The sequence below is a fragment of the Mustela erminea genome, chromosome 17 (assembly GCF_009829155.1).
Source record: "Mustela erminea isolate mMusErm1 chromosome 17, mMusErm1.Pri, whole genome shotgun sequence".
NCBI classification, from domain to species: Eukaryota; Metazoa; Chordata; class Mammalia; order Carnivora; family Mustelidae; genus Mustela; species Mustela erminea.
This window is the reverse complement of record NC_045630.1, coordinates 23106110-23393270: the sequence shown is the minus strand read 5'-3', so window position 1 is coordinate 23393270 and position 287161 is coordinate 23106110. Positions and strand designations below refer to the sequence as shown.

Sequence of the window (287161 nt, the reverse complement as noted above, 5' to 3'; positions counted from 1 at the left end):
AGGCTCCTGACTGTGACAGGAGGTTTTCACACATTCCCAGCAGTAACTGTCTCCCAGCAGGGAGCCATAACCTCCAAATGAGACTGCTTTATACGACATCTTGTAAATGTTGGTATTTTTTTTTTTTCAAGTTAAAATGAATCAGTCATTTGAAATTTTTTTAGAAGATTTTATTTATTTATTTGACTGACAGAAATCACAAGTAGGCAGAGAGGCAGGCAGAGAGAGAAAGGGAAGCAGGCTCCCTGCTGAGCAGAGAGCCTAATGTGGGGCTCGATCCCAGGACCCTGGGATCATGACCTGAGTTGAAGGCAGAGACTTAACCCACTGAGCCACCCAGGTGCTCTAATTCACTTGAATTTATGACTACATTTTAAATATATTGAGGGAGTTAAGAAAACCAGATTGGTGTAAGATTTGTTCATGAGTGAGTCATCACCTGAAGGGAGAGAATGAAACCCTCAAATCTGTATTTCTGTTAAGTGCTGTAAATGTTGGACTCTTCATTGCTATTTGATTTTTGTTGCTCTCTATCAATTCTGAATATTGCATTTATTGGATTGATTAAGGCTGGTGGGTTTTTTGTTGTTGTTGATTTGCCTTTTTTTTTTTTTTAGCATGATTTCATCTTCCCTTTACTAGTTTTTTTTCCCCCCTGCCCAAGACCTTGAAGTGACAACAAAGGATACTTAAAACTAAGGGTTCTTTAGAACCCTTAGACCTTAAGACTGCCCTAAGAAATTTTCACAAATGTGTAAAGGAAGAGCTACTTTCTGTGACAAACTAGTTTGATAGCCATGGACTGCTAGCTGCTCATAGCAAAAGTCATTTTACTTAAACCACTATCTACACTCCTAAATAAAACTTCTGTTATGTTTTAGGAAGATTTACTGACTTTTCCTCTTTTGCTTATAGGATGATTCTTTCTTTTCTTTTCTTTTTGTTTTTTTAAAGATTTTTTTCTTTCTTTATCTGACAGAGATCACAAATAGGCAGAGAGGCAGGCAGAGAGAGAGGAGGAAGCAGGCTCCCTGCAGAGCAGAGAGCCTGATGTGGGGCTCGATCCCAGGACCCTGGGATCATGACCTGAGCCGAAGGCAGAGGCTTAACCCACTGAGCCACCCAGGTGCCCCAGGGTGATACTTTCTTATTTTGAAAAGGAAAGCTTTTAAAACTCCTTTCCTATAAGAAGTATTAATGATAGTAGCCATAATTGTGGATGTTTCCTCCAAGGCAACAACAATATCTCAAACTTAATTTTAAAATCTGTTAGATGCTTTCATTCTCAGTCCTGGATAGTGAAGGAAAATGGAGTTGTTTTTGGTGGATCAACCTCCTACAGTTGCCTAATAAGTGAAGTTGCTTGCTTTATGATAGAATTTAATTAGAAAATTCAGGCTGCTTTTAACCTTTCAGTAACTACTTTTTGATTTTGGAAGCATGAGGAGTGGGGGAAATGCCTTTTCCTTTTAGCTGTAGGGTAAAAGTAGGTGACATTGGCAGCTTAACAGGGTACAGTGTGTAAATAGTCTATAATTGGAAGCACAGATTGTTGCACAAGTCATTGATTTTGTGTAGGCGGTTTTCATTGAATTTTAAAATCATACTTGGCTTGAAGAGTGGACAGGCCTAATAGAACATTATGTATCTAAAAAGGTTTGTCATGTGGGCTGTGTACCTACAAAGATGTAATTTATGAACTGTTAAAGTCTTCTATGCAAAAAGATGTTTTATGTGGTCATGAGTAATTTTGACAAAGCTCATTATTTTGTAAGGGAAAAATAATGAAGGTAAACTAATAACAATTGTAGTAACCAGGTGGCCTGATGGAGTGTGTTTTAGTTATGAAACTATAAAAAAAATTGTTACACTTAAGCCCAGCATGCAAAACAGATAGAATAGAACTGCTTCTGGTTGAGATTGGGATGCAGGGCTGGAGTCCTGTTGTTTGGGACACCCATTTTCTCCTACCCCCAGATACCAGTCAGAAAACCAATGGCACAGCAAAAAAGGCATGCACTGGTGTTTCAGATAGCCTCATACTTACTAAGCAGTGTGGCAGTAGGCACAGTTGCCTTGTTTATCAGAGCCACAGTTTCCCTCATCTGTAAAATGGGGGCAGTAACTACCTCATAGGGTTGTTGCAAAACACTAGCCCTGGCCGAAAGTGGGCCTCAGTATCTTCTTACCTTCTATAAATTCTAAACCTGAATCCTTGTTAACTCGTTGGAATCTTTCAAAAATGTGAATGTTTCAAATGCTGCACACTCCTGAGAGTATGTGCTTTTAAATAGACTCAATGACAATGTGAATCCCCGTTGTCACCTTGACTGATAGAAGCACTCCTGTAACAGGACTGACAAGAATTTAACACGATTTTTCTTTTCTTTCTTTTTTTAAACGATTTTATTTATTTATTTGACAGAGATCACAAGTAGGCAGAGAGGCAGGCAGAGACAGAGAGGAGGAACCAGGCTCCCTGCTGAGCAGAGAGCCTGATGCAGGGCTTGATTCCAGAACCCTGGGATCATGACCTGATCCAAAGGCAGAGGCTTAACCCACTGAGCCACCCAGGCGCCCCTTAACAAGATTTCTTGTTTCCACCTCCGTGTTTCCACCTCTGAAATTACTTTCAGATTTAGCTGCTTAGTATTTTAAAAAGAAAAGCACGTCTGCTTTTACCTAGGTATTTAAGTGTTAGAAATAGTGTGTATACTTTATAGTTAAATTTTAGAATTTGTGGAGAGGAAGGAAACCAATGAGGCATTAACTTTTGCCTGTGTAAAGAAAGCTTCTAGTCTTGAAAGGCAAAATTCTTAATGGAAGATAGTTCACACTTTGGTTAATAATGTGTAATGGACTTGCTTGCTAACCTTGTGCAAAACTTTATGTGACTTATGTAGTCTTTATGAACAGTTCGTATGTGTGTGCATAAATACTACAGAGACAGCTCTGTCTTGGACACTTTTGCATATCTTGTCTCAAGGCTTTATGTTTATGGCTCAGAAATTGAAGAAACTGGAACATAAAGGTTCTGAGGAATAAAATGAGTATTACTAGTAAAGCTTATATAAGAATTTGAGTAGTTTCTAACATCACTAAAGTTTCTATCAGGTAATAGAATTTTGGAACTCAGTTTATAAAGGAGGTAAAACACAATTTCAACTCTGGTCGAAAGGGGGAGAATGGAGTCCTTCTTGCTTGGTCTGCTCTTTCTCACCCTAAATTTAATGCCTGCTTGAACATCAATAATGATAAAAACTGGAAAGCTGTAGCCTATATAATCTATGAAATCCTTTCAATCAAGTTCCCACTTTGTTTTTCTGTAAAGCATAAAGACTTTTTAATAGTTAATTTGGATCTGAGAAAAATCTCAGAAGTGATGTAGTTTAAAAAAAAAAAACAACAACTAAGATTGCCTCTTCTGTATTCCTTTTTCTTCCCCAAATGTTTTCTTCCTTATTTCTACTAGCACTGCCAAGGGAGTGCTGATGTGACACTAGCAGGTAATCTCCTTGCTGTGGGGTCCGTTTGGGGTCCGTTTGTTTCAGTGAGGGGGCGGGTGTGCTCCCTCCTGGTTCTGAGACTTGAGGCAGTTTGTGCATGCAGTCGCATAGGGATACAGTTTGGATTCCCGTGTGCAGATGTGCCAATTCTTGAGTGAGAAGAGCGCTGCAGCTCCAGCCACGGCTCTGCCCTTTGGGCCATGTGGCAGCTTCCTTCCTGTGTCTACGCTTGTCCAGCTTGTGCTTTGAAATCCATCGTGTTCTGAGCATAGCAGAGGTCATGGACATCTGTGGTGGTTTTAAAGGTTTTCCTATAATTAAAGATGTCTTTTCTGATGCAGTCCTGTTGCTGTTTTCCAGAATTTCTATACAGGAACCACCCCTTCTCCCTAACACCCTGCCCTGTGTGTCTAATCACTGGTACTGTCACTTTGTTCAGTATGCACTGTCTTAAAATCTACATACATAAAATGGCAAGATACTGGATATGTGAAGAATGTGGTAAATAAAAATATTTGGGAAAAACTTAGTTCTGTTGTTTTTAAAAGTAATCAAGTTCATTCAATATCTACATATTTCATAATTACAGATGGTTTTCAGTTGAAGACTGTGAGAGCGCGCATGCACAAGCAGGGTGTGAGGGGCTGAGGGAGAAGCAAACTCCACGCTAAGTAAGGAGCCTGATGTGGGGCTTAAGCCCAGGACCCCAGGATCATGACCTGAGCCAAAGGCAGGCACATAACTAAGCCACCCAGGAGCCCAGAATGATGGAGGGGGAATCATGTTGAAGATTACAAATCAATAAATGGTAGGGCCAGTTGTGACACTGCCACTTTGAGCCGCCTCTCTTTATTGTGGTCATTATTTGTTGCTTGACTCCTTTTGCAGTTGGCCTCTTAAAACTTGTGAATGGCTGTTTCTAAAAATGCACTCAGCTCTTCCCCTAATGGGTAGAAATGGACTTACTTTTCTAATGAGAGTTGGGAAATGCGTTGGTGGAAAAGTGTCCCTTTTCAGACAAGACTGGGGGAAACTGATTTTGAAGCAAGATTCATTGCTTTCATTCCTCCAAAGAATCTCATAATAGAAACCTATTATGAGTAGGCTTTGACATCAGAACATTCTTCCCATAGAAGCATCATCATACTAAAAGCTAAGAAGTCTTCTAATCTCCCCTGCTCTGGCTCTAGCCACCTGCTTCTGCAGGGCCAGAGGACAGGGAAGGGTGCAGTTCCTTCAGAAATAAGATGGGCCCCTTTCTGTTTCTTCGACCAAGTGAGTATTCTTTGGCACCAGGGCAGAACCATGGTGTGGCAGTTTTCCTTAATAAATTTAATGAAGTTGAGGGTCTTGACCCTTTAGGCTCAGCTTGCATTTGGACTCCAATGAATGAAGTTCATGAAACTTAAAACTGGAATACCAGTTTGTAACTATACCATGAGAAATCAAATCAGGTTGGCAACAATTGTTCTGTATAAGACCAGTTTATGGTATTATGAGAAGGAGGAATTCTTCTAGAGTGCATCAATATCACATGCCAGGTACTGCGCTGTGTACTGAAGATAACGCTTGTGAACAAAACCAAAAGCATCTTCCATATGCACACTCACATGGAATCAGAAGGAGGGGACTTAACCGAATGATGACGTAACAGCTGAGGCATCATCTCGGTTTTAGGAATGTCCTCCTGTGGAAGCAACACTAGAAGTTACTCTTCCCTGAGAGATGCTTGGCTGGGCAGTGTCTGGCTGGCTTTCTCAGTGTCTCCTTCACAGCACTTAGGGATACCTTCAGTGTTAAGCTACGCGAAGTACAAATATTGGCCTCTTCCCCAGACTGACTCCTTCAGGAAGCTATGCAAGCTATTTGTAAGTGCCCATGAATGAGTGTGTAATCCCTGCGCACACACTTAGAAAGGGAATTGGTGAGGGGTGCCTCAGTTGGTTCAGTCAGTTAAGCATCCAGACTTGATTTTGGCTCAGTGCGGTGAGACTGCACTGAGCTTGGATCTTGGCTTAAGATTTTCTCCCACTCCCCAACTCTTTTTCTCTCTCAACAAACAAAACAAAACAAAACAAAAACCCGGAATTGATCAAAGAGATTGGTGCAAATGCACTCCTGCTTTTTCCCCAGCTCAGAGCATGTTCAGTGATCACACAATCTCCTCTGAGGTACCCTCTGCTTGAAGCCGGAGGTCCCTACTACTGAGCTGGGTGTGTGTTAAGCTGCCACAGAATTCAGTCAATGCCAACAAGCTCAGTTAGCCATGTTTGTTATAACTACGTGACAATTTTTACTATCATAAGGTTTTCCATTTAGGAAGATTACTACCTGCTCATCTTGGATTGTGCTGTGATAGTTTCCATCAAAGACCTCAGTATTTTTACCTCTCTCCACTTCAGGGTTCCCTTGGTATCGAAATAGGAGTTTTCCCAAGAGTGGCAACTATGTTGTTTGATAGCTATGATCTTACTGTAATATATATGTTTTTAAATTTTATTTATTCATGAGAGAGAGGCAGAGGCAAAGGGAGAAACAGGATCCCAAAGGAGCAGGGAGCCCAATGTGGGACTCGATTCCAGGATCCCAGGATCATGACCTGAGCCAAAGGCCGACACTTAACTATCTGATCCACAATAAAGTAATATTCTTAAGTTCTGACCTGTTTTTGTGCATTTACCATATACTTCTACAACTTTAATGCATACCTTTGGTCAGGAAGCAGTATATATAATCACACCATTGCATAGGATGGAAAATGAGAAGTGGCCTTTGATGTCTTTTTAATACCAAAGATCTAATCGCTTAACCAAATTCGATAATTTTATTTTCTATGTGTCCTTGAATCTGTTCACTTGTCTATCTCTTCTATCCATCCCCTACTTAGATACTTTTTTTTTAAAAGATTTTATTCAAATAAATAAATAAAATCTTGAAAAAAAAAAGATTTTATTTATTTACTTGAGAGAGAGACAGAGCATGAACGAGAAGGTGGTCAGAGAGAGAAGCAGACTCCCCATGGAGCTGGGAGCCCGATGCGGGACTCGATCTCGGGACTCCAGGATCATGACCTGAGCCGAAGGCAGTCGTCCAACCAACTGAGCCACCCAGGCGTCCCTACTTAGATACTTTTTTAAAACTAGGTTAAGAATATGAAAGATTACTCACCTTGGTCTTCCAGTACCCAAAGGCTTGATAAACTTTAAGAGGAGCGCTCAGAATTTTAGCATTTCTGAATTCAGTTAGTTGTCGTCTTTTTTTTGTTTGTTTGTTTTTTTGTTTGTTTTCAGTTAGTCTTCTGGTTATGGTTCCAAACTAGAATGAATGAAGTTCACGCCACCAGTGAGGAAGGCAGAAGGCAAGCTGAAGGGAAGTTACCTTCCACCGGCTTGTGCATTGCTTTTGCCCTTCACCTGCTTGATCACTGCCAATCCTTAGAGGGAACTAGGTATGTGCCATATGAGTGTTGTGTGTCCTCTGTTGATTTCTTGGGAAATCTAGAGAAAAATGAGTGATGGGATAGGGTTAAAGGCTAAAATGCTCAGCTAGCCAAGGTGTTTGAGTAAGAATTACAATGGGCCACAGAGATTGTGTATTTTTTTTTTTAAGATTAAAAAAAATTAATTTGACAAAGATCACAAGTAGGTAGACACGCAGAGAGACTGGGGAAGCCGGCTGCCTGTTGAGCAGAGAGGGGGATGCAGGGCTCAATCCCAGGACCCTGAGATCATGACCAGAGCGGAAGGCAGAGGTTTAACCCACTGAGCCACCTAAGTACCCCGTGTGTTTATTTTTTAAAAAAGATTTATTAAATTTAAAGACCAGGATGGGGGAGGGGAGGGACAGGGGGAGAGAATCTTCAAGCAGGAACCCCCCCTCCCCAACATTGCAGAGCTCACTGGGGGCTCTATGCCATAACCCATGAGATCATGGCCCAAGCCAAAACCAAGAGCTAGATGCTTAACTGATTTTCAACACTTAGGTCATATTTTTCATTGCTATTATCCTGAAAACCAGAAACCAGAGACCAAATCCATGAGCACAGGAGAACTGTCCAGTTGATTTTCAAAACACCACATAGTTTGGGCCAGGCACCGTGCTTGGTCCTAGGGAATAGGAAAGTTGGAAAGATAAGTTATCTTCCCTTCTAAAGTTTATTTGCCAGACTGGAATCACCTGGACACTGGGATACCACCCGCACTCTTTGGCATTAAGGCTCCCCTACCCTTTTTTTTTTAAGGTATTAAGTGGTATTAGGGAATTTGTTCATAATATTGCTAGGATTCTAAAAAGGTGTATTTTATTTATTAGAGAGTAAATCAGCAGGAGCAGGGGGAAGAGAGAGAAGCAGACTATCCCTGAGCAGGGATCCCCATGTGGGGCTAGATCCCAGGACCCTGAGATCACGATCTCAGCCCAAGGCAGATGCTTAACCCACTGAGCGCCCCCAAGGTTCCATATTAATAGAAAATGACCCCCGTGACGGTAAGGGGCAGGGCTTCAGCTCCTCCATGTTAGTGCGTTTATGCCATTCTTTCCTGAGAACAGTTTTTTGGGAAGCCCCAACTATTTTATTCGGGTGGGCTCATCCTAAAGCGCAATCTTCTTGCCTGCCTCCACCCAAAAGCAGCCTCGACCTACGAATGCTGTCAGGGTGCTGGGTGGGGTGGGGATGGGGGTGGGGTGGTGCGGGTAGTGCGTGGGTGCCCAAGGAAGCCTTCACCAAGAGATCAAGGGCAGGGGCAGCATCCGCAAGGAAGCCTCAACAGATGGGAAAACAAGAGCTTTTGGTTAAGTTCACTTTGAATTTGGCTTTGTGGGGCGTGTGTGTGTGTGTTTGTAAAAATAGGAAAAACAACAAAAAAGTGGGAGAGCTATGGGAAAACAAATCTCTCACAGCCTGCTAGCTCCAATACGACGCCTGGCGCCTTCCCCCGGAGCCGCGAAGGTCGTCCCCGGGGGAGGAGGGAGAGCGACCCGGCCCCCGCTGGCGCCTGCGCACTGGCGACGACCTGGGGCGGAAGCGCCGGCATCTACACTCTTGCGCGTTCCGTGAGAACCGCCCGATTAAATATGTTTGTTTTCTATGGCTGCTGAACCTATCCCATGGTGAGAGATACCGCATCCCCGGGGGTTGGGACTCTTCGCTATCCCCCTCCTCCGCCGGCACTCCGAAGACAGCCCCCCGTGAGGGCGCCCAAAGCTCGGGGTCCTGGGTTTCTATGGCGACACGCAGGCGCTCCGGGAAAGGGCGAGGCGCGATGTCTGGCGGGAAACACAATCGGCCGGTAGCGGCTGTCTGTGTTTCCCATCACTTCTGGTGAGCGACGCGGCGCGGATTCGGCCCTACCCGAGTCCTTGCAGCTGGTGTGCCCCGGGGCGCTGCGTGGGGCGGAGGTGGGAGGCCGCGGAGCCCAGCTCCCCGCCTGGAGCCGGAGCGCCCTCCGGGTGGGGCCAGGGGCCGGTGGGTGGCCCGAGCGTGTCCTTCCGGGCCTGGGCCCGGACCCCGACCCAGCCGCAGGCTTCTCAGCCGCGTCAGGTGACCTCAGAGAACGCAGAAGGCTCCCCAAAGAAGGAAAACCCACGCCAGAGGAATTATAAACTCTGATCCTAACACAAGCACTAAATGGGCCTCTCTCGTTTTTTCTTTCTTCCTTTTGCCTGCAGGACTGTCAAATCCCAGTAGGGGGCTGATTTGTTTCTAAGTCCGCTTTCTGGAGCGGTATTTCCAATGACCAGAGTTGGTAGGAAGCCTTGACTAATATGTCTCTTCCGAAAACGTCCTCCACATCGCTAACCTCCATGTTAACGCATGAGGGCAAAAAATTAAAAGTCTCTGCATCCAAGGAGGAGACAGGTAAATTTCTTCAAGGATCCCGCAGACAAAAGTAACCATGCTGTGGACGGAACTCACAGCCCCTTCCCTGTTCAGCCGAATCTTGAGATTTCGGGATACCTTAATTAGTTTTGTCTTTCTAATACACTTGTTTCAACAAAATCAAAAGCCATTCCTTGGGGCGACTGGGTGGCTCAGTGGGTTAAGCCACTGCCTTTGGCTCGGGTCATGATCTCAGGGTCCTGGCATCGAGTCCCGCATCTGGCTCTCTGCTCAGCGGGGTGCCTGCTTCCTCCTCTCTCTCTGCCTGTCTCTCTGCCTACTTGTGATCTCTCTCTGTCAAATAAATAAATAAATTCTTAAAAAAAAAAAAAGCCATTCCTTTTATAGTACTCAATTTTGAGTCAGAGCCCTGCCTCAGTACTCCACCTAAAGACCGTACTTTTGTTTTTAGATTTTTTAAAAATGTTATTTTTAAAAAGATTTTATTTATTTATTTGACAGACAGAGATCACAAGTAGGCAGAGGGGCAGGCAGAGAGAGGAGAAGCAGGCTTCCTGCTCAGCAGAGAGAGATTCAGATGCGGGGCTCGATCCCAGGACCCTGAGACCATGATTTGAGCTGAAGGCAGAGGCTTAACCCACAGAGCCGCCCAGGCGCTCCTGTACTTTTTTTTAAATATGATGATGAGTTTTATATTGTTTTAAATCTTCTTTTTAAAGGTTTATTTATTTTAGAGAGAGAGAAAAAGTGGGGGGAGCGGCAGAAGGAAAAAGGGGGAAAACGCAAGCATAGTCCCAAGTGCAGAGTGCAGCCAAGTGCAGAGTGCAGCGGCAGGGCTGGATCTCACCACCCTGAGATCATGACCTGAGCCAGAATGAAGGGCCATATGCTCAGCGGACTGAACCACCCAGGCGCTCCTAGTTTTATATTCACCCTGTTTTAGTTCCAATAGTTGCACGAAACTATTTTTTTTGTAACTGGGCTCTGACTTGAAGGAACCAGTTTGTATGAGGTTTTAATAATTATTCTAAATAACAGTGATTCCTTAAGATTTTCATTCATATAGAGATAAATGCAGGTCTGCTCTAGAATAAGAATCAGTTAGACTCATCCCTACTCCCATTATGCCAAAACTTCCTTTAAGGGGAGACTGTGCTGAAGCCCCGTCCAGCTTTTTTTTTTCCCCCTTCCTATTTCTTGTGATATTCTACCTCCATTTCAAACATTCAAGAGATAAAGAGATTTGGTAATGGGAACTTTAGATCTTTTGCTGGTGAACAGGGAAGGCATGCTACCTCCTTATAGAAATTAATGAGGGAGCAGAAGGCAAGCTGGGGCAAAGTTAAGCTGACACCTGAAACCCACCCAGCACCTACCTGCTCCTTGGTGGGATGTGTGTGATACTCTTCAGATACTGCTGGCTGCCCTAAAGCCAAGGGACGGGAAAAACAAATGGTTCACTAACAGAGATCACAGTCCCACCAGGCAGGAGTTTCCATCATTTTACCAGTGTCTTAGTGATTTACAAGGAAAAAGCATTCGTATCAATAGTGTAACTTTCAGAGACCCATAATTCAATTTTCTGGAGTCCTAGCATCACCCTCTTCCATGAGTGATGTGGGAAACAGAGGCAGAAGGAAATGTAAACAAAGTTAAGTTTCTTTATCACCTGCAACTTATTGACAGAAAGTTGTAATAGAAAGATACAGCATTCCTCCAAAAACCTCCCCAGACTGACTTAATGTTAATGCCTTACTAGAAGAAAAACACTATAACTCAGCATTAGCTAGGCCTCCAGTATCCTATAAATCTTTAGCATATCAAAGTCTTTTGGACACCTCCCTTTTTCCTTACCTCCTCCAAGTCCCAAGTATATCATCAGCCATTCCTCGAAACCCCAGTTGCAGCCGCTCTTTCTGCCCACGGGTCCTGTCCCCGTACTTTAGTACAATCACCTTTATTGCACCAAAGACATCTCAAGAATTCTTTCTTGGCTGTCAGCTCTGGACCTTATCAACATTCCAAAAATATATCATCAACATAAGCCATACTTTGTGAGGGGCATAGATTAGTGGAGAGTGCTATAAGCAACAACCCCACTCTCCTTGACTTCACAGGAGGGCTTTTCCTGTTTGTCCCCATTCCCTATCTTTACAACAATTCTGCCCTCAGGCTGAACGGAGCACTCTCCATATGTTTCTTACTCTGCTGCTCGCTCAGATTATTCCACTCTCTTCATTTCCACCAATCCTCATTCTGCTTTTACTTTTTTTTTTTTTTTTTTTAAGATTTTATTTATTTATTTGACAGAGAGAAATTACAAGTACACTGAGAGGCAGGCAGAGAGAGAGAGAAGGAAGCAGGCTCCCTGCCGAGCAGAGAGCCCGATGCGGGACTCCATCCCAGGACCCTGAGATCATGACCTGAGCCGAAGGCAGCGGCTTAACCCACTGAGCCACCCAGGGCGCCCCCTGCTTTTTACTTTTAAACCGGACTCAGATCCCTTCCACTGTAGAAATGCCCCAATTAAATTAGTTCTTCTCACCTTTGAATTTACATAGAAATAATTACTAAATAATTTGACAGTTTCAAGGAGAGGTTTCTTTTGTTCTTTTCACATCAAAGGGGAAATAGGCATTCCCATCATATTAAGGCTGGTCCACTTAATTGGGCAGGTGATGTGAATTTAATTTTCGATTTTGAATTTGGAATAATGAAGGTTCATCTTTGTGCCTCGGTTTTTGAAACTGTGACGTTAGTGTGAGGAGGGAAGGCAATATGAGGGTTTTTTTTTTTTTTTTTGGACTAGATGATGTTCAGTATTTAAAATACTGTTACTGTTCTTGGCAACCAGAAGCAGTGTTTGCTCTGTTAGAAACGTACAGGTGGTATTGATGAGGTAGCCTGGGAATCTCCAACTAACTACTGAAAACTGCACCAAGTTTTTCTTTCCTGTGACTTTCTTAGGACTTCCTGAACTAAAGGAAAAAAGAAATATGGTGGATCGTTCAAAACCGCTTCCTACATCCCTTCAGAATGAGTTCATCCCTGAGGAAGTTCTTCTTTTCTCTGACCTATGCCGCCAATGCTGGTCCTTGTCCTGAAAACTTATTGCCCCCTAAGAAAACTAAAACCCCAAAAGTGAGTATATACCTATACGAAGTACATGGAAACCCATCTCTTTGGTATCCAGTTCATTAGGTATTCATTGAGCATGTTCTTTGTTAAAAACCAAAATTCAGCTGAGTAAATTTCAGGAGCATTATAACTGGCTTTATTCAACAATTCATGAATCAGACTGCATCCCATATAGGAAGTAGAAAGGAGTTCTGAGAAGTTGTACAAAATAGAGGTTTTTTGTTTTTTGTTTTTGTTTTTTTGGCAGAAAAGGGCAGGGACAGGGATGTCATAAACAAAAGAAAGGATTATTTTGGGCAAGATCATCTTCTGGGGAAGGGTGGGAGCCTATCAAGCTGATTACCTCCTTTGTGCTGATCAGGAACTTCCAGATGATTGGCTTAAAAGGCTGCTCTAGGGAGATGCTAGAACTGCAATTCCAGTTGCTTTGCTGATGTGAGGCTTAGCACAAATGCATTCAATTTGGGTTTGTTGTTTCTTTTTAATGTTTTATATATATATATATATATTTTTTTTTTTTAAAGATTTTATTTATTTGTCAGAGAGAATGCGCAAGCACAAGCAGAGGGAGTGGCAGGCAGAGGGAGAAGCAGACCCCTAGCTGAGCAGCGAGCCTGATGTGGGGCTCAATCCCAGGACCCTGGGATCATGACCTGAGCCGAAGGCAGAGGGTTAACTGACTGAGCCATCCAGATGTCCAGTGTTATATATTCCTGATTGTCTTTCAACATACTTTAAAATTAATTTCCTAGAATGAAAACTAAAATCATTTGCTAGTGTTGCCAAGGAAATGCTATTTAAAATGTGATTTACCTAAGTGATCATTATTACTGCTCAGTCTTGATATTTTTCTTTCACTTTTGAATTGTCCCAGTTTCTGTTTTTCTGCATAGTATTGATTAAGCATTGTGCTCTTTCTCTTTTTTTCCCACTGACTATCCAAATGCCTTTCCAAAGGATTAACAGATTTCATTTGACTAGAGCTCCCTCTGCTGTGTATTCATGTATTTGCTTTTTCTTAGGGCACTCTTCCGCGTCAGACTGACCAGGTCTGGTATCACCCTATTCGAAGAAATAAGTTCAAATACCTGATTGATCATCCTGTTTCCCTAACTGGTGCCGGAAGGTAAAGAAGGCAGATGGTAGGGAGGATGCTGATGAATAGAGTCGTTTTTCTCATTTCTTGGGGAGGGGCACAGTTTGGAAAATTAGAGAGTCAAAGATTTTACTTTATTTTAATATTTTTTTTAAGATTTTATCTATTTATTTGAGAGAGAGAGAATGAGGGAGAGAGAGCGAGCATTAGAATAGGGAGAAGCAGACTCCCTGCCGAGCAGGGAGCCAGATGCTGGTCTCAATCCTGGGACTCCAGAATCATGACCTGAGCTGAAGGCAGTCACTTAACCAACTGCGCCACCCAGGTGCCCAGAAGCAAAGATTTTAAAATTTGAAGTTTAAAGTATCTTTGTTGATCAGAATACAATCTGAAGAAGACACAAGACCATCCTTCTGTGTGTAGGATTATTAACTCTACTGGCTTTTGGTTTGTTTAGATTTGCTTTTTGCATGCCTTTGTGTCCTTGTCCACTTGCTCCTCTGTCCCTTGTTGTACCCTAGTAAAAGGGACAAGATCCGAGAGGCAGAGTGCCTTAGAGTGCCTCTTTCATCTGCATGTTTAAGAAGAGTGAGGTAACATAGCTTCATGAAAACCTTGAAAAGCAAGTGCTTACTCCTTGGTTTTCCTCTCCACCTTTAGATCAAATCAGCAAATACTATTTGTTGTTTTTACGTCATTCCTAAAAATATTCTGACTGTCCCGGGTTTCCCTGTGAAGATTGTGACCAGCTCATTTCCTATGTGTAGTCCATTCATCAGTTGCACGCCCCTCATGAGATATTATTTCATCCGAATGCAGTAATATGTAATATTATCACACATTAATGACACATTAATTTGGAATAATAAACATTAACACATGCATAAGTTATTTAATCTTTCTGAGTTCCATTTTTTTCATCTGTAAAAAGGGAATAATAGACTTAGTCCATTTTGTGGACCTTCCAGGGATATTGTAAAGCACATATTTTAAAGAAGATAATGGACAGTGCTATTTATGTATGTATGTATGTTTGTATGTAAGCTCTACACCCAACATGGGTCTCAAACTCATGACCCTGGGATCAAGAGGCATGTGCTCCACTGACTGACCAGCCAGATGCCTCTATACAGTGCCATTTAAATATAAGTTATTATGGGGCACCTGAGTTGCTCAGTGGGTTAAAGCCTCTGCCTTCGGCTCTGGTCATGATCCTGGGGTCCTAGGATCGAACCCTGCATCGGACTCTCTGCTCAGCAGGGAGTCTGCTTCCCCCCGTCTCTCTGCCTGCCTCCCTGCCTACTTGTGATCTCTGTCAAATAAATAAATAAAATCTTTTTAAAAAGTAAATAAATATGTTATTATTACTTAGCTATGTCTCAGTGCTAGAAAAAGTGGCAGGAAATTAGGCTATTAATTTTTGTGTCCTGGGGCTTAAGTGTCAAAGTATCTGTATTTTATTTTATACATTTAAATCATGGTTATAATTATCACTAGTTATGATTAGTAGTTATGAGATGTTTGAAGTACTTTGAAAAAATATTAAGCTATATCTGAATACAGCAGTAACCCAGTATTAAAGTTTTAATGTCAAATGACTTCTGACTTAGAATTTTGAAATTGTGATCTGTATTATGGTAAACAGGGTAATGGCCTCCCTACAAAATGTTCTCACTGTACCTCAGAACTCGAATATATGCCTTACGTAGCCAAGGAGATTTTGTGGACGTGATTAAATTAAGGACCACAAGATGGTGAGATTAACCTGGATTCTTGGATTGGGCCCAACCTAATGGCCTGAGTCTTTAAAGTAGAAAAAGAAGGAAGTTGAACAGATCAGAGAGGGAGGAAGACACAGTGGAAGTGTGAGAGAGAAGGAATTCAGCCTACTATTACTGGCTTTGAAGATGGAGGAAGGGAGGACACAAGCTAAGAACTACTCTTGTCTTCTAGAAGCTGGGTATGGCCCTCAGCTGGTAACCATCAAGGAAACAGGGATCTCAGTCCTAGAACCGCAAGGAATTGAGTTCCTTTAACAACTTCAGTGGGCACGGAAATGGATCTTCCCCTAGAGCATTCCAGAATGGAATACAGCCCTGTCAACACCTTGATTTTAGCCTGTGAGTCCTGTGTTGGACTTCTGACCTACAGAACTATAACATAATAATTTGTGTTGTCTAAGCTGCTAAATTTGTGGTACTTTTTATGACACCAGTAGAAAATTAATACACACGTATAACTAATGGTATTTATAACAAGAGGTAACTTGTCTGGCAACCTTAAATATTTAGAGCACAGCAGTAAAATATAAAACAACCTAGCAATAGCCTCTGAGTAATACTTTTCGACAGCTTTATCAGTCAGAATTCAATGCAGAAAATAAAATTTTAAGCGGTAAATCAAGTGTTTACAAAATTCTTGGAAGGGCTAGAGAAGCAGGTATGTAGCAATACTTTTGGGAATAACTCTCAGAACAAGGTGGAATTAACCTACTATCCAGGCTGTTACCTCCAAGGCTGTCACTAGAGTTCAGAAGTGTGCCCACTTGAATAGACATTTGTACAAAGAAGGTAAAAATGGGCCATATGCACATGAAAAGATGCTCAACATTATTAGCCAGAAGCAAATGGCAATCAAACCTGAAAAGATACTATTTATCACCTACTAGGATGACCAACATCAACAAGCAGACAATAACAAGGATTTGTGAGGGTATCGACATCGGAAGTGTCATACATCCTAGTGGGAATGTAAAATGGAGCAGCCTTGTCGGAGAATAGTTCTGCAGTTCCTCAAAAATTTAAACATAGGCTTACCATATGACCCAGCACTTCCACACCTAGGTTTATACCCAAGAGAATAGACAATATGACTGCACAAAAACTTAGAATGAATATTCATGGAAATATTATTCATGCACCCCAAAAGTGGAAACAAACCAACTGTCCATCAGTTGATGAAAAAATAAACAAAATGGCATATACAATGGAATATTCTTCAGTCATAGAAAGGAATGAAGAAGTACAGATACTTGCTACAACACTAATGAACCTTGAAAACCTGCTAAGTGAAGGAAGCCAGTCGTAACAGGGCACATGTATGTTTCTATTTATATGAAGTGTCAGGATAGGGAAATCCATAGAGACAAAAAGTAGACTGGGGGTGGGACTGGCGAGAAGAGTGGAGAATTACTGCTGATGGGTAAGGGTTTTTTTGGGAGTGGTGATAAAGATAATCTGGAATTAGATACTGGTGATGGTCATAACAACCTTGTGAATATATTGAAATTGTAAATTGTGAATATAGTAAAAACTTGTAAACTGTACTCTTTAAAAAGATGAATTTTATGGTATGTGAATGATACTGCAATTAAAAAAAAAAGTCCCTTAACTGTGATCCAAGGATCTGGAAGCTGAAATCAAGAAGCTGTCCCTGCAGTTACTGCACTGCCCCTATGGACTGGGGTAGCTGGACAGTGGATTCTGGAATGTTTCAGGAAAACCACTTTTTCATGTTGATGTTGGTAGAATCCGCCAAAGACATGACAGGGAAGCGACTCCCGTTTTACTTCTACCTCTGAAATCTTGCAAAAGTGCATCTACTTGCAGAAGTTAGTTCATACCCAGAACCCTACCTGCAAGGGTGTCTGGGAAGTGCTTTCCAACCATTGAACTCAAAGAAGGACCCAACACACACTAGGGCCTGCCATATTCCAGTACTGACTTAGGTGTCAAAAACATAACCAGACTGTCCTCAGGACACTTCTAACTTCATAAGTCATTACTTGAATTGTCAAGAAAAGATTATATTGTGTTACATACACTCTGCTTAAGGAAGCTGTCAAGTTTTAAATACATTTTAGAAAGACAGTGTTTTTTTTAAAAAGCATATCTCAGCTCTTTAGAAAATCGATCTCTCTGAAATACCTCATTCCTTGACATCAGATAAAAAGCATGCTTATGTGTGAACATAACCAGTGATTATTTGAAAAAAAATTTGAAGTATGAACTCAGTGTAATAAACTGGGGGATCCAGTTTTTGTGTTATGGCTAGGAATCAAAGTGTTTTTTTTTGTTTTGTTTTTTTGTTTTTGTAAATAAAGATAGATTTTCCAGGGGCTTCTGGGTGGCTCAGTGGGTAAAGCCTCTGCCTTCCGCTCACATCATGATCTCAGGGTCCTGGGATCAAGCCCCACAATCTGGCTCCCTGCTTGGCGGGGAGCCGGCTAACCACTCCCCCCCCACCCCGCCTGCCTCTCTGCCTACTGTGATCTCTGTCAAATAAATAAATAAAATCTTAAAAAAAAAAAAAAAAGATTTTCCAGAGGAGTAGAGACAAGTGATTTACCACAAGAGTTTTATCAGAAATAAAACAGATTTTTTTAAAAAAAAGATTTTATTTATTTAGTTGACAGAGACAGAGAGATCACAAGTGGGCAGAGAGGCAGGCAGAGAGAAAGGGAGAGGAGAAAGCAGGCTCCCCCCACCCCTGGGGTAGAGAGCCCAATGCGGGGCTTGTTCCCAGGACCCTAAGATCATGACCTGAGCCGAAGGCAGAGGCTTAACCCACTGAGCCACTCAAGCGCCCTAAAACAGATTATTATTTAATGAGATTTACATACCAACACATAAACCAAATGTTCCCTCTAAAAATAAAGATAAAAAAATAAAAATCAAGTAAGATAACTGATAATTTTTATTTTTATTTTTAAAAAGATTATTTACTTATTTGACACAGAGATCACAAGTAGGCAAAGAGGCAGGCAGAGAAAGGGAAGCAGGCTCTCTACTGAGCAGAGAGCCTGATGCGGGGGTTGATCCTAGGAACCTGAGACCATGACCTGAGTCAAAGACAGAGGCTTAACCCACTGAGCCACCCAGGCACCCCTATAATTTTTATAATAGAAATAAAAGAGGGCCCTATAATTACTTTTTGAGAAATTTGACAGTTACCAAACTGACATTTCCTTTACAAAGATGTGTATGTGTGTATATGTATATGTATGAACCATTCATGTTTTTATATAACAAAGTTGCATTGGCCAATCTCTAGGAGTTATTGGTGTGATAGTGACTAATGTCCCATAATCCTGGAAGCAATTATGTCCCATAATCCTGTTCAATCCTGGAAGCAATTTTATTTTTTTATTAAAAAAAACTTTATTGAGATAGTTTTGACAAAAAAATTGTGAATATTTAAAGTGTACAACTTAGTGTTTTTGTAAATGTATACATTGTAAAAAGAGCACCACAATCAACCTAAAGAACTTATCTGTCACCTCTATATAGTTGCCATTTGTGTGGATTCGTGTTTGTGTGTGTGTGATAAGAAGATAAGTTTAAGATCTGTTCTCTTAGCAGATTTCAAATATACAATACAGTATTGCTAACTATGATCATTGTGCTATACATTACATCTCCAGAACTCATTCATCTTGCATAACTGAAACTTTTGTATTTTTTGACCAACATCTCCTCATTTCCCCTTTCCTCCCAGTGCCCTCATCTGACACAAATGGAATCATTTAGTATTTTTCTTTGTCTGGCTTATTTCACTTGGCATAATGTTCTCCAGCTTCATCCATGCTGTCACGAACGGCAGGATTTCCTTTTTTAAAGGCTGAATAACATTCTGTTCTCTCTATATATACACATTTTCTTTATCCAGTCATTCATTAGTGGACATTTAGGTTGTTTCTATGTCTGGGCTCTTGTGAATAATGCGGCAATGGACAAAGGAGTGCAGATATTTTGTCAAGATCCGGTGCCTGGGTGGCTCAGTTGTTCAGTGTTTGCCTTTGGCTCAGGTCATGATCCCAGAGTGCTGGGATCAACACCTGCATCAGGCTCACCACTCGGCAGGAAGCCTGCTTCTCTTTCTCCCTCTACCTGCCACTCCCTCTGCTTGTGCTCTCTCTCTCTGTCAAATAAATAAATAAGATCTTTAAAAAAATCCAGATTAATTTTCTTTTGGATATAATCCAGAAGTGGGTTTGCTGGGCCATATGGTAGTTCTATTTTTATTTTATTTATTTATTTTTTTTGAGGAAGCTCCATTCTATTTAACTGGGATAATGGCTATCCCAGTTTACAGTTGGGGGAGGGGCAGAAACGTGAAAATCATGTGCAGTAAGTTGTGTGATTATAACTGCTATAGGATGGTGAATCTGGCAGAAGTGTGTAGAGTATACTAGAGAGAATTGAGAGTCCACATAAAAAGTAGGTATAGCTTGGACTAGTGATTTGGTATTGGCAACAACAGGGTCAATGCTGGAATGCTATGAAGGAGACTATAAAATTAATGAATGTTAGTGGTGGGTGGGAATTTAGAGCAGTGGTTGGGAAGAAGTCAATTATATATGCTGAGCTTTTGATGGATAGAGTGGTGGTACTTCCTGACAGAATTAATGACGATAGGAGGGTGGAGAGTTAGAATGGAGGGAGGTTTATTCAGAGGTATGTAGAGGTAACAAATGTGATAAGGTGAGATTTGATGGCATTGCTCAAAGCGAAAGTGTAGGGTCAGGAGACAGAGAGGTGGGGTGTAATGTTGCAGAGCATTTCCATTTAGTAGTCAGGAAGTCACAGAGGAGTTCAAGAAGGAGAGGTTAAGGCAAAAGAACCATGAGTCCAGTAACACAGAGGATAGAGGAAGTGTTTTTAGAAAGAGAGATGGTCAACCCTGGAAATATTACAGGGAAATGGTGGAAGAAAGGAAATGATGACTTAGCAGTAGAAGTCATCAGCTTTCTAGAGTGGTTTCAGAAGAGAGGGATGGAAATTAGATTGCAAGGAAATTTCAAGAAATCAGATTTCAAGAAATCTGATTAATGTCTGATTAACGGACAGTGAGAGATCTGATAGATCCTGATAACATGACAGCCATGCGTGGTCAAGGAAGGACTTTTAGAAGGAGAACAGATTTGAGTTACAGATCAAAGTGATTATTCCAAGGGAGGAGGAAGCAAACAGAGAGTAGATTGGTGGAACGAAATCCCAAAGGATGTCGGTAAGGATGAAATCAAGGATGTCAGTGGAGGAAATAACCCGGGGGAAGAGAATATATCTTAACCTGAAGTTGACGGAAGGGAAAGGATTTGTGATATGAAGGAGAAAGATGAGGTGGAGAAGAGGAAGAATGGGGAGAGGGGTGGCTCATGTCTAACGCCTCTGCTCTTAGTGAAGCATGAAGTAAGGAGACTGGATTTGTGCCTCATTTTACCCACTAGAAGGATGTGTGTGGATCTTACCCACTCTTATCCAGTAGCCAGACAGGAAATTTATTTTGTAAATATATTTTTTGTATTTTTTAGGGATATTTCTTTCCTGTATGATGTTAAATACGTTAAAGGTGAGGCCAGGGAGAGTTCACTTTGTCCCCCACGCTTGGAGCGATCATTACAGTCACATGATGGTGTCATTGTGCCTCATAAGGTAAATAAAGTATTTTTCCTCTCCTTCTAATTTTTAAGTCATTTCCTTAAAAATATAAAGCAATGTTGTACTGTAACTACAACCTGTATTACTTGTCAGTTTTCGTAGCACTTTCTGATTATTTCTAGGAAAGAGTATTTAGTGGGAAATGATCTATGATACCTCTTTTTAAGCCATTTTCCAAACAACAGTTACCACTTTAATCTAGAAAATACAGTATAGAAGTTTAGATTTTTTTTTTTTTTAGGTTTACAGTTCAAAGTTGTAGAATTCTTAGTTTTGGCATGTTGCTAAGGTAAATTTAAAATTCCTATTGAATTTTAAAGAGTCAATGGATTAACTGAATATGTGGGACATGTGTGAATAACACTAAACCCAAGATTGTTCTTTAATTCGTGGTTATTTTTAAAATGTGTGCTGAATGTTTTTTTTATTACATCCTATGGTCCATATTACTAATGCTATTAGTTCTATAATCAAAACTTCTTAATAAATAGCATCCCTGTGGGGGTAGGAATGTTGATTTATGCAATTCAACTTTTTTTCATTTACTAATTTTTCATTCTTGTCCTTCTTTCTTTCTTTTTAAGACAAAGAAACTAACAGATACTTTGGTTCCTGAAGAATTTCATATTGTGTCAAATACAGGAGTTTCAGGTTTGGAGTGTTACGATGAGTGAGTACTGTAATCTATCCCAGGTAATATGTACATTACAATAAGGAAATATTTGGCCTTCCATCCTAAATTTAAGAAAGGTGTCAAAATGAAAATGTTTTATTGAAAAGAGTTTGGGATTTTAGTGATCAAATTGTTCTCTATCTTTTCCTACTATTTAATTTTCAATTAAAAGAGTGTATCTTTGTTCTGAATGCTCACCTAGGCCTCCTTAGGAATGGTTTTGGCCAAGGAGACAAAGGAAAGTAGCCCTCTGAGCTGATGTCTCATAAGGCACACTCTAGGGCTTGGCTCCAGCCTTCACACTAGTCATCTCCAGTTTTCTTTGTTTTCTGCTTAGGGGATTAAAAATAGGATCTTGCTTGTATGTTCTGAAACAACGTTTGAATGTTTTGTAGTGTAAAAAACTAGAACTTTGGACTAAGGTTTTATAATAAAATATCCAGAGGCTGTCACTCTTTTTACTTTTCCAATACACATGCGGTGGCATTTCCTTATGATGGTGGGTTTCAGAACAATATTTTGTCAAAAAGAACTAAATGGAATTCATTTTAGGGGAACTTTTTATTTTTATACAATTTCAAGATTATAAAACTGTTACAAAAATGTGAAAAGCAACTCTCAAGTACTCTCTGAGTATTTACTTTTTGCCTTATTTGCTTTGATACACACATTAAAACTATTCAAGAGTAAGTTGGAGATATGATCCTTTACTACCAAATACTTCAGTGTTTATTTTTTAGAAGCCCACCAGTTATAGATCTTTTTGATGACTTTTTTTAGCTTCATTGTATCTTCTCTGTTTATTAGTTAACATTTTACCATATGGATTCATGGATTACTGTTTTTTTCAGTGGGGTATAGTTCTTTTACTGTGATTATTTTATGCTAAAAGATTTTTAGATTTGGTCAATGTTAGCTCCTTTGAACTGGCTCTTATATTTTTTGGACCTGTCCCATGATTCTTTGAGTGTTCCTTTATTTTCTAACTTGATAAAATTTCCAGGTTCATCTTATATTTCCCAGCTCCAGCTGTGGAGTGAGCTATGTCACTTCTCTAGGGAGTGCAGATTCCTTTTAGTGGAGAATGGTATTAGAAGTCAAGATCTGGGTGGTGGGTGTGCTCGTTGTGCCTGGACTATCATTGTTTCTGGTTCCTCTTATTCATTTTTGAGAAACTTTATTTTGAGTCTTCATAGTCCCTGGAGAGTTTCACTGCTCTAAATTCTGAAAATGGACGTTACTAACCAGCTGAGTTCCAGTAGGGGGCAGAACCAAAGGAAATGCTTATTAACTAGGGGAAGAAAAATGTTGCATGAATAATAATGAATTAGAAGGATTACCATGTGATTCTCACTGTGATACTCATTTAGGTGGAAATGGGCACTTTTCAGAGGACAGATTTGGCTGGGAGTTAGGAAAACTGGGTTCTGGTTTTATCTCTGTTGATTAATTTTATAGCCTGTTTATTCATTTAACTTTGTTGACTTCAGTGTTTTTAGAACATCCTTCCACCTTTGAAAAGGCATTTAAAAAAATGAATCAAGGAAATGTTCATTTTTCACATATGAGGAATGTTATTAAAACTCCTTTACTAAAAATATTCCAAATATGATAAATGTCATTACATCTATGTCTGTAGTTATCTAGGTGTGATCTTCTGTGTAAAATGATGGACCTTTTAAATTGCCTCCAAGCTTCCTAATTTTATGAGGTGTTAGGTTTATCATGCTGTGATATGTGATAAATAGGCCTGTTAATTTTCTTATGATAATATTTATCTATCTTATTTATTATAGCAAATATACTACTCTCCTCACAGATAGTGAAAACAGGCTGTTGCTCTTCCCATCCATGTAAGTATGGTTTATTTTTGAAAATATTTCTCAGAAGGAACATAGACACATGAATATATTTATTTATTTTAATATACATATTTATAATCTACATATGCATATTTATTTATACATATTTATTTTTCTTGTATATATATAAATTTACCTTAATACTTTATTGCACAGAAAATATTAAAATTATAGCAGAAATCCAAGACAATAATTGTCTATAATTCTATCATCTAATCAATGTTTTAAATTTTTACATATTTATAATAATATTTAAGTGCTATAAAATAGTTCTTTTTACAGTTTTAAATTTTTTTTCTAAAATTTTATTTTATTGTGGGAGGAGCACTTAACATGAAGTTTATCTTCTTAACAAATTTTTAAGTTTTCAATACAGTTATCACTGAATCTAGGCACAATGTTGTACAACAGATCTGTTTGCTATAGTCTTTTTTTTTTCTTCTCTCTCCCTTGTCCCTTTTCTTCACTTACATTGTGAAGTAACCAACATTAACAGCTTGGTATTTATCTCTCCATATTTCTTCTATGTTCTTACAATCCTACACACGAAGTATATAGAAATGTTGGAAGGAAGCATTATTTTCTTTACACAAAAGAGGATCATACTATTTACCTTTCCCTTTTTCTTTTTTTTTAAACTGTATTACTGCTATAACCCACTAGATCAGTACATACAGGGCTATACTTTAAAGTTACATTAATATTCCAGGGGCACCTCGGTGGCTTAATCTGTTGGGTGACCTCCTGGTTTCAGCCCTAGTCATGATCTCAGGGTCCTGGGATTGAGCCCTTTGTGGGCTCTGTGCTCAGTGGGGAGTCTGCTTGGGTGTTCTCTCCTTCTGCCCCTCCTCCAGCTTGCTCTCTCCCTAAAGTAAAAAATATACCATTAATATTCCATAGTATATACATTTTATTTGTATTACATTCTTTTAGTCACTTGAGGATGACCTGTTACACCACTTAATTACATATATCTCTCACTTTAATCCTCTAGGAAACCTAATAAAAGAGTTGAAGTGGTCCAGCTGAATGACGTGATGGATGCTATGCTAGAGAGGGCTGGTGTGGAAAATCAGGAATATACAGGGCCAACCAAGGTACTTGCAAAGTGGTTGAGAGCATGCATTCTGGAGCCAGAATGTCTGGACTGGAATCTTGGCCCTGCAGTTTATTAGCTAGTGACCTTGGGCAAGTCACTTAATGTATTTGTGCTGCAATTTACTCATCTTTAAATAAGAGGTAATAATAATACCTACCTTATAGGGTTGTTGTGGAGATTAAATGACATGTGAATGTAAAGGGCTTAGAATAGTGCTTGGCATGTGGTAAACACTGTATAATTATTGCTATTATTATTATTACTGCATTTCATTGACTGTAAAGTACCATTGATTATAAGACCTTTAATGTAAAGTTTTTCCGGCGAGATAAACACAACACCAGGCAAATTGGGTGCAAGGCAAGATTTATTAAAAACACTCTCCGGCGAAGTTTCAGGGCTCAGGAGAAGGGGAGCCAGGAAAGTTGCTCGGGGAGAAGGTGGGCACCCTCGGGCGAGGTTCCGCGACTCTGTAAAGCAGGGTGGCGGAAGTCACACCCAAGGCAGGGAGGAGGGGGCTTTTAAGGGGTCTTGGGGAAAGCTCAGGGGTCTTTTGGCAAGTTTCCCTTATTCGGATATCTCGCCTGCTCGTCGGGGTCCCATTGGTCCACAGGAGCCTGGGGCGGGGGTCTCAGATTCCCGCTTGGGCCTTTGTTCTCCTGTCCGAGCTCAGGTCTTGTGGCGGGCTTTCGCCATCTTAAGCAGCCCTTTCTGACAGCCTAACCCCTGAGCTTTCCCCAGGAACCCTTAAAAGCCCCCTCCTCCCTGCCTTGGGCGCGACTTCCACCACCCTGCTTTCCAGAGTCGTGGAAACTCGCCCGAGGGTGCCCATCTCCTCCCGGCGCAACTTTCCTGGCTCCCCTTCTCCTGAGCCCTGAAACTTCACCAGAGAGTGTTTTTAATAAATCTTGCCTTGCACCCACTGCCTGGTGTTGTGTTTATCTCGCCGGAAAAAACTTTACATTTATTATTTTATGTACCACTAAGAAACCACTGCCAATTAAACCATGCTTTCTTAGCACTTAAAATTTTTATTTTGTTAATGAAAGCACTCTTTTAATTTTAAAGAGACACAGATAGTTTTCTTTATGAGGGCTCTTTTTTATTTCGTAAATTTTTATTTTTACAGAATTTAAAAGTTAAAGTTCAGTATAAAACATTCCAGTGTAATCTTTATCCAGATTTACTCGTTTACATTGTGCTCTACTTGCTTTGTCATTCTCTCTTCTTCTTTACGCACGTATCTTTATATGTATATGTATAGTTTCTTCTCAACTGATTTGCAGTAAGCGGGTGACATCATGCCTCTTTATCACCAAAAATTTCAGGTGTTATCGTACGTTTCCTATAGATAAGGACATTCTTTTACATATTCGTAATACAGTTATCAAAATTGGGAAATTTAACATTGATGTGATAGAATTATCTGTCCATATTCAGAATTCAAATTTTGCCAGTTGTCCCTATAATGGTTGTTTTAGCTCTTGTCCCCTCTGTTTCAGGATCCCAGGATCACATAATACTTTCCGTTGTCATGTTCCTAGACAACTGTAATATGGAACAGTTCTTTGCTTTTCTTGACCTTGATATTTGGAAGAGCATATGCCAGTTATTCTGTAGGACGTTCTTCAGTTTTCATTTGTCTAATGTGTACTCATGATTAGGTTCAGGTTATGTACTTTTGGCGGGGATGATATAGAAGTGATACTGTGACCTTCTCAGTGCATCGCGTAAAGAGGTGCATAATGAAACAGACTTCTAAAAATAATATATTATTTTTGTAGTTATATTTATAAAGAAAAATATAAGGGAAATAAATTATCAAGGTGTTTCTAAAATGTTCACATTCAGCATACTTACTTCCTAAAGTGCTAATTTGCTGGTAAGACTGCAATAAATACTAATGGTATTCCTTATCTTCTGCCAGATGCACAAACTACTACATATGTTAAGGAAGGAACAGAACATTTACAATACAGTATTTCATGAACTAATTCGGCAAGTCAGTGTGGACTGTGCAGATAGAGGAGAACTACTGTCTAAAATCAGGTTAGAGCTATTATTGGAATATCCCAGTTTCCTTGTGAGTTTTATATTACAATTCTTTTATATCTGCTTTTAAGAAAATAAAAAAAGTTCCCTTCTCTATTCTATTGATAATAAGGAACTGAATTGCATTTCTGTTTTCTATAGTAAAAAAAAAAATAGTTGAGGACTTTTTTTTTTTTTTTAAAGATTTTATTTATTTATTTGACACAGATCACAAGCAGGCAGAGAGGCAGGCAGAGAGAGAGGGGGAAGCAGGCTCTGGTGATCAGAGAGCCCAATACGGGGCTCGATCCCAGAACCCTGGGATCATGACCCGAGCTGAAGGCAGAGGCTTCAACCCACTGAGCCACCCAGGCGCCCCAGTTGAGGACTTTCTTAAGATGATTTCTTTTGAGATGTTGGACACCATATTCTTTTTTTTTTTTTTTTTTTTGAAGATTTTAAAATTATTTATTTATTTGACAGACAGAGATCACAAGTAGGCAGAGAGGCAGGCAGAGAGAGGAAGGGAAGCAGGCTCCCTGCTGAGCAGAGAGCCCAATGTGGGGCTCGATCCCAGGACCCTGAGACCATGACCTGAGCTGAAGGCAGAGGCTTTACCCACTGAGCCACCCAGGCACCACTCTTTTTTATTTTTAAAGATTTATTTACTTTAAAGAGAGAGTAAGAGAGCATGAGTCAGGGGCAGAGAGAGAGGAAGAGAGAGAATCTCAAGCAGACTCCATGCTGAGTGTGCAGCTTGATGGGGGCTTGATCCCACGACCCTGAGATAGTGACCTGAGCTGAAACCAAGAGTCTGATGCTTAACCAGCTGTGCCACCCAAGTGCCCCAACACCATATTCTTTTATGATTGGGAATTTGTCCCAATTCATTTGTCCATTTGTCCATTCATCAGTCAGTGGTGTCTGTGGAGTATGTACTCTGTGTCAAGTATTAAAAAGCTTCATAGGATTGTGGTGAGGTTAAATGAGAGCACAGAAGTAGATGCCTTGTATATATAATTATTATAGATGATCATGATAAATACTATTAAAACTGTAATGCTTCGTATGACTGTGGTACTTAACAAAAAGCTGGAAGGAATAGTGTAATTAGAATATTGGGTTCAAATTACATATCTGCAGCTTACTTGCCATGGAACCACAGGAAGATTATTAGATCTTCTGAAAGTATTTCTCCTGAATGAGAACAAGTAATATAAATTCACCCTATTTTCCCACTGTCTGATTTATGGAATGAGAATAAATAACATACGTTTGCCCCATTTTCCCACTGTCTGAGTTATGGATTTATGGAGATATGAGGAGCAAAGCCATTAATAAGATACTTGTCAAGATTGGATACTAAGGAGTCAGTTCTTGGAACACCTCAAGAGCTGGAGAATGCAACTTGAAATGAGGGTCAGAACAACTGAAGTCTGAGTTGTCAATCCAAGAACAGAGCTGGGAGGGACAGATGAGGAAGCATAGCAAAGGAGCTCAATGACTAATGGCAGATCCAGACTTTCCCCTTATGAGGCGTAGAAATGAGTGGGACTCTTCTAGCTGATTTCAGGAGTTAGCCTTTAGGGGCCAAAATAAGGTCAGGTCCAATCCCAAAAGTCTAGACAGAAAGAGACGGGCAGTCCTAAGCTAAGGACTTAGAATAGGGTAAAGTTGGGAATTAAAAATGTAAAGCCTGGCTTGCTCAGTCAGTAGAGCATGTGATTCTTGATCTCAGGGTGGTGAGTTCAAGCCCCACTTTGGGCGTTGAGCTTATTTTAAGTAAGTAAATATATACATACATAAGTAAATAGAAAGTATACATGAATGTGGAATATTCTTTTTTAAAAAAAAAGAATACAAGGTAGGTGAGAATAAGCCATGAGGTTTTAGGCTGATTATGCAAACATTCACTATGTGTTTGTGGAATGGTGAAACACGGTAGTTCAGAATAATCTAGTGGTCAGCATTTTGTTGTGGTAGGAGATCTTTTGAAGGTCTAGGGCCCACCTTCAATGGGGAAGACTACGGTTGTCCTGAGCTTGGTATCTTAAAGTGTTTTCTCTGCTTCACGAGATCATTGTGAGGATCCAATAGAAGTCCCCAGAAGATGGTAATACCATGCATGCCTTGGAAATACTTGACATCAGCCTCTGACTTCCTCTCTCCGTTTGCCTGTTACCACAGTTTTCTGCCTCCGGTCTCATTGAGTGCTTTCTGATCTGCTTGTGTGTGTCTCTGCTTTTCATGCAACTGCCTCTGAGGCCTGTTACAGCAGAAGGAAGTTTTGTTTGTTTGCTTCTTCTTTTTTTTTTTTTTTTTAAGATTTTATTTATTTATTTGCTAAACAGAGAGAGAGAGAGAGTACAAGAAGGGGGAGTAGCAGGCAGCAGGAGAAGCAACCTCCCCCCTGAGCAAGGAGCTCAATCCCAGGACACTGGGATCATGACCTGAGCCAAAAGCAGACATTTAATCAACTCAGCCACCCAGGAGCTCAGAAGAAAAAGTTTTCATATGCAACAGAGTTTTATAATAATGTCTTTTTTTTTGTTTTGTTTTTGTTTTTTTTTTTAAAGATTTTATTTATTTATTTGAGAGAGAGACAGTGAGAGAGAGCATGAGCAAGGAGAAGGTCAGAGGGAGAAGCAGACTCCGCATGAAGCTGGGAGCCTGATGTGGGACTCGATCCCAGGACTCTGGGATCATGACCTGAGCTGAAGGCAGTCGTCCAACCAACTGAGCCACCCAGGCGTCCCCATAATAATGTTTTTTATAGGAGGAAGAATAACTGCCAGATTGAATATGAGGTGAACAAGATTCTCACATTACAAAGAAATAGGGATGTTGTTGCAATCTTTTTGGTTGACACTATAAATATCTTTGGTTGCAGCAGGCACCTGACGTTTTTTCAGTTGTTGTTATTTTTATTTTTTTACAATATTTTATTATGGGAATTTCCAAATATCTATAAAAAAGGAAAGAATTTTATTTTATTTTGTTTATTTTATGATCTTAAAAAATATTATTACTTTTAGAGAGCGACAGAGAAAGAGTGTGAGCAGGGGGAGGGACAGAGGGAGAAGGAGAGAATCCTCAAGCAGATTCTGTGCTGAGCAAGGAGCCCAACACAGGGCTCGACTGAGCTGAAATCACTTAACCGATTGAGCCACCTGCATGCCCCCAAATGGAAATAATTTTAATGTGAACGCACAAATACCTACTATCTAGATCTGCCATTAACATTTTACTCTGCTTTATCACTTGTCTATCCATCCAGCCATCCTTCTATCCATCCATCCATTTCATGTATTTCAAAGTAAATTGCTGACCTCAGTGTATTCCCCCTAAACACTTTGTGATGTATATCATTAACCAGACAGAGTTTTTTATTTGCCTTTTTTCCATTTTGAGTAAAATTTACATGTATCGAGAAACACAAATCTTGTCTGCCTTTATTGACTTTTGACAAACACAAACTCTTAAGATGTGGAGGCTTACCATTCCCCCCCAAAGTTCCCTAATGCTCTTTCCCAGTAAATGCCTACCCCCTTCTCCAAGAGTTTTGACCTCTTCTCCCCTTAGATTAGTTTCACCTATGTAGGAACTTCATATCAATGGGATCATGTAGCATTTATACAGTTGACCCTTGAACAACATGGGTTTGAATTTCACAGGTTCACGTAGAACAGATTTTTTATAGTCCGGTACTATAAATGTATTTTTTCTTCCTTATGATTTTCTTAGTAACGTCGTCTTCTTCTTCTTTTTTTTTTTTTTTTAAGATTTTGTTTATTTATTTGACAGACAGAGATCACAAGTAGGCAGAGAGGCAGGCAGAGAGAGACAGTCTCCCAGCTGAGTAGACGGTACTGATGTGGGGCTTGATTCCAGGACCCTGAGATCATGACCAGAGCTGGAGGCAGAGGCTTAACCCACTGAGCCACCCAGGTGCCCCTACCTATTCATTTAAAAAATTTTTTTTAACTTACTCATTTTTCTTAAAAATGTGCCCGTGGGGCACCTGGGTGACTCAGTGGGTTAAAACCTCTGCCTGCGGCCCAGGTCATGATTCCAGGGTTCTGGGATTGAGCCCCGCATCAGGCTCTCTGCTCATCGAGGAGCCTGCTTCCTCCTCTCTCTCTCTCCCTCTGCCTGCCTCTCCGCCTGCTTGTGATCTCTGTCTGTCAAATAAATAAATAAAATCTTAAAAAAAAAAGTGCTCGTCTGGCATTTATTTATTTATTTATTTATTTTTAAAGATTTGTTTATTTTAGAGAGAGAGAGAGCCCATGCCTAAGTGGGGGAAGGGGCAGAGGGAGAGGGTCAACCTGACTTCCCGCTGAGCAAGGAGCCAGATGCAGGGCTTGATTCCAGGACCCTGAGATCACAAGCTGACCTGAAATCAAGAGTCAGTTGCTCAACTGACTGAGCCACCCAGATGTCCCTGGCTTTCTTTAAAAGATAAAAGGTTCTTTTAAGAATAGTTTTAAATTTACAGAATTGAACAGATAATAAGGAATTTCCACTTATCCCCCCTTCTCCATACACAGTTTCTTTCATTATTAACATCTGTTATTAATGTGGCATGCTATGATATACTCTGATATCCTATGGTTAACTTAAGTCCATAGGTTACATTATGGTTTATTTTTTTGTGTTGTATTCTATGGGTATAGACAAATGCATATTTTGCATATTTTTCAATCATAAAAAGGAATGAAGTATTGATACATGATATAACAAGGATGAGCTCTGAAAACATACTAAGTGAAAGAAACTAGTCACGAAAGGTCACAATATTGTAAGATTCCATTTATATGAAATGTCCAGAATAGGTACATCCAGACAGAAAGTAGATTAGTAAGTTGCCAGGGACTGGGAGAAAGAGAAAGGAAGAGTGATTGCTAATAGGTACCATAAAGGATTTTGGCAGGGGGGGGGGCGGTGATGAGAAAATACTCTGGAATTAGTGCTGATAGTTGCACAACTTTTTGAATATACTAAACAGTATTATATACTTTAAAGGGTGAATGTTATGACATATAAATTATATCTTAATAAAAAATTATAGTGTTCACAGTCATTTCAGCACTGTGATTCTTCATTTGCACATATTCCTTTGTGTATCAAATTTCTCCTACTAAAAAAATTTAATAGCTACTTTATATAAATGTAATCTGCTTCCCTATAAATTTACCCACTTACCCTCATTTTGTACTGTGAAAATACTCAGAATAACTTGGTTCTTCCTTTTACCTTATAGCTCTTTAAATATTTGAAAATAGCCATTTTTTAAAAAGATTTTTATTTATTTATTTGACAGACAGATTACAAGTAGGCAGAGGAGATAGGCAGAGAGAGAGAGGAGGAAGCAGGCTCCCTGTCGAGCAGAGAGCCCGATGCGGGGCTCGATCCCAGAACCCTGGGACCACGACCTAAGCTGAAGGCAGAGGCCTTAACCCACTGAGCCACCCAGGCGCCCCTTGAAAATAGCCATTTTTGTTTTCCCTGTTATGCATTCCCTTATTCAGGCTAAATATCCCCAGTTTTTTCAGGCTTTCTTGGTGAAATATACCAGATGTGGGAAGCACGCTAATTAGTCAGTGTCGATTTCATGCAGTATCACCACCATTAAAGAACAGTTCCACGACCCTGAACCCCCCCACCTGTCACCTGTTCATCCCTCCTCCATTCCCATTCCTTCAAACCCGCAGCAACTACTGATCATTCTGCAGTCTCTATACTTTTTCCTTTTCCAGAATGTGATCTAGTTGGGATCACACAGCAGGTAGTCTTTTCAGACTGGTTGCTTTACTCACACCACAATTTTAACTGCTGAAATGTTTTCTGACCATTATTTTGTAGAATTCACTGAGTTGTGAGCGTCATATCATTGCTTTTGAGCAATTTGATTATGATACACCTTGGTGTAATTTTCTTCATATTTCTTGTGCTTGGTGTTCATTGAGCTTTTTGGATTTGTGGGTTTATGTTTTTCATCAAATATAGGAGTTTTTTGGCTAGTTTTTCTTCCAAGTATTTTTTCTGCCCTCCTCCCTTTTCAGGGAAGTCCATTTACTCATACATTAGGCCACGAATAATGAGATAGTCCCAGGGATCACTGATGCTTTGAACATTTTTTCATATTTAAAAAATATTTTTCTGTTCATTTTGGATAGTTTCTATTGCTCTATCATCAAGTTTACTAATCTTTTCTTCTACCCTATCTAATCTCCTTTTCTAATCTACTCTACCCAATGATGTTCAACTCAGACATTGTAGTTTTCATCTCTAAAAGCTCAGTTTGGGTCTTTTCAAAAATATCTTCCATGTCTCTACTTAACAATGCAAATACAGAGAATATAGTTATAGTTTTTTTTCCCCCAAAGCTGATATATTCATTTTATATTGGAAGCAAGTGTTTTCAGTATTTTTATTTGCTGCAGTTTAAAAACATCTGGGGTGTTTGTGTGGTTCTTCCCAAACCCTCAATCGTGCCCTCGCCAGTTTAACATCCAAGGTCCTTTCAGGATTCCGGGTCAGGAAGTTGTGGGAGGGACCGTTGAATCCTCAAAGACATGATAATGATGTCCCTACCCAAAGTTTCTCCAAGCAGAGCCAACTGCTCCTCCAAACAGGGCTGGTGAGGCTGTCTCAACACTCTTAGGAAGTGGGAACCCTGAAGGCAATACTTGGAGGACTGCTGACTGATGGGGGAGGTTTCAGGCTAGTCTTCCTCAGATCCCCAGCCAGGGCAATCATCAATGTCCACCAGAAAAGTCAAGCTGCAAAAGTGTTTTTGTAGCTCAGGCAGGGCCTGGAAGTGATGGAAGGCGGCATTCTTCTCAGCTCTGGGCATCTTTGCATATGTCTGCTTGTATCCATCAGGCTGAAAGCAGGGGTCCCAGCCAAAGTTCTGGAGGCCTTGGAGCACCACGATCTGGCCCCTGAATAGGGGCACTGGCTTGCTGGGGTCCTTGGTGCTGAGCACAAATGTGTAGAGCACACAGGCAAGTCTGTCCTCAAACCCAGCAGGAGCTGGCAGAGACCTTCAGGCTTTAACTTCTCCAGAAACCACTTTATGTAGGGGCCAGGGGACTCCCAAAGGAATTGAAGCAGCTAGGTGTCCTCCACCAGTACAAGCTCCTGTACCTGGTGAGCTGTTTCCTGACACTTCTGTACACAAATCTCCTCAGGCTCTCTCTGGAACTCTGGCAGGTCAATTTTCTGTGCCACCCAAGATCATGGAAACTATTTCCTAGAATCTGAATGACCTCCTCCAGCTTTTAATATCTGTGTCTATTAATTCTAACATTTATGACAGTTCTGAGTCAGTTTTTTTCTCTTCATAAATGTGTTTTCTGACTTTTTGCATGACTAATAAATATGACTGCATGGCAGGCATTGTGAGTTTTAGTTTTATTGGATGCTGTGTATTTTTCTATTTCTAAAAGTATTCTTGAACTTTGATCTGAAACATGATGAAGTGATGATGAACTACTTGAAAATAATTTGATCCTTTTGGGCCTTTAGGCGGGACCAGAACAGTGCTTAATTTAAAGCTAATTATTTCTGAATACTTAGGCAGACTCTTCTTTGTACTGTATCCAGTGACCCATGAAGTTTTTCCAGTCTGACTAGTTGGAACCAGCACTATTTCGAGCCACCTGTGAATCCTGGATGCTCTTAGTTATTGATCCTTTCAGCTGGCTCCTTCCCTGGCTTCAGACAGTTTCTTCACATTGATCCTCTGATCATTACTTAGCTGAATACTTGAGAAGGACCCTCAGCAGACCGCCAGAGGATCTTCCTATACAGCTCTTTTTCCTCTGGTACCCTGTCCTCTTTCTCTCCTTAGACTCTTACTCTGTCTCCATAACCCAGAATCTACTGGGTTTCTCCTGGGTTCTTTGTCCTTGTGCTTTGGCCTTTCAAGTCCAAAAGATGGAATAATCATAGGGCTTACTTTATTTACCTCTAGTCAATAATTACTTTCTTTCAGTGCCTTAGGTGCAGGGTCTTGAAAATTTTTCTGTCACACATCTCTTGAAAATTGTTCCATATACTTTGTCTTTTTTTGGTGGTTGTTATTTCATGCAGGAGAGTACGTTTAGTTTCTCTGGATTTCTTTTCTTTTTTTCCCCCTGTACCTATTTATATTCCACAATCCTATTATAGATTAACATCCTTAATGAGTTTTGCAAGATTATCAATGGTGATCTCTTCGATAAATATCTGTTTTCCATTTTCTCTGTTTTCTTTTTCTGGAACTCTGATTAGATTTATATTGGATGCTTTCATCCTATGCTTTTTGTCTCTTAATATCTCTTTCCTCATTTCCATCTCCTTGTCTCTGTGCTGCATTCTAGGTAGTTTTTCTGAAGACAAAAATAAACCACTTCAGGTGCATCTATTCCAAAACCCATCTTTTGAGTTTTACAATTCAGTAATTATACTTCCCATCTAAGAGGTTTCTATTGGTTGTTTCCATATCTTTCTCATCATAGTTAATATGTTTTTATTGCTTATTTATAGATTCAGTCTTTCATTTTTCAAACATTTTCTGCATAGTTTTATATTTTAAATCTCATACTTCTAATATATGAAAACTACTAGTGACTAAAATGACTGTTGTTTCTTCTGAGTCTTCATTTGTGATGATTTATTTAAATGAGTATTTTGCAGTATTTGCTTTTATAGGTAACATTTGGCTAATCTTAATCATGAAATCCTCAGATTGTAAACCATGCTTCTTGAAGAGAGGATTTCCATTTTCTTCCTTCTGGAATCCTCGCTTCATATAGTGGTCCAACACTCAGGTCTTCTACCTTGAAGCTGGTCCAAGGCTTAGTCTTGAACAAAGTGTTGGTATTTTTTTTTTTTTTTTTAAGATTTTATTTATTAGGCACCTGGCTGGCTCAGTCAGTTAAGCGTCTGCCTTAGGCTCAGATCATGATCCCAGGGTCCTGGGATTGAGTCCCACATCAGGCTCCTTGCTCAGCAGGGAGCCTGCTTCTCCCTCTGCCTCTGCCCTTCCCCCTGATTGTGCTCTCTCTCTTTATCTCTGAAAATAATTAAATATTTTTAATTTTTTTAAAGATTTTATTTACTTATTTGAGAGAGAGCACAAGTAGGGTATGAGAGGCAAAAGGAGAGGGAGAAGCACACTTCCTTCTGAACAAGGAGCCTGGAAATAGGGCTTGATCCCAGGACCGTGGGATCATGCTTAACTGACTAAGCCACCCAGGTACCCCTCAATGTTGGTATTTAAAAAAAAATTATTTATTTTTAATTGAAGTATAGTTGACTACAATATTATGTTAGTGTTAGGTGTACGACATAGTGATTTGAAACTATGTATATATTATGAGATATTCTCCATGATAAGTCACCATAAAGTTAATGTAATATTTTTGACTATATTTCCTGTGCTGCACTTTACATCCTCATGACTTATTTATTTCATAACTAGGAGTCTGTACCTCTTAGTCCCCTTCAACTGTTTTGCCTAGTCCTTTACACCTTCCCCTCTGGCAACCACCAGTTTGTTCTCTGTATTTATGAGTCCGTTTCTGTTTCCTTTGTTTTGTTTTTTAGATTCCACATATAAATGAAATCAAATGATGTTTGTCTTTCTCTGTTTGACATATGCCACCTGGCATAATACCCTTTAGGTCCATTCATATCATGAATAGTAGGACTTCCTTTTTTAATGACTGAATAGTATTATTTTATATACACACCACCATTTCTTTTTTATTTTAATTAATTAATTAGTTAATTAAATTTTTTTACCACCATTTCTTTATCTCTTACCATTCATCTTTCTTTTTTCTTTTTTTTAAAGATTTTATTTATTTATTTGATAGAGAGAAATCACAAGTAGATGGAGAGGCAGGCAGAGAGAGAGAGAGAGAGAGAGAGAAGCAGGCTCCCTGCCGAGCAGAGAGCCCGATGCGGGACTCGATCCCAGGACCCTGAGATCATGACCTGAGCCGAAGGCAGTGGCTTAACCCACTGAGCCACCCAGGCACCCACCATTCATCTTTCAATACTTAGGTTGCTTCTATGTTTTGGTTTTTAAAAATAATGCTACAATAAATATAGGAGTGCATATATATTTTCAAATTACTATTTTCATGTTCTTCAGGTAAGTATTCAGAAGTGGAATTACTAGATCATATGGTATTTTTATTTCTAATTTTTTGAGGAACTCCCATATTACTTTCAAAGTGCTGCACCAACAATGCTTGAGGGTTCCTTTTTCTCCACATCCTCACCAACACTTGTTATTATGGGTCTTTTTGATTCTAGCCATTCTGACAGGTGTGAGGTGATGTCTCATTGTGATTTTGATGTACATTTTCCTTATGGTTTAGTGATGTTGAACATATTTTCATGTGCTTTTTGTACATCTGTATGTGTTTTTTGAAAAGGGTCTATTCATGTCTTCTGCCAATTTCTTTGTTTCTTTCTTTAGATTTATTTATTTGTTTATATGAGGAGAGAGAGAGAGAGAGAATGAGCACATGAGTGGGGAGGACAGAGAGAAGCAGGCTTCCCAAGAGCAGGGAGCCTGATACGGGGCTCGACGCTAGAACACTGAGATCATGACCTGAGCCAAAGGCAGATGCTTAACTGAATGAGCCAACCAGGTGCCCCTTCTGCCCATTTTTAAATCAGATTGTTTCATTAGTGTTAAGTTGTATGGTTTATTTATGCCTTTTGGATATTAGCTCCTTATTGCGTGTATCATATGCAAATATCTCCCATTTAGTAGATTGCCTTTCATTTCATTGATGATTTCCTTCACTGTGCAAAAACTTTATTTTGGTATAGTCCCACTTGTTTATTTTTGTTTTTGTTGCTCTTTTCTGAAGAGATAAATCCAAAAAAATACTGCTAAGACTGATGTTAGAGAGATTATGGCTTATTTTTTATTTTTTAGGAGGTTTTTTTTTTTTTTAAAGATTTTATTTATTTGACAGAGAGAGAGATCACAAGTAGACAGAGAGACAAGGCAGAGACAGAGGAGGAAGCAGGCTCCCCACTGAGCAGAGAGCCCGGTGTAGGGCTTGATCCCAGGACCCTGGGATCATGACCTGAGCCGAAGGCAGAGGTTTAACCCACTGAGCCACCCAGGAGTTTTATGATTTTAGGGCTCACATTTAAGTCTTTAATCAGTTTTGAGTTAATTTTTGTATATGGTGTAAGAAAGTGTTCTGCTTTCATTCCTTTGCTATGTTTGCCCAGTTTTCTCAATACTACTTATCAAAGAGACTGTCTTTTCCCCATTGTGTATTCTTGCCTCCTTTGTCATAGATTAATTGACTATATAAATGTCAGTTTATTTCTGGGTTCTCTGATTTATTCCTTTGATCTATGTGTCTGTTTTTGTGCTACTACCACGTGGTTGTGGTTACTAATGCACTGCAGAATAGTTGGAAATCTGGGAGTGTGATACCTTCAGCTTTATTCTCCTTTCTCAAGATTGCTTTGGCTATTCAGGGTCTTTTGCGGTTCCGTATGAATTTAGGATTATTTGTTCTAATTCTGTGAAAGATATTATTACTATTTTTTAAAAGATTTTCTTTATTTATTTGAGAGAGAGAGTGAGAGCAAGCGCATAAGCAGGGCAGAGGGGGAGGGAGAATAAGACTCCCTGCTGATTGGGAAACCCCCTACCAACATGGGGCTTGATCCCAGGACCTCAGGCTTATGACCCAAGATGAAGGCAGACGCTTAACTGACTGAGCCACCCAAGGCCTCCCCGTTGTTAATATTTTGATAGAAATTTCATTGAATCTGTAGATTGCTTTGGGCAAAATGGATATTTTAATGATATTAATTCTTCCAATCCATGAGCAGGGTATATCTTTCCATTTGTGTTACTTTTAATTTTTTTCATCAGTATCATACTATTTTTATAATATAGGTCTTCTACCTCCTTGGTAAAATTTATTCCTAGGTATTTTGTTATTTTGGAGCAATTGTAAATCGGATTGTTTTCTTAATTTCTCTTTCTGCTCGTTTATTAGTATATAAAAATACAACTCATTTCTGTATATTAATTTTATATCCTGCAAATTGGCTGAGTTCATTTATTCTAATAGTTTTTGGTGGAATCTTTAGGGTTTTCTATATTTAGTATTATGTCATCTGCAAATAGTGACAGTTTTAGTTCTTCCTTACTAATTTGGGTGCCTTTGTTTTTGTTTCTTGTCTGATTGCTATGGCTAGGACTTCTTGTACTATGTGTAATAAAAGTGGTAAGAGTAAACACACTTGTCTTGTTACAGATCTTAGAGAAAAGCTTTCACCTTTTCACCATTGTGTATGTTAGCTGTGGGTTTGTCATAGATAGCCATTATTATATTGAGTTTTATTTCCTCTATATCATTTAATTGAGAGATTTTATCGTGAATGGATGTTAAACTTGCCAAATGATATTTCTGCATCTAGTGAGATGACTGTATATCGTTTTATCCTCCATTTTGTTGATGTGGTGTATCACATTGATTTGTAGATATTGACCCATCTTTGCATTCCTGGAATAAATTGCACTTGGTTGTGGTGGATGATCCTTTTAAGGTTTGGTTGAATTCAGTTTGCTAATATTTTGCTGAGGATTTTTGTATATGTGTTCCTTAGGGATACTGGCTTCTAATTTTCTTTTCTTTTCTTTTGTGGTGTTTTTGGTTTTGCTATCTGGGTAATGCTGTCCTTATCAAATGAATTTGAAACAGTTCTTCCATTTTCATTTTTTGAAATAGTTTGAGAATAGATATTAACTCTTCTTTAAATGTTTGGTAGAATTCACCTCTGATCCTGACTTCTGTTGGTTTTGAGAATTTTTTTTTTGTTTATTGATTCAATTTAATTACTAGTAATTAATCTGTTTAGATTTTCTATTTCTTCCTGCTTGAGTCTGGGAAGATTTTATGTTTCTGCTTCTACTTCTAGGTTGTTGAATTTCTTGAGAAATAAATTGCTGTATCCTTTTGTTGAATTGTTCTCTTTATCATTATGTAATGCTGTTCTTTGTTCCTTGTTATGTTCGTTGTTGTAAAGTCTATTTTGTGTGATATAAGTATCACTACCACAGCTTCTTTTCACTTCCATTTGCATGGAATATCTTTTTCCGTCCCTTCTCTTTCATTTTGTATATGTCTTTGTATTTGAAGTGGGTCTCTTGTAGGCAGCATATAGGAGTCTTCTATTTTTATTGTATTTATTATTTATTTATTTAATTTATTTATTTTGGTTGGAACCAAAATAAATTCATTTACATTTAAAGTAATTATTGGTAAGTTTGTATTTATTGCAATTTTATGAATTGTTTCTGGCTCTCTTTTTTTTTTCCCCCAAAGATTTTATTTATTTATTTATTTATTTATTAAGATTTTATTTGTTCATTTCACAGACAGAGAGATCACAAGTAGACAGAGAGGCAGGCAGAGAGAGAGAGAGAGGAAGGGAAGCAGGCTCTCCGCTGAGCAGAGAGCCCTATGTGGGGCTCAATCGCAGGACCCCGAGATCATGACCCAAGCTGAAGGCAGAGGGTTAACCCACTGAGCCATCCAGGTGTCCCAAAGATTTTAATTTTATTTCTACACCTAACATGAGGCTCAAACTTAGACCCCCGAGATCAAGAGTTGCATGCTTACTGACTGAGCCCCCAGCCAGGCACCCTCTGGTTCTTTTTATAGTTCTTCTCTGTTCCTTTCTTCTCGTGCAATTTGATGATTTTCTTTAGTATTATGCTTGGATTCCTTTCTCTTTATGGTTTCTTGTGTATTATAGTTTTTTTGTTTTTTAAAAGATTTTATTTATTTACTTGACAGAGAGAGAGAGACATCAAGAACAGGAAAACAAGCAGGGGGAGTGGGAGAGAGAGAAGGAGACTTCCTGCCGAGCAGGGAGCCCAACGTGGTTCTCAATCCCAGAACCTAGGATCAGGACCTGAGCTGATGAAGGCAGATGCTTAATGACTGAGCGACCCAGGCACCCCTATTTATTAGAGGTTTTTGGTTTGTGGTTACCATGAGGTTTATCTGTAATACCCTATGTATTTAACAGGTATTTATTTATTTATTTACTTTAAATATTTATTTATTTATTTGAGAGAGAACATGCATGTGCTCCTGAGCAAGAGAGAGGTGAGGGAGAGGGGGAGAGAGAATCTTAAGCAAGCTTCATGCCCAGTGCAGAGCCTGACATCGGGCCTAATCTCATGACCCTGAGATCATGATCTGTGATGACCATGAGGTTTATATATAACACCCTTTGTAAGGGCACCTGGGTGGCTCACTTGTTTAAGGGTCATGATCCCTCTCCCTCTGCTGCTCTCCCTGCTTGTGCTCTCTTGCTCTGTCAAATAACTAAATAAAATTTTTAAAAAAAGACCTTTTTATTTAATGGTTTTATCTATTTATTTATTTATTTAAGAGAGAGCATGTGCCTGTGCATGTGAGCAGGGGAGGGACAGAGAGAGAGAGCATGAGAGAATCTTAAGCAGGCTCACACAGGACTCAATCTCACAACCCTGAGATCCTGACCTGAGCCAAAATCAAGAGTCTGACACTTAACCAAGTGAGCCTCAGGTTCCCCTTAACAGTCTATTTTATTTTATTTATTTATTGTTTTAAAAGATTTTTATTTATTCATTTGAGAAAGAGAGTGTGAGCAGGGGCGGAGAGGCAGAAGGAGAAGCAGAGTCTCCATAGATTCCCTGCTGAGCCGGGATCCTGACATGGGACCAGGAGATTCTGACCTCCAGGACCAGGAGATCATGACCTGAGCTGAAGGCAGATGCTTAACCATCTTAACCACCCAGGTGCCCTATTAATAGTCTACTTTAACTTGACAGTTGTTTATGAGACTGACGCGATTCCTACTGCGCTAAGGAGGCAGGTGACAGTTGTTTAAATTAAACATTTGTTTGTATGTATTAAGTAGGTCAGCTCTGTCTCCTGGTCTCAAATGAGTGACCTTATGTAGAAGGCATCTTGTGGGACCCAGTAACGCAATCCTCGCTGGTCTTCAGTACTAGGTGCTCCAGGGATGACCCCTCTGTGAACTGTGTGAACCTTCTTGATTGGGCCATAACTGCTGTGGGTGCACTGTAGGTAGGTGGGGCAGGCTCCTGGCACGGCCAGCTGTGAGGTTCCGCAGGACTGTTGTAGGCATGGCAGTGGGTGGGGCTGGCTCCTTCTCTCCCTGGGGTAGGACTCACTTTGGAGGCATGTCTTTCCTGGCTGAGGCTACCTGCTGGGTGTGAAACAACAGTAGTCACTTTGGAAGACACAGCTGCCAGGGTGGGCAGGTTGTGCAGGGACCTCCACACCTGTGATATCCCTGCTTGTGGGTCTCCACACCAGGGATTTAGTTCTTGATTCTCTCTCTGCCCCTCCTACCCTTTTTCATGTAGGTTTTTATTTATATCTTTATATAAAGTGGAAGTACTGTTGGAAGTACTGTTCTGCTCGTCTTCTGGTCTTTCGCAGAGTAAGTTGCACTGTATGTAGTAGCAGCCTTGGTATGTCCATGGGACGATGTGAGTTCAGCATCTTCCTACTCTGCCATCTTACCCTTTCTCCCCAATGTTGTTATTTTCACTGGGGCAACATGACCTTGGGTTTGCCTAGTGAACACAGATTACCATTTCCCAGTCCATTCTTAGTTTATTGTATCTTGTTTATAGTTTTTGCTCGTTGCCCCTGGAGACATCTGTTCTTTTTCTGCAAGCCCAGTAATGCTTCTGAAAGTATGCTCTGTCATGGATCTAGTTGTAGTGTAATAAGAAGACCCTTCAGATTATTTTGTCCTTGTATTGCCAGGAGGGGAAGTCCTAAAGAAGGTGTGTTTAAAATCGATATTTCCAGTATATGAACTGCATATCAAACTGATAAACTCTCTGTGACTCTAGGTGTTTGAGCAAAGCCTGGATAATTCTTTCTGTTATGGGTGAGATATTAAACTAAATGGCCATTCCAATTCAAAAATACTATAAATTGCCAGTCTCAGGTTTAGGATATAACACCCAGATCACTTTTAATATGAAGAAAGGCTGCTTAGAATGGTATTTGTAATTTTTCATTTGTAATCACTTCCAAATATTTAGTTTTATTTGAAACTGAAAGAAATGGCTTCTTTGGATTTAGGGTCTTTATTCATTTTTGAACAGTTGGTGTCTTTTGACACTTAAACAACTTGGGGAAAGTGGTTTTACTCATTAATTCAACTATTTATAAAAAATCCCATTCTAGGGGCGCCTGGGTGGCTCAGTGGGTTAAGCCACTGCCTTCGGCTCAGGTCATGATCCCAGGGTCCTGTGGTCGAGTCCCGCATCGGGCTCTCTGCTCAGCAGGGAGCCTGCTTCCCCCCCCCCCCGCCCCCCGCCTGTCTCTCTGCCTGGTTGTGATCTCTCTGTCAAATAAATAAATGAAATCTTTAAAAACAAATCCCATTCTATATAAATATATAAGACATGGTTTCTATCCTCATAGAGTCTATAATTTAGAAGGAGATATAAAAGGATTTCTCCTCTTGCTTTACATCTCAGACATCACATTCCAAATGATTGACTCTGCTTAAAATCTTCCACAGTTTATTCGCTTGTGTAAGCATGGCAGGAATATACATGTTAGATCCCTTTCTTTTCCTAATTTGTTCTTCTTGCATATCTTTTATGAGTATCTACTATTTCTTTCCCTAACATTACTTTTTCTTTCATATATTTTATGGCTCTTTTTTCCTTTTTTTGAATGATACCTTTTTTTCTTTCTCATGCAGAGAGCGGTATGTACAAATGCTTGACCAAATTGCCAGACAGATGATTGAGTTCTACAAAGACTTGGTAACTCAGCGAATGATGGACCAGCGCATTCTAGAAGAGCTGTACAATTTTAAGAATGTTATTGAAGAACTGACCAGGTAAAATCTGTGATTATCTTAAACACAAGACACTAGTCAAAACCGTGTCTCTGAAGAGAATAAAAAGAAGAGTAGAATGGTTAAAATAGAGGACTCTTTTTTTTTTCTTTTGGGGATTTAGGAAGAGAATGGAAAGAACTAGATGTAGAAGTAGAGACCTGGGTTACACAGGTTAACACAAAACTAGGGCTCTATGTATGTTTAATAGGGAGATGATTCCTGTTTTTTCTCCAGAATTGAGATGTTGATCTTAATCATGTTTACAGAGCAGTGCCATGATTACAGATGTTAAGGATTAAATCCAAAAGAGGATAAGCATTACATAGCAGTCAAGGTTAGTGCTCATGTAACCTGTGTCAGGATGATTGGTAGCAAGAATGAAGAGGGTAAGATAGGCATGTCAGAAGGTAGGATAGAGGAGCCTGGTGGCCTTGCCTATTAGCATCTGCCTTCTTCCAATTTGAGAAGATCTTTCACATAATCTTTCAGTCCTTTCCAGCTAGCCGGATTCCACTGGCAAACCTGACATAATTCCATCTAAATGGACATGAGATTTCTTGATTTGGTTTACAAGGTGTAAAAACTAGGAAGAGAGATACACATAACTGAGAAGATTCCTGAGTATAAATCGGATTTCCTGGGTAGAAACTTTCTGGAACTCTTCAACTATGGATATAAAATTTCTTCACTCTATTTCAGGGAGTTGTGTCTGGTTCGTGCACATGATATGAAATTAACAAAGGAAGCAGAGAAGGCACACAAGGATTTGGCGCAAGCTCTTTTAGATGCTGAAAAGAATGCCAGGTGAGTTAACAAGATGTTAGCCCTTATGTCATACATGCTTCACACCTTACTTGAAGAAACAAAATTTTATAGAAACATTTGAACTTTTTTATTACAATGGTGCCTGGAAGAGTTAATATATATACAAGGATCTTTTATTTTTTATTTTATTTATTTATTTATTTATTTTAAAAGATTTTTTATTTTATTTATTTGACAGAGAGACATCACAAGTAGGCAGAGAAGCAGGTAGAGAGAGAGAGAGGAGGAAGCAGGCTCCCTGATGAGCAGAGAGCCCGATGCGGCACTCGATCCCAGGACCCTGAGATCATGACCAGCGGCTTAACCCACTGAGCCACCCCGGTGCCCCTACAAGGATCTTTTAATCAATATATTTATTAACTCCTCAGGCACTGTTTAATACATATCTCATTAGTGTCTTCTTGTGTGAATTTTCCAGGGGTTTATCCCTAGACGTGGAATTACTGGGTCATAGGCTCTGCATGGCCTTGTCTTGCTGGGATATTGCCAAATGCTCTAGTCAAACCAGTATATCCTCTCATCAGTGCATGAGATTTCCCCTTTGTCCATATCTTTTATCAGTCCGAAGGGTATGAAAAGGTATCTGGTTTTTGTTTGTGTTTTCCTAATTAGTGTGAGTCTAGTTCTTTTTAAGATTTTAATAGATCTACTATGATCCTAATGTTTTTATCCTATTTTAGAGGTTAGCAAACTTTACCTGTGAAGGGTCAGATGGTGAAATACGGTTTCTGAAGCAACTACTCAATCAACTCTGCCTTCGTAATGTGTGCTACTACATTGTAAAAGCAGGCAAGGGCGATACCAGCACATGGCTGTGTTCCAATAAAACTTTATTTACTGACACTGAAATGTGAAGGTACAAACCTTTACATGTGTCCCCAAATACTGTTATCCTATTGCTTTTTTAACCATTTAAAATATTAAAAACTAAAAATCTAAAATTCTTAGCTTGTATTCTATACAAAACGCAAAGTGGCAGATTGTGTTTAAACCACAGGCTGACATTTACTCTATTTCGTGTTCAGTTAGAGTTCTGATTACTATGAATCTCTTGGATCTATTATCAAATGATATATCTGATTTTTAGTTTTTCTTTTCTTTTTTTTTTTTAAGATTTTATTTATTTATTTGACAGAGAGAGATCACAAGTAGGCAGAGAGGCAGGCAGAGAGAGAGGAGGAAGCAGGCTCCCTGCTGAGCAGAGAGCCCGATGCGGGACTCGATCCCAGGACCCTGAGATTATGACCTGAGCCGAAGGCAGCGGCTTAACCCACTGAGCCACCCAGGCGCCCCTGATTTTTAGTTTTTCTTATTTTATTGATTAAATTATCAAATGATATATCTGATTTTTAGTTTTTCTTATTTTATTGATTAAAAATAATATTATGCTATCATAGAAGGATTTTATGTGCCTTGTAGTAAAAAATACAAACAAGCAAAAATGAATTAAAAATATCAGTTTCACCACCCATAGATTACTGCTGTACATGCTTTAGTGCATATCCTTTTTTTCCATATGTATGTGTGCATACATGCGTTGTTTTTAAATTGTACTGTATATACCGTTATACAGCTTTTTTTTTTTTAGTCAACAGTCTACCTATTTGAGTTAAGTTCACTTTCCAAGTTACCCAGGTCATATTCAAAATTTCCCAGTTATTCCTAAAATATATTTTACATTGGGTTGTCCAAATGAGTGTCCAATATAGGGCCACACATTATATCTTGTTTTAGGATCCTTTTAATTCAGCATAGTCTGCTTTTTAAAACGATGTGTCAAAGAGTAACTGTCTTTTTTTTTTAATGTCAAGAAAACCACAAATGTATACAAAATCTAAATTCAGAGATATATTCTTAGCTTTTATTCTGTTTTATTCCTTACTAGAATGAGAAGGGTACCTTGATCTTTTTTCATGTACTGATTATACTGCTGTTTTCTGTAGATGATTCACCCTTCTGGTCTTAGTAGAAAACTATTCTATACTTTGTCTTCTATCCTCATTCTTTCTTTTTTTTTAAAAGATTTTATTTATTTATTTGACAGACAGAGATCACAGGTAGGCAGAGAGGCAGGCAGAGAGAGGAAGGGAAGCAGGCTCCTTGCTGAGCAGAGAGCCCGATGTGGGGCTCGATCCCAGGACTCTGGGATCATGACCTGGGCCGAAGGCAGAGGCTTTAACCCACTGAGCCACCCAGGCGCCCTATCCTCATTCTTTCAATAGTATCTCTCCATCCTTTTTCTGAGCCCATGACTTTGCTTTCTAAAAAGTAGAAGCGAACACAAGAGAACTCAAGCTCTCACCCCTCCATGTACCCACCCACCTGCATTTGTGCTCATCTGATGCACAGACCCATCTTTTACTGCGGACGAACTCTCTTTTCCTTTCTGAGGCCAGTCTTTCCATTTGTGTATTATTCCATCACCTCATACCTACTCAAGATATTTTCAGCAAATATTCCCGTTTCTCCCATATCATTAATTCTTCCCTCTTCTCTGGATTAGTCCCAATGGTATACAAATATGCTATAAGTACTCCCATCTCAAAAACAAGAACCAAAAAACAAAAAGACTCCTAAGTCTCTTAGGACCACACGCATATCCCCTTCTAGCTATGGACGCATTTCCACCTCCCTCCCCGCTTATAATAATCTTCTTCAAAAAGTTGTCACATTCACTGTGTCTACTCCTGGTCCTCCCTTTGTCACTTGAACCCACTCCAGTCAGGCTTTCTCTCCCCCCGCCCCACCAAAGCACACTTGTTAAAGTCACTAGTGACTAATCCAAAGGTTGCTTCTCAAGTCCCATTTAACTTACTGGCAGCATTTATCAGAACTGATCACTTGCTCTTGCTTGAAACAATGTCTTTCAGTATATTACACTCTCCTAGTTTCCTCCTACTTTACTCTTTTCTCCTTCTTACTGATATCTTTTGCAGATTCCTTTTCATTTCACCAGTTTCTAAATGGTAGAGAGTTCATTCTGTGGATCATTTCTGTATCTATATTCTCTGACTAAATGAATCTCTTCGGTTTCCTGGCTTTCAGTGTCATCAACCTGTATATTCTCAGCTCACAAATATGTATCTACAGGGGCGCCTGGGTGGCTCAGTCGTTAAACATCTGCCTTCGGCTCAGGTCATGATCCCAGGGTCCTGGGATGGAACGCATCAGGCTCCCTGCTCAGCGGGAAGCCTGTTTCTCCATCTCCCACTCCCTGCGCTTGTGTTCCCTCTCTCACTGTCTGTCTCTCTCTCTCTCTCTCTGTCTAATGAATAAAATCTTAAAACGAAACAAGACAAAAAACCCCAAATATTTATCTAGAGCTTTGCCCTTCTCCACGAATTTGTACACCCAGTTTTAATCTTCTCTTTGAATTCCAGACTTAATATGCCACAGCCTCACCCCTTCTACTTAGATGCCTAACATTCCCAAACTGAATTCCTGTTCTTTTTCCCAAAACTACTCCTCTCCCCCTCATCTCATTTCAGTTAACAGTAACTCCATCCTTCCAGTTTCTGGGGCCAGAACTCTTGGAGTCCTTCTTGATCCCCTTCTTTCTCTCATGTCTCACCTCTCCAGTGGCAGAGTCACCTTTTACTACATACACAGAGTCCTCCCCGTTCCCTTCCTGACATTTGCATCTCTTGCCTGCCATGCTGCTGTAACCTCTGACCTGCCTTTTACTTCCACCTGTACACCACCATCCTCTCTTCACACACCAGCCAAGACTGTTGTCCAAAACCGACCTCTGTGCCCCAGGGCTAAACTACAATGCGAAGACCGAGTTTGGGGAGAAAGAGGAATGATAGTGTTAGGTCCGTAATGAGACTGATATAAAACAAAAAAGTCAAGCAAAACTTTATTTTGCGCCAAGCATCGAGAAGCAAACTGACCGTTCCGGGCCACCTCTTACAGAGAGGGCGACCCCTCCCTGCCTTACAGACTAACTTTTATAGAGCAAAGGCCATGTGGTTGGGCCTGGCCACACACAGAGAAAGCTGCACAGTCATGCTAGGTCACACACGGGTGGCCAATTGAATTACAATTCACCTCATAGTAGCTATTTGGTTTTTTTTTTTTAAGATTTTATTTATTTATTTGTCAGGGATAGAGGAAGAGAGAGAGCGAGCGAGCACAGGCAGAGAGGCCTGGAGAGGCAGGCTCCCTGCCAAGCAAGGAGCCCGATGTGGGGCTCCATCCCAGGACGCTGGGATCATGACCTGAGCCGAAGACAGCCGCTTAACCAACTGAGCCACCCAGGCGTCCCCATAGTAGCTATTTGAACTAGCCTATCACCTTGGTCACAATTGGCCCAAAAGGCGCCCAACAGGCGCCCAACAGGCGGGGCCCACGCTTCTTGGTAGCTAGGGAGACCGTATGCACGCCCCACTGTTTGGATGTCTCCACCTGGCCCAACTCATCCCTGCATTCGGGCTGTTATCTCCACCTGATCGGACCCACCCTTGTATTTGGGCTCTGTTATCAGGGACTGGTTGATCATATTTTACTGGTTTCCCGGACTTGCTTTTTAAGTAAGTTCCCATGGGGTGGGGGGTGGGGCAGGGTCAGTGTGGGTTTTACTGCATAAACAACAAAATGGCGGTTCAACCAAGGTGGAGCTGCTCTGGCTAAATAGGCCCTTACAATAGTTTTATTACGTTGCCAGGCAAAGGAGGCCAGAGCAAGCTAATGCCTTCAAAACTGCGGACTGCCCCAGGGAAAAGGCTGAGGGGTTTTATAGGAAAATACAGGATCTGGGTGGTTTTGCTGGGAATCTGGTGTGTGCTGCTGGTCATGTTCCTCATGTCTTCAAGGTTGTCTTGTGACTGGTGATTGTGCCAGCTGTGAGTCTGGTTGCTAGGTTTCAACATTCATACTAAGTTCCCGGAACAGAGGATCCCAGAGAAGCACAAGTGAGTGGGGGAGGAGGCTTCAAGAACGAGGACAAGAAATATTCGTTCAACTCAGAGAGTCAAACAAATGCTGAAGCATTAGTACATCCATCTTGATTTCCATCGGTCTTTACAGTTCTATGTGGTTTTAGTATGATCTTTTAAAATATGACTCCAATAATGTCATCTCTCTGCTCTAAATTCTGCAGTAGCTCCCCATCTTAAAGGGCCATGTTTTTTAAAAATGGTTTACAAGATTCATCCTACCAGTATTTCTCTGAGTTCTCCCACTTTATTTTAGACCTGCTGCCTTTGTGTGCTCCTCTTTGAACATACCAGACAGACTCCCACCTTGGGGCCTGGAATCCTTTCCTTTTTCTCTTTCTTTCTTTCCTTTCCTCTTCCTTTCCACAGTGTGTAGCTTCCTCCCTCCTTCCTTTGGACCTTTACTCATCCCCTTCCATTTAAAACCACAATACATTTTGTACCCTCAGTCCCCTTTCCCTGATGATTTTTTATCTATTGTACTATCACTGCTTAATATGTTTTACTTTTTTATTTGTTGATTATCTCTTCTCACTAAACTTTATAAGGGTAAAGTTTTGTTTTGTTTTGAGTAGTATCTGGCATATAGTAGGCACTAAACAGATATTAATTGAATGAATTAATAAAAATAAGTTAGAACTTTTTAGAAAAGATTTTATTTATTTATTTGACAGAGAGAGCAAGAGACACAAACAGGCAGAGCAGCAGAAGGAGAGGGAAAAGCAGGCTCCCTACTGAGCAGGGAGCCTGATGCAGGGCTCCATCCCAGGACCCTGGGATCATGACCCGAGCTGAAGGCAGTCACCTAACCAACTAAGTCACCCAGGCTCTCCAAGTTAGAACTTCTTTTATGCTAATATCCATTATAAGAACATCTAACGCCAGAGAAAAAGGGAAGGAAATGGAGAATATCTGAAGTAGGATGGATTAGAAATGATTAGAAATTTTTAATAATACTTTAAAAAATAATAACAGGGGCGCCTGGGTGGCTTAGTGGGTTAAGCCTCTGCCTTTGGCTCAGGTCATGATCCCAAGGTCCTGGGATGGAGCCCTGCATCTGGCTCTCTGCTCAGTGGGGGGTCTGCTTCCCCTTTCCCCTCTGCATGCCTCTCTGCCTGTGATCTCTCTCCCTCTGTCAAATAAATAAATAAAATCTTAAACAAATTTATAAAATAATAACATTTTATTGAAAATTAGGAAAATAGAAACAAGTAAGGAAAAAAGAACATCCATAATTCTTTCTCTCAGAAGTAAACACTATTAATATTTTCATATATTTTTCACTTTTTCACTTCTATGGATTTTTTATATACATGAGATCAAACTGAATGTATAATTTTACCATTTGGGTTATCTCATGTTACAACATGAAAAAATTTTCCCATGTACCAGAGTATTAACAACAACAAAATCTTTAATTAGTTGCAGAGTATTTTCATCATAGAGCTATATCATATATTTTATGTGACCAATCCCTTATTATTGAACATTGTGGTTATTTCTGAATTTTTTCTTTTGCTATTATAAACAAGGGTCATTAAAAGTGTCTGCTTTTTTAAAAATAACTGGGTTGCCTGGGTGTCTCAATCAGTTAAGTGTCCAACTCTTGATCTCAGCTTAGGTGTTGACCTTGGGGTCATGAGTTCAGGTCCTGCATTGGGCTGTATGTTGGGTGTGAGCCTACCTGGAAAAAAAAAAAAATCAGTGACTAACTTTCAGGTAGTAATGTGCACAAATTGTAAGGGCGTATAACCTGAATTTTCATATGTATATTCACCTATGTGACACCTAGGTTGATTACTTTTTATTAGTTACTCTGAACAAATGGAAGTCTCCAAAAAAAATACTTTTAAAAACTGATGCTGGTGGTTCCTGGCTTTCACCAAAATTAGAATAATTCTATGCCACAGGCTTTTAATTCTTAAAAAAAATTTTTTTTAATTTAAATTCAGTTAATTAACATAAAGTATATTATTAGTTTCAGATAGAGTTCAGTGATTCATCATCAGTCATAACAGCTAGTGTTCATTACATCACATGCCCTCCTTAATGTCCATCACCCAGTTAACCCATCCCCTCAACCACTCCCCTCCAGCAACCCTTAGTTTGTTTCCTATGATTAAGAGTCTCTTATGGTTTCTCCCCTTCTCTGGTTTCATCTTGTTTTATTTTTCCCTCCCTTCCTCTAGGCTCCTTTATTTTTTTCTCAAATTCCACATATGAGTGAAATCATATGATAATTGTCTTTTCCTGATTGACTTGTTTCACTTAGCATAATCCCCTCTAGTTCCATCCATGTCATTGCAAATGGCAAGATATCATTTTTGATGGATGCATAATATTCTGTTGTATATATACACCACATCTTCTTTATTCATTCATCTGTCAGTGGACATCTGGGCTCTTTCCATAGTTGGGCTATTGTGGACATTGCTGCTCTAAACATTGGGGTACAGGTGCCTCTTTGGATCACTACATTTGTATCTTTGGGGTAGATATCCAGTAGTGCAATTGCTGGGCACAGGGTAGCTCTATATTCAACATTTTGAGGAACCCCCATACTGTTTTCCAGAGTGGATGCACCAGCTTGCATTCCCACCAACAGTGTAGAAGGGTTCCCCTTTCTCCACTTCCTCACTAGCATCTGTCGTTTCCTGACTTGTTAATTTTAGCCATTCTGACTGTTGTGAGGTGGTATCTCATTGTGGTTTTGATTTGTATTTCCCTGATGCCTAGTAATGTTGGGCATTTTTTCATGTTTCTGTTGGCCATTTGGATGTCTTCTTTGCAAAAATGTCTGTTCATGTCTTCTGCCCATTTCTTGATTCGATTATTTGTTCTTTGGGTGTTCAGTTTGGTAAGTTCTTTATGGATTTTGGATACTAGTCCTTTATCTGATAAGATATCTGATAAGAAGACATTTAAAAATATCTTCTCCTACTCTGTCAGTTGTCTTTTGATTTCATTGACTGTTTCCTTTGCTGTACAAAAGTTTTTATCTTGATGAAGTCCCAATAGTTCATTTTTTTGCTTTTGTTTCTCTTCCCTTCAGAGACATATCTAGCAAGAAGTTGCTGTGGCCGAGGTCACAGAGGTTGCTGCCTGTGTTCTCCTCTAGGATTTTGATAAGATTCCTATCTCACATTGAGGTCTTTCATCCATTTTTAGATTATTTTTGTGTATGGTTTAAGGAAATGGTTCAGTTTCATTCTCCTGTATGTGGCTGTCCAGTTTTCCCAACATCATTTGTTGAAGAGACTGTCTTTTTTCCATTGGATATTCTTTCCTGCTTTGTCAATGACGAGTTGACCATAGAATTGAGCATTCATTTCTGGGTTCTCTATTCTGTTCCATTGATCTATGTGTCTGCTTTTGTGCCAGTACCATACTGCCTTAATGATGACAGCTTTGTAATAGAGCTTCAAGTCCGAAATTGTGATGCCACCAGCTTTGGTTTCCTTTTTCAACACTCCTTTGGCTATTTGGGGTGTTTTTGTTCCATACAAATTTTAGGATTATTTGTTCCAACTCTGTGAGAAAAAACTTGATGGTATTTTGATAGGGATTTCATTGAATATATAGATTGTTCTGGGAAGCATGGACATTTTAAGAGTATTCTTGGGGAATGTGGGTGACTCAGTTGGTTAGGTGTTTGCCTTTGGTGCAGGTCATGATCCCAAAGTCCTGAATTGAGCCTTGCTTCAGGTTCTCTGGTCAGTAGGGAGTCTTCTTCTTCCTCTGCCTCTCCCCCTGGTTCATGCTCATGTGCTCTTTCTCTCTCTCTCAAATAAATAAATAAAAATCTTAAAAAAAACCCCACAATATTTGTTCTTCCAATCCATGAGCATGGACTGTTTTTCCATTTCTTTGTGTCTTCCTCAATTTCTTTCATGAATATTCTGTAGTTTCCTGAGTACAGATCCTTTGCCTCTTTGGTGAGGTTTATCCCTAGGTATCTTAGAGTTTTCGGTGCAGTTGTAAATGTGACCCACTCCTTAATTTCTCTTTCTTCTGTCTCATTGTCAGTGTATAGAAATGCAACTGATTTCTGTGCATCGATTTTATATTCTGCCACTTTGCGGAATTCCTATATTGGGCCTTTAATTCTTGTTGCAAAGTTAATATTCCTTGGGAGGAGGAGTTTCAAATGGCTTGTACAACAACTTTGTTTGTATTTAATCTCAGAAGCATTTTTAATTCTAAATTAATTCTAAGCTTTAGTGTAAGTTCGAAGGAAAATGTATATTCTGGTAAACATGAAGAAAAGATAGTTAGGAAAAAGGTACTTACTTGATTATACTTAATCTTTTAGTTGGTTGGTAGAGAATTTTTTTAAATCATATTCATTATATGTAATTTAAAAGTATAGTGGCTCATAATTACTGTTTTTTTTTTTTTTGTCTTTAATAAAGAACCCTAATTTGGTCGCCTGGGTGGCTCAGTGGGTTAAGCCTCTGCCTTCGGCTCAGGTCATGATCTCAGGGTCATGGGATCAAGCCCCACATCAGGCTCTCTGCTCAGTGGGGAGCCTGCTTCCCCCTCTCTCTCTGCCTGCCTCTCTGCCTACTTGTGATTTGTCTCTATGAAACAAATAAATAAAATCTTTAAAAAAATTAAAAAGAACCCTAGTTCTATTTTGTATTCAGATTTTTAAAATTAGATATACTGCTGTTATTCTATTGGAATACCATGTTGTGAAAATTCTAGTGAATAAACAATATGAAGAAAAGAGCTCAGAGCAGGGAACAATATATGTAATTTTTTACTTTAATTTAATTTTTTAATTTTTTAATTTTTTAATTTTTTACTTTCATTTACATAAATGAAATGTGACTGTTTTTTCTTCTATTTTACTTGGTATTAGTGGTATTAATACTTTATTAGTACATAATTACTTTATGATAACTTTTAAAGGAACAAATTGCCTATTGTAGAACAAAGTTGTTTATTTAAATGTCTAATATCATAATAATTATCCAATAAATGTGACTTCTCAAAAACAAAGTCTGTATATACTTTTTTATTTTTCTTCCAGGGTTGTAGAAGAATACCATGACTTATACACATTGCAAAGAGGAAGGATGGAGAGTGATATTAAACAGTTAATGGCCGAAAGAGATCTTTGGAGCTCAGCCACATATGAACTGGCCCTAAAGGTTGGTTCCTCTGGAATCATAACTCAGACTTCTTTTTTGACTGAATAAAGTTTTGTTTTACAATTTTCAATAATCTAGACAAAAATTTTAAAAATGAGGATGTATATTTAATTTATGAATAATGTAGCTATTTTGGGCCTTGAAAAAGGAAAGTTACATTTTTTTCTTTTGTTTCTTCTCTATTAAGTACCTGGCTATCGCCAAGTTAAGGGATCTTTTTCTCACCAGAGTCTATGAAGTATGAGCAAGAATTCTTTTTCTGTTGTTTGTGAAAAGGTTAAAACTTTAACTTCAGGGCACCTGGGTGGCTCAGTGGCACCAGGGCACCTGCCTTGGGCTCAGGTCATGATCTCAGGGTCCTGGGATCGAGTCCCGCATCAGGCTCTCTGCTCAGCAGGGAGCCTGCTTCCTCCTCTCGCTCTCTGCCTGCCTCTCTGCCTACTTGTGATCTCTCTTTGTCAAATAAATAAATAAAATCTTTAAAAAAAACCACCCCCCCAAAAAAACCCTTTAACTTTAATTTATGCTAATAATAAACTAGAAAATTTGTTTGTATTTTTTTACACAGTGTAACCATATTAGGAGTATATGATTTTGGTTCTATTACCTTGGCATCCAAGATGACAAATGAGTTAAAATCTGGCAGTCTGTGGGCCACTAATATAATACTTTAGGGAAGTATCATAGTCCACAATATTCTATTTTTTGAAATGTTTGCTGGTTGGTTGCCTATTCTCACACCTGGGACGTGATGTTTACTAAGAATTAATAGCACATTATGACCATCACTGGATTCAAATTTCTGTCTCATTTTCCTCTGGAATAGTCAGATCTCATTTAGGATACAATGTTTCATCCTGATGCAGAATTTTAAAATGTCATGTCAAGAGGAAACAATCATGATAGTAAATGTATAATATATTTTTAGAGGTAGACCTGTTCAGTGGAATAAAGAAGAAGACAAGTAAGTTTCTTCACTCTAGAAGTATTTTAAATAGAGAACTGACCCCTTGTAGTGGTTTCTGTGGAAAAATACTTTGAATTTGTGGAGGCTTTGTGTTAGCTCATGCCTAAAGTCCTTTCCAATAGGAAATGAGTGACAGCTAGGATGTCACTTCCCTAAAAAAAGAACTTTGTTTCTTTTGTTCATGGTTATATGCACAGTGTCCACAACAGTCGTTCATTAAATGACTATATAATTGATTTGATGTACTGGTGGTTCTCAAAATATGGTCCAAGGACCTGCTGGGGATACGTGAGACCCTTTCATGAGGTGAAAACTAGTTCTATCACAATATTAAGATGTTATTTGCCTTTTTCACTCTCATTTGCATATGAGTACATCAAAATACTATTTATGTTAATATATATTGGATTTATTGTTACATTTAAGTGAATTAAATACATATTTTAAATAATTTTAGTTTTAAGTTTCAATACAGAGAATATCAAGTAGATATAGTGCATATAAATGAAAGTTCTTTGGAGTCTTCACTAATTTTTCAGAGTATAAAGGGGTTTTGAGATCAGACTGCTTGAGAACCTCTGCTATATACTTCAGTTTGATTTCAGTTTAGTAGGTTTAGAAAGCATGAATTTATGATTAAGATTAGCTCAAGATCTAAACAAAAGATTGTGACTGAATTAGTGATTCAGTGAGAAATTGATATTTGAAATTGGTTTGGGTTTAATAAATCACAGTGGTTTATTAATGTCTTAGATTCCTCATTTTAGTACTTTTTTCAAATAGGTAATTGAAAAAAATAGAGTCATATTGGCCAAAAGACTTTACCTCAATGAAAAAGGTTGGAATAAATATACTAAGCATTTCATCATACTGCTGTCAACCAAGGTAAAGCTCAATTCACTTATATTATAAGAAAAGAGACTCTAGCCCTTGAGGGTATAAGAAGACTTTGCTAAGTTTGTAAATTTTAAATACAGTTTTGTGTTTGCACTTAATTGTGAGTGGAATGAAAAATCTAAGGAAATGTGAATAAATGCTCTTCTTTGTATTTGTCTTCTAGCCTAATTAAAGCAATTTAAATAATTTCTCTAAGTTTACAATAGTGCAAATATTATTTATAGACTTATTCTATTTGTTAGTATTTAAACTGAAAAATGTAAGTAGCTGTGTTCATTGATGTAGTGGTATTCTTGATCCATTTTATGCAATTTAATGCAAAAATTCAATGAGCACACTTGGTTAAAAAGGAGAGATGTGTCATTTAGTGTGTTCCTAGAATCATACCATTTACACTGGTCATTTCTTTTTTTTTTTTTTTAAGATTTTATTTATTTATTTTACACAGAGAGAGAGATCACAAGTAGGCAGAGAGGCAGGCAGAGGCAGAGGGAGAAGCAGGCTCCCTGCCGAGCAAGGAGCCCCATGTGGGACTCAGTTTCAGGACCCTAGGATCAAAAGCAATGAGCCAAAAGCAGATGCTTAACCAACTGAGCCATCCAGGCATCCCTCATTTCATTCTTCTTCTAATATTTTATTTCTGTATCTGAGAAAGAGAGAGAGAGAGAGAACATAAGCAGGTGGAGTGGGAGAGGGAGAAGCAGGCTTCCCTCTGAGCAGGGAGCCTGATGCGGTGTTTGATCCCAGGACCCCCAGGATCACAAGCTGAGCCAAAGGCAGATGCTTAAAGACTGAGCCACCCAGGCACCCCCTCACTTCATTCTTATAAAAATCCTTTGAGATATATACTAGGGTCTTTATTTTATGGATTAGAAAAATTAATCCTAATAAATTAAACAACATCCTGTAAGGTTACATAGCCAATAATTGGCTAGGATTCATGTTTGGTTTTGTTTGACTTTGAAATTCCTGTTCTTTCCAGTGTACCACACTACCTCCCATGAACATCTCATGGGGAAATTGGGCTCATGTTGGAAAGGAAAATATCTTGTCTCCAATATTTTATGTACCATGGAAAATCCACCAGCAAAGGAACTGTGTGATGTTATGATGATATTTTGAAAGAGGAATACCTTCTCAATTTTGATCCATTTGATCCAAATTTGATCTCAAATTTGATCCATTTTGATCCATTTTCCATGGACATCTCTAGTATTATAATATTAATACACTAATTAATATTGAATTAAGAATACTGAGAAGTATTCTTTATGTGAATGAATGGTTTGATTCCATGCGTATTACCTAGGACACTGCAGACCTTGCACTGTTGCAGAAATTGACACTGAAATGGAGAAGCTCAATGAATAAATTTAAAAATGAAGTGGAACAAAATGAAGAGTCTACAAGGGAGAAATTGCAAACTATTATGGATAGTCTTACCAAATGGCAGGAGTTCCTCCGAAATGACGGGTGGGTCTACAAGAATCCTGGTTTTCATTATGCTGTGTCATGTCGGATAATGCAGTCCAATTCTTTCTCTCTTTTTCTCTGCCTCTGTTTTCTCCTGTGATGACTCTAACATTGATTTGGTCGGATAACTAGGAGCCCTTCCAAGGCTGTGGTCCTGCTAGGTGCTTGAGTGGTTCTGTGGTTTCTGGTGCTAACCATCTCTGTGGTCCATCCTGCTCCTTCTACCCTCCTGCTGCTGCCTCTGTGCTGTTCAGCTGGTTTGTTGTTTTCTTCTTTTCTTTTCTTTCCTTTTCTTTTTCTCCTCTTCTCTTTTTAAAAAATCACATCAACTTATGTCATTATTATTGGAGCCCCTGAACTTCTTGAACCATCTACAGATTCTATAGCATAGTGCATATGCAGAGAAATAGAATCATTGGGTCGCCATTCTAAGGTGACTGATTTTGTTGGATATTATACTTTGTAGCAATTAGAGAAATCTGACAGGGGACAAGGCTGCCTATACAGTACTTAAGCCAAGGTGGGATGATTAAATCACAGCCAAAGTTAGTGGGAATCAGGACTTGGAATGCAGGCTTGATTCAGTGATTTTTAAGGTTTTGTGTGTGGGGGGTTGTTTGTTTGTTTGTTTGTTTACTTTAAGATGTTCTGTCTGTTGAAGAAAAATGTTTAGGTGCCATTTCCATTTCAAATTGAGGACAATGGTTTTGATTTTTCAGATCCTCTAAGGTTTCTGAGTTAGCAGAGTTAGAAGTTCTCGAAGCTGAAGCTGGCATATATCCAAGCTGTTGGCTGCTGCCATCCCTGTTTGCTGACTTGGCTGGGAGGGGAGCACAGATCAGGCAGGGATTCTTTTCTCTTTCTCTTCAGAAACTTTTATCAAGAGGTTTCTCCTTGTGAGACTTCAGAGATTTTTTTTTTTTAAGATTTCATTTATTTATTGACAGAGAGAGAGAGAGAGAGAATGAGAGAGGGAACATAAGCAGGGGGAGTGGGAGAGGGAGAAGCAGGCTTCTGGCTGAGCAGGGAGCCCGACACAGGGCTTGATCCCAGGACCCCAGGATCACAAGTGAGCCAAAGGCAGTTGCTTAACAACTGAGCCACCCAGGCACCCCAAGACTTCAGAGATATTAAAGGAAACTTTCTTACCAAAAGTTGGGGCTCCTGACCTAAATGTTGCATCTTAAATATTCTTTAGTCTTCCCCTCTATTTATAAATTGTTTTGTCTGACGTGTTCAACAGGAATTGCTCTTTTTTTTTTTATTTTAATAATGCTTTATTGGAGAATTGAAATTTGCTAAGGGAGTACATTTCAAAACTTCTTATCACAAGAAAAAAAACTTTTAACTGTGTGGTGATGAATGTTAACCAGACCTACTGTGGTGATCATTTTAATATATACAAATATCCAATCATCATGTTGTACAACTGAAACTAGTATCAATTAAATCTCAGCTTTACAAAGAGGGGGAGGGGGACAATGAGGTATTTGGACTACATGATTTCTAATTTCCTTCCTGGGACTAAATTCTATTCCATGTTCTTTTTTTTTTTTTTTAATAAACATACAATATATTTTTATCCCCAGGGGTACAGGTCTGTGAATCGCCAGGTTTACACACTTCACAGCACTCACCAAAGCACATACCCTCCCCAATGTCCATAATCCCGCCCACCTTCTCCCAACCCCCCTCCCCCCAGCCACCCTCAGTTTGTTTTATGAGATTAAGAGTCACTTATGGTTTGTCTCCCTCCCAATCCCATCTTGTTTCATTTATTCTTCTCCTACCCCCTTAAGCCCCCATGTTGCATCACCACTTCCTCATATCAGGGAGATCATATGATAGTTGTCTTTCTCCACTTGACTTATTTCGCTAACCATGATATGCTTTAGTTCCATCCACATTGTCGCAAATGGCAAGATTTCCTTTCTTTTGATGGCTGTATAGTATTCCATTGTGTATATATACCACATCTTCTTTATCCATTCATCTGTTGATGGACATCTAGGTTCTTTCCATAGTTGGGCTATTGTGGACATTGCTGCTATAAACATTCATGTGCACGTGCTCCTTCGGATCACTATGTTTGTATCTTTAGGGTAAATACCCAGTAGTGCTATTGCTGGGTCATAGGGTAGTTCTATTTTCAACATTTTGAGGAACCTCCATGTTGTTTTCCAGAGAGGTTGCACCAGCTTGCATTCCCACCAACAGTGTAGGAGGGTTCCCCTTTCTCTGCATCCTCGCCAGCATCTGTCATTTCCTGACTTGTTAATTTTAGCCATTCTGACTGGTGTGAGGTGATATCTCATTGTGGTTTTGATTTGTATTTCCCTGATGCCGAGTGATATGGAGCACTTTTTCATGTGTCTGTTGGCCATCTGGATGTCTTCTTCGCAGAAATGTCTGTTCATGTCCTCTGCCCATTTCTTGATTGGATTATTTGTTCTTTGGGTGTTGAGTTTGCTAAGTTCTTTATAGATTTTGGACACTAGCCCTTTATCTAATATGTCGTTTGCAAATATCTTCTCTCATTCTGTCAGTTGTCTTTTGGTTTTGTTAACTGTTTCCTTTGCTGTGCAAAAGCTTTTGATCTGATGAAATCCCAGTAGTTCATTTTTGCCCTTGCTTCCCTTGCCTTTGGCGATGTTCCTAGGAAGAAGTTGTTGTGGCTGAGGTCGAAGAGGTTGCTGCCTGTGTTCTCTTCAAGGATTTTGATGGATTCCTTTCTCACATTGAGGTCCTTCATCCATTTTGAGTCTATTTTCGTGTGTGGTGTAAGGAAATGGTCCAATTTCATTTTTCTGCATGTGGCTGTCCAGTTTTCCCAACACCATTTATTGAAGAGGCTGTCTTTTTTTCCATTGGACATTCTTTCCTGCTTTGTCAAAGATTAGTTGACCATAGAGTTGAGGGTCTATTTCTGGGCTCTCTATTCCGTTCCATTGATCTATATGTCTGTTTTTGTGCCAGTACCATACTGTCTTGATGATGACAGCTTTGTAATAGAGCTTGAAGTCCGGAATTGTGATGCTACTTACTTTGGCTTTCTTTTTCAATATTCCTTTGGCTATTCAGGTCTTTTCTGGTTCCATATAAATTTTAGGATTATTTGTTCCATTTCTTTGGAAAAAAATGGGGAGATTTTGATAGGGATTGCATTAAATGTGTAGATTGCTTTAGGTAGCATAGACATTTTCACAATATTTGTTCTTCCAATCCAGGAGCATGGAACATTTTTCCATTTCTTTGTGTCTTCCTCAATTTCTTTCATGAGTACTTTATAGTTTTCTGAGTATAGATTCTTAGCCCTTTGGTTAGGTTTATTCCTAGGTATCTTATGGTTTTGGGTGCATTTGTAAATGGGATTGACTCCTTAATTTCCCTTTCTTCTGTCTTATCGCCCTCGACCCGCAAGGACGACAATATGCCCCAGTTCGGATGCATCTTCTCTCTATTTCCGCAAGTCTACACACTTATATACGCTTACATGACCAATCAGCGAGCAGGGTACAGGAGGGAGCGAATCAGGCTGTGCACCTAAACGAACAACTTGGCTAGCAACCAACGCTGTTTACTTCCTCTTTGGGTGTTCCGCTTAGTCTCACGAGGCAATCCTAACCTGGCAACTAGCCAGGCGCCATCTTTTAATGCTGGAGGCCGCCCTGGCCAGGGGCCTGCCTCTGACATCTCCCCCTTTTTTCTTTTATGGCAGGGATCGTGCCTGTCTTAGGTTGTCAGTGGCGGGGAATATCCTTACCCGTCATCAGACGGCAGATATCAATGATCTGCATCCTGTCTTAGGTTGGTATATTTCCCCCACCAATCTTACCCGGCGTTGACTACCGATCCAGCATACTTAGCCACACTTGGGGGGATGTCACAGCCTTGATGGCTAACAAGGCCTGCACCATGGCTTGCGGTTGCCTATGTTGCTGTCGCCTCCAAATTTGCAGTTTCCTTACTAGTAGAATCAAGCCCACTACGAGGATTATCATCAGACCAATTATGCTAGCCCATTGTTTCATAAAGGTTAACACATCTTGCAATGTTTTGATTATCTCTGGGAGGGTTGCAAGCTCAACTCTGGTGTTATTTATCCTTGTTATTCCTAGTACCAGGTGCTGAGTATAGTTTTGGAATTCTGCGGACTAATTCCCCCCCAAGTATTGGGAGAGCTGTTGGGAGAAATTCTGTAAGTCACTCATATTAGTATAGGCTACGGGAGTTACACAAATTGCTGGGAAGGGTACTATACATCCCAGTCCCAATAGGGCCCCCCATATGTCCACTTGTTCTTGAACCAAATCAACTCTCTGGTTGACTATCAGGATTCCTGCTTGCAGATGTGCATTGATCTGAGTCTATGTTTGAAGGGCAGCCACCGTTCCTTCTGCAAGGGTGTTCACAGCTTCCGCAGTGGGTATAGTTGCAGCAAGCGAGACTGCTGCTGCCGTGGCAGCTGCTGTAGATACAGCCAATGCTGTCACAACGGCAGCTGTGATACCAAAATCTCTCTTCTTTCTGGATAGCACCACCGGTAACTTGTCCTCTGGAATGGAAACTGGGATAGGAACATGGGTAGGGATACGCATAATCACAGCCAGCTTGAAGGCCGTGACTTCCAGCACTGGGAAAGATAGCAATTCTTAGTGCAATTCAACGTATCATTCAGCTCGCTAGTATTTGTTATGAGGAAAAGGAATGGTGGAGAGACCCATATGGGAGTGGGCTGATAAGTAATATTATTGGGACGAGACACATTAACTGTTGTCTCAAAGGTACTAGAGTCATTTTGTTTATAAGAACAGTTGAGGAATTTGCCACCATTTAACATGGACACTACTGAGATATCAGTACATGCTCCTAGCAAGTTACAGACCTGCCATGCATCAAAGGGAGAGGAGGGAATATGAGAAGAGTTAGTCACTGGTAAAAGATATGGCCATGCTTTAACCACTGCCCATAGCTCTCTGGCTTCAGTCGGCCACAGGAGGTGTAGCATCCCCAGAGTTATCATCAGCATCTTCAGCATCATGACTGGTGTTTGGAGGCAAGGCTGCACGCACCAGCCGCTCTGGGATCCAAATTGGAGCCTCCTTTTCCTGTGGAAAAACACGTACAGACGCCCTAACACTGGATCTGGTCCATTCCACTTTCCTGTGAGGATGTCCCTCCAAAGTACTAAAGGCTTAGGGGAAGCAGCAGCATCACTTGCATGTCTGTCTGCAGCTGATTTACCCGTTTTGTCCAACGTTAAAAAATTCAAAATACAGAGAGTGGTGTTGAGCATATCTTTAGGGGACCTGAAGGTGTCCCCTATTCCCCCTTTTTGTTTATAAAGCGCATTTTTTATTGTAAGATGTGCGCGCTCCACAACACCCTGTCCTTGTGGGTTATAGGGTATTCCATGCATCAAGTGAATGTCAAGTTGTTGTAGGAAGGCTTTAAAGGGTTGTGAGGTGTAGGCTGGACCATTATCTGTCTTTAATTGGCGTGGCTTTCCCCATGCTGCGAAAGCCTGTAGGCAATGGGCGATAACATCTCTGGATTTTTCCCCCCATGCACTGAGGCGAAAATTATTCCAGAGCAGGTATCTACAGAGACATGAACATATCTTAACTTTCCAAATTCTAAAACATGTGTGACATCCATTTGCCATATATGATTAGGTAACAAACCCTTAGGATTAACCCCCAAGGACGGTGCAGGTAGTAAGATCACGCAATTTCTGCAGGAGACTACTATGTCCCGTGCCTGTGCTTTTGTTATGTTAAATTTGAGGCGAAGAGTTAAAGCATTCACATGGAACAGCTTATGATAGTGTCTCGCCTGTTGCACCGGGTCCTCAATGGCAAAGACAAATTCTCCCCTGCTTAAGGAGTCTGCTAACCGATTACCTTTTGTCAGGGGGCCTGGTAAGGTTGTATGAGCTCATATGTGGCCAATATGAAATGGAGCCTTCCTGTCCCAAACTAATGTTTGGATTTCTTGTAATGCCTTAGAGATAGTAGACCTGGCATTAATAGAACCCACACTTTCAATGATAGAGACAGCTTGCACCACATATCTACTATCTGATAAAAGGTTGAAGGGTTCTTAATGAAAACATTTGAAATGCTTTTATCACTGTGAGCAGCTCGGTTTCTTGGGGAGAGCAGCTTTGAAATAGGAAGGTCCAACTCTCTTCTTTGTTAACTATAGCTCCTACAGGTGTCCTGCCTTCTTGCAGTAATAGCAAACTCCAGGAGTACCCCTATGTTTCTATTGTTGAGCTCCCTGTAATCCTTGTAAACCTTGAGTGATAGCTGCAGCCATAACCTGCCCTTGAATAACACTGTCGTTGATATCCCTGCAAACTTTAATATATGTACTCAAGTCTTTGCTTTTCCAAGGTCTGATGGCTTCTTTACACCATTATTAGCCTGCTCATAAGCCAGCTGTTTTATCAATGGCATGGCTCTCTCTACCTCCCAAATATTCGACCAGCTGTTTGCATCAGCCTCGCTACAAAATCAGCATATGCTTCATTTGGTCCTTGTATTACCTTAGACAGCTGACCCTGTAAATCCCCACTGCCTTGAATTGTCTTCCATGCTTTAGTGGCCACCGCGGCTATTTGCAGATACACCGCAGGGTTGTATTGTATTTGGGCCTGCTTTCCCATGTACGGTCCTATTCCCATTAATATTTCTAGGTCCCACTGAGGATTTCCAGCCGCTGCATTACGGCGGGCAGTGTCCTGTGAGTATTCTTGCCAGGCTGTTTTCCATACTAGATATTGCCCTCCCGACACGGTTGTGCGGGCTAGGTTGCCCCAGTCTTCAGGGACTAAGTTCATTCCCGCTATGGTCTCCAACAAAGATACCGTAAAGGTTGCCTGAGGGCCATACTGCATGACTGCTTCCTTTAATTGCTTAACTAGTTTAAAATCAAGAGGCTGATGATACCGCTGGTTGTTTTGGTCCTCTAAAACCGGAAAGGCAGAGGCCAGGTCATGATCTCTCCAGCTCGAAACCCTGTCACTACCACATGTGGTGCAGCAGCTACAAGCTCCTTGGCACGCCATAGGATTATATGGCGGAGGGGCACTAGGCGTCGCTGGAGTCGACAGTTTCAACTGTTCAAACTTGGAGTGCATTTTACGGTCTAACTCCTCCCCTGACATTTCTTCTTCCTCTTCACTAGAACTACCCTCCTCTGAGGCATGAGAAGACCGCTCCTCTTTCACTTCCTCCAATGCCTCTGCTCCCTCTTGTAGAGCTGATTCACATTTGGGTTTCAGCCCCACCAGGCATCCCCAGACTAAGGTCCATATTGCCAGGGTCCCGGGTGGCAAAAGCGTTTTATTGTCCTGTTTCTTCAAATCCTCCCCTAAGTGGTCCCATTGAGGTATGTTTAGCAAGCCTTCATCTAGGAACCATGGAGCCGCCTTTTCCACTGTATTCAAAAAGGCCCGAGCAGTTTTTGCTTTTAGTGGAGTTCCATTGGCTTTCAGCAGGTCTTCTGAAGACCCTTCTAACTGCACTTTAGATACTTCAGATCCCATTATGAACACACAGACAACAGACGCGGACGTTAAAGACTCGCCGCTAAATCCCGGCTCTAAGGCTGCCCCGTTGTTTATTGCGGCCTCGCTAAATCCCAGCTCTAAGGCCGCCCCGCTTCTTATTGGGGACTTGCTAAATCCCGGCTCTAAGGCTGCCCCGCTTCTTATTGCGGACTTGCTAAATCCCGGCTCTGAGGTCGCCCCGCTTCTTATTGTGGACTTGTACAAGATTCCCAACACTTTGATCGTGGTCCCTTCCCTGCTTACCTGCGGTTTCGATAAGAAAATCCTGGCTCTATGGCCGCCCCGCTTCTTGTTGCGGTCTTGTACAAGTTTCCCACCACCTTTGTCGTGGTTTTACCCCGCATACCTGCGGACTTCTCCCTGTGGACCTTTACTCCCCGCTTTCCTGCGGATTACCTTGCAAGATTCCTTTATTTAGTTCCCGGGTTTCAGCACCATTTATTGCCCTCGACCCGCAAGGACGACAATACGCCCCAGTTCGGATGCAGCTTCTCTCTCTTTATTTCCGCAAGTCTACACACTTATATACGCTTACATGACCAATCAGCGAGCAGGGTACAGGAGGGAGCGAATCAGGCTGTGCACCTAAGCGAACAACTTGGCTAGCAACCAACGCTGTTTACTTCCTCTTTGGGTGTTCCGCTTAGTCTCACGAGGCAATCCTAACCTGGCAACTAGCCAGGCGCCATCTTTTAATGCCAGAGGCCGCCCTGGCCAGGGGCCTGCCTCCAACACTTGTTGTTGGTGTAGAGAAATGCAACTGATTTCTGTGCATTGATTTTATATCCTGACACTTTACTGAATTCCTGTACAAGTTCTAGCAGTTTTGGAGTGGAGTCTTTTGGGTTTTCCACATATAGTATCATATCATCTGCGACGAGTGATAGTTTGACTTCTTCTTTGCTGATTTGGATGCCTTTAATTTCCTTTTGTTGTCTGATTGCTGAGGCTAGGACTTCTAGTACTATGTTGAATAGCAGTGGTGATAGTTGACATCCCCGCCATGTTCCTGACCTTAGTGGAAAAGCTTTCAGCTTTTCTCCATTGAGAATGATATTTGCGGTGGGTTTTTCATAAATGGCTTTGATAATATTGAGGTATGTGCCCTCTATCCCTACACTTTGAAGAGTTTTTTTTTTTAAAGATTTTATTTATTTGACAGACAGAGATCACAAGAAGGCAGAGAGGCAGGCAGAGAAAGGAGGAAGCAGGCTCCCTGGTGAGCAGAGAGCCCGATGTGGGGCTCGATCCCAGGACCCTGGGATCATGACCTGAGCTGAAGATAGAGGCTTTAATCCACGGAGCCACCCAGGCGGCCCCACTTTAAAGAGTTTTGATCAGGAAGGGATGCTGTACTTTGTCAAATACTTTTTCAGCATCTATTGAGAGTATCATATGGTTCTTGTTCTTTCTTTTATCGATGTGTTGTATCACATTGATTGATTTGCAGATGTTGAACCAACCTTGCAGCCCTGGAATAAATCCCACTTGGTCGTGGTGAATAATCCTTTTAATGTACTGTTGACTCCTATTGGCTAGTATTTTGGTGAGAATTTTCGCATTTGTGTTCATCAAGGATATTGGTCTATAGCTCTCTTTTTTGATTGGATCCTTGTCTGGTTTTGGGATCAAGGTGATGCTGGCCTCATAAAATGAGGTTGGAAGTTTTCCTTCCATTTCTATTTTTTGGAACAGTTTCAGGAGAATAGGAATTAGTTCTTCTTTAAATGTTTAGTAGAATTCCCCTGGGAAGCCGTCTGGCCCTGGGCTTTTGTTTGTTTGGAGATTTTTAATGACTGTTTCAATCTCCTTACTGGTTATGGGTCTGTTCAGGCTTTCTATTTCTTCCTGGTTCAGTTGTGGTAGTTTATATGTTTCTAGGAATGCATCCATTTCTTCCAGATTGTCAAATTTGTTGGTGTAGAGTTGCTCATAGTATGTTCTTATAATTATTTGTATTTCTTTGGTGTTAGTTGTGATCTCTCATCTTTCATTCATAATTTTATTTATTTGGGTCCTTTTTCTTTTCTTCTTGATAAGTCGGGCCAGGGGTTTATCAATTTTATTAATTCTTTCAAAGAACCAGCTCCTAGTTTCGTCGATTTGTTCTGTTGTTTTTTTGGTTTCTATTTCATTGATTTCTGCTTGATCTTTATGATTTCTCTTCTCCTGCTGGGTTTAGGGTTTCTTTCTTGTTCTTTCTCCAGCTCCTTTAGGTGTAGGGTTAGGTTGTGTACCTGAGACCTTTCTTGTTTCTTGAGAAAGGCTTGTACCGCTATATATTTTCCTCTCAGGACTGTCTTTGTTGTGTCCCACAGATTTTGAACCGTTGTGTTTTCATTGTCATTTGTTTCCATGATTTTTTTCAATTCTTCTTTAATTTCCTGGTTGACCCATTCATTCTTTAGAAGGATGCTCTTTAGTCTTCATGTATTTGGGTTCTTTCCAAACTTCCTCTTGTGGTTGAGTTCTAGCTTCAGAGCATCATGGTCTGAAAATATGCAGGGAATGATCCCAATCTTTTGATACCAGTTGAGTCCTGATTTAGGACCGAGGATGTGATCTATTCTGGAGAATGTTCCATGTGCACTAGAGAAGAATGTGTATTCTGTTGCTTTGGGATGAAATGTTCTGAATATATCTGTGATGTCCATCTGGTCCAGTGTGTCATTTAAGGCCTTTATTTTCTTGTTGATCTTTTGCTTGGATGATCTGTCCATTTCAGTGAGGGGGAGTGTTAAAGTCCACTACTATTATTGTATTATTGTTGATGTGTTTCTTTGATTTTGTTATTAATTGGTTTATATAGTTGGCTGCTCCCACGTTGGGGGCATAGACATTTAAAATTGTTAGATCTTCTTGTTGGACAGACCCTTTGAGTATGATATAGGATCCTTCCTCATCTCTTATTATAGTCTTTGGCTTAAAATCTAATTGATCTGATATAAGGATTGCCACTCATGCTTTCTTCTGATGTCCATTAGCATGGTAAATTCTTTTCCACCCCCTCACTTTAAATCTGGAGGTGTCTTCGGGCTTAAAATGTGTTTCTTGGAGGCAACATATAGATGGATTTTGTTTTTTTATCCATTCTGATACCCTGTGTCTTTTGATTGGGGCATTTAGCCTATTAACATTCAGGGTAACTATTGAGAGATATGAATTTAGTGCCATTGTATTGCCTGTAAGGTGACTGTTACCATATATTGTCTCTGTTCCTTTCTGATCTACCACTTGTAGGCTCTCTCTTTGCTTAGAGGACCCCTTTCAATATTTCCTGTAGAGCTGGTTTGGTGTTTTCAATTTCTTTCAGTTTTTGTTTGTCCTGGAAGCTTTTAATCTCTCCTTCTATTTTCAATGATAGCCTAGCTGGATATAGTATTCTTGGCTGCATGTTTTTCTCATTTAGTGCTCTGAATATATCATGCCAGCTCTTTCTGGCCTGCCAGGTCTCTGTGGATAAGTCTGCTGCCAATCTAATATTTTTACCATTGTATGTTACAGACTTCTTTTCCCGGGCTGCTTTCAGGATATTCTCTTTGTCACTAAGGCTTGTAAATTTTACTATTAGGTGACGGGGTATGGGCCTATTCTTATTGATTTTGAGGGGCGTTCTCTGAACCTCCTGAATTTTGATGCTCGTTCCCTTTGCCATATTGGGGAAATTCTCCCCAATAATTCTCTCCAGTATACCTTCTGCTCCCCTTTCTCTTTCTTCTTCTTCTGGAATCCCAATTATTCTAATGTTGTTTCATCTGATGGTGTCACTTATCTCTCGAATTCTCCCCTTGTGGTCCAGTAGCTGTTTGTCCCTCTTTTGCTCAGCTTCTTTATTCTCTGTCATTTGGTCTTCTATATCGCTAATTCTTTCTTCTGCCTCATTTATCCTAGCAGTGAGAGGCTCCATTTTTTATTGCACCTCATTAATAGCTTTTTTGATTTCAACTTGGTTAGATTTTAGTTCTTTTATTTCTCCAGAAAGGGCTTTTATATCTCCCGAGAGGGTTTCTCTAATATCGTCCATGCCTTTTTCGAGCCTGGCTAGAACCTTGACAATCGTCATTCTGAACTCTAGATCTGACATACTACCAATGTCTGTATTGATTAGGTCCCTAGCCTTCGGTACTGCCTCTTGTTCTTTTTTTTGTGGTGAATTTTTCCGCCTTGTCACTTTGTCCAGATAAGAGTATATGAAGGAGCAAGTAAAATACTAAAAGGGTGGCAACAACCCCAGGAAAGTATGCTTTAACCAAATCAGAAGAGATCCCAAATTGTGAGGTGGGAGAACGGGGATAAAACAAGTTTCGGAAAGAAAGAAAGAAAAAAAAAAAAAGAAAGAAAAGAATTAAAAAAAGAAAATGAATAAAGAAAAGTATAAAAAAGAAAAAATATATATCAGATAAACTAGTTAAAAAACGTTAAAAAAGAAAAGGGTAAAGGTTAAAAAAATTTTAGCAGAATTAGAGAAAAAAATGAAAAAGAAAAAAAATTAAATTAACTGCAAGACTAAAGAATCATAGGGAGAAAGTCATGAGTTCCGTGTTTTGCTTTCTCCTCCTCTGGAATTCTGCTGCTCTACTTGGTATTGAAACTGCACTCCTTGCTAGGTGAACTTGGTCTTGGCTGGATTTCTTGTTGATCTTCTGGGGGAGGGGCCTGGTGTAGTGCTTCTCAAGTGTCTTTGCCCCAGGCGGAATTGCACTGCCCTTACGAGGGGCCGGGCTGAGTAATCCGCTCGGGTTTGCTTTCAGGAGCTTTTGCTCCCTGAGTGCTTTCCGTAGAGTTCCAGAGGACGGGAATACAAATGGCCGCCTCTTGGTCTCCGGCCCAGAGGAGCCGAGAGCCTGGGACCCCACTCCTCAGTGCGCCCTCAGAGAACAGCGCCCAGTAACTCCCATCTGCCTGACCTCCGGCCGCGCTCCAAGCTCACCGAGCCTGTGGCCGGTTCAAGGTAACCCCGAGCTGTGAGCTCACTGTCAGCTTTGTCTCTGTGCCGGCTTTCCCGTTCTAATACCTGCAAGCTCTGCGACACTCAGACACCCCCTATCCTTCTGTGACCCTGCGGGACCTGAGGCCACGCTGACCCCGCTTGGGCTTCACCCTGGTTTAGCCTCTGGAGCGATGTCCCTCAGCGGAACAGACTTTTAAAAGTCCTGATTTTGTGCTCCGTTGCTCTGCCGCTTGCCGGTAGCCTCCCCCCGGGGTCTGTCTTCCCGTCGCTTTGGATTCACTTCTCCACCAGTCCTACCTTTCAGAAAGTGGTGGTTTTTCTGTTTTTAGAATTGCTGTTCTTCTTCTCTTCGATCTGCCGATGGATTTGTAGGTGTTTGCAATCTTTAGATAAGCTATCTAGCTGATCTCCTGCTAGCTGAAGTAGTCTCAGCCTGCTACTTCTCCACCATCTTGACTCCTCCTCCAGGAATTGCTCTTAAGATGATCTAATTTTGGATGGCCAAAAGGGACCACCCTTTTGATACTTGCATGATCTCCAACCCTGTAACTTGATTGCTTAGGGCTGGTTGGAGCCTGAACGTATATTTATGTTTGTAAATGTAAAGATGAATGCTTATGAGGCATTCATGGAAGGCATGTTTGAAAATCCTTCAGGAGAAACCCAATATTGTTCTGTAGTGTATGGATTCATGGTTTTCTTTGTTGATACATTGTTCTGAGAGCCTGCTCTTACTCCTTTTCCTTCTTCCAATAGAAAAGACATTTCATCTCTTAATAAAGAAAATACATTTGAATCAGTTATTGCAGACTTCAATCAGTGGCAAAAGGTAAGACTTTCTCATAAAACATTTGGTAATCAGAAAGCTGTCTGTAAGCTTGCTGCTTGTCGCCTGCAACTGAGTCACACCTTATCCTTTCAAAATGCCATACTGTGTTTTATGAAAGACAAAGAAAACAGCAAGATTCCAGGGGCTTTAAAAATATACCAAAATTTTTTTTCAGTTCTATTTTATATTTTTGAGGCAAATAAATTTAGGCTGCCGGAAAAAAATGGGAAATGATAGTTGGGTGGGAGTGAGGGTAGTTCTGATTTTCTCCTCTAATCAACAGATGTGACATTTGTGCCTCTCCTGTACCTTCCTTCTGTCTTAAGGACAACTTGGACTTTTAAAATTCTTGCGATCTTTTCATTTCATTTTATTTTTTAATTTTTTAAAAGATTTTATTTATTTATTTGACAGAGAGAGAGCGGTAGCGCACAAGTAGGCAGAGCAGCAGGCAGAGGGAGAAGCAGGCTCTCCACTGAGCAGAAAGCCCCATGTGGGACTTGATCCCAGGACCCTGGGATCATGACCTGAGCCAAAGGCAGCTGCCCAACCAACTGAGCCACCCAGGCGCCCCTCATACCATCCCTTTAAAAACGTGTGGTACAGTATATTCATGACATCACATTGACCATCTTAGTCATTTCTCAGTGTATAGTTCAGGGACATTAAGTACTTTTACATTGTCGTACACCCCCCCACCATCCATGTCCAGAATTTTTTTGTCTTCTTGAACTGAAACTCTACCCATAATACAAGAACCCCTCTATTTCCTCCTCCCCCAGTCCCTGGAAACCATCATTCCACTTTCTGTCTTTCCAAATTTGACTATGCTAGGGGCACCTGGGGTGGCTCAGTCGTTAAGTATCTGCCTTCGGCTCAGGTCATGATCCCAGGGTCCTGGAATCAAGCCCAGCATCCAGCTCCCCGCTCAGCAGGAAGCTTGCCTCTCCCTCTTCCACTCCCCCTGCTTGTGTTCCCTCTCTTGATATCTCTCTCTCTGTCAAATAAATAAATAAAATCTTTTTTAAAAATTTGACTATGCTAGACACCATATGTCTGGACATATCTGTCCATAGTATCTGTCCCTTTGTAACGGGCTTATTTCCTTCAGCAAAATGTCCTTAAGGCTTGTCTGTTTGGTTGCCTGTGTCAGGATTTCCTTCCTTTCAAAGGCTGAAGACTATTCCGCTGTAGGTGTATACTACACTTGGTTTATTAGTAACATCTCCTTAAAAGAGTTGGAGCTTTGAAAATAGCTTTCATTAATCAAATTACTATAATGTCATAGCAGGCTGACAAAGGAAAGCATGTAAGATATTGAAATACCTCCGAAGTGAGTGTCAGACTCAGCCTTACAAAGTCTCCTCCAGATCCCAGGAAGCTGTTTTCTTATCTTCTGGAAAGGCAGGAGCAGAATAGTGTCAGAATTGAAGATGTTTGTAGTCCTGTTTGTATGTAGCAGGTTTAGTGACTCTGTTTATCCGGCAGTTTTGATATTTCATAGATAAGACTGAAAAAGAATCACACAGCTTTATTTCATAGGAATAATAATAATCGGGGGTGCCTGGGTGGCTCAGTGGGTTAAACCTCTGCCTTCGGCTCAGGTCATGGTCTCGGGGTCCCGGGATCGAGCCCCGCATCGGGCTCTCTGCTCTAGCGGGGAGCCTGCTTCCCCTCTTTCTCTGCCTGCTTCTCTGCCTACTTGTGATCTCTCTGTGTCAAATAAATAAATAAATAAAATATTTAAAAAAAAATAATAATCGGCCTTCATTAAGCACTTACCCTGTTGGGCGGGAGGTGCTTTCCACACAGTGTGGTACTTTTCACTGCAACCACCTGATGTAGGTTTTTTATTCCCAGTCTCACAGACGCGAAAGGGAGGCTTAGAAATGTTAAGTCACTTGCCCGAGTTGTCTATAAATGGTTAATTGGTGGAGTCAGAATAAGTCCAGGTCTCTCCACCCCCCAAATCCTTGCTCCTAAATGCTCTGCTACATGGCTTCCCTGTGCTGATTACTCTTTTTGAAGCAGGGGTGATTCGTTTGCATTATCTGAATCACATCTCTGTCAATTACACTTTGTTAAAGGACTTGGACTCTGGGCTAGACAAATAAAACACAACCTATACATTCTAGCAACTTTCCCAGTCCAATGGGGATCATGTAAACAGATAGGTGATATCCTCACTGAAGCAGGTAGTAATTAAACATGCTCAGTAATTAAACATTCTGGTCCTAATTTGCTTGTTATTAATTTTTACCCATATAGGATTTAATATAATTATTTTCATCTGGTAAAATATGGGTTATCTTACAGGGTATTATAATTAATCTAAATTCACTTTAATTTTTTAAAAAAGATTTTATTTATTTATTTGATAGAGAGAGAGCCCAAGCAGAGGGAGCCACAGGCAGAGGAAGAGGGAGAAGCAGTTTCCCTGCTGAGCAGGGAGTGAGCGTTGGGGCTTGATCCTAGGGTCCTGGGCTGAAGGCAGACACTTAAATGGCTTTAATTTTGAAAATAATAATAATAATCATTTTTCATGCCACATGAAAAAATTGTATGAACAAGTAATAATAGGGTATATAACTCTAAAATAATTGGCAGTCATTGAGAAATAAGGATCTTGGGTAGATTTTGATGAAATCATTAGTGAATAATAGTCTAATTTCCTCACCCCCTTTCATTCTCTAGGTGTTAACTGAAGATAAAGACAAGTATACTGGGTATTTGCTAGTGTCAAAATACGATTCTCTCAAGATTATTAAACATTTACAGGAAAACTGGACAGATATTGGGTTTGGGATATTGAATCGCCACAAAAGTATGGAGGGGGATATGCCACCAGAGCTACAGTACATGCAGGAAATTGTGAAAACCATAGGAAGACTCTATAAAGAATTTGAAATAAGAATAAATGGGGATAATGGTAAGAAAAAAACAATGACATGTTGGACATTATAAAGCATTTTAATCATGATTATTATTTGTAATACAATTAATATTTAAAATCTAAATAATGTTACATACAGTTTTAAAAATCAAACAAGGGGCGCCTGGGTGGCTCAGTTGGTTAAGCGGCTGCCTTCGGCTCAGGTCATGATTCCAGCGTCCTGGGATTGAGCCCTGCGTCAGACTCCCTGCTCAGCAGAGGAGCCTGCTTCTCTCTCTCCCTCTGCCTGCTGCTCTGCTTACTTGTGTTCTCTATCTCTCTGTCAAATAAAGAAATAAAATCTTAAAAAAAAAACAAAAAACAAAATAAAGTATTGAGCACTGCTTCTTTTCTTTTTTCTTTTCTTTCTTTCTTTTTTTTTTTTTTTAAATCAGAGAGAATGAGAGCACAAAGCAGGGGAAATGGCAGGCAGAGGGAGAAACAGGCTGGGATCAGGACTCGATCTCAGAACTCTGGGATTATCACTTGAGTTGAAGGCAACCATTAACCGGCTAAGCCACCCAGGTGTCCCTGAGCACTACTTTTTTTGAGAGATAATTCATATGCAGTACAATTTCCCATTTAAAGTATATAATTTGGGGGCACCTGGATGGCTTAGTCGCTTAAGCATCTGGCTTCACCCCTCAAGTCATGATCCCAGGGTCCTGGGACCGAGCTCCGAGTCAGAATCCCTGCTCAGTGGGAGTCTGCCTCTCCCTCAGTTCATGCTCTCTCTGTCTCTCAAATAAATAAACAAAACCTTTTTAAAAAGTATATAATTTGATGATTTTTAGTACATTCACGGACTTGTGCCACCATTATCACAGTTTTAAATACCGACCCCCAGTGTATGAGGGCTCTGATTTCTCCACATCCTTGCCATCACTTGTTGTCTGACTTTTGATTCTAGCCATATGAGTGGGTATGTAGTAGTATCTCATAATGGTTTTGATTCGTGTTTTCCTGATGACTACTGATGTTGAGCATCTTTTTAAAGCTTATTAGCCATTTATATATCTTCTTTGGAGAAATGTCTATGCAGATTCTTTGTCCATGTTTTAATTTTTTTTTTTTGTCTTTCTGTTACTGATTTGTTAGAGTTCTTTATATACTCTCTATACAAGTGTTTTTTTCAGCTATATGAATTGTAAATATTTTCTCTTACTCCATGGGCTATTTTTTCATTTTTTGGATGGTGTCCTTTGCAGTCCAAAATTTTAAATTTTGATGAAGTCCAATTTACCTTTTTTTCTTTTTTTTTTTTTTGTGCTTTCAGTGTCATATCTTTGAATCCTTTGCCAAATTTAAAGTCATGAAGCTTACCCTTATGTGTTCATCTAAGAGTTTTGTAGTTTTTGCGCTTATATTATGATATTTGACCATTTTGGGTTAATTTTTTTAAAAGATTTTATTTATTTATTTGCCAGAGAGAGAGAGAGAGAGCGAGCAAGAGTGCACAGGCAGACAGAGCGGCAGGCAGAGGCAGAGGGGAAGCAGACTCCTTGCCAAGCAAGGAGCCCGATGTGGAACTTGATCCCAGGACGCTGGGATCATGACCTGAGCCGAAGGCAGCTGCTTAACTAACTGAGCCACCCAGGCATCCCATTTTGAGTTAATTTTTATACATAGTATGAGGTAAAGCCTTCTTTTGCATGTGGATATTCAGTTATCCCACTATCATTTGTTAGAAAGACCATGTTTTCCACATTTAATGATCTTGACACTCTTGTCAAAAATTAGTTGACCATGGATGTATGGGTTTATTTCTGGACTTTGAATTCTATTCCATTGATCTGGATGTGTGTCCTTGTGCCAGTACCAGCCATCTTGATCACTTATAATAGATTACTGCCTGTTTCCTTCTAGGAGTTTTATGGTTTCAGGTCTTACATTTAGTTTTTAATCCATTTTGTGTTTATTTTTGTGTATGGTATAAGACAATGGTCCAGTTTCATTCTTTTGCATGCAGCTGTTCAGTTTTTCCAGTACCATTTATCAAAGAGATTGTCTTTTGTCAATCATATATACTTACCTCCTTTGTCATAGATTAATTGACCATATAAGTGTGGATGTACTTTTTGGTTTTCTGTTCTGCTCACAGTTAATTTTTAAAATTCATGCCAGATAATTTGGTACTATCTGGTTCTCCTATAGGTCTCTTTTTATTGTCTGTATTTTGTCTTGACTCATAAGAGTCAATTCGTTTCACATCCTTGACTGTTTCTGATTGATGTTGGACATTGTATGTGAGAAATCCTAGAGATAATCTGAGACTCTGAATGATACTGTATTTCATGAGAATGATGACTTTATTCACTGTGTCATATGTTACATAGGAATCCTCAGCTAGGCTGCCTGGCGAGCTCACTTGGTAGAGCATGTGACTCTTGATCTCAGTGTCATGAGTTCAGGCCCATGTTGAGCAATGGAGCCTACTTAAAATTAAAAAAAAAAAAAAAAAAAGGGAAAAAAAAAGAATAAGCAGTGAAATGTTAGGGCAATCCTGGTTCATTGACTGGCACTGTTGTTCAACATAAAACTACTTCATTGGGAAAATGCAATCTTAATTATCTATGGCATCAGTAATATGTTAGAGATAAGAAGGTAATAATTCCCATGAAAATATATAGTGGGAAGAGAAAAAAATGAAGTAGTAAATGGTTTAAAATAAATGAGGAAGTCAAAATGATGAATGAATAGTGAAATTAACAGATCATTTTGAATACTCATAAGAGATCAAAATTTCCTAATGAAGTAAAATATTTCATTAATTAAAATATTTCATAATATTTCATTAAATTATTTCATAATATTTCATTAGTAAAATATTTCATTAGTAAAAAATTTCATTAAGGACAAAAATTTTAGTTTTTAACCATTTCTCTTTATAAATCTCTAAGGTAGGAGCATTCCTTTTCTTTTTTTTTTTAATTTTTAATTTTTAATTTTTTATAAACATATATTTTTATCCCCAGGGGTACAGGTCTGTGAATCACCAGGTTTACACACTTCACAGCACTCACCAAAGCACATACCCTCCCCAATGTCCATAATCCCACTCCCTTCTCCCAACCTCCCTCCCCCCAGCAACCCTCAGTCTTTTCTTTTTTTAAAGATTTTATTTATTTATTTGAAAGAGAGAGGAAGAACACAGAGGAAGAGTAGGAGGGAGAAGGGGAAGAAGCAGACTCCTTGCTGAGCAGAGAGCCTGATGTGGGACTCGATTCCAGGACCCTGTGATCATGACCTGAGCCAAAAGCAGATGCATAACTGACTGAGCCACCCAGGTGCCCCTGAGATAGGAGCATATCATCTCTTATTTTGCAAATGAGTTAAGACAAAAGTATAGAGGTGATATTTTACCATGATTTCACAGTGAATTTGTCAAAGATTAGGATCCAGACTCAATCCTTATTCAGACCAAAACAATAAGCTTTATGAAAACCTGAACAATGACCGAAAAAATGACTCAAGTGTTAAACCATTCTCATTTCTGTTATTAACTACCCTATGGTCACAAAGGAGCTGCTTATCATCATTGTCTTAACAGAATGATTGAGTGAGTTAATGCCTGTTATAGAAAACTGTAATTTGTAGTTTCTGCATTTAGTTCTCTGCTGAGAAGACAAGAAACTTAAGAGTATAAACTGTCGTCAAAGAAACAACTAGTCTGAAAGTCAGGAAAGCACTGACTGCACTGTGTTTATTTACTGAACATTTGTTTAAGAACTACTCTTTGCAAGGTTCCCTGCTTGGCAAACTGTAGGGTAATAAAAAGATGAAAGAAGATAAGGCCCTCCCCGTTGGTATTTTTGTAATTTATTATTGCAATGGTAGACTTATGAATGAATGCTTTTTAAAGTTAGTACTTTCCTCACTTTTCTAGGTATATCTAAAATTCTTTCAAGTTTGGTTAGTTCTCTAGACTTCTGTTCTTTCAAGTTGGTAAATGGCCTGCAGTTTCCTGATATGCTTCATGAAGAATGGGAAAGACTTAATGGAAAAGTTAATGAAATGAAATCGCAGTTGGATACATCGATAAACATTATTGGTACTGTTCCTCAGTATATGGATGTGGATTCTGGCCCGTAAGTTCCCACAGCTTTCTTCTGGACAGAAGGGAATCCCCACTTCTCAGCTACATTTTCCCAGTACGTAGCCTCAGCAATAGGTAGCTGGGGTCATGTAAGAAGCTTTGGAAGTCTGGTGCCTCCCAGGAAGAAAGCCCTCCGACTGCGAGCTGGAGGGTGAGGGAGGGAGTTCTGTGTTCTTGGCTGCAGCAGTCTGGGGTGGAGTTTCGCCTTACTGAGCTGAGAGGGGAGAGAGAGAGAGAGAGAGAGAGAGAGCGCGCGCGCGCGAGCTAGAGAAGGCTTGTTTTAAATACCACAGGCTCTTCTTACGTTTCTTATTGAGTTTTCATAGATTGTCTTGAACACATGTTTCTTCAGTTGCTCTTTGTCCTTAGGATGTTTCCAGAGGCTTTCAGTGTTTTGGTTTTGTTTTGTTTTTTAAGTAATTCTCACCAGCCTCACTTGGTGGGGTGGGGGGTTGGGGGCTGGGTAGGGGGGCGCAGGGGGGGTGGCACGGATCAACTTTGCTCCTCACACTTTCATGTTGGAAATCGATCTCTTGAGAATTTCAAAATTCGTTCTCCTCACTTTGTGGCCTCACTGCCTAGAAGTGAATGTAAAGGGTACGAGGGTGAGTTTTTATAGTAGAGAGCTAGCACCGAACATAAGATTCACCTTGTTTAAAGTGCATAATGCCAGTTGCTACCTGCCCAGGGTTAGGAAGGCTGTGATAATGAGTAAGCCATTATACCAGGTAATTCAGGGCTTTCATTTCCCTTTCTCTGAATTCTCAAAGAGTTGTCAACACCAACATTTCTAGGCCCACCCAAATAAAACCTTTTCTTTTAGTTGATAGGCTTTTATACTCTATATCTTATATTTATTTTACTTGATTTTTTTCCTTCAGGGTACTTCAAGCACAAATATTTAACATGATTCAACAATGGCTTTTGAAGATAAGCAATGAAATTAACAATGGTAACATTGAACTTCAGCGCCATGTATGTACTTATAGGGGTTTGTGAAATTATATTTTGCCTTGGCTGGGAGTTTTCTTCAAGGAGAGACTAGGTCATGACTATCCAACTGAAGCAGGAGGTTAGGAGGGCACACTGGGAACTTTTGTGATATTATTACTCAAATGATTTGCAGGGATTTTTTTTTTAAGATTTTATTTATTCATTCGACATAGAGAGAGAGGAGCAAGCAGGCTCCCTGCTGTGCAGAGAGCCCGATGTGGGGCTCGATCCCAGGACCCTGAGATCATGACCTGAGCCAAAGGCAGAGGCTTAACCCACTGAGCCACCCAGGCGCCCCGATTTGTAGGAATTTTATTTTATTATTTTATTACTTTTTAATTTTTTAAAAAAAGATTATTTATTTATTTATTTGACAGAGAGATCACAAGTAGATGGAGACAGAGGCAGGCAGAGAGAGAGAGAGAGGGAAGCAGGACTGAGCAGAGAGCCCGATGCAGGACTCGATCCCAGGACCCTGAGATCATGACCTGAGCCGAAGGCAGTGGCTTAACCCACTGAGCCACCCAGGCACCCCTGTAGGGATTTTTAAATGTAGTATGTTCCTGCACTAGGAATGAAGTTTCAGAGATGATCAAAAGTTTCAAGTTCTAATTATTATCTTTACGCTTTACTCAGTATACTGATTTTTTTTCCTTTATAGTATTAGTCTGGAATGTGAACATTTTAAGTATTTATGTTGGTGTTCCTGCCTGGCTGAGGGATGACAGAAACATGATATTAGGAAGAAAGATAAGATGCCACCATATATGTTAGTCTATCATTTTTAGGACAAATAGAATTCTTCTGCAATTCTGAAGAAGTGAACCTGTGAACTTCTTTTCCTTTTTTTTTTTTAAGATTTATTTATTTTAGAGATAGAGCATACACATGAGTTGGGGGAGGGGCAGAAGGAGAGGGAGAGAGAATCCCAAGCTGAATCCCCACTGAGCACAGAGCCAGATATGGAGCTAGATCTCATGGCCCTGAACCATGACCTGAGCCAAAATCAAGAGCCAGGTGATCAACTACTGAGCCACCCCGGTGCCCCTGAACCTGTGGACTTCTTAGCCAGCACAGCATGAAATAATAATTTCCAAAGGCATAGTTTACTGCATTTACTCCTACTGCCTAGTCTTAATTATAATCTAGATTCACACAGGAATCTCTTACTATAATTAAACAATATACAAATATTTGATCTTACAAAATTGGTAAAGGAACTTATTTCACTTAAATATTGCTTAAATTTGAAATTTAAGGAGTGCCTTGGTGGCTCAGTCAGTTAAGCAGGTGTCTTCAGCTCAGGGCATGATCCCAGGGTTCTGGGATGGACCCCTGTGACTGGCTTCCTGCTCAGTAGGGAGTTTGCTTCTCTCTCTTCCCACCCCCTCCACTCATGCTCTGTCTCTGTCTCTTTTGGTCTCTCTCTCTGTCTCTCAAATAAATAAAAATTTTTTAAAAAGGAATTTGAAAGGCAGAGACTGTGATGTTATATGAAAATGCTATTTATGAAGCATTACGTTATATCAGTCTATGAATATATTGTAAATATATAGACACCAAGAGTTGAGGCGCACATATGTAAAGACTGGAAGACTGAATCCAGGGGATCCCCAGACTTAGGAGAAATTTCTATGACTTGGAAGACAACCAAAATTAAGAAAAAGGGTAACAAAGTACTGTCGCATAATGAGACTTAATAAACACTTATTGAATGAAGAAAGAAAGAACATTCCAGCACTGTTGTCTTATGGTATTGCTACATTAACTCCTTCTTCGGTAAATAATTTACTATTAGGTATTTATCTCCATGGAATCATTTACTCAATTTTTTATATTATTGAATTCAATCTTTATAATAATACAGGCTTATTTAGAAAGTGCCTTAATATACCTCTATTTTAATACTACATTATGGTGTTATAGTGTGTAGAAACCTTGCAAGATTATCAATTCCCAAAGGAACTGTGTATATCCATATTAACTTCCATAACTATATAAAAATGAAAAAGTTTCCTTTGTTCCACCCATCATTCATTTTCTTCTCTGATTCATTTTCTTACCTTCAGTTTTGTTTTGTTTTTCCCTTTATGTCATAAATTCCATCTATTCTGTACTGCTTGATGGGCTAAAACACTGATCCTCAAACCCTGTCCACTATGTGTCTCAGCAAAAAGATCTTTGTCTTTTGTATATAACTTATGTGTATAACACACGTGCAAACAGTGGAACAGGCTGAAGTAAAAAACACTTTAAGATAATTTTTAGTAAAATGTGAGAGAACAGGCTTCATAATTTTTTATAATCACAAGTTAATACTTAGTGATAAAGTCATTTGAAGGTCAGCTTCAGCACTTGCTTTTAAAGACTGTCACTCTGAAATGATAGCTCACAAAGAAACATGAATCAAAATTGAAGAAGTGCATAATTGACTGTCTTTATTAAATAATAAGTCTCAGCCTTTAATTCCATGAGTGTTATGCAGAGGTTTCTATTAAATTGTGACTAGTTAAATTTTCCCTCTATCGTAATGTCAGTCAGTTGTTCTTGCTGACATTAGACGTTGGGGCACTTCTACATTTTAACAAAAGATTCTCAGCCAGATGAAACACTTTAACTGTAAGATTTTAGAACAATTAGAAACTTATTTCCAGATTTTCAAGTATATAAATTAGAAAGTTTTAAAAAATGAGCTATGTGTCATTTTCAGCAGCAGAATCATACCAAGATAGAAATTCTTCTATCCATTTTCAAAATGACCTGTCCATAACATAAATTTCTCTTACTCATTATTAAACATCACTTATATTTTGAAGGGACAAATTAAATATGATTTAAAAAATCAGCTAGAAGGTGGCTAAGTAAGCTACTTGTCATCCCTGACAAGATTAGTAAATTTGGAGCAAGTCTTTTCATAAAAGAAAAAGCACTTAATTCATTAAAAATTCTCTTAGGATTTTGTATCCAGATCACAGTAAACCTCTGGTTTATTATAAAACTTACCATATGTACTCTCTATCTAATTACAAAGAATGCTTTCATATCTTTGTGAAAGTGAAAGATATACTTTCGTGCTTAATTTGATTCTAATTTTAAATTCACCTATGAACTATTGCATGCCCTAGATTCTACCATTTAGTCTCTCCAGTATAACTCTGAAATGAAGATAACATGTTTCTTTTTGTCTATTAGGAAGAGTTCAAGGATTGATTTATATTTTGTATAAGCACAAATGAGTAGTTTCTATGACAGTATAATCCAGGCCATTGGTATAAGAAAGAACAGTTAGGGATTTATTTACTTTGAGAAGCAGAAGGGGCATAGCTTGTGAATGTGGGGGGGGAATATCTTTTAACTTGTAAAATGGATAACAATCTTTTTTAAACCATTCCTCAGGAAGAGTTGCCCTTTTCCTGATGTGTTAATTAAGGTGTAAAAATACATTCATCAACATTGCTTTAGGTCATTAATAATGTTTCCTTCTGAGGTGGGGGGCTTGTGTTTTACTATCAGATGGGCTACCAAGTTTGATTATTATTTATCGATTTAACAAACATCTATTAAGCACTTAATTCTTTGCCAAGTACTGTGTGTGGTTTTGAGTGATAAAATGATGGGCCATGTCTTAAAGAGATGCACTGGCTGGGATGCCTGGGTGGCTTAGTTGGTTAAGCAGCTGTCTTCGGCTCAGGTCATGATCCCAGCGTCCTGGGATCGAGTCCCACATCAGGCTCCTTGCTCGGTGGGGAGCCTGCTTCTCCCTCTGCCTCTGCCTGCCATTCTGTCTGCCTGTGCTTGCGCTCTCTCCCCCTCTCTCTCTGATAAATAAATAAAATCTTAAAAAAAAAAAAGAGATGCACTGGCTAATTGAGGTCACAGATGTGCAAACCGTTATAATAGGGATGTACAAAGTACCATAGAAATGTGGGGAAAGGAGCAAATTAAAGCTAGGGGAAGTTAAAAAGACTTCTCAGAGTAGGTCATATTTAAGCCTAGAGAAGAGTACTGAGGAACTCATCAACAGAGAAAGGGGAGGGAGCACGTGAAGAGGATGGTGTGCTTGACGTTTGCATTTCATGAAGTTTTCTGCATTTGATTTCTGGGTCCCAGCTTCTCCAAATAGCATAATGCAGAGGTTCCCAAACTTGACCAGTTACTGCTCTTTGGGTTTCAGTATTTTCATACTCCTCAACCAAAAGAAAAACTCCAGAGTTCAGTTTATTAAGTAGCTATGTTCAAACAACTTACTAAATATTTCTTCCTAATAACTTAGTAACTGTTTGAAAAAGTAATACATGTTAAAACAGTTAAACAAGGAGGCCATTAGACTGGGGTAGCTCTTGGGCCACCGGTAGCTTCTATAAACAAATCAAGGCCAGAGGAGGTCATGAAGAGCACTTGAACCTGAGAAAACAAAACTCAAGAACTAATTATAGGGGCGCCTGGGTGGCTCAGTGGGTTAAGTTGCTGCCTTCGGCTCAGGTCATAATCTCAGGGTCCTGGGATCAAGTTCCGCATCAGGCTCTCTGCTCAGCAGGGAGCCTGCTTCCTCCTCTCTCTCTCTCTCTCTCTCTCTCTGCCTCTCTGCCTACTTGTGATCTCTTTGTCAAATAAATAATAAAATCTTAAAAAAAAAATCTTAAACAGTCAACTAGATTCTCTTGATTATGAAAAAATGAAACACAAGGACAACTATCATGATATCCAAATACCTGAATTTTCCCAAATAGGGCAAACATTTGAGTTATAATCAATTAAATAATTTCTTTTCTCTACTTTAGCATCTTCTCTATTAAAATGTTTATCCTGGCCCCAACCTGCAGAACGTCCCTAACCACTTTTTGGTTTTGATGCTGTCTGATTCTAATTGCTTATTCAAATAAGCTTTGTAAAATATAATGTTTTAATTTAACTTGTTAGATATACATACATTGAGAAAAAGAGAATCTTTTATTTTGTTTTCCTCTCATCAAAATCATTCATCAATGGAACATACGTACTTGAACACTGTACCACTTTAACCTTGGAAATGGGTTGGACAGTACCACCCTCATTGCCTGTTGTACCTTGATTTTCCCAAAGTACTTTTTTTTTAACCACAAAACCGTCAATAAAACCAGCTTTGCAAAGGTAGGAAGCCATCAAAAGTGGTACAGTGCATCTAATGTTGGAACTGCGATCTATGTCAAGTTCGTGCTGTGCTGATAGATGTCACATAACACTATCACGTCCCTCAAGAATTTAAAGTCCCATGACATCCTTGAGGTTTGGCTGCAGAGCCTTTCAATGCCTTGGTACACGATTGGGGAACTGTGGCTTCCATAGGTTAATACCCTTGACCAAGCTAAAGAGGAGGAGGAGGGTAGTTTAATGGAGTTTGCATAGTAAACAACAGAAACTAAGTTTACCCTAGCTGAGTAGTGATGATTTGATGTCGTTAAGAATGAGAGTGTTGTTTAAAGTTGGACACAGGTGTGATTTCTTTTTTAAAATTTGTATGGTTTTCACTGTTTGATTTATTTAAAATAAGTCATTTATATTATAATCATTTTTTAACAGATGGATGAATTGCATATATCTATGATCCAGTGGATGGTAAGCTTGTTGATTTTAATGGTGCCTGACTTCACTGACCAAAACACTCTCCCAAATTTGAGGGAGGAAAGTGCTGAGAAACATGATCTGGGAGTTGCAAAGTTGGAGCTAGACGCAATTGCACTGGCCAGAAAGTTGGCGCAATATTCCAGCTATTTGAACAGGTGAAACTCTCTGTTGTTTTATTATTGTCCTTTTGAAGATTAAATGTGACATAAAGTAGAGGAGATAAGGGTAGGGAGGTAGCAGTAGTGTTTTCCCAATGGCTTTCGAATTCCTTTGAACAGTGTTACCATAGGTAGGGTGGGAGTGAGAATTAGTAAAAAGAAAACCAAATTAAACAAAAAATGTCAATTTGTTTGCATTAAGATGTATCTTGCATGTTTGCATATAATGGGGAGCATTTATGAAGAAGCTTGTACTTCCTGTGTCATTCCATACAAAACTGATTGTACACTTATATTTCACTAAATATGTTTGGTCTCACTGAACACCAACTGAAACATCTCTTTTTTAAAAAAAATTATTTATTATCTATTTGAGAGAGAGAGAGAGTGGGTAGAGGGAAAGGGAAAGGGAGAAACAAGCTGAGCGGCGAGCCCAATGCAGGGCTCCATCCCAGGACCTCGAGATCACAACCTGAGCTGAAGGCAGACACTTAACTAACAGAGCTATCCAGGTGCCCCCAAAACATCTCTTAAAAAATGTCAACTGAAAATTCCTTATATCTGAAAAAGTGGGAGATTCCTACCAAATACAGATGAGGTGTGAAAAATTGTAATTTATTTACTAGGAAGCATGTGTCACTAGGATTGTTTCAAATTCAGGAAGTAGCTTTTATGGTCTAGCCAAATTTCTGCTTCATTTCCATTCAGTGTTACCAGTGGTCAAGAATGAGAAAAATGGGTGGGGGACAGATAAGGGTGAGAAACTGAGAAATTATTCTCAACAGATTAATTATTATGGTAAAACTCCACTGTATAGGGATTTGAAACACTTAGAAGAGGAACCAACAATAAATCGGTCATGTTGTGTGTGTACTTTTTGTCCCCCCAGTTGTTGCAAAGGCATGGTAACAGCTATGGCCCTGAATAAGGCAGGTCACTTAGAAAAAAATCCTGCTAAGGAACTTCACGAGCTGAATGAGATGAAGGTAATAGCACTATCTTCCCTTTACTTTTGTTTGTTTTCAGCAAACTTCTTAGGTTGACTTGATTTACTAAAAACTACACATATATAAAGTATACAGTCTGATAATTTCTGAATTATGGATACACCCACAAGACGGTTATGACGATAAAAAGAAAATACCTAACACACTCAAAGTTTCCTTGTGCCCCTTTATCATTTCTCCTTCCAGCCTCATCCCTTCCCTAGGCAATGTCTGATGCACTTTCTAATACCAAAGATTATTTTTAATTTATAGAATTTATATGAATAGAATTATACAGAATGTACACTTTTTTGGTCTGACTTCTTTGAGGAGTCATAATTTCTTTTGAGATTCATACACATTGTTGCTTTTATTAAAAGGTCATGCATTTTAGTGCTAAGTAGTATTTCCTTGTGTGGATGTACACTGTCCATTCTATACATTCTCTGTTGATGGGCATTTGAATTGTTGCTGTTTTGATTATAGCAAAGTTCCAATGCATATTCACATACAGATGCATTGCTTTCATTTCTCTTGAGCAGGTATCTAGGAATGGAATGTCTAAGTCACAATGGTATGTGTGTATGTTTACCTTTTAAGAAACTGTCAAACTGTCTTCCAAGGTAGTTGAAACATTGTACACTCCCCCCAGTGTGTAGGAATGTGGCAGTTGCTTCACTTCCTTGTCAACACTTGATATGGTCTGTCATCTGCGGTGGATACTGTTCCGGACATTCTGTTGTGTTCTGTTAATGAGACTGTCTTGAGACTGTTAATAAGACTGCAGTTTTACACTTTTGAAATCCAGTAGTGTATCCTCCAAATTTGTTCTTTTTTTTTTTTCCCTCAAAGATTTTATTTATTTGAGAGAGTGAGAGAGAGAGCGGGGGAAAGAGCAGAGGGATAGGAAGAAGCAGGCTTCCTGCTGAGTAGGGAGCCCTACGTGGGGCTTGGTCCCAGGATTCCAGGATCATGACCTGAGCCAAAGGCAGATGCTTTACTGCCTGAGCCCCTCGGTGTCCTTGTTGTTCTTTTTCAGGACTAAGCAGGCCATTCTAGGTCTTTTGCTTTCTATATATGAAATTTTAAAAATTAGCTTAGCAATTCCTCCAAAAAGCCCTGTTGGGATTTTGATTGTGATTACATCTTATTCATTGATCAATTTGTGAAGAATTGACATACTGACGATATTCAGTCTTTGAATCTCTGAAGACGGTGTATCTCTCCATTGATTGAAGTCCTTTATTTCTTTTGACAAATTTTTATTGTATATAGGTTTTCCATAATAGTTTGTAGAGTATAGGCATTACACATCTTTTTTTAAAAGATTTTATTTATATGAGAGCACACATGAGGGAGAGCACATGAGAGAGAGAGTGAGAGCACAAGAGGTGGGGAAGAGGTGAGGGAGAAGTAGGCACACCACCCAGCAGGGAGCCCTACATAGGCCTTGATCCCAGGATTCCAGGATCATGACCTGAGCGGAACGCAGACACTTAACCAGCTGAGACACTCTGACGCTGCTACACATCTTTTGTCAGACTTATCCCTACATAATTCATATTTTGGTACTATTATAAGTGTTTCATTTGTTTTTGTTTTTTTTTTTTTAGTAAGTGGTTCATTTGTAATTTCAATTTCTGATTATTTATTGATAATATATAGACTTATAATTGATTTAAAAAATATATTGATTTCAGGGGTGCCTATGTGACTCAGTTGTTAAGCATTTGCCTTTGGCTCAGGTCGTGATCCCAGGGTCCTAGGATCGAGCCCTGTATTGGGTTCCCTGCTCAGCAGGGAGCCTGCTGTTCCCTCGCCCACTCCCCCTGTTTGTGTTCTCTTTCTTGGTGTCTCTCTCCCTCTCTCTGTCAAATAAATAAATCAAAATCTTTTAAAAAAATGAAAAATAGAAAAAAAATGTACACTGACCTTGCTGAACTTATTTTTTTTAAGCAGTTTTATTTCCCATTTAGGATCTTTATACTTTTCTTTATATACAGTCACGGCATCTGAAGATAGGAGCAGTCTTCTCTCTTTCCAATCTGTGTGCCTTTTATTTTTTATTTTATTTTATTTTATTTTAAGATTTTATTTATTTATTTGACAGAGATCACAGGTAGGCAGAGAGGCAGGTAGAGAGAGAGGAAGGGAAACAGACCCCCTGCTGAGCAGAGAGGCCGATGCCGGACTCGATCCCAGGACCCTGAGAGAGATCATGACCTGAGCCGAAGGCAGAGGCTTAACCCACTGAGCCACCCAGGTGCCCCTGTATGCTTTTTATTTAGTCTCCTTGACTTTTGCACTACCTAGACTCTCCAGTACCAGGTTGAATAAAAGTGGTAAAAGCTCATATCTTTACCTTGTCTGTCTTAGGTGAAAAGTGCTTATTCTGTCATCTTTAAATAGAACTGTGGCTGTAGGTGTTTCACAGATGTCCTTTATCAGCTTAAGGAAGTTCCTTTTTAGTCCATGTTTGCTGAAAAAACTTCTTAAAGATATTTATTTATTTATTAATTGGAGAGAGAGTGAGAGGAAGAGAGAGCCAGCATGAAGAACATAGGGAGTGAGAGAGGGAGGGGAAAGAATCCCAAGCCAACTCTGTGTTGAGCACAGAGCTTGATGTGGGGCTGGAGCTCATGATCCTGCAATCATGACCTGAGCCAAAACCAAGAGTCTAACACTTAACTGATTGAGCCACCCAGGCACTCCTGAAAAAGCTTTTTAAAGTCAAAGATAAATTTTTTTTTAAAGATTTTTATTTATTTATTTGACAGAGATCACAAGTAGGCAGAGAGGCAGGCAGAGAGAGGGGAAGGGAAGCAGGTTCCCTGCTGAGCAGAGAGCCCGATGTGGGGCTCGATCCCAGGACCCTGGCTGGGATCATGACCTGAGCTGAAGGCAGAGGCTTAACCCACTGAGCCACCCAGGTGCCCCCAACGATAAATTTTTTAATTTTTCAAATCCTTTTTTGCATTGAATGAGATGGTCATATGAATTGTGTTTTTTACTTTTCTAATATGGTGAATTCCAGTAGTCCCCCCTTATCACAGTTCCACTTTCCACCTTTTCAGTTATGCACTGCCAACACAGTCCAGCCCAGTAGGTGATCTTTGTTCTGATGTAGCATCACAAGGTCAATAACAGCTTCATGCTAGGTCACGCTGCCTATGTCATTCACCTCACTTCACCTCATCATATCATATCATATCATATCATATCATTATAAGAAGGGTGAGTACAGTACAGTAAGACATTTAGAGAGTGAGAGAGCACATTAACATACTTTTATTACAGTATATTGTTATAATTATTCTATTTTATAGTTTGTTATTAATCTCTTACTGTGTCCTTTATCATACATATGTACATAAAGGAAAAAGCATAGTTTATATAGGGTTTGGTACTATATGTGGTTTGGTTTTGGGCACCTGCTGGGGGTCTTGGAACATAGTCCCCATGGAGAAGAGGGCAACTGCTGTACCTTGATTGATTTTTGAATTGAACTTAAGCCAACTTTGCATCCCTAGGATAAACCCCACTTGATCATGATGTATTATCTTTTTTATATGTTGCAAAATTGAGTTTGTAGTTTTGTTTAGAATCTTTGCATTGATGTTCATGAGCGATATTGATTATGTGGTCTTGTTTTCTAAAGCCTTTGGTTTTAATATCAGGGTAATGCTGGCTTCTTAGAATGAGACTTCTATTTTCTGGAACAATTTCTTGTAGAACTATCAATTGTTGTTTCCTTAGATGTTTGGTGGAATTAATCAGTGAAGCCATCTAGGTTCTGTGGGAAGGTTGTAAATTACAAAAATGAGCTACTCAGATAAAAGGCTATCTAATTTCTTCAATAGATTCAAGGAAATATCTTTATTAGATACAAGGCTATGATCTTTTTCTTCTTGAGTACGCTCAGTGGCTTTGGTTTTATAAGGAATTTGTGATTTCATCTCAGTTGTTTAGTTCATTGACACAGTTGTTCATATTATTGTCCTATTAGCCTTTTAATAATGATAGGATGTGCATACACTCCTTCCTATTATTGAAAATTTGTGTCTTCGCTCTCTGTCCTCATCATTCTACAAAAAGAGTTACCATTTTTCTTACTCTCAAAAACCAGCTTTTGGTCTCATCGATTTTCTCTATTTTTCTGTTTTCTACTTCCTTAATTTCAGTCTGGCCTTTTTTATTTCCTTTTTTTTACTTCTTTAGATTTAATTTTCTCTTTCTTTTCTAGTTTCATAAGGTACAGCTGAGATTAGGCTTTCAGACCTGTTCACAGTCAGTGGGATGGATAAATATATGATGGTATATAAGGACTGGCATATAAGGTACAGGTGGTTCCTCTTTTCTGGCCTGTGTGATGTTTAGATGACTGTTCTTATTAAATTTTACATAAGTATTTTATGTCATATATAGGATAGGTCTCACTGTTGTTGTTGTTGTTGTTCTTTTAAGATTTTATTTATTTATTTGACAGAGAGAGAGATCACAAGTAGGTAGAGAGGCAGGCAAAGAGAGAGAGAGAGAGAGAGAGAGAGAGAAGCAGGCTCCCCGCTGAGCAGAGAGCCCGATATGGGGCTCGATCCCAGGACCCTGAGACCATGACCTGAGCCGAAGGCAGAGGCTTAACCCACTTAGCCACCCAGGTGCCCCGGTTTCACTGTTTTTAAAAACTAGGCTGTAAAATATTTTATGTGCACTATCTTACTAATTTCAAAATCTCTAGGAGATGGAGACTTTTCTAGGAAAATATAAATTAAGTAAAATTAACTTTAGATGGGTAAAATTGGCCAATTTTTCAGAGAGGAAATGAATGCATTGATTAAAAACAGAAAACAAAAAAATACTAAAAATTTTGCCTGTACTCCACAGACAAGTGTTTTCAGACTTTCAAGAATCAGGTAATCCCTATCCTATATAAACAATTTAAGGGCATAGATAATGACCAAAATTTTCCCATTTTATTTCATATAGCAGTCAAGGTTTGAAAAAATTTCTAGGGCGCCTGGGTGGCTGAGATGGAGCCCTGCATCAGGCTCCTTACTTAGCACAGAATCTGCTTGAGATTCTTGCTCTCTGCCCTTCCCCCTGCTCCTGCTCTCTCTCTCGATAAATGGATAGACAGATAGATAGATAAATATTCAAGACAAAAAACTAGATTAGGGCTTAGCAGACCCCATTGCCCTGGAAGTGCCTCAGTACTCTATAAAAAATGGAATGCTTAGTTTCCCTCATCTCCTGGGCACCCTGTCTGGTACATGAATTTTTATTGCATCCGGCTCAGGGACTCCTGTGGCCTCATCCTGATCCCGCATCATGTAGAGTGGAAGATGGTCCTCCAGAGAAGCCTTGTCTAACGCAGGTACACTGTGATGCTGTGTGGCTTGTGCCATTCTCCAACCGCATTCCAGCACTGGAAGAATAACATCTTGCCAACCTACTGCAGTGATGATATAGTTATAGTTTCCCACAATATAATATTTCTTGGGCTCCTTTCCAGTAAATGAGAGTTGCCTAATACTGGACAGATTCTGGAGTGGGAATCCTCTTAAGTAAGCATCTTTTGGAGGAAGCGTGGGCATGGAGGCGGCTGGGGATGCCGAGCCCGGGGCTGGCGCCACTGCCTAGGGCGCCCCGTGGGCTCCGTGGAGGCACAGCCCAGTGTTGCACAGATGGCTGTCCTTCCGCTGCCCGCGCTCGCCCTTGTGATCCTCCTCTTTGTGTCCACCGCTCTCAGGTGCCAGGAGCAGGCCCAGACCACCTACTGGCGGGCCACCCTGAAGACCATCCAGAACGGCGTTCACAAGATAGACATGTAACTGAACGCCGCTTGGGACCTTCTGGGAGGTGAGGATGGGCTCTGCCAGTACAAGTGCAATGAGGGGTCTAAGCCTTTCCCGGGTTACAATTATAACCCCTCCCTGCCGAATGGATGTGGCTCTCCACTGTTCAGTGTTCACCTTAATATTGGCATCCCTTCCCTGACAAAGTGCTGTAACCAACACGGCAGGTGCTATGAGACCCACAGCAAAAGCAAGAACGACTGCAATGAGGAATTCCAGTCTTCCCTCTCTAAGATCCGCCGGGATGTGCAGAAGACACCAGGATTGGCTCAGCACATTCAGGCCTGTGAAACCACAGCAGAGCTCTTATTCAACAGTGTTATGCACTTAGGCTGTAAACCTTACCTAGACAGCCAATAAGCTACACGTAGGTGTTGCTGCGAAGAAAAATATGATCTTTAAAGAATATGCTGACAGTTGGTAACAGCAGATAAGGACAGAAGAGTATAGCCTTTGACAAAAAACTACTGTTTTTACCGCATAAAGCTGCCTTATTTTTGTGAGAGGAATATTTTAAGACTTGATTTTGGCACTAAAACTACAAACTAGAGGGAAAAAAGTGGGGGAGGTGATCTTCCTGGATGTTGCTGCCTGATTGTACCGAATTGCCTTGACCAGTCTCAGAAAAGGTGCATGTTAAGGGTAGAATATTTTAAAAGAAGGAGTCTATAACTCAGTTTTCACAACTGTACTTACCAAAACACTGAGGTCAAAATATAAAATTGATTACAAGGTATGTTGAACATAATCTTATTTGGAAATACAGGAAAATCTTCAACTTGAAGTACACATTTATTATAAAATTTTAAATATACATTTATTCCTGGAAAAAAAGTAAGCATCTTTTGGATTTTGATCACTTTTATTGATGGTTGTGAATCAATTCTTCCATCATAGCTGCCCAGATAAATTACTTCTTTAAGAAGTCTTGGGGATTATTTAGTTTCCCAAGACCATTGAGATTGTCCAGCGGTTAATGATTCTATTTGCTTACCATCTGATCTTAGCGTATCTTGCTCCAGTCTGATTCTTAATAACTCTATTACCACCTTAGTCTCTTTATTAGTACCTTATAAAAGACTATCTCTTTTAACTTTTTTCTCCTGCTTTTGATCCACAGCAATAGGCTTAACATTTAGCACCATCCCTTGATTTCTAAATTCTTCTTTAGCCCAGACGTGAATTTTAGTGCTTTTACTTTACACCAGAAGCATTTATTGACACAGCTCTGAATTAGACTTTATCAGAATTAAATAAGAATATTGATGGAAAGAGATCTGTATGTTTTGATTAATAACCAAACTATCTGGTCTAGAGCTGGTCAAAGGTGATGTTGAAGGTTTTGAAGGAAAACTTGCTTAACTCCACAGATTACAGTAATACTTTCTTCAAAAGATTCCTACTGATTATTTTTTTACCCCCATCAGAAGTCCGATGGTAGTATTTTCAGTATCTCAGAAGTTTATGAGAAAATGACTAGGAACTGGTTCACAGTAGGCAAATTCAACTAGAGAATAGTTTATTTCTCATGAATGATGAATTAACTCTGAAGAAATAAGATTTCAAAACTATTGTTACTATTTTCAAAATTAACTAATTCTTTGTTCTAGATACAATAAAGTTAAATAATACATGCTTCAGTTTTGTAGCTGGAAAGATCCTTAGGGGCAGTGTTGTGCTGGAGATTCACAATGGCAAGCAGGAGCTGACTGTGCATACGCATCCCCGGCTCCACATTCACTGAGAACATACTGAACATTGAAATTGAACCATTGAAATTGTCTTGGTGGGATGTATATGGCATGGAAATCGACAAATGCTACAAATTAGGACTCCTTGCCCCACAAAATGGTTTTCACCAGTTCCCCACTGCATAAGGGTCACCTAGAGTAAACCAACAAACTTATTTTTCCTTTAAGATTTTATTTATTTATTTGACAGAGAGACCACAAGCAGGGGGTGCAGCAGGCAGAGGGAGAGAGAGAAACAGGCATCCTGCTGAGTGTGGAGCCTGATGGGCAGTTTGATCCCAGGACCCTGGGATCATGACCTGAGCTGAAGGCAAACACTTAACCGACTGAGCCACCCAAGCGCCCCCAACCTCATTTGTTTTTAATAGATACAAAACTTTTAAGGATTTACTCAAGAAGTCAAACATTAGATGAACTTAGAACTAGAATCCAATAGTTTCACATCCCTTGTTTGGTCCTCTTTCTGATATACAATAAGACATTATCCTAACCCTTGAATCCAGAATTGAAATTTATCAGTGACATTAACGAAGCTGTGTTAAACTTACTGTACCCCCATAGGCTTCAGTTTCCTTATCTAGAATATAAGGTTATAGATTCGGTTTCTAAAATTTTTTGACTCTGGCATTTCATAATAATCCCACAATTAGAATTGGATCTAATAATAAGAAAAATAGAAGACATACTACAGTTCTTCCTGGTTGATTTCAGGAATCTAAAGTGGGTCATTATTTCATCACACAGTACAGTTTTTCGATGGTTAAAGTGACCATATCTCCATCCCCAGAGAAGATAATGTTTCCTGGTTTACTCTGCTGTTATTCAATAATAAAGAATAACATCTCTTTTAAATATTGAGGCCAGATCTTAGCTGTTAAGAGATCTTGGTTAAGTGAATGTAGTATCATTATACACTTGAGGTGAATGAGACCTGTTGTAGATCTCTCCTGTATCACAGCAGATAAGGGGTGAACAACTTTTCCAAAACAGTGCTACTTCTGCTTTTTTTTAAAAAATAGGCCCCCCCCCCCAAAAAAAATGCTCCACGCAGAGCCCAGTGTGGGGCTTGAACTCACGATCCTGAGATCAAGACCTGAGCTGAGATCACGAGTCAGACACTTAACTGACTAAAGGCACCCAGGCACTGCCCCCCAAACAGTGCTTCCTATCTGTATTTATTCATTTTAATGGGGGCTGGGGAGTTTTTTAGTAGTTAAAAGTCCATACCACCTGGATTAGAGCCCAAATGCTATCCTTAACTATAAATATGACCTTGGGCAAGATGTCCAACTGCTCTGTTCTTCAGTTTCTTCATCTAAAAAAATGAGAATAATAGTAGTACATAGTTCCATTCTCATCACAAGAAAAAAGTTTGTAACTTTATATTAACTAGACTTTATTAGTGATCATGTTGCCATATATACAAGTATTGAATCATTATGCTGTTCACCTGATATTAATGTTATTTCTTTTGTGTGTGTGTGTTTTGGAGTTAATCCATTTTTTAAAATTTAAAATTTAAAAATAATTTTTAATTCAATTCCAGTTAACATAGAATGTTATAGGGTGCCAGGGTGGCTCAGTGGGTTAAAGCCTCTGCCTTCGGCTCAGGTCATGATCCTGGGGTCCTGGGATCAAGCCCCACATCAGGCTCTCTGCTCAGCAGGGAGCCTGCTTCCTCCTCTCTCTCTGCCTGCCTCCCTGCCTACTTGTGATCTCTGTCTGTCACGTAAATAAATAAAATCTTTAAAAAAAAATACAATGTTATATTAGTTTCAGGTATACAATATAGTGATTCAACAATTCTATACGATACCCTGTGCTCATCACGACAAGTGCCCTCCTGAATCCCCATCACCTATTTCACCCAGTCCCCCCACCCACCTCCCCTCTAGTAACCACAAGTTTGTTCTCAATATAATGTTATTTCAGTTATACCTCATAAAAATCATAGCCCGTATTTCATACTGAAGATAAAATGAGTTAATATTACACATGCTTACAGCAGAATCTGTCATATAATTAATGCCATGTAAATGTGGGCTATTTTTATTGTTACTTTACATATTCCCAGTTGGCCTGGTTGGTTGCGAACCATTTTTTGGGACAGACCATTTGCCCATAGTAAATCCAGTGATCTTTCTTCACCTTGTTTTATGGCACTTCACTGCTCCTTGTCCCAGTACGACACTGGATAAGAGAAGATGTGATTTTGGGTCTGTATACACAGAGAAACATTTCTGCCCAAATCTTCAAACTGAAGTGATAACAAGTTAATTGAATGGAGTTTTATTTAGAAGAGTTGTACTTGGCGGCTCCTCAATAGACGTAAGTTGGTATAGTCTGACTTTTTTCCACTTAATAATTATCTCTTCTCTTTTCTCAGAAAGAATGTTATGGGTGGATCACCACATGTTCTCACCTCCTTTCTGGGATCAAAGGCAAAAAAGTAACGTTACTGACAAGGGAAGAAAAAGAACATCTATTTGGAGAAGAGGTATTTGACGTGTGTTGGCACTGATCATTATTCAGGTTCTTCCTATATTTGTTGCCCCCCTGTGTTTCAGTAGATAAGGATTCAGTGACTTCTTCCAATCAGTGTTCTAAGTCCTCATTTATTTACTCTGCCAGAAGAGAATTTTGCCCCTGGCCGAAAGCATTGGCAGTTCTCCCTTCTAAGGGAGAGAATCATCCACCTAAGCTTCTCTCCTCGCTTTCTTAGAGCACGATTTTGTTTCATCCTTCATGAAGGGAAGGATGGCCTTCCAAGGGGGAGCTGCCTGCCGCTTCCTGAGGCATGCCTTCAGACTGGTTGGCTGCACACACTTCCTCCTCCCCTCCAGGCTCCGTCTTCCTATTTAAGGTTATTTCTTCCTTTGAGCACCTAATCCCACCCCACTGTCCTCTCTCTTTTGTATCTTTTTTTTTTTTTTAAAGATTTTATTTATTTATTTGACAGACAGAGATCACATGTAGGCAGAGAGGCAGGAAGAGAGAGAGAGGAGGAAGCAGGCTCCCCGCTGAGCAGAGAGCCCGATGCGGGGCTCGATCCCAGGACCCTGGGATGATGACCTGAGCCGAAGGCAGAGGCTTTAACCCACTGAGCCATCCAGGTGCCCCTCTTTTGTATCTTTTTAACATCTTCCTCTCTAGTAGTTCCATTGTATATGTATAAATAATCCAATATATAAACAATAAGCATGGCCATTGCCTTCATTCTAAAGTATACATCCCTTGAGCATGTCTTTTTTTTCCTACTACTTAATCTTCTCCTTCCTATCAGAATCATTTCTCTTAAAACTCTGAAACTATCACAAGGTGCTGTAATGACACCTTATTGTCAGATCCAACGAACCCCAATGCCGTATTTAGCTTGACTTTTCCGTATTTAGCATTAGACCCTGTTGACTAGTCATTCACTTCTTTTGTAATGTCTCCTCACAAGACAAATTTTTTCTCCTACTTCTTTATTTCTTTTCACTCTTCTTTTGGTCTTCCTCCAACTGCCTGCCTCTTAAATATTGACATTCTGTCTTTCACTTGCTTTCACTTTTCGTTCTACACCCCACACCTGACTGTGCTAATGCTGTGGTATTAACTACCACCTGTTTACTGAGGATTCAAAATTAATGAATATCCTGTACTTTGTGGCTGTCTCAAATGCTTAGCTTTACTTCAGTGTGTTTGAAGGAGTTGGTTTCCAGTAAAGACTGCAGAAGCCCGCATTGCTATCAGAGCTGGGAACGGTAGAGGAGAGAGGTGATGGCGTCTCTGTCAGAGCTCCAGGGTCTGCCAGGGAGGGTTCTACCTACACATACGTGGGACTTTAATCTTACATTTGAATACTAAAGAAACACCATCTTTCTAAATTATACATCTTGGGCACCTGGGTGGCTCAGTGGGTTAAAGCCTCTGCCTTCAGCTCAGGTCATGATCTCAGGGTCCTGGAATCGAGTCCTGCATCAGGCTCTCTGCTCAGCAGGGAGCCTGCATCTTCCTCTCTCTCTTTGGGCCTGCATCTCTCCCTACTTGTGATCTCTTTCTGTCAAATAAATAAATAGTCTCTTTAAAAAAATAAATAAAATATACATCTTTTTACAATTCCTTACTTTTCCATTTGCTGCCCAGGTCTTGGCCAGAATTATTTTGAATTAGTCACTGAATGATTTCATCAACATTATAAATCTTAAATTATATGGGGCTCCTGGGTCACATAGTTGGTTAAGTGTCCAGCTCTTGATTTCAGCTCAAGTCATGATTTCAGGGTTGTGAGATGAACATGTGAGGGTTGTTGGGCTCCATGCTGGGCAAGGAGCCTGGTTAAAAGTCTCTCTTCCTGGGGCACCTGGATGGCTCAGTTGGTTGGGCCACTGCCTTTGGCTCGGGTCATGATCCCAGAGTCCCGGGATGGAGTCTTTCATTGGGCTCCCAGCTCTGTCTGGAGTCTGCTTCTCCCCCTGACCTTCTCCCCTCTCATGCTCTCTCTCTCTCTCAAATAAATAAATAAAATCTTCGAAAAAAAATTCTCTCTCCCTCTCCCTTTGGCCCTCCCTGCTCCCATGAACTCTCTCTCTCAAACAAACAAACAAACAAAACTTAAATTACAGTATAGTTTTAGAAAATTAAGTTCCACAGACATGATCTTGGCTACACAACAGGTCTATGAAAAAATTAAATTCAAGAACTAAAAAGCAGATCATGGAATGCAACAAATGTGATTATCTCATTTACATTAAAATGTTTAGATGTATATAAGGCAGTCTAGAAGAATGTAGTCAGCAGTTGTTGCAGTTGATAGCAGTTGTTACCTCTGAAAGGTTGAGATTTTTGTTTGTTTGTTTTAAAAATGTATTTTTTATAAGTCAAACAGAGAGAGTCAATTATCATAGGGTTTCACGTACTTGTGGAGCATAAGGAATAACAGGGAGGACATAGGGAGATGGAGAGGAGAAGTGAGTTGGGGGAATCAGATGGGGAGATAAACCATGAGAAACTGTGAACTCTGAGAAACAAACAGGGTTTTGGAAGGGAGGGGTTGGGGGGGATTGGGTGAGCCTGGTGGTGGGTATTATTAAGAAGGGCACATATTGCATGGAGCACTGGGTGTGGTGCATAAATAATGAATTTTGGAACACTGCAAAAAATAAAATAAATGTATTTTTTAAAAGTTAACATGTTTATAAAGGAAACTGAAAAACACAAGAAGCAAAGAACAAAGTCATCCATAATCACAAGCAGTTTACAGTTTGACTTCTATGTTCTTAATTTCTCTGTATTGTCTATTTTACAGCATTATCAGGGAAAAAATTTATTTGGTAAAAACATCCTAACATATTTTGAATATTTTTCTATACCATGTGCATATTTCTGCAGCATAATTTAAAATTGCTATAAAATATTTTATATAGGGCGCCTGGGTGGGTTGGGCTGCTGCCTTCGGCTCAGGTCATGATCTCAGGGTCCTGGGATCAAGCCCCGCATCGGGCTCTCTGCTCAGCAGGGAGCCTGCTTCCCCCTCTCTCTCTGTGCCTACCTCTTTGCCTATTTGTGATCTCTGTCTGTCAAATAAATAAAATCTTTAAAAAATAGCTTATATAGTTTATGTCATTTATTTATGCATATTCCTATTACAGGCATTGAACTTCTTTTTAGCTTCTGTTTTATATACATCATTGCAATAAACTGAAGGACATTCGTCAGTCAGTATGACTATGAATAGACTCATTTGAGGTACTCAAAACTATTGACTCCTTTCTCTTCTTTTGACTTTTCTGGTGGTGCTGTCAGACTTCTGACACAACTTCGGGCCTTTGTTGTGGCTTGTCCTTCTTCCCTAGTCCTTTATGTGACTAGGTTCCTGTCCTAAGACCTCATCCTCTAGCAGCTTCACAACCTCACCTTTGGTGATACAGTTCCCTTTCTTGGCTTCAACTAAATGCAGATAACTGTTAAATGATTATCTTTAACCCAAATGCCTCCGTCATTACTCTACTGAATATTTCAGTATACTGAATATACTGAATATTTCCACTTTAAGGATACCTTAAAGTCACATGGCCTTGTCTGAACTCACCTATCTTCCTAAACCTGCTTATGCAACTTTGTTCATTATCTCTGTGAATGGCATTATCATCTGTGTAGTGGCCTGAACCATTCACCAGGTATCATTCGAGATGCTTCCTTTCCCTAGCCATCCCACATCATCTAAACTCTCCAGCACTAAGAGTTAACTCATAAACATCTCTTGAATCCTTATCCTCCTCTTCATTCCTGCAACCCTGTGCCATTCATTCTCTGCTCTTATTTTTTCTTCCCATTCTTTCTCCTTCTCTCCCTTCTTTCTCTTTAAATCTGCTCTCCTGCTGCTAGAGTGATTGCTTTAAAATGCAGAACAGATAAGTCGATTTTTTTTCCATATTAAGTCAATTTATCAGTACCTCATTGCCTTCAGGATAAATTCCAGTTTCCCTGGAATGACACTCTAGGCCTTCCTTTATGACTGTGCTCCGGTCCATCTACCCCTAAGTTTCTGTTACACTCACTGCTTTTGTTCTCAAAAGCTAGTCATGCCCATTCAACATCCTTTGCCTAGAACCATGCTATCTTTTTTCCCTTACTCATCCTTTAAGAAGAAACTCAGACATTACGTCCTCCGGGAAACCTTCCTGACCAATCTACTCTCTTATTTTTTACTTTTTTTATTTTTAAAGATTTTACTTATTTACCTGAAAGAGAGAGAGCATGAGAGGGGAGAGGCAGAGGGAGAAGCAGACTCCCTGCTAAGCAAGGAGCCCGATGCAGAACTCGATCCCAGGACTCCAGGATTACAACCGGAGCCGAAGGCAGTCGCCCAACCAACTGAGCCACCCAGGCACCGCTGACCAATTCATTCTTTCAGCCACATCCACTACCATAGATTATGTGCTCCTACCATGTGACTCTATGTATCCATAGCATTTTCTTGTCCACTAAATTGTTAAGCTTTTTAAGGGCAGGGGCTATTCTCTTTTTTTAAAAATTTAAATTCAATTAATTAACTTACAATGTATTATTTGTTTCAGGGGTGCAGGTCTGTGGTTCATCAATCTTATATAATACCCAGTGCTCATTACAAGACATACCCTCCCCAATGTCCATCACCTAGTTACCCCATCCCGTCACCTCCTTCCCCTCCAGCAACCCTCTGCTTATTTCCTATGATTAAGAGTTTCTTATGGGGAGGGGGGTGTCTGGGTGGCTCAGTGGGTTAAAGCCTCTGACTTTGGCTCAGGTCATGATCTCGGGGTCCTGGGATCAAGCCCCGCATCGGGCTCTCTGCTCAGCGGGGAGCCTGCTTCCCTTCCTCTCTCTCTGCCTGCCTCTCTGCTTACTTGTGATCTCTGTTTGTCAAATAAATAAATAAAATCTTTTTAAAAAAAAGTTTGTTATGGTTTGTTTCCCTCTCTGGTTTCATCTTTTTCATTTTTTCTTCTCTTCTCCTATGATCCTCTGCCTTGTTTCTTGAATTCCACGTATGAGTGAGATCATATGATAATTGTCTTTCTCTGATTGACTTATTTCACTTCGCATAATATCCTGTATGTAGTTCCATCCATTTCATTGCAAATGGCAAGATTTCACTTTTTTTCGATGGCTGCATAATATTCCATTATGTATGTATACCAAATCTTCTTCATCCATTCATCTATCGACAAACATCTAGGCTCTTCCCATAGTTTGGCTTTTGTGGACATTGCTGCTATAAACACTGGGGTGCAGGTGCCCCTTTATCGCCCTCAACGCACAAGGACGATAAGAAGCCCCAGTTCAGATGCATCTTCTCTCTCTTTATTTCTGCAAGTCTACACACTTATATACGCTTACATGACCAATCAGCGAGCAGGGTACAGGAGGGAGTGAATCAGGCTGCGCACCTATATTCATATCTTTTGGGTAAATACCCAGTAGAGCAGTTGCTGGGTTGTAGGAGGACAGGGGGAGCAGCAGCATCACTTGCATGCCTGTCTGCAGCTGATTTACCCGTTTTGTCCAACGTTAAAAAATTCAAAATAAAGAGAATGGTGTTGAGCTTATCTTTAGGGGACCTGAAGGTGTCCCCTATTCCCCCTTTTTGTTTATAAAGCGCATTTTTTATTGTAAGATGCGCTCAATCCACAACACTCTGTCCTTGTGGGTTATAGGGTATTCCATGTATCAAGTGAATGTCAAGTTGCTGTAGGAAGGCTTTAGAGGGTTGTGAGGTGTAGGCTGGACCATTATCTGTCTTTAACTGGCGTGGCTTTCCCCATGCCCCGAAAGCCTGTAGGCAATGGGTGATAACATCTCTGGATTTTTCCCCCGTATGCACTGAGGCGAAAATTATTCCAGAGCAGGTATCTACAGAGACATGAACATATCTTAACTTTCCAAATTCTGAAACATGTGTGACATCCATTTGCCATATATGATTAGGTAACAAACCCTTAGGATTAACCCCCAAGGACGGTGCAGGTAGTAAGGTCACGCAATTTCTGCAGGAACTGCTCTGTCCAGTGCCTGTGCTTTTGTTATGTTAAATTTGAGGCGAAGAGTTAAAGCATTCACATGGAACAGCTTATGATAATGTCTCGCCTGTTGCACCGGGTTCTCAATGGCAAAGACAAATTCTCCTCTGGTTAAGGAGTCTGCTAACCCATTGATTACCTTTTGTCAGGGGGCCTGGTAAGGTTGTATGAGCTCGTATGTGGCCAATATGAAATGGAGCCTTCCTTTCCCAAACTGATGTTTGGATTTCTTGTAATGCCTTAGAGATAGTAGACCTGGCATTAATAGAACCCACATTTTCAATGATAGAGACAGCTTGCACCACATACCTACTATCTGATAAAAGGTTGAAGGGTTCTTGATGAAACATTTGAAATGCTTTTATCACTGTGAGCAGCTCGGTTTCTTGGGGAGAGCAGCTTTGAAATAGGAAGGTCCAACTCTCTTCTTTGTTAACTATAGCTCCTACAGGTGTCCTGGCTTCTTGCAGTAATAGCAAACTCCAGGAGTACCCCTATGTTTCTATTGTTGAGCTCCCTGTAATCCTTGTAAACCTTGAGTGATAGCTGCAGCCATAACCTGCCCTTGAATAACACTGTCGTTGATATCCCTGCAAACTTTAATATATGTACTCAAGTCTTTGCTTTTCCAAGGTCTGATGGCTTCTTTACACCATTTATTAGCTTGCTTATAAGCCAGCTGTCTTATCAATGGCATGGCTCCCTCTACCTCCCAAATATTCGACCAGCTGTTTGCATCAGCCTCGCTACAAAATCAGCATATGCTTCATTTGGTCCTTGTATTACCTTAGACAGCTGACCCTGTAAATCCCCACTGCCTTGAATTGTCTTCCATGCTTTAGTGGCCACCGCGGCTATTTGCAGATACACCGCAGGGTTGTATTGTATTTGGGCCTGCTTTCCCATGTACGGTCCTATTCCCATTAATATTTCTAGGTCCCACTGAGGATTTCCAGCCGCTGCATTACGGCGGGCAGTGTCCTGTGAGTATTCTTGCCAGGCTGTTTTCCATACTAGATATTGCCCTCCCGACACGGTTGTGCGGGCTAGGTTGCCCCAGTCTTCAGGGACTAAGTTCATTCCCGCTATGGTCTCCAACAAAGATACCGTAAAGGCTGCCTGAGGGCCATACTGCATGACTGCTTCCTTTAATTGCTTAACTAGTTTAAAATCAAGAGGCTGATGATACCGCTGGTTGTTTTGGTCCTCTAAAACCGGAAAGGCAGAGGCCAGGTCATGATCTCTCCAGCTCGAAACCCTGTCACTACCACATGTGGTGCAGCAGCTACAAGCTCCTTGGCACGCCATAGGATTATATGGCGGAGGGGCACTAGGCGTCGCTGGAGTCGACAGTTTCAACTGTTCAAACTTGGAGTGCATTTTACGGTCTAACTCCTCCCCTGACATTTCTTCTTCCTCTTCACTAGAACTACCCTCCTCTGAGGCATGAGAAGACTGCTCCTCTTTCACTTCCTCCAATGCCTCTGCTCCCTCTTGTAGAGCTGATTCACATTTGGGTTTCGGCCCCACCAGGCATCCCCGGACTAAGGTCCATATTGCCAGGGTCCCGGGTGGCAAAAGCGTTTTATTGTCCTGTTTCTTCAAATCCTCCCCTAAGTGGTCCCATTGAGGTATGTTTAGCAAGCCTTCATCTAGGAACCATGGAGCCACCTTTTCCACTGTATTCAAAAAGGCCCGAGCAGTTTTTGCTTTTAGTGGAGTTCCATTGGCTTTCAGCAGGTCTTTTAAAGACTCTTCCAACCGCACTTTAGATACTTCAGATCCCATTATGAACACACAGACAACAGACGCGGACGTTAAAGACACTAACACATTAACTTTTTACACGCATATACTTCAGTCGACCTTTACTCCCTGCTTTACCGTGGAATTCCCACTTTTGAATGTGCCTAATGTCCCCGCTTACCTGCGGACTCTCACTCCCCGCTTTCCTGTGGATTACCTGCAAGTTTCCTTTATTTAGTTCAAGGGGGGCCGGCGCCATTTATCGCCCTCGACGCGCAAGAACGACAAGAAGCCCCAGTTCAGATGCATCTTCCCTCTCTTTATTTCCGCAAGTCTACACACTTATATACGCTTACATGACCAGTCAGCGAGCAGGGTACAGGAGGGAGCGAATCAGGCTGCGCACCTAAACGAACAACTTTTGCTAGCAACCAGTGCTGTGTACCTCCTCTTTGGGCGTTCCGCTTAGTCTCATGAGGCAACTTTTCTTGGCAACTCGCCAGGCGCCATCTTTAAGTGGTGGAGGCCTCCCTGGCCAGGGGCCTGCCTCCGACACCCCTTCAGATCACTATATTCGTATCTTTTGGGTAAATACCCAGTAGAGCAGTTGCTGGGTTGTAGGAGGACAGGGGGTATTCTTATTACCCTTTTTGTCCTTATCCCTAGCACAGTGTCCAGTTGCAAGATTAGTGCTCATTAAATACTTTTTAATGAATAATCAGTATATACTACAAGTTATTAATATACACTAAACTATAATCGTACTATTATTTCATCTCACAGGATTTTTTAAAAGAATTAATTGAACCTGAAATAGACAGCCTTTTTACTTTTGGAGAAGAGGAAGAAGAAAGCATGAAGGATAATTTTCAGATGCAAAAGGAAGAAGAGGTAAGATGATTTCGTATTATATTTCCCTTTCCCTTTATATTTTTAAAGAATATAAGTATAAGTACTGAGGTGCCTGGATGGCTCAGTTGGCTAAGTGTCCGACCCTTAATGTCAGCTCAGGTCATGGTCTCAGAGTCGTGAGATCAAGGCTCATGTCAGGCTCCGTGCCCAGTGCAGTCTGCTTGAGATTCTTTCTCTCTCCTTCTCCCTCTGCCCCTCCCCTTCACACTCTCTAAATACATACATACATACATACATACGATCTTTAAAAAAAAAAAGAATATATATAGGTTCTATTGAAGATAGAAATAGGTCATCTGGAATAAACACTTCAGCTCCTTTCCTTTCTTCATAGAGATTTAACTGTATCTGAGACACCCTTATCTCATTATTTTCCAAGGTAGGGGTATCCTTTTCCTTTTCAAAAATTGGTCACTTCCCCAAAAGCCTCATCCACATCTGTACTCCCATTACCTACACAATCTACCTCTCACCCTTATGCTGTTTCTTTGTCCTTGCATTACCAGATTTTTCCAATAGTAATTTAAACTCTATGTTTCCAATTTTTTCTTCTTCTTTTGTTTTTTTAACTAATGGGGCTTGAACTCATGACTCTGAGATGAAAAGCTGAGCTGAGGTCAGGAGTCTGATGCTCAACCATCTCAGCCACCCAGGTGCCTCTGTATCCACTTCAGTTTCCATTCTGGGCAGCTTTCCCCTTCCTCCCAGGCCTGTCTCTGCACCGCCTTTCTCCTAATCCCGTCTCTACACCTGCTGGGGAATTTGTAGTAATAAAACCCTTTCTGGGGCATTTATAATGGTAATGATGATGATGATGATGATAAAAATGCAATGATAACTACAAATAATTGAGTACCTATCTTGAACTATATGTTCTGCATGTGCTATTTCTTATCTGTACAACACAACTTCAAGGTAAAAATTACTGCCCCATTTTATAAATAAGAAGCTCAGAAAGGTTGACTCTGACTTATCCTAAGTCAGAAAGCTTTAAGTGGTGGAACCAGTGTTCAAACCCAGATTGGTCTGGCATAAGAGCCCTTGCTGATTCCTGGGTTGACTACTACTGTCCTTGGCTCTCAGAACTCAAGATCACCAAACACTCTCTAGACTGTTTTAACTTACTTCCTTGATGTTTCTTCTCTCTGAATAGTTTAAATGTTGGCATGATCCCAGGCTGTGACTAGGTCCTCTAGACCCATGATACATGCTAGACAGCAGAAGAAAAATTTTATACAATATCTAAGCCTCTTTTGGCCAGCATTTTCTGTTTATTTCTGGTACAGTGCTTGGGATATAGAAGGCACAAAATAAATGGAAAACAGTGTTATTTGGGCACTAAATTCTGTCATATCTTTTATTTTTTTAAAAGATCTTATTTACTTATTTGACAGACAGAGGTCACAAGTAGGCAGAGAGGCAGGCAGAGAGAGAGGGGGAAGCAGGCTCCCCGCTGAGCAGAGAGCCCGATGCAGGGCTCGATCCCAGGACCCTGGGATCATGACCTGAGCCAAAGGCAGAGGCTTTAACCCACTGAGCCACCCAGGCACCCCTCTCATACCTTTTAAATGTGTAATGCATTTCCTCTTTTCTTCCTCTTGTAGCCTTAGTTCTGGCCCTTTCCTTTCTATGTTACAAAGTGGTTTTTTTCTTTTTAATAAGATTTTATTTATTTGTTGACAGAGAGAGAGACAGCGAGAGAGGGAAAACAAGCAGGGGGAGTGGGAGGGGGAGAACAGGCTTCCCACAGAGCAGGGACCCTGATGCAGGGCTCGATGCAGGGCTTGATCCCAGGACCCTGGGATCATGACCTGAGCTGAAGGCAGACCCTTAACTGACTGAGCCACCCAGATGCCCCTATGTTACAAAGTCTTGTTTGGTCTCCAGATATCACTTTCTCTGTAAAAACTTCCCTGAGTGTCTAGGCAGAATTTAGGGCTCTTTTCTGGGTGCACAAATCTTTTGGAACATACCAATCATGCGTACCATAATTAATTCCTGGTCCATCTCTCCTACTGTGCTGTGAATTCCTAGGGTCTGGAAGACATCCTCTTTGTTTCTTTCACCATTGTCTCCCCTGGTCTCCACTTCCCCATCTCCACTAATTTCTCGGTATTTGTCGCCCTCGGCCCGCAAGGACGACAATGAGCCTGGTATGGTGTTAATGCTTCATTTCCGTTTATTTAATCAACTTCCTTAGCTTATATACAGCAGGGTGACCAATAAGGGGTCAAGCAATGGGGAGAGCCAATGAGAGTCCTGTTGCTATGCTGATTAAATTTGATACAGCCAATAACTATGTCCTCCTTTAGGTGGGCTTCACCAGAAAGTTCATTGTATACTTGCAGCATACTTTGCTAGCAGTGAGCCAAGCACCTTCTTGTAATGGTGGGGACTTCCCTGGCCGGAGGCAGTCCCCGACAGGTATTTGCTGTACACCTTCAAAAATGCTTGTTGAATGACTAACGCAAATGGAAGATTAAAGCTTCAGATATTGCCCAGGGAACTTGCCACGCCACTGAGTCACACACCAGCTCACTAACAGGTCCTTTGTGTTTCTATGCCCTAGAAGCCTTCAACATCCAAGGAGGAGGAAAAACTCATTCGAGTAATTGAAAAAGATGAAAATATTTATTCTAAACCTCTATTTGAAGCAAATATATTCTCTTCCTGGGTATGTATCTGAAACCCAAGTAGGAAATTCAAAACCAGAGAAAAAAGCTAAGAAATTTAACATTATGTAAAAATGATATGGATTTAACATAACTTTTAGCTCCAGGAGGGCCAGGAGCTCCTACATAATGCATTTTTCAGATTATTTTTCTTTCCAGCATCATTTCTGGAAAACTCTTGTTTTTTACCTTAACTTATAAAAAACTTCTCATTCTCTTCTTTGAACCTCATTTTAAAATTAGCATTTTATTGCCTTCCTTAATTTAACAGTATTTTTGTCAAAATTTGACCTATTTTTTAAATGAATTCATTCAGCACACTTTATTGAGAACTGTGATTAGCATATACCTCTGAACACAAGAATTATTGGGAAATTGGAAAACTTTAGAAACTCAGCAGGAAAACAGATTTAAAATTCTTCCACAGAAAGTTCTGGGACTATGGTAGACTTAAGTCAGTTCTAGATTTCAGTTCTAGATTGATATGTCTTTCTGTGAAGGTTGTCATGCCTTGATCCCATTAATCCCCCGAAATGGCATACAGCATTTTGCTTGTATGTTTCTACTGTGCGTGTCCTTGCGGGGGAGGCAGGTACCAGAAATCCATAGACTTAGTCAAATTTCTCAGCCTCAAGGTTAAGAACCACTTGACTATTAGAGATCTGATCCACCTGGGTTGTCAGGGGTGTGTGGAGGGGTGGGAGCCAGACCGAGCATGGCAGCAGACGACAGTGGGATGACTGAGGCAGAGGTGTGGCCCAGGGGGGAGGCAGATTGCGGGGATGTGTGTCCAGGGAGGTCGTTGGAAATAGGCTCCAACTCTTGTAGGAAGAGCTGGGAGAAACCATGTGGAGAGTCAGGGAGGCGCTGCAAACTGGGGTGAGAGCAGCGCCGAGAGGGGTTGCAATCACATTCTCCCCAAGTTACATCTTTTCAACAAGTTTTCCGTATAGTATATTAATCTATCAGTCTTTAAGACTGGGTGAGGCAAGGATGTAAGAGAAAGCAGGGCCGTGAGCCCTGTAAGGAAAAGGGAGATAAAGGGTAGCACTGTTTAACTGTTTAAGCACCCCCCCCCCCCCAGTCCCACCTAAGCCTTCCTGCCTCAGAGTTTCTCCCCTGCTGTGTCACCCAGGCTAGGAGTCAGGGTCAAACCTTCCCAATATCCTCAAGACAGGTAGGAAGCAGGCAGGAAAACAGCCTATAGTCGGGGTGGGGGTTGGGGGGGCGTGGTGCTTGTTTTTGATGGTGGGGGGCTTCTTCTCCAGGACCTTCCCATCTGACATGGTGTGGTGCCACGTGACTAGCTCACCTGAGGCCGATGTGGCTCAGGAAGTCTATCTCCAGGCTCTGGAAGTTTGCTAATGTTGCTACTCTAGATCACTGAAGGTCTTTGTTCTTTTTTTTTTGCCAGATAGCCTCTGGTCCTAAGGACATAAATAAGCATTTCACAGGGATACCAGACCTTTCAGGCGGCAGCAGTCTCTCCTGCGGCTCTAAGAACACAACTCCCAGGAGGCAGTATGTTTGATTAACACTAGGGAGGAAAAGGAAAAAAGAAGGGCTCGGGAAGCAGAAAGCCTGTGGCATGCAGGTGTAACCTGTCATGTCACTGGAACTGAGCTGTGAAACTGGAGAGCTCCAAGAGATAGAGGGGTCCCAGGTGTCTAGCCATAAATGGCTCCAGACCCCTGAGAAGCTACAGACACGAGCATGGAGTTTTCAGTTAGTAACGCCTTCTGCAGGTGACTCCGGATGGGATTTTCTGGGCATTGAGATAAGAGTGATAGCTCAGCAGGAGAGGTGGTACGTCACCACCAGCTTGGGCAGACTAGGGGCTTGGCCTCATTCATACCATTATCTGATGCCTGGTGTTCACCATAATGGGGCTGGACCACCCAGTATGCAAACGCTCCTCAATTAGCTGGGAGGTAGGACTTTGTGAGGATTCCTGAGAATTGTACTCAAAGCAGACCCCATGTACAGGACTTGGTCTGCTGTGCCTGAAATGGTCACGCCCAATGGACAACCCGATTCACTGGTTGTCCCAGTAAGTTGCACCAACTTTGCCGCTGCCCTTCCTGGGAGAAGGCTGCTCTGCCTCATATGCAGCCCAGTTCAAGAATCTTGCCACACAGCACCGCTTGGGACCCTCTCTGAGTCACAATCATTCCGACACTGTTGCTGCAGGACAAGCAGCCAGAATTCTCTAACATCTCAGCTGGCTGGAGGAGCCAGGGGGTGACTAAATCCACCAGCTTTCCCAGAGGCAATACCAAAAGTACTCAGAGCGACCCTGGCCCCCAGGTGCTGCGGCTTGACCGCAGGAGTAGCGTTGCCTACAGCTCCGCGACCCCAACAAACAAGGTGTCTGGAACAGTCTCTCTCAGGCTCTTCTTCACACCATAGATTCCTGCTGCCTGTAAGTGTTCAGTGTGTGAGGGAGATGGGAGAGTTTGCTGGATCACCTGTGAACTGGGGAAGGATGAACAGGGGCCAGACTTGGGGGCATCAGCAGTATTTTTAACATAAGATTAAACTTTCTGCCTTTCCCTCTGTTACTGGGCTGAATGTGGCCCTTAGATGCCTGTGTTTCCCTCTCACCTACCAGAGTACACCAGAGCAGCTACTAATTTACCTATTTAAAATAGCAACAGGGAAAGGGCATTGGAATTGGTCCAAAGCTGATGAGGAGCTTTGTCAGTGCTTGGATCCCAAGGAGCTGGGCCTGGAGCCAAATCTTCCCTGAGATAGACCCAAACTAGAGATACTGTACAGTCGGAAGCCCATAAGTAGAGTCAAACATGAGGAAGACCAAGTCAAAAAGGCCAAAGACAGAATGGGAGTCAGAGACCGCGTACAAAGCTACAGCAGATTGGCACAAACAAGAGGGGGGCTGAGGCAGGTACTGCCAAGAGCCATGAGGCCAGTGTTAACAATCACCAGCCCACTGTTGACCCAAAGCCTTACAGAGAACATAAACAGTGAATGAACACACATTATGTATGTTCTATGTGTTATATACTGTATTCTTACAGTGAAGTAAGGTAGAAGAAAGGAAATGTTATTAAGAAAATCATAAGGAAGAGAAAATACGTTATAGTAGCAGACTGTAAAAAAATCCAGGTACAAGTGGACCCGCATAGTCCACGCAGCTCCAGGGCACACTGCTTATATCTTGAGTGACCGTGAGTCTGAAGGATCACATGTACAGAGTACAGTCCTGCCTTACTCTGGTTCCCACCGATCAAGTTGTTTCATACAGTTAGAAACCATGCGTGGAATTCCAGTTCTAGAAGCCTCTGCTCTGAAAACTATTCTTCTGGGCTCAAAGAACAGCTGTTAGTGGCATGTGTGGGTCCAGGCTGGACAGTGATCACCATTTACTTCTCAAACGTACTACCCAAGGAAAGGGAGCAAAACAGAAAGAGGAGAATAGGTGACTGGGAAAATAAGAGAGTAGAAGAGCGAGAGTAAAAGTGAACATGTTTAACATTGTTTCTTTTCTCTGGTTTTCCTTTAGAAAAAGCTAGCAGGGTACACTGGGATGTGTGGTGGAGAAGGAAGAGGCCTCGATGAGGGGTTTGCTTTACCCCACTAGATCCTTCTGTGAGGATGGCAGGCTGCCTACCCTCTTCCGTCTCCCTTTCCATCTGTAATGTGGGGCTTACCTTTTACGTGACTCAGGCTGGGAAGCATAGATAAATGAGATTTTAAACACAGTTCTGGGTAAAAAGGGCTGAAGGGGACTCAGAGTTTCAGGCTTCCAGTGATGGAATGAATAAGTTCATGGGGATGAAAGGTAGGGCATAGGGAATATAGCCAGTGACACAAGTAGCACTCTGTGGTGACAGGCGGTAGCTACACCTGTGGTGGCGCAGCGTAATGTTGAGATTTGTCCAGTCAGCCTGCTGTACGCCTGAAAGTAATGAAGCATCATGTGTCAACAATACTTCAGTTAACAAAGAAGTGCACAGTTCTGGGAAAAAGGTATAATATTTATTTTTAAATATGCTTATAATTTTGGTTTTCTAAATACCTTCTTTTACCTTCCTCTTATTTTGTTTCCTGGAATGTATTCGGAGTCAAAATAAATGAAAGAGGTGTTTTTTTCCTTCATATTTTCCCTGTCTTGATATTTATGAAGTTCCCTAAGGAACTGAAAGATCCGACTGGATTTTGCGATGTTAAGAGCTTAATGAGGTGAGTTAATAAGAAGAATAGAGTTAATCTCTTTGATCATTAACTTGATTTATTACAGGAGCATGTTTACCCTTCTCTTTATTGCCCTTTCTTCCTTGTTTCTTTTTGTTGATATTATTTTCCCTGCATTTTTTATAATTCTAATTAAATTTTATCCACCTGTAGCATGAATAATTTGGAAGCCGGTATGCTATGTGCCACAGGTAGTCCCTATTCTTTTTCGGTGTTAAGATTGTGCTTAATCATCTACTATATAAATATGGACAATAGAAAAAATATTCTGGAAGATTTGGTCCAGAACATCCCGAAGAAGTAGAGTATTAACTGTTGGGACTCTCAGTTCATTCATACTACACATTTCCTTTGTCAGAGAGAATCAGCGAAGCAAGGCACATTGGCCCCAAAGTATCTCGAAGCAATGGCTATCATTGAACGCACACAGGAGAAGTTACTGTGAGTATGAGGCACCACAAGGGTAATTACAAAGATTGTTGGCCAGGAGGTGTTGCTGAGAAATCCACACCTCTCAATTTATCTTTGTTTCTTCTGCTTCTTTTATCCTTATTAGTGGGATCAGTACCTCCAGATCTTCTGCTGGAGGCAATGAATTCTACTGTTCTCGTAGACACCATCCTCACCCACAGTGGAGGTGGAGGAAGTGGAATGTGTGTAGGTGGGGAATAGGGTGTTAGGAGTGATCCATCCAGTCTGTTTCTAAGAGATGAGCTAGAGATGGGAATGAAACTGGGAGACACTACTCTGCAAGAAAGAGTGCTATATGCGCCGAAGAATAGGAAGGGCAGTATAGTAAAGATGGTCGAGAATGCCAAAAGAAGAGCATAGCCATGTGACATAGACCATGTGCTCGAGGAAGTAAGAAGCGCATTTCAAATTAGTTTTCTTGACTGTAAAACCTGGTTTTAGAGGTGCTGGCAAAGAAGGGAAACTATTGGATTTAGTTTGTTGGATCACATCAATGAAGAGAAGCCAAAATTAGCTCCTGGAAAAGGGCCCTGTTCCTTGGCTATTGATGGATCCAAATACCCACAAGTCAGGTTTCACTAAGAGCTGATAAATACATTGCGTTCTTAAATCACAGCATGACTGCCGTGCTGACATTACCACCCAGTTCTTGCTTAAGGATTGATGCTGCTGCCTCCCTTATGTGTACCTTTCAGATGCAGTTAGCTAATTCTACTGCCTCTTCTCAACAATGAGTTCCTGTATGTGAAAGATACTTTTTCAAACCTTTCCATTTTGTTGTGTTTCTCTGGACTCTGTCCCCATCAGAGAGGTTGAAAGCAGAGCCAGACAAGCAGAGGAGAAGTTTGATGATGTAAATGAGAAACTTCATTACGCCCTTATAAGAAATAAAGACCTGGAGAGAGAATTAGAGACTATTTTGACAAGTTCTAGACAGAAGGAGTTTGAAGGAAGGGAAGAAGAAAATGAAGGAGAAAGAGAAGACAGAGAAGATGAAGAAGATGATGACGACGATGATGAAGAAATCAAGCCAATAGAACATTCGCCAAAATCTCTAAAGAGAGGTGAGGCTTGCTTTCTCATTTTGCTTCATTTAGGTTATATTCATGAAACAAAACATGTTTGGGTAGCAAATATCTTAGAAGAATATTAATATCCTTAGTACCGATTTACTGGTTCATATTTTTCATAGGAATACACATACATTTAACTGTATAACTATCTTATTCAGACAATTCACAAAAAGAAAACAAAATGACTGACAATTGTAGACTAAGAAACTAACATAAGATACAAGTTTAGCCTCTAAAACTAGCAAATATTTTTATTTTATTTTATTTTTTGAAATAATTTATTTATTTGACAGGCAGAGATCACAAGTAGGCAGAGAGGCAGGCAGAGAGAGAGGAGGAAGCAGGCTCCCCACAGAGCAGAGAGCCTGATGTGGGGCTCAATCCCAGGACCCTGGGATCATGACCTGAGCCGAAGGCAAAGGCTTTAACCCACTGAGCCACCCAGATGCACCTAGCAAAGATTTTTAAAAACAAAAGAATGTAATGCTAGTTAGAAGGGGAAAACTGTTTTATAGATAATACTTGTGGGTGGGTGGAATATAACTTTTTCAGGTAATAATTTGAGCATATGTATAGATATCCCTTAAATACATGCATCTACTTTGACCTTTGACCTAATACTTTTACTCTTGATGATCTAGTCCAAGGAAATAATCCTAAATATAGAAAAAAAGATTAATGCACAAAAATGTACGATGTATCATTGTATATAATAGAAGCCATCTACCTCTCCAATCATGGAAGAAAGGTTAAATAAATTATATTATACTAATATACTTGAATATTATACCACTATTAAAATGGTTTATAATGACATGGAAATTTTTTTAAAAGATTTTATTTATTTGAGAGAAAGAGAGAGCAGAAGCAGGGTGATGGGCAAAGGGAGAAGCAGATGCCCTGCTGAACAGGGAGCCCGATGTGGGTCTTAATCCCAGAAAACCAGGATCATGACCTGAGCTGAAGGTAGACGATTCATCAACTGAGACACCCAGGTGCCCCAAGGAATTCTTTTTTAAAATTTATCTTAGGGAGAGAGAGAGACAGACAGAGAGACAGAGAGACAAAGAGAAATGAGAATGAGCAGAGGGGCAGAGGAGAGAGAAACCCAAGCAGATTCCACGCTGAGCACAGAGCCTGATGCAGGGCTTGATCTAACGACCCTGAGATCGCAACCTGAGCTGAAACCAAGAGTCAGATGCTTAAATGACTGTGCCACCTAGGTGCCCCGGAAATTCTTATGTGTAAATATCAAATGCAAGAAAACATACTTTTTTAAAGCTAGAAAAAAAGACCAGAAGGAAATTGTATCCAAATATTGATAGACAATGTCTCTGGTTGATGGAGGTTTGTGGGGAATTTTGACTTTGGTTTTTGGTACTTGTTTGATTTTCTATGAAAATAATCACCATTATTCTATGGGAAAACGAATTTAACTCTTTACTTTCTTATCTCTAATTAGTGCAATAACCTGCCTTTGGGCAGTTCTCAGTATCCCCAGGATTGGAGGCTATTTTTTTTATATTTGCTTTCACCTTCACCCTTTAGTGTGTTCCCAGGACAACTCCTGATGGAAGGGATAGGACAGGGAGAATAGCGACTTCTGTTTCTCTGTCACCCCAGTCTTCACCTATGCCCCCAGCCAAAGTGGTCGTTAAGCCAGCGCCCTACGGCCTAAGTGCATTTTCTCTCCTGTTACCTCTCAATGGGTAAGATGCTAATTATTCCAAGTATAACAATCCTTTGAATTTATGTGAGATAGTTTTCATGGCTTAAAATATTTTCACCTTACACTGTGTAATTTTATCCTGATAATTTGAAAACTAGGCTTTTTCCAGATTGCATTAAAATAAATATGCGAACCATGCAAAAGTAACCATGTTAAACTGGAGAGGTTACCTCAGTATGGAATGAGTGATGTCATCTTTGTCCATTTCCATAAAGATCTTGGGGATGAGGTTAAATCCAGAATGGAAAGTATTAAAAATTTTAAGCAGAGGAAAACTATATGCATTAGTCACCATCCTATAAACAATTACCTACACAAACATAGCCACCTTTCACCTTCCTTCCAAATATTCCTTCAGAGTCATTGCCGGGGGTGGTGGTGCTCAGAGGTGAAGGAGAGGCTCTGCAAACCTTAGGGGAATTGGCTCCTTGGTCAGGCCCTTCCCATGCCATGCAGGAGACCTGAACGTTTTCTCCAGAAAATCCAGAAGTTGGACATTCCTTAGGGGCATACGCCCCACCCCCACCCTGAGCAATGTGAGTCTCCTGTGGCACATGCAGCGTCATACATGTGCGACTTCCAGCACGAGATCACATTTCCCTCGAGAGCTGTGCGGTGAAGAACGGACAGTTACGTACAGTGAAGGAGAGAGGCTTGTACATGCTGGGCAAGGGGAAGATCTGGACAGAGCAGAAGACATACTTGTTTTGTTTTTGTGTCCGTTTTTAATAATTAGCAAATCACTGTGCTCTGAGCTGTGAATGAAGACAGGGATCCAGAGAGATGTTTAGGAAGATGAGTAGTGGCTTAGACTCTAATCTCGGTGAAGCCTGCAGTTAGGAGCTAGGAGCAGGGAGAGACACTAAGAGCAAGACAAGGGTGTGAACAAGATGACCGTATGTGGGATGGAGATGGAGGCAGCCAGTCAGAAGGATTTAAAGTGAGAAGCTTGGTGTCATGGAGCAGCCGGGGAAAGCTGGCTTATGGCTGGAGATCTCCTGCCCCCATCCCCAGGGCTGGGCCTGAGTCAGGTCTGTGCACGGGAGACTGGAGAGAGGGACCAGGAGACAGAACAGGAGTGCAGAATGGGTGTGGGAGGATGTTGGATACTAGCTCTCTTTGAAATTTTTTTCCCCCAAGTTTGGGATATCTATAGAAGGAAGGCAGCAGTGTTCTTTCTGTTTCTTTATTCTCCTTGACCACATAGCCCTCTTTTCCAGGACCCAGAACTCAGGTAACTAACTAACTAACTACACTTTAAATTTGGGAAAATATGGGGCACCTGGGTGGCTCAGTGGGTTAAGCCTCTGCCTTCTGCTCAGGTCATGATCCCAGAATCCTGGGATCGAGCCCGGAATCCTGGGATTGAGCCCCGCATCGGGCTCTCTGCTCAGCAGGGAGTCTGCTTCCCCCTCTCTCTCTGCCTGCCTCTCTGCCTACTTGTGATCTCTGTCTGTCAAAAAAATAAAATAAAATCTTTTTTAAAAATTGGGGAAAATGCATTCTGAATCCCAGTAACCAACATAGAGTCAAATTTTGCACACACTGCCTGTTTGTAGCTTGGGAGTTACTCAGGCAGAATGGAATTTTAAGAACACTTTTTAAAGTTAAAAGTCCTTAGTAAATATTAGATCTTGTTACTACAATACTCCGATTGTTTTTGTCTTTTCAGAGGTACAACGTAAGGAAGGTCCTCTCAACCCTAAACCCAGAGCTCGGACTAAATCCAAGACCAAGTCCAAGTAGCATCCTTTGGGCGCTGGGCTTCAGCAGGGCTCCCCTCACTCACCTCTGTGTGCTGCTGAGCTGACTGTGGCTCAGCTGGAGGGACTTCCTGTGCAACAGCTACTAGAAAAGTCACGACGTATAATGCAAGAATATTTTCTCTTTGAACGTCACAGTGAAGGCTGTAGGGAATAAGTGTGTTAGTTTATCTCCCAGATTAAAAATGGCTTGTTCAAAAATTTGCTGGCCTCTTCAAATGATTTCCTAACAGAGGTCTGTGAAAAGGGTCAGTTTCTGTCAAGAAAATAATGCTTTTTGAAGACTCTGAACTCTGCAGAGAGGAGTGGCAAATACAAAGGATTATTTTTTACAGTTTAAAAGAGAGGAGCCTGATAATGTTCTTGGGTTTGGGCAGCATTTTCAGACTTCTTGTGATTTCAGGCATGTTTATGATTTGATTTTCACAATAACCCTACAAAGAAGATGGGGGGAGATGCTGTTATTATCGCCATTTCTCAGAAGATGAACTGAGTCCCGCCCCCTCCCCCACAAATGGTTATAAGACTCCCTAAGGTCACAGAACTGATGGCTGTTGGAGCCCACTGCTTACTGGACCTGTGTCTGGATGTTTGACAGTGGTGATGGGTTACCAGGCCACTGTTCAGATGGTTTCCTTCACAGGGTGAGGACAGAAGATTGTACTGAAATTTAAGAATGCTGTTGAAGATTCACCCAGAATCGCCATTTTTTGCTTTGATTGCTTCACTTGTCTGCTCTGTTCATGACCCCAGATCCATCGAGGCATTAGAGATGGACTAACCGGCAAAAATAAGTTGCGAGTGACAAGTGGACATTTGGGGCCGGCACTTGGCAAGGACTCCTTCTCTACTGCTCCCGGGGCACTTGGATTTCCTCTGATTTCTGGGTCTAAACACCTAGGCGCCTGCTTTGACTCCACATATTTGGTGTTCTTTTGAATTTATCTCCTGGAATTTTAGACCCTTGCCTGTTGCCTAAGCCTCAGAAACCCTGTGACCTGGAGTCCCCAGCCATTTTCAGCTCAGTCCCGGGCCAGGCCTACCTTGGCCATCATCGAAGTGTAGTGTAGAATGTAGTGTAGGATGTTGTGTAGGGGTTTAAAAAATGCATGGGTTCTGTCCACCTCAGCCCACTGGATGACTCTTGAAGTCTGAGGGAGGAAAACATGACTTCAGACAGTCGGCTGTGCTCGTGGCTCCGCTGAAAGCTGGAACTGACACTGTGAGCTCGCGCTTACAGTCCTTGCTTTCTGCTTTCCCAAAGAGATTCTTAGGTGATTCTAGCAAATTTGGAGGCTTTTTGGTCGGCTTTCTGAATACTTCTTTTTTTTAAAGATTTTTTTTGTTTTTTAGAGAGAGTGCATAAGCAGGGAGAGCAGTGGGCAGAGCAGGCAGAGGGAGAAGCAGGCTCCCCATGGAGCAAAGAGCCTGATTCACCAAACTAGAACACAGTGTGGGCAAAGGAAATGCCCAGAAGAAAATGAGGGTGGTGGTAAGAGGGCATCACAGATGTTAGGTTTTAAAAAGCAGGGTGCTACAGGAAAGGTGTCCATGCCGGCGCCCCTAAAAATTCGCTCAGGCAGCTCTGCTTTCCCAAGCAGCTGATGGGTGGGAAGGTTGAGCTAGTCCTCCAGACCTTGCCACACCTTCTCAGAGGGACCCTGCGCCAGGCTCCCAGGCAGAGTGGAGGGAGGGGCACTTGGCACACGTGGCTGGTGTCTGGGTTGCCAGGGGAGGCTGTCCTGCTTGTGCAAGGGGAGACCAGCAGCTCTGCTCAGATGTCCAGACAGAGGCGCACAGCTCAAGGAGCAGCACACCTATAAACAAATGCTTGAAATAGTGAGGTGGGATTCTAACACAAGAGACCCCTGTGCCAGTTCTTAACCTGGTTCTATCCAAGAGCAAGCCCCCTGGGGGCCGGAGCTGCTGGCCCTCAGGGCAACCATGGGAGCATGGGGGGCCCTGTGGAGGGGCCAGACTTCCATCCGGATCCAGCTGGATCACTGCCATTTAGGGCTACTAGTTTTAACTAGAAAAACACTAACAGTCATTTCCTGAGGATTTACTTCGTGTAAGCACTGTACTAAGCGCTTCGTATGTTCTCTCATTCAATCACCACAACTCTGTGATGTGGGTTATACTTTTATCCCCATTGCTGCCTGGACAAGTAGCACGGTTACGGTTACACATCTCGTGAGTCTGGAGTGAGTGGTGTCCAGCAGCAGGGCCCAAGTTCGCAGTTACAGTGCTCTCTTGCCTCTCCCAGTCAGAAAAAGCTGGATGTGCAGTTGATAACTCCTCTTTTTAAAGGATCTGATTTCCGTATCCTTTACTTATTGCTCTGCTCAACCAACCACTGAGTAACTGCACGGGCACACAAGCCAAAATTCTAGACACACCAGAACTTCACAGACCCAGAAGACTCTGCCAAAGAACACTGGAGCCACCAGGACAGGAAGAATCTAATAAGGAGGATTGTACCTCCTCAGTCATCCTGACCTGGTCCTCAGAGAAACCGGATGCAGATGCATAGACTGGGCCTCCCTGATTTAGGGGAGTCCAGACTCTAGGGCTCCAGCGCCATGCTGATTCTCCTGGGGAGCCAGGGTGGGCCTTGAAGTTTCTAACGAGGGCCTGCAAAGCCTCCTTCGAGCTGACCTCTTTCTGGTGAGCTGGAGTGCCATCGACCTGCAGGCTGCCAGCCATTCAGTCACGTGCCTGCAGGGCAAATGCAGGTCTGGACAGACCTAAGAGTCCCTGCCCATTGCCAAGTGCCCCGGAACACCACCGTCACAGAATCTGTCAATCGTGCCACTCTCACGGCCATGTCATTTTGGTCATGGTGGACTCCAGCTCCAAACTGAAACACCTTCTCTCCTTTTATCATCTTACTCCCTCCCATACACTCCAACTCCAGTGTCACCCCAGAATTCCTGTGTTGAAATCCTAACCTCCAAGGTGATGGTCTGAGGAAGTGGGGCCTTAAGCAGGTGATAGGTCATGAGGGTGAAGCCCTCATGAATGGGACAAGTGCCCTTTTACAAAAGACCACAGAGAGCTCCCCCCCCACTTGTGCCATGTGGGGACACAGTGAGAAGACACCTCTCTCAGAACCAGGCCTTGGGCCAATACTAGATGCCAGATCTTTTGGTATCTTGGACGTCCGAGCCCCAACTGAGGAATTTCTGTTTTTCGTGAGCCAACTTAAGGTAGTCTGTTAGAGCAGCCTGAACTGACTAAGGCACCACTGCTCTCTTAATATTAAATTTCTAGAGAAAAACTTCCCCAGTACATATCTTAGTCTTGTATTATACTGTCCAACTTGTCCTCCACCTGTCATTTCAAGGTCAGTAACCAGCCAGAAGGCAGCACCTGGATGTCAAGAGGAGACTGCTGCTGGGACCTTGCAGACAGCACTGTCAGCTCACCTTGCTAGTCTCTGAAGAACGTCCCTTGACCATTCACAGCTTCATACAACTTATTTCCCATCCATCAAGCACTCCCATGCCAATGGTCACTTAATAGCTGAAGATATCACAGGCTGCTTGAGCAGACCTGGAAGGAGCCTTTTGGCAAGCTAATGAGTAATTTAAATGTTGACTGAGCCAGACAGCAGAGGAAACCAGCTAGTGGGTGATACCCAGACCTGTAGGTAAATCTGCCTTTGACAAAAAGAGTCATGCTACAAGGAATTCTTAAGGGTCTTAAAAGCCATTATCACTACCTTATTATTATTATAATTATATTACATATAATATAGTTATATTATTATCATTACCTTATTATAATTATTCTGTTCCTAGCTCTTGCTATGCCGAATCAGCATGACCCTACCTCCTCCTCCATTATTTATGACAACATCTGCCAACCTGAGATCAGGAGCCATCTCTATGGGGTAAAAAGTGACCAAAAACCCTCAATGCCATCTTAACTCCAATAACCAGTACATTGGGATGGGTGTGGGCCAACACAGTGGTCATGAGAAGTACTTCCCACTTCAGGGATGCTCTAACTGGTCCTTTAAATGGGCTGGGTCGTCAATGACTGTGCCCTGGCTGGTCCACAAAAGCAAACTGCAAACCCTAATCTGTTAGATATTGTAGGAAATAACCCAGGAATTTCCCCCATCTCTCATCCTATCTATCGCTCCCTCCTCAGTGCTTGATTTCCTCTCTGTAACCATATTTTTGGCAGATTTTGGCACCTGTTTTTGGCTTACTTGGATTTGACACCCTTTTGGATTCCATGTTTTGTATTTTGGCACTTCTGCGTGGTTTAAAACTTTGCCTGCCCCTTTGGCTTCACAATCTCCCATTGCCTCCAGCCAACACTAATCAGTCTATGCCTTTCGGTGCTGCTACTCTCCCACAAGCAACTATGGTTCTTGGGAGTAGGGAGGGAAACTTCTTTTAAGAGGGTCTGGAAATATTGTTCAGAGCTGGCTGAAATAGTTTTTTGGAACAAAATTCAAAGTTATCATTTCAGTACATAGTAACCATAGAAACTGATTGTTAAATGAATCGGGCATGATTGTATGCATATGTAGGGTTTGAAATCATCTAACATAATCTTGGGAAGATGTGTTGCTTGCCAATGCCCTTGGGCTTGCAGGCATGGGCTAGAGTGTGTGGTTTTCCCAGGCGTGGATGGAGCGAGGGGAAGGCTTAGAGGTGTATGACAGAGACAATCCTAGGACGGTATCATTGTATACTGATATGTTATCATGTACCGGGAGGGAGTTTTTGGTCTTTTGTTGTTGGAAAACAGAAGGAATGGCAGGGCAGAAATGTGAAAGTGATCAAGAGAGAGAACAGGAAAGGCAAAGCATCCTTGATCTTGGACCCTGATTTTTGTCACTTAAACATAGTGGGAAAACAGACTTTCCTCAATAGACATAATGTTATAAAAGTTTCTAGGTCCATTCCTGGGAGCTCAGAATACATTTTCTCTCTGAAATAATGCTCTATAGGGTTTTATGAGTTAACATTCATAAAAAAAAAAACCTCTTTACAGGTGTGTTTATGTAAAATGTTCTAAGTTCTCACTTAGGGGTAGCAGGAACACATCATCAATATAAAATACTAACCTTGGATAACATGAAGAGTAAAAAGGTACAACCACCAGATAATTACCCCTATTTCTCTCTGTTCTAGCTACATGGAAATTTTAATTATAAGTACTGTTTTACTAACACACAGGATTTTAGTAATATTTTTGGAATGTTAGTAAGATTTTATAAATTATTGATTTTTTTAAAGTCTATAGAGGATTTGCTACCTCAGGATGCTTTCTCATTTACTTGGCTAATTTTTTTTCTGTAGAATCATATTTTTATTTTTAAACTAACGTATAATGTATTATTTGTTTCAGGGGTATAGTTCTGTGAATCGTCAAATCTTACACAATTCACAGCACTCACCATAGCACATACCCTCCCCAGTGTCCATCACCCAGCCACCCCATCCCTCCCCACCCTACCCCTCAGCAACCCTCAGTTTGCTTCCTGAGATTAAGAGTCTCTCATGGTTTGTCTCCCTCCCCGGTTTCATCTTGTTTCATTTTTCCCTCCCTTTCCTCCCAGGATCCCTGTCCTGCCTCTTAAATTCCTCATGTCAGAGAGATCATATGATGATTGTCTTATTGTCTTTCTCTGACTGACTTATTTCACTTAGCATAATCCCCTCTAGTTCCATCCACTTCATTGCAAATGGCAAGATTTCAGGGTTTATTGATGGCTGCAAGATATATCTATCTATATAGATAGATAGATATCACATCTTCTTTATCCATCCATCTGTCAATGAACATCTAGGCTCTTTCCATAGTTTGGCTATGGTGGACATCACTGCAATAAACCTTCAGGTGTACGTGCCCCTTCGGATCACTACATTTGTGTAGATACATATTTCTAACTGAGTAAGACAACTTAGTGGAGAGTAAGACTTACAAGAATATATTTATAGTAAAGAATATCTGTACTAGCAAAGAATGCTTCTGGACATACAAAGGTCACATACTGTCAGTACTGCTTGAGAAATAAGCAAGCTGGTAAATACTATACTGAGAATATGAGATCCATGTTTACAGCGATGCTTCTTAAGATTTTAAGCAACATGTATCAGGTAAATGTTTTTTGTCCTTTTATTTCTCTTTTAAGAAATTTTTAAAGGGTTTTTATTATTCATTTAACAGAGAGGGAGCGTACAGGCAGGGAGAGCAGCAGGCAGAGTGGGAGGGAGGAGCAAGCTCTCTGCTGAGCCAGGAGCCAGGTGTGGGACTCGATCCCAGGACTCTGGGATCACGACCTGAGCTGAAAGCAGCCACTTAGCAAACTGAGCCACCCAGGCGTCCCGTATTTCTCTATGATAAAGTCTCCATAAAAAGAATTCCTTTAAAATTCTTCTAATTAGATGTAAATTTTATATCCAGCCCAAGTACAACTTGTTTTCTTTCAGTCGCTCAGGAACATTTAAGTGTCAGTGTGGTGCACCTATCGGGGTTGGATGTGAAGACCATAGGGTGAACATACAAGGTTGAGTGGGGCTGGGGGTGGGGGGAGGTGAGGGGCAATGACCAAGAGGTGCCTTAGAGGAGTAAGCCACAGTACAGCTGGCGAGAGGACTGTGTCTTAACTACGGGTTTACAATAACGTGTGATGAGCACAATAAAAGGGACACATAGAAAGGACCATGGGAGCACCACAGACCTTGCCAAAGGGGCCAGGGGGCATTCAGCCAAAAAAAGACACTTGAACTACATCTTTGGAAGTCAGAATTTAGCCACCTTTAGACACAAAATTCTTTCTCAAGTAGAATGTTGGCTAAAGCTCTTTCCCATAATCAGTCTAATTTAAATGATCTATCTAAACTTGTCATCACATGACTTCACTGTCTCCTCACAAGACAATTGCTTCGGATTGCTGAGCTGTGACTGTGCGTTCCCAGGGCATTCCGTATGGCAACCGAAGAAAGCGTGGGAAGTGAGGGCTGTGTGCCTCCCTCAGGGATGTGGCTGTCACCTGGCAGGCCCCTTCCAGGCACCTTACCCTTGGCTTCTCCTATAGCATGGGAGAGTCTTTCTTTTTAGGATTTGGGGGCTCGACAGGTTTGGAAGGATTGGGGAAAGGGAGGCTTCCTTGAGTTCTACTGCTGGGCGAAGACAGGAAATTGAGCAAGTCAAATGGCAGAGGCAAAACCACGGTGGAAGGTTTGTCCGTGGACAGGGATTGGAGGGTGTGGAGGTACCGCAGCTGAACAGCGGCCGGAGTGCCGGCCAGGATCTCCGCTGCCCGTCTCAGGGACTCCGACGCAGCCCTCTCTCCTTCCGCAGCGATTACCTGGGGAGCAGATGCGAAGAGAAGCTGAGTGATCTTTTTCCTTTTCATGGCTTCAGGGTTTTCCTAGATGGTCAGCGTTCCTCAGCCAACAAGCACAGCACGTCCGCCAGGCTCCAGGCACGGTGAAGGCACATGGCAGACAGCCTCCTCTCCCAAGGATCCTGATCTAGGGCGGATCAGTGGCACTCTTCATTGTAATTTAAGGCCGAATTTGTCAAGGGCCCTGACAAGTGTAGTGATGTGTGTGGGGGTGTCATTAATTAGGTCCTCTGGGCCTTGAGAAATGAGTAGGAGTTCCCATACTGAGAAAAAGTTGGCCAGCATTCTAGGTGAGGACGTGGCAAAATGAAAGAGTGAACATTTCAGAGGAAAAAGCACAAAGCTTTTTGTCCACCTTAACGTGGACAAAGAGACTAGACTCAGATCTAGACGCCACTCTGCCCAGAGGACCACTTTCTTCCCCTTCCTCCTCTCAACACTCCCGGGATCCCGAACTTTTCGTGGTGCGGTGGTTCTTCTTTGCCTGCTTTCTGTTCTTTACGAGCAATCTGTCTCCCCTTCAGTCCATCCTCATTTCCCTTTTCCTCCCACCCCTCCTCCCACCCCCACTTCCATCCCCAGGAGCTGCTGGCGGCCACCAGTTGTGCTAGGCTGGGCCTGGCCGCACCTTCTCTCGACTCCGGCATTGAGGGAACCGGGCCTCATCGTGGTCATCCCTGCACAGCCTGCACTGAGCGAGGGAGGCGGGTCTTTGACATTAACTCATTAACACAGAGGGGGCTTGGGGCTGATATTACTAGGGAAAGAGGCCTTCATGAGAGAAGAGGGACGGAGGGTGGGAGAGGCCTTTCAGGAGAGAGAGCAAAGGCAAGACTCGAGGAGGAAGAGAAGCTCACTGTTACCAGAGGTTTCAGAGAGCGGGTGTCGTGGAGGAGGCCATGTGGCATTAGTCAGGTGGCTGTGAACACGCTTTGAGGGAATTAGTAGGATGGGGTGGCGGGCACGAGCTCGGGGATGAGCCGGGGGTGAGGAAGCTGCAGGCCATGTGCCTGGCCTCGGTGGGAGGCTGCCGGCTCGGCGCTGGCTCACCCGCACTTTGGCCTGTCTCTGCGCTTCGGCCTCCACAGCCAGGGAGTGCTGGAGCCCCACCGGCAGCCGGACGTCCTTGCTGGAAAGGAAAGAGGGCGGGCAGGTGTGTGAGCCGCAGGGCTCTTAGCAGCCAGGGCTTCAGCCGAAAGGCCAGCGTCTCTGCTGGCACTTCAGGATGCACAAGCCATCTAAGAGAGTGGCCGCCCCTAGGCCTCTAAGGTCAATGGTGGGCAGAGAAGAGCCGCTCGAAAGCCAGGGCCTCAAAGGCAGACACTCATGGTCGGTGATGCTACGGTGGCAGCACTCGGGTTTGTCTGTGCAAGTAGAACACATTCTTTTGTTGATGGAGGATTATGACTTTTCCTGCTTAAGGTTTAATCTAAACCTCAGCTATTAAATTTGAACGATGAAAACAGCTTTGATGGGGTACCTGTGTGGCTCAGTCAGTTAAGCGTCTACCTTTGGCTCAGGTCACGATTCTGGGATGGAGCCTCCCATTAAGCAGGGAGCCTGCTTCTCCCTCTCCCTCTCCCTCTGCCATTCCCCCACCTGTGCTCTCTGGCTCTCTCTCTCTCTCTCTCTCTCAAATAAGTAAATACAATCTTTAAAAAAAAAAAAGAAAGAAAAACAGCTTTAACAAGCTGGGGAGACATCTAATTTTCTAAAGGAATTGATTTTGAAAAGAGTAGAACTGACCACATAAGAGTAATACTTAATATATTACATAAAAGATACAAAATTGTATTTTACCCTGTTTGCAACTATGAAAACGACACAGCTCGAAAACAACTGGCACTTCCATGGAAAGTTAAACATGGAGTTACCATAGGAGCCAGTAATTCTGCTAGGTATATGTGAAAACACGTTCCCACAAAAGCTTGCACATGAACGGTCACTGCAGAATAGGCCTAATGTGGAAACAACCCCAAATGCCCATCATGATGTGAGCAGGTGATCCCGATGGCTGTACCCACACAACTAACAGATAGTATATGACCATCAAAAGGAATGAGGTGCTCATTCCTGCTTCACCACGGATGAACCTTGAAAACAACATCCTGAGTGAAAGCAACCAAACACAAAAGGCCATGTAATAGATGACAGCTTTTGTCTGAGACGTCCAGGACAGGTGAGTGCACATTAGTGTCGTCGGGCTGGGGGGCAGGGGAGCAATGAGTCGTCCCTGCTTGATGGTGTGGGGTTTTCTTTTGGGGGCAATGAAAAATGTTATGAAATTAGATAGTCGTGATGGTTACACCACTCCGTGAATACAATTAAAAACACCCCGTTGTACTTTAAAATGGTTATAATGGTGAGTTTATCTCAAAAAAGTTGTTTTTAAACCTCATGGAGAGAAATATCATGAAAGTAACCTGCCTAAATGTTATGGAGGTTGTGTTATGGCTGTGAGTACTAGGTAAATGTTTTTGTCTCAATTTATGCCAATGTGGCTATAGCGCTAAACTCATTGAAAATAATTTAAAAAATTATTTTAAAATAAAACCAGAATATTTCCCTTGTCACATTGCTTTTCTTGCTTAATTTCCTACCCACATTTCTGTTCTCTCCACTTTGATTCCCCAAATACAGGTCACTGCATCCAAGGCCACCTGTGGAGGGAAGAGTTGAGATGTCAGTGAGAACCTCCAGGCGAAGTAGAGCACCCATGTGCCATCATGGCCATTGTTCTGAACTGAGAAAGTGCATTTCCTTTGAAGAGACATTCATCTCCTATTTTGTTTAAACCTTACGGTGTCTTGCAAAAAGTTGCCTAACTTTGGGCACCTGGGTGGCTCATGTCATTAAGCATCTGTCTCTTGATTTTGGCTCCAGGTCGTGATCTCAGGGTTGTGAAATCAAGCCCCACACTGGGCTCCGTGCTGAGTGTGGAGCCCTGCTTGAGATTTCTCTCTCTCTCCCCCCTTTGCCCCTCTCCCCACGCTCTCTCTCTCTTTTAAAAAATAAACTTGCTTAACTGCACAGTGCCGCTCAATAAATATTGGGGAATTAGAGATGGTGTGGTAGGCTGAATAATGGCTCCCAATCCCATGTCCTAATCTCTGGAACCTGTAAATGTACCCCAGAAGAGACCTTGAAGATGGGATAAGTTTAAAGGATCTTAATATGGGGGAGCATTACCTAGGATCTTCCCTGTGGGGCCCAAAAGCAGTCACAAGTGTCCTTTTAAGAGGGAACAGAAGGAGATGTGACTATGGAAGAGGAAAAGGTAATGTGATTCTGGAGGCAGAATTTGTTGGGATAGGAAGGAAGGGGCCAGGAAGCTGGGGAAATGGGCAGCCTGCTAGAAACTGGAAAGGCAAGAAAATGAATTCTCCTCTTGGAACCTCCAGAAGGAAGCAGCCCTGTTGCCATCTTGACTTTGGCCCCAGTGAGACTGCTTTTGGACTCCTGGCCTTCAAAACCTTAAGAGATCAAATTGACATCATTGTAAGTCACCAAATGTGTGGTAATTTGTTACAGAAGCAATGGGAAACCAATACAGACGGTGAACTTGTTAAATGTTTGAAGATGCACTTATTAGAGAACCAGAGTCTAGGCTCTCCCAAATGGTTTCATTTAGAGTTGCTTCCTGCCTGCTGGTGGCACCAATTTGCCATACTTCCCTGTCCCAGAAGGCAGAAGACAATGAATTGTGGGCTCTGGAAAGGTGGGGCAGGGCATGGCGTACCCAATGGGCACCCATACTCTTTTCCGATTCACTCATTTCTGAGGATTTCTGTGGTTAGACAGCTAGCTAGTGACTAATCTGGGGGTAGTGATGAGAGGGCGTGTTGAAAAAAACCTCATGTAAGTGGTGGCATCTTAAAAGACAAATAGGATTTTGCCTGTGGGGAAAAGTAAAGCATTCCTTGCAGAGGCACTGGAGAGCAGGAAGTGCTGAAGGCCAGAGAAACACTGCGGGAGTGTGGGGTGGGGGAGGAGGGTTGGAGGGTTAGAACATGGTGGGGGGGGTGTGAAGGAAGATGGCAAGAGATGGGGCTACAACAGCTGGCTCATTTGTTCACTCATCTGGAGAACACTGACTGCTGTGTGACAAGCCCTGTGCCGGGTGCTATGAACAAAGAGATGGATAAAATATGACCCCTGCCATTGTGGAGTCCATAATCTGGGAAGACACATGTGGACATACATAAATTATAATCCAGTGTAACAAAGGCAAGCTTGGGTGTCCAGCCTCCGGACCTTGTCTTGCATCCTTTAGAAGGAGTGATGAACAGGAAGAGAGGCTGAGGGGCCAAGGGGAAGTGCACATAGGTGGGATGAAGGGCAGAACCAGTGGCAATGACTTTCAACTTCTCACTCTGCTGTCAGCTCCTTGAAGGATGGCACCTTCAACAGTGAATGCCTGCCAGATGCTTCCATTGCATGTGCATCAATAAATGACCAGGGAAGAGATGAATAAAAGAGAAGGAGGTATTTCAACATATTCAATGACAAACATATCGAAGTACCTTTATATCTTGGCAATGCTCTTCCTCTCTAGAAGAATTTCAGTGAGGGATCGATGTGCTAGGAGACGTTTCATGGTGGTCTGCACAAGAAATTGAACTGCTCTGGGCACATGAGCAAGACTGCTTAGGAGGAGAGAGGCATTTTCCCATTCGGTAGTAGCAGATGGCATCTATCTCCATTATAAAACATGTCTTTGGTCACAACCTGGGCAGAAAAAAAAGAGTTTGGAGAATTGACCTTATTTTAGGTCTCTTTTTCCCAGGTGAGGATAGTGAAGCTAAATGTGTTCAAGGGAAATTTTTCTCAGTAGGGATTACAGGGGAAAAAAAAAGAGTCTTTGGCCCACCCTTTATTCAAAATAGATGTGTTTTTGGAGATTATGGAGTTTTTTATGAAATATACTAAACAACTTACTATTTAAAGGATCCTGTTGTAAATAGTTTTAAAATTTTATTTATTTTTATTAATAATTATTTGCTTCAGGGGTATAGGTCTGTGAATCATCAGTCTTACACAATTCACAGCACATACCCTCCCCAATGACCATCAACCAGCCACTCTCCACTCCAGCAACTCTCAGTTTGTTTCCTATGATTAAGAGACTCTTATGGTTTTGTCTCCCTCTCTGGTTTCATCTTGTTTTATTTTTCCCATCCTTCCTCTATGCTCCTTTGTTTTTTTCTCAGATTCCACATATGAATGAAATCATATGATGATTGTCTTTCACTGATTAACTTATTTCACTTAGCATAATCCCCTCTAGTTCCATCCATGTCATTGCAAAGGGCAAGATTTCAGTTTTTGATGGCTGCATTGTGTATGTGTGTGTGTGTGTGTGTATATATGTATATACATATATATACACACTTATCACATCTTCCTTATCCATTTATCTGTCATTGGACATCTGGGCTCTTTCCATAGTTTGGCTATTGTGGAACATTCGGGTACACGTGCCCTTTTGAATCACTACATTTGTATCTTCGGGGTAATACCCATGTTAGTGCAATTGCTGGATTATAGGGTAGCTCTTTTTTCAACTTTTTTGAGGAACATCCATACTGTTTTCCAGAATGGCTGCACCAGCTTGCATTCCCACAAACACTGTAGGAGGGTTCCCCTTTCTCCACAACCTTTGCCAACACCTATCGTTTCCTGACTTGTTCATTTTAGCCATTCTTGACTGGTTGAGATGGTATCTCACTGTGATTTTGGTTAGTATTTCCCTGATGCCGAGTGACGTGGAGCACTTTTTTCAGTGTCTGTTGGCCCATTTGGATGTCTTCTTTGCAGCAATGTCTGTTCTATGTCTTCTGTCCATCTCTTGATTGGATTATTGTTCTTTGGCTGTTAAGTCTGATAAGATCTTTATAGACTTTGGATACTAGCCCTTTATCTGATATATTATTTGCAACTATCTTCTCCCATTCTGTAAGTTGTCTTTGGTTTTGTTGAGTTTTTTCTTTGCTGTGCAAAAGCTTTTGATCTTGATGAAGTCCTAATAGTTCATTTTTTGCCCTGGCTTCCCTTTGCCTTTGGTGATGTTTTCTAGGAAGAAGTTGCTGTGGCTGAGGCCGAAGAGGTTGCTGCCTGTGTTCTCCTTAAGGGTTTTGAAAGATTCCCTATCTCACATTAGGTCTTTCACCTATTTTGAGTCTATTTTTGTGTGTGGTGTAAGGAATGGTTCAGTTTTATTCTCTGTATGTGTTTGTCCCAATCTTCCCCAGCACCATTTGTTGAAGAGGACTGTCTTTTTTCCATCAGACATTCTTTCTTGCTTTTGTTGAAGATGAGTGATCATAGAGTTGAGGGTCCATGTCTGGGTTCTCTATTCTGTTCCATTGATCTGTGTGTCTGTTTTTTCTGCCAGTGTCATACCGTCTTGATGATTACAGTTTTGTAATAGAGCTTGAAGTCCAGAATTGTGATGCCACCAGCTTTTCTTTTCTTTTTCTTTTTTTCAAGATTTTATTTATTTATTTGACAGAGAGAGAGAGAGAAAAAGAGAGAGAGTGATAGAAGGAAAACAAGCATGGGGAGTGGGAGAGGGAGGAGGAGGCTTCCCGCTGAGCAGGGAACTGGGTACGGGGCTTGATCCCAGGACTCTGGGATCATAACCTGAGCCCAAAGGCAGAAGCTAAACGACTGAGCTGCCCAGGCACCTCTGCTTTTCTTTTTCAACACTCCCTGGCTATTCAGGCTTTTTTCCGGTTCATATAAACTTTTAGGATTATTTGTTCCAGCTCTGCGAAAAAAGCTGACGGTACTTTGATATGGATTGCATTAAATGTGTAGATTGCTTTAGGTAGCATAGACATTTTCACAATATTTGTGAGCATGGAACGTTTTTTCCATTTCTTTTGTCTTCCTCAATATCTTTTGTGTATATTCTATAGTATTCTGAGTACAGATTCTTTGCCTCTTTGGTTAGATTTATTCCTAGGTATCTTATGGTTTGAGTACAATTGAAAATGGGATTGACTCCTTAATTTCTCTTTCTTTTGTCTAGTGTATAGAAATGCAATGATTTTTATGTATTGATTTTATATCCTGACGCTTTACTGAATTCCTGTGTGAGTTCTAGCAGTTTTGGGGTGGATGTCTTTTGGGTTTTCCACATAATGTAAATTATCAGGAATAATTTTTCTTAGATGAAAGCATTCAGATAATTGTTTTAACCTGATGCCAAAAAAAATGCTGCTAAAAGGAAAGCATGTTCTAGGAAACAAGTGCTCTGATATGTTGTTTGCTGAGTATATACTAGGCAGCAGACGGATTGCTACACACCCAGAGCCTAAAAAGCTGCTCCTTCTCAGTATTTCCATTTTTAGACACTTATAACAAGGACATAGTTTAAGGATTTAGCTGCAAGGATGTCATTCATAGTGTTGTTTATTATAATGAAAAATTAAAAATATGTTAATATTCACAATAGGGAATTGTGAATTGTGGTACATCCATATAATGAAATGCTATGTGACCATTTAAAACAAAGGGCGGGGGCACCTGGGTGGCTCAGTGGGTTAAAGCCTCTGCCTTCAGCTCTGGTTATGATCCCAGGGTCCTGGGATTGAGCCCCGCATCGGTCTCTCTGCTTGGCAGGGAGCCTGCTTCCTCCTCTCTCTCTCTGCCTGCCTCTCTGCCTACTTGTGATCTCTGTCAAATAAATAAATAAAAAATCTTAAAAACAAAGGGCGCCTGGGTAGCTCAGTGGGAAGAGCATGAGACTTTTGATCTTGGGGTTGTGAGTTCAAGCCCCACGTTGGGTCTAGATATTACTTAAAAATAAAATATTGAAGAAAATAAGACAAAGGGATAGAAACATAGCTTGAAAACATGAGTTGGATAATGGAGTGTTGAGTGGAAAAAGGCATGTTATAAGATAGTATATGTAACCTGTCTGTAAATACAGCCACATACATAGAAAGATTTGAAAAGATAGACTCCGATAAAAGGGGAACTTAGCTTAGCCAAGCTGACCCATAAAATTAACCATCACAAAGTCCTTTGCCCATTTTTAAGTGAGTTGTTTGCTTTCTTGTAGATTTGTAAGATTTCTTTATATATTCTGGGTATTAAACCTTATCAGAAGCATTATTTGCAAATATTTTCTTCCACCCCCATAGGTTACCTGTTCATTCATTTGATCGTGTCCTTTGATACACAGGAGTTTTTAATATTGATATAGCCCATATCTCCACTTTTCTACTTTTGAGCTTAAATAGTCATTTTGCCTTGGACCAGAATTGGTAGCTCAGCCATATGAAACGTAGAGAGAAAGCAAAATCCATCATTTGACTTACCTCATGAAAGGGTATCTCCAAAGTTTGGAGACGAAGGTCAACCTTGTGATAGGTATCCAGGCAGGGCAAAAAGAAGAAAAGGCCTAGAAGAGGGGGGCGGGGAGATTGACAGGTGAATGGTTAGTATGGAGATTGTTTGGGCTTTACCTCTTTGAGGTCAGGTTGCATATTGCATTGCTTTTTTTAGCCTCCAACTACAGACCGATTGGGTAATCCCTCTCTACCCCTATATTGAGTTTGTGGTTGCTAAGTTACCATGTAATTTTTTGTTTAATCTAAGACACTTTTGAGGGTGAAAGGAGAGCATTGTTACAACTTACTCGAGGATAACAGATATAAACAGGGATTAACCCTAGCAAAATGGGCTGTATGGTCTCCTTGGTTATGGTGAAGACCCCTCCAGATCTTGAGTAACATGTCTATCTTCTTCACTAAATTTAACTCTCTAACAAGAATGTCTTATGAACATCTATTAGTCTTAGTGCCTTTAAGGGGCTCTGTAAAATTATTTTTGAATCCATGCATGTACCATTATGAACGACTTTAGAGCTGGCAAACTCCGGAGCCCAGGACCTCTCAGAGGAGCAGACTAGCTACTAGCCCTTTCTAGTTGCAGTAAAGAAGGATGCTGAAAACTAGAACCAGAACAAATGCTCCCTGTCCTAGACCACAGGCTCTGGTTCTACTTTTGTGTGGATCCATCTGCTTGTTCTGCATTGTCAAACTCGGATTTGTGTCTTCTAGTCTAGTCTAGTCTCTATTCTCTACTTGTTTCTATAGAGCTGGCTTGGCTCTTGGATGCTTTCTAATATATGCACCTGGGACGTCACTCCTTCCCATGCCTTTCTGGCTGGCGGGGATCTGCAAACCCCAACTACTAGACTTTGTGGACTAACTATACTTCTGTCTGTGCTTGGATCTCTGGACATCTCTGCTAGACTTTAAGGTCCTAGAGATCAGAAACCACGTCTCATGTATCCATCTTTGCCTCCTGGGCAGTTAGACATTGTCTAAACCACAGGAAGTGCTCAGTCTATGTTTTCTAAATTCCATGAACTGAAGGCCAATTTGTCACTCAGATGCTGGACTTTGCCTATCTCTGGTTTGTTCTGACCGCCACCCCCCCACCCCCCAAACAGATTCTGAACTAGCTCACAGCACTCTAACCCAAAAACATGTTCTGCTCCAAAACAGTGCCTAGCCAATGGGTCTTAGGCTACTGCTACTCCAGCCAGCCCAGCCCCCCTGGGCACTTGACTCTCTATGCCCATCCTCTCTCTTGGCCATTTTGACAGGATAGTAATGCTCTCTGAAGACTCTTTCATAATCTGTGTTACAAGTAACAGATTAATCAATGCAGATATCACAAACCCAGGTGATTTATATAATCTGAGGTCCATATTACAAATATGCACGGACTGAAGAAACTGGCAAGTCTATGGCAGGGGTAGAAGGGTGTTTTCTACCAGGGGCCTTTGGCTCTTCCAGGAAGCAGGTGTCCCAGTCGGAACTATTAATACTCTCTCATACTCCTGTGCAACCTAAAGGAAAAATAATACTTTGGAAACACTCCAAGAAAGAAAAAGTCTTCAAAAGGCCTTGGCACATGAGAATGATCCTAGATATCAGAAAACTAGTTTTGAACTAAGAAAAAATTTTCTATTAACATTTACATTTCCAGAATGTACACTTAGTTAAAGGAGAACTTCAGAAACCAGTGCAAGTATATTGGCCCTGTTAATTTTTGAGCCCATGACAGAATTTTGATTAAAGAGTCATGATGATCTAAAAAATAATGCTTCTACGATGTCCAACATACAGAAATCAAGAAACTCACAGTGTGTTTAATCTTGTAGTTTGCTGTAACTTCTCCATTATTAGCTTTATAATGATCCCACATTTGCTATTTAATGGAAAGAGGGAGTGTATTTTAAATACCTCTTGTGATAATTGTTTCAAACTGCAATTTCTTCTGAGGTTGATTCACAAATGATTCAACTAGAATCTCAATTTGCCAATTGCCATGGGATAGTGTCTAGAAAAATGAAAATTGTGTAGCATTTTTTAAATGACACAAAGGAAGATTCTCTTTGTGTAGAAATATCTGTATGTTAGAAGAGAAACAGGGAAATTAACACATACTACTTCAAAAATAAACTTCATTTTTTCTGGCCCAGTATCAAAATCTGGGTTATACTGTTTGCTTATCATTAGTTTATTTGGTCTGTTGATTTGTATATGTGCCCCACCTGTGAACTCTTGTTGAATGAACAAATGAATTATTTGTGACTGTAGACATGCTTTCCTTCTTCATCCTTCCTCCACTTTGGAAAGCTCCACTGAATAATAATTAGTCAAATATGAAAATGCAGTAAAGAGACAAAAAGTAACACATTCTGAAGTGTGATTCCTAAGGGAAGAGCTCCGCGACATGGCTTGTTGATCTTTCTGAGGTTTACAAGTCCTGTACCTGAATCCTGCCTTTCTTGTTGAAACAATGAATGAGAAGGAATGCCTACCTAGATTTGTCTCCTAGAGCAGGCCCCCGGCATCTCTGATTTCCTGGTCCCCTGGCATTACTTGTTTCTTTTCTGCCTTTACTGGAAGAAACAAATTCTTCCTAGAGATGCAGAGGAGACTTATTTCTTTGAGATCTTGCTCAAATGTTACACATCATTCTGCTTTTGTATCCTATACCTAATTGACTTTTAAGGTTCCCATTCCCCCACCCCAAAGGTTTATTTAATTATTTTAGAGAGGGAGAGCGTGTGCACATGTGCATGTACAGGCAGGGGCCGAGGAGGAGAGGGAGAGAGAATCCTTAAGCAGGCTCCCTGCTGAGCACACAGCCCAATCTGGGCTTGATCCCAGGACCCTGAGATGTGACCTGAGCCAAAATCAAGGGTCGTGTGCTTAACCCACTGAGTCACCCAGGCACCCAAGACAAAATGGAATTGAAAACAAACACACAAAATGTGCTAGTGATAAAGAGGAACACTGTATAACAATAAAAGGGTCAGTGTGTTGGGAAAGTATAACAATGATAAACATATATGTACCTAAAAATAGAGATCTAAAATATAAGAATCAAAAATCAAAAGAACTAAGGGAGAAACAGACAATTCAAGCACACAATAATAATTGGAAAATTTAATATTCCACTTTCAATCATGGAGAGAACAACTAGGCAGAAGATAAACAAGGAAATAAGATTTGAATAACACTATACACAAACTAGACCTAACAGATATCTCCACACAACACCCAACAACAGCAAAATACACTTTCTTCTCAAGAGCACATGAAACATTAGGCTGTCTCTGTGCTTGGTCGATTAAGCGTCTACCTTCAACTCAGGTTATGATACCAGAGTACCAGGATTGAGCCCTGTATTGAGCTCCCAACTCAGTGGGGAGTCTGCTTCTCCCTCTGACTCTCACCCCTCTGGTGTCTTCTCTCTCACACTCTCACTCTCTCAAATATATAAGTAAAAATTTCAAAAAAAGGTAAAAAGAACACATGAAACATCTGTAGGATAGATCAAACGTTAGCCATAAAACAAACCTCAATAAATTTAAAGCTACTGAAATTACACAAAGTATGTTATCTGATTACAATGGAATGAAATTGGAAATTACTAACAAGGAAATTTAGGGAATTCACATAAAAACTGAATGACACACTTTAAAATAACAAATGGGTTGGGGTGCCTGGGTGGCTCAGTGGGTTAAAGCCTTTGCCTTCAGCTCAGGTCATGATCCCAGGGTCCTGGGATCAAGCCCCACATCGGGCTCTCCGCTCAGCAGGGAGCCTGCTTCCTCCTCTCTCTCTCTCTCTCTGCCTGCCTCTCTGCCTACTTGTGATCTCTGTCAAATAAATAAATAAAATCTTTAAATTAAATAAATCTTAAAAATAAATCTTATTTAAAATAAATATAATAAACAAATATATAAAATAAAGATAAATATAATAAATATAATAATATATAATATATATAAATAAATAAAATAAAAATAAATATAATAAAATAAATCTTATTTAAAATAAATCTTAAAAATAAAATAACCAATGGATCAAAGAAGAAATCAAAAGAGAAATTAGAAAATAGTTTGAGTTAAATGAAAACAAAAACTTAGATACCAAAACATGAGGGATGCAACTAAAGCAGTGCTTAAGAGGAAAATTTATAGTATAGATGCCTATGATAAAAGATAAAAAATAAAACCCCAGTTGTCTACCGTAAGATGCTGGAAATAGAAGAGCAAACTAACTCTAAAGCAAACAGAAAGAAGAAATTAATGAAGATTAAAGTGGAAATAAATGAAATAGAAAATAGAAAAACAATAGAAAAATCAACCAAAAGTTGGTTCTTTGAAAAGATCAACAAAATTGACAAATATTTAGTTAACTGGACCAGGGAGAAAAAAAGAAGACTCAGATTTCCAAAATCAGGAATGAAAAAAGGAATTACAGGAACATCACTACTCTGAGTACTCTGTACTCCTTACAGGGGGAAAATTTAAAAAAAGATAATAAAAGAAAATACTATGAACATCTATATGCCTCATATTAGATATAACTTAGGTGAAATGGACAAATCCCAGTATAGATGCAAGTACTAAACTGACCTGAGAAAAAAACAAACTGAAAAGACCCAGAAGTAAAAGACTGATTAGCAGTTTTGAAATTTCCCCACAGAGAAAAGTCCAAGACTAGATGGTTTCACTGATGAATTGTGCCAAACATTTAACAAGCAAGTAATACCAGTTCTTCACAAATTCAGAAAGAGAAGAACAGAGAAATCTGTCCAACCGCTTCTCTGAGACCAGTATTTCCTGATGCCAAAACAAGAGATCGACATCACAAGGAAACTACAGACCAATACCTCTTATGAATAAAGATGTAAAACCCTCCACAAACTACCAGCTGCCTGAACCTTGGGAACATAAAAAGAGGATTAGACACCATAACCAAGTGGGATTCTATAACTAGGAACACACAGTTGGTTTAACATCCAAAATTCAATGAATGTGATACACCATCTCAATAGAACAAAGGGCAAATAGCACGTGATTATCTCAATGGATGCAGAAAAGGCACTGGACAAAATCCAATACCCTTCTGTGAAGAAGGATGGCTGGGCGGTGGGATGGGCGCTGGGGGCAGAGGAAGAAGAGGAGGAGGGTAGAAGGGGAGGGGCGTGCATGAGAAGTGCCATCAGCAACGGTCCCAGCAGGCTCCTGTAGCCTTCCAGTCAAGGACTTGATCTTCCCCGGCAGCTCCGCCAATGACAGCAATGGCAGGGGTACTCGGGCCTGGCCATTTCTGCCCATCACGGAACTCCTCTTTGAAGCAGACTTTGCTCTGGAGGTTCCCGCTCAGGCTGGCCAACACTACACCCCCAGTCTGAGGCTCTTTCTGTCCCATCCTTCCTTCACTTCTCATAGCGCAGGTGTCACACCTGCATCATTGTCTGATGGCTCTCTCTGCCTACCCTTACTCTCTCTTCCTTAATCTTTCACAGACAATGCCTCCCAATGACTCCCAATGACTCCCAATGACTCCCAGAGGAGTGGGGGTGAGGCCATTCCATGCAGAGCAGACAGCACGTACCAAGTCACAGAGGACTGGACCTGGGGTCAGTGAGAGGCACCAAGAAATTCCTTTCTGGGCTCTCATGGAATCTTACCTTTATGCAGAACCAGATCGAAAAAGGGAAGGTCACGATGATGAAGAGCAGGGATGTGAGGACAAGGAGCCATTCACAGACCCCTAAACCTGAAGGACTTGGTACCTAAAACAAAACAAAACAAAACAAAAGGGAAAAGAATACTTACACTGGAAATGTTACCATATTCACTGACCAGTACTTGTTCTTCCAATTCTTGGTAGGAGGGTCAGAGCAATGTGTAGAATTTGCTAGAAATTTAGAGGGAGCTGGATATCAGTGGTCAGTTCACATGATGGGACATTGTCTGGGCAGGGCTCTGTGGGGCTGTGGAAAGTGGAACAGACTTCTGGAAAGGCCATAGTGGGGTACCTGGAAAAAGCACAGAATCTCGGCAGAAGGTCTGGATCGAGTTCTGGCTCCACCATTTTCTGTCGCAGTGAACTTAAGCAAAGCACATGGACCTCTTCAAACCTGTTTCGCTGGGGTGCCCTGGGTGGCTCAGTTGGTTAAATGTCCGCCTTCGGCTCAAGTCATGATCCCTGGGTCCTGGGATCAAGCTCTACATCAGGCTCCTTGCTCAGGAGTGGGAGTCTGCTTATCTGTCTCCCTCTGCCCCTGATTTTGTGTGCTCTCTCTTCTTTCTCTCACTCACTTTGTCTCTCAAATAAATAAATAAAATCTTATACCAAAAAAAAAAAAAAACCAAAACAAAACCCAAAACCTGTTCTCCCCATCTATATGGTGGGATGTTAACTAGCTCATAATAACTATCTCATAACTCTCTCATGAGATAGGTTTTTATAGCATTGATATTAAATAGGAAATTTCATATTTACATAAAAATCACTTAAGTGTACTTATTGGGTATCAAGTATTAATTCTTATGTGTTTCAAACCACATAGGTGCCGAGACTCATCTTCCTGGAAATGACTTCCCCGTCTACTACCTGCCCCAAATGTCTCAAATTCCTCCATTAGAGTCTCTTCTTTGGATTAGGGTGGGCTCTCCAGACAGTCTTTGAAAAATTCATCCCTAGGGGGTAATATCAGCCTTTGTAGCATCTATAAATTAAAGTAATGATGGTACTGGACTGCAGAACTCCAGATTGCTGAATAATAAGGAAAATGTTTCAGAAAAGCTAATCTCAAGAACACAAGCCTCCTGGGTTATTTACGTTGTATCCCCAATGGGCCTAGAATAGTGCCTGACCCCAATATAGGTGCTCGATAAAATTTGTTGACTTGTAAGGATGAAAGAAAAGTAGATAGAGAAAAATTATTTTAAATGTATAAGTTATGGAAACCTCAAGAATTTTAATCTCCAGGTCTGGGAAGCTGGCCAAAGGGATGCTGTTTTCTGAGTTTTAAAAACATCAGGATGACCAGAAGTTGCCTATTTCAAGGAATGGGGGGGGGGGGAGAGGAGAACTAGTTGGTAGCCTTGAATATTTGATTTCTGTGACTAGAAAATAATTGGAAAGGTCATCAACAAATCAATCACTTGCTACACAAGCATCAGCCCAAAATTAACATCAGCACTAAACGCTGAAGTATGGTAGTTCCTAAAAAGTGTGTCTCATTCCAAACACGAATAGCTCAGCGGGCTCCACAAGAGTTCCCTCTCCAAACAAGTTTAGGAAATCCTGTGTTCCCCTGTCCTACTTCTAGAGCTCCCCTGTTCATATGCATATTGAGGTAGGAGAATCCCTGCAGTAAAGAAGCATTCTTAGCTTTGTTTAACCCTAAGATTCCCAAACATTTGACCAGGCAGTGTTTTTCTCCAAGGAAATTCATGTCCCATAATATTTATTTCTCACACAATCTATTTTGGAAATGCTGCTTTATCAAAATCATGTTGGTTTTTTTACAATATTCTTCCTTAAGGACAATAAGGGTGGTATTACCATGTTTAATTAGTTTTATAAACATATTTCAATTGCCAGTGGTGACCTTGGCAAGTAAAAGAAATAAATACACCTACGACAAAATAGCATTTTATAAGGGAAGAAAATCCTCAAAATGCCTTCACAGAGGAGTAGAGATGTGAACAAAAAAACTGATATTTAATACCCCAAATCTAACTTATAGCTTTACTCACAAAGTATTGTTCTCTTGGAATGAGTTCCTTGAATAGTCAGTTTGTTTGGTTTAAGTGAATAGGAAATATTAAATGTTAAGGAGGAGAGAGTCTTAGATAGGCCATAGTCTAAGAAGCTCCAACATTTTGGTAAGGTGAAGCTCTTTCATCTCTCCCTATTTTTTTTTTTTTTAAAGACTTTATTTATTTGACAGAGATCACAAGTAGGCAGAAAGGCAGGCAGGGTGGGGGGGGGAGCAGGCTCCCTGCTAAGCAGAGAGGCCTGATGGCAGGGTTGGATCCGCAGGACCCTGGGATCATGACCCGAGGCTAAGGCAGAGGCTTCACACACTGAGCCACCCAGGTGCCCCCATTTCTCCCAAGTCTTAAGTCTTAAGGAGCCTGGCTGATGGAGCATGGTGCTAGGTGAGCAGGAGGAGGGGCTGTTGCTCCTCTCCCTCCCAGGACCCTTGGAAGCCACAGAAACTTCCCAGACAAGGGCTCAGCAAGGCCACCTCATCCTCAATGGGACTTCGCGTCTATTGCTTAGGGTCTTGCGCTCCAGTCACTTTATAGCTGGAGAGACTGAGGAAGGTCCGCAAATTCCTTGCCTGAGGGCCACACAGCTGGTAGCGGTGCTATGGACTCTGAGGAGGAAGCAGGGGCAGCACCATTGCAAGGAGGGGCGGGCTCTGGAACTCCCCCCCCCCCCCCCCCCCCCCCCCCCCCCCCCCCCCCCCCCCCCCCCCCCCCCCCCCCCCCCCCCCCCCCCCCCCCCACCCCCCCCCCCCCCCCCCCCCCCCCCCCCCCCCCCGCTTCCAGCTGTAGGTCTTTGGCAAGGCACTTAATTTCCCTGCAAGTTTCCCTATCAGCCATGTGGAAACAATAATAATACTCAGTAAAACACCGAGTGTGTGCCTGGAAGATATTAAAGGGGGGCTCCGTTCCTTGTTTACCCCAACCGATGTGGTCTGAAGCACGATACCTACAAGACAGCTCACCTCAGCAATACTGCAGTATTGAACCTAACAAACCTTTAAAGACCCGAAGTCTCTGACAGATGAAAAGGCATCAGTTGGGCCAAACAGCATTAAGATGATCCATATAAACTGCACCAACTGCACGAATCTTTGTCAAATCATACCTTTCAATGCTCCCACATATACTGCATTGCTGGTAACTAGGAAATGATGTTAAAATTTCATAGCCCGCAGAAAGCAAAATAACACACGCTTCCTTACCGGCTTTCCGTTAGACCTCTGCCATTCTACACTAAAGGTGTAAGGCATTTTTTTTCTTCCATTTACTCTAAAAAGGATTGGGAGTAGATAAATTTGTATCTAAGAGTTGCTCCACCCACAGAAGCCAAAAAGACATCTTTTCCCCCGTGAGTCCTTCCTTTGGTCTAACCTTCCTCTATTTTAGCTTGCAAGGATTCTGTTCAAATTGGGTCTGTTCTTTACTCCCAGCTCTGTGCAACGTGCTTTGAGTGCCACATCTCCTTTTATCCTCACACCTGCCCTCCCAGGTAGGTACAGTTGTTATCCCCCTGGCATAGCTGGTGAAGGCCGCACCTCTGATCCCATGGCTAGCTAGCTGAGGTTTAAATTCAGGTCTAGCTCTTCTCCACTTGGCTCCGCTGCCAAATGATCACCCCGAAGAAAGGTTAAAGTACTTTTAGGTAAGACGGAGGGATGGGGATGAGGGGGGCGCGGGGGGGGGGGGGGGGGCGGGAATAAGCTGCTTATTCGCCCAGAACCACCAGTTCTTGAATGTCTGCACTTAGATTAGGTGCCCATACACTCTTCCTTGGCCACAACAACCCCTGCAAGATTCCTTTGCCAGAAGTGCTCGTTGGTCCCCAACCTGTGATGAGGGAGTAGGAGGCTGGCTGAGAACGGAGCAGGGGCTGGCGCCTTGCACCCCCTCTCCACCCACTCCCCTTGGTAATATGTGTGACATTCCACAGGCACCCCTGACTGCCCTAAAAGAAGAACACATGGTTATCTTGCAGAGATCACAGTCCTGCAAGGCAGGAGTCTCTCTTGGTTTACAAATGTCCTTGAGATTTACAACAAAGAAGTTACCTTATCAATAGCCCAATTTCCAAAGATACATAACTCAGTTCCTCAAGCCCTAACGTCACCCTCCCCTCCATAAAAAACCAAAGGAGATGGAGGTAGAAGGAAAAGTAAATAAAGTTAAATTTCTTTTAAAACCTAAATCTCACTAACAAGGACGTTTGATAGCAGGAATGTAACATTCCACCAGGAGACTCCCAATTGTCTTTATGTTAGTGCCTCATTAGAGGGAAAGTGGCCTTGGCTTGATAGTAACCAGGCCTTCAATATCCTGACAGTCTTCTTTACCCCAATAGCCCTTCTGAACAACCCTTTGTCCTCACCTACCAACTCCTGTGTATATAACCAGCCACTCCTCACATGCCGGGCGCAGCAGCTCTTCCTGCCCACGGGTCCTGTCCCTGTGCTTTAATAAACCACCATTTTGCACCAAAGATGTCTTAAGAATTCTTTCTTTAGTCGTCAGCTCCCAACCTCACCCCACCGAACCTGACTTAGATTCTGGAACTTCATCACCTGGACTACTCTCCCTCCCACCCATCATCCAAGGCTAGCCTCTGAGACCAACAGTATTTTGTTGATGTCATCTGTATTTCTTCTGATGTATTTGGGTCCCCATCACTGGGAAGGAGGATGGCGGGTCCTAACTCAGGCCTTTCATTTTCTGGGAATCTGAGCAGGTCCAGCAGGCTGCTCTGGCCTCGGTGGCTCCCAGCGCCGTGACTCGTTCCCCTCGACCTGCTGTCCCTTGGGTACCACGCGGAAAGGCCACCCCATTTCCCGCATCTCGGACCTGCTATACCTTCCTCGGGCCGCTCGCTCTCCAGCAGCGCCACCACCTCGGTGCCCTCCTCACCGGAGCCCCGGACCTCATCCACGTCCACCACGGTGGCTGCGGGCGCGGGGGATTCCCCCCGGCTCCCCGGCCGCTCGCGCCCGGCGTTCCGGCGCCCACGGCTTCCACCGCCCCTCTCGGCCCTCGCCCTCTTGTTCTCCTTGTCGGGGGGCCTGCCGCTTCTCCCGTAGGCCTCTCTGGAGGAGCTCCGAGCCCTGCTCTCCATCGCTGGGAGCCAGCCCGGGAGCGCTGTCGGGGCGGAGTGACCCTCAGGCACTACCGGGGAAGGTAATGACCGCGGGCGGGGCGTGGGGCGGGGCGCGGGGCGCGGGGCCCGGGGCGGGACCGGGCGGGGGCTCTGCTCGCCGGGAGGCAGGACCGCGGGTCCTACCAGTCCCCGGGTCTCCGGGGATCTCCCGCGACCCGTTTGCGTGAAGGCGGTGTGCCGCTTCGTGGTGTTTGAACGCGGGTTTCTACAGACGGCGATCTGAGCCGTCCAGCAGGTTCAATGGTCTGAGCCACCCCCGAGGCCCGCAAACCGCCGAAGGGGCGGGGGGCTCCGCGCGGAGTTCGTGGACACTGGAGGGACTAGGGGATGTGGTCCTCGTGCAGCGCCAGGCAGCTGGAGGGGAGAGAATAGGTCGCCGAATTAGGTCTTTAAGGAAACGTTAGAAACTTCTCCCCAAGCGCCCCCCTCGCCCTCCCGGAGGCTTGCCGAGGGCGCCTTTCCCCTCCGCCTCACTTTTTTTTTTTTCTTTTTGTTTATTTATTAAAAAAATTTTTTTTTTCAGCGTAACAGTATTCATTATTTTTGCACCACACCCAGTGCTCCATAGAATCCGTGCCCTCTCTAATACCCACCACCTGGTTCCCCCAACCTCCCACCCCCTGCTTTATATCCTGGCCCTACTCTTTGCTTTACCAGCGCTGTCGGTTGGGCGACAGCATTTACATTTCAAAGGTTGTTGGGGGGGGGGTGTGTGGGAAAACTCTTCTAGGCCCCTTTCCTCTCTTTCACATGCACACACTCTTTTACTTGCATTTATATTTATTTTTATTAGCTTACGATTGTGCTTACTAATGTTTAAGCCTGTTGCTGATGTCATGCTTCTTGAAGAATCGTAGAAGGGAAGGGATCTGCTCTAACTTTTGTTTTTAGGAAGGGGATGCTTTTGCTCTTGGCTATTCCTTGTTCGCCTGTCTGCTTGATGAAGGCCTGACTTGGACTTTGTCAAGGTTGGTTGGCCACTCTCCATCCAGCAGCGAACTGGGGGAGCTGCCCCACTTGCTTCTGAGGAGCTTGAAACATGAAATACATTTATTTACCCTTTACCGTCTGTTAACCACTTGTCTCTCACTGAATGGGTAACCCTTCAAATTCAAGATTTATGAGTCTGTTCCAAGCTCAGATCAGGATGGCAGAAATAAGGTTCATTTATTTGTATTTTTCAAGATTTACTGAGTTCACACAGGTGTTCCTCTAAAAAACCTTATTAAAGAAAGAGGACCGAAGTAACTTATGTGACTCTGAAAAAACCATTGCACTTCTTTCTTCCATCTATTCCAAGTTAGGCCACTGGGGATAGAATAATTATAAGATTGGTAATAGAGTAATTTAAATAGATTTGTTTTTACTCTCCAAACCTGATTATTGTGTGCATGATGTAAGGGAGGCAAATGTTTCCTTTGAGCTCCTGTCTCAATTAATAGTTCCTGCCTAGAGCATGACATTGAGAAAAATTCAGAAGCTGCGTTTGGCCCGCAGAGGGAAAAGTATTGTGATTACTTACTTACTCATCAAATGAGCTATTGCAATTAAACATAGTTTATCATCCTTTAAAGATTCCCTGTTCAGAGAAGCATGAAACTGATTGTAGCATTTATTAATTTTTTCTCAGCCTTTGATTCACTTGCGAATTAATTTGATCCAGGGTTGTAGCTGTACATTCCTAAAATAAACTTGCACCTCAATTTTTACTCTAAGAATTGGCCAGATGATAATCTCAAAACTGAACTGTGTCTGCCAATAAGATAGAGGGATTTCTTGCAATTTTTTGCAGAAAAACTGATGAGAAAAAAGTCTAACTTGACATTAGAGTGCATATTGGGTGCTTCTTCTCAATCTCCTTTGCTGTGGGATATGGATAAGTTACATAATCTGTACTTCATTTTCTATATCCACGCATAACAGTAATGCAAGCACCTGCTTATAACACAAGGCTGTCGGGGTTATGGATGGCAATGATGATATCTGAAAAAAAGTGTGACATTCCATGGAAAAGAGGTCAATCCAGCATTTCTGAAAGGTGGAGGGGTTGTGGAATGCTGAGGTAGCAGAATGAGTCCCTAGCTGGCTGTACTTACAATGATGTTGCTGTTTTCTTTTTAGATTCCTTTTTAATTGAAAGTATTCTCAGCCCTTTGTTGAAAGTATATGTACACATTTTTGTACTCTTAATACTTTCCTCCTTATTTGGATTTGTTATGAGACTGGCATCTGTGAGGAGGTTACTGGGAAGGGAAGACCAATTACAGTTGTTGACTTTTGAGTTTGTTTCCAAGACAAAAGGCCATGGATGGTTTCAATGCTTTCTAAATTATAATTATTTCTGTTGAGTGTTTTGAAATTTTATATCCATATAGGTAAATGGAAGGAGTATTGACATGAATTATTTGACCGAAAATCTGGAATTCATTGTCACTAGATAAAATTGCAAATCTTATCATTTTACAGCTGGAAGAAACTACAGGGACTTAATTTGACTTTCTCAACTTGTAGATGGCAGAGAGGCCAAGGAAGATGGCACAGAAGAGTGGTGCTTACGGAAGCTGGCCATGGGCTTTGGGGATGGCAATGGCCAGGGAGCTATTTCTTAGGTAGAGAATCAAAAGAGAATTTGGTAACCATGTGGGTTAATGAAAGAGGTGGTGAGGAGATAGAAGGCGTGAGAAAGGTGGCTATTTTGACCTCTATGGGCCAAGTAGTTGGTCAAAACTGTAGGTATCTCTGCCAGACCCACTTCCCTTTATTATACTGATTTTGCACATATGTGTTCTCACCTTCTTCTCCTGGAGGAAGAAGCTGCTGTTGTCAGCTTGTTAGCCACAGTGGTGAGATAAGACTGACTTGACTTTTCTCTCATTAATTCACTTCACAGAAACTTAGTGAGCATCTACTGTGTATTTAGCCCTGCTCACCTCTGAGGATGTAAAGGTAAGATAAGGTATCTGCCCTTGAGGAATTTATAGTGTAACAGGGAGATACAAATGTGCAGTCAGGTGTGACTAAGTGAAACTCTCAGTTTCAATGACCAAAAATGTCTCCAGACATTGCTAAGTATCCAATAGGGACAAAATTGCTTCTGGTAGAGTACTTCTGATCTATATGGTACCATGAGGACACAGAGGAGGGAGTAATTCTGTTTGGGTGGAATCAGAAGGGACCCAGTTTGAGCCATATCCGGAGATGGGCATGTGGATCCTCAGGTGGGTTTCAAGAACTGAACTTTCCACTGGAGAAGGCTGTACAGAAGGTAGAACTTCATATATGTCCAGTTGTTGATGAATTGGCAAAGGAGGAGACCAGAGACATAGGCGGCCCAAGAAATGAAAAGCCTTTAACACCATAGGAGAAAATTTGGATTTTATCTTATAGCAAAAGAAGCTATCAAAGCTTTATAAGCAAAGTGTAATATGGTCAGATTGGCAATTTTGAAAAGTGAGTTTGTAGACAAGATTGAAGGTGAATTGAAATGGGCAGAGGATGGAGGTAAGAGACCCAATAATCCAGGTGAGAGGGGGATATGAGTTATGTTTTGATGAAAATGTGATGACTCTTAATATTGTCTGGTCAAAGTGATTGGGTGAGTGGGGCTGATGTCCAACTGAGGGGACACAAGGGGATCCATTTCAGGACTCTGAGATCATAACCTGAGCCAAAGTCAGGAGTCAGATGGTCAACCAACTGAACCACCCAGGTGTCCCAAGTGTACTTTTTTAAAAAGGTTTATTGATTTTTAGAGAGTAGAGGGGAAGGGGCAGAGGGAGAGGGAAAGAGAGTCTCAAACAGACTCCCTTCAGAGCACAGAGCTGGATGCAGTGTTCGATCTCAAAACGGTGAGATCATGACCTGAGTAGAAACCAAGAGTTCATTGTCTAATCAACTGAACCACCCAGGTGCCCCAAAGTACACTTTATTTAATTATTTAAAATTTTTTATTTATTTGAAAGAGAGAGAGAGAGCCCAAGAGCAGGATGAGGGGCAGAGGGAGAAGCAGACACTCCACCAAGCAGGGAGTTGGACATGGAGCTCAATCCTGGGACTCTGGGACCATGACCTGAGCTGAAGGCAGATGTCCAACTGACTGAGCCATCCAGGAGCACCCTGCCCCCAAGTACACATTAAATGAGAAAACAGAAGCAGGAGCTTGCTTTCACAAATATAAATTGTTTGAAATAGTCACATAAAATAAAGATTTTATTTATTTATTTGACAGAGAGAGATCACAAGTAGGCAGAGAGGCAGGCAGAGAGAGAGAGAGGAGGAAGCAGGCTCCCTGCCCAGCAGAGAGCCCGATGAGGGACTCGATCCCAGGACCCTGAGATCATGACCTGAGCCGAAGGCAGCGTCTTAACCCACTGAGCCACCCAGGCGCCCCTCACATAAAATTTCTAATCAAAACTTTTAAATTAGCTTTTAAAACTTTTGTTACCATTAGTGAGAAATGTGTTCGTGCAATTTTTTAAAAAAGATTTATTTGAGGGTGTGGAAAGAGCGAGCTTATGCTCCCCATGCGTGGGGGAGGAGCAGAGGGAGAGACTCTTTTGGCGGGCTCCCTGCTGAGCTCGGAGTTTGAGGTGGTAGCCTTCATCGCATGATCCATGAACTCAAGACCTGAGCCAAAACCAAGAATCCGCCGCTTGACCAACAGAGCCACCCAGGCATCCCGTGTTCACACAATTTAAAGTTTTTATTTTCCAACCTTGAGGAGTAATTGACAAATATTATATCTATTTAAGGTGGACAATGCAATAATTCAAAATACATTGTGAAATGCTTCAAAAGTTTTTAAAGCTATTTTTGCAAACACTTGAAAATTTATGCAAGTTAAAGAATCATATATTTTTTCTTTAATCAACAAATGTAATTCTGACATTCCTCGTGATGATGCAAGTGGATTTCAAATCCAGTCAGACTTTGTCGTATGGAATCTATCAAAAATGAAACTCTGAGGAGCCTCTGAGGAGCGGAAAGCACAACTAGAGTGGAAGCTGCCGGAACTGTGGGGCGAAGGGGCAGGGCCCAGTAGGAGCCACGCCCCCTGCCCGGGCCTTCTTTTCCGCGGCGCAGGCTGTTTTGCGTCCCTGTAGGGGGGACCTTCGTCCGCAGCCGCAGAGGCGGCCCTGAAGCAGTAGGTCGTTCTGCGCCCAGCTCCTCAAGCCTAGCAGTGAGTGTTGAATGACCCTTACGTTAATACCTGGGGTCCCTGCTTGGTTGCCTCAGAAAAGGCAGGGTGGAGGCTACTTTGGGGTGGTGGGCTCCCGGCACCTGCTCTTCCCCCGGCCCTGAAGCTGCCCCGGTGGGGCGGGAAAATCAGTATTAGGCTTCACATCTGTCATGTGTCCATGGTATGTGAGGTGGGAGACTGCTTTACAGTGGCGGTTCTCGCTTAAGCACGCGTCAGAATCACCTGGAGGTCTTTTTAATACGTTGCTGGACTCTCCACCCCTGCCTCGCGACCCTTTCTGATTCCGCAGGATCTCAGGGCTGGGGCCCGAGAATCGGCACAGCTCATAAGTTCTCAGGTTCTGCTGCTGGTGCTCTGGAATCACACCTCGAGAACCACTGTCCTAGAGGTTAAACAAAAGTGTTTCCTAAATACAGCAGCCCCTTTTCACTCCCTTACCCTGGTTTATTTTTCTCAAGAGCGATGATCATTACTTAATGTTACATATTTGTCTGGTTTTGCTTGTCTTTGGTAAGATTCAGGAGAACGGGCACTTTGTTTTGCTGTTTCAGTCCCATCTTCTAGAATAGTGCCTGGAACATAGGAGGAGCTGAAAGTTAACATGCTTTTTTGGAAGGCAGCAGCCAAAGCTGAGACCATGAGAGTGAAAAAGGTTACTCAGGAAGAGGGTGAACAGTAAAAAGGAAAAGGGCCAAGGACAGACCCTGGGGTATGTGGGCATTTAATACCAGAAATAGGAAATGAAGCAGAAAACTGGGAGCAAAGCCTGGTGCAGCAGCATAGAAACCCACGAGGAGAGATTTTCACAAAAGAGGGACCACCAAGAATAAACATCAGAGATCATCTGAAATGGAAAGACTGAAAAGTCCTTAAAATTTGTGAATTACAAGATTTGTCATTAATGATTTCGGTAAAAGTAACTTAAGAAAGCTGTGTAGAGTGGCAGGCTCTTTGCTTAGTGATGGTGGATGAAGAAGTGGGAAAAGATGAGTGTGGACAGTTTATTCAAGGTTTTAGCCACACAGAAATGGTTACAGAGGTTTACAGGTCAAAAGAGTGTGTTTCTGTCTCCCATTCTCTGTGTCTGTGTTGTTTAAGATAAAAAGGTTTAGAGCATAATTTTACATTACAGGAAAGGGATCTGTAAGGAGATACTGAATATACAAGACTGGGTAATCATAGCCAAAGGTCATGGTCCTAGAGGAGTTGGGGGGATAGACTCAGGAGTGGGATGGACGGGTCCTCACCTGCTGAGACCAGGAGCAAAGATGTGAGCGGGGCTGGTGTAGATGCCGGGGTTGAAAGTTGAGGAGGTTCATACATGAGAGCCTCCATTTTCCCTGGGAGTCCGAGCAAAGTCTTTTCTAGTGGTGAGGCAGGAGCAGGTAAAAAGTGTAGGAGGGGTGGCAAAGGTTGGAGTAATTGCTGTGGGAACTAGAATTGAACCGTGACATCAAATGGTCCCGAATCAGAAGTAATGTTAAAAACAAACAAACGGGGCACCTGGGTGGCTCAGTGGGTTAAGCCGCTGCCTTCGGTTCAGGTCATGATCTCAGGGTCCTGGGATCGAGTCCCACATGGGGTTCTCTGCTCAGCAGGGAGCCTGCTCCCTTCCTCTCTCTCTGCCTGCCTCTCCGTCTACTTGTGATTTCTCTCTGTCAAATAAGTAAATAAAATCTTAAAAAAAAAACAACAACAAACAAACAAAAAACCAGCTTTGGGAGGCAGGAATGCTATATTGGTTCTATAATGAGCTTCAACTCACCCACTCCCTCTCTGTTTATCTACAGATCCTCTCATTCCTGTCATGAGGCACATATTAAAGCTGCAGAAGCTTAGCAAAACACAAAAACTCTTTACTGGCTGTTTTCTAAGGCAGCAGTGCTGTAGGAGCAGCTGCAATTGAAACACACTCCCAGATGCAGGCCGGGCTGGGAGGAGGCCAGCTGGAGGCAGCTAATTAGCAGAATTAACTCTGATCATCACCATAGACAGCAGGGTGGAAAACACGTCGGTATAACTCACAGAACTCTCTGGTTGTGCTCCATTAATGGCAGGATCCCAAGGAATGAACTCACTGATAACCCACTAAGTCTTTTTGGTTTGTGTGACAGCAAAAGCAAACAAAGCAACAAAACACAACTCCAGGTCTGGGGAACAAAGGTATCTCATGAGTGAGAGATGGGGTTTATCACTCTATTCCCAGAGCTAAATTAATCCCAGACCCAGAGCCTGTTGAATGTAGCCCAAATATTCTTTCTTTTTTTTTAAAGAAAGATTTTATTTACTTATTTGACAGACAGAGATCACAAGTAGGCAGAGAGGCAGGCTGAGAGAGAGGGGAGGGAAGCAGGCTCCCCGCTGAGCAGAGAGCCTGATACGGGGCTCGATCTCAGAACCCTGAGATCATGACCTAAGCTGAAGGCAGAGGCTTAACCCACTGAACCACCCAAGTGCCCCAGCCCAAATATTCTTAAGGATGGTACTGAAATGCTGTTCCCAAGCCCTGCAAACCTTTGTCTCCCAGCTTTCCCCCAAAGGCCTTGTGATCCTTATAGGATAACTACTCTGAAGAAAAGGAAGTACCTATATTTTTCGGTGACTGTAATTTATTAATTCTAAACTAACATTAATTTCTGGGACCCCAAACGTCATGGTTTGCTATTAACATTCTGAGCTTACAAGGGTTCAGTGATAAATGAATTGACTTCTGGCCCAAGTTTACCTTTTGGATAGGGCTGGTGGGACTGTGAGTCCATCCTGTGGTTATATACACTACTTGCCCAGTGAAGAGCTGGAATGGGAATCCCAGTAACTGACAGGATTCCTGCACTGGCACATTCACTCATTGAGCAAGGGCTATTCTGGTAGGAAATGCCAAGCTGAGGGCCAAATAATACATCAAAAGCATTACCACATACCGGGAGAATTGAAGAGGTGAGTGGCACCATCAAACGTATTCCCATGTCATTCCCTTTCACTTCCCAGGTTAGCTACCACAGAAGACAGTGCATTATTGGAAACCCAAGCAAGTGATGACTCCAACTGCAACTACTCTTCCAAAGGGGTCTCCTTGCCCAAGTAACTCCAACAGCCCTTGACCCTTGGTGTGCAGGTATTGATCTGGGATTTAGCTCCAGAATATCTTTTTAAAGCTCTCCTTTTTCTCATTATGCACCGATACCTTTCTAGATTCAGTTATTATGTTTTATGTTTTTATTGCCAATCTTTCTTTGTTCCATTTTCATTCATGTCTGTGTATCAGTTTCTTCACTTTGAAGTGGGAATAATAATTCTGTCTCAGAGTAACTGGGAGGAAAATTGGATAATCTTTGAGAAGAGCATTGAGTCAGTGCTCAGGATGTGGTAGTTAGCTGTTGGGATACTCTTTTTTCAATTCATTATTCATTTTGCAGGAGTCATTCCCAAGTTACTTAGTGAGTTGATAAACTTTTTGAATCTTATGTCTGACAGTGTCTTTTCTTTTCCTGCACATAATGCTGATTTGGCTGGGTAAAGGATTCCAGTTTCAGCTTTGAAGGTACCTTTCCATTGAGAAATCCAATGGCAATCTGATTTTCATTGCTTTATAGGTAACCTCTTTCTGTATAAAATCTCTTGATTTCCTTTCTCCTAGGCTTTGTCTAGGATGGAATCTTTTTCGTAAGTTATTCTAAGGACTCAGTGGGCCCTTTTTAATCTGAAAATGCGTTTCCTTCACATCTGGGATATTTTCCTTCTTTTTAAACTCCCAAGCCTCACCTCCATTCTTTCTTTTGCTTGTATAACATTTGTCATTCAGATGTCGGAATGTCTGGATTCATTTTTCACGTCTAAGCATTTTCCTTTTTGTTGCCTTGTCCATTCTGCTATAAACCCATACATCTTCTCTATGGTCTTTCAGGGATTCCTCAATATAACTGGCTCACTGATGGAACATTTTGTTCCCAGAGCTTTTTTGGATTTTACACATCATGGAATTTTAGATGGAAAATAAAGTACAGGTGTGCACACATGTTTTCTTAATTCAAATTTATGTTTTGGTTTGTCGTGTTCCTTTAATTAGACTGTACATTTTGAGGTCTTTATACTGTGCCTCTCTATTTGGTACCTCTTAAACTGTTTTCTGGTTTTCAAGGACTTTAGAAAACTGTCTCATTCTATCTATCCAGTAAACACATCCCCAGGTTATTTCTTCAAAATACATTCTCATCTTTAGTTTCCCAGCTCCTTTGTCTCCAGTGGCACTTGGAAGATTCTTCATACTCATTCAAGAAGCTCTCCGCGCCCCACCCGCTCTCTTCTGGAGCCCAAACTGCGTCCGGCTCTGCCCTGATTCTCCACCAAGCTTCAGGATCGCCTGTAATTTTACTCCAACCGCGTTAAATCGGCTGAATCAGAATCTCTGACAACCAGACCTGGGTATCATTCCCTTCCCCCTCCCGCCCCCGCTCGCGATCCCAAATTCAGTGAGCTCCACAGGTGATTCTGAGGCACACCCAAGTTCGGAACCTCGAGGCCCCTTCCCCCTCCCGTCTGCGCAGGGCTGGGGCGGGACGGCCCACCTGTTCTCGCCCCTGCCGGGCCGGGGAGGTGATCCGAGACGTTCTGGAACCGCAGTTGTCCCAGCCACGTCGGAGAAGGTAGCGCCGGCTATCTCCCGAGGGAGCCAACGCTGCCCGAGGACCCGGCCTGGCGGCTCCCGGCCCCGACTCCCGAGCGGGCGGCCCTGCCCAACCGTCCCACCGGCCTCGCGCCCTCGGGGCTGCAATCCGGCGCCGGGTCGCAGGCCCCCTGCCCTCGGGCACTGGTGCGCAGGCGCGCGGGCGCCTTGGCGCGGCTATTTTGTCGGCCGCTGGGCAGGAAAAGCCTTTTGACTCTCCTGGCCCCGCAACGGCAGCGCTAGCTCTGTGGGCGCCACGGGTGAGAGGCGGTGCTCACCTGCCTGGATCCCGCCAGCCTTCCACTGTGGCCTGGGCTGTGTTTGGGGTCGCGGGAAGGAGAGCTACTCACACCGCCTGGGGCGGGGAGAGACGTTGGGGCCGGGGAGGGGACCCCCTCACCCCGGCAGAACAGAGGTCGTTGACTTGGTAAGAGGAAGCGGGTGGCCTCCCCGTGGGTCTGGGCCGGCCCAGGTATGCTGGTGCGGGGACTTCACCGGGAGCCCTCTCCCTCGAGCGCTGGGGAAGGCGGCATTGCGTTTGCCTCCCTCCCGGGCCTTTCCCCGGCGGCGTTGGCGAGGGATATCGGATGCCAGGTTTTCGGTGTAGACTTAAGGTCCCAAACAAACCCTTGTTAAAGCTTCAAGCAAAACAACAACAACAACAAAACAAAAAACCAAAAACAAAATAAAAACAAGCCGGGAACTGGGGATTTAACGCCCATTAGCCAGGGGCAGTGATTTTCCTCGAGGGGTGTGCAGGTTAATCACAGCATGAGATTTGGAGTTTGAATTGTGTGAGTGATTTGTGAAATGCAGCCTTTCAGAGAACCCTCACGGTTTTGCTCCTGCTTCATCACCTTTAGAACTCGCTTCTTGGTTGTTTATATTCCACGATTGATCCTTTTAAAGCCGTGCCCCCCCTCCCGCCTCCAACTTGGGTTTGTCTGCCTCTCTCATGAGCCGTGTTACTATCTTAAATCCCGTAGGGTGCAATGTCTGAACAGGAGCGTGTTCAGGAATGCCTGAGGAAAGAAATAAGGTCACTTCTCATTTCCGCCAAAGATGGTTTGACCCCCCAGCAATTGGAAAAGGAGTACCTTTTGATGGTTGGCAGCCATTTGCCACTCCGAATCCTTGGCTATCGGTCAACTATGGAGCTGGTGTTGGACATGCCTGATGTTGTCGCTGTCTGTCCCTGTGGGGATGGTACTGTAATACTGAAAGGTAAGCTTAGGTTTTAAGATCTATAAGCTAAGCAGTAATTATTACTTGGTAAGGAATTATTCTAGCAAATAAATAGGTGATGGGGATTATGGAGTGCACTTGTGATCAGCAATGGGTGATGCATGGAAGTGTTGAATCATTGTATTGTACCTCTGAAACTAACACTGTAGCTTTAACTGGAATTAAAATAAAAACTTAAAAGGAATTGTTATAGCAGTTATCCCGCATATAGCAATTACCCTGTATTCCAGGGAGGGGATTTTAACATTTTGAGAGGAAGAGGGTTCATGGTTACCTTTGAGGTTGTGGGAAGAGTGAAAGCTTTAACAAAATGAAGAAATCTTTCCCCGGAAAAAGGTGCATTCACAAAAACTACATTTTGCATCTGATTTCAGATTATTGCACCTTAAATTGGGGAAGCATAACAATGGGACTTTTAAATTATGAACTCATGTTTTAAATTTCATGAAACATAAACATTACAAGGAAGTTTATTCATCTTGAGAGTTTCAGATGTTTCACCAGTCAGTGGTAATGCTAAATAGTAGGATTTATCTTTCTGTCTTCATCCTCTGGTAGAGGAGTTAACAAGTGGTCATCTGTAATGTACAAGAAATGGAGGAACCAAAGGTTTACTTTTATAATGCCACCTAGATACACAGCTCCTTGGAGAGTTAAAAATTGTCTCTATAACGGCAGATGCACAGGATAAAAAAAGGAGTTAAATTTTCATCTAAAGATGATTTCTTTTCCCAAACTTCCCTAGCCATTCCAGATGAATCTACCAAAGGAATAGCAAGTTTGGTTGCAAAACAGAGAAGCAGCCATAAGGTTCGAAACTCCGTGCAGAAAGGAAGGGCCAGTGTTTGCTCTGGGCCAAGCTCATGCCGGCGAGTACCTTACCGAGGAAGGGTGCCCCCCATTCTTCCAGCTTTTGTGAAGAGTGAGTTGAAAGACCTCTTGGCGTTATCTCCCGTTCTCCTTTCTGATTTTGAGAAGGCATTTGTCAGACGATTTGGACGTTCTTTCCAGTACGTGCAGTATGGATTCCTTTCTATGTTTGAAGTGCTTAATGCTGCTTCGGATGTCATTTCTGTAGAGCAGACCAGAGCAGGTTCTTTGTTGATGCTAAAGAAGAGCGTATCAGAGAAAAAGCAGAGAGGATGGCCAGCAGGTAAGCATGTGTGCATTAGTCACTGTATTGTGGGGCAGCAGAATTTGGAGCAGTAGTGGCAGCTGTGGAGATGTGCAATGTCTCAGCTCTCAGAGTGTGATGAAAGTTGCATCCTGGCACTCCCACTTGCTGGCTGAATGATGTTGAGCAAGTTACTTAAAATGTCCAAGCCATAGTTTCCCCTCTCTAGAATAGGAATAATAATAATTGCCTCTTGAAGCTGTGCTGAGGATTAAATGAGATGAGCTCTGAAAAGTGCCTGGCATTTAGTAAGCTTATAGTAAATGGTAGCTATTACTATAAAAACACAAGATCTGCTTTCTCTGGGACACTGTAAGTGAACATGAGTCATTTGTGTTCATGTAAAGATATAATGTGGAAAATGAGTTTATTTTTTTTTTTCTAATTGTTTATTTTTTAAAAAGACTTATCTATTTATTTGACAGAGAGAGACAGCAAGAGAGGGAACACAAGCAGGGGAAGTGGGAGAGGGAAAGGCAGGCTTCCCGCTGACCAGGGAGCCCGATGTGGGGCTCGATCCCAGGACCCAGGGACCATGATTTTTTTTTTTTTTAAGATTTTATTTGTCAGAGAGAGCACAGGCAGGGGGAATAGCAGGCAGAGGGAGAACCAGGCTCCCTGCTCAGCGGGGAGCCTGATGCAGGACTCCATCCCAGAGCCCTGGGATCATGACCTGAGCTAATAGCAGACTCTTAATAGGCTGAGCCACCCAGGCATCCCATGCCATTTGATTTTTGCTGGCACAGTTCTTTGATATCCTAGCAGGCACTGCAGTAATTTAAGTAGTGTAATGATAACCACAGTATTTAGCATTTTACCTTGGATTCTTATTGCCACATCATAGAAGGGTGAATAATCCAGTTTTAGAGATAAGGAAAAGAAAGCTCAGGAAAGTTAATTGACTTTTTCAAAGTTGCATGACTAGAAAAGTGTTACAGCCAAGGTTTGATGCACAACTCTTTTTTTTTTTTTTTTTAAAGATTTTATTTATTTATTTGACAGATCACAAGTAGGCAGAGAGGCAGGCAGAGAGAGAGAAGGAAGTAGGCTCCCTGCTGAGCAGAGAGCCCAATGCGGGGCTTGATCCCAGGATGCAGAGATCATGACCTGAGCTGAAGGCAGGGGCTTTAACCCACTGAGCCACCCAGGTGCCGCTGATGCACAACTCTTAATACTGTTCAGTGCTTTTCTTTCCCAATACTTGTCCCTCTTGTTTGTTTGTATTTTTTTAAATATATATATATATATATGTGTGTGTGTGTGTGTGTGTGTGTATGTTTAAGTATAGTTGACATAAAATCCATTAATTTCATGTGTACAACACAGTTATTTAACAACTTTGAATATATTTTATGTTCACCACAGTGTAGCTACATTATTACAATACAATTGACTGTATTCCCTATGCTCTACCTTTCATCCCTGAATCACTGTCTCAAAGTCTCAGAAGACCAATGTGATCATTTGTATGGTGCCTCTCTAGACCCTTGACAGTACAGAATCTAGACACTGAGCCTATCTGGAGAATTTCTATGCCTAGTTCAGTGATTTTTCTTTTTCTTTAAAATATGTAATTAGATTAATATAGGTGAAACCATGAGAAGGTCCCAAGTGTAGAAACCAATACTTAAACTATGATAGGAAGTATAATTTGATGAAGATTATAGGGTGTTTCCATGCTCTGGTCAGGGAAGACTGCAGGGGCCATTGAGTGTTTTTTGAGTTTAACCCTGAACCATCAACAGTATCAGTATTCTTGAGTTGTTCAGACTTAGGGAGACAAACTGATCATGCTGTTAAACTTACAAGAGGTTGACTTGTATAAAGCAGTTTGCCAACTTACTGAACGAGGGGAGCGATATTCCTTCCCAGTGATTGGATTGTTTATGTTACCCATCTGTGGACCCTTCTTCCACAGTATATATTGGAAACTGTGTGTGTGTGTGTGTGTGTGTGTGTGTGTGCGCTGCAGCGCGCACCGCACGTGTGTGCTTGATCTTACGGTAAAGAGTTAGGCTATAATGAAGTCTAGTGATAAATTTTCATGCTGTACCTCAACATTTATCTTTCCAGTGGTATTCCCTCCCTTCAAATGCTGAAGAAAAAAAATGTGTACTCTAGAATATCCTTAATTATATAGCTTTTTATTGCCTTTCCTTGTTCCCATACTACTAGGTGATTGTCGGGTTTGAGAAACATAGTTTTAAGTAGACTCCTTACTTGGAGACTTTTTGACCTCCTGTTGAAATCTGCTTCTATTTATATTCAGGTGGCCTTAAGTGGAGTTTTTAGGTAGCCCCAACCTTCTCAGTATCACACTTAATGATCTCTTGGTTTTCTTCTGTAGATGATAGATCTTTTCCATTGTACGTAAATTATATTTGGTAATACGGAAACATAAGCTCACTTTTTAAAATTGTTATTTCAAAGTTGAGGGCAGTTAGGTTATATCCTCTATAGATAACCACCAGAAAATAAAGTAGAAATTGTTATTGACAACTTTTCTCTGTTCTTTTATTCACAAAAGGAGGTAAAATGTTTACCCAGCCTTTTAGAATGAAACCACACGGATCGTACTCCGCAGGTTTCCCAGTTGTAAAGTCTCGCTTTTCACAACCTGCTTCAAACATGGAACCGCCGAAGCAAATATTGAACGTGGAAAAGACTTTTAAGTCAAATGTAGTAGAGACTTCAAGGCTGAATCACACTGAAAAATTAAATCAGGTAAGATATGTAAGATATCTGATTTTACAGATATAAATACACTAAAAATGCATTTAAATTAACTGTTTATTGCTTAGATCTGATGGAAGAGCTTACTTTTAAAAAAATTCAAGTCATTTCAGATTTAACTTGAGCATTTTCTATGGTTGTGTGGATTATTAGCTAGTAAGAGGTGGCAATGAGAAAACAGTATAATTTTATCAGTTCCTCTGGTTTCTCCAACAGGTTTCCCCTGCTGTTTGTAAGTAGAGTGTTCCTAGGAAACCTTTCTTGGCTTGAACTGGTATAAAGCAAGGAGTCAGTTACCATTAATTTATATGGAAAATATTTTGAACATTCCCAGACCCTCAAACTAATCTCTAGTGGGCATTTCTGATATTTTACAATATATCATGCTAATGGTTTTTCTGATACCTTAGGACATAATTTGGTAATTGATACACAAAATAAATAAACGGAGATAAAGTACAGCTTCAAGCCACCATAGCTTGATGCTGAATGAAGTTCTTGGTGAAGGAGGCAGGCAGTGCCCCTCCGACTGCTCAGAGCAGCCCCTGTGACCACTCACTGCAGAACGAATGCTGGATGCTGTTTTCACTTCTGGCCTTTTTTGGTAAAAGTGAAAATCCTCTTTCAATTTCTTTGAGTTAGCCACTTTTTTTTTTTTTTAAGACTTTATTTATTTATTTGACAGACAGATCACAAGTAGGCAGAGAGGCAGGCAGAGATGGGGGTGGGGGGAAGCAGGCTCCCTGCTGAGCAGAGAGCCCGATGCGGGGCTCCATCCCAGGACCCTGAAATCATGACCTGAGCTGAAGGCAGAAGCTTAACCCACTGAGCCACCCAGGTGCCCTGCTTTAAGTTAGCCAAATAGCCAAAGCAAGAACTAACCCTACCCAGATCCTTTATAAAAGCAAAGTGGCATAATGTGAACTTTTGAAAAGTGAGGCATACATGTACTTTCTGCAGATGACTCTCAGATCTCTCTCTAGTTCCAGCTTCTCACCAAAGTGGTAGAAATATATTTGCAACTTGCCTCATGGATATCTTCACTCGAATGACTGGCCTGAACACTGTGGTGCTGGTAGTTTTTTGGCTATATATACACTAAAGGATTTTTTTTTTTAAAGATTTTATTTATTCAGGGGCGCCTGGGTGGCTCAGTGGGTTAAGCCGCTGCCTTCGGCTCAGGTCATGATCTCAGGGTTCTGGGATCGAGGGCCGCGTCGGGCTCTCTGCTCGGTGGAGAGCCTGCTTCTTCCTCTCTCTCTCTTTCTGCCTGCCTCTATGCCTACTTGTGATCTCTCTCTGTCAAATAAATAAATAAATAATAATAATAAAAAAAGATTTTATTTATTCATTTAACAGACAGAGATCACAAGCAGGCAGAGAGAGAGAAAGGGAAGCAGGCTCCCTGCTGAGCAGAGAACCTAACACGGGGCTCGATTCTAGGACCCTGAGATCATGACTTGAGCTGAAGGCAGAGGCTTTTAACCCACTGAGCCACCCAGGTGCCCCTACACTGAAGGATTTTTTTTTTTTTTTTTATTTAAAAGATTTTATTTATTTATTTGATAGAGATCACAAGTAGGCAGAGAGGCAGGCAGAGAGAGAGGGGGAAGCAGGCTCCCCGCTGAGCAGAGAGCCCGATGTGGGGCTCGATCCCAGGACCCTGAGATCATGACCTGAGCCAAAGGCAGCGGCTTAACTCACTGAGCCACCCAGGCGCCCCACACTGAAGGATTTTTGAACAAAGTCATGACAACCAAGAAAAGCCTGCTTAAATTAGCAAGATAACAGCCTTTTTTTTCCTTTTTTATTTTTTTTTTGCATTTAAAAAATTAAATTTTATTTAAATTCAATTAACAGAGTGTATTATTAGTTTGAGGTAGAGATCAGTGATTCATTAGTTGTGAACAGCCAGTGTTCATTTTATTCTGTGCCCTCCTTAATTCCCATCACCCAGTTAAGCCATCCCCCGAAACTACTCCCCTCCAGCAACCCTCAGTTTGTTTCCTTTAGTTAAGGGTCTCTTATGGTTTGTCTCCCTCTCTGATTTCTTTTTATTTTTCCTTCCCGTCCCCTATGTTAATCAGTTTTGCTTCTCAGATTCCAGATATGAGTGAGATTATATGATAATTGTCTTTCTCTGACTGATTTCGATTAGCGTAATACCCTCCAGTTCCATCCATCTCCTGGCAAATGCAAGATTTCTTTTTTTATGGCTGCATAGTATTCCATTGTTTGTATGTATGTATGCGTGTGTGTGTATATATATATATACACATATGTGTGTGTGTGTGTGTGTGTGTGTGTATACCACATCTTTATCCATTCATCTATCAATGGACATCTGGGCTCTTTCCATAGTTTGGCTATTGTGGGCATTGCTGCTATAAACATTCGGGTGCATGTGTTCCTTCAGATCACTACATTTGTATCTTTAGGGTAAATACCCAGTAGTGCAATTGTTGGGTCATAGGGTAGCTCTATTGTCAACTTTTTGAGGAACCTCCATACTGTTTTCTAGAGTGGCTGCACCAGCTTGCATTCCCACGAGAAGTGTGAGAGGGTTCCCCCTTTTCCACATCTTTGCCAACTTCTGTCGTTTCCTGACTTACTAATTTCAGCCATTTTGACTGGTGTGAGGTGGTATCTCATTGTTGTTTTGATTAGTATTTCCCTGATGCCAAGTGATGTTGAGCAGTTTTTCATGTCTCTGTTGGCCATTTGTGTGTCTTCTTTGGTGAAGTGTCCATTTTTTAACTGGATTATTTTTTGGGGTGTTGAGTTTTGTTTAAGTTCTTTATAGATTTTGGATACTAGTCTTTCATTTGATAAAACATTTGCAAATATCTTCTCCCATTCTGTCAGTTGTCTTTTGTTTTTGTTGACTGTTTCCTTTGCAGGGCAAAAGTTTATCTTGATGAAGTTCCAATAGTTCATTTTTGTCCTTTTTGCCCTTGCCTTTGGAGACCTGTCTAGCCAGAAGTTGCTGTTGCTGAGGTCACAGAGATTGTTGCCTGTGTTCTTTTCTAGGATTTTGATATATTCCTGTCTCACATCTAGGTCTTTCATCCAATTTTCAGAGTATTTTTGTGTTTGGTGTAAGAAGATGGTTCAGTTTCATTCTTCTGCATGTGGCTGTCCAGTTTTCCCAGCACCATTTGTTGAAGAGACAGTATTTTTTTCCATTGGACATTCTTTCTACTTTGTTGACTATTAGTTGACCATAGAGTTGAGGGTCCGTTTCTGGGTTCTCTATTCTGTTGCACTGATCTATGTGTCTGTTGTTGTGCCAGTACCACACTGTCTTGATGATGACAGCTTTGTAATAGAGCTTGAAGTCTGGAATTATGATGCTACCAGCTTTGCTTTTCTTTTTCAACATTTCTTTGGCTATTTGGGGTATTTTCTGGTTCATACCAATTTTAGATTATTTGTTCCAGCTCTGTAAACAAAGTTGATGGTAACTTTGATAGGGATTGTATTGAATGTATAGATTGCTCTAGGTAGCATAGACATTTTCACAATATTTATTCTTCCATTTCATAATCATAGAATGCTTTCCCATTTCTTTGTGTCTTCCTCAATTTCTTTCATGAGTGTTCTATAGTTTTCCAAGTACAGATCCTTTGCCTCTTTGATTAGGTTTATTCCTAGGTTATCTTATGGTTTGGGTGCAATTGTAAATGGGATTGACTCCTTAATTTCTCTTCTGTTTCATTATTAGTGCATAGAAATGCAACTGATTTCTGTGCATTGATTTTATATCCTGCCACTTTGCTAAATTCATATATGAGTTCTAGCAATTTTGGGGTGGAGTTTTTTTGATTTTCCATATAGAGTATCAGGTCATCTGCAAAGAGTAAGAGTTTGACTTCTCTGCCTATTCGCATACCTTTTATTTCTTCTTGTTGTCTTTGTGAGGCTAGGACTTCCAGTACTATGTTGAACAACAGTGGTGATAGTGTACATCCTTACCATGTTCCTGACCTTAGGGGATAAGCTCTCAGTTTTCTCCCATTGAGAATGATATTTGCTATGGGCTTTTTGTAGATGACTTTTATGATATTGAGGTATGTTCCCTCTATCCTTATACTGTGGAGCATTTTAACCAAGAAAGGACGATGTACTTTTGTCAAATGCTTTTTCTGCATTTATTGAGAGGATCATATGGTTCTTGTCCTCTCTATTATTAAAGTAGTATGTCACATTGATTGATTTGCAAATGTTGAACCACCCTTGCAGCCCAGGAATAAATTTCATTAAGTCCTGGCGAAAAATCCTTTTAGTATGCTATTGGATCCTATTGGCTAGTATCTTGGTGAGAAATTTTGCATCCATATTCATCAGGGATACTGGTCCTTAATTCTCCATTTTGGTGGGATCTTTGGCTGGTTTTGGGATCAAGGTCATGCTGACCTCATAGAAAGAATTTGGGTTTTCCTTCCATTTCTAGATTTTGAAACAGCTTTAGAAGACTAGGTATTAATTCTTTAAATGTTTGGTAGAATTGCCTTGGGAAGCTTTCTGGCCCTGGGCTCTTATTTATTGGTAGATTTTTGGTTACTGCTTCAATTTCCTTGCTAGGTAGGGTTTGTTCAGGTTTTTTATTTCTTCCTGGTTCAGTTTTGGTAATTTATGTGTTTCCAGGAATGCATCCATTTCTTCCGGATTGTCTAATTTCTTGGCATATAGTTGCTCATAATGTGTTCTTATAATTTTTTTGTATTTCTTTGGTGTTGCTTGTGATCTCTCTTCTTTCATTCATAATTTCATTAATTTGGGTCCTTTCTCTTTTCTTTTTGATAAGTCTGGCCGGGGGTTTATCAATCTTATTAATTCTTTCATAGAACCAGCTCCTAGTTTCCTTGATGGGTTCTACTGTTCTTTTGGTTTCTATTTCATGGGTTTCTGGTCTAATCTCTATTAATTCTCTTCTGCTGGGTTTAGGTTTTATTTGGTGTTCTTTTTCCAGCTCCTTTAGGTGTGAGGTTACATTGTGCATTTGAGACCTTTCTTGTTTCTTTGAGAAACAAAGTGGTCTCAGGACCACTTTGGCTTTATCCCAAAGATTTTGAAAGGTTGTATTTTCATTTGTTTCCATGAATTTTTAAAATTCTTAATTTCCTGGTTGACCAGTTCATTCTTTGGTAGGATGTTCTTTAACCTTTATGTTTGTTTTCCTTCCAAATTGGCTCTTGTGATTGAGTTCCAGTTTCAAAGCATTGTGGTCTGAAAATATGCAGGCAATGATCCTAATCTGTTGGTACCACTTGAGACCTGATTTGTGACCCAGTATGTGATCTCTTCTGGAGAATATACCATGTACACTCGAGAAGAATGTGTATTCTCTTGCTTTAGGATAGAATGCTGTGAATGTATCTGTGAAGTCCATCTGGTCCAGTGTGTCATTCAAAGCCCTTCCTTCCTTGTTGATCTTCTGCTTTAATGATCCGTCCATTGCAGTGAGTGGGGTGGGAAAATCCTCTACTATTTTTGTATTATTGTCAATGTGTTTCTTTAATTTTGTTATTAATTGGCTTATATAATTGGCTGCTCCCGTGTTAAGGGTATAAATATTTATAATTGTTAGATCTTCTTGTTGGATAGACCCTTTAATTATGATAAAGTGTCCTTCTTCATCTCATATTAGTCTTTTGTTTAAAATCTAATTTGTCTGGTGTAAGGATTGCCAGCTTTCTTTTGATGTCTATTAGTGTGATTAATTGTTCTCTACATCTTCACTTTCAATCTGGAGGTATCTTTGGATCTAAAATGAGTCCCTTCCACACAGCGAGAGACTTTTTTATCTAATCTGATACCCTGTGTCTTTTGATTGGAGCATTTAGCCCATTTACATTCAGAGTGACTATTGAAAGATGTTAATTTAGTGCCATTGTATTACCTGTTAAGTCATTATTTCTGTATATTGTCTCTTTTATTTTCTCATATAAGTTATTTTTGGGTTTTCTCTTTTTTTAAAGGATCCCCTTTGATATTTCTTGCAGGGCTGGTTTAGCGACCACGAATTCTTTTAGTTTCTCTTTATCCTTGGGGATTTTTATCTGTCCTTCTATGCTGAATGATAGCCTTGCTGGATAAAGTATTCTTGGCTATGTGTTTTCTCATTTAGCACCCTGAATGTATCATGCCAATCCTTTCTGGCCTGCCTGGTCTCTGTGGCTAGGTCTGCTTTCAGCCTTATGTTTTTTCCTTTGTAGGTTACAGATCTTTTGTCCTGAGCTGCTATTAGTACTTTTTCTTTGTCTCTGAGACTTGTAAGCTTCACTATTATATGTTGAGGTGTTGACCTATTTTTATTGATTTTGAAAGAGATTCTCTCTGCCTCTGGGACTGAAAGCCTGTTTTCTTCTCCGGATTAGGGAAATTCTCAGTTATAATTTGCTCCAGTATACCTTTTGTCCCCCTTCCCCTTTCTCCGCTTCCTCTGGTACCCCAATTATTCTAATATTGTTTTGCTTTATGGTATCCCTTATCTCTTGAATTGTCCCCTCATGATCCAGTAGCTGTATATCTCTCTTTTTCTCAATTTCTTTACTCTCCTTCGTTTTATCTTCTATATCACCAGTTCTCTCTTCTGCCTCATTTATCCTAGCATTTAGAGCCTCCATTTTTTACTGCATCTCACTAATAGCCTTTTTTATTTCAACTTGATTAGATTTTAGTTCTTTTATTTCTTCAGAAAGGGATTCCCTGTGTCTTCTATGCTTTATTCAAGCCCAGCTAGTATCTTTATAATTGTTATTCTGAATTCTAGGCCCAGCAGCTTATATCCATATTGATTAATTCCTTGGCAGTTAATACTGCCATTTGTTTTCTTTTCTGGGGTGCATTTTTCCATCTTGCCATTCTGTCTAGAGAAGAATAAATGAACAAGAGAATAAAATACAAATATAGCGACCATCCCCATCAAAATATATACTAAAAAATCAGAAGAGATCAGAAACAAAAAAAAAAAAAAAAAAGAGAGAGAGAGAGAGAGAGAGAGAGAATATAATCCAACAGGTCAATTGAACAGAGCAGTGTACTCAGTCCTGGGTGTATTTTGGTCTGTTAGAAGAATCTAGATCCGAAAATTATAAGGAAAGAAATATATATATATAGAAAGAAAGCCAAAAATAAAGAATATATATATAAATGTAAATATAAAAATGAAAATTAAAAAAGATTTAAAGAGCTCATAAAATAAGAAAGTAGTTGAAAAGGAAAAAAAAAAATTGAAACCGAAGACTAAAGAATCATAAATAAGAGACCCCAAATCTACATACTGTTTTATCCTAGTGCTAGAGTTTTGCAGTTAGGTGTGATCACAGATGTTCCTGCTGGTCTCCTGGGGTGGGGGCTGTTGCACTGATTCTCAGGTGTCTTTGACTTCAGGCACTGCCCTTGCTAGGGGGCCAGGTTCAGTGTAGCTGCCTTTGCATTGCTCTACGTGACTTTTGTTTCTGAAGGCTTTCTGCCCCACTTTGGGGATGGATATGAAAATGGAGATGGTGATGTCCTGATCTCCAGTCCCTGGAGCTGAAAGTTTGTGCCCCCAGTCTTTAGTGCACCCTTGGGGAGAAGGGGTCAATCAGTCTTGTCTCCCTGGTTTCTGTCCATACTCTGTGTTCACCCAGACTGTGACCAAGTGTTTTTATCTCAGGCATGTGACCCTGCATTGAGTCTCCAAACTTAACAAGCTCCTGCCATGTATACTACGACTGCTCCTCCCATGGAAGGGATGAGGTTTCGCTGTGGTTCTGCCTCTTGCTGGGCCCCTGCTTGGAGAGCCATCACCCTGTCATGCCCTCATTTACGTTTTATGGCAGCATCGAACTGCAAGCCCACTCCTGGGCTCAGTGATAGCAGCTGGCTTCCCTGCTCTGATGCTTGGGAACTCTGTTGCACTCAGGCATGCCTGATCTTTCTGTGACTCCAGGGATGTTGAGACCACACTGCCCTACCTAGGATTCTGCCCATTTGGCCACCTGAGCACCTTTCAGGCAGGGACGTCCCTCACTGGAGCAGATGGCTTGAAGTTCCAATTTTGTGCTCTGCGCTTTATCACTTTCTGGTAGCTGACTCCCTTCCTCCGGGGTTTATCTTCTGATATATCTCCACACCTCCTACCTTGCAAAAAGTGGTCATTTTTCTATTAATTATAGCAATTAATTCTTTCCTTAGATTTCCAGTTGAGTTTGCAGGTGTTCAGAATGATTTGATAGCTAGCTAGCTGAATTCCAGGAACCAAATGAAATTAGGTTCCCCTCTTCCCCCACCATCTTCCTTCTCAGTTCATACAAAATGGCAGCTTAAATCGAGTTCAGAGTAAGCACATGGAAATTAAATTCAAGATATAAAAGTGCCTTACCTGTATAAGTTAAAAAAAATTAGCTTTAGTAAAAATTTACATACAATAAAATTTACCCATTTAAAATGGTACAGTTTGAGTTTTGACAATATAGCCAGTCCTGTAATCACCATCAAAATTAAGAAACTATTTCCATCATTTTTAAAAAGTTTCATTGCTGCTTTGTAATTGACCTCTTTTCTCAGCTATAGCCACAGATATAAAAACCATTGCTTTCTATGAGTTTGACTTTTCAAGAGTTTCACCTACATGGAATTAAGTAGTGTCTGGCCTTCTTAGCATGAAGCTTTTGTTTCTTTTGTTGATTGCATATCATTCTACTCTATTGATATACTTCAACTTGTTATCTACCCCCATTAGATGATATTTGGGTTGTTTCCTTTTTGGGATATTTATATATAAAGCTACTATGAACCTTTGCATATACTTGTATGACTGTGGACTTCAGTTCTCTTGAGTAAATACCTAGGAGTAGGATTGTTGGGTCATTCAGTAAGTATGTTTCACTTCATAAGAAGTTGCCAAACTATGTGATACAACACATCAATAAAAGAAAGAACAAGAACCATATGATACTCTCAATAGATGCTGAAAAAGCATTTGACAAAGTACAGCATCCCTTCCTGATCAAAACTCTTCAAAGTGTAGGGATAGAGGGCACATACCTCAATGTCATTAAAGCCATCTATGAAAAACCCACCGCAAATATCATTCTCAATGGAGAAAAACTGAAAGCTTTTCCGCTAAGGTGAGGAACACGGCAGGGATGTCCATTATCACCACTGCTATTCAACATAGTACTAGAGGTCCTAGCCTCAGCAATCAGACAACAAAAGGAAATTAAAGGCATCCAAATCGGCAAAGAAGAAGTCAAATTATCACTCTTCGCAAATGATATGATACTATATGTGGAAAACCCAAAAGACTCCACTCCAAAACTGCTAGAACTTATACAGAAATTCAGTGAAGTGTCAGGATATAAAATCAATGCACAGAAATCAGTTGCATTTCTCTACACCAACAACAAGACAGAAGAAAGAGAAATTAAGGAGTCAATCCCATTTACAATTGCACCCAAAACCATAAGATACCTGGGAATAAACCTAACCAAAGAGGCACAGAATCTATACTCAGAAAACTATGAAGTACTCATGAAAGAAATTGAGGAAGACACAGAGAAGTGGAAAAATGTTCCATGCTCCTGGATTGGAAGAATAAATATTGTGAAAATGTCTATGCTACCTAAAGCAATCTACACATTTAATGCAATTCCTATCAAAGTACCATCCATCTTTTTCAAAGAAATGGAACAAATAATTCTAAAATTATATGGAACCAGAAAAGACCTCGAATAGCCAAAGGGATATTGAAAAAGAAAGCCAAAGTTGGTGGCATCACAATTCCGGACTTCAAGCTCTATTACAAAGCTGTCATCATCAAGACAGCATGGTACTGGCACAAAAACAGGACACATAGATCAATTGGAACAGAATAGAGAGCCCAGAAATAGACCCTCAACTCTATGGTCAACTAATCTTCGACAAAGCAGGAAAGAATGTCCAATGGAAAAAGACAGCCTCTTCAATAAATGGTGTTGGGAAAATTGGACAGCCACATGCAGAAAAATGAAATTGGACCATTTCCTTACACCACACACGAAAATAGACTCAAAATGGATGAAGGACCTCAATGTGAGAAAGGAATCCATCAAAATCCTTGAGGAGAACACAGGCAGCAACCTCTTCGACCTCAGCCGCAGCAACATCTTCCTAGGAACATCGCCAAAGGCAAGGGAAGCAAGGGCAAAAATGAATTATTGGGATTTCATCAAGATCAAAAGCTTTTGCACAGCAAAGGAAACAGTTAACAAAATCAAAAGACAACTGACAGAATGGGAGAAGATATTTGCAAACGACATATCAGATAAAGGACTAGTTCCAGAATCTATAAAGAACTTAGCAAACTCAACATCCAAAGAACAAATAATCCAATCAAGAAATGGGCAGAGGACATGAACAGATATTTCTGCAAAGAAGACATCCAGATGGCCAACAGACACATGAAAAAGTGCTCCATATCACTTGGCATCAGGGAAATACAAATCAAAACCACAATGAGATATCACCTCACACCAGTCAGAATGGCTAAAATCAACAAGTCAGGAAATGACAGATGCTGGCGAGGATGCGGAGAAAGGGGAACCCTCCTACACTGTTGGTGGGAATGCAAGCTGGTGCAGCCACTCTGGAAAACAGCATGGAGGTTCCTCAAAATGTTGAAAATAGAACTGCCCTATGACCCAGCAATTGCACTACTGGGTATTTACCTTAAAGATACAAACGTAGTGATCCAAAGGGGCACGTGCACCCGAATGTTTATAGCAGCAATGTCCACAATAGCCAAACTATGGAAAGAACCTAGATGTCCATCAACAGATGAATGGATCAAGAAGATGTGGCATATATACATAATGGAATACTATGCAGCCAAGAAATCTTGCCATTTGCGACAATGTGGATGGAACTAGAGCGTATCATGCTTAGCGAAATAAGTCAAGCGGAGAAAGACAACTATCATATGATCTCCCTGATATGAGGAGGTGGTGATGCAACATGGGGGCTTAAGTGGGTAGGAGAAGAACCAATGAAACAAGATGGAATTGGGAGGGAGACAAACCATAAGTGACTCTTAATCTCACAAAACAAACTGTGGGTTGCTGGGGGGAGGGGGGTTGGGAGAAGGGGGTGGGATTATGGACATTGGGGAGGGTATGTGCTTTGGTGAGTGCTGTGAAGTGTGTAAACCTGGAGATTCACAGACCTGTACCCCTGGGGATAAAAATATGTTTATAAAAAATAAAAAATTAAAAAAAAAATAAAAGAAGTTGCCAAACTGTTTTCTGAAGTGGCTCTATGATTTTACACTCCCGTGAGCTACAAAAGAGAGTTCTAGTTGCATCTTTGTTAACATTTGGTATTGTTAATTTAAAAAATATTAGTCATTTGAATGGATATGTGGTGATATTTCATTGTGGTTTTAATTGGAATTTCTCTAACAATGAATAATTTTGGGCATCTTTTCATATGCACATTTCCTTTTGTACATCTTCTTTAAAGTGTGTCTTCACATCCTTTGCTCATTCTTAAAAATTGAGATTTGTATTGAGTTGGAAGAATTATATATGAATGTGCGTGTACAAGTCCTTTACCAGAGACATGTTTTGCAAATGCTTTCTTCTGGTCTGTGCTTACCTCATTTCCTTAGTTCTTCTTAAGTTTATTTTCCATCTCAAGTTAATTTTTTTTTAAGATTTTATTCATTTGGGGCGCCTGGGTGGCTCAGTGGGTTAAGCCGCTGCCTTCGGCTCAGGTCATGATCTCAGGGTCCTGGGATTGAGTCCCGCATCAGGCTCTCTGCTCAGCAGGGAGCCTGCTTCCTCCTCTCTCTCTCTGCCTGCCTCTCTGCCTACTTGTGATCTCTGTCAAATAAATAAATAAAATCTTAAAAAAAAAGATTTTATTCATTTATTTGACACAGAGAGAGAGAGAGAGATCACAAGTAGGCAGAGAGGCAGGCAGAGAGAGAGGGGGAAGCAGGCTCCCTGCCGAGCAGAGAGCCTGATGTGGGGCTCCATCCCAGGACCTTGAGATGATGACCTGAGCTGAAGGCAGAGGCTTAACCACTGAGCCACCCAGGCACCTCTCAAGTTAATTTTTATATAAGGTATCAATATGGATGAAAGTTTTTTTTGCAATGGATAGCTAATTCCTCTAGCACTATTTTTTGTAAAATACTGTTTTCCTCACTGAACTACCTTATTACTTTGGCACCTCTATCAAATCTATTAACCTCTTGTATGTGTAGGTTTTAGGATTCTTTATTCTGTGCATTGATTTACATGTTCTTTTGCCAATACCACACTATCTTGATTATTCTAGTTTTTTAACATCTTGAAATTACATAGTTAAGTCCTACAGCTTTCTTTTTCAAATTGTTTTTGCTACTCTAGGTTCTTTGCATTTTCAGATAAACTTAGTTTGATATAAACCAGCTTGTTAATTTCCACCAAAAATAAATATTGCCTCTTGTGATTTTCATTAGAATTACATTGGGTCTATAGGTAAGTTTGGGGAGAATTCACATCTTAACTATTGATTCATGAGCATAGTATGTTTTTCCATTTGGGTTTTTAAGTTTTCAGTACTCTTTTATAGTTTAAGTACCTAAGGCTTGCATATATTTTGTTAAGTTTTACCCTTGCATTTTTCATATTTTTGCTACCATAAAGGATATTTTCAATTTATTTTCTAATTAATTGTTGCTGGTATATAGAAAATTAATTGGACTTTTTTGTATATTGACCTTGAATTTTGTGACCTTGAATCAAGGTATCTGGTAAACTCATTTCTGTAGTTCAGATCATTCTAGTAGCTCTTTTATAGAGTTGGGATTTAAAAAAAAAGATTTATGTATTAGCAAGAGAGAGAGAGAGGGAGACAGGAAGAGAGAAGGGGAGGAGGAATGGGGCACAGGAAGAGGGAGAGGAAAAGAAATCCTCAAGCAGACTCCTGACCCTGAGCGTGGAGCCCGATGTGATTGGGGGTGGGGAGGTGGTTGATCCCAGGACCCTGAGCTCATGACCTGAGCCAAATCAAGAGTCAGATGCTTCACCGACTGAGCCACTGTGGTGCCCCAGAATTGAGATTCTCTGCATAGATCATTATATTGTCTGGGAGTAGACATTTTTACTTCCTTTTCAATCTATATGGCTTTTTCTTTCTTCTTAGGCTCTCTGGTATAATAATGCATAGAAGTTGTAAGAGTGGAAATTCTTGGCTTTTTCCTGACTGTGGGGGAAAAACATTAGTTTTTCATCATTAACTATGGTTTTAACTACCATTTTTATAAATGCCATAAACCAGGTTGAGGAAATTCCTTTCTGTTACTAGATTCTGAGATTTTCCCCATGGATGTATGTAGAAATGTTCTCCATCTATTAAGATGATTATAGGATGTGATATTGTGATTTATTATATAAAATTACATTTTTCCCTCTTTTCTGGCACATAGCTCCTAAAACCTTGCAATTTTTAAAGAGATGAAAGCTATAAAGGTGTCTTTTATTGTTAATGACGTGACTTTTGGAAAGCACCTAAGAATGGGGGCTAGTTGCCAGTTTGAGCCAACAATGTGACTAGAGAGTTAGAACTTTTTAGTTCTACCTCCAACCTCCTGAGAGAGGAGAGGGGCTGGAGATTGAATTCATTCACTAGAGGCCAGTGAATCAATCAGTTATGGTGTTGGAACAAAGCCTCCAAAAAAATCCTAATGTGTTGGATTTGGAGAGTTTCCAGGTTAATGAAGAGTAGAGATCTGGGGGGAGAGTGACATGTCTGGTGACAGTGTGGAGCTCTGTGCCTCTTCCTACATACCTGACTGTATGTATCTCCATCTGTTTCTGAGTTATATCTTTTAAAAGAATTTTTATTGATTTAAAAAAATTGAGATCACTGATATTAGTTTCAGATATTTAACATGATGCTTTGGTATGTTTATAATATGAAATGATCATAGCAGGTCTACTTAACATCCATCATCACACATATTTACAAATTATTTTTTCTTATGGTGAGAACTTTTAAGATCTAGTCTCTTAGAAATTTTCAATTATACAATATAGTGTTATTAACACTGTGTTAACTATTATATGTTACATAATTATATAATGTATATTATGTAATGTCTATTATTCTATATTATTATTACATACAGTATTAAATATAGTTGCCGTTCTGTACATTACATCCCCAGGATTTTTTTTTTAAGATTAAAAAAAAATTGATTTGACAGAGGTAGGGGTAGTGGCAGAGGGAGAGGTAGAAACAGGCTTCCCACTGAGCAGAGAGCCTGACTTGATTCCAGGACCCTAGGATCATGACCTGAGCTGAAGGCAGATGCTTAGTCAGCTGAACCACCCAGAGCACCCATCCCAGGACTTTTTATTACTGGAAATTTGTACCTCTTGACTTTCTCCACTTATTTCACCTATTCCTATACTCCTGTCCCCGAATACCATCAATGTGTTCTTACATCTATGAGTTCAAGATTTTTTGTTTTGTTTTGTTTTTTAGATTCTACATGTAAGTGAGATCATACAGTGGTGGTCTTTCTCTGACTTATTTCCCTTAGCGTAATGCCCTCAGGGTCCATCCATGTTGTCACAAATGGCAGGATTTGTTTGCTGAATAATATTCCTATGTGTTTTGAAAAAGAAAGCCAAAGTTGGTGGCATCACAATTCCGGACTTCAAGCTCTATTACAAAGCTGTCATCATCAAGACAGCATGGTACTGGCACAAAAACAGACACATAGATCAATGGAACAGAATAGAGAGCCCAGAAATAGACCCTCAACTCTATGGTCAACTAATCTTCGACAAAGCAGGAAAGAATGTCCAATGGAAAAAAGACAGCCTCTTCAATAAATGGTGTTGGGAAAATTGGACAGCCACATGCAGAAAAATGAAATTGGACCATTTCCTTACACCACACACGAAAATAGACTCAAAATGGATGAAGGACCTCAATGTGAGAAAGGAATCCATCAAAATCCTTGAGGAGAACACAGGCAGCAACCTCTTCGACCTCAGCCGCAGCAACATCTTCCTAGGAACATCGCCAAAGGCAAGGGAAGCAAGGGCAAAAATGAATTATTGGGATTTCATCAAGATCAAAAGCTTTTGCACAGCAAAGGAAACAGTTAACAAAATCAAAAGACAACTGACAGAATGGGAGAAGATATTTGCAAACGACATATCAGATAAAGGACTAGTTCCAGAATCTATAAAGAACTTAGCAAACTCAACACCCAAAGAACAAATAATCCAATCAAGAAATGGGCAGAGGACATGAACAGACATTTCTGCAAAGAAGACATCCAGATGGCCAACAGACACATGAAAAAGTGCTTCATATCACTTGGCATCAGGGAAATACAAATCAAAACCACAATGAGATATCACCTCACACCAGTCAGAATGGCTAAAATCAACAAGTCAGGAAATGACAGATGCTGGCGAGGATGCGGAGAAAGGGGAACCCTCCTACACTGTTGGTGGGAATGCAAGCTGGTGCAGCCACTCTGGAAAACAGCATGGAGGTTCCTCAAAATGTTGAAAATAGAACTGCCCTATGACCCAGCAATTGCACTACTGGGTATTTACCCTAAAGATACAAATGTAGTGACCCAAAGGGGCACGTGCACCCGAATGTTTATAGCAGCAATGTCCACAATAGCCAAACTATGGAAAGAACCTAGATGTCCATCAACAGATGAATGGATCAAGAAGATGTGGCATATATACACAATGGAATACTATGCAGCCATCAAAAGAAATGAAATCTTGCCATTTGCGACAATGTGGATGGAACTAGAGCGTATCATGCTTAGCGAAATAAGTCAAGCGGAGAAAGACAACTATCATATGATCTCCCTGATATGAGGAGGTGGTGATGCAACATGGGGGCTTAAGTGGGTAGGAGAAGAACCAATGAAACAAGATGGAATTGGGAGGGAGACAAACCATAAGTGACTCTTAATCTCACAAAACAAACTGTGGGTTGCTGGGGGGAGAGGGGTTGGGAGAAGGGGGGTGGGGTTATGGACATTGGGGAGGGTATGTGCTTTGGTGAGTGCTGTGAAGTGTGTAAACCTGGAGATTCACAGACCTGTACCCCTGGGGATAAAAATATGTTTATAAAAAATAAAAAATTTAGAATATTATAAAAAATAATATTCCTGTGTGTGTGTATATTGTACTCACCCTCTGACCTCATCACAAAAAACATCACACTGAGGGTTAGGGCTTCAACATGGGAATTTTAGGAAACACAGTTCAGTCAGTATAGTACTAACAAAGCAAAACTCAAAATGATTGAGTCCAAGTAAATTAACTGTGTAAAGCTCAACAATGAAGGATTAGTTTGCTTTGTTTTTTCTAGTGTTTGAAGTTCTTCTATCTTCCAAATTTATTGTACTGACTAAAAATTCCAGAAAAAATATTAATGATAGTACATATTTCTTTTTCAAAGACTTTAAACTCCATAAAATGGGGTGGGGAGACTCTGCCTGTAACCATCAGAACAAGGCACTATTTAGTGCACTGTTTAGGACCTTTGCTCCTGGCATGGCCTCAATGAGAGGGTAAGAGGGAAGCACAGACACTTTTTCTCTAACTGTTTTCCTTTAAGTTTCATGCAGCTCCAAGAATTCCTCATATATGCAGTCTAGCAACCACATTTCATGGCCAGTTGAAGTTTTTGCCATGGGAGCTGTTTGAATCTTGTTCCAAAGTGTGGGTTCTAATTTCTAAACTATGTACTTTAATTTGCTAGCAGGACAGACTCCATGTAATTATCAGATCCTACGTAATCCTATTTGTAAATGTACAACTTGCCATTTCTTCAGAATTATAGATTTAATGGTTTACTATGTGATCCTACTCCGAATTCTAAAGTATATATATTAGTGTAGAAAAAGAACACGTATAACACACTTAAATTATAAATTTACAGACTTTTTTATACTGTATTTTATGTTTTATGTGAACATATACTGTTTTGTAGTAAGAAAATCATGTTATTAACAAGAAGAAAAATAAATCATTTGTAAGATGATTATTAGTATTTGTTCATCTTTACCTCTAAGAGGAACAGCCAGGCGTGGTCTTTGGTATAACACCCTTTGCCCATTGCCATGCTTTGTTTCACAAAGCAAATGGTTAGAACAATTTAAACTCTGTTTTGCAAGATAGGAATAATCGTTTTACCACATTCTATTACATTTCCTTTATACTGGCTGAGAGGAAGTTTACATGGAGAGTGACAGTGTGAGTGGATGAGCACGGATTAGCCATATTTTCTAGAAATGAAGCCTCAAATAATCTGTCTGTGTGTAGTCCCAGATCACAGCTAACCATAGTGTTCCTTTACTCCATTGATAGGTCATTGCCTGTGAGAATGTTTGGTCAAGGAGCAGGGATCTGGCATTTCTGGGTTCTCTAGCCTTCATACCATCCGGAGTGCCCCCATGCTACTCTGCTCCCATCTTCCACATTAGAAAACTTCATTGTAACATACAGTGTGAGGTTTAAAGTAGGTGAACATGGAGTTCTAAAAGAAGCTCTGGTCTTAAATGAATTAAAAATCAGGGCTGGGTGTTAGTTTGCACTGAACTTTTAATTTGCGACCAAGGAGTTGATCATTCTTATGTGAATTAGGTGGTGTGCTTGGTGTTGCATGTAAGAAAAAGATGCTTTTTGCTTTTTTATTTTCCTTGATGACCTGGCCCAGCTGTCTTTTTAAGAGTATCGTGGACAAGCAAGCAACTGGGTATATTAAACAGTTACTCTCAGCAGGAGCTGTTTGTTGGGTTCATTAATGCAGTTTTGGAAGTTGTGTTCCCTGGCCAACTAAAAGGAGCTGTTCCCTATCTGTTTTCTTGTGAGTTTGGATGAAATTTTTAGTATGGCAAGGCACATTCCATACTGTCTGGTTTCTTGTCAGATGAGGTACCTAACAAGTATTTCAGCAGTCGATCTTCTATGTGTGTCAGTGCCAGTTTTGTGATCTTGATCACAAGTGTATTTATGTTTTACCATATGGTCGAAGGGCTGCAGAATATTCCTCTAAGATGTCATTTCTGTTCCTTACTGCTTTTAGCTTCGTGCCTCTTCTTTCCAAAATGCTTCCACCCTCATGTTTCCAAATACCACCCAGGTGTCTGTTTTTAAAATTGTTTCTTATTACAAAGTAATAAAGATTGATTGGAGAAGATTTGAAATACAGGAAAGCACAGAAGAAAATAAAAATCACCTATACTTTTATCACTCAGAAAAGTTAACTTTTTCTTTGAAAATTTTTATTCAAATTCCAGTGAGCATGCAGTAGTATATTAGTTTCGGGGGGTACAGTGTAGTGGTTCGGCACTTTGTATGTCACCCGGAGCTTGTCACAAGTGCACGCCTTCATCTCTATCACCCGTTTTTCCCATCCTACTATTCCTTCCCCTCTGGTGACCATCAGTTTGTTCTCTGCAGTTAAGTCTGTTTCTTGGTTTTTCTCTCTCTCTTTTCCCCCCACTTTGCTCATTGGTTTTGTTTCTTAAATTGCACAAAGGACTAAAATCATATATTTGTCTTTCTGACGGACTGATTTTGAAAGGCATACATGCACCCCAGTGTTTATAGCAGTTATTAGCTACAATAGCCAAACTATGGAAACAGCATCGATCAACTGATAATGGATAAAGAAGATATGGATAAAGAAGATACGGTGCATATATACACAATGTAATATTGCTCAACTGTAGAAAAGAAGGAAATCTTGCCATTTGCAATGACATAGATGGAGCTAAAGAGTATTATGCTAAGCGGCGCTCTCTTTCTTTCTTTTTCTTTTTAAATAAAATTAGAATCATTCTGGCCCAGGTTTGTGACCTGCTTTTTTTTTTTTTTTTTTTTAATCCTAACTGTAAGTTGTGAACATCCCGCATTAAGTATTGTAATGCAACATAATTTTTATTGGTAGTAGGATGCATGGTAATTTAACTTGTAACCTTGATTAGGCTTTAAGCCTGTTTCTAGTGTTTGTTATTAAAAATAGTCTTGTGATGAAAATCATTACTTCACAGGATAAGTTTCTGGAGCAACAATCACTGCATCAAAAAAAATTGTATTTTTAGGGACGCCTGGGTGGCTCAGTGGGATAAGCCTCTGTCTTCGGCTCAGGTCATGATCTCAGGGTCCTGGGATCGAGTCCCACATCGAGCTCTCTGCTCAGCGGGGAGCCTGCTTCCTCCTCATTCTCTCTGCTTGCCTCTTTGCCTACTTATGATCTCTGTCTGTCAAATAAATAAATAAAATCTTAAAAAAATGTATTTTTATGTATTTTATGTGGTTAGGTTGTCCTTCATTAAAGTTGTTTTAGTTAACACTTAGATAAGGTGTGTGTATGGAGAGTGCTTCTTTTTTTGTACCTTTGCTAGTACCCAGCATAGATGACCTCTCCCTCCCCACTAACCCAGGCTATTAGATCTCCCATTGCTTTCCTAATGCTTTTAAGGATATTACCCTTTCATGACACTCTGTGAGTCTTTTCATGATATTTATCATAATTGCAATTATATATTTATGATTATTTCATGTTTGTCTCCCCATACTAGACCACCAGGTTCCAGAATGGCAGTGACCATTTCTAATTTATTTACCCTGTATATCCACTGTGGAGCATATAGTATGTGTTCAGAACATTTTTGTTGAATGAATAAGTGGGCATTATTGTAAAAATAATTTTCCAGTTTGATAGGCAAGTAACTATATCTGACTAGTGTCTCTTTATTAGAGGTTAAGCTTCATGCTTTTATTGCTTAATGTTACTATTTATCAATTGCCTATTTATGTTTTTGTCCATTTTTTTGAGGAGTACCATTTTCTGACTCAAAGTTCTTGTGTCTCTTCTCTAATCCTAGAGACTCCTATTTGAATATGGTATTTTTTCTCCTGTCACTTTCCATGTTTATTTATGCCTCTGTAATATAATTTTTGTTTGATTGATTTATTATCCATTCTTTGTGTTTGCTAGGTAGGCATCTGAGACTGAATATTATTGAAATCAGTGTTGCCTCAGATTATTTCCTTGTGTCAATAACTGATTACCTTCCTTTCTCACTGCCCTTAGCCCTATAACTTCTACCCTCCAAGTATAGATATCCCCAAGATTAGCTGCACTTTAAGAAATCTTCCCTATCCCATTCAGCTTAAAGTCATCTTAATTTAGTGATCTAGCTTGAGGCAAAAAACATTTTCTTTCTTCTTGAGAAGCATTCTGTTCCTAGCTAAGAACCTATCATTTTGACATCTTAAGCCCAGGCCTGGTGACTGTTTTCTTTAAAGGGCCACATGGTAAATATTTGGGTCTTGAGGTCCAAATGGTCTCTTTTGTAAACACTCAACTCTGCCCTTGTAGTGTGACACACAGTCATGTAGGTAATGTGTAAATGAGTGAGCGTGGCATGTTCCAGTAAGATTTTATTTATGAATAAATAAATATAATTTATATTTATATAAATAAAATATATAATTTTCATGTGTCACAATATATTCATTTTATGTTTTTCCCCCTACTACTTAAAAATATTGAGACTATTCCAAGCTTACGGGCAGTACAAACACAGATGGCAAAGGCCAGGTTTGGCCCCTGCGCTGTCCTTTCCTGACCCTGTCCCAAGCCATGCTCCAGAGAGAAAAATCACATTTGTAATTTTCATCCTGTCATTACCTCTCAGTTTCCTGAACTTTTGGAATTTGTTAAAAAACAGCAAAAACCTACATCTGTGTTCCAGGGTCCTTTAGCTTTCCTCCTAAAACTTGCAGTCTTAGAGCCTGTTCCCCTGGGCCTCCTATTATTCATCCCTATCGAATCAGCAGTTCCCTTGCCTGTACTGGAATCTTTCCTAATTTCTACAGATTCCACGTTCCACCTTATAATGTCCCCTCGTCTTAGCGACCCGGTGAAGACTCCCTTCCAGAGAGTTGCAGTGGGTTCCCTGTTGGTTGTCCACCTCTCTTATATCATTTTCTGCTGATGCATTAAAATTCTGATTATGTCTCTCCCTTGCTGAAAATCTCAAGGTTTTTTTTTTTTTTTTTTTTTTTAAATATAACCAAGTAAAGCTCCTTTGTTTGGAGGTATTCTGTAGTCCTTCCTTCTCTGTTCTTCATTATTATCTCCCACTACTTCCTTAGTGCCTTCAGGCGAGTTATTTTTTCCCCCTTTTCTCCTGTGCTCATTAAGTTCCTTATGGCTTCCTTACCATTTCTACCACCCTTCAAGGCCCTTCAGAAAGGAGGCTTTCCTTGTATTTATAACCTAATGTGATAATAGATCCCTCTGCATTTCTCTCCCTCTTCAGTGATGCTCTGAGACGGCCTTAGGTTATAGCAGTTTATGCTTTTATCTCCTTTCCCTACTTAATTTCAAGTGGCTTGAGAGGAATGACACTGATGTGTCCCTTTTTTTTGGTCCCTTGCAACACCTAGCACAGTAATAATATAAGAAGTTGTTATACTGACTCTTCTCATGGGGGGAGCATGTCGGGATGTGAGGAATCCGTTCCCTTTAGATTTTCTTAGCTGTTCCCTGGGAGAGCTTTGGCGAGTTCTCTGATGGCAGATACAGAAGAATCATGAAGAACACGAGCCCAGGGCTGAGGCTTTTTGTGAAAGCTAGTGATATAATCCTAAGAATCTAGTCTCCACCCCCCATCCCCTTTTCCTGTTAATCTTACAAGATACTGAAACTGTCTTCATTTTCCAGATGAAGAAACTGACACCTGAGAGGTTATACAGTTTTTAAGTAATGACAGGCCAAGTGACAAAAAGAAAGATGAAAAAATAGAAAGTTCAGAAGGAAAAAATATTAATAATGATTCTATGTGGTAGGATTTTAGCGTAGTGTGTGTTTTTCATTATACCTTTGTGTCTTTTCTAGCATCTATTTATCTATTTTTCCCGCTTACTTTCAATATGTATATTTAAAATACATGCTTTAAATATACATGTTTAAACATTACTATCTTTATTTTTTTTTTTAATATTTTATTTATTTATTTGACAGACAGAGATCACAAGTAGGCAGAGAGGCAGGCAGAGAGAGAGAGAGAGAGAGGGAGGGAAGCAGGCTTCCCGCGGAGCAGGGAGCCCGATGCGGGGCTCGATCCCAGGACCCTGAGATCATGACCCGAGCCGAAGGCAGCAGCCCAAACCACTGAGCCACCCAGGCGCCCCAAAACGTTACTATCTTTAAGCATACATTATGACTCTTCTGCTTTAAATCATCCCATCTCAGATGTTGTGGTTTTACTGGGAGAAATGTGAATCCATGGTCTTTGATTCACTTAGGTCTCCCCTGCCATGGCTGTTTACTGGGTGGGAATGTCTTCATAGGCGCCTGCCTGTGTTTCTGGCTTATTTTTCCAGATAGTCCTGTATATCATCTTCTACCTTATTGGGACCTCTATACCTTTGGTTTGTCTCAACAAACATCCTTAGATCCCTGTTGTCTTAGCTCATGCCTCTCCTGTCTTTATTCCCTGCTTATCGCATTTGGATAGTCCTCCATCACTTCCTCACCTTATTTTTCTGTTTTCTCAACTCCCTGGACTGTCTCCCCTTTCCCTCCAACTCTAAGGACTGGGCCTTGCTGCAGAACTCAGAATACTGAAGCCATCAGATAGTTAGTTACTCCACCTTCTGACCCACATTCTGTATCCCGCCTGGTTCTTTCTTCTGTCCTGTTAGAACAGAAGAGCTTTTCCTCCCTGCCCTGGCTCACATTCTTTCCTGCCTCCCAGGACCTTCTGCCATTCAGTCCCTTCCTTGCATTTGGCATTCACTAGGCATGTGTTTAACAAACACCGAACTTTTATAAACAGAAAAAAATTAGCAAAAATCCTTTCTGGGTAAGAGTAGGAGATTGAGTAGGAGTTTGAAAAATGGAACACTCTAGAATCTGATTGTTTCAGAGAATGTTAATTACCCTGGAAACTTGCAGAGTGTTTAGTTTTATAGATTTCATCTACTCTAAATATATATTTTATATGGTATGAAATGTAACAATGCCTCTTAAGAATTTACCCATTTGATTGAAAGACATTTCCTGTGGTAGGTGTTTCCTTTTTACATATTGTTCAGATTTATCTTTGATCTTTTTCTTTTTGGATTATAACTTGAATTTTTTTTTTTTTCATAGCTGGAGAACACATTCAAATCAGTTATTGCACAGATTGGACCTGGCGGGACTATTAATCCAGAACTAAAACATAAGATACAATTTGTAAGTATTTTCTGTTTCTGGGAAATGAATAGGAATAATCAATTACACATTTAGATCTCATTTGTGGTTAAATTTTCTTTGCCTGAGAGTATTTATTTTATACTTAATATCTGATTATTTTAAATGTATTGCAAATGGAATGGCTATTCCTTTAAGATCAGAAAAAAATCACTCCTAATAATTTTTAATGTTCTCGAAATTATTTAGCAAATGGAATTCTTCCATGCTGTCTTCTTTTTTTTCTTCCTCTTACCCCCATAAATCATTGTTAGCAAACAGTTCAAGGTATTTCCAGTATCAGTTTCATATATATGGATGTCAAATATTCTAAACATTACATGGCATTCCACTCTGCCAGTGCACTATCTTTCATTTATGAGATCTGGGGTTGATTATGTTGTGGTTTCTAGCTTTGGCTATTAAAAAAATGTTACAGTTAATGTCCTTGAACATGTGTCTGGAAGCAGACTTGTCAAAGGCATTGAATAATTTAGTTTTGGTCATTAATACTTAATCGCCCTCTAAAAGATCTGAACAGATTTGTATTCCCATTGATGGTGAAATGTTACTATCCAATAATGTTTAATTTTATACCTCTTGGTTTTTATATTGAGCATCTTTTCATATGCTTAGTAGCCATTTGTATTTATTTATTTTTTAAGATTTTATTTATTTACTTGAGAGAGAGAGCACAAGAAGGGAGAGGGTGAGAGGGAGAAGCAGACTCCCTGCTGAGCAGGGAGTCCCATGCAGGACTCAGTCCTGGGACTCCAGGATCATGACCTGAGCAGAAGGCAATCGCTTAACCAACTGAGCCACCCAGGCACCCCTCCATTTATATTTCTTATGTGAATTACCTGTTCATGTCTTTGGCCTAATTTGTTGTTTTTCCTTTTTAATTTGTGAAAGCTCTTTGGCTGTTAATGTATCAGGCTAAAGGTTATGTACACTTAAAATTTGGTGGAAGCTATTCTTACCTGAATGATCAGAGTGCCTTTACGACTCTTACTCCTTTATATTATTCCATTTCAGATGTCGTGGTTTTATTGGGTGAAATGCAAAAACCCTATTTTTTCATTCAAACCCTATTTTTTTGTTTGGACATTTGGCCATGTACCCAATGATTATTTATTTAAGGATATTCAATATGATTTTTTTACAGTGACAAAAAATTAAAGAAAAGTTAAACATTCATTGGTAAAGGATTGGTTAGATTAATTACCCAAACTACACAGTATCATGAGGCTTATAAGAAAGTTTTTGTATATTTTAGTTAATTTACATGGCAGTATCTTCTTGACATATTAAAACAGATTTTATAGAATAGCATGTTTAGTATTGTCCTTTCATGTAAAATCATGTATAATGTGTGTGTCTACATGAAGAGGTTCTTAAAGGATGATTTATGAAAAGCAGCAACAACTATCTCTGGTCATAGGATTTTGGAACCATTTTAATATTTTTCTGAAGCTTGATTTAGACTTTTTAATGAAACATGTAATATTTGGAAAAATCTGGATGACACAAAGCTTTTTATACTTTGAGATAGAGTAATTTAGGAATTTTTCCTAAAAAATAGTTGGACAAGTGTGCAATATGCAAATATGAAAATAATTATAATTGTGACAATAAAACACAGGACACAGCCATAAATAGAGGATGAAGTAAGTAAATTTAGGTATATCAAATAATCTTAAAACTCTATAGCTAGTAAACATGTTGATCCATATTTACTGACATGTAGAGTTGCTTATGGTATGATAATAAAAAAACTTGTTATAGAAATGGTGACTTTATTTTTATAGTAAAGACCAGTATTTTTATGTGCATATGGGCAACAAAAACTATGATAACTTTTTCTTTGCTTAACTGAATTTTTCAAAGTTTTCTATAGTATTCATTTTCTCTTCTACCATTTAAAATGTTCGGTAGAGCATGTGACTCTCGATCTCGGGGTTGTGAGTTTGAGCCCCACACTAGGTGTTATGATTACTTAAATATAAAATATTTAAAATAAAATGCTTGAAATTATGCTGTAGAATATTTACTTTATGTAAGCTAAAGCTAACTATGTTTTCTAAAGAATTGTAGGAATTTCTGGAGAGCCTATGGCATTGCAGTACTGTGCAAGAATGATTTCTCAACTCTGGAAATGTTGGAAGCCTTTTTTTTGTTATTGTTTTTTAAAAACTGATTTTAAAAGTATTGTGACTTTTAATTAATTCACTCACTAATCTTATTTTTTTCTTTGTTATTATTTAAGTTTATAGTGTTTTTATTTTGATATTTTGTTAACCAGAATCCTAATAATGTCTATTTATATTGTATTGTATTTTCTATTAGGTAGTATCCAAGTTTCCAGAGGGTTTGCTTATTTCTAAACTGCTCAGAGAGTTTGAGGTGAGTATTTTATTTTTCATCAACCATGTTTATTTTTTAATTTTTTAGGTTTCTTTGATGTGTAGAAATTTTGTGTCTACTCCTTGGCTTCTCCAGGTCTATGTGGTACTTCAACATTTTGTTTTGCATTTTGCTATCATTTTCTTTACTAAAAGAGTTAAGAATATGGTACTTTATAAGTACCTCATTATACATAGGCTATCTTTACCATTTAATGTTACGATAATAGAATAAAAGTTGATTTTTAAGGTCTGGCAGTGCCAGGTGTCAGTGGGGATTTGGAAAAACAGAATATGTCATCCATTTCTTGTGAGACAAAACCCCTTTGGAGTTGTGAGACAAAACCCCTTTGGAGTTTTGACAGTATCAGAGTTGAAGATAAGCACCCCCAGTGGTCCAGCATTTCTACTTCTACATACATACTATAGAGACCTGCATAAGGCATATGCATCTGGTAGCAGAGACAAAAACTGGAAACAGATTAAATGACTGTCAATAGGAGAATGGATAAATAGAGATGTGATGGAATAATACATTGTAGATAAAATAAACTAGGTTTATTCTGCAACATGGATCATCATCTGTTTAGTGAAAAAATCAAGTTGCGGAATGGTAATTTAGACCCTGTCACATAGCCAGTTTAAAAAAATGGTAAGATCTGGGTAAATACTAGCTCTATGCTGGGCTCTGTTCTGAATGCTTTTCATATTGTAGTTCATTTGATTTTTCACAACAGACAGAAGCACAAGAAGTAACTTGCCTAAGGGGCAGATAGTAACAGATGGAGTCAGGATTTGAATCCCAGGTTTTGAATCCTGAATCTCAACTTCTGTGCCATGGAAACTGTCATATATATAAACAGATATAAACAGGTTTTGTGAGATACTACAGCATAATGGTTAAATACATTAGCTTCTATGTGCTGGTTTATAAATGATATCTAAAGTCAGGATAACTAACTTAGAGAGTTTTGCCAAGCTTCAATGGCTTAAAAATGAAATACTTAGAACAGTGCCTGCCACATAGTAATTGTTCAATAAATATTAACTCTCAGAAGAAAGAAAAGATTGAAAAGATAGGCATCATCCCTTGGAAATGATGGAGAAGACTTAAGTTCCCATTGTTTTAAAAATTGGAATCTTTTTGTGCCACAAAATTTTAGACTTAAAACAAAGGGTCCTGGTGACGAACCAGCAAATTAACTTACCTTATAAGGAAATTCCAGAATAAAGTCTGTAAGAGAATATGACTTATCACAAAATTTATGGGTAAAATCAGTCTCCTATGCCAGAGTCACAACTGAAAGTGAAGAGTTTTATACCACAGTCAAATGTAGCTTGTAATAACAGTTCAAGGTGTTAAGCTTGCAAGTCAGCAATCTTTGAGAAGTTAAAACCTTTTAATGTTATAGCGAAGCTCTTTGCTTTTCTTAGTAAACAGGCAGAAATTCAGCTTCATGATTAGAAGTATACAGTAAGTACAGATTTATTTTAACTTTTGTTCTAACTTATAAAAACATTTGCTTAACCCTTTATTTATCCAGTGTGATAAAAAAGCTACCTGTTTGATTTGCCCTCTTGAACTACCTGTTTGGTAGTCTGTGTTCAAAATGGCTTGTTCAGTTGTTAATTGAAGGGAAAATATTGTAGTGGCAGCATAGTTTTTGGCTTTTCCTGAGGCTCCACATAAAGACAGAGAAACTAGATAGCAAAACTAAAAGTCCACTGATAATATCTACAACAAAATTGGGTAATATATTTTCTAAGAACAGTTTTGTGGAGAGTAATTACCAGCAGCTACAAGGTCTTCATGTTACCAGTGTCTGTGTCAGGAGAAAATAGAAGGATATAAGGGAGCCGATTTCTGATGGATCTGGGAATAAAAAATTACAGAGTAACTGTAAGATAATTCACTAGACAGTATAGCAAGCCATTTTAAAAATGGCAGCTGAAACTGGATAATACTTTACTATATCTAATAGCAGAGAGTGTTTCATGGTAAGGCTTGAATCAGGCTGGAGCATTGTAGCCTCTGTGTATTCTTGAAATGGACAGGCCAGAGTTCCCTTCCAGATAGGACCAGAAATGAGAGAAAAATTGAGCAGGATAGGGACCATAGAAAAAGAAGGTCCAGATGTAAGGCTTAAAAGAAAAGAGCCAGGATATTTCAAAAACAGATATATATATATATATATATATATATTTTTTTTTTTTTTTAAAATTTGAGTGTTGTTGACCATGTTATACTTGTTTGAAGTGTACTTCATGGCAACTGAACAAGTTTAAATATGATGCTATTCTCACTACTATTGTAGCTGCCATCTGTCACCATACAGCACAACACTATTACATCATTGACTATATTCCTTATGCTATGCCTTTATTCCTGTGACTTACTCATTCCATAACTGAAACTTGCATCTCGCACTCCCTTTGACCAGTTTCCCATCCTCCCCATCCACTGCCTTCTGGCAACCATCAGTTCTCCGTGTTTACAGGTCTAATTCTTCTTCTTCTTCTTCTTCTTTTTTTTTTTTTAATATTCCAACTATGAGTGAAGTCGTGTGGTATGTCTTTCTCAGTCTGACTTATTTCACTTAGCATTGTACCCTCTAGGCCCATCCATGTTGTTGCAGATGACAAGATCCTCTCCTTTTCTATGGCTGTGTAATACTCCTGTGTGTACACCACATCTTCCTTATCCATTCATCTATTGATGGTCTCTTGGGTTGGTTCCATTATTTTGGGTATTGTAAATAATATTGCAAGAAACATAGGGGTACATAGATTAAATTAATGTTTTCATTTTCTTTGGGTAAATCCCTAATAGTAAAATTATTGGATCATATGGTATTTTTATTTTTAATTTTTTGAGGAACTTTTGTGGCTCTGCTAAGGTACTATATTTCTTAACAGTATATGAGAATAGTAGAAGGAGGTCTGAAGCAGAAAAGCAGTCCAGAATGTTATACAAATTAGGAAAATGAATTTCACCTAAAATATGCAACAGAAGAGGATCAGAACCAAACATCTTCACTATGTTTAGAAAAAAAGAGAATAAGGAGAAGAGTAATTTATCTATAGATAGTGAAAGCATGTCAGAAATGCATGCCCTTAATACCCATCAAAACTGAAGCCTACTTTTTCAAAAAGATATATTAAGATACATTAAGATACATAAGATACATTAAGAAGTATTGTTATTTCATGAACAATATAAATCTGAAGTATATGAATTTGAAAATAAGGTGATAATAGACTGGGCAGAATTAGAAAGAAAAAAAAATCATTTCCAAAATGAAGACTAAACTGCAAAGATGATAAGAGCAAAAAATACGACAGATAATGCCCTCAGGAAAAAAGAAAACAGGTAAGTATGAGGAACATTTTGAAAATTCAGAGGAAATGAAGAGGCTCTGGGGATCTAGGCATATAAAGTCTCTGTAATGTTTTTGAAATCTAGTGAGAAACTCAGGCATGCAAATAAATTAAGATGATATATATGAGTAGCTTATATTGGAATAATCTTGAAAATAAGTATTATAAATTCTGGACAAAGTTTTAAAAAACCACTGTCTGAAGGTACTAAATCAATATCTAAAAGTAGGCAGAGGTGCACCTGGGTGGCTCAGTGGGTTAAAGCCTCTGCCTTCGGCTCAGGTCATGATCCCAGGGTCCTGGGATTGAGCCCTACATCAGGCTCTCTGCTCGGCAGGGAGCCTGCCTCCCCCTTTCTCTCTGCCTGTCTCTCTGCCTACTTGTGATCTCTGTCTGTCAAATAAATAAATAAAATCTTTAAGAAAAATATAAAGTAAAAGTAGGCAGAAACTGGACAGGATTCGCCATCTGGAAGAGGGAATGACACCTTTTTTATTTGTCTAGATTTTGGCCTGATGGCAGGCCTCATCCAATGTTTGGAATTTTGGATTTGGAGAAAAACCAGAAGTATATACTGGCTTGAAGAACCAGAGGACAGTGTTTAGAGCTGTGTAAGCAGCTGAAAAATGAAGGGAGAAATTTTAGGATAGAGAGAGCTACAGAGGAGGAACAACAAATTCTGCACATAAATTTTGCCCAAATCTCTGGTTGATAGTTGAACTATGCATGGTTGAAGCAGGGTCAAAGTAGTCTAGTAAGTCTAAAAGAATTAACTATATTTCAGCTGTTGACCATCACAGAGAGGCAGAATTTAAGTTCGGCCAAATTCATGGCCTGCTTAAACAAAGCAAAAAGCAGTTGGCTTAAAAGGAATATGAACAATTCCAGAGTCTTTTTGGTATATCATTCATCATGTCCAGGATACAAACCAATTTACTAAATCAGAAACAAAATATAATTAAGAAACAAAATATGATCCTTAGTGAAGAGAAAAAGTAATCAATGGAAATATTGGTGATGCAGATGTTGAAGTTAGAAAAAGGGTTTTAAAGAGCTTTTATAGTCCTGTTAAGGGATATAAAGAAATATGTGTTCATACTGGATGAACAGGTAACATGTTTTACTGGAGAAAAACTATAAAAAAAAAGATTTTCTAAAAGTTAAAAAAAAAATTCACTGAAGTATCTTAACAAATTAGAAGTGGCAGAAGAAAGCACTGGTGAACTTCAAGACAGATCAATAGAAATGGTTCAATCTGAAGAATAGAGAAAATAAATGGAAAGATTAAAAAAAGCAGAGTCTGGGGGCACCTGGGTGGCTCAGGGGGTTAAGGCCTCTGCCTTTGGCTCAGGTCATGATCTCAGGGTCCTGGGATCGAGCCCTACATCGGGCTCCCTGCTCAGCGGGGACCCTGCTTCCTCCTCTCTCTCTGTGATCTCTGTCTGTCAAATAAATAAATAGATAAATAAATAAAATCTTTAAAAAAAAAAGCAGAGTCTGAGAGACTGGTGGGACAATATCAGGTGGTCTAACATAGATATAATTGGTGATGAGTGAAAGAAAGGAGAGAAAATAGGAAAATATTTGAAAAAATAATGGCTGGAAATATTCCAAATTTTTGTGAAAGAAGTTTACAGATTTAAGAAGCCCAGATAACTTTACACAGTGAATATAAAAAAAACTTCACACAGGCACATCATAGTCAAACTGCAGAAAACCAGAGATAATTAGAAAATTCTGAAAGCACCCAGAGAAAAATGATTTTCAGAGAAAATCCTGAAAGCAATGAAATGTATACAGAGGAATAATGACCCAAATGATGGCTGACTTCTCATTAAAAACAATAAAGACTAAAAGCAAGTGGAGGGACATCTTTAAAGTGCTCATAGGAAAAATAATGTTAGGCCAAAATTTTATACCTATTGATAGTAGTGTTCAAGAATGAAGGTAAAATAAAGACATTTTCAAATAATCAAAAATTGCAAATTAATAGTAAGCAGCCCTGCACTATAAGAAATTCTAAAGAACATTCTTCAGGCTGAACAAATGATGCTAGATTGCACTTAAATCCACAGGGAGAATTGAAGAGCATGGGAAATGATAAGTGGTCTTTTATATATAAGACTCTTCTTTCATCACTTAAATATATGGCTGCTTTAAGCAAAAATTATAACATTGTGTAACTGGGTTTATAGCATGTAGATGATGTGGATGTAGTGCACATAAAAACCAGAGCATAATTGGAGTACATTGAGCTATGAGGTTCTTTATATTTTATGTGAGGTAGTACAGTGATATCGAAAATTAAGGGTGTAAAAAATAGCCATAAAAACGCAGAGTTGCAGCTATAAAAACAGTAGATAAATTAAAATGGAATTATACAGAGATACTCAGTGAACCCAAAGGAAGATGGGGTTTATTGTTCAGCTGTCTTGCTTGAAAGACAACAATGGAACAAAGTTTGAGAGGAACGGAATACAGATGGAATCAGAAGAAATTAAATAGAAAAATATTGGGGAATCTGGGTGGCTTAGTCAGTTATGCATCTAACTCTTGATTTTAGCTCAGGTCTTGATCTCAGGGCTGTGAGTTTGAGCCCCATATTGGGCTCTACAGTGGGCATGGAGCTTACTTTAAAAAATAGCAAAATAGTAGCTATAAATCCAATTATATTAATTTCATAAATGTAAGTGGGTGAAACATTAGAATTAATGAAATTGTGAGAGGATGTAAAGATGCAACTAGCTAACATTAACAAGAAACACACTGTAAATATAAAGACAGACTAAAAGTAAAAGATGGATAAGACATACATGAAATAAGCAAAAAAGAACTGAATTGATTTTAAAAATTGAGATAAAGCAGAGTTCAAGGCAATATGTATTATCAGAGGGCCATTATATAAGGATAGAGGATCGATTCTTTTTTTTGGTTTTGTTTTGTTTTTTTGAATTTATTTAATTTTTTTTTATAAACATATAATGTATTTTTATCCCCAGGGGTACAGGTCTGTGAATCGCCAGGTTTACATACTTCACAGCACTTACCATAGCATATACCCTCCCCAAAATCCATAACCCTACCCTCTCCCTTCCCCACTCCCCCCAGCAACCCTCAGTTTGTTTTGTGAGATTAAGAGTCACTTACGGTTTGTCTCCCTCACAATCCTGTCTTGTTTCATTTTTTTTCCTTCCCTACCCCCCAAGCCCCCCATGTTGCATCTCCACTTCCTCATATCAGGGAGATCATATGATATTTTGTCTTTCTCTGATTGACTTATTTCACTAAGCATAATACCCTCTAGTTCCATCCACGTTGTCGCAAATGGCAAGATATCATTTCTTTTGATGGCTGAATAGTATTCCATTATGTATATATACCACATCTTCTTTATCCATTCATCTGTTGGTAGACATCTAGGTTCTTTCCATAGTTTGGTTATTGTAGACATTGCTGCTATAAACATTCGGGTACACGTGCCCCTTTGGATCACTACGTTTGTATCTTTAGGGTAAATACCCAGTAGTGCAATTGCTGGGTCATAGCGTAGCTCTATTTTCAACTTTCTGAGGAACCTCCATGCTGTTTTCCAGAGTGGTTGCACCAGCTTGCATTCCCACCAACAGTGTAGGAAGGTTCCCCTTTCTCCGCATCCTCGCCAGCATCTGTCATTTCCTGACTTGTTAATTTTAGCCATTCTGACTGGTGTGAGGAGATATGTCATTGTGGTTTTGATTTGTATTTCCCTGATGCCGAGTGATGTGGAGCACTTTTTCATGTGCCTGTTGGCCACCTGGATGTCTTCTTTGCAGAAATGTCTGTTCATGTCCTTTGCCCATTTCTTGATTGGATTATTTGTTCTTTGGGTGTTGAGTTTGCTAAGTTCTTTATAGATTTTGGACACTAGCCCTTTATCTAATATGTCGTTTGCAAATATCTTCTCTCATTCTGTCAGTTGTCTTTTGGTTTTGTTAACTGTTTCCTTTGCTGTGCAAAAGCTTTTGATCTGATGAAATCCCAGTAGTTCATTTTTGCCCTTGCTTCCCTTGCCTTTGGCGATGTTCCTAGGAAGAAGTTGTTGTGGCTGAGGTCAAAGAGGTTGCTGCCTGTGTTCTCTTCAAGGATTTTGATGGATTCCTTTCTCACATTGAGGTCCTTCATCCATTTTGAGTCTATTTTCGTGTGTGGTGTAAGGAAATGGTCCAATTTCATTTTTCTGCATGTGGCTGTCCAGTTTTCCCAACACCATTTATTGAAGAGGCTGTCTTTTTTTCCATTGGACATTCTTTCCTGCTTTGTCAAAGATTAGTTGACCATAGAGTTGAGGGTCTATTTCTGGGCTCTCTATTCCGTTCCATTGATCTATATGTCTGTTTTTGTGCCAGTACCATACTGTCTTGATGATGACAGCTTTGTAATAGAGCTTGAAGTCTGGAATTGTGATGATACTTACTTTGGCTTTCTTTTTCAATATTCCTTTGGCTATTCAGGTCTTTTCTGGTTCCATATAAATTTTAGGATTATTTGTTCCATTTCTTTGGAAAAAAATGGGGAGATTTTGATAGGGATTGCATTAAATGTGTAGATTGCTTTAGGTAGCATAGACATTTTCACAATATTTGTTCTTCCAATCCAGGAGCATGGAACATTTTTCCATTTCTTTGTGTCTTTCTCAATTTCTTTCATGAGTACTTTATAGTTTTCTGAGTATAGATTCTTAGCCCTTTGGTTAGGTTTATTCCTAGGTATCTTATAGTTTGAGGATCAATTCTTTAGGAAGACACAACATTTAAATGTGTATTTACCTAATATTTTAAAATAAATGATCCAAAAATTGACAAAATAATGAATTCCACAAATACATTTTCTTTTTCCAGCAATTGATAGAATAGTAAAAAAATGTAAAAGGATGTAGAAAATCTGAGCTACCCTCTTTATCATCTTGGTCCACTTTTTAGAACAAGAGACTCAACAGTGCAGAATATACTTTCAATTCAAGTGCATATGAGACATTTGCCAAGATAGAACATTAGTTGGCTATAGAATTAAGTTCTAACAAATTTCAAAATACCGAAATCTTAGAGTATGCTTTCTGATTATGAAGGGATTAAATTATAAGTCAAACAACAGATTATTTAAGAATTTAACCTTTCAAATAATTTGAAAATTAAATACCATTTTTCTAAATCATTATTAGGGAAATTAGAAAATATTTCCAACTGAATGATAATGAAAATACAGCATACCAAAATCTGTGAGATGTAGCCAAAGCAGCCCTCACAGGAGAATTGATAGTTCTGAAATGTCTAAATTAGAAAAGAAGAAAACGATAAAATCATCATTGACCTAGGGGTCTACCTTAAGCAGGCTAGAAAAAGAGGGGCAAAGTAAACTCAGAACAGGTAGGAGGAACAAAGTGATGAAGCTAAGGATAGAAACCAATAAATTTGCACTTAAAATCAAGCCAAATGTTGATTCTTTGGAAGCTTACCAAAATTGGTGAACCACTGGAAACTTAGAAAAAAATGACACATTATAGTATCATGAAAGAGAGAGACTTTGTCATTATAGATCCTATAGATATAAAATGACAAGGGAATATTATAAACAACTGTGCGAGTCATTTGATAGCTTAGAAGAAATGAACAAATCCCTTAAAAGATACAAATTGAATCTGAAGAGGAGAAGTAAAATTGTCTGTATTTGCAGGAAATATGTTTATCTAGGTAGAATATATTCAGGAATCCATGAAAAAACTACTAGAACTAACAAGATACGGTTAATATTTGAAAAACCTGTTACATTTCTATATAATGGCAGAAAATAAATAGAAATTTAGAAATTTCTGTCAAACTTAAGTAACTTGAAAATAAGATTAACAAAGAAATATAAGACATCTACACTGAAAACTACTAAACATTGCTGAGAGAAATGCAAGAGGTAACACATTCATGGCTGAGAAGTCTCAATATTGTTGTTAGGCTTTAGATGCATTATATTCTTCATCAGAATTCCTGCAGGCTATTTGTAAACATTGAAAAACCCATGAATTTGTCATATAGGAGCATACATGAAGAGATCCATTCATATGTGCTCAAGTGATTTTTGACAGAGTTGCCAAAGGAATTAAATGGGGAAAGTAATATCTGTTCAGAAAATGGTGCTGGAACAACTGAATATCCCTAAAGGAGAAAAATGAACCTCAACCTCGTACCGTGTACAAAAGTTAATGTGAGAGATATTATAGACTCAAATGAAAAGGTTGAAAATTAAAGCATCTTGAAGAAAACACATATTCATAACCTGGGGGTAGATAAAGAGTTTCTTAGGACATAGAAAGCAATAATCGTTTAAAGGAAAATTGATAATGAGATTTTATTAAAATTAGGAGACTACTTAAAAATTAATAGGCAGATCACAGACTGGGGAGAAGTATTTACAATCATACATCTAAAAAAAGGCTTAAATCCAGAATACATAAAGAACCTTTTGTAGCTCTGTTACAGAAAGCCAGACAATGTATTAAAAAAATTGCAAAAAATGTACAGTTTGCAAATGCAGATATGTGCATGCATGATAGTAAACTCTCATACATTTTTAATGCAAGTATAAAATGGTACAACTACTTTCAAAATTGTTCTGTTTCTTATAAAATAACCATATATTTACCCCCTTGACCCAGATGTTTCCCAAGAAAAATCAAAGCCTGTGTCCTTTCCCCAAAAGACTTGAACGTATTATTCATAACAGCATTATACTAAATAGCCCAAACTGAAAACAGCCCTATTATTCACCAGTGGGAAAACGAATAAAGAAATTGTGGTATATTTTTACAGTCAAATACTTATTCACCTTTAAGAAGACATAAACTAATACATGAACCAACATGGATGAATCTGAGAAGCACTTGCTGGTGAACAAAGCCTTACGCAGAATAGTACTGTAGGAGGTTTTCCTACTAGAATAGCTAAATAAACACATAAATAAACTCTGTGGTGGAAAAGACTTATTTGTCTCTAGGCAAGGGAGGACTTGCTGAGCTGAGGGAAGTGTTCTATGTATGGAACAGGGGTTTGGGTTATACAGTTTAGCTTTTATCAAAGCCATTGAATGGTCACCTGAAGTTTTGAAGTGTTTCAGTGTATGTCAGTTTTACCTTAAAAAAACTAACGTATTGAAACCAATTAATTATGTGCATGCTAACTTACTTTGGGTTACGGTTATTGATGTTTGGAGGTTACTCTAAAATGTATAAAGGATAACATGATTGGTAGGTGGATGGGTAGATGATAAAGCAAATATAGGAGAATACTAATAATTATATCACTGAGCCTGTAGGTGTTCACTGTCCAAGTTTTTCACCTCCTGCCATGTTTGACTTTTTTTTTTTTAAAGATTTTAATTATTTGACAGAGAGAGAGAGAGGCAGTGAGAGAGGGAACACAAGCAGGGAGAGTGGGAGAGGGAGAAGCAGACGCCTCGCTGGGCAGGGAGCCTGATGTGGAGCTCGATCCAAGGAACCTGAGATCATGACCTGAGCTGAAGGCAGACACTTGACAACTGAGCCATCCAGGCGCCTCATGTTTGAAATTTTTTATAAGAATATGTTAGAAAAAATGAACAAAGGTAAAGACGTAAGAGAAAGTAACAGATTTTGAAAACATGCAGAGAAGAGCCAACATATAAATAATAAAACCAAAGAGTGAAACAGAACAAATACTGAAAACTATAGTTTGAGTGACCTTTACTAAAATGGAAGATTTGAAGCTGTGTATTGAAAGAACACATGACATACTTGGGAATGTTCACCAGAAAGACCCACATCAAATTATTGGACTTAAAGGAAAAGAACAATCCTTTGGACATCTAAACCAAGAGAGCAAGTGATTTATAAGGGAGACAGAATTAGATTATGGATATTTTCACAGCAGTATTTTATGCTAGAAGAAAAGGGCATAACATATTTCATATACTCAAGGAAAAAAAAATGTAGGCTAAGGGTTTTATAGCTAGCAAAATTAACCTTCAAGTATAGAGCACCAGAGAAGCTGTCATCACCATGCAAGAATTCAAGAACTATTGTTCTCATGAGTCCTTCTCAAGGAGTCTACTGTTGAATGAACTTAAGAAAACTGGAACTGTTGAGAGGTAACAACAAAAGAACTGACAGTGACCGCTCCTTGTAAAAGTAAGAGCAAATGAAGGTTAGAAGGAGATAATATAGTACATGATGGCTATATAGTCTGATAATGTAGATAAAGAACAATTCCACAAAATGACAGAGAAGTAGTCAGCATAGGCATAAAAGTTTAATTGCTTTTATTATATTGATGGTCCTAGTGTTAGTCCTGTTACTCAATTTGGAGATTGTTGTATAATGTGGTATAGAGTATAGTAATAATTATTGGATAGATGAAAGCAATTACAGGATAATTTTAATTGTGTGTATAAACATACTATAGTTGCATAAACAGAACCTGGAGTATCTTTTCATTCCAGACTAATAAGGAACCTATTAAAGACTAGGTTCACATCAGAAGGGCTTAGGAATCCACTTGAAGACTTCTTTTGGGAATCGTCAGTAAGGTTAATACATGCAGTGGTTTGAAGCCCATCAGATGTTTAATTCTTTGAGTTTCTATGATATTAAAAACTAACTGGTCATCATGGAGGATGATAGAGAACCGATTTATTTTCTTGAAAAATAATAAAAAGAAAGCCAGTCACTTATCCTGGCTTTGCTAAATGAACTGGTATAACTGGGTGACCCTGTAGCTGATGAGGGGAGCATATCCATAAAATGTTCCAACTAAGTAACAAAAAAGAATTGATAGAATTTCACTATGTTAAAACCCTTAATAAAATAGCAGATCTAGGTATGGACCAGGAATGGCTCCTGACCCCACCAAAAAAGAGACAACCAGATATTATATGCCCCTTTATAAATTATTTAGCATTACTTCAATCACAGAGCATGAATCTGACCAAGCCTTTGATCCAGAAAACAGTTTTTGCACTGGAATGTCATCTTGCAAAATCCACACAGTGAAGAAATAAATCATGTAATAGGATGTATTCATATATTTGAGGGCACAAATATAAACTCTAAGTTGAATTGGAAGAGAGAAGTGCTTATGGTTGGGAGTCTGTAAAGCTGGAGACAGAACAAAGAAATTAAGGAAAAAATGTCCTTACATATCCATCAATGGACAGAACCAACTTAGTAATACTAATTCTCCATCTACAAAGCAGAACTCAACTGTGTCATGTACTGATAGGGGATTATCTCTGTATTAACTGAAACATGTACAATAGATATAATCTATTATGCCGAAATATGATGTGTGTTCAGATTTTGACAGTTTCTAGAAAGTCTAGAAACTGAAGATGAGGGTTTATGCAAGAACGTGGAGTAATTGGTTACCTCCAGGGAAGAGATCTCCTGTGCCACTGAAGGATGGGATTGGGTCAGAGACTTAGTTTTGCCATATACTTTTTTGAGACTCCTAAATGACATGTATTAAAAAATTAATGAAATCCTTCCCAGATTAGTCATGTGCTTGAATGGCCTGCGTATTCATCATACTAGGCACTTTACAGAGAAGATAAACCAATAAAGAGACTAATGAACACAAAAGGGAAAGAAGCCATAATATATAATGTGCTAAGAAGGAGAGATTCAAGTCTCATTCACCATCATCCTTCCCCTTTCTTCTACCAGTTTTCTCTCTTGGGATATTCATGACTAGCTATAGATGTATATTAGCGACCCTTTAGAACAATGACTTGGCTAATCCTGGGCCTCTGTTTTTCAAGTGTCTTGGGAGAAGTCATAAAGAGTTGAGTTGGGTCCCATACTGTCCATGAACAAGAAGGTATACAGCAGTTCTATCCTCTGTCAAGAATTAGTTCTTTTAGAGTGTTTACCTTCTGTGTTCCTGCCAGTTTTCCCCAGGGTGTTGAAGTCAGAGCAATTGTTTATTTCCTGGTCTAGCTAAAGGAACAGAAAAAGAATTATGATTAGTTCAGTGGCTTTACCATGGTTAGGGAGACAGAGGTTTAGGAATTTGAACATTTTAATGGGGGATCTCACTAACAAGGGCAAACTTCCAATTCATTGTGCAGTTTAAACCAAACGTATTTTGTATATATCCCGTATATATTTTTCTATATTTGGTATAATTTTTCTTCTTTTGCAACTCCAGAAAATCGAGCAGATACACTGACACCTGCTTATTTTTTTTTTAAAGATTTTATTTATTTATTTGACAGAGAGAGATCACAAGTAGGCAGAGAGGCAGGCAGAGAGAGAGAGGAGGAAGCAGGCTTTCTGCTGAGCAGAGAGCCCGATGAGGGACTCGATCCCAGGACCCTGAGATCATGACTTGAGCCGATGGCAGCGGCTTAACCCACTGAGCCACCCTGGCGCCCCTGACACCTGCTTATTAATCCAAACATCTAGGATGAAATCATAAAATTTTAAGGAAATATTTTAAAATAGTATTATTAATTGATTACATGTTGAAAGTGGTAGTGAATGCTTTATCTGAAAATAAGAAATAGACATGGGGAGATGGAGAGGAGAAGGGAGTTGAGGGAAATTGGAGGGGGAGATGAATCATGAGAGACTATGGACTCTGAAAAACAATCTGAGGGTTTGAAAGGGAGAGGGTGTGGGAGGTTGGGGGAGCCTGGTGGTGGGTATTGTGGAGGGCACGTATTGCATGGAGCACTGGGTGTGGTGCATAAACAATGAAATCTGTTACACTGAAAAGAAATTAAATAAATAATTTTTAAAAAGCCAGTTTTATTATGACTTTTGTATTTTGTGCATCGCCCCCCTCTCTTTTTAAGACTTTAGTTTTATAATCAGACTGTTAAAAATGAGAGGCCAAAAGCCCTCCTAATTTTCACTTCAATTTACCATACACTTTATTTTATTTTTTTTGAGATTTTATTTATTTATTTGACAGAGATCACAAGTAGGCAGAGAGGCAGGCAGAGAGAGAGAGGAGGAAGCAGACTCCCCACCCACCAGAGAGCCCCATGCGGGGCTCAATCCCAGGACCCCGGGATCATGACCCGAGCCGAAGGCAGAGGCTTTAACCTCTGAGCCACCCAGGCGCCCCTTACCATATACTTTAAAAGGAACTTGAAACTGGCCTAGAAATGACTTTAGGTCTCTACGTTGGTATTACTGGAATACATGAGTTCACTGACTCTTACAAATTTAGTTTGACTAAGTCCAAATTAAGGAGCATTGTTTAAGGGCATAATTCCTATTATGTATGTTTTAAGTTATTTCTGTTTTTTTTTTTTTTTTTGACAGATAATCTTTAAAGAGCAACTTTCACCAAAAAAATTGGGCTTCTTAAATGTGACAGAACTTGTTGGAGCTCTTAGTGACATTCTCCATGTTGAGTTCAGGGAAGGAGAACAAGACTTACTGGTGTTTGATGCTGATATGAAGCCACTACCACCTGGTGAGTTGAATCACAATCTGAGGCAAACCCTATTTAAAAAAGTTGACATGTTGTTGACATACAATTATATTACTTCTGGGTGTACAACATAGTGATTTGGTAGCTCCCCATACATTCTGCTGTACTCACCATGGTAAGTGTAGTTACATTCTGTCACCATACAGTGTTACTGCACTATTATTGACTGTATTCTCCATGCTGTATTTTTCATTCCTGTGACCTGTTTATTTTATAACTGGAGGTTGTACCTCTTCATATTCTTCACCTATTTTGCTATCTCCCCTGACTGCCCTCCCTTCTGACAGCTCTCAGTTCTCTGTATTTGTTATTGTTTCCATTTTGTTTTCATTTTTAGATTACACATAACAGTGAAATCATATGGTATTTGTCTTTCTCTGTCTGACTTACTGTACTTAGCATAATACTCTCTAGGTTTATCCATGTTGTCACAGATGGCAAGATTTCATTTACTTTTATAGCTCACTAATATTCCCTCGTGTATACACTAGAGCTTTGTGCATTCATCTGTAGATAGACACTTAGGTTGCTTCTGTAAGTTGGCTATTGTAAATAATACTGCCGTAAATGTAGGGGTGCATATATTTTTTTGAATTAGTGTTTTCATTTTCTTTGACTAAATACCCAGTAGTGGAATTACTGTATTGTATGCTATCTTTATTTAAAAAAAATTTTTTTTTGAGGGGAACTTTTTTTTTTCAACAGTGGTTGCACAATTTACATTCCCACCAACAGTGCACAAGGGTTCCCTTTTCTCCATCTCCATGTCAACACTTACCTATTTCTTATCTTGATACTAGCCATTCTGATGGGTATAAGGTGATTTCTCACTGTGGTATTGATTTTGCATTTCCCTCATGATTAAAAATGTTCGGCATCTTTTCTGTTGGCCATCTGTATGGTCTCTTTCAAAAAATGTTTATTCAGATTTTCTGTCCATTTTTATTTGCATTATTTTTAGTGTTGAGTTGTAGAAGTTTTTTATGTATTTTGGATATGAACTCCTTATTGGATATGTCATTTGCAAATATATTCTCCCATTCAGTAAGTTGTCTTTTCATTTTGTTTTCCTTTGTTGTGCAAAAGTTCTTTAGTTTGATGTGATCCCAGTAGTTTATTTATGCTTTCATTTCCCTTGCCAGAGGAGACATATCTAGAAAAATGTTACTAAGGCTGATGTCTAAGAGATTACTGCCTTTGTTTTCTTTTAGGAGCTTTATGGTTTGTTGTCTCAAATTTGGGTCTTTAATCTATTTTGTGTTTGTTTGTTTGTTTGTTTGTTTATTTATTTTAAAGAATTTGTTTATTTGACAGAGATCACAAGTAGGCAGAGAGGCAGGCAGAGAGAGAGAGAGGAGGAAGCAGGCTCCCTGCCAAGCAGAGAGCCCAATGCGGGACTCCATCCCAGGATCCTGAGATCATGACCTGAGCCAAAGGTAGAGGCTTAACCCACTGAGCCACACAGGCGACCTTGAGTGTATTTTTGTGTATAATGTAAGAAAGTGGTCCAGTTAAATTCTTTTGCATGTAACTGCCAAGTTTATTGAAAAAGATTTTCTTTCCCCATTGTACATTCTTGCCTCCTTTGTTATAGATTAATTGAACATATAAGCATGAGTTTATTTTTGGGCGTTCTGTTCAGTTGATCCATGTGTCCAATTTTGTGCCAGTCTCATACTATTTTGATTACCATACCTTTGTAGTATGTCTTGAAATCCGGGATTGTGATACCTTTGACTTTGTTCTTTTTCAAGATTGCTTTGGCTGTTCAGGATCTTTTGTGGTCCACATAAATTTTAGGATTATTTATTTAGTTCTGTGAAAAATACTGGTGGTATTGGAGCACCTGGGTGGCAGTCAGTTGAGTATCTGACTTTTGGTTTTAGCATAGGTCATGGTCTCAGGGTCATGAGACTAAGCTCTGCATCAGGGTCCATGCTCAATGGGAAGTCTACTTGGGATTCTCCCTCTCCCTCTGCTATGCCTCCTTTCCCCCCCCCCCCTCCTCTCTCTCAAATAAATCTTAAAAAATCACTGTTGATATTTTGATAGGAATTGGATTGAATCTCCAGATTGCTTTGGGTTGTGTCGACATTTTAACAATATTGGTTCTTCTAATGCATGAACATGGTGTATCTTTTCATTTGCGTCTTCTTTAATTTCTTTCATTGGTGTTTTATATTTTTCAGAGTACGGGTCTTTCACTTGGTTAAGTTTATTCCTAGTTATTTTGTTCTTTTTGGTGCAATTGTAAATGGGATTGTTTTAATTTCTCTTTCAGTTACTTCATTATTAGTGTACAGAAATGCGACAGAGGGGCGCCTGAGTGGCTCAGTGGGTTAAAGCCTCTGCCTTCAGCTCAGGTCATGATTCCAGGGTTCTGGGATCGAGCCCCACATGGGGCTCTTTGCTTAGTGGGGAGCCTGCTTCCTCCTCTCTCTCTGCCTGCTTCTCTGCCTACTTGTGATCTCTGTCTGTAAAATAAATAAATAAAATCTTTAAAAAGAAGAAATGCAACAGATTTCTGTTATTAATTTTGTGTCCTGCAACTTTACTGAACTCATTTATTCTAAAGATTATTGATGGAGTTTTTAAGGTGTTCTGTATATAGTATCATGTTATTTGCAAATAGTGACAGTTTTAGTTCTTCCTTACCATCTTGGGTACCTTTTATTTCTTTTTCCTTTCTGATTGAAGTAGCTAAGACCTCTAATACTGTGTTAAATAAAAGTGGCAGCAGTGGACATCCTTGTCTTCCTGAGAGGGAAAAGCTTTCAGGTTTTCACTATGGAGTATGATGTTAGCTGTGGATTTGTCATACATGGCCTTTATTATATTGAATTACGTTCCCTCCATATCTGCTTTGTTGATATTTATCATGAACAGTTGTCGAATTTTGTCAAAAGCCTTCTCAGTCTATTGAGATGACCATATGGTTTTTAACTTTCATTTTGTTAATGGGTTGTATAAAGTTGATTGATTTGTGGATATTGAACCACTCTGGCATTCCTAGAATAAATCACACTTGGTTGTGATAAATGAGGCTTCCAATGTGTTGTTGAACTTGGTTTGCTAATACTTTGATGAGGATTTTTGTCTTGTATTTTCTTTAGGGATATTAGGAAAACCTATAGTTTTCTTTTTTTGGTAGTGTCTTTGGTTTTGGTGTCAGGGCAATTCTGGCTCATGGAATGAATTTGGAAGCATTCCTTCATCTTTTATTTTTTGGAGTAGTTTGAAAGAGTAGGTATTAAACTCCTTATTTAAATGTTTGGTAGAATTCGCCTGTGAAGCCATCTGGTTCTGCACTTCTATTTCTTGGGGATTTTTTGATTACTGACTCAATTTTGTTACTAGTAATTAGTCTGTTTATATTTTCTATTTCTTCCGGATTCAGTTTTGGGAGATTGTATGTTCTCAGGAATTACCATTTTCTAGGTTGTCCAGTTTGTTGGCATATAATTTTGTGTAGTATTCTCTTAAGAGTTTTTTTGTATTTTTGTAGTATTGGTTTGTTTTGTGTTTCATTTTTGATACTATTTGTTTGAATCCTCTCTTTTTACCTTAATGACTCTGGCTAAAGATATATCACTTTTGTTTATCTTTTCAGAGAACCAGCTCTTGGTTTCATTGATCTTGTCTATTGATTTTAATCTCTATTTCATTTATTTCTATTCTCACCTTTATTATTTACTTTCTCCTACTAACTTTAGGAGTTGTTCTTCTTTTTCTAGCTCCTTTAGATGTAGTTTAAATTGTTTGAGATTTTTCTTGTTTCTTGAGGTAAGGCTGTATCCTTATATACTTCCCTCTTAGTACTGCTTTTGCTGCATCCCAGAGATTTTGGATCATTGTGTTTTCATTTTCATCTGTCTCCATCCATTTTTTCATTTCCTTTTTGGCTTCTTTATTGATTCATTTGTTGCTTAATAGCATGTTGTTTAGCCTCCATGTGTTTCTGGTTTTTTTGCAGTTTTGTCTTGTAATTGATTTCTAGCTTCATACTGCTATGTTTGTAAAAGAAGCTTGATATAGTTTCAGTATTCTTAAATTTATTGAGTCTTATTTTTGGCTTAACATGATCTATTCTGGACAATGAAAAGAACTTGAAAAGAATGTGTATTCTGCTGGTTTTGGATGGAATGTTACATTAATATTTGTTAAGTCTGTCTGGTCTGCTGTGTTGTTCAGAGCCATTGCTTCCTTATTTTCTGTTTGAGTGATCTGTTCATTGATGTAAGTGGGTGTTCAAGTGTAAGTGGGTGTTCAAGTCCCCTACTATTACTGCATCATTATCAGCTTCTCCCTTTATGTCTTCTATTATTCACTTAATGTATTTAGGTGTTCCTATGTTGGGTGCATAGATGTTTACAATGGTTATATTTTCTTATTGAATCGATCTCTTTATCATTATGTAATGCCTTTATTTGTCTCTTGTTACAGTTTTGTTTTAAAGTCTACTTTGTCTGACATATTGCCACCTTATTTAGTTCTGTGAAACTAATACTAAACTAAAACTAATACCATACAAATGGTATTAGTTTTAGTTTACTAAACTAAACTAAACTAAACTAAAACTAATACCGTACAAATGGAAGTATTTAAAAAAGAAAAAAGGCTTTTATCTTTTTTCTTTTTCCTTTTTTCTTTTTTAAATACTTCTTTTTCTTTTTTCTTTTTTAAATACTTCCATTTGCATGGTATATTTTTTTCCGCCCTTTACTTTCAGTATGCATGTGTCTTTAGGTCTGAAGTGAGTCTCTTGTAAGGCAGCATGTAGATGTGTCTTAGGGTTTTTTTTTGTTGTTGTTAAAGATTTTATTTATGTATTTGACAGACAGAGATCACAAGTAGGCAGAGAGGCAGGCAGAGAGAGAGAGGGAAGCAGACTCCCTGCTGAGCAGAGAGCCCGATGTGGGACTTGATCCCAGGACCCTGAGATCATGACCTGAGCCGAAGGCAGCGGCTTAACACACTGAGCCACCCAGGCGCCCCTGTTTTTTGTTTTTAATCCATTTGTTATCCTGTGTCTTTTGACTGGAGCTTTTAGTGCATTTATGTTTAAAGTAATTACTGATATGTATATACTTATTGCCATTTTGTTAATTGTTTACTGGTTTTTTTTATGGTTCTTCTCTGGTCCTTTTTTTCTCTTTATCTTTGTGATTTAGTATTTTTTTAGTGTTCTGCTTGGATTTCTTTCTTTTTATTTTTTGCATATCTATTATAGGTTTTTGGTTTCTGGTTACCATGAGGTTTATATATAATATCCTATGTATGTAGTAGTCTATTTTATATTTTATGTTGGTGGTTGCTGAAGTTTGAACACATTATAAAAACATAAAATTTTTTTTTTAAAGATTTTTTATTTATTTATTTGACAGAGAGAAATCACAAGTAGGCAGAGAGGCAGGCAGAGAGAGAGAGAGGAGGAAGCAGGCTCCCTGCTGAGCAGAGAGCCCGATGCGGGACTCGATCCCAGGACCCTGAGATCATGACCTGAGCCGAAGGCAGCGGCTTAACCACTGAGCCACCCAGGCGCCCCAAAACGTAAAATTTTTTTATCCCCCCTCCAAGTTTCGTGTATATAATGTCATATTTTGTATCTTTTTATTTCCTGGACCTTAACTAATTTTTTAGATATAATTGATTTTACTACATTTGTCTTTTACACTTTCATATTAGTTTTATAAGAGATTGATTTACTACCTTTACTCTATGTTTGCTTTTACTCATTAAATTTGTTTCTAATTATTGCCTCTTATTTTCCATTTAAATATCCCTTTAACATGTCTGTCTCATAAGTTTCTTATAGTGGTGATGAAATTCTTTAACTTTTGTTTGTCTGGGAGACTCTTTCTTAAATTCTGAATGATAACTTTGTTGGGTAGAGTATTCTTGGTTATAAGGTTTTTTTCATCACTTTGAATATGTCATACCATTCCTATCAAAGCTGCTACTCCTATGGGGTTTCCTTATATGCAACATGTTGCTTTTCTCTTGCTGATTTTTAGCTTCTCTATCTTTAATTTTTGACATTTTAACTAATTTGTGTCCTGGTGTGGAACTCTTTGGATCCATCTTGTTTGGGCTCTTTGTGATTCCGGACTTGGATGTCTGTTTTCTTACCCAGGTCAGAGAAGTTTTCAGCTATTATTTTTTTTGAGTTATTTTTCTGCCCTCTTCTCTCACTTTCTGTTTGGGAGCCCTATTATGTGGGTGTTAGAATGCTTGGTATTGTTCCAGAGATCTCTTAACTTATCCTCATATGAAAAAGTACTTTTTTTGTTCAGCACATGTGCTTTCCATTACCTGTTTTCCAGATCATTGATATATTCTTCTATACCTTCTGATCTGCTGCTGATAACCTCTAATGTATTTTGCATTTCAGTTATTGCATTCTTCAGCTGTGACTTTTTAAAATATTATCTATCTCTTTGTTGAAGTTTCTCTGAGTTCATGCAGTCTTCTCTGAAGTCAAGTGAGCATCTTTATGATTATTATCTTGAACTCTTTATCAGATAGATTGCTTATCTCCATTTGATTTAGTTCTTTTTTGAGGTTTTGTCTTACTCTTTCATTTGGGTATATTTCTTTGTCTCCTCATTTTGTTTGACTCTCTGTGTTTGTTTCTATGAATTAGGTGGAAAACTACTTATCCTAGACTTGGAGGAATTGCCTTGTCTAGGGGCATTACTATATAGACTATATGTGTCAGGCAGCTGGTTGGCTGGAGCTTTAGTGGGTGCAGGCTGGGTGTCCCAGGGCACCTTGCTCTGGGACCACTCTGGTATGATGACTGGAGCTGAAGGGTACAGACCAGAGGATTCTGGTGCTCTCTGTGCACAGTATGTCCTGGTGGTACAAGTGGAGCTGAAGTGAATGTTTGCTGAGGCTTCTTAGAGTGTTGTGCATAGTGGGTACTCCAGTGAATTATCTATAGCTGAAGTGGGGATGGGCCTAGAGTGTTCTGGAAGATGCAAACCTGATTTTTATTTGTCCCTGAAAGGACAAGGAAAAATAAAGCATTTCTCATGTAATATTCTTTATTGTAACCACATCAACCACATAGATTACACATTAGCCTCAGAAACACTTTGTATATGATGACCATTCTTTTTGGTGATATTTATTATAGTAAGGTTAACCTGTATCATTAATGAAGACCATCTAAATTTTTTTATTAACATACAATGTATTATTTTTTTCAGGGGTATAGGTCTGTGAATTGTCAGTCTTACACAATTCACAGCACTTACCATAGCACATACCCTCCCCCATATCTATCACCAGCCACCCCATTCCTTCCACCCTCCTCCCCTCCAGCAACCCTCATTTGTTTCCTGAGATTAAGAGTCTCTTATGGTTTGTCTCCTTCCCTGGTCCCCTCTTGTTTCATTTTTCCCTCCCTTCCCCCCACAGCCCCCCACCCTCCCTCTAAAATTCATCATATCAGTGAGATCATATGATAATAGTCTTTCTCTGATTGACTTATTTTGCTTAGCATAATACTGTCTAGTTCCATCCACACTGTTGCAAATGGCAAGATTTCGTTTTTTGATGGCTGCATAGTATTCCATTGTGTGTGTGTGTGTGTGTGTGTGTGTGTGTGTGTGTGTAGCTTAAAGTCTGGAATTGTGATGTATGTGTGCGCGTGTGTGCGTGCGTGCCACATCTTCTTTATCCATGCTTCTGTTGATGGACATCTAGGGTCTTTCCATAGTTTGGCTATTGTGGACACTTCTCCTGTAAACATTTAGGTGCACATGCCCTCTCAGATCACTACATTTGTATCTTTAGGGTAAATACCAGTAGTGCGATTGCTGGGTCATAGGGTAGCTCTATTTTCAACTTTTTTAGGAACCTCCATACTCTTTTCCAGAGTGGCTACACCAGCTTGCATTCCCACAAACACTGAAGGAGGGTTCCCCTTTCTCCACATCCTTGCCAACACCTGTCATTTCCTGACTTGTTCATTTTAGCCATTCTGACTGGTGTGAGGTGGTATCTCACTATGATTTTGATTAGTATTTCCCTGATGCTGAGTGACATGGAGCACTTTTTCATGTGTCTGTTGGCCATTTGGATGTCTTCTTTGCAGAAATGTCTGTTCATGTCCTCTGCCCATTTCTCGATTGGATTATTTGTTCTTTGGGTATGGAGTTTGATAAGTTCTTTATAGATTTTGGACACTAGCCCTTTATCTGATATATTATTTGCAAGTATCTTCTCCCATTCTGTCAGTTGTCTTTTTAGGTTTTGTTGAGTTTTTTCTTTGCTGTGCAAAAGCTTTTGATTTTAATGAAGTTCCAATAGTTCATTTTTGCCCTGGCTTCCCTTGCCTTTGGCGATGTTCCTAGGAAGAAGTTGCTGTGGCTGAGGTCAAAGAGGTTGCTGCCTGTGTTCTCCTCAAGGATTTTGATGGATTCCTTTCTCACATTGAGGTCCTTCATCCATTTTGAGTTTATTTTTGTGTGTGGTATAAGGAAATGGTCCAATTTCATTTTTCTGCATGTGGCTGTCCAGTTTTCCCAACACCATTTGTTGAAGAGACTGTCTTTTTTCCATTGGACGTTCTTTCCTGCTTTGTCGAAGATTAGTTGACCATAGAGTTGAGGGTCTATTTCTGGGCTCTCTATTCCATTCCATTGATCTATATGTCTATTTTTGTGCCAGTACCATACTGTCTTGATGAAAGACAATTTCATTCTTCTGTATGTGTTTGTCCAATTTTCCCAAAAACCATTTGTTGAAGAGACTGTAATCTGTTCCATTAGACATTCTTTCCTGCTTTGTCGAAGATGAGTTGACGATAAGAGTTGAGGGTCCATTTCTGGGTTCTCTGTTCTGTTCCATTGAACTATGTGTCTGTTTTTATGCCAGTACCATACTGTTTTGATGGTTAGAGCTCTGTAGTATAGCTTAAAGTCTCGAATTGTGATGCTGCCAACTTTGGTTTTCTTTTTCAGCATTCCTCTGGCTATTTGAGGTCTTTTCTGGTTCCATGTAAATTTTAGGATTATTTGTTCCATTTCTTTGAAAAGAAGTTGGACCATCTAAATTTTTTAACGATTTAAGAGAAGGAGGGAAAGACAGAGTGAACCAGTGTGGGGAGAGATAGAGAGAGGGCAAGAGAGAAAGCTGACTCCGAGCTGAGCACAGAGCCTGACTTAGGGCTTGATCCCACAACCCTGAGATCATGACCTGAGCTAAAACCACACAAGTTGGATGCTTACCCAACTGAGCCACCCAGGTGCCCCAATAGACCATCTGAATTTTTAAAATATGCTTTTTTCCTGATCCAAATACTTGGATAACTCTGAAGAAATAGTGATCTGATGGGGAAGCACCAGATCAGTGGTTGTTAACTCTGGCTGTGCATCAAAAGCTCTTTTAGAAATACATGAATACTTGGAATAAATGGGTGTGTATTGGGACCTATCACTTGTATTTAATTTTAAACAAACTTTTTATTTTGGGATAATTTTAGGTTTAGAGAAAAGTTGCAGAGATATTAACGAATTCTCATATGCCCTTCATCCATTTCCCCTAATATTAACATTTTATATTGCCATGATATATAAATATACCAAAACTAAGAAATTAACTGACACATTACTATTAATGAAACTCTAAATTTTATTTTGGTATTACCATTTTCCCCACAATTGTTCTGTTTCTGGATCCATTCCAGGATACCGCATTGCATTTAGGGCACTTGATTTTTGTTTGTTTCTTGTGTTTTTCTTTGACTTAGTTTTTTTTTTCCTTTTGAAATTTTTATTGAGAGTATTACATGTTTATATACATTTATAATGAATGAGTGCAGAGATTCCATGTACTTTCTCCTCTGTTTTCTCAGTGGTCATGCTAAATGATAGTTTACTATGGTACTATTGACCCTTGAACAATGTGGGTTTGAACTGGTTAGGTCCACTTAAATATGTATTATTTTTGGTAAAATCAGTACAGTACTGTAAATGTAGTTTCTCTTCCTTGCTTTTTTTTAGAATTTTTCTTTAGTTTTATAAGAATACAGTATATAACATATGACATACAAAATATATGTTAATCAACTGTTTATATTACAGTAAGGCTTCTGGTCAGTAGTAGACTATTATTATAAAGTTTGGGGGGAGTCAAATATTATATGCAGATTTTTGATGAATGGGGGCTTGATGTCTTTAACCCCTGCATTATTCAGGGGTCAATTGTACTTATACTTTTATAAGCTTTTAAAAATGATTTTGATGTGTAGCAATTTTTTGTCCAAAATATTAGTGTAGCTTTGCTGATTTTCCTGATTATTAAAATAACTCATGTTCATTTTATAAATTATCACAGGTGAGTGTAAAGTTGGAAGTGAATAATTACCATTATTTTACTTCCCCCAAAAATGCTGTTAAGAGTTTTTACGTAGTCTTCCAGATATTTTCAACATGTATGTAAGCTTAGCTAGATTTTTGGAAAACTTATAAAAGCAACATTTACTTATTTAAAGAATTCTAGCAATGTAGAGTGGTAACTAGTAATTTTTTTTAATGGGTCCTTTTTGGACCTTTTGTATATAAATAGTTATTTATCATATGTATAATTTTCTTGCATAAAACAGTATTATATAAATGTATAAGTTCTTGCTTTTTATACTTCATATATTATGGATATTGTCCTATACTAGCATAAATAAGTTTATTTCATCCTTTTTAACTACATGTAATTCTTTTATGTGACTGTATTCATTCAATCAGTTTCCTATTCACAGGCATGTAGAATGTATTTTTTTATCATAAAAGATAAAAATGTAGATACCTACATCTTTGTGCACTTTTATTCGATTTTCTTCGGAGTCACTATAGTTTTAGGTCTATTTGAAGTCTGTTTTAATGTGTCAACCGCTTACAATCATCATGCATATGTAATTTGAACAAAATAATATGATTGATTTGGTAATTCCCTAAAAATTAAGGCTCTGTGTTATGGAATATTAAGTAGTCACATACATTGTACATTAAGCAACAAGGCGCATTCACTGCTAAAGTTGAACAAAAAATAAATTGAAAAATAAAACCTTTAGTCAAAGTTACCTTGCCAGACTTACTCTGTCCCTGCCAACATAAATAATTTAAGATTTGTTCCCTTCTAGAACTTCCTTTTATCTCTCCGTAATGAAAGTTCTGCAATGACAGGTTCATGTCTCTTCATTTATCATTATTTGTCCAGTGCCTGGCCCATAGAATGTACTTGGTAACAGTTATACGATTGTTATAGTAGCTATCCACAATCTGCTCTATTGATTATTTCAGATGGAGACGTTTCATCAGTCAGAAATTCATGTTTAGTTCAATCAGATAAGAAAATAGAAGTCAAAGCTTATGTCTCCAGTCCCCCTAGAAATTCACTGTCTACTACTGCTGTCAAGGAGACTGCATGGGATTGTCCTAAAAGCCATGAGGAGCCAGAACAGAAGATTTGCAAGAAGCCTAATCTGGTGGTAAAGCCTTTACAGTTGGTAAGATTTAACGACTTTGTATACTGGAGATTCAGCATTATGAACTGAATGAATTTTTCTTTAAACCAAAGTTCTATTTTAGAAAATATTTATTTTATAAATATATTATAAAAATATTTATTTCTTGATAGATGATTTCTTAGAGCAAAGATCTGGTCTGAAGTCACCTTAAACGGCATTTTTTCTGATTTTCAGTCTTTGTATGACTAATTTCATTCAGGTCTCATTTTAAAGTTTTCAGATGGCTTTAATGATTTGCCAGTTTTCTCAAGAGGTTACAGCCAGTGCTCAGTCCATGTTTTTTAAAATGTGGGCTGGAAAACCCTTGAGGGCTTCAGAGGGAAGAATCGAGGAGCTTTGTTTTTGCTGTATGTCTCAGCTGCTGCAGTGGCTGCTGCCCCTGTCCTCAGTTATAGGGTGCTTTTCCTTTTTTCCTTTTAATTATATGCCCGCACAATTCTCCTTTTTTGTGTTCTCCTCTTCTGTTATTTATTGTTAAGGAATTAATTGCTTACTCTTCTTTTCTTCTACCATCTATACCTGGCTTCTTTCATGAAAGGAAAACATTTTGTTTGGAAAGCCTACTGCATATTTTCTAGAGAACAAGAGAAAGGCCTAAAGGAAAATAACATATGTTAGAATAAGAGTGTTTAAGAAACCCTATTTTTGATTGGAAGACTAGTGTGAAATTTAGCATTCTTTAAAGTTGCCTTTGTTGGTAGGGCTGGGTAAGATGACAGTCTATGTTGCCTCAGCCTGAATATTTTAAGTACCATATTTGCAGTTTTGTATGGGGCAACTGTATAACATACTTTTAATATCATAAGGCAGTAGTTTTCATATATTAATGTAGTAAGGATCACCTAGGAAATTTTTTTAAAGATTTTATTTATTTATTTGATAAAAAGCACAAGCAGGGGGAGTGGCTAGCAGAGGGAGAGGGAGAAGCAGGCTTCTTGCTGATGTGGGGGTCCATCCCAGAACACCGGGATCATGTCTTGAACTAAAGGCAGATGCTTAATCCACTGAGCCCCCCAGGCTTCCACCTAGGGAATTTATGAGTGCATAATCGGAGGCCCCACTTCCAGGTACTCTGTTTCAGTCTGTCCTGGCTATTGCCTTAAGAGGCTTCATTTTTATAATTCCCCCGGTGATTCTGATAAAGACTCATGACAAATACTTTGAGAAATGTCACAGTTTGAAATGCCACTTAAATTTTTAGAGCAGTTTCTTTTCTTTTTTAACTTGTAGCAAGTAGAAGTTAAGTCACAGCTCAACCTGGAGATGGCAAATCATGATATCCCACCAGACGCTGTACGGGACAAGCAACTATGTAGACTGCCGCCATTAGATACCAGTACCCTTGTGGGGGTCTTTGTGGAGTATATAATCTCTCCAAGTCAATTCTACATCCGAATCTATAGCAGGGATTCATCAGAGTTACTTGAAGACATGATGATTGAGATGCGGTAGGAGTTCGTTGTTTTCAGTGTATTTTTCATGTATCTCATTCTAAATCAGAAGTTCTCAATATTTTGGTTTTAGGGTGGTTAAAAATTAAGGACTCGAGAACTTCTGTTAATTGATATTTATCTTAGAAATTAAAACTAACATTTACGTATTTTTTGTCTAAAAATAATGTCCATTTGTGTAAATATGAATAACATAGTCCTATGAAAAATAACTTTTCCAGAAATCAGAATATTGCCATTTTTCTACATTTTTGTAGATCTCTTTAATATCTGTCTTAATAGAAGAAAGTTTGATTTTAATATCTGCTTTTGTCTTTAATCTCTTGAGGTACATTGTTTTGGTCGATGTATAGGAAAACATCTGGCCTCATACAGATGCATAGTTGGGAAAAGGAGTATTTTAATAGCTTTTCAGGAAAATTGTGAAAATTTTTGATGTTTTCAGAAAATTTAATATAGATATCTTTGATATTTTCAGAAAATTTGTGAACATTCCAAAATCTGGCAAGTGGTAGTTTTTTAAAGATTAGTTGCAATGTGGAATTTGAACTTTTCACAGTCTACTGTGTTAAATCCATTGGTCTTTGCACCTTGAATGAATCCAGGATTGGTTATGCAATTGCAGGCTCCAGCACAGAATTAAAATGCAAGGTGCCAAGTTTAAAAATCATTAAGAATTTCGGGACAATGGCAGAACATTAAAGCAAGCATAAGGACCTTCTTTTTTTTTTTTTTTTTTTTTTAACATAAGACCCTTCTAAGTGTGGACTCAATACAGCTGGCCCTGAAAGGATCTTTTACCCCCATTAATAATTTTAAAACACCATGCATTGGTAATTTGGAAAATACTGGTTTGCTGAGTTATGTAGATCTTCCACATTTATTAATATCATCACTGATCTCATCAGATAAGTATTAGGGAGCTGTTGAGCTTTTGGTGGTAGACACAACATTTCCAAAATCCTAATTTTCACTTGAAAGCCTTAAATTTTATCAGTGATGACAAATATTCTCAGTGTTTTCCTTGAAGTGACAGGCTCATCTCATTCTTTTGAGAAAATATGTGTCAAATACCTAAGTCTGAATAAACAAAGTTTGATAATGGTCCTTTCAAGCAAAAATGGTGTTCTATGAGAACAATGGCTAGTTCATTTTCCAAGTAAAATATTGCACAAAAAGAGTAGCTAGTTCAATTCACAACTCAAATGTATAAGTGCTTTTCTGTAAGACAACTTGAGAAGTGATTTCTGTGTATAGTACTTCCACTTTTGTCACATAGAACATTGAAAAGCTCGTCACTCAGTGGTTGAGATTTAATAAAACTTCATTTTTATTTATCAAGGACATTCTTAAGTGACATTGGTTTCTTTTTTTCTTTTTTTCTTTTATCATGAGTTCGTGGCAGTGACATGTAAATGACAGCTAGTAAAGTTGGTGCTGTTGCCTTGATTTGGCTAAGGCACCTTGCTTTTTATACCATCACTGCAAATACTAACACAGTGAAAAAGGCAAATTGCTATTTTCACAATCATACAGAAATATTAAAATAGTCTTTATTTTATGGACTTGTTGAAAGGGCATCAGGGTCTCAGGGTTTTGGAGAACTGTTATTCTAAATTAATCTCTTTTCTCTGCTGAAAATGATGCCCTTTCTTAGTAAAAATCATGTAAAATGCATACATTTCCGATTGCTTTAGATTTATTCAGGAACAACAGTATCATTTTTGCATTGTTGTCACATGTAAGAATAATTTATTATATACCTCTCCAAGAGCAGTCCATTTTACCACATTATATACTTCACTGCTCTCTTACCCAAGAACACCTGGCATTATGTAAGTCACATAATAATCACTCAGTACAAATATTATCATATATTCCATTTCAGTATACCTATAAGATTTAGTATGTTTTAAAGCACACTTGCTGGCTCTGTGACCTTGAAGTTACTTTAACTCTCTAGGTCCTAGTCTCCTTATCTCTAAAGTAGGGATAGTAATAGTACCTGCCTCACAGAGCTGTGAAGATTAAAGTACTTAGGATGGAGTCTGGCTCAAAAGTTGGCGGCTGTTATTGTTAATACCAAATCTGCTGTGTGCTTGGGATGTTGAGGCATGAGGAGTATGAGGAGAAGACAGACATGGTCTTTGCCTTTGTCAACACCACGATTGTCTGGGAACATAGGGGATGTGTGGGGCATTGCATGAGGTGGTAACTCTGCCTGGGCAGGTAGAAGAGAGTTTCACAAAGGAGGTGCTTGAGCTCTGCTTAAAAAACAAGTAAGAATTTGCCAGTCAAGGAGGTGTGAGTGGGTATGTGCAGACAGTCACTGGCACCAAGGCCAGCGTTGGCATTAACGACGGGAGTAGCATTGTGCTCTGGGAGCAACAAGTAGGGACGTGAAGTCACAACTGTGTGAGGTTGGGTGGACAGTGACCGAAGGTGAAACTGGAATACTAGGGAAGAGCTGGAGTTGGGTTACGTTTTGTTCAGAGAGTATGAGCTTAAAGGAATGTGTAACTTTTTATTTGAAGAAGTTTATTGATGAAGAGAAGGGATTTGGATAAGAAAGAGGAAAATAAAATTAATTAGTATTTATAAGCATTGACAAATCAGAAATCGGAGGGATTCTTTTCCTTTCTGCCAAGACTTACTTGCTCTTGATACATCAGTAAAAATGATCTTGGTCTTTTCTTCCCCTGTGTGATTCCCTGTATTATGGAATTCTGTAGGCGCTGCTACTCTAATCAGCTGGTTTCTGATCGGTACGCCATGCCAGAGTATTTCATCCAACCAGGACATCTCTGTTGTGTAAGGATTTCTGAGGATAAGTGGTGGTATCGTGTCATTATCCATCGAGTCATTGGGAAGCAGGAAGTTGAAGTATTCTACCCAGACTTTGGAAATATAGGAACTGTTCAGAAGTCCTCCCTGAGATTTCTCAAGTGAGTTAACAAATCTTATTAAATTATTCTTAAGTTTTGAATCCTTGTGCTGAAGCCACGTGGAGTTAGGATCACTCTTCCTTTTCTCTTGCCTTCCTCATTCTATTCTTCCCTCCTTTCCATCCCTCTCTGTTCTTAGTGCAGATGGCGTTGGCATGCAGTTCCTTAGTTTCACAGGGGGATTATAATATCTTACGTCTTCTTTCACATGACTGTGAATCTGAACGGACCATGAGACTAAATTCCAGTCTCTTATTAAGAAAATGATTTTGGGGTCATGCTAAGAGTTAGAGTTATATAGCATGAAGGTTGGTTTGTTTCTACCTATATTTTAATTGCACGACTTTCAGAGATTATTATGTTTTAAAATTTTATTTCTTAGATTGCTTTGAAGTGTAAGACATTATCTTAAAAATGCATGAATAAAATACTCTGAAGTGGTGTGAATAGCTAAAATCAAGAATGGGTTAGAGATTCTGTGAAATGTATTTAAAAATATGATTCAGTAATTCGTGTATTTGCTTTTCTCTTACAGGTGCTGCTACACAAAGCTTCCAGCTCAGGCTATCCCTTGTTCTTTGGCTTGGGTGAGACCAGTAGAGGTATGTTTGTTCCCCATTTAATCAGCAAACATTTGATGTTGCGAGCAGTTCTAGGATCTCAGGATACAGAAATAAAACATGGAATGAGCCCTACAGTGAGAAGTCACTGTAGATACTCTGGAAGGTAGACGTGGAAATAGAAATCAGGGTGCTGTGTCGTATTTGCTGTAGAGCTGTTTATAGGGTACGCTAGGGCTGCAGAAGGAGGAGTGCACGTCTCTCTCGAGGGTAGTCAGGGATGACCCTCCAGTCGAGGTGGTGTGGAGTAGAATTTCAAAGGAAGACTAGACAAGAAAAGAAAGACGTTCCAGCCAAAGGGAGGGTAACATAAAATACCTCAAATTTGAGAAATGATAAGTGGCTCAGTTTGCTTACATGGCAGCAGAGGAGCTGGTGGATGGCAAGTGATGTGAGAGAAACACACCCTGAGTGGGGATGCGTGTCTGTGTTCAGGAGTCCGGACATTGTCCTTCAGATGCTGGGGAGCAACTAGAGGACCTACCTAGGAAACCACTGTACTCAGTTATCTGTTTTTTAAAGGATTCTTTAATAACGTAGTTGTGTGAGATGACTGGAGGGGATGAAGCAAGAGGAATTTTCATCCATGTAGATAATACTTTTTTATGTAGTTATCAATATCATGCACCTAACTTTGTGTTTTCCCCTCAGAACTCTTTTATCTTTTTAAAAAGATTTTATTTATTTATTTGACAGAGAGAGACAGAGATCACAAGTAGGCAAAGACGGGGGAGAAAGCAGGCCCCCTGCTGAGCAGAGAGCCTGATGTGGGGCTCAATCCCAGGACCCTGAGATCATGACCTGAGCCAAAGGCAGAGGCTTAACCCACTGAGCCACCCAGGCGCCCCCCACCTTTTTTTAAGATTTTATTTGAGAGAGAGAGTGCGCATGAGCAGTGGGAGCAGCAGGCATATGGAGAGGGAGAAGCAGGTTCCCTCCTCGGGGATCATGGGATCCTGACCTGAGCCAAGGACGGATGATTGACCTATTGAGCCACTCAGTCACCCCAGAACTCTTAACTCTATATGCCATACATACTTACTACACTCCATTTGTTTGTTTAACCTTAAGTTACCAGTTGCTTATATACTACACGGGTTATTACTTCAAAAAATTATCTGAGGGGTGCCTAGGTGGCTCAGTCATTAATCATCTGCCTTTGGCTCAGATCATGATCCCAGGTCCTGGGATCTGGGCCTGCATCAGGTGCCTTGCTCAGTGGGGAGCTTGCTTCTCACTCTCCCACTCCCCTTGCTTGTGTTCCCTCTCCTGTTCTCTCTCTCTCTCTCTCTGTGTCAAATAAATAAATAAATAAAATCTTAAAAAAAATTATCTGAAAACCACAGTACAGAAGAAAGAAAAATAAAGAAAACATTACTTATTATTCTACTTTTCAAACACATTCAATTTATAACTTTGATTTGTGTTTCTTTCAGTTTAATTTATTGAGTGTTGGGGGTCAGTTTTTGTAGGGTTGTCAGGATTACATAAAACTAATATTATTTTATATTCTTAACTCAGCATTATTATAGCATAAATTATTATGTTACCATAGTTATCAGTTTTAATAGATTCATATTAATCTGTTAGGTAAATTTATATCATAGATTAACTGTCCCTTTATTGTTAGACATTCAATCTGTTCTGATTTTTAAAAAATTTTTTTATAAGACTTCATTTATTTATTTGACAGAGATCATAAGTAGGCAGAGAGGCAGGCAGAGAGAGAGTGGGGGGGGGGAAGCAGGCTCCCTGCTGAGCAGAGAGCCTGATGTGGGACTTGATCCCAGGACCCTGGGATCATGACCTGAGCTGAAGGCGGAGGCTTAACCCACTGAGCCACCCAGGCACCCCTCTGTTCTGATTTTTAAGTATGTAAATTATGTATGCAGTTACAGTTTTTGTGCAAATAAATATTCAGGATTGTGTTTTAGGGTGCATTTTAGCCTTGGTTTCTTTCTTCCATCAGGAGCTCAGGGCTAAATTTGACCCACTTGGAGCCAATGTTCATTACTGTCACATTAGCCAGATGGCTTCCATTTTCCTGTCTCTTTTTGTTTTCTTATTTCCTTCCTGAAGTGATTCTGACCTTAAGGCTTTTGCTCACTCTGTTCCTTGGAATAGCTTGTTCAGAGCATTCTCATGGTTGGCCCGTTTTTGTCACTCAGATTTAAACGCAAATATTATTTCCCTAGAAGGACTTCCTTGACCAGCCAATTTAAAGTACACGCTCCTACTTTAGTCGTTCATTGCAGTTTTTTTTTATCTTTATAACACTCTATCTGGTATTATTGCAATTATTTGTTCACATACATGGTGTAAGCTTCTGAGATGAGGGGCCTTGTCTCTAGTGCCTGGTTCAAAGGTCGCGTCATGGTAGGTGCTTAATAAAGGTCATCAACTAAACGAATGAATCTCAACTTTTTTTTTTTTTTTCAAAGATTTTTTATTTATTTATTTGTCAGACAGAGAGCGAGTGAGAGCGAGCACAGGCAGACAGAGTGGAAGGCAGAGTCAGAGGGAGAAGCAGGCTCCCTGCGGAGCAAGGAGCCCGATGTGGGACTCGATCCCAGGACGCCGGGATCATGACCCGAGCCGAAGGCAGCTGCTCAACCAACTGAGCCACCCAGGTTTTTTCTGGTTTCAAAAATAGTTAATGTGTTTGGTAATGGCAGAGTAACAACAGAGTAGCATGGTGGGACTAATACTCCCATAGGCAAAATCCAAAGCAGGCGGAAAAGCAGAGATCTACCCTTGTGTGTCAAGCTGTAGGTGGTAAGATCAGGAAATTTTCAGCTTCTATGCTGGGGTCAGTCCCCCAGTCTGTAGCCTTGCTGGCTTGAAGAGTTAGAGGACATTATTTGGACTGGCAGAAAGCTAGGAGTTAAAGGAGAAATACTTGAAGTGAGGGAACCACAGGATGGCTGTTTCAAAATCAGTGACTGCTGTCTGCCCATATCCTTAGACAGCTACTAAACTGCAGGCAGTAGACCCCAGTGGCCCGAGTGGAACATCACAGTCTTATCTGTTCTTTCTGTCACCTTGCATGCATTATTTTGAAAAGTTTTTTAATCATTCCGCTGACACACTATATTATTTTAGGGATTACTCTGGGAAATACAACACATGTTGTAAATAGCGATCCAAAGACATTAGAACACTTTCTTTAACCTCCTCTTCTGATCTATTTTTGTTGTCTAATTATTGTTTTAAACCCCTCAAGAGGGGCGCCTGGGTGGCTCAGTGGGTTAAAGCCTCTGCCTTCGGCTCAGGTCATGATCCAAGGATCCTTGGATTGAGCCTCGCATCGGGCTCTCTGCTCAGCGGGAAGCCTGCTTCTTCCTCTCTCTCTGCCTGCCTCTCTGCCTACTTGTGATTTCTGTCTGTCAAATAAATAAAATCTTAAAAAAAAAAAAACCCTCAAGAAATGGACCACATAAAATGGTGTTCATCTAGATTTAGTCATGTGTTTCTCAACTTCTTAGCTCTTTATTCTTGCCGCCCAAACCCCTTGAGAACATTTTCCTTTTATTTGAACTATATCCTTTAAGATTTCATCTTGCGAGGGTTTGCTGATGGCAGACTAAGTCATGTGTACCTAGACACAAAGTTTTGCTCTTATTTTTGGCAGATACATTCACTACAATTTTAGGTTGGCAGGTAATATGTTTAGTGCACTGAAGATATCATGACAGTGGCTTCTGGTCTCCCTTACCTTATTGGAGAAGTCAGCTGTCAGGGTGGTGGATAGTCTTCTGAAGGCAGTGTCCTTTTTGTCTATAACTGTTTCTAACATTTTCCTGTTTATTGCTGGTGACTTCAGTTTTAGTATGTTTATGTGTGGATTTATGCTTATTTATCCTGCTTTGTGGTTCATTGAACTTCTTTTATCTACACTTTGTGACTTTTTATTAAATCTGGCAAATTCCCAGCCACTCTCTCTTCAGTTAGTATTGTCTTTCCCCCATTATTCATATTTATATTCCCTCTCTCTCTGTTTCTGCATCTCTTTCTCTGGGACCACAGTTAAAAGTATGTTAAACTTTCTCAATCTTCCATATTTTTTAAGCTCTGTATTTTATGTATTTCTCTCTTTCCATATTTGCATTCTGGGTTTTTTTTTTTTTCTTCCCAAATTATCTTCCACTTTACTGATTTACCCTTTAATTCTTTCTAACCTGCTACTGAGTCAGTCTTTTAGGTTTTAAGTTTTAGTTATTATATTTTTACTCTCTAAAAGTTATCTTTGTTCTGTAGTTTTGCTAGATGAGTTTTTATAGATTGCTGGTCTCTGCAAAGCTTTCAAATTAATCTTTTTTTAAGTGTAGTATGTTTAGTTGCTTTATAATTATCTAAAGTTTTTGAAGGTTTACTTATATTGTTTCTGCTTGTTCTTACTTGTGATTGGTTGTTTCTTTGTATGCCTTTTATCTTTGCCCATGTGCTGTTGATTATCTTTTAAAAATTATTTGTGAGAATGTTTGAATAATATGGGATAAGATTGCCTACCTCTAGAGAGATTTGCATTCACTTCTGCTAGGAAGTGAAAGTACCAGGAAGTGAAAGTACCTAGGAATACTCCCTGTCTGGAATCATGTTAATTTGAATGAACAACTTGAGGATTTGTCTACTATCCAGGTGATAATTGAACTGCAAATCCCTGTGAAGGCTAGTTTATTTCTTTTCCTTTTTTTTTTTAATATTTTATTTATTTATTTGAGAGAGAGAACAAGCAGGGAGAGGGAGAAGCAGGCTGCCCACCGAGCAAGGAGCCCGACTCGGGACTCGATCCCAGGACTCTGGGATCATGACCTGAGCCGAAGGCAGTCACTTAACCAACTGAGCCACCCTGGTGCCCCTCTTGTCCTTTTTTAAGGCAAGTAGTTCCCACTTTTCCTTTAATTCTATCCTGAGAATCTTTTTTTTTTTTTAATTTTTAAATTTTTGAAATAAACATATAATGTGTTTTTATCCCCAGGGGTATAGGTCTGTGACTTGCCAGGTTTACACATTTCACAGTACTCATCATAGCACATAGCCTCCCCAACCCCATATCCCCACCACCCTATCCTGTCCCCACTGCCCCCAGCAACCCTCACTCCTGAGAATCTTTTACTCTCTTGACAGTTCTTTGATGCTTTTGGACATATTTAGAAAATATTTTATCTAGAATTTTAGTGGTTTCTGTGGAAGGATTAGTCCAGTAATTTAACTTACTTATTTCTGAAAATGAAAGTGTTTCACCACATAAATAATAAATGTTTTGGGTGCCTGGGTGTCTCAGTGTCTTCGGCTCAGGTCGTGATCCCAGGATCCTGGGATCGAGCCCCACATCGGGCTCTCTGCTCGGCGGGGAGTCTGCTTCTCCCTCTCTCTTTCTGCCTGCCTCTCTGCCTACTTGTGATCTCTGTCTGTCAAATAAATAAATAAAATCTTAAAAAAAATAAAATTTTTTTCCATAATCACATTTTAAATAATTTTTCCTTTACTCTGACTTTTATCCTGCAGTGTGTAATTCTAGTACTTTTATGGCTTTATTTTTACATGAAAATCTCTAGTTCATCAGGAATTTATTTTTGTATGTGGTTACTATAATTCATGTTTGAATTTGTTGTCTGAATCTCATGTCTTGATTACATTTCAGGAACATTGGACATCCAGAGCTATTTTGCAGTTTCAGAAGTTGTGTGGTTTGAAGCCATTAGTGGGGGTAGTGGATGAATATGTAGACGGAATCCTTAACATTTTCCTGTGTGATACATCGTCAAATGAAGACATCTATTTCCATCATGTCTTGAGAACGGAGGGCCATGCTATTGTATGCCGAGAAAATGTCCCTTCTAAGGTAGAGCAGTCTGGATGTGTTTTGTAATATATTTTATTTACTCTCAATACTTGAAGGTGTAAGATAATTTAATAAAGAAGGTATTTGATGTATTCTTTAATCTTAGAGACATCTGTGAGATGCCTGCCTTCTTAATGCAGAGCAGTCTCTTAATTTTCAAATGACCACAAAAAACCACCTTTGGCTGATGAGAGTGTAAATACTATTTGAGGGTTCTATCTTACCTCAAATAATTTCTTTGAGGCCTTCTTAGAGAAGACAGCGCTCTTGTTTTGCAGATGTTTATGGTGATGTCTGCATCACTGTTAATAATAATTTTTGTGACTCAGAGAAATTATCAATATGGAAAATTTTTTAACTGTTAAATTTTAGAAGACAACATTTCCACATTTGAAAATTATGAAGTGCTAAATTTTTCACTTTTTCTCTGACTGATTAAACCCTTTTTTTTAAATCCCAGGGTTTCAGAGAACTCAACCCTTTAGCTTTATATACTAAATCCAGTTCAGGGCCAGAAGATGTGGTTCTGACAGAACTGGGTTATCCTTCCCAGCAGCACTATTTTAATGAAGACCGAGAGATAAGTCCACAATCAAAAGAGAGTGAATTATATACCCTGGTGAGAGGTTTTGCAAAAATTATAATCTTTCTTATTATTAACATTTAATGAGTTCTTATTATATGCCAAACACTATGAAAAACAGTGTGAGCATAATATGTAATTTAATCCTCATAGAATGCTTGTGATATAGTTGCTGTAATCATCCTTGCTTTATAGGTGAGGAAACTGAGGCTTTCCAAACCTAGGAAAGTTCAGGAACTTTATGCAATGATCTTAACAGTACTTTGTCTCTCATTATTTGCTGGTTTAAATCTTTGCTACAGTCATGCTTTCTCCTGTACAATTTCTCACATATATTAAATTCCATTACTGCCTTGGTGCAGTTGTGACTTCACCTACACTAATCGAATTGCTGTTCTTCTCTCTGCATATCTCAGACTTTTCTAGTGTTCTTATTTCTTATTTTTTCTGTAAGTCTTTAAGTGACTCCCACTCACAGTAATAACATTATTATTATTACCGCTATTACTATTCCATACTATTCCACCCAACAGTAGTAGTAATAAAAATAATTAAAAAAAACCAACAGCAGCATTTATTGAACTTGAACTACATGGGAGGGGCTGTTCTAAGCATACTCATGTGCTAATTAATTTTATGATCACTTTACCAGGTTGGTACTTTCGTATCCCTGTTTTAGATAGGAGTAAAATGAAGCACCAAGTAAAGACTTATTTAAGACCTTTGAACAAATAAATGAACATGCCCTCTGAGTCTTATATTCCTCATGACAACAAGTACTGGGCTAAGAATATAGGATGTGTTTGATTGAGCGCTAAAGTGGTTTTGGGCCCAGGAAGGCTTTTTATTTTCACTGAATAAAATATTTTGCCCAAATGTGTTTTACATATCTGACTTGTAAAATAAAATTGTAGAGATGATCTTATGTTTTTAGTAGATATTTGCTAACTATTAGATGAAAAGGGGGGACCAGTTTGACTACTGGGAGATTAGCCTGTTCTGAAAAATAGGTATGAATGTTTAGTGCTGCATGTTTGAAACAGATAAGAATATTAGATTTCTACTTAATGTTAAAATTAATTAGGCTTATTTGGCCCATAACACTTTCTAAAGCCTGAATTTTTCTTAATCATTATAACTTGATTGGAACAATTATGTTTCCTAATTCTTTTTATTTACTTATTTTTATTTTTTATTTTTTATTTTTTTAAGATTTTATTTATTTATTTGACAGAGAGAAATCACAAGTAGTCGGAGAGGCAGGCAGAGAGAGAGAGAGAGGGAAGCAGGCTCCCCGCTGAGCAGAGAGCCCAATGCGGGACTCGATCCCAGGACCCCGAGATCATGACCCGAGCCGAAGGCAGCGGCTTAACCCACTGAGCCACCCAGGCGCCCCTGTTTCCTAATTCTTAAATAGTGATTTGAATACAACCTTTATCATCACTGTGTTATATGTTCCAATAATCATAGTTCAGTCTTGAAAATGAAATAAGGCCATCTTTTCTGCTAAAGAGATAAGAATTAAAATTCTTGTATCCCACTCCAGCCTGTATCCAATGGATTTCATACACATACACACACATACTTACCCACCGACTCCCTACCTATGTATACCTCGTTCCCTGTAATTGCTACTCTCTTTAAATCCTGTTTGTGTTACCTCCTTCATTGAATCTTTTTAAGACATCTTCCTCCCCAACAATATTTTGGTCATATCTCTGCAATGGCTCTACACTGAAGGTTGTACAGTGATTATCTGATTTTGTGTCTTCCTGCTGTATTTGGAGTTCCTTTATTTGTTTTTTTTTTTTTTTTAAAGATTTTATTTATTTATTTGACAGACAGAGATTACAAGTAGGCAGAAAGGCAGGCAGGAGGAAGCAGGCTCCCTGCCGAGCAGAGAGCCCGATCTCTGGGGCTCCATCCCAGGACTCTGGGATCATGACCTGAGCCGAAGGCAGAGGCTTAACCCACTGATCGACCCAGGTGCCCCAGGAGTTCCTTTAGAGCTGCAATCCGCAGTATTCATCTTTACATCCACAGAGCTACCCTACACACATTTCATAATGTATGCTCCGTAAGTGTTTGTTGGCTTGAACTAGTTTAGCAGGATAGGAAGGTCATGGATAAAGTTAGAAAATAATGTAGCATCTGTATGAGCCATAGTGAAAAATTCTTCGCAGAATGTATAGGCATGCAGATTTTAGAAACAGCATTAGTATGGAAAATAAAATAATGTCTCTTTCATATCTACTTTAGCAAGATATTAATGATGAAAAAGCTTTCACTCACCTTAAATCTGAATTAAATGAGCCATTAAAGGATTCTGAATTCACTTCTATGGAAAACCAAGATAAGTGCTGTGAAGAAGACCCAACGTGGTCCATCCCAGAGCTAAAGGATCTGAAGGAAGAAAATGAGGTAGGAGAAGGAAGGAGTTTTTTGAAAATATAATTCATATACTGAACTCATAAGTGAAGGAGACGGGAATGAGGTCGCTCTTTAAATTCTGCTTTTGGTGCCATCAGAGCATCTTGCACAGATGAATTACATTTTCTCTTCAGCAGTCACCAATATGAAAGTTGAAACAACAGAGTCTTGATCACAAAAAAGGAAAGGCATTATCTGGCTTTGATGTGTTAGTTTTTTCTATCTCGTTGCTTTGGGCAGTCTTCAGGAATTTTGTGGTGATTAGAAATGAGTACTGAGATACAGTATCAGGAGAACACAACAGGAAAAACTTCCACAGCTTTCGAGGATATATTTTATTTTTAACCTAATATTTACGTACACATAGCTTGGAGGGTCCCATAACCCCTTCCTCTACATTTTGTATTTCACAGAGCAACCATTTTCATCTCTTCCAGCTGCTGCTTTTGGGATTTACCTGTTGCTTATTTACAATGTAGGCATGTAAATAACATGCTTACATTGTTATTTCCTGAGCTTTCAGTTTTACGCCCTTCTGGAAAAGAGGAAGGTTTCCTTCTCTTTTATCCTTTTGCTCCACCACACACAAATGTATCCTTTCTGTCCCCGGTCCCCCATCTTACTAATGTCGTACCACCATTTCCATTAGATCACCGTTCAGTGTTTACATTATTACTGTAAATGCTATTGACAGTCAAGAAGTATGCTGTGGCAACATAACAGATTTTTGTGTAAAGGTAATGAGGAGTGATGTGGTAAGTGTAGGCCAAACTGTTCTAGTTGTTTGTTATCTTGCCAGCACTAGGTCTTATCAGTAATTTTCATTTTTAGCCATTCAAATCGATATGTAGTAGTGTCACAGTGTGATTTTAACTTGCATTTCCCTAATGAGTGCTGTTGAACATCTTTATGTGTGCTTACTTGCCATCCATATACATACTTCTTGGGGAAATGGCCAAGCCTTCTGCCCATGTTTTGGTTGGGTTGTTTGTTTTCTTGCTAGTAGTTTTTGAGAGTGCTTTAAATCTTCTGAATCCTAGTGCTTTGTCAGTTATGTGATTTTCAAATGTATTCTCCTGCTTGTAGCATGTCTATATTCTCTTTATAGTGGTTTTCATACCACAGAATTTTAACTTTAAGAAATTCCAGTTTAGATTTTGATGGATTTCTGTCTCACATTTAAGTCTTTGATCCATTTTGAATTTATTTTTGTGTGTGGTGTAAGAGAGTGGTCCAATTTCATTCTTTTGTGCATTGTCCAGTTTTACCAGCTCCATTTGTTGAAGAGACTCTTTTTTCCATTGGCTATTCTTTCCTGCTTTGTCAAAGATGAGTTGACCATATATTTGTCAGTCCATTTCTGGGTTCTGTATTCTGTTCCATTGATCTGTATGTCTGTTTTTGTGCCAATACCATGCTATCTTGTTGATTACAGCTTTATAATACAGCTCGAAGTCTGGAATTGTGATGCCTCCAGCTTTGTTTTTCTTTTTCAACATTACTTTGGCTATTTGAGGTCTTTTCTGGTTCCATACAAATTTTAGAATTCTTTGTTACAGCTCTGTGAAAAAATGCTGGTGTTACTTTGATAGGGATTGCATTAAGTGTGTAGATTGTTTTGGGTGGCATAGACATTTTAACAGTATTTTTTCTTCCAATTCGTGAGCATGGAATGTTTCTCCGTCTGTGTGTGTGTTGGGGGGAGGCTTCAGTTTCTTTCTTAAGTGTTCTGTAGTTTTCAGAGCACAGATCTTTTACCTCTTTGGTTAGTTTTATTGCAAGATATCTTACAGTTTTTGGTGCAGTTGTAAATAGGATCAGTTCCTTGATTTATCTTTCTACACTTCATTATTGGTGTGTAGAAATGCAACAGATTTCTGTACGTTGATTTTCTATCCTGCGAATTTGCTGAATTCTTATATCAGTTCTGGTAAATTTTTTTGTGGAGTCTTTCAGTTTTTCTAAATAGAGTTATCATGTCATCTGTCAAGAGTGAAAGTTTGACTTCTTCTTTGCCAGTTTGGATGCTTTTTATTTCTTTTTGTTGTCTGATTGCTAAAGCTAGGACTTCTAGTACTATGTTGAACAACAGTGGTGAGAGTGATATCCCTGTCATGTTTCTGACCTTGAAGAGGATATTAGCTGTGGGTGTTTTGTGTATGACCTTTATGATGTTGAGATATGTTCTTTCTAACCCTACTTTCTGGAGGGGTATTTTTGTTTTTTGTTTTAATCAGGAAAGGATGCTGTGTTTTGTCAAGTTCTTTTGCTGCATCTATTGACAGGATGATATAATTCTCATCCTTTGATTCTTATCCTTTCTTTTATTAATGTGCTATATCACATTGATTGATTTGTGGATTTTGAACTACCCTTGCAGCCCAGGAATAAATCCCACTTGGTCATGGTGAATAATCCTTTTGATGTACTGTTGGATTCAATTGGCTAGTATCTTGTTGACAATTTTTGCATCTGTTTATCAGGGATAGTGATCTTTAATTCTCTTTTTTAATGGGGTCTTTGTCTAGTTTTGGAATCAAGGTAATGCTGGCCTTGTAGAATGAGTTTGGAAGTTTTCCTTCCATTTCTAGTTTTGGAACAGTATCAGAAGAATAGGTATTATCTCTTCTTTAAATGTTTGGTAGAATTGCCCTGGGAAGCCATCTGGCCTGGGACTCTTGTTCATTGGAAGATTTTTGGTTACTGCTTCAATTTCCTTGCGGTTATGGGTCTGTTCAGGTTTTCTATTTCTTCCTGGTTCAGTTTTGGTAGTTATATGTTTCTAGGAATTCATCCATTCTGTTTCATTGATTTCTGGTCTAATCTTTATTAATTCTCTTCTCCTGCTGGGTTTAGGCTTTATTAGCTCCTCTTTCTCCATCTCTAGGTGTAAAGTTAGATTGTGTATATGAGACTTTTCTTGTTCCTTGAGAAAGGCTGAATTGCTTACTGTGTACAATAGGACTGCCTTTTGCTGCATCCCAAGGGTTTTGAACAGTTGTTTTCATTTTCATTTTTTTCTATGAATTTTTAAATTCTTCTTTAATTTCTTGGTTGACCCATTCATTTATTAGTAGGATGCTCTTTAACTTCCATGGATTTGAGTTCTTTTCAACTTTCCTCTTGTGCTTGAGTTCAAGTTTCAAAGCATTGTTGTCTGAAATTATGCAGGGAATGATCCCAATCTTTTGGCATCACTTGAGGCCCACTGTGTTTTCCATTCTGGAGAATATTCCATGTGCACTCGTGAAGAATGTGTATTCTCTTGCTTCAGGATGGAATGCGCTGAATATACCTGTTAAGTCCATCTGGTCCAGTGTGTCATTCAAAGCCATTGTTTCCTTGTTGATCTTATGTTTAGATGATCTGTCCATTTCAGTGACAGAGGTGTTAAAGTCCCCTATCATTATTGTATTATTATTGATGTGTTTCTTTAATTTTGTTATTAATTGGAATATATAATTGGCCTCTCCCACGTTAGGGGCATAAATATTTACAATTGTTAGATCTTCTTGTTGGATAGACCCTTTGATTATGATATAGTGTCCTTCCTCATCTCTTATTACAGTCTTTGGTTTTAAATCTAATTTATCTGATATATGTGTTGCCACCCTAGCTTTTTTTTTTTTTTTTTTTTTTTTTTTTTTTGATAACCATTAGCATGATAAATTGTTCTCCACCTCTTCACTTTCAATCTTTGGATCTACAATGAATTTCTTGCAGATAGCATATGAATGGGCCTTACTTTTTTATCCAATCTGATACCCTGTGTCTTTTTTTTTTTTTAAAGATTTTATTTATTTATTTCAGAGAGGGAGAGACAGAGTGAGAGAGCATGAGAGGGTTGATCAGAGGGAGAAGCAGACTCCCCATGGAGCTGAGAGCCTGATGCAGGACTCGATCCCAGGACTTGGTGATCATGACCTGAGCCAAAGGCAGTCGCCCAACCAACCGAGCCACTTAGGCACCCTACCCTGTGTCTTTTGATTGGGACATTTAACCCATTTACATTCAGAGTAATTATTGGAAGATAGGAGTTTAGTGCTATTGTATCACCTGTTAAGTCACTTCTTTTATGTTGTCTTTGTTACTTTATGGTCTATATTACTTTTGGGCCCTCTCTTCACTTAAAGTATCCCCTTTACTATTTCTTGTAGGGCTAACTTGTGATCACAAATTCTTTTAATTTCTCTTTGTTCTGGAAGGTTTTTAATCTCTCCTATTCAGAATGACAGCCTTGCTGGATAAAGTATTCTTGGCTGCATGTTTTTCTCATTTAGCACCTGAATGTATTGTGCCAGTCCTTTCTGGCCTGCCAAGTTTTTGTGGATAGGTCTTTTGCCAGTCTTATTATTTCTACCTTTGTAGGTAATGGAATTCTTGTCCTGAGCTGCTTTCAGGTTTTTCTCTTTGTGTCTGAGATTTGCAAGTTTCACTATTATATGTTGGGGTGTTGACCTATTTTTATTGATTTCGAGGGGGTTTCTCTGTGCCTCCTGGACTCGAATGCTTGTTTTCTTCCCCATGTTGGGGAAGTTCTCTGCTATAATTTGTTCCAGTATACCTCTGTCCCCTCTCTTTCTTTCCTTGTCAGTTTTTTTCCTCATGTATTTTGGAGTTTTATTGTCAGGTGACATGTATTTAGGATTGGTATGTTTTCTTGATGAACTGACCCTTTCATCATTATGAAATGTCTTTATCCATAGTTACTTTCTTTGCACTGATGCCTACATTGTCTGATAACAGTATAGCCACTCCAGCTTTATTTTTTAACTGTGACATAATATATCCTTTTCCATCTTTTTACTTCTAACCTACCTATGTCATTATATTTGAGGTAAATTTCTTGAGACAGCATATAGTTTAGTCATTTCTTAAATCCATTCTGATGATATGAATTTTAGTTAGTATGTTTATACATTTTACATTTAATATCATTATTGATATATTTTGATTATAGGTCTATTATAATATTTTTTTTTACCTCGGCTTTTCATTCCTTTGCTTTTTCTTTCTCCTTTTAGTGTTATTCTTTTTTTTTTTTTGTATTTTTCTTACTTAGTATTCTTTTTTAATAGTTTGTTTTAGTTTACTTAATTATATTTTTATTATATCTGCCTGTATAGCATTTTGACTGGTTATTCTAGGAATTACAATATACATCTTGGCTTTACATAGTAGATGTAATCTATATGGACTAATTCAAGTGGTATGTAGATATCTTACCACCATTTAGGTATTTTACCCCTTTCCACCTCCTTTATGCTGTTTATATATAACAAGTATATAATTTGAGAGTTTATAATGTTATAGTTTTTGCTTTCTACCTTTAAATATATTATAAACAATTCAATAGAAGAATAGTCCCATTACACTTCCTCAGATACTGATCATTTCTGTTACTCTTTATTTCTGATATACCAACTTTCCTTCTGGTATCCTCTCCTTTCTATCCAAAGAACTTCCTTTAGCAATTATTTTAGAGTATACCTGTTGACAATAAATTTTTTAAGTTTTCTTCATTGGGAGTGTATTTATTTTATTTTTATTCTTGAAAGATATTTTTGATGGATGTAGAATTCTGGGTTGCTAGTTTTTTTCTTTTGGGCCTTTAAAAATTTCTTTCCACTTCCTTCTGGCTTTCATAATTTCTGATGAAAAATCTGCAGTACTGGAATTGTTGTTCCTTTATAATAACATGTCATTTTTCTTTGTCTACATTTAGGATTGTTTGTCTTTAGTTTTCAAGAGGTAGATTATAATCTGTTTAGATGTTAATTTCTCTTCGCGGTTTGCTAAGCTTTTTGAATCTGTAGGTTTATGTCTTTCATCAAATTTGTGCCATTTTCAGACACTGCTTCGAATACTTTTTCTGTACTGTACTCTTTCTTTTCTCCTTCTGGTACTCCCATGAAGCAAATGTTAAACCTTTTGGTATTGTCCTATATGTCCCCAAGGCTCTGTTTTTGCTTTTGTTTTCCCAGTTTTTTCTCTGTTCAGATTGGATCATTCCTATGGATCTCTCTTCAGGTTCATGAATTCTTTACTTTTATTTCTGTCCTGCTATTGAAAACAGACCTAGGGGTCTTGATATATGGTATAAAAACCGTTGCTGAATTCCCCTGTGTTTATGCTTGCTCCACCCTCCCTTTTACCCTCCAGAAGACCCTCTGGCTTTCCAGCATAAAAAAGAGGTGTGGCTTCCTTTGTATATGGAATAGGGTGGGGTATCTGGACATTTAATTGCTTCTTACACAGACTTTTTATCAGTGCTTTTCTTTTTGTTCCCACTTTACATTCTCATTTCCAAAAACCTTGTAGTAGCAATTTCTGAGCATTTGCCATTTTGGTATAAATTCAGGTTGCTTCTCAGTTTTTCCTGCTATAAGCTCAGGATTCTACTTTCTCAGACTTCTTAGGTTATCACTTACCTTCTTTTCTATATCCAGAATGTATGTTGTGTTTTCTTCTGGTCTAACAGTGAGTTTATATCTAAAATCCGAATATTTTGGTGATGTTTCAGGAGAGAGAGGGTAATCAGTTATGTATTCAAACTGCCATCTTTACCTAGAATCCAGAAAAAAAATCGCAAAACTAAATTTTAAAATATATAGCAACTGTAAGTTAAAGGTTTTCTTTGTCTTCTGATACATTCTAGGATGAGATTCCCACTGGAATGCCATGCCTGGAATCAGTGACTATTGGTGATGATGTTTGGGATGAAAATTGGTTACCTTTGCAGGCTAAAATGGATAAAGGGGACGATGCTGCCTCCCACTTATTTGCCTCAAGCCTTGGTGGAAAGAAACCATATCCATCATGTAAAGAAATGCCGCAAAAGGTTAGATCCCTGGGAAACAATAGATCATTACTTAAAAATGGAAATGTAAATTTCTTCAAGAAATCTATACACTCTGGAATGCAAAAGGATATATCAAATGATAATTCAGAAGTATTCATTTTTTTTCCCCAAAGATGGTAGTGATAGGGAGGAGGACAAGTTGAAACAGGGAAGAATAAATCATGGACTTATTATCCCATCTAACCTTTTAACCATTATAACTTTTGTTTTATCATTGGAATCTTAGGCCTTGGGATCTATAAAAATGCTGTTTTCAACTAATTTTATTTTTATTGTATTAGCATTGTAATATAATCTCTGGGACTCTGCATTGAGAATAGTAGCTAATATTGGCCCTAAAATATATTTAAAATATAACTTACTTCCCACTGTTTCTTAGAGGAAATAGCTTTGCTCCTTATTATTTATGCCATTTAAATACTAGATGATCATTTAAAGTCATCTGGCCATGAAAATACTATTGAAGAAAATACTACAGACCACAGTTGTATTTATTTTTATGACATCTGTGTGTTCCAAGGAATTCAAGATATCAGATATGGACCAATAAAACAAGGGAGGCCTCACTGATACAGGAACTTAATAAACATATTTTCTTGTTTAATCAACTTTGCCTCCTTGCCTTTACCTTGCCCATGTTCTTCTCTGTCTGGATCACGTGGCACTATGCCTTGGTTTGTGTTTGCAATTTTTTCTCCGTAGGATTGGTGCTTTTCTGGACCCAAAGATACATGGGATGATTCATGGCAGCCTTCAGGCCTTGTGAATGGAATGAAAGGAGAAGTTCAAAAACAAGAGGCATTAGATGCTCAGGAAAAAAATACTGGCACAACCAGGATTCAAAAGGTAAATGTCTAATGAATGTTACTGACAGATTCTCATGAGGAAGTGCTTTCATTTTTAGAGAGTAAAATTCTGGTTAATGATCCCACTCTAGCATTTGGTAGAATACATATACACAACGTGTAGGTTGATTTTAAAATTAATTTCAGTCAACTTAATTTATTTATCTCTTCAGAAGAAAATCCCAAGCTTAGAATTGAAAGATTGATAAAATCTCTATGTAAGAGATGTAGAAAACAGTTATTTTTATATAATTTAGCCAAAAATAAAAATAATAATTTTTTTCTTTTATGTTCCTGTAGCAGAAAGCTATTTGTTTTCTGTTTTTTCAAATATATTATGAGCATCATGAAATCTGGCCACCAGGCCTCTGCACTTTTATATTTTCATGTGTCACATTGAAAATAAAGGGCTCAAGACTGGGAGACTTGTTGAAAAGCAGATTTGTGGAAGAGTTTTCTGAATGATATACTTCCTTCAAAATATGGTTATTTTGTATGAGAGCATTGATAAAGTATTTTATATTATATAGGATACTCTGTTCCAGAAACAGAGTCCTTAACAGCACAGATTTAGTTTTAGGGTAACACCTCAACCCATCAAAAAAACCCAGTACCCATTAGCAGTCACACCCCTTTCCCATCCTCCCACAGCCTGAGGCAGCTACTAGTCTGCTTTCTGTCTCTATAGATTTGCCTCTTTGGGGCATTTCATATAAATGTCATAAAATACGTGGTCATTCGTAATTGTGTTGTTTCTTTTGCCATGCTGAGATTTTTAGTTTCATCTGGTCCCACTTGTTTATTTTTGTTTTTGTTGCTTATGTTTTTGGTTTCATATCCAATAAGTGATTACCAAAACCAGTGTCCTAAAGCATCCGTTCTGTGTTTTCTTCCAGGAGATTTATAGTTTCAGGTCTTATGTTTAAGTCTTTAATCCATTTTGAGTTAGTGTTTGTGCGTACTGTAAGATAAAGGTCCAGTTTCATTCATTTGTCTGTGGATGTCCAGTTTTCCCAGCAACATGTAGTGAAGACACTGTCCTTTTGAAGAGGAAAATTACCCACAGCAGGCCCAGGCCAAGCAGCCCCAGGGGATGGAAGTTACTAACAATAAGCTAGAGATAACCAGAAGCCCTACTGGGAGCAAGAGATAACCAGCTGCTTCTGCTTCTGTGAACAGGCTTCCAGCCACAGGCTCCCTGCATTACTGTTCCCACCTAAAGCAGCCCTGTTCCCTTGTTTTAAACCCACCTACCAGGAGTCAGCATAGCCCTTGGAACCTGACTGCCTGCAGTGCCCTATAAAAGCCCTATAATCCTGTTGACCTAGGCCCAGAACTTGGAGCACGATCTCATTTGGGTCCACTGGCATAAAATAAATACGAGTTCTCCTCCTTCTCGGAGTGTCAGTTGGTCTCTCACAGGTCTGATTATTTTTCCACAACACTCTCCCCATTGTGTAGCCTTGGCATCATTACCAAAGATTGGTTGACTGAATATGTGTGTTTTTATTTCGGGGCTCTCAATTTTATTCTTTTGGCCTATGTCTACTTTGTGCTAGTCCCATAATGTTTTTATTACTGGAACTTTGTAGTATATTTTGAAATCAGGAAGGGTGATCCCTCCTTCTCCCAACCCTTAAGACTATTTTGGCTATTTGGGGTCCTTTGTGGTTTCATATGAATGTTAGTATTGTTTTTCTGTTTTTGTGGAAAATGCCATTGACATTTTGATAGGAATTGCTTTGAACCTGTAGATCACTTTAGGTAGTATGGAAATTTTAATAATATTCTTCCAGTCTGTGAGTATGGACTATATTCCCATTTATTTATGGCTTCTTCCATCAGTGTTACATAATTTTCACCTTCTATTCTTTTTGGTGTTGTTGTGAATGTGATTTTTTTCTTAATTTCCTTTCCAAGTAATCTCTACACCCAGTGTAGGGCTTGAACTCACACCCTCCGAGATCTTGAGGCAATATGCTCAGCCAGCTGAGCCAGCCAGGCACTCCTTAATTTCCTTTTCAAGTAGTTCATTTAATGAACTAATTTTGTTTGTTGATATATGAGTATTCTCCTAGTCTAGCTAAGGATTTATAAATTTTTTTATAGCTTCAAAAAAAGAAACTAGCTCTTATTTTCAGTGATTTTTTTGTGTGTATTTCACTTATTTTTTACTCTAATTTCTGTTATTTCACGCCTTCTGCTAACTTTAGCCTTAGTTCTTTTCTTAATTCCTTAAGGTATAAAGTTGTTTGTGATTCTTCTTCTTCTTTTTATGTCAGTATTTACTGCTATAAACATTCCTCTTCATCTACCTTTGGCTCAGGTTGTGATCCTCGGGTCCTGGGATTGGGCCTTGCACTGGGCTTCCTGCTCAGCTCTCTCTGCCCCTTCCCCCTTTTATGCTCCCTGCCCCCTCAAAGAAATAAAGTCTCAAAAAAAAAATTCCACTTAGTTCTCATTTTGCTGTATCCCATTGATGAAGTTCTAGAATATAAGTTCGGTTCAGTGGGGTGAGGTCCGGAGCTGATGACCAAGGAAGAATTCTTGGAGACATCTTTGGTGCAAAATGGTGGTTTATTAAAGCACGGGACAGGACCTGTGGGCAGGAAGAGCTGCTGCCCTAGGGTTGTGAGAGATGGTAGGTTATGTACCATGGGGGTGGGGGAAGTAAGGAAAAGGGAGGCTTCAAAGAACTTTCATATGCTAAAGAGGACCTACAACATACCAAGATACCTGATACCAGAGGCCTTGCCATTGCCAAGGTTGTTTTGCCCTGTAGCAAAATATTAACATTAAGATGGGTGGGAGATTCCTAAAGAATGTCATAATATGTCCCACCCAGGAGTCGGGTGGGGGGAGGTTGTAGGGTGTGAGCCTTTTGCTTTGTCTTCAGCCAGCCTTCTGTTTCCTCATCACCATTAATTTTGGGATGCTGTTTTCATTTGTCTCAGGATATTTTCTAGCTTCTCTTTGATTTCTGTTTTGACCCATTGGCTGTTCAGGAATATATTGTTTAATTTCCCAGGTTTCCAAATTTAATCTTTGTTTTTGATGGATATTTTCCCTGAGTATTGAATTTTCGGGTGTTACTTTTTTTTCTCAGCCTTTGAAGATGTCCTTCCATTATGTTCTGGCTTCTGTTGAATTGTCAGCTGTCAGGTATCATTGCTCTGTTGATAGTGATGTCTTTTTTCTCTGGCTTCTTTTAAGATTTTTCCATCTTTTGCTTTAAGCTCTTTGATACTGATATATCTAGATATAATTTCCATTGGGTTTACTCTACTTGTGTTTCACTGAGCTTATTGAATAAGAAGATTGATGCCCTTCATCAGTTTTATAGAATAGTGCTTTTCCCTCATTATCGCCCTCCTGCTGGCTTTCCAGTTATCCGTGTGTTAGCACTTTGGCTGAGTCCCACATGCCTCTTGGGCTCTTTTCTCATGTTTACATTCTTTTTTCTTTTCTTCTCTTTTCTTTTTTCTCAGTTTGGAGATTTTTCTATTGATTCTTCTGGAATACTAGTCCTCTCATCTGCGGATCCATTCTGCTGCTAAACCTACACATTGAATTCTTACTTCAAACCTTTTTCCTTTCAGTTCTATAATGCCAATTTGATTCTTTTTTTTTTTTAAATTTGGATTCTCTGTTTTAATTCTCCATATTCTCATCAATTTTTTATGTCACTTCCTCTACATTCTTGATCATGCTAATTGTAGTTATTTTAAAGTTTTTTTCTAGATAATGCCAATATCCGAATCAACTTTGGGTATGTTTTCTCCCCCCTGTCCCCCCATCCTGTTTTAGGCAGGGGGCAGGGGGTGGAGAAAGTGGGAAGCATTCCTTATGATTTTTAAAAAATTGAATATTGGACATAATGGATAAAAAAATTAGAGGTTCTGGGTGAGTTCCCTTCCTCCGAGGCTGATTGAGATGTCCTGTGGCTGGCAGGTAGCAGCCAGTCACTATAACACACACACTGAGGTTTGGCTTTAGACTTTGTTAGGACTGCTGTATTTCACCTTTGTCCTTACTCCTTAGATGTGGCTGTTACTCCTGATGGGGGATCCTTTGGGGATCTCAGCTGAAAACCCTTGGTGGGGCACAGACTCCATCCCCTGACTCCTCAGCTTTATAATGTGTAATTCATATTCCATATAGTTACCCATCTAAATTATACAGTTTAATGGCTTTAGTATATTCACTAGTCCATTCGCTTATTGTATATTCATCCCACAAGCAGTTGTAAAACGTTTTCATTATCCCCCCAAAGAAACCCTGCATCTGTTAGCTGACACACTACCCCATGTCTGCCAGATAACCACTCATCTACTATCTCTCTCCATTGATTTGCAACATTTCATGTAATTAGGATCAGTACAGTCTGTGACCTTTTGTGTCTGGCTTCCTAACATCATAATCTCAAGGTTGATCATGTATCAGTACTTTTTTTCTTTTCATGGCTGAATAATCCATTGTATGGATAGACCACAATTTGTTTATCCATTCGTCAGTTGATGGACATTTGAGTTGTTTTGTTTTTTGCTATTATGAATAATGCTGCTGTGACATTCATGTACATGTTTTTATGTAGATGTGTTTTAAATTTTACGAGGGTATATACCTAGGAGTGGAATTGCTGGGTCATATGGTAACTCTTTATTTAATGTTTTGAGGAATTGCCAGACTTTCCTAGACAGACATTCCCACTAGCCATATAAGATTGCCCCAATTTGGGGCACCTGGGTGGCTCAGTGGGTTAAAGCCTCTGCCTTTGGCTCAGGTCATGATCTCAGGGTCCTGGGATCGAGCCCCGCATTGGGCTCTCTGCTCAGTGGGGAGCCTGCTTCCCTCCTCTCTCTGCCTGCCTCTCTGCCTACTTGTGATTTCTCTCTGTCAAATAGATAAATAAATTCTTTAAAAAAAAAAAAAGATTGTCCCAATTTATCTACATCTTTGCCAGTACTTGTTATTCTATTTTTTGTTTTTTAAAATCATAGCCAACCTAATGAGTGTGAAGTTGTATGTTATTGTGGTTTGAGGCTGTGCTTTTGATTATGTATGTTAAACATGTTTCTTGAAAATCTGTCATTTACCTCTAGTTCCATGAGGTGAATTTTCAGATAACTATGATGGAGGCAGTCATTGATAACTACAGAGAACTAAAGCTGGTAGAACAATGCTTCTCAAAGTACAATGTGCCTACACATCCCCTAAGAATTTTGTGAAGCTGCAGGATCTGACTGAGCAAATTTGAGATGTGGACCTAGGTTCTGCATGTCTAGCAAGCCCCAGGTGGTGCTGCTGGTTGGCAAACCCGACTTTGGGTAGAAAGGCTGGAAAACACTCTTTGGAGAAAGAACCTTGATTGTCAAATAAGTGCTCAAGTTGATTTGCAGGCATTTGCTTTCAGAGTGTCTTTACAAATTTTGAAAGCATTCACCTGTGTTTGTTTGTTTGTTTTCAGAATACGCTATCAGAATGCATTTTAAAAATGCATCTTTCTTCAAAGTCATACTTACAAGGAAAAAAGGATATAGCCTTAAAAATGTGTTTCTGATTTAAATTTTTGTTAAACTACTGATGTGTAAAAAACACTTGGTCTGGTTGGTCTGCAGTCTATGGCTTAGCCTCACCGCAGGCTAAAATTTACTAGGTGGGCACAAGGTACATTTTTGGAGCCTGTTTGTCCATCTGCAAAGACCAATTTAGGTAGTGATCTTTCCAGCTCTGAAAGTTTATTGTATTAATATTCATCTACATACCTTTGGAGCTTTATTTAAAGAACTCACCAATGGGGCGCCTGGGTGGCTCAGTGGGTTAAGCCTCTGCCTTTGGCTCAGGTCATGATCTCAGGGTCCTGGGATCGAGCCCTAGATCGGGCTCTCTGCTCAGTGGAGAGCCTGCTTTCCCCTCCCTCTGCCTGCCTATCTGCCTACTTGTGATCTCTCTGTCAAATAAATAAAATTAAAAATAATAAAAAAAAAGAAACTCACTAATGCTTAGCCTCATTCTGAGAATAAATTTACCGGGTAACTAAAGCACACATGAATTGTATAAGCCAAGTAACAATTTGAATCTGGATCTTTCATTTCCTGAAGTAGCATATTGTGTGGCCAATATAGCTATCTGGAATGTGAATTTCACTCTTGCTGTCAAAAAAGGCTACACACATAGCCCTTTATATATTGCATAATTGTATAACCACATTCATGCCAGCCATGTTTGAAAATGAGCAGGGGTTTTTGTTGTTGTTGTTGTGGAACAAAAAAGAAATGGCAACTGATATGAAATGTCTACTATATAGGATCCTGAAGAACAGACAAAGCTACCTTTTCTGTTTGTATAATTACTGGTTCAGTTCACTCAGGGCAAATCCCAGACTCTTAGCCTTTATAGGTGGGGTAGGGCTGGCTTTAGTCATATTAATGCCAGTTACCATCACAGAAGATAAATGCTAAATTACCGTAGATCATATCTGCTTTAGCAATGACTGTATGGTAGGATATTGGATCTCATGGTTAAAATTTGATATTCCATTCAGTTAAATCCAGTTTGGTCTCCATATGGGACGTTCATCTTTTTCCTCTAAAATCCTGGTTCTTAATACTCTATTTTGTCTCTTTTTAAGGAGCCTTCCTTTAACTACTTTATGTTCTAGTGTGTTCACACTGCGGAATGCGGGAACGCCTCCGTTCATGGCTGGCTGCAGGACCCACACTGTTTTCCCATCTGAGGGCTGTGAACTTAGGGACAGGTATCCTGTCTTACTGGGAGATGGTGAGAACATGGACTGGGCTGAGTTACCATCTCTGCTTTGTCACCTGCTGGTTGACACTGGATAACTTCGCCTCTTGTGAAAGGTGTTCTGCTAAGTGAAAGGGCCCCTAGCGAGGACGACAGAGCCCCGGAGTTAGAGCGGTCGGTCGTCCCGAGGTTGAAATGAGGAAGCATGTGTAGGGAACCTAGCAGTGTGCCGGCCAGTGTGCTGCCTTTGCTCACGTTTCCCGCCACCCTGCTGCAGCTCTGTGCGGCAGCTTTCAGCACCGTGTTTGCTCGTAATGTAGGTCCAGTAAATGCTCCTCGAATTGAGTTGCTGGCCATTAAGTTAGAAAAGGACTTGGTTTTTTTTTTTTTTTTCTTTTTAGAGAGGAACTAGGTTCTTGAAAGTGAGTAATGGTATTCTATGTGAAAAAAGTATGTCTTGTCTATACAACTAAGGAACTGAAACAGGGTTAATTCTTCTGTTATACTAACGACTGCTTTTCATGCTTTTGCCCAACTTTTCTCATACTGCAGCAGCCATACATAGAGAATTCTTCAGATTCTTCCACATTGCCCAAATTGGAGGAGTTCTACATCTCTCTGATCCAGTCGCAGCAGTCAGTAAAAGGGAGCCAGCCCGAGCCCAGCAGCGTTCAGACTCAGGCAACGCCAGTCCAGCTCTCCGCGGCAACCCTCAGTGCAGCTCCCATGGCACTTGATTCTGCAGAAAAAAATTCTGCTTCAGGTAGCTTTACACGTAATTGACAAATACAGTGGTGTGTCATCTTGCTGAAAACCTTCATTTATCTTCTTCGGAATATAACTTGAAAAATTGCTGACTTTAGCATTTGTCTCACGTCCTTACTGGGTTCTGCTGTTCCCTGCTGTTTTGCTACTCCTCTCTCTCTCTCTCTCTTTTTTTAAAAAGCAGTTTGGTTGGGGGGAGTCTGTTTTACAAACAATAGAACTTGCCAGTTTTTAAGTATTCTGTGAGTTTTGACACTTGTGTACAGTCTTATAACCACCACAGTCGTGACATAGAACAACCCCACCAGTTATTTGGTCCCTCTGCGGTCATTCTCTTCCCTTGCTTCCTGGTTCCCAGCATGTTCCTTTTTTCTTTTCTGGAATTTCATAAGAAGAGAGTCCTGCATTACACAGTTTTTAAGTATGACCTTTTCCCCTGAGCATGACGTTTTAGAGATTGATTTATGTTGTTGCTAGTTTCAAAAGTTTGTTCTTATTTTTTGCTCAGTGGTACCCAGTTGTATGGACATCTGTTCATCAGATGAACAGATTTGGGCCATTATGAATAAAACTGCTGTGAACATTCACACACAGCTCTTTGTGTAGACATATTCAGTACATACCAAGGAGTAAAATTGTTGAGTCATGTGATCACTGCATGATTAACATTTTAAGAACTGCCAAAAAGTTTTCCAAAGTGGCTCTTCCATTTTTTATTCACACCAATAATACATGAAATCTGATTGCTCCATCTCCTTTTATCATCACTGATGCTATCTATCGATCTTTTAAAATCTTGCTATTCTGGTGTGTGTGTAGTGGTATCTTATTGTGGTTTTAATTTATATTTCCTTGTTTGCCAGTGATGTTGACCATCTTTTTATGTGCTTATATGCAATCTGTAGATCTTCTTTAGTGAATTACATGTTCAAATATTTGCTCATTTTTATTGGATTATAATCTTTTTATTCTTTATTCTGGACACAAAAGGTTTGTCAGATATATACAGCTATATGTATGTGATACATATATCACAAATATTCTCAAGCATGTGACTTCCTTAACAGCATATTTGAAAGAGCAAAAGTTGTCATTTTGGTGAAGTCTGATGGATTTTTTTCTTAATATGAAGTTTGTATTTTTGTGTCCTGTTTAGAAATCTTTCTTAACCCAAGCAACTGATTTGTTCATTTTCTTATGAAAAGTCTTGTAGTTTTAGTTGTTAAAATTAGGTCTGTGATCCAATTTGTTGATTTTTGAGTTACGGTTTGCGTTAATATAATGGTGTGATGTAAGGATCAATGTTTATTTTGATTACATTTAATATTCAGTTGTTCTAGCACAATTTGTTGAAAAGATTAACCTTTTTTAAACTGCCTAGATATAAAAATCTTAAAAAAAATAATAAACTACCTAGATATCTTTGTCAGAAGTCAGTAGGCTGTATATGTGAGGGTCTATTTCTGGACTTCCTATTGTGTTTTAGTGGTTTATGGGGCTTTATACCACTGCCTTGATTAGTGGGGATTTATATATCTTGAAATTGTACAATTTTGTTCTTTTTCAAATTGTTTTGGCTATTTTAGGTCATTTTCCATATGAATTGTAGAATCAACATAAATTTGCACAAAACCTAAAATGTTTATTGGGATTTTTTTCATGCACTGTAATATTAGTTTCAGGTGTACAGTATAGTGGTTCAACAATTCTGTACATCACCCAGTCCTCATCACCACAAGTGCTTCCTTAAACCCCAGCCCCCACTTCCTTAAACCCCACCCCCTTCAGCCCCTCCCCCCACTTTTGGTAACCAGTTCTTTTTTTTTTTCCCCAAGTTTTTATTAAATTCCAGTATAGTTAATATATAGTATAATACTAGTTTCAGGTGTACAATTCAGTGATTCAGCACTTCCATACCTCACCCATTGCTCATCACAAGTAAGTATACTCCTTAATCCCCATCACATCCCCCCACCCATCTCCCCTCTGATTACCATCAGTTTGTTCTCTATAGTTAAAAGTCTATTTCTTGGTTTGCATCTCTCTTTTCTCTCCCATGCTCATTTGTTTTAATTCTCAAACTTCATATAGGAGTGAATCGTATGCTGTATGTCTTTCTCCTACAGACTTATTTTACTTTGCATAATACTCTCAAGCTCTGTGTCATCACAAATGGCAAGCTTTCATTCTTTTTTATGGCTGAGTAGTAGTGCATTGTATATATGTTCCGCCTTTTCTTTATCTTTTCATCAGTCCGTGGACACTTGGGCTGTTTCCATAATTTGGCTATTGTTGATAATGCTATTATAAACATCAGGGTGCATGTATCCTTTTGAGTTTGTATTTTTGTATTCTTTGGGTAAATATTTAGTACTATAATTGTTGGATCATAGAGTAGTTCTATTTTTAACTTTTGAAGAACTGCCATACGGTTTTCTGGAGTGGCTGCCTCAGTTTGCATTCCCACCAATAGTGCAAGAGGGTTCCCCTTTCTCCACATTCTTAACAACACCTGTTGTTTGTGTATTGTTGATTTTAGTCATTTTGACAGGTGCAAGATGATATTGCATTGTAATTTTTTTCTTTAAGATTTTGTTTATTTGACAGAGATCACAGGTAGACAGAGAGGCAGGCAGAGAGAGGAAGGGAAGCAAGCTCCCCGTGAGCAGGGAGCCCGATGCGGGACTCGATCCCAGGACCCTGGGATCATGACCTGAGCTGAAGGCAGAGGCTTTAACCCCCTGAACCACCCAGGCGCCCCAAGCATTATAGTTTTGATTTACATTTCCTTGATGTTCAGTGATAATCAGCATCTTTTCATGTGTCATTTGTATGTCTTCTTTGGAAAATGTCTATTCATGTCTTCTGCCCATTTTTAAAAAAAGATTTATTTGACAGACAGTGAGAGAGGGAACACAAGCAGGGGGAGTGGGAAAGGGAGAAGCAGGCTTCCCACTAAGCAGGGATCCTGATGCGGGGTTCAATCCCAGCACCTGAGCAGAAGGTAGATGCTTAAAGATTGAGTTACCCAAACACCCCTTCCCATTTAGATTATCTGTTTTTTGGATGCTGAGTTGTATAAGTTCTTTATATATTTTGGATAGTAATCCTTTATCAGAGATGTCATTTGCAAATATCATCTCCCATTCCATAGGTTGCCTTTTAGTTTTGTTGCTTATACCTTTGCTGTGCAGGAGCTTTTTATTTTGAAGTCCAATAGTTTATTTTTGCTTTTGTTTCCCTTGCCTGAGGAGACGTATCTAGAAAGAAGTTGCTATGGCTGATCTCAGAGGTTACTACATGTGTTCTTATCTACGTAGATTTCTAGCTGCCTCTTCTCTGGTACCTTCCTCCCACAAATTCCAGAACCTTGGCCTTTTTTTTTTTTTTTTTTTAAGATTTTATTTATTCACTTGACAGACAGAGATCACAAGTAGGCAGAGAGAGAGGAAGGGAAGAAGGCTCCCCACTGAGCAGAGAGCCCAAAGTGGGGCTCGATCCCAGGACCCTGAGATCATAACCTGAGCCGAAGGCAGATGCTTTAACCACTGAGCCGAAGACAGAGGCTTTAACCCACTGAGCCACCCAGGTGCCCCCACCTTGGCCTTCTTGAATTCCAAGCTCAGTCTTTTCAACCCAGTAAGATCTCCAGGCTCAGTTTTGATTCTCCGTTCTTGTACTGAAGCCTAGAAACTATTTCAGCAGGAGCGAAGGCCCTTGTAGAGCTCACTTTGTTTCCTTTCTCTTAGGGATCACTATCTTGCATGCTTATTGTTCAGTATATGAATCTGCTACCGCTTCATACATTTTGTCCAACTCTCCAGTTATTTAAAGCAGGAGAGATTTTTTTTCAGTCACTGTTGAGTTAATGTCATAACTGGAAGCAGAAGTTTTGCTACTCTTTTAAATTCTTTGATCATGTGTCCCTGTTTTCATATATTTGTACCTTTTAAAACCTGAGCTCACCAAAACTGTGTAAAACCACTTATTTTATTAGAACTCACCAGCAATTTTCCTCTCTAGTGGGCATTAATTATAACTTTTGATCAGAGTTTTACCTTTTGGAATACCTGTCAAATTCTCCTTGAATAGGGCACCTGGGTGGCTCAGTGGGTTGAGCCGCTGCCTTCGGCTCGGGTCATGATCTCAGAGTCCTGGGATCGAGTCCCACATCGGGCTCCCTGCTCAGCAGAGAGCCTGCTTCCCTCTCTCTCTCTCTGCCTGCCTCTCCATCTACTTGTGATTTCTCTCTGTCAAATAAATAAATAAAATCTTTAAAAAAAAAATTCTCCTTGAATATAATTCATCACAAATGCATAGAACATATACCACCTGCTGCTATGTTAGTTGCTAAAAATGTAAAGATGAATAATGTACTGGATTATGCTGGTGTTTTCTCTAGATTTTTTGAGGTCTAGAGCAGTACTTTTCAAAATGTAATCATATTGGTACCAGTCTGTGAAGTCTTTGCTTAGATGGGCAACACATTAGCACATTATTTAGCTCACCTGGGCTTTTTTTTTTTTTTTTTTAAACTAAAGCAGAATTTTCTTGAAAAAAGCAGTGTGTTTGCTTAGATGCTTGCAAAAGCTCCTCTCATTGTAGGCAGGTAATAAAGAGTTCACAGACCAGTCACTTTGGTCACCGTGGTCTAGAGTATATGTATTCCCTTCCTTGGCTATTTGGAATTTTTGGCACTAATTCTAAGGAATTTATTTTATGTCTGATAACTGGTTTTTGGAACTTCTTACAAATATCTTGGTCAGTTTTGTTTTTACACTGATATAGACTCAAACTGAAACCACTTTGGCAATAGAAAACACCTCTGGGACGCCATTGTGCTTACTGCTGTAAATAGGGGAGCTTAAGGACTCATCTCTGGAATTAGAATTATATCCAATTTATTTTTATGACATCCTAGAAAGAAATTTTCCCTTCCCTGTTCATAAGTGCATTTTTCCCTCTCCCCACCCCCATTCTGACAAGGATTTATTTCTACTCAGTTCCCCTTTTTCATGTCTTTCTATTTATTGACTGGTTTCTGAGTCTTATCCTCTCTAATTGTAACAGTGGATGTCAGCCTCTATAGAAAATGATTGTCACACACATTAGGAAACATCTAGAATGGGAAAGAGAAGGCAATGAGCGTGAGAACCCCTTGAAAAAACTTGTATGTTCTTTCTTTTTCAGTGGAGGACTCTTCAGAGAGCTTAAAGAACGATTTCTCTAGTAGCCGTGCTATTACAGTGTTCAAAGACAAGAGTCATGAAGCCATGGACCAGCTCTCTTTGATCTTGTCTCCTGAGCACCAGATTTCCCAGAAGCTCTACATTCCTCGGAGCACAGCCACTGCTGCCTTGGGAGCTGCGGCACGGTTGGCCACCTCCAGGAGCCTCTTACACTGGTATCCCAGTGTGAAAAGAATGGAAGCATGAGGGAGTGAGTAGGGGAGAAAATAATAAGCCAGGTGCATTAGGACTTGGTGATTTCCCAAGGCCAAAACATGGAGGAGGAGGTATTGAGACAAAACACTATTTTGATGGTTGATGCCTTTGTCTTTCTTTGTGACCGTATGTTAGCTTTGTTTTGCTAACAGTCCACTTTGTTGTGTAAGTATTGATATTCAATGTTAGTTTTAATTTTTATTGATGATGTTTCTTATTCCGCATAGTTTTGTTCACCATGACATAGTGGTTTAAAGACATTTTTATTTTTTGTTGCTTTTGTGTATGTGTGTTTCTGTAAATGTTTTTCTTGTACATATCATGACTGATAAATGAAAGCTGAAAAACTAATGTTTTGCGATCCATATTTAGTAAGACAAAAATTATCTCAGATTCTTATGTCCAGAAAAAGGATGTCTGAATTGTAAGGCTGCTTTTTCTTTCTCATTTGAAATTTTCTTTATCATAGAGATAATGCAGGGCTCCAATTCTACCATTATTATTTATTTGAAACGCTAGGATCAGTGAGAAAATACACATTCTGAAGCTGTGGTCATGTAAACACTTCCACATTTAAAAGATTTAAGTTCTCTTTCAGTACAGGCAGTTTCCTGAAGACCTCTAACAAAATTCCAGAGACTGGTTGCTCAAACTTGGCCGTGCCGTCTCTCTCGGCTTCACAGTTCCAGGAGCTTCAGCATTGAAGCATCTGTGGGACATGGTGTTCTCTGAAGTCAAACTGTGTGAGTATGAACCATCAAGTATAAATAGGAGACCGAAAGGTGAAATTAAAGAATATGAATGGTACTAATTTAAATTATTTGTGGTAAAGTACCAGACCTATCCCCAAGTTTTAAAACATCCAATACAGAAGCATTTCTTGAAGTAAAACCCTAGAAAGAGCTGCAAATTACTGGTGTGCTGAATATAAGTCGATTCTCACCTTCTGGGCCCCTCCTCTACCACCTCCTGTTTCAGCATAACATGGCAGAGCTGGCCCTACTTCCTTCTCTCTTTCTACAATAAGGAATTTCTCCTCTTCTCAACGACTTAATCACTCAACTACTTAAAATGTCCACTGAGGAAGGGAATGAGATGAAATAAATATGAAGTACATTTAAATTTAGACTATTACTGACTGAAACTTCTTTCGTAGAATTAAGAAATAATGAAACAAAGTTAAATACTAAGTCTCTGAATACTGATGGTTTTGGTTTAAAAACTTTAGAGGAAACATGTTTAATGGCAACACAATTTAAAAATCCAGATTCACCTTAAATTCCAATGTATCTGTACGAACGATATTCTAATTGAGCAAAAATAAAGTAATCTGGAAATATCACTGATAGTTGATCCAACAGAAAGAACAGGTTTCCATTTGGGTTTGTTTTTTTTTATTTTTTTATTTAAAAAATTTTTAAAAATATTTTATTTTTTATTTTTTATAAACATATATTTTTATCCCCAGGGGTACAGGTCTGTGAATCACCAGGTTTACACACTTCACAGCACTCACCAAAGCACATACCCTCCCCAATGTCCATAATCCGACCCCCTTCTCCCAACCTCCCTCCCCCCAGCAACCCTCAGTTTTTTGTGTGAGATTAAGAGTCACTTATGGTTTGTCTCCCTCCCAATTCCATCTTGTTTCATTGATTCTTCTTCTACCCACTTAAGCCCCCATGTTGCATCACCACTTCCTCATATCAGGGAGATCATATGATAGTTGTCTTTCTCCGCTTGACTTATTTCGCTAAGCATGATACGCTCTAGTTCCATCCACATCGTCGCAAATGGCAAGATTTCATTTCTTTTGATGGCTGCATAGTATTCCATTGTGTATATATACCACATCTTCTTGATCCATTCATCTGTTGATGGACATCTAGGTTCTTTCCATAGTTTGGCTATTGTGGACATTGCTGCTATAAACATTCGGGTACACGTGCCCCTTTGGATCACTACGTTTGTATCTTTAGGGTAAATACCCAGTAGTGCAATTGCTGGGTCATAGGGCAGTTCTATTTTCAACATTTTGAGGAACCTCCATGCTGTTTTCCAGAGTGGCTGCACCAGCTTGCATTCCCACCAACAGTGTAGGAGGGTTCCCCTTTCTCCGCATCCTCGCCAGCATCTGTCATTTCCTGACTTGTTGATTTTAGCCATTCTGACTGGTGTGAGGTGATATCTCATTGTGGTTTTGATTTGTATTTCCCTGATGCCGAGTGATATGGAGCACTTTTTCATGTGTCTGTTGGCCATCTGGATGTCTTCTTTGCAGAAATGTCTGTTCATGTCCTCTGCCCATTTCTTGATTGGATTATTTGTTCTTTGGGTGTTGAGTTTGCTAAGTTCTTTATAGATTTTGGACACTAGTCCTTTATCTGATATGTGGTTTGCAAATATCTTCTCCCATTCTGTCAGTTGTCTTTTGATTTTGTTAACTGTTTCCTTTGATGTGCAAAAGCTTTTGATCTTGATGAAATCCCAATAGTTCATTTTTGCCCTTGCTTCCCTTGCCTTTGGCGATGTTCCTAGGAAGATGTTGCTGCGGCTGAGGTCGACGAGGTTGCTGCCTGTGTTCTCCTCAAGGATTTTGATGGATTCCTTTCGCACATTGAGGTCCTTCATCCATTTTGAGTCTATTTTCGTGTGTGGTGTAAGGAAATGGTCCAATTTCATTTTTCTGCATGTGGCTGTCCAATTTTCCCAGCACCATTTATTGAAGAGGCTTTTTTCCATTGGACATTCTTTCCTTCTTTGTTGAAGATGAGTTGACCATAGAGTTGAGGGTCTATTTCTGGGCTCTCTATTCTGTTCCATTGATCTGTGTGTCTGTTTTTGTGCCAGTACCATGCTGTCTTGATGATGACAGCTTTGTAATAGCTTGAAGTCCGGAATTGTGATGCCACCAACTTTGGCTTTCTTTTTCAATATCCCTTTGGCTATTCGAGGTCTTTTCTGGTTCCATATAAATTTTAGAATTATTTGTTCCATTTCTTTGAAAAAGATGGATGGTACTTTGATAGGAATTGCATTAAATGTGTAGATTGCTTTAGGTAGCATAGACATTTTCACAATATTTATTCTTCCAATCCAGGAGCATGGAACATTTTTCCACTTCTCTGTGTCTTCCTTAATTTCTTTCATGAGTACTTCATAGTTTTCTGAGTATAGATTCTGTGCCTCTTTGGTTAGGTTTATTCCCAGGTATCTTATGGTTTTGGGTGCAATTGTAAATGGGATTGACTCCTTAATTTCTCTTTCTTCTGTCTTGTTGTTGGTGTAGAGAAATGCAACTGATTTCTGTGCATTGATTTTATATCCTGACACTTTACTGAATTCCTGTACAAGTTCTAGCAGTTTTGGAGTGGAGTCTTTTGGGTTTTCCACATATAGTATCATATCATCTGCGAAGAGTGATAATTTGACTTCTTCTTTGCCGATTTGGATGCCTTTAATTTCCTTTTGTTGTCTGATTGCTGAGGCTAGGACCTCTAGTACTATGTTGAATAGCAGTGGTGATAATGGACATCCCTGCCATGTTCCTGACCTTAGTGGAAAAGCTTTTAGTTTTTCTCCATTGAGAATGATATTTGCGGTGGGTTTTTCATAGATGGCTTTGATGATATTGAGGTATGTGCCCTCTGTCCCTACACTTTGAAGAGTTTTGATCAGGAAGGGATGCTGTACTTTGTCAAATGCTTTTTCAGCATCTATTGAGAGTATCATATGGTTCTTGTTCTTTCTTTTATTGATGTGTTGTATCACATTGACTGATTTGCGGATGTTGAACCAACCTTGCAGCCCTGGAATAAATCCCACTTGGTCGTGGTGAATAATCCTTTTAATGTACTGTTGAATCCTATTGGCTAGTATTTTGGTGAGAATTTTCGCATCTGTGTTCATCAAGGATATTGGTCTATAGCTCTCTTTTTTGATGGGATCCTTGTCTGGTTTTGGGATCAAGCCTCATAAAACGAGTTTGGAAGTTTTCCTTCCATTTCTATTTTTTGGAACAGTTTCAGGAGAATAGGAATTAGTTCTTCTTTAAATGTTTGGTAGAATTCCCCTGGGAAGCTGTCTGGCCCTGGGCTTTTGTTTGTTTGGAGATTTTTAATGACTGTTTCAATCTCCTTACTGGTTATGGGTCTGTTCAGGCTTTCTCTTTCTTCCTGGTTCAGTTGTGGTAGTTTATATGTTTCTAGGAATGCATCCATTTCTTCCAGATTGTCAAATTTGTTGGCGTAGAGTTGCTCATAGTATGTTCTTATAATAGTTTGTATTTCTTAGGTGTTAGTTGTGATCTCTCCTCTTTCATTCATGATTTTATTTATTTGGGTCCTTTCTCTTTTCTTTTTGATAAGTCGGGCCAGGGGTTTATCAATTTTATTAATTCTTTCAAAGAACCAGCTCCTAGTTTTGTTGATTTGTTCTATTGTTCTTTTGGTTTCTATTTCATTGATTTCTGCTCTGATCTTTATGATTTCTCTTCTCCTGCTGGGCTTAGGGTTTCTTTCTTGTTCTTTCTCCAGCTCCTTTAGGTGTAGGGTTAGGTTGTGTACTTGAGACCTTTCTTGTTTCTTGAGAAAGGCTTGTACCGCTATATATTTTCCTCTCAGGACTGCCTTTGTTGTGTCCCACAGATTTTGAACCGTTGTATTTTCATTATCATTTGTTTCCATGATTTTTTTCAATTCTTCTTTAATTTCCCGGTTGACCCATTCATTCTTTAGAAGGATGCTGTTTAGTCTCCATGTATTTGGGTTCTTTCCAAACTTCCTTTTGTGGTTGAGTTCTAGCTTTAGAGCATTGTGGTCTGAAAATATGCAGGGAATGATCCCAATCTTTTGATACCGGTTGAGTCCTGATTTAGGACCGAGGATGTGATCTATTCTGGAGAATGTTCCATGTGCACTAGAGAAGAATGTGTATTCTGTTGCTTTGGGATGCAATGTTCTGAATATATCTGTTATGTCCATGTAGTCCAGTGTGTCGTTTAAGGCCTTTATTTCCTTGCTGATCTTTTGCTTGGATGATCTGTCCATTTCAGCGAGGGGAGTGTTAAAGTCCCCTACTATTATTGTATTATTGTTGATGTGTTTCTTTGATTCTGTTATTAATTGGTTTATATAGTTGGCTGCTCCCATGTTGGGGGCATAGATATTTAAAATAGTTAGATCTTCTTGTTGGACAGAACCTTTGAATATGATATAGTGTCCTTCCTCATCTCTTATTATAGTCTTTGGCTTAAAATCTAATTGATCTGATATAAGGATTGCCACTCCTGCTTTCTTCTGATGTCCATTAGCATGGTAAATTCTTTTCCACCCCCTCACTTTAAATCTGGAGGTGTCTTCGGGCTTAAAATGAGTTTCTTGGAGGCAACATATAGATGGGTTTTGTTTTTTTATCCATTCTGATACCCTGTGTCTTTTGACAGGGGCATTAAGCCCATTAACATTCAGGGTAACTATTGAGAGATATGAATTTAGTGCCATTGTATTGCCTGTAAGGTGACTGTTACTGTATATGGTCTCTGTTCCTTTCTGATCTACCACTTGTAGGCTCTCTCTTTGCTTAGAGGACCTCTTTCAATATTTCCTGTAGAGCTGGTTTGGTGTTTGCAAATTCTTTCAGTTTTTGTTTGTCCTGGAAGCTTTTAATCTCTCCTTCTATTTTCAATGATAGCCTAGCTGGATATAGTATTCTTGGCTGCATGTTTTTCTCGTTTAGTGCTCTGAAAATATCATGCCAGCTCTTTCTGGCCTGCCAGGTCTCTGTGGATAGGTCAGCTGCCAATCTAATATTTTTACCATTGTATGTTACAGACTTCTTTTCCTGGGCTGCTTTCAGGATTTTCTCTTTGTCACTAAGACTTGTGAATTTCACTATTAGGTGACGGGGTGTGAGCCTATTCTTTTTGAGGGGTGTTCTCTGAACCTCCGGAATTTTGATGCTCATTCCCTTTGCCATATTGGGGAAATTCTCTCCAATAATTCTCTCCAGTATACCTTCTGCTCCCCTCTCTCTTTCTTCTTCTTCTGGAATCCCAATTATTCTAATGTTGTTTCATCTCATGGTGTCACTTATCTCTCGAATTCTCCCCTCGTGGTCCAGTAGCTGTTTGTCCCTCTTTTGCTCAGCTTCTTTATTCTCTGTCATTTGGTCTTCTATATCGCTAATTCTTTCTTCTGCCTCATTTATTCTAGCAGTGAGAGGCTCCATTTTTGATTGCACCTCATTAATAGCTTTTTTGATTTCAACTTGGTTAGATTTTAGTTCTTTTATTTCTCCAGAAAGGGCTTTTATATCTCCCGAGAGGGTTTCTCTAATATCTTCCATGCCTTTTTCAAGCCCGGCTAGAACCTTGAGAATTGTCATTCTGAACTCTAGATCTGACATATTACCAATGTGTGTATTGATTAGGTCCCTAGCCTTCGGTACTGCCTCTTGTTCTTTTTTTTGTGGTGAATTTTTCTGTCTTGTCATTTTGCCCAGATAAGGGTATATGAAGGAGCAAGTAAAATACTAAAAGGGTGGCAACAACCCCAGGAAAATATGCTTTAACCAAATCAGAAGAGATCCCAAATCGTGAGGGGGGAGAAAGGGGATAAAAAGAGGTTCAAAAAGGAAGAATGAAAAAAAGGGGGGGGAAGAAAAGAATTAAAAAAAAGAAAACGAATAAAGAAAAATATAAAAAAGAAAAAAATATATATATTAGATAAACTAGTTAAAAAACGTTAAAAAAGAAAAGGGTAAAAATTAAAAAAAAAAATTTTACCCGAAGGCGAGAAAAATGAAAAAAAAAAAAATCACAGGGAGAAAGCCATGAGTTCCGTGCTTTGCTTTCTCCTCCTCTGGAATTCTGCTACTCTCCTTGGTATTGAAACCACACTCCTTGGTAGGTGAACTTGGTCCTGGCTGGATTTCTTGTTGATCTTCTGGGGGAGGGGCCTGGTGTAGTGATTCTCAAGTGTCTTTGCCCCAGGCGGAATTGCACCGCCCTTACCAGGGGCCGGGCTGAGTAATCCACTCAGGTTTGCTTTCAGGAGCTTTTGTTCCCTGAGCGCTTTCCGTAGAGTTCCGGAGGACAGGAATACAAATGGCGGCCTCCTGGTCTCCGGCCCGGAGGAGCCGAGAGCCCAGGACCCCACTCCTCAGTGCGCCTTCAGAGAACAGCGCCCAGTTACTCCCGTCTGCCTGACTTCTGGCCGCGCTCCGAGCTCACCGAGCCTGCGACCGGTTCAAGGTAACACCGAGCTGCGAGCTTACTGTCGGCTCTGTCTCTGTAGCTGGTTTTCCCGTTCCAATACCCGCAAGCTCTGCGACACTCAGACACCCCCGATCCTTCTGTGACCCTGCGGGACCTGAGGCCACGCTGGCCCCGCATGGGCTTCGCCCCAGTTTAGCCTCTGGAGCGATGTCCCTCAGTGGAACAGACTTTTAAAAGTCCCAATTTTGTGCTCCGTTGCTCCGCCGCTTGCCGGGAGCCAGCCTCTCCCCCCAGGGTCTTCCCGTCGCTTTGGATTCACGTCTCCGCCAGTCCTACCTTTCAGAAAGTCGTTGTTTTTCTGTTTCCAGAATTGCTGTTCTTCTTCTCTTCGATCTGCCGATGGATTTGTAGGTGTTTGCAATCTTTAGATAAGCTATCTAGCTGATCTGCTAGCTGAAGTAGTCTCAGCCTGCTACTTCTCCGCCATCTTGACTCCTCCCCCTCCATTTGGGTTTTTGTGAGTTTGTATCAGACATCTTGATTGGAGAAGAGAGAAAGTTACACGGAGTTATATGGAGAGTTAAATATCATATGACAGTTAAATATCACTTATGATACTCTAATTATGATATGAACTGGAAAAGTTCTGTTTTTCATGTAGGTTTAGGTAATTATCCACAATTTGTTTCTAAAGAAAATTTATTTTGGAATTATGCTACTTAGAATCCTTCCTTTAAAGAAACCAAGTTTGAATAATATGCTTCACTTCTCCAGATGGGCAGTCATTGCGTTTGGGACAAAGTGAATTTGGTAGTATTTACATATTTAGTAGGTCATAGTATAACTCTGTGTAATAGCATGAGCTACCGGGACAAACTCTGCCAGTGCTGGGTGACCTGACAGCAAGTAATTTTACACATTGCCAGTTAGATGGGGTTATGGAATCAGTGTGCTAATAAGGCTCTTTGTAATCCCATCCATTGCAAATGGCCAGATAGAGAATCATTTTAGACAGAGGCATCTTTCAAACTAATGAGTGTCAATACACTTTGAAAGAAGCTTATTTAGAAATTAATAGTTAACATCCTGAGTGAGCAGAGTGTAGAATGAACCTCTGAGAGGTTTGGACATATTTTGACTACTTGGTTTTGACTAAGATTGCCAATCTGCCAAATTGTTTACCTGCCTTCTCCCATAAGGTGGGTTTTGCTTGGCAGTTAACTGAAATAACCCAAAGCATCATTTAAAAAAAAAAAAGTACTAGATCATTTGATTCTGAGTAAATAGATTCATGTATATGGGCAGGAATAGCAATAAGAAATGTTAAAAAGATAGGTAGATGTTCTGTGGTTTAGGGTTAAGTTAATTATATCTTATTGTCTAAAGATGGGTTGACATATATTATACTTAGAACAGTCCTGCTCACCATAGAAGTAATGGAGTTCCCTAAGAAGTGTTGATTGTCAAGTTTGAGCTTCAAGTGCTTGAGAGGGATGGAGATGAGAATGTAAAAGAAAATCCTAGTTATAAACTCTTTAGGGATGGAAGAGGGAGTAGCTTTACTAACATAACAGCTACTGGGGCTTTAAATCTAGTGACTCAGCCAATACCCATCTCCCATCTAAGAACACACCATGGGGTATCAAAAGAGGGGCCCTTCCAGCTGCAGTCAGCTATGCCTGTACCCACCATCTGACTCTCACACATCTGAGATGCCAGTTGTCCATTTCAAGGTGTGGGGATAACTAGAAGCTTCTGCCTTTAGACAGGCTCCATCCAACCGGAAGACTTAGAATTACAGTGTTAATCTAAAGGGGACCTTAGATGAAGAAATTTGAAGACTAGAAAGACTGACCCATCTATGGTCACATGCCTTAAATTCCCTTCTCTGCTGACTCCTAACTCAGCACCCTTTCCACAGGAAAATACTGCAGTTCTGTCTTGAGTAGTTTAAATGATTTGGTGCCAGAAGACATAGTTCGGCAGATAAGTCCAAAAGAATGGTGGTTCTGATAGCTGGGCAAACCCCTGGTGTTGGAGGGGAAAGAGATTGATTTATAGGATCTTGTATTCTTAAATGTGGCTAGCTTAAATAATAATAGTGGGCCAATTCCGTGGTTAAAGAATCTGAAATGATGTACAGGGCATGGTAAAGGATGAGAAACCAACATCTTATAGAGCAGTCTTTCTGAAGCTTCCTACTGACATTTATACAGGTGTAGCAAGACTTTTCTAACCAATTTTTTATCTCTTTTCAGAATTAAGTTCATCTTATTTATATGTACAGTGTTGTGGACAGCATTATTCATAATTTTGCGGGAGCCATCACTAAGACATTTAAAAATTTTGATTTCCTGGAGCCTGTTCTGATCTTGACATTTTCCAAGATGCCAGCAAACGTGCATAACAACTCAATCTGCTTATATTCTTCAAACATAGCCCTATTCCTAACAATTAGATGTTGTCTCTTTTAGTCATTCACCAGTCAACCTAGGAAGTTCTTGGTGTCATTAGCTTATTGGATCCAGAATACTTTAAATTCTGCTCTTTTTAACCAGATAGACAAATTATTTTAACTTCTCAGTCAAGGTCTTCTCTAACATTTAGAATCACAATTGATTTGTGTGCCACTTTTCACATGAAATTGAGTGTTGGACCCACTTCAAACCTGAGTGGAGAATTTATTCAGAACTAAAATTTCTTGGTTATAAGCATAGTTTTCAGGAAATGCTTTTAGCTTTCTGTTCAGTATAAACTTTGTTTTATATTTTGGTTAAAATTTAACAAGTTTTTAATTTATAGAAAAATGTTTATAAGAAATAATGTTTACTTGATTGTTACATCTTTGTGCAATTTAGATAAATAATTTGATGAGGAAACCAAGCTTAGGACTCTTTCTCTGCTCTCTAAACTTTTGTTATGGGACTAATGGGAAGTTATTGGGATCAAAGAATTATGATGGGCCTAATGTTTAGAGTTTGTAACAGCATTTTATTTGATTTATATATTTGTGAAGCTGGAATTTGTTTTGTCAAAAAATGTCAAGGTGTTTTTTTGTAACTAGTTTTTATTGTGATGATTCTGCTGGAAGGAACACTTCGTTTAAGTATGTGACCCAAAGAACTTAGTTGACTAGTTGTGCAGACAGAGGTTTGACACTCTTCTTGGCTAAAATATTTGTCTTCATTTTTGGCATGACCTTTTTATTCTTGACCTTTGTAAATGTTTGCTCTGTTGTAGGTAAATACTTTATTCCATGAAGTTGGAGTTCACACCAGAGCCATGTCTTAAGTAGCTGACCGCCACATTTTAGACTTGTTTTATTTATCTTGCTAATAGCAACTTGTCAAACCCTTCTCAGCCATGTTCCAGTGTCTTAAGTTCTCTTCTGAGACTTTCCCCACACAGACTAGCAAGCCTGCTCTCCACTTGCTGCTGTATTTCACTATTTTCTCAACTGCTCACTTGATTGCCCGAGTCCCCATTCAGAGCCTTCATTTGCTGTAGTAGCTCTTCTGCCAGGAGCTGAACCTATTTCTAGGCGATTCTCAAACTCCCTTCAGGTGGTTTGGTCAAACTTACAAGACACAAGACAGTAAGTAGACAGCAAAGTCAGCTCAGTTCATTTCTTACTGCAACAAATGACTCCCTGACTAAAGTATTCTGTTACTGCAGTTGTCACTCATGTGAAAAATCTCTTCTGATACCATATATAGGAAAATACCCATCAGCTAAGTGAGACTGTGTTTGTACCAGGATATCGATTATGAGGCAAAGAGTATCCTCACAGGATGTTCCCTATTTCTTGCCCATGATATGTGTCTTCCCTTTTGCTTGGAAGGATGAAACTTAAACATACATGATATGGGCCAGAGTCAAAAGTTTACCCCTTCTTTTCTGAATTTTAAAAATAAGAACATTTCTGTACTGATCTGGAGTAAGAAAGTTAAATTGGGAGTGGGGGGGTGGAACATTTGGCTATAATTAAGTGATAGCATCCTTTCCGCACTTCACGTTTTAGGCAGTGGAGCATCTGTTTAGGATCAGCTAGAATGTGATCTTTCAACACCTTTTCTACAATTGATGTTGATTTATTTTTGTTAAACTTTCTAGATGCAGAAACATAACTCCACCAACACTTTTTGGTCTTTATGTCGTTTTTGCTTGGAATTGACTTTATCCAGATTCATGAGGCTCAGCCAAGTTGTTGCAAAACCTTAAGAGAAAAATGGCGAGTTTTTCAACAAAAACCAAATCAGGTGTAGCAAACATCAGTGTAGTTAAGTATCCGTAAACCTGCCTTGTGTATTGGCTTTGCTTAGGATCTTTTTGGATTTAGAGTCATTCAATACTGGGGAGTCAACTTGTATCAAATCTAGAGTTCTGTGGAATTTTTGTTGTTTGGCTAAGTTGAAAGAAATCGGAGCTCACTGATACTACCTTGTCCTTGTACTGGGTCATAAGCATGGAATACTTTTGAGCCTTAGCCTTATTAAAGACCATTTGTTTGAACAACTTGGTAGAATCATCTGTCTGACATGAATATGATGTCTGAGAATTTCCAGGTTCTATATGCAATGGACTGGTAATCCCTGACCTTTTATGGGGTCATTAACGTTATTTTAAATGTCAAATAATAAGGGCAGTTCTCCTGAGAAAGCGCACATTCATACAAAACTGTTTCCTAATTTCTAGGAGTCCATGCCCCCTGGAACCTACCTTACACTTTCTTGAATAGGAGGAGTTTGGAAAGATCACCCTCCTTCACCTCCACTGTCCCCCCAGCCATCCACTAGTTGCCTCAGATGAAAATCTAGGAGCAGAATCATCCTTGACTGCTCCCAGCCCTTCATCTCCACATTCGATCCATTATCAAATCCTGCCAAATTCTACCTTGTAAGTATCTCAGTAACCCACCTGTTTTTCTGTAAATCTACTGCCATCACCTTAGGCCAAGCCACCTTTATGTCTTTTCTGGCATGGAGTAGATGTTCAGTAAGTTTTACTGAGTGAATAAATGAGTCAACAAGATAGAATAGGATATAAGCAAGGTTCATTGAAATCTTGATCTTTTTTCTACAGTGCTGTGTTCTGAGTGTCTATAAAACAGAAGGCTCTATTGGGAAGAGTCTAACCAAACACGAAGAAACATCCTACTTAAACTGCATAAGGTTGAATAGAGAGCATGTTCTCCACCTAAGAGAACTAAGTAGAAAGACCAAATATTTTGTCTAGGTTAGTTTTCTGCACAAACCATACTTGGTTATTTTTTTCTGGTTTGTGAAAGAAAATGGGCAAAAAAAAAAGCAGCTTGATAATTTGCTGCTGAGTTCTCAGCAATCAGCGTCTGCGGCCTCCTTTGAGAAAAGTTTGATTTATCAAATTGGCTCTTTTTAGTTTATCATTCTTTATTCGTGGAGTTATACCTCTGACATCCCTGTTCATTTTCCAGAAAATCTTTCAGCACCTCAGACCCAGGTTCAATGATGAAACAAATAAATTAAAAGTGCTCTTTAGTATTAATATATTAGTTTGGTTGTAAACCGAGTTTTTTGGACTTTCTGGTGGCCTCTCTTGAGTTTGGGGCTAAAATGAATTGTAGTAAGGAGGGTGGGGCAGGCCTGTGGCAATGCATACTCTGCCAAATGATGACTGCAGGGGCAAAAGTGAAATGAGGGGCACCCGGGTGGCTCAGTTGGTCAGGCATCTGCCTTCAGCTCAGGTCATGATCCCAGGGTCCTGGGATCAAGTCTCATGTCTGTCCCGGCTCCTTGATCAGTGAGGAGCCTGCTTTTCCTTCTCCCTCAGCCCCTATCCCTGCTTGTACTCTCTCTCTGATAAATAAAATCTTAAAAAAAAAAATAATGTTAGTGAAAGAAAACAAAGAATCTATTCTGCTTACCAAGAAACCCCTTTTGGGTTTTTTTGGTGACTCTTCTGCCATTCATTCCTTTTAATTAACACCCCCCTCCACACACACACACTTCCTCTAAACTTTAGAGGGGTGATTCTCAAGGGAGGGGCTAGACCCGTGAGGAGAACACTTTTTCAGATGGAGTCAGGCTGCCCTCTCCAGCTGGCCCTCTATCTCCTCCTCTGCCTTTTTGCCTGAGCAAGTGGAGCCAATCATCCACCTGTCCTCTCCCAGGCACCGCGGCGCAGGGAGCCATTGGGACCGACAGATGCTGAGAACTCTTGGGTTCGAAATAGGGTCGTGACAACCTACGGCAACTGACTTTTTCAATTAATTTTAAGAGTGCAGATTTTCAGGAGCACAGGACAGTATTAACTCTAAGCCCTGTGTCGTAAGGCAGCTCTCTAGAACTTACCCGTCTTGCATTATTGAACTTTTAACCCCACCGTTTAACCACTCCCCATTTCCGACACGCTGATCCTAACTCGGTCATCATGTTCTTATATTCCACTAAATACTGTAAGGCTTTAATGTGAGTGGGATTACGTGCTTGACCCATGTGGCGGCCTTTTTCCCCCACTCAGTAGGACCAGAGGTGATGGCCACCTGGAAGACGTTGAGGACACGCGCCCTGCGGTGGCGCCAGTGCGACACTCGCTCTTGGGTCGTTTGCTGACCAGACAACAGCCATTTTATCGGGGAACCAGGACAGGAAAGCTGAGCAAAACTGAATTTCCTGCCGCCTTTGGAAGGAGACTGCAGGAGTGTTAGGGTGGTCTGGCGTCAACTCAGGGCTTTAGCTGAGGGCCTGTCGGCCGAGCCGGCCCGGGCTTTCCTCCCAGACAACACACCACTGAGCCTTCAGGAGCAGCTACTGAACAGCGGCTGCAACAGGAAGCGGAAGTAGCGCATGGAAACCTCGTGGGCGTTTTAATTTAGGGATTATAAACCTAGGATTTCTTTACTTGAATTGCTCCTTAGAGTTGATGAGGGGACCATGTCACCAACGCTGGATTTAAAAACCAAAAACCACTTGTTTTGCTCTTCTCAAAGTGAAGGAAGCCTTCTTTAGAGAGCCGGTTTTGCCCGCCCCTCACTGCTAGGGGGCGCTCTAGGACAGGCGTTCTGTGGCCAAGGCCCGTGGCCGGTCCTTTTCTTGAAATCCTTCCTACTTCCCCTGCCCGGGAGAGCAGCTGAGCTGGAGGGGGAGCTTGGAGCTCACTCCTTTCAACTTCTCTTTTTAAAAAACAAGCTGAGTGACATACAGTGAATTTGGGGTGGGGGGTGGGGGGTGGGGGGTGGGGGTGGGGGAATAAGGGTCTTAGAGCAGTTTTCATTGGGTGATCTTTTTGATCTTTCCCAAAGTTTGAAATTTCTCCAATTTGACCTTACTCATGTAAGCAGCTTTTTTACACAACTCAGACTTTACTGCTTTGTTTCTATTTTTTATTCCTTGAAGGTGGTGGGGATATACCAACAAGCCTCTACTCATATTCAGAAGCGACAACCACTAATTCTATCTTGTTCCATTGAAAAAATTCTAAGGGACACCCCCCCCCCCCCCCCCCCCCCCGTTTTCCACTCCAGGGCAGACAGGTTCTTAACTCCTGTATAAATTTCTGTTGTAGGGAAAAGAAAGCGAAGTTCATATACTTTAGGCACACTTTGACTCTTAAAGGGATTTTCTTATTCCAGTGCCTTAAGTTTTGTGTACGTGTGTTTTTTCTGGGGGAAGGTTCCTCAGATTCTCAGAAGTGATTAAGAATGCCTACAGGAGGGGCGCCTGGGTGGCTCAGTGGGTTAAAGCCTTTGCCTTTGGCTCAGGTCATGATTTCAGGTTCTGGGATCGAGCCCCACATCAGGCTCTCTGCTCAGCACCTCCTCTCACTCTCTGCCTGCCTCTCTGCCTACTTGCGATCTCTGTCAAATAAATAAATAAAATCTTAAGAAAAAAAAAGAATGCCTACAGAAATTCTGTATCCTATGTTATAAGACTGAAGGCTCTCTAGGTTCTCCCGGGAGATAGAAAACAACCATTAATCCTTGTGACTTCACTCTCAAGGTTTAACTCACAATGAGATCTTGAGTCTGTTATAGTGTCTGTCACTTGTAGAGGGCCTTCCACATCACAAAGCAGTGGAGACAGCTGCCATCAGAAGTTGATGAGTTTAGATCACACTATCACAAGGATAGCACTACTCAAGACAGGAAATTGTTTTGTAAGTTCTGCACCCTGTTCACTTCTGGGGAGCACCGCATTTACAAAAGGGGTAGACTAGCATTCCTAAGAGAATTGCTTAGATAGTAAGAGCTTTATTGCATTCATATAATGTGCCACAAACTGTTGGTTCCAAGTGCTTTCTGTAGATTATTTCATTGTTATAACAATACTATGGGGTAGGTACTCTATTACTGCCATTTTACAGATAAGGGAATTAACACAGAAAGGTTAAGTATCTTACTACACTGACAGAAATTAATACTGTGTCATAATGTTAATATCAACTTACTAAATACTTAAGATATGCTGTACTTTACATAATTTAATTTTCACAGCATCCTTATTACTCTTTCTTTTCCATAAGAGGGGATATTTGTAGCTCAGAAAATGAAGTAATTGACTCAAAGTCACATCTAGTAAGTTGCAGACTAAATATGAGTCCTCCAAAGAGTAACCTATATTGTCTTTTGTTATGCTTCTCCTGTTCCCTCTTAAACCCACTCCAGTTCCACTCAATGGGCTCCTAGTCAGGTATCCAGTGATCTCTGCCGAATTCAGTAGGTAGTCCTCACTGTGCCTGACCTGTATCGGTAGTATTTGACTCTTCTTTCCTTCAGGGACGTCACATTCTCTAGGCTTCCCTCCTGCTTGTTGGTCAGTCCTCCATACCTCCTTTTCTGGTTCCTCCTCTTTGCCCCGACCTCTTAATGCTGCAGGACAGCAGGCCTTGCTTTTTCACGGAGTTCCTCTAGATTTATGGCTTTTACTACCATCTACATTGCAAAGATTGGGATTTATATTTGTATCTCTAGCTCTGTGCTCTCTCCTGCTCCATATTCAAATTCCTATATAATCTTTCCATTCAGATACCCAAACGCCATTTCAAACTTAGGAGGTCCAAAATGGCACTCATGATTTTGGCCCCACCTGCGCCCTCAACCACGCCATCTCCAGAGTCTTCTGTAAACTAGTTGTTGTAACTCCCTGCACCTAAATACACAGACCAAAATCCTTGGCATTATCGCCGACTCTTCCCAATTTCTCTCATAGCCTGCACCCGCTGAGCCAGGAGATCGTATTGGCCATACTTCCAGAATGTGTCTGGCCTTGCATCTCTTCCCACTGCCTGCGTTTCTGCCACCTGGTCTGAATCGAGGTGTTTGGCCCCAGTTGCTTCAGCCATTTTATCTCGTTCCCCTGCTTCCTATGGCGCTCTTTCCTCTGATCACAAGACAGCCTGGGAGAAAAGTCAAATTCTAAGTCTATGGGAAGCCCTCTTCTGCTCAAGACCCTCCAGAGTCCCTGCAATGGTGCCCAACTGTTGGTATTGGCCAGATAAAACACAGGATGCCTGATTCAATTTGGATTTCAGATAAATAGTACTTTTTTAGTCTTACATATGTCTCATGCAATATTTGGGACATAATCATACTTTTAAAATATTCATTATGAACCTGAAACTCAAAATAACTGGGAATCCATGTTTTTGTTTTCTAAATCTGCCAACAGTACTCCAAGGTCCAACATGGTGCTCACCCCTCCCCCCACCCCCATTGCCTCTCTGACCTCCTCTCCCACAATCCGCCCCCTTGCCCACTCCTTTCCACCCACACTGACCATAATTTCATGAGCACAAGGAGGCAGCTCCCACCTTTGACTTTGGCTGTTCTCCTTCCAGTATCTGCATTTTCTCAAAGAGATCATTTTGAAAATTACTACTTAATCCCCATGCTCCTGATCGTGCCCCACCTCCCGCCACTTGACCAGCTCTCCTTTTTTCCCCATAGCACCCAACTTATAACACAGGACATACATTTTTATTCTGTGCTGTGTTTGTCAACCATCATGTAACTCCCCACAAGGCAGGTAACTTTGTCTGCTTTGTTCAGTATCATATCCCGCAAGGCTAAAACAAGAGAACATGGGTACATGATAAATATTTGTTGAATAATGGAATGATCTCAAAAGCCTGTGTTCCTTTCCCTTGCATTATATCTCTGTTTCAATTTGCCTTAGGACAAGTATTTGAAGAACCTGAGAGTATAGAGGCTGGAGAGATTATTGGCCGAGGTAGGGAATGCACATTCATCCCAGCTGCAAGTCTTTTTGTCCTGGGATATCCTGAGTCAGGGCACAGGTCTGTCCACACCTCTCTGCCTGGGCAATTATCTTGCCCCAGGAGCCTCTGCATTGCCCTCTATTCAAAAAAAACTTGCTTCTTTTCTTTTTCTTTCTTTTCTCTTTTTTCAAACTTGTTTCTTTTCTGTATGCCAGGACTTATGCAAAACTCCAAGAATCCAAGGATAAACAAGATAACTCCTACTTAGAAGGATCTTATAGTGAGGTTCCTGCCTGTCTGATCAAAGGAAAGGGAATGGGGCCTGATGGGCCACATTTGCCCCCTTTCCAAAGAAAGCACCATAGCTTTCCTGGTCCCCCTTATATCCTATCATCTTCCCCTGGTTTTTGTTTTTGTTTTTGTTTTCTTCCTTTGGTAACCCCCAAGAGAAAAACCAAGCAGCTAGGAAGCCGGAGCAGTGAGAAGTACGTCTGCTCTACCCTCTCGGTGACCTCGCGCGGTAGTCCGCACAGATCAATTACAACGCACGCAGGAAGCCTGTTGGCGTCAGTCTCCAATGACGCCAACAGGAAGGTGCTGCGGGAGACGGAAGACGGGGCATGGACAAGCAGATTGGCTGCTGAAAATCACTGCCCTCCACCACATCCCAGGAGCAAAAGTCATAACAACGGGGATAATGATGTTTACTCAGTGGCTTTATATACGTTTTCAACCCACCCGATTTCTGCACTCTTCTGTTCCTGAATTACTGGATAGAGAAATGACCATCTTAATATGCCGTTGCTTACTAGAAAAATCTGGGGCAGTTTACGGAAGTGTCATGGTCACATGGCTAAAACACTTACATTAGAAAGATGGAGAAAGAAATCCCTTGGGGGGAGAATGGTTTTCTCTTCTCTTCCCCCTGCATTCTAGCCGGAGCTGCTGCCTCTCTCTGTCCCTAGATGAGAGGGCTGTCATTTTCTAATTCGATGAAAATTTATGATGGGCCTGTTTGACACAGGCTGTGTAACTTCCTGTTTCCATGGTATTAAATTTATTAAAAGAGCTCATCCTTTACTAAAAGAAGATAGCTTCCTAGTGCAACTGACCAGGCATTCAGGGGGAAGAAAAAACAACAACAAAAAGCAGGCGGTGGATCAACTATATGCCAGTAGCAAGAACCTGTTCCTTCTTTCTTTCTTGGGGAAAAAAAAAAAAAGACCAGATGCTAGCTAGAACTCAGGACAGGCCAGGGCTGTGGCAGGGGTGTGGAGGGGAGCCTCGACGGGCAGATCTTGTAAGGCACAGCTGGGCGACACTGGGAATGGCCATTCTCTCATTTTCATGTTCAGCTCTTCCCCCTCTTTGTCCACTGCGCTCCACAACTGGCCATGGGATGCCCTGCCCTGCCCTGTCCCAGTGCAGCTGGGGCCCTAGCTTGCCCCTCTTCCCTGACCCTGGGGGTGCCTCTTACAGTCAGGATCTTGCTGTTCCATTCAAACTTACCCATTGCTCTTAGTAACTCTTAGTGTCTTACAGTCAAATCTATGCCCCTGACTTAATCTCCCCTGCCCCCGCTTTTCTTCCTTGTGATGTATATAAAAAAGGGATAGAATCTCTGCTCTCTGAGCACTTGTTTCAACAACCTGAAGGTTTTTCCATCAGTATTCATCTTTGGCTTAATATAATGCTTTTCTATTCCTTGGGAATAATGTTCTATGAGGAAATATTTTAAACTTGTTTTGACACTGTACATTTATTATTCCTATTACCTGGGGCAGTGGGATTCTGGAAATAAGAATTGAATTGCAAAAAAAAAAAAGTTTTTAAAAAGTGAGATCATTTTACTGGGAAAAAAAATTACACTTTGAGCACCAAATCAAGAATATTGTTTTCAGTCGGTTTGGTAGATCATGTCACAAGAACAAAATGCTCAGGGTGGGCCCAGCAGACTGTCGGTAATGATCTGGAATGTTCAGGCCTGAGGGTCCAGTGCTGTTACTTTTATTTTAAAGATTTTTTTTTAAATTTATTTGACAGAGAGAAATCACAAGCAGATGGAGAGGCAGGCAGAGAGAGAGAGAGAGAGAGAGAGGGAAGCAGGCTTCCCACCGAGCAGAGAGCCCGATGCGGGACTCGATCCCAGGACCCTGAGACCATGACCTGAGCCGAAGGCAGCGGCCCAATCCACTGAGCCACCCAGGCGCCCCTGTTACTTTTATTTTAAAGGCTGATAAAATTTCCACAGTTACAGGATCCACTTATAACATTATCCCCAGCCCCACCCTTCTTCCTATAAAAATTCCCAGAAAACTTGGCTATGTAGTGGGGGAATGCGACAAAACCAAATCAAAAGGTGAACCCATGGCTATGATGGTTTATATAACCCTTTATGGAGTGCCTACCTTATGAAGAGTCAATGAATGGATAAAGAAAGTGACATTCTAAGTGTCTAGGACCAAAGAGGTCCTTCTTAGATCTTATGCTTCCAAGTGCCCTCCTTTATCCTCTCACCCACCAACTCTCTAGTAACCATCAGTTTGTTCTCTATTGTTAAGAGTCTGTTTCTTGGTTTGTCTCTCTTTTCCCCCCAGGATCATTTGTTTTGTTTCTTAAATTCCACATATGAGTGAGATCATGTGGTATCTCTCTTTCTCTGATTACCTTCTTTCGCTTAGCACAATACTTTCAAGCTCCATCCACATCATTGCAAATGGCAAGATTTCATTCTTTTTTATGAATTGAAGGATTTCAAAGCCCTTTATAAACATCACTTTGACAGCAAATTTGAAGCATAGACTGAGAGATGAGAGATAGGAAACAGGGTCACTGATTAAGAGATTTTTGCAATATCCATTATTCATGTAGAAGTAATGAAGGCCTAAAGGAAGGTGTGGGGGGAGAGAGGATCAGATGACCTCTTTTTGAAACAGAGACAGTTCAAAGAGCTTATCAGAAAAAGCAACTCTTCTCCGTGTCTTGTCTCCACATCTAATTATATAAAATCAAAGAGACAACAACAAAATACCAAGCAATAATTTTATCTATGTGTCTTGAATCAATATCCATTGACATTCGACCTCTCCAGCTGTATCTAATACTGTATGTGTATTTAAGCACTGAAAGTTCATAGAACTTTCCCCACATTTCTAGGAAGAATGCCCTGAGAAGAATTAGTCTTTTTTTTTTTTTAAGATTTTATTTATTTGTTTGACAGAGAGAGAAAGAAAGAGAGCACAGGCAGGGAGAGCAGCAGACAGAGCGAAATAGGCTCCCCACTGAGCAAAGAGTCCAATGCAGGGCTCCATCTCAGAACCCTGGGATCATGACCTGAGTCGAAGGCAGACACCCAACTGACTGAGCCACCCAGGCACCCCAAGAAGAATTGAACTATAGTTATCTCTCTTCCAGTTTTTTGGAAACAGAAGTTTCCATTTTCACAATTCCAGTGAATCACTTAGAACTAATCAAAGCTCCTTTTCTTAAAAAATGCATAGACTGAAAGACAAAAGATAGGAAACAGGGTCACTGATTAAGAGATTTTTGCAATATCCGTTATTCATGTAGAAGCAATGAATGCCTAAAGAAGGGCATAGGGGTAGAGAGGATCAGATGACCTCTTTTTGAAACAGAGACAGTTCAAAGAGCTTATCAGAAAAAGAGATTTCTTTTGCTAAATTTGATATTTTCTTTGACATACAGTGGAAAGGCAGATAAGTTTTCTTAGCCCAGGACCTAAACCCATCTGAGAAAAAAACCCATACTTTTTTTTCATAAAAGCAATGAAAACACTGGCAAAATTGTTAATTAGCTTTTTCAAAACTCTGGCTTACAACAATTCAGAGAATGATTATTCAAGAAAAACTTGGTATGAGGAGTAAGCTTTGTGGCATTTACTTGCCCCTCTTTCCATCGCCATTTCCCTAGCATCATAGTACTCTTAAAACCAACAGCCCACACATAGTGAAAACCAGCAGGGTGGCAGTATCACAGGAGGGGTACAACAGAATTGGAGTTCTTTCAAAACTCCAAAGCGGGGAGTCTGCTTCTCTCTCCCCCTTTCCTGTGCTTTCCCTCTCTTTCTCTCTCTCAAATACATAAAGCCTTTAAAAAAAAAAAAAAGAAAAGAAACTATTGATGCCAGAAGGTGGTGGTATGACATATTCACAGCACTGAAAGAAAAAGATTGCCAACCAAGAATTCTATATCCAGCAAATATATTCAAGAATGAGCGAGAAATTATGACGTTTCAAAATAAATAAAAACAGAGAACTTGTTACTAGCCAACTTGTTCTGCAAGAAATAATATAGTGAGTCCTTCAGGCTAACACAAAAACAAATTAGACAGGAACTCAAATCCACATGAAGAAATAAAGGGTACTGGTAATGGTGACTACATAGATGAATATGGAAGATGGTAAAAATACACATTTTGGTGACTGTTTTTCTTCTACCTTATTTATTTTATTTTATTTTTTTTTTGAATAAAATATTTATTCCACCTCTTTCATAGTAGTAAAAGACAAGAAAGAACCAACGGTCTTAGAACTGGATATGCTGTAAGGTTGGTATATCCACACAATCTTCTACCTTATTTAAAAGACGAATGTGTAAAGTAGTAATTTTAAATTTGTGTTGATGGACACAAAATGTATAAATATGTAATTTATATGAATACTGTAATACAAAGGGGAATGGAAATACATGGGAGCAGAGTTTTTGTATACTGTTTGTATTAGGGTTCTCCAGAGAAACAGGATATATATATATATATTTATTTTAAAGACTTGACCTCTGTGGTTATGGAGTCTAACAAATCCCCAAATCTGGAGTAAGTCAACCAGATGGAGAACCAGGAGAAGAGCCAGTGGTCCAGTTCATGTCTAAAGGCTAGTAGGCTCAAGACCCAAGAAGAACCAACGTTTTGGCTTCAGTCTGAAAACAAGAAAGAGATGATGTTTGAGGCAGTTTGAGGCAGTCAGGCAGAAACAATTCTCTGTTATTTGGGGGAAGGTCACTTCTTTTCTATTCATGCCTTCAGCTGATTGAATGAGGCTGGGAGGTGGGTAGGGAGGAATTGGGGAGGATGGTGGACAGTCTGCTTTATTTAATCTATCAACTTAACAATGTTAATCTCATCAAAAAGTCCTTGCAGAATCACCAAGAATAATGTTTGACCAAGTATCTGGGCACATGTGCCCTAGTCAAATTGATACATAAAATTAACCATCACACTATTGAAATGAATTTGAAATCAACTTGAAAGTTGATATTAGTCTGAAGTAAATTGTTTAAGTTGCTAATTGTAATCCCTATGGCAACCATTAAGATAATAACTCAATAATATATAAAGTCTTATATATACATGATCATCTCAATAGACTGAGAAAAACATTTGACAAAATGCAACACTCTTTTACTATTGAAACACTCAATGAACTAGAAATAGAAGAGAACTTTCTCAGTTGATAAAGGGCCCACATGAAAAACCCACTGATAATGTTGTACTTAATGGTTAAGGACTGAAAGCTTTTTCCATGAGATCAGGAACAAGACACAGATGTGCACTCGTGCCTCTTCTATTCAGCATTATATCTGAGGTTCAAGTCAAGACATCCAACAACTAAAAGAAAGAAAAGGCATTCAACTTGGAAAAGAGGAAGAAAATCTATCTCTGTTTGTAAATAACATGGCCTTGTATAAATGAAAATCCTAATATGCACATACATAATCCATTAGAGCTGAGAAATTCAGAAGGTTTCAGGTTACAAGATCCATATGAAGAATCAGTTGTATTTCTAAATACTAGCAATAAATAATCTGAAAATGAAATTAAGAAGATAATTCCAGGAAACAAACTGAGGGTTACAGAAGCGGGGGGGGGGGGGGTGGCAGGGTGGGGGAGCTGAGTGATGGGTATTAAGGAGGACACATGTTGTGATGAGTTCTGTGTGTTACATGCAACTAATGAACCTGTGACACTACATCAAAAACTAATAATGTACTATATGTTAGCTATTGGAACATAATAATTAAAAAGGATAAAGAAGATAATTCCATTTATAATAGCATCAAAAAGAGTAAATCAAAATAATCAAAAAGAATAAAATACTTAGGAACAAAGTCCAGGATCTATACACTAAAAACTACAAAATGTTGCTGAAAAAATTAAAGAAGACCTAAATAAATAAAAAGGCAGTCCATGTTGATGGATTGGAGGAGTTAATATTGTTAAGACATCAATAATTCTAAATTGATCAATGCAATTCTTATCAAAGGATAAAGTTGTTTTTTTTTTTTTTTTTAGATATTGATAGGCTGATTCTAAAATTCATATGTAAATACAAGGGATTTAGAATGGCCAAAACAACCTGGGGGGGGGGAAATTGGAGGATTCACACTTTCAGATTTCAAAACTTACTATAAAGCTACAGTAGTAAAAACTGCATGGTACTTAGCCATGTAAGTCAATAGACTAGAGAACAGAATTTATAGTCAAGAAATACACCCATACTTCTGTGGTCAGTTGATTTTTGACAAGGGTACCAAGATGCTACATGGAGAAAGGATCATCTTTTCAACAAATGGTGCTGAGACAAATGGATAGCCACATGAAAAAGAATGAAGTTGGACCCTACCTTGCATCATATATAAAATTAACTCAAAGTGGATCAAAGACCTAATTTAAGAGCTGAAACTATAAAACTGTTAAAAGAAAATATAGGCATAAATCTCAGTGTTCTTGGATTTAGCAATGATTCCTAGGATATGACACCAAAAACAAAAGCAACAGAAGAAAAAATCAATTGGGTTTCAACAAATTAATTTTTGTGCCTCAAAAAATATATCAGGAAAGACAGTCCAAAGGATGAGAGGAAGTGTTTATAGATGTATATATGATAAGGGACTTGGACCTAAAATATTTAAGAATCTCTCACAACTCAATAATAAAAAGACAAATAGCCCAGTTAAGATGGGCAAAGATCTTAACAGATATTGCTTCTAAGAAGATAAACAAATGTCCAATAAGCACAATAAAAAGTGCTAAACATCATTAACAATCAGGGAAATGCAAAGCAGGGTCGCAATAGAACACTTCACTCTCACGACATTGGCTCTAATAAAAAGAACAGATAATAACAAGTGTTGGTAAAAGTGTGGCGAAATTGGATATTTCCATATAATATATATAATAAATATATAATAAATACAATAAATATAGGAAAAATCCTATATTTCTGGTGAAAATATGAAATGATGCAGCTGTTTTGTAAAACAGTCTGGCTACACACATGATTACCCTGTGACCTAAAAATTTACCTCCTAGCTACTTACTCAAGAGAAATAAAAATTATGGACATGACTTGGATGTGAATGTTCATAGAAGTATGATTCACAATAGCCAGTAAAGTAGAAGCAACCCAGTGACTCATGACAACTGAGGAGTGAATAAATAAAACGTGGTCTGTCTGTAAAGTGGAATATTACACAGCTACAGTGATGCATGGAGTAGTGACACATCTTACAACATAGATGAGCCTCGAAAACATGCTAAGCAAAAGAAGCCAGGCACAAAAGGCTACATACTGTGTGATGCCATTTATATGAAATTTCTAGAATAGACAAATTCATGGATACAGAAAGTAGATTAGTGACTGCCAGTGGTTAGGGGGGAAGGAGGAACCAGGAGCAAATTCTAATGGGCATGGTGTTTCCTTTTGGGGTGATGGAAATATTCTGGATTAGGTAATGACAATGGTTTCACAATTTAAAAAATAAACTAAAAACCACTGAATTGTACATATTAAGGGGGTGAATTTTATAGCATATGAATTAAATCTCAGTAAAGAAACTGCTAATAAAAAACAGTCTTTTCAGAGGGAGCAAAGCCTGTGTCTGTTCAAGCAAGGAGAGGTTGGCTTCACAGACTCCAGAGGAATCTTACGACAAAATGCTGGACAGTGATCGGTCTCAAGTAGACGTAAGAATCATGTATGGAACTTTCAGAAGATACTGACAGCTGGCCCACTTGGGAGTTTTCTGCTTTAGTGGGGCCTCTAGTAAATCTTGAGTGTTTCCATGCCCATACCACCTTGTCCCTAAAGTATGGAAAAGATCGAAACTAGGATATTAGATGTTCCTGGTTTAGATGTTCATGACTGCCTAGTTATTAGAGGACAGCATTAGAACTCAGAATTAGGAAATCCAGATGCTTCTCATTGGAAGTCATCTGGGTTCTATACCAAGGTTTCTGGTCTACAGTCTAAGAGCAATTGCTGTCTACTACTCCTGTTTCATGAGGAATATCTACATAGTATCTTTCTCACTGATACTTCTTTTCTTGAATTCAGGCCAACATCTTAACTATGTCAGGCATGTAGGAGGTGCTCAATAAATGTAATTTATATTGCCTCCTTTATATCAACTTATGTCTGAGACCCTAAATCTTTAGGAATATAGCTTTCCCCTAGAATAGCTTTGGAATTTGGAATAGTGGTTTTTATAATAATATTGGGGGCCTTTTTGGAATAAAAAGCATTTAGATAAGGATTAGTATTGGTTAATCTAAAAGTAAATATATATTCTAGTGAAGATGGGAAATCTCCTTCATTGCCAAATGGCTTTATGTATGTAATTCTGTTGTTCACAATCTGTCTTGGCAAATGGCAGAACACGAATCCTCTAGGGTTGTCCCAAACACAGTGGGTCCCCGAAAAAGAAGAATGACTTATGACACAAACCCCGCGGAGTCCCTCAATCTGTTCTTGAATCTATCTTGGGCTCACGAATCACCTTTCTTCCCTGCAAAGTTATCAGCTGCTTAATTATGGATGAGAAGTTGACATCTGTGGCCAGAAACCAGGGCCAGGTTTAATAAAACCTGAGCTGGCTCCCAGTTTCCAAGGACAGTCAACATCAAGGAATCCCACTGCATGCTTTCCCAGGCCTGTAAGGTGGATGAAAAAATGCCAAGTCTTCCCAAGGATAATGTTTTCTCAGATCCTCACATGGCTATTGACGGTGTCAGTCAAGCAGCTGCTAACGCATCTGGATTTGAGTGTGAGATGGTAAGAAAACCAAGATGGACTATCAAGGACCTACAAAAATTACTTCCCATCTGTCTCCACTCCTCGTCCTCTAAAACAATATGTAGTGCAGTTTGGTGGGACCCTGTAAAAAGGTAGGGGAGAAGAATGAATGACTTCTGCAGATTCTTCAACTTCCCCTACTGTAAATTCCAGTGTTTGGGAAATTTTGTGCGATGATTATTTTTGTAGCCAATAACATACACATTGTACAAAACTTAAAAGAATTTAAAGGATCTATAGAAAAAGTCTCCCCCCCCAATCCATTTCCCTTAATCCCTTTTTTATCCCAGGGCCAATGGCACCGAGCGCTGTTCTAGATCCTGAGGATAGAGCAGTGAATGAAACAGAGTCTCTGTCCTTACTGGGCTACATTCTAGTGTGGAGAGACACAAAGCAGCTTTGGGTACTGAAAAATCCCATAAGAAAAATAAAATAACCGAAGAAGAACCAACTTTTGAGGCTCTCCAGGTGAGTATGGTCAGCTCTGTCAATTGTTGCCAAAAGGTGAAGTATGGAGTAGGATATAGTGATGGTCTTCCCATGGGAGGATGGTTGGTGACCTTGACAGTGGGTGAAAGACTGAATGGGAAGTGAGACAGTGGGGACAATGTCAGCTCACTCGAGAGGCTTGCTGTGAGGGGACAGAAAATGGGACAGTGGCTGGAATATTGTTGCATGGGTTAAATCAAGCAGAGCGTAAACTGCGCTGAGCCCAGTGCCTGGTACAGAACAAGCACATCCCTATTCTGAGCATATTTCTTACCCCTAGTCTCTGCTGTCTGTTCAGAGTCCTTTTTCTCCTAAAAACGTTTTCAATCTGTGATTGTCTTATATTAGTCCTGAGAAATGCACAGTCACTCAGAGGATTATCCACAGTTACAGACTCTCTGGATAGAAGACACATTTCCAGGAATTGTAAATGGAGAGGCTTTGTGTTTCAAGTGACCCATCAGGGTGCACTTGGTGCTGGCAGGATGAGGGGCCATGACTGTCTCTTTCAGCCTGGAAGAGGGCTTTGGAGGAGCTGCAAAACACCAGATTTCAGCCAGTAAGTGATCTTTCTCCTTTTGTCTGTGGCTCTGTCTCACGACCACCTGGATCGTAGCGCGAATGTGAGAGCACCCAGAGAATTTGTGGGCTCGAGACAGGTTTTCTGGTATTTCCATATTTTCCTGGGACCGTTTGGAAGAGGTGGCATTGGCGTGTTTGTGGTTGGTTTGCTTTTGGTCTTTTGTTTGCTGTCTGCCAAACAGACATGTCCCCAGTTGTCACCATTTATGAACACTTGTATGGCCAAAGATTAGCCACAGGGATAAAAAGGCAAAGCAATCTGGGTAGCCTACAATCAACACAAACTACGCTAGCAGAAGGGAAAGAGGGCTGACAGGGCTCCTCCCAGAGTCACTGGGATCCTGTCCCTCAAGGCACCAGCTCCTGTTCCAAGCACTAGATCCAAACTGGTTCCCAAACGCAGGCCCACATGCCAAAGGTCAGTCCTGTTAAAGAACCAGCAAATCCCAGATTTTCAGTAAATGCATCTATTTTGTACCCAGCTGGGTAGCTTTTGTTCTGGGAGGAGAAGAACATTCCTTCTCATCTTCAAGGTGACAGCGTCAGACCAGACCCTTCTGTTCCTCCACCCGTCAGCTGAAAGGCAGCATCCTGAAGCCACTTCTCTTGGAACTGTTGCTTCTTCATGCCGTCCCCGTTGCGCGCTCTAGAACAGTCTCCTTTCCTGAGGACGTGCGGTGTACATTCGTCGTGGAACACCACGTATTTGGGACCGCACTCAGCCGTCGCCTTGTATCGACATAGTTTCAATGCATTGACCCACAGGGATCTTAGATTTGCAGCAGCCGGGGGAGGCAACAACTCGGTGCTAAAGCACAGGTTGTGTGCTGAGAACACTGGTGAGACTGGGCCAGTCTGCGGAGGCTCTTGCTTGCTCGTCACAGTTGTCACCTGCGCTGACAAAGTCAGAAGTCGCTTTCCAAGCCGGCCTGGTTTTACAAATGGGCCTCCCTAGCAGCACAGCATCGCCACGTCAGTCATGACATCCTTCGCTCTCTGATCTCCCTGCTTCCTCTAAGGAATCGGTTCTGCAGACAAGCTTAGCTCCCGGCCCCTGGAAATCTCACCACAAAGTCTATGTCCGTCCTCTTTTTCCACTCACTGAAGCCCTTTCATCAGCGTGATGTTTTTCTTAAGCCTCTGTTTCTCTGCAAAGATTTATCTTATGGTTCAGCTCTCTAAAAAATTAAAAAAAAAAGAAAAAAAGAAAAGTAAAAGAGCCGAGAGCAGGGGAAACGGGCGGGGAGAGGATGCGGACGCTGTCCTGCACTGCTTTCAGGATGCTGCATTTGGGCTTTTAATCCGGCTGCTGTCAAGCTCCATTAGCAGATTTGAACATCAGCCTCCCACCTTTGGGGCCTGGCCTCCTGTCAGCCCTGACTGGGAGGAGCTCAGTGTTTGAGGTCAGTAGCTAAGATGAGAGACAAGTTGGGTGCTGCAAAGAGCCCTCACTCCCCGTCCCCACAGCCCAGTCTCCTTTCATTCCCTATGGGGCAAGGGTTGGAGGAGGGCATTGATTCCCCCATGTGCAAGCGCTGACTGCGTCTGTGTCCCGTGCTAGCATCGGGAAAGCCCTTTGCAAATAGCACAATAGGAGACAAGGCTAAGCCTCCAAAACCTTTGCATACCTCTGAAAAGAGATTGCCTCTTTCTGGGAAACACATGCTGGAGGAGGATAGCGTATCCACACCCACTGAAGTGGTAGAAGTCATTCCAAAGGGTCCTGGGGGTCACCAGGCGACAGATGGGCTACACAGCCAGCCTTCACCTTTGGCCTCTGATGTGGCTTTGGTGGATTCGAGCAGCATTTGGACTCTTGCCTTAGGGGCCAGGCAGCAAGTTTCTGGGGAGGTAAAGCCCCCTGGCAACATTCTCTTTGCGTTTGATAGAAAGTAGAAACCAGTATCCCAAGAAGAATCTATGAGGGGAGGGGGAGGTGTTTGTTTCTCAAGCTGAAATAAACACTTTTGTGGTCATCAGGCAGAAAATAATAAGCACCCAGCTCTGCAAGTTATTACACCGGATCTGAAACCAGTGTGTGTTTGTGTGTGTGTGTGTGTGCACGCATGCGCGCACGCCTTCAGTGTAAAAAAGCAGTGTAAAAAAAGGATTTGCTTTCAGCAACTCTTGAAAATTCTATGAAAAAAACAGATTGAATATAAAACTCAAATCATTGTTGGTAGGGAAAACAAATGGATAGATTCTGTGTTTAACCCTGTGTTGTCCCCACAGTTAATTATTTCAGTAAATGCCTCTTCTTTGAGGAAAGCTCCAAGTTTACGAAGAAGTTTGTTTGCCGAATTGGGTATTGAATTTGGAATTTTAATGTCTTTGTTATTTAATTAGAAATTTTGAAACAAGATGGGATTGGGAGGGAGACAAAATCATAAGTGACTCTTAATCTCACAAAACAAACTAAGGGTTGCTGGGGGGAGAGGAATTGGGAGAAGGGGGGTGGGGTTATGAACATTGGGGAGGGTATGTGCTATCGTGAGTGCTGTGAAGTGTGTAAACCTGGCGATTCACAGACCTGTACCTCAAGGGATAAAAGTATATTATATGTTTATAAAAAATAAAAAATGTAAAAAAAAAAAAAGAAATTTTGATGTATTTTTTTATGGAATTTGGCATTACAATGAATTTGCAAAACAAGTCGTATGGTTCTTTTTAGTACCTATGGTTCGTTTTTGTGATACAAATCCAACACACTCATTTTTTGAAATGGTTAGTTGTGCTTCATTAAGTTAAGCAAAACTCTTCCCAATATTGTGTGTAGAGTCAGTGGACAAATCGATGTAGCGTGGGAGGCTTGAAACACGGGCAGACAGAATGGCCTGTTAAGAGTGGGGAGGTTATCTCTTGGGAAGTAATACGCCATGAAAATCTTGGATGGGAAATAGCGAAGGAAGGACGGAAGTAGCTGTAAATGTCCAGATGACAATGAGCAGATCACCTGGGATGTGAGAGCCTTGGAGAGCAGTTCTGACCCAAGTCCAGGGACTGAGGGTTCTTTCCCGGACGGCGGTGATAGCAGTGGGAAAGCAGTGCCAACCTTCCGGAGGAACAAGGGCAGCCGCCTCTACCAGATAAGAAGGAGACGGCAGTGAACTTATATGGTCATTTTAAACTCTAACTTCTGGTATAAAAAGAAAACATTGACGAGTGTTGCCCACCTTGGGCCAAACAAACAATGCTCTGGACGTGGGCGGCTACGGCAAGACTGAGCACTGTCCCCACGGCGGTGTCTAGAACAGCCATCACGATTCCCTGTGTCTTCACATGGTTTGCCTGTTGTTAGAACACCATCTCTTCCCTTGTGCCCTTCTACCTGCTTACAGATATGCTATATAAAGTCTCTAGGGGGGCACATCCTTTTTTTGTTGTTGTGAAGTTGCTGTCCTTTATGTGTTTTTCTTTCCAGATGCACTGAGGTATAAATGACAAATCCACACTCATATATTTTTATATGTACAAGGTGATGGTTTAATATGTCTTGTGAAATGATTGCCACAATCAGGTTAATAAATATAGCCCTCATCTCACAGAGTTACCTGTGTGTGTGTGTGTGTGTGTGCGCGCACACACACACGTGAAGTGAGAATGTTGAAGTTCTTTTTTTTAATTATTATTTATCAGAGAGAGGGAGGGGAGAGAGCGAGCACAGGCAGACAGAATGGCAGGCAGAGGCAGAGGGAGAAGCAGGCTCCCTGCTGAGCAAGGAGCCCGATGCGGGACTCGATTCCAGGAACCTGAGCCGAAGGCAGCTGCTTAACCAACTGAGCCACCCAGGCGTCCCGAAGGTCTACTTTCTTAGCAAATTTCAAGTATACAATACAGCATTATTCATCAGAGTGACCATGCTGTATTTTGGATACCTCCAAACTTATTCTTATAACTGAAGACTTGTACACTTTGACCAGCATCTCCCCTTCTCTTCTGCTCCTCAGCCGCTCGCAACCACCATTCTACTCTCTTTCTGAGTTCAGCTTTTTTAGATTTCACTGTAAGTGGTATCATGCAGTATTTGTCTTTCTTTGTCTGGCTTATTTCACTTAACATAGTGTTCTCAAGGCCCATCCATTTTTTTTTTTTTAAACAAATGGCGGGATTTCCTTTCTCATGGCTGAATAGTATTCATACATTAAATATACGACATACATTACATCTCCTTTATCCACTCACCTGTTGACAGACACTTAGGTTGTCTCCATATCTTGGATATTGTGAGTAGGACTGCTGTAAACATGGCACTGCAGAAACTTATGACATAATGATTTTCTTTCCTTTGGATACATACTCAGAGGTGGGATTGGTCATTGTATGGTAGTTCTATCCTTAATTTTTTGCAGAACCTTCATTCTGTTTTCCAGAGCAGCTGCACCAATTTATATTCCCACCAATAGCGCACAAGTGTTCCCTTTGCTCCACATTTTCACCAACACTTGTTATTTCCTATCTTTTTGATAAAAACCATCCTAATAGGTATGAGATGATACCTCAATGTGGTTTTGTTTCCATTTCCCTGATGACTGGTGACGCTGAGCACCTTTTCGTGTACCTGTTATCCATTTCTATGTCTTCTTTGGAAAAGTGTTTATTCAAGTCTTTTGCCCATTTTTAATGGAATTTTGTTTTGTTTTGTTTGTTTTTTGCTATTGAGTTCTGTAAGTTCCTTAGGTATTTTGGATATTAACCCCATATCAAATACAAGGTTGTAAGTATATTCTGCCATTCCGTAAGCTGCCTTTTCATTTTGATCTTGGTTTCCCTGGCAGTGCAGAAACTTTAATTTCATTTAGTTCCACTTTTATTTTGCTTTTGTTGTTTGTGCTTTTGGTGACATATCCAATAAATTATTGCCAAGACCAGTGTTAGGAAGCTTTCCCCCTGTTTTTTTTCTAGAAGTTTCACCATTTCAAGCTTTACCTTTTAGTTTTTAATCATTTCTGGTTAGTTTTGTAAGATCGGGGTTCAGTGTTACTTTTGCATGTGGATTTACAGTTTTGCCAACACCATTTATTAAAGAGACTGTTCTTTCCCCTATTGCATGTTCTTGGAGTCCTTTCAAAGATTATATATGCATGGGTTTATCTCTGGGCTCTAAAATTTGTTATTCTGGTCTAGTTCTTTTTTTATGTCAATACCATACTGTTTTAGTTATTACAGTTTGTGTGATACTTCCAGGCTTGTTCTTTTTCCAGATTGCTTTAGCTGTTGGGGTTTTTTTGTGGTTCCATATGAATTTTGGAATTTAATATTTTTTTCTATTCCTGTAGAAAATGCCATTGGAATTTTTATAGAGATTGCATTGAATCTGTAGATCACTTTGGGTAGTGTAGACATTTTAACAATATTAATTCTTCCAATCAGTAAACATGGGATACCTTTCCATTTGTTTGTAATTTCTTCAATTTCTTTCTTCAGTGTCTTGTAGATTTCATCATACAGATCTTTTGCCTCCTTGTTAAATTTAATTCTAAGTATTTTTTTGTATGTTTGTTTTTGATGCTATTGTACCTGGGACTGTTTTCTTGACTTCTCTTTCTAATGGTTTGTTGTTGGTATATAGAAATGCAACTGATTTTTGCATGTTCATTTTTTATCTTGCTACTTTACTAAATTTATTAGTTCCATCAGTTTTCTGATGGAGTCTTTAGATTTTTCTGTATAATATCATGTCATCTGTAAATGGAAACAGTTTTACTTCTTCCTTTCCAATTTGGATGCCTTTATCTCCTTCTGTAGTCTAATTGCTCTGGCTGGGACTTCTAGGACTATGCTGAATAGAAGGGGGGAGAATGAGCGTCCTTGTCTTCTTCCTGAGATCAGCATTATTCTGATACCAAAGCCAGATAAGGACACTACAAAAAAAAAAAAAAAAGAAAACTACACACCAATATCCCTGATTTCTTTGAAGAAATCATCAACAAAATACTAGAAGCAGAATTCAACAGCACATTAAAGGCACCATACACCATGATTAAGTTGGATTGGTCTTTTGGATGTAAGGATGGTTCAACAGACACAAGGCAACAAATACAAATATCATGTTAACAAAATGAGAAAAAAATCATGTGATCATTTTAATAGAAATCACTTGGCAAAATCAGCATCCTCTCATGATAGAAACGCTCAACAAATTAGTTATAGAAGAAATGTACCTCAACATAAGAAAGGCCATGTATGACAAGCTCAAAACTAACATCATACTCAACGGGAAAAGCTCTAAGTTCCACTAAGATCAGGACGAAGACCAATATTACATTTTTGATGACAAAGAGAGACTTAGTGTCAATGATGAGCTCCTAGGTCTATTGGGATCTTTTGTATAACTTGAGTAAGTCACTTATATACTCTATCTCATGTGTGAAATGGACTAATGTGAATTAATTGCTAAATGTATAATTGTGTTGGAAAAGATAAATAAGCTAGTATCTTGCCTATGTTTTAGCTGGCTAAAAATAGACCAAAGGCCAACTAATTCCATTTCTTTAAATGGCCCTCCTATAGTTTAATATTTTATAGAAGTTGCAGGAACCAGTTATAGAGAGAGGATACAAATATGAATATGAAATTGCTACCTGTTCATTTACTGAATTATCTTATAGCTCTTTTGTGAATTTCTAGTTAAGAACTGAGTCACCCTTAAATGTCTTCTGGAGGCCCATGTTGACATGGAAATTGGATGTCAACTTTGCTTTCTATGTAAATACAGATGCCCCACAGCTCTCTGGGTTTGGTGGAACATTTAGGGTGTGGGCATTGGTACTCTGTCCCCATATAGCCACAGACACTTTCTTAATTCCCACTTTGCTGTAACCCATTATTTTAATTCAATGATGAGAAAGTACTTGACTATGTTTATAGTGTTCTTCAGCACATTGTTTTAGTGAGTCCTATTTGTATCCTCCTAAGGGAAGAGGCTGACCATGGCAGTCTTGAAAGCAGCTGTAAAGAGGTTAGGGAATCTCATGCATCAGCCAGGCTACAGGGGCAGACGAGAGGAGCTCAGTAATTCCTGATTGCCATGGATAATTTTTTTTTTTTTTAAAGATTTTTATTTATTTATTTGACAGTAGATGGAGAGGCAGGCAGAGAGAGAGAGAGAGAGGGAAGCAGGCTCCTTGCTGAGCAGAGAGCCTGATGCGGGACTCGATCCCAGGACCCTGAGATCATGACCTGAGCCGAAGGCAGCGGCTTAAACCACTGAGCCACCCAGGCGCCCATCATGGATAATTTTTTCTTTGATATAGTCTTATTGATGTTTACCAAAAAGTCAGTATTTTCACCCAACAGAAGTCCTTCCAGATTAAAACAACACATTCACATATGCAGCTGAAACACTTCAACTTCTGACAAGGGCAGAGTAAGCTGTTTATCAAAACTTTTAGGGGCGCCTGGGTGGCTCAGTGGGTTAAGCCTCTGCCTTCAGCTCAGGTCATGATCTCAGGGTCCTGGGATCAAGCCAGGCTCTCTGCTCAGCTCTCTGCTCCGCAGGGAGCCTGCTTCCCCCTCTCTCTGCCTGCCTCTCTGCCTACTTGTGATCTCTCTCTCTGTCAAATAAATGAATAAAATCTTAAAAAAAAACTTTTAGATAACTAAAAGTTTTGAGACAATGTTTAAAATCATCTTAAAAGCATCAAAGAGCCAACAAGGTCATAAGGAATTACTAGCTCTAAGCCTCAAGAGAAGATAGAAATTCACACTGATGAGCCTTACATTTGGGGCCACTGGGGGGCATTTGGTAATCAAATACTGGAGCTTATGTTTCACCCAAGTTATGGATGCTAGGAAACAACCTCCTGCCTCGGGTTGGGAGTCTAAAGGACTTCTACTGGAGGGTAGCGTGAATGGGGGTGGAGGAGTACTTGTACTTGAATGTGGGCTAGATTTGGTAACTCACTTCCAACTTGTAGTGTGTGGCCAAAGTGATGCTCTTTTGCCACTCATCCTGGGTTTCTTTACACCATGGTGATCTCAGGGGCTCATCATACTTAGTGGTGAAAATTCTGAAGTTTTGCTTACACGTTCATATGTGAAAAATGTCATTATAGCTCAAAAATACATGAAGCAAAAACTGATGGAATCGAAGGGAAAAAATAGACAATTTAACAGCAAATGTTTGGAGACTTTAATTTCTTTTTTAATTTTTTAAAGTAAGCTCTTTTTAAAATTTTTTATAGTGGGGCTTCAACTCATGACCCTGGGATCTCAAGAGTCACAAGAGCCAGCCCCATGCCCCAAAAAGAAAGTCTTTAATCAATAATCTAAGCTTCCACCTCAAGAATCTAAGGGAAAAGGAGTAAAATAAACCTAAAACAAGAAGAAAGGATATAATTAAGACAAGAAGAAGTTAATAAAATTGAAAATACACTGTTTCTTTGAAAAGATTGATAAAATTAATGAACCTTTGGCAAGACTGGCAAAAAGACAAAAAGGAGGAGGACAACACAGATGACCAATGTTCCAGGAACATGACACTCTGCAGATGTCAAAGAAAAAGGGAATACAGTAAGCCCATCTATACACCTAAATGTGACAACTTAGAGGAAATGTCAGTTCTTTACAAAATACAAAGTACCACCTCTCACCCAGTCTGAAATAGACAATTTGAATCACCCTATAACTGTTAAGAAAATCAAACTTATAATTTCAAGTTTTCTAAAAGGCCCAGCCCCAGAAAGATTCACCAGACAAGTCTACCAAACATTTAAATGAGCCTTAACATCAAATCTACCTAATCTCTTCCAGAAAATAGTAAAGGAGGGAACACTTTCCAATATATTTAATGAACCTAGTATTACTGTGATACCAAAACCAGACAAAGATAGTACAAATAAAGAAAACCACTGACCAATATCTCTTGTGAATACAGATGCAAGAAATGCTCAACAAAATGTTAGCAAATAGAATTTAGCAATACATAAAAAGAATTATATACCATGACCAAGAAGGTTTTATTCCAGGGATGCAAGGCTGGTTTAATTTTCAAAAAGCAATGGACACATCCACCATATTAACAGGCTAAAATAGAAAAATCACATGCTTCTATAACCTAATGTAAAAGCACTCAACAAAATTCCACACCCATTTATCACAAACATTTTCACAAAAATAGGAATAGAAGCTCTTCCTCTCAGCGGCCTGGGGTGACCTCTGAAAATGGTTCGCTATTTGCTTAACTCGAAAAACCCTACGAAATCATGCAAGTCAAGAGGTTCAAATCTCCGTGTTCACTTTAAGAACACACGTGAAACTGCCCAGGCCATTAAGGGTATGCATATCTGAAAAGCCACCAAGTATCTGAAAGACATCACTTTGCAGAAGCAGTGTGTGTCCTTCCGTCGCTACAATGGTGGAGTTGGTAGGTGTGCCCAGGCCAAACACTGGGGCTGGACACAAGGTCAGTGGCCCAAGAAGATTGCTGAATTTTTATTGCACATGCTTAAAAACGCAGAGAGTAATGCTGAACTTAAGGGTTTAGATGTCGATTCTCTGGTCATTGAGCACATTCAGGTGAACAAAGCCCCCAAGATGCGGCGTAGGACTTACAGGGCTCATGGTTGCATTAACCCATACATGAGCTCTCCCTGCCACATTGAGATGATCCTTACTGAAAAAGAGCAGATTGTTCCCAAACCAGAAGAGGAGGTTGCACAGAAGAAAAAGATATCCCAGAAGAAACTGAAGAAACAAAAACTTATGGCCCGGGAGTAAATTTGCACAGAATAAATGCAAATTAAAAAAAAAAAACTAGGAAGGGCGCCTGGGTGGCTCGGTGGGTTAGGCCACTGCCTTCGGCTCAGGTCATGATCTCAGGGTCCTGGGATCGAGTCCCGCATCGGGTTCTCTGCTCAGCAGGGAGCCTGCTTCCTCCTCTCTCTCTCTGCCTGCCTCTCTGCCTACTTGTGATCTCTGTCAAATAAATAAATAAATAAATCTTTAAAAAAAAAAAAAGGAATAGAAGAAAATTTTCTCAACTTGATACCTACAGTTAGAAGGAAAAATTGTTAACGTGATATCTACAGCTAATTTATATTTAATGATGAAAGGCTCAATATTTCTCCATAATATCAAAATTCTGGCAAGGCTCTTGTAGATATAGAGAAGATTATTCTAAAGTGTAAGTGGAAAGGCAGAGGAACTAGAAGGCCTAAAACAATATTTTAAATTTTTTATTTATTTTTAAATATTTTTATTTATTTATTTGACAGGGCACAAGCAGGGAGAGTAGTGGGCAGAGGGAGAGGGAGAAGCAGGCTCCCTGCTGAGCAGAGAGCCCGATGAGGGGCTTATTCCCAGGACCCTGAGATCATGACCTGAGCCGAAGGCAGATGCTTAATGACTGAGTCACCCAGTCATCCTGACCTAAAACAATTGTGAATAGGAAGAATAACATGGGCCAAATCAGTCTGCTCAGTTTCAACCTGGTATTGAGTGGAGGAAATAGATCAGCAGAACAGAAAAGAGAATCCAGAAACAGACTCACACAAGTATGCTAACAAGTTCTTGACAAAGGTGTAAAGGCAAGTCAATGGAAGACAGAGTTTTTAAACAAATGGTATTAAAGCAATTGGACATACTGAGGCAAGAAAAAAATCTCAACCAAAATCTCACATCTTATATAAAAATTAACTCAGGTCACAGACTTAAAGGTAAAACTTGGAAGAGAAAAAAAATGGGAGAAAATCTTTGGGATGTAGGGCTAAGCAGAGAGTTCTTAGACTTGACAGAAATTCCATGACCCATAGTAAGAAAAACTGAAAAACTGGACCTTATCAAAATTTACAAAGTCCTCTGCAAAATCTATGTAAAGAGGATAAAAGACAATCTACAGAATGGGAGAAAATATTTACAAATCATGTATCTGCAAAAAGACTAGGATCGGGGTGCCTGGGTGGCTTAGTGGGTTAAGCCTCTGCCTTCAGCTCAGATCATGATCCCAGGGTCCTGGGATCGAGTCCTGCATCGGGCTCTCTGCTCGGCAGGGAGCCTGATTCCCCCTCTCTCTCTGCCTGCCTCTCTGCCTACTTGTGATCTCTCTATCAAAGAAATAAATAAAATCTTAAAAAAAAAATTAGGATCTCCAGGCGCCTGGGTGGCTCAGTTCGTTAAGCATCAGACACTTGATTTTGGTTCAGGTTATGATCTCAGGGTTGTGAAATCGAGCGCCTCCTGGAGCCTGGCCTCAGGCTCTGGGCTGAGTGTGGACCCTGCTTAGGATTCTCCCTATCCCTCTGTCCCTCCTCCTGCTCGTCGCACTTTCGCTCTAAATAAAAACAAAAAACAAAATAAAACAAGAACAAAATCCAATAACTAGTATCTAAAATATGTAAAGAATTATCCAAACTCAGGAGTAAAAGAACAAACAATCTAAGTAGAAAATGTCCAAAAGGTGGCTCAGTGGGTTAAGCCTCTGCCTTCAGCTCAGGTCATGATCTCAGGGTGCTGGGATCGAGCCCCACATCGGGCTCTCTGATCTACAGGGAGTCTGCTTCCTCCTCTCTCTCTGCCTGCCTCTCTGCCCACTTGTGATCTCTGTCTGTCAAATGAATAAACAAAATCTTAAAAAAAAAAAAGTAAAAGAAAATGTCCAAAAGGCATAAACAGACATTTCCCCAAAGAGAACACTTATTTGGAAATACAGATGCCAAATAAGTACATGAAAAGATGTTCAACATTATTTGTCATTAGGGGAATGGAAATTACAAGCACAGTGAAATTATCACTATACATTTATGAAGATGGATTAAATTTTTAAAAACAGTGACAACACCAAATGCAAGGATGTGGAAAAACTGGGTACCTCATATATTGCCAGTGTGAGTCCAAAAAGGCACTCTGGAAAACAGGCTGGCCATCTCTTTTATAAAGGGAATGTGCAACTACCACATAGTACAGCAACTGCACTTCTGGACATTCACCCCAGAGATATGAAAACTCACGTTCATACCAAAACCTACACTCAAATATTTATAGTGGATTGATTTATAACTGCTCAAAACTGGAAAAAAACCAAACAAACCCAGATGTCTTTCAGTGAGTGAATGAATGGTTAAACAAGTCTTGGTACATTCCTACCTTCCAATTAATAAACCTGGATCAATCCCCGAAGAATTATGCTGAGTGGGGGAGAAAAAAAAGCTTACATACCATATTATTACATTTACTTACTATTCTTGAAATCACAGTTTTAGAAATGGTAAACAGACCAGTGGTTTCTAGGGGTTAGGGCTGGGGAGGGGGAAGTAGGTGTGGCTATTAAAAGGAAACCTGAGGGATTCTTGTGCTGATAGAAATGTTCTGACTCTGGAAATGTCAATCTCCTGGGTGTGATATAGTTTTGCAAGACGTTAGCAATGCGGGGAACTGGGCGAGGGTACCGAGGACCCTTGCATAATTTCTTAAAATTACTTCTGAATTTACAGTGATCTCACAATGAAAATCCTCCTTTAAAAAATTATTCCTGATCAAAAGATGAAGATTAATGAAGGGGAGAAGATACTTGCAATCTATAAGTGACAAAGTGACATTCTATATAGCTAGAATATACAAAGAACCTTTATGGATCAACAAGAAAAAAAATCTGATGACTCAGTAGAAAAATGGGTAAAGATTTATACAGGCACTTCACAAAACAGAAAATTCAAATAGGCTCTAAGTACATAAAAATGCACACCATCTTATTGGTAATTAGGATGTGAAATGAAGATCACAGGTTTGATATCATTACATAGCCACCAGATTGACAAAAATTAAGAAGTCTAACAAGATGTCTGGGCAAATATGTAGAGTGACTGCAAAATACATATTTAGTGGAAGTGTGAATTTTATGACCACTTTGGTAAACCACTTGGCTTTATCTAATGAAGTTAAATATGGGCATAGACTGGCCCAGCAATTCCACTGCAAGGTGTATACTTTAAAGAGAAGTTTGCTTCTGCACACCAGGAGATGCGTACAAGAATGCGGTTAGCAGTGTTATTTGTGATAGCTCCAACGAGAACAATATACAACAAAAATGGATGACCTCACAAACATAACCAAATGAAAGAAGAGGCCAGATACACAAAGAATTTATGCTCTAGGGGTGCCTGGGTGGCTCAGTGGGTTAAAACCTCTGCCTTCAGCTCAGGTCATGATTTCAGGGTCCTGTGATCAAACCCCACATTGGGCTCTCTGCTCAGCCGTGATCCTGCTCCCCCCCCCACCTCTGCCTACCTCTCTGCCTCCTTGTAATCTCTCTCTCTGTCAAATAAATAAAATCTTAAAAAAAATAATTCACGCTCATATCATTTACATAAAGTACAAAAATAAGCAAACACAACCGTGTTTGGGCAGACATACATGAGGTAACTACCGTGAAGTCAGGAAGGCTGTTGCTTTAGGGGGAAGGGAAGGGTTTAGGAAGAGGAATGGGGCCAGTGGTAGGGGTGATGTCAGTGACCTGGCTGAGTACACAGGTTTGATTTATGATGGTGGCTCAGGTTGCACCCAGCTTCTTCCTCTCTCTGTGTAATTGTACCTAAGAAAATAACACATCTCTTTATATTGCAGCTTTGCCTTTGAGAAGAATTGAGAAGGAAAGAATGTAGGTGTGAGGTTTGACTGTGTGAGAAAAGGCAGCGCATGATGATCCGAGATCAAACTTGAAACCTGTAAAGAGAAAGAGGAAAAACATGGAGTGTTGGAAGCAACAGGAAGCCTGCTGGACCCATTGGGTGTGTAGCTTGCCTTTGGATAGACACATATTTTTTTAGAGTGCTTCAGGAATAATAAAGGTTGCTCCAAGTTGAATAATAAAGGTTGCTAAATTTCTTACTCCTCTCCTTTACAAGGTGGACCTGGACTGAGGGACCAGTGTTTTTCCTTCTCTCCAGAAACTGATAAAATGTTCATGTTTGCTCTGAATTCTCCAGACTGTCCAGAGTATGAAGAGGAAAACATATTTGATAAGAACAGCACCCCCCCCCCCCCCGACCTTGAGCATTAACGTTGGTGACCCTCTCCCTCCTTCCCTCCCTCTTCCCCTGTCTTTAGTCCAAGCCTGATGAGTAGAGTCGGGGGCGCGGGGGGGGAAGGGGGGGATGAACACATAGGAACAGGCAAAGGTTCCATAATGAGATGCTTTGGAGATGCGAAAAAGTGACCGTTTCCTTCCATTTCGCCCCGCCATGTTCTCCAAGCAGACTGATGTCAGAATTTACGGTTGGGGGGGGGGGGTACAGCACATAAGCAACTTGTAGAGCTTGAAAACATTACAGGATGGTGATTTCAGAGAAGAAATCTAGAGCACTGTTAACATTTTCTCCTCGTGTTGGGGGAAGAGGACGACATTGCGTCTCCTTTCATGCCTTTTCCTGCTAGATCTCGCCATCATAATTCTAATTTGCATTTACTCCCTCCCTGCCCCGCTACAAGGACGCGGTGTCCCTCCACCGCGGGGACATCCAGGTGTGACTGGACTTCCAGGGACCAGCGCTGGCCAGAAATGGGGAAACAGAGGAGCCTTTCGGGAGGCTCTCCAGGCAAAGTCCAGGGGACAGCGACACTCCGTGGTCCTTAAAACTATCATTCTTGCAGGATTTTCCGTGCTAGACTTGAGTG

General features: G+C 40.0%; 3 protein-coding genes, 1 long non-coding RNA gene and 2 pseudogenes across 6 annotated transcripts; 4 read left to right on the top strand and 2 right to left on the bottom strand.

The window, feature by feature from the left end:
- Window positions 1-7456: 7456 nt before the first annotated feature.
- On the bottom strand, window positions 7457-11443 carry LOC116576371. Its single transcript, XR_004280126.1, has 3 exons — window positions 11200-11443; window positions 10722-10771; window positions 7457-7612 (listed from the first exon to the last, which is right to left on the bottom strand). It is a non-coding gene; the product is annotated as an uncharacterized LOC116576371 (long non-coding RNA).
- On the top strand, window positions 8320-118028 carry AXDND1 (axonemal dynein light chain domain containing 1). Its single transcript, XM_032318541.1, is given in 27 exon segments — window positions 8320-8826; window positions 9174-9363; window positions 12313-12410; window positions 12412-12486; window positions 13506-13609; window positions 20892-21012; window positions 21603-21688; window positions 23488-23544; window positions 24548-24650; window positions 26580-26701; window positions 43478-43618; window positions 44318-44422; window positions 54416-54536; window positions 56287-56388; window positions 57710-57873; window positions 71157-71229; window positions 73924-74158; window positions 78048-78249; window positions 79139-79232; window positions 84810-85009; window positions 85902-85998; window positions 95988-96098; window positions 104674-104781; window positions 107372-107476; window positions 112048-112130; window positions 112968-113224; window positions 116635-118028. Coding segments are annotated over 26 exon segments (3132 nt in total). The 5' UTR covers window positions 8320-8826; window positions 9174-9269; the 3' UTR covers window positions 116709-118028.
- LOC116576369 lies at window positions 91117-92484 on the top strand (annotated as a pseudogene).
- Window positions 118029-123004: 4976 nt separating the features above from the next.
- On the bottom strand, window positions 123005-143418 carry NPHS2 (NPHS2 stomatin family member, podocin). Its single transcript, XM_032318543.1, is given in 12 exon segments — window positions 123005-124061; window positions 125151-125229; window positions 126705-126760; window positions 128608-128769; window positions 128771-128809; window positions 128811-128828; window positions 132428-132512; window positions 133897-133937; window positions 133939-133968; window positions 138117-138213; window positions 142297-142303; window positions 143059-143418. Coding segments are annotated over 12 exon segments (1152 nt in total). The 5' UTR covers window positions 143318-143418; the 3' UTR covers window positions 123005-123782.
- Window positions 143419-148389: 4971 nt separating this feature from the next.
- Window positions 148390-246355, top strand: TDRD5 (tudor domain containing 5). Of its 3 annotated transcripts, XM_032318538.1 has the most exons (20): window positions 148390-148538; window positions 151548-151674; window positions 152779-152981; window positions 154209-154446; window positions 155213-155620; window positions 158169-158365; window positions 181553-181636; window positions 183980-184036; window positions 198743-198896; window positions 210218-210423; window positions 211675-211892; window positions 214628-214840; window positions 215376-215442; window positions 221105-221305; window positions 221766-221924; window positions 224148-224309; window positions 230977-231159; window positions 231883-232026; window positions 239325-239535; window positions 244728-246355. In XM_032318538.1, exons 4-20 carry the CDS (start codon window positions 154215-154217, stop codon window positions 244970-244972), a joined length of 3141 nt encoding a protein of 1046 aa, XP_032174429.1. In that variant the 5' UTR covers window positions 148390-148538; window positions 151548-151674; window positions 152779-152981; window positions 154209-154214; the 3' UTR covers window positions 244973-246355. The 3 variants fall into 3 exon arrangements, with proteins under 3 accessions (XP_032174429.1, XP_032174431.1, XP_032174430.1); XM_032318540.1 differs by lacking the exons at window positions 148390-148538; window positions 151548-151674 and having other exon boundaries at window positions 152690-152981; XM_032318539.1 differs by lacking the exons at window positions 148390-148538; window positions 151548-151674; window positions 152779-152981 and adding an exon at window positions 153416-153649.
- Window positions 246356-281690: 35335 nt separating this feature from the next.
- On the top strand, window positions 281691-282294 carry LOC116576482 (annotated as a pseudogene).
- Window positions 282295-287161: the final 4867 nt, after the last annotated feature.

Coding starts and splice junctions, on each gene's coding strand:
- TDRD5 (XM_032318538.1), top strand. CDS start 154,215: ATGTCTGAACAGGAGCGTGTTCAGGAATGCCTGAGGAAAGAAATAAGG. Junction 215,443..221,104: donor CTTGGGTGAGACCAGTAGAG/GTATGTTTGTTC, acceptor ATTACATTTCAG/GAACATTGGACATCCAGAGC. Junction 221,306..221,765: donor GAGAAAATGTCCCTTCTAAG/GTAGAGCAGTCT, acceptor TTTAAATCCCAG/GGTTTCAGAGAACTCAACCC.